At 42.7% G+C, this 279,591-nt stretch overlaps 54 protein-coding genes across 54 annotated transcripts; 26 read left to right on the top strand and 28 right to left on the bottom strand.

Moving 5' to 3' along the window:
• Window positions 1–46,440: 46,440 nt before the first annotated feature.
• On the top strand, window positions 46,441–47,964 carry L3040_009481 (uncharacterized protein; the record flags this gene model as incomplete). Its single annotated transcript, XM_007293408.1, has 2 exons — window positions 46,441–46,453; window positions 46,514–47,964. 2 exons carry the CDS (start codon window positions 46,441–46,443, stop codon window positions 47,962–47,964), a joined length of 1,464 nt encoding a protein of 487 aa, XP_007293470.1.
• Window positions 47,965–48,842: 878 nt separating this feature from the next.
• Window positions 48,843–53,299, bottom strand: L3040_009480 (uncharacterized protein; the record flags this gene model as incomplete). The annotated part of the gene is made up of 5 exons (XM_007293409.2): window positions 48,843–49,813; window positions 49,865–49,974; window positions 50,024–52,362; window positions 52,478–53,204; window positions 53,283–53,299. 5 exons carry the CDS (start codon window positions 53,297–53,299, stop codon window positions 48,843–48,845), a joined length of 4,164 nt encoding a protein of 1,387 aa, XP_007293471.2.
• Window positions 53,300–54,012: 713 nt separating this feature from the next.
• L3040_009479 (uncharacterized protein) lies at window positions 54,013–54,396 on the bottom strand (the record flags this gene model as incomplete). Its single annotated transcript, XM_066155978.1, has 4 exons — window positions 54,013–54,147; window positions 54,208–54,227; window positions 54,283–54,311; window positions 54,371–54,396. 4 exons carry the CDS (start codon window positions 54,394–54,396, stop codon window positions 54,013–54,015), a joined length of 210 nt encoding a protein of 69 aa, XP_066010249.1.
• A 237-nt stretch (window positions 54,397–54,633) lies between these two features.
• L3040_009478 (uncharacterized protein) lies at window positions 54,634–57,036 on the top strand (the record flags this gene model as incomplete). Its single annotated transcript, XM_066155977.1, has 8 exons — window positions 54,634–54,673; window positions 54,792–54,996; window positions 55,119–55,273; window positions 55,344–55,568; window positions 55,641–55,767; window positions 55,849–56,119; window positions 56,354–56,438; window positions 56,558–57,036. 8 exons carry the CDS (start codon window positions 54,634–54,636, stop codon window positions 57,034–57,036), a joined length of 1,587 nt encoding a protein of 528 aa, XP_066010248.1.
• Window positions 57,037–58,468: 1,432 nt separating this feature from the next.
• L3040_009477 (uncharacterized protein) lies at window positions 58,469–60,302 on the bottom strand (the record flags this gene model as incomplete). The annotated part of the gene is made up of 4 exons (XM_007293412.1): window positions 58,469–58,548; window positions 58,615–58,632; window positions 58,766–59,802; window positions 59,863–60,302. The coding sequence occupies 4 exons, from the start codon at window positions 60,300–60,302 to the stop codon at window positions 58,469–58,471; spliced, it is 1,575 nt and encodes a 524-aa protein (XP_007293474.1).
• Window positions 60,303–61,076: 774 nt separating this feature from the next.
• L3040_009476 (uncharacterized protein) lies at window positions 61,077–62,214 on the bottom strand (the record flags this gene model as incomplete). Its single annotated transcript, XM_007293413.1, has 5 exons — window positions 61,077–61,716; window positions 61,776–61,863; window positions 61,914–62,010; window positions 62,063–62,098; window positions 62,185–62,214. 5 exons carry the CDS (start codon window positions 62,212–62,214, stop codon window positions 61,077–61,079), a joined length of 891 nt encoding a protein of 296 aa, XP_007293475.1.
• Window positions 62,215–68,484: 6,270 nt separating this feature from the next.
• L3040_009475 (uncharacterized protein) lies at window positions 68,485–70,389 on the top strand (the record flags this gene model as incomplete). The annotated part of the gene is made up of 5 exons (XM_007293414.2): window positions 68,485–68,534; window positions 68,585–68,662; window positions 68,717–69,199; window positions 69,248–69,960; window positions 70,007–70,389. The coding sequence occupies 5 exons, from the start codon at window positions 68,485–68,487 to the stop codon at window positions 70,387–70,389; spliced, it is 1,707 nt and encodes a 568-aa protein (XP_007293476.2).
• Window positions 70,390–71,374: 985 nt separating this feature from the next.
• L3040_009474 (uncharacterized protein) lies at window positions 71,375–72,393 on the bottom strand (the record flags this gene model as incomplete). Its single annotated transcript, XM_007293415.1, has 3 exons — window positions 71,375–71,479; window positions 71,532–72,167; window positions 72,283–72,393. The coding sequence occupies 3 exons, from the start codon at window positions 72,391–72,393 to the stop codon at window positions 71,375–71,377; spliced, it is 852 nt and encodes a 283-aa protein (XP_007293477.1).
• A 759-nt stretch (window positions 72,394–73,152) lies between these two features.
• L3040_009473 (uncharacterized protein) lies at window positions 73,153–74,348 on the top strand (the record flags this gene model as incomplete). Its single annotated transcript, XM_066155975.1, has 6 exons — window positions 73,153–73,180; window positions 73,581–73,622; window positions 73,693–73,829; window positions 73,954–74,016; window positions 74,135–74,273; window positions 74,335–74,348. 6 exons carry the CDS (start codon window positions 73,153–73,155, stop codon window positions 74,346–74,348), a joined length of 423 nt encoding a protein of 140 aa, XP_066010247.1.
• Window positions 74,349–75,194: 846 nt separating this feature from the next.
• Window positions 75,195–77,963, bottom strand: L3040_009472 (uncharacterized protein; the record flags this gene model as incomplete). The annotated part of the gene is made up of 6 exons (XM_066155974.1): window positions 75,195–75,281; window positions 75,341–75,417; window positions 75,580–77,392; window positions 77,444–77,518; window positions 77,577–77,689; window positions 77,756–77,963. 6 exons carry the CDS (start codon window positions 77,961–77,963, stop codon window positions 75,195–75,197), a joined length of 2,373 nt encoding a protein of 790 aa, XP_066010246.1.
• An 864-nt stretch (window positions 77,964–78,827) lies between these two features.
• On the top strand, window positions 78,828–83,975 carry L3040_009471 (uncharacterized protein; the record flags this gene model as incomplete). Its single annotated transcript, XM_066155973.1, has 4 exons — window positions 78,828–79,261; window positions 79,454–79,682; window positions 79,732–80,203; window positions 80,287–83,975. 4 exons carry the CDS (start codon window positions 78,828–78,830, stop codon window positions 83,973–83,975), a joined length of 4,824 nt encoding a protein of 1,607 aa, XP_066010245.1.
• Window positions 83,976–85,118: 1,143 nt separating this feature from the next.
• Window positions 85,119–85,640, bottom strand: L3040_009470 (uncharacterized protein; the record flags this gene model as incomplete). Its single annotated transcript, XM_007293419.1, has 1 exon — window positions 85,119–85,640. One exon carries the CDS (start codon window positions 85,638–85,640, stop codon window positions 85,119–85,121), a length of 522 nt encoding a protein of 173 aa, XP_007293481.1.
• An 806-nt stretch (window positions 85,641–86,446) lies between these two features.
• On the top strand, window positions 86,447–87,252 carry L3040_009469 (uncharacterized protein; the record flags this gene model as incomplete). Its single annotated transcript, XM_066155972.1, has 3 exons — window positions 86,447–86,583; window positions 86,816–86,894; window positions 86,989–87,252. The coding sequence occupies 3 exons, from the start codon at window positions 86,447–86,449 to the stop codon at window positions 87,250–87,252; spliced, it is 480 nt and encodes a 159-aa protein (XP_066010244.1).
• A 1,069-nt stretch (window positions 87,253–88,321) lies between these two features.
• On the bottom strand, window positions 88,322–93,090 carry L3040_009468 (uncharacterized protein; the record flags this gene model as incomplete). Its single annotated transcript, XM_007293421.1, has 2 exons — window positions 88,322–88,528; window positions 88,579–93,090. 2 exons carry the CDS (start codon window positions 93,088–93,090, stop codon window positions 88,322–88,324), a joined length of 4,719 nt encoding a protein of 1,572 aa, XP_007293483.1.
• A 1,335-nt stretch (window positions 93,091–94,425) lies between these two features.
• Window positions 94,426–94,979, top strand: L3040_009467 (uncharacterized protein; the record flags this gene model as incomplete). Its single annotated transcript, XM_007293422.1, has 2 exons — window positions 94,426–94,442; window positions 94,532–94,979. 2 exons carry the CDS (start codon window positions 94,426–94,428, stop codon window positions 94,977–94,979), a joined length of 465 nt encoding a protein of 154 aa, XP_007293484.1.
• A 1,407-nt stretch (window positions 94,980–96,386) lies between these two features.
• Window positions 96,387–98,018, top strand: L3040_009466 (uncharacterized protein; the record flags this gene model as incomplete). Its single annotated transcript, XM_007293423.2, has 1 exon — window positions 96,387–98,018. The coding sequence occupies one exon, from the start codon at window positions 96,387–96,389 to the stop codon at window positions 98,016–98,018; it is 1,632 nt and encodes a 543-aa protein (XP_007293485.2).
• Window positions 98,019–99,272: 1,254 nt separating this feature from the next.
• On the top strand, window positions 99,273–99,887 carry L3040_009465 (uncharacterized protein; the record flags this gene model as incomplete). Its single annotated transcript, XM_007293424.2, has 1 exon — window positions 99,273–99,887. One exon carries the CDS (start codon window positions 99,273–99,275, stop codon window positions 99,885–99,887), a length of 615 nt encoding a protein of 204 aa, XP_007293486.2.
• Window positions 99,888–101,077: 1,190 nt separating this feature from the next.
• On the top strand, window positions 101,078–102,118 carry L3040_009464 (uncharacterized protein; the record flags this gene model as incomplete). The annotated part of the gene is made up of 1 exon (XM_007293425.2): window positions 101,078–102,118. One exon carries the CDS (start codon window positions 101,078–101,080, stop codon window positions 102,116–102,118), a length of 1,041 nt encoding a protein of 346 aa, XP_007293487.2.
• A 1,224-nt stretch (window positions 102,119–103,342) lies between these two features.
• Window positions 103,343–103,999, top strand: L3040_009463 (uncharacterized protein; the record flags this gene model as incomplete). The annotated part of the gene is made up of 1 exon (XM_007293426.2): window positions 103,343–103,999. The coding sequence occupies one exon, from the start codon at window positions 103,343–103,345 to the stop codon at window positions 103,997–103,999; it is 657 nt and encodes a 218-aa protein (XP_007293488.2).
• Window positions 104,000–108,904: 4,905 nt separating this feature from the next.
• On the bottom strand, window positions 108,905–109,924 carry L3040_009462 (uncharacterized protein; the record flags this gene model as incomplete). Its single annotated transcript, XM_007293427.2, has 2 exons — window positions 108,905–109,061; window positions 109,119–109,924. 2 exons carry the CDS (start codon window positions 109,922–109,924, stop codon window positions 108,905–108,907), a joined length of 963 nt encoding a protein of 320 aa, XP_007293489.2.
• Window positions 109,925–111,713: 1,789 nt separating this feature from the next.
• On the top strand, window positions 111,714–113,296 carry L3040_009461 (uncharacterized protein; the record flags this gene model as incomplete). The annotated part of the gene is made up of 5 exons (XM_007293428.2): window positions 111,714–111,787; window positions 112,110–112,258; window positions 112,627–112,705; window positions 112,839–113,014; window positions 113,190–113,296. The coding sequence occupies 5 exons, from the start codon at window positions 111,714–111,716 to the stop codon at window positions 113,294–113,296; spliced, it is 585 nt and encodes a 194-aa protein (XP_007293490.2).
• A 2,199-nt stretch (window positions 113,297–115,495) lies between these two features.
• L3040_009460 (uncharacterized protein) lies at window positions 115,496–116,724 on the bottom strand (the record flags this gene model as incomplete). The annotated part of the gene is made up of 2 exons (XM_007293429.1): window positions 115,496–116,409; window positions 116,460–116,724. The coding sequence occupies 2 exons, from the start codon at window positions 116,722–116,724 to the stop codon at window positions 115,496–115,498; spliced, it is 1,179 nt and encodes a 392-aa protein (XP_007293491.1).
• A 3,359-nt stretch (window positions 116,725–120,083) lies between these two features.
• L3040_009459 (uncharacterized protein) lies at window positions 120,084–120,462 on the top strand (the record flags this gene model as incomplete). The annotated part of the gene is made up of 3 exons (XM_066155970.1): window positions 120,084–120,111; window positions 120,174–120,198; window positions 120,294–120,462. The coding sequence occupies 3 exons, from the start codon at window positions 120,084–120,086 to the stop codon at window positions 120,460–120,462; spliced, it is 222 nt and encodes a 73-aa protein (XP_066010243.1).
• Window positions 120,463–121,294: 832 nt separating this feature from the next.
• On the bottom strand, window positions 121,295–122,170 carry L3040_009458 (uncharacterized protein; the record flags this gene model as incomplete). Its single annotated transcript, XM_007293430.1, has 1 exon — window positions 121,295–122,170. The coding sequence occupies one exon, from the start codon at window positions 122,168–122,170 to the stop codon at window positions 121,295–121,297; it is 876 nt and encodes a 291-aa protein (XP_007293492.1).
• Window positions 122,171–126,117: 3,947 nt separating this feature from the next.
• L3040_009457 (uncharacterized protein) lies at window positions 126,118–127,656 on the bottom strand (the record flags this gene model as incomplete). The annotated part of the gene is made up of 2 exons (XM_007293431.1): window positions 126,118–127,380; window positions 127,591–127,656. 2 exons carry the CDS (start codon window positions 127,654–127,656, stop codon window positions 126,118–126,120), a joined length of 1,329 nt encoding a protein of 442 aa, XP_007293493.1.
• Window positions 127,657–128,770: 1,114 nt separating this feature from the next.
• L3040_009456 (uncharacterized protein) lies at window positions 128,771–129,580 on the top strand (the record flags this gene model as incomplete). The annotated part of the gene is made up of 3 exons (XM_007293432.2): window positions 128,771–128,800; window positions 129,029–129,155; window positions 129,333–129,580. 3 exons carry the CDS (start codon window positions 128,771–128,773, stop codon window positions 129,578–129,580), a joined length of 405 nt encoding a protein of 134 aa, XP_007293494.2.
• Window positions 129,581–129,929: 349 nt separating this feature from the next.
• Window positions 129,930–131,049, bottom strand: L3040_009455 (uncharacterized protein; the record flags this gene model as incomplete). Its single annotated transcript, XM_007293433.2, has 3 exons — window positions 129,930–130,509; window positions 130,591–130,894; window positions 131,034–131,049. The coding sequence occupies 3 exons, from the start codon at window positions 131,047–131,049 to the stop codon at window positions 129,930–129,932; spliced, it is 900 nt and encodes a 299-aa protein (XP_007293495.2).
• Window positions 131,050–131,996: 947 nt separating this feature from the next.
• On the bottom strand, window positions 131,997–133,371 carry L3040_009454 (uncharacterized protein; the record flags this gene model as incomplete). The annotated part of the gene is made up of 2 exons (XM_066155968.1): window positions 131,997–133,235; window positions 133,285–133,371. 2 exons carry the CDS (start codon window positions 133,369–133,371, stop codon window positions 131,997–131,999), a joined length of 1,326 nt encoding a protein of 441 aa, XP_066010242.1.
• A 174-nt stretch (window positions 133,372–133,545) lies between these two features.
• L3040_009453 (mitochondrial 37S ribosomal protein mS33) lies at window positions 133,546–134,024 on the top strand (the record flags this gene model as incomplete). Its single annotated transcript, XM_007293435.1, has 4 exons — window positions 133,546–133,584; window positions 133,637–133,842; window positions 133,893–133,942; window positions 133,993–134,024. 4 exons carry the CDS (start codon window positions 133,546–133,548, stop codon window positions 134,022–134,024), a joined length of 327 nt encoding a protein of 108 aa, XP_007293497.1.
• Window positions 134,025–135,122: 1,098 nt separating this feature from the next.
• L3040_009452 (uncharacterized protein) lies at window positions 135,123–138,065 on the top strand (the record flags this gene model as incomplete). Its single annotated transcript, XM_066155967.1, has 6 exons — window positions 135,123–135,248; window positions 135,472–135,549; window positions 135,603–136,691; window positions 136,746–137,372; window positions 137,426–137,890; window positions 137,943–138,065. 6 exons carry the CDS (start codon window positions 135,123–135,125, stop codon window positions 138,063–138,065), a joined length of 2,508 nt encoding a protein of 835 aa, XP_066010241.1.
• A 1,374-nt stretch (window positions 138,066–139,439) lies between these two features.
• Window positions 139,440–140,338, bottom strand: L3040_009451 (uncharacterized protein; the record flags this gene model as incomplete). The annotated part of the gene is made up of 2 exons (XM_007293437.1): window positions 139,440–140,042; window positions 140,249–140,338. 2 exons carry the CDS (start codon window positions 140,336–140,338, stop codon window positions 139,440–139,442), a joined length of 693 nt encoding a protein of 230 aa, XP_007293499.1.
• A 428-nt stretch (window positions 140,339–140,766) lies between these two features.
• On the top strand, window positions 140,767–142,801 carry L3040_009450 (uncharacterized protein; the record flags this gene model as incomplete). Its single annotated transcript, XM_066155966.1, has 4 exons — window positions 140,767–140,783; window positions 140,863–140,898; window positions 140,957–141,197; window positions 141,419–142,801. The coding sequence occupies 4 exons, from the start codon at window positions 140,767–140,769 to the stop codon at window positions 142,799–142,801; spliced, it is 1,677 nt and encodes a 558-aa protein (XP_066010240.1).
• Window positions 142,802–144,673: 1,872 nt separating this feature from the next.
• Window positions 144,674–146,542, bottom strand: L3040_009449 (uncharacterized protein; the record flags this gene model as incomplete). Its single annotated transcript, XM_007293439.2, has 1 exon — window positions 144,674–146,542. The coding sequence occupies one exon, from the start codon at window positions 146,540–146,542 to the stop codon at window positions 144,674–144,676; it is 1,869 nt and encodes a 622-aa protein (XP_007293501.2).
• A 586-nt stretch (window positions 146,543–147,128) lies between these two features.
• L3040_009448 (uncharacterized protein) lies at window positions 147,129–148,308 on the top strand (the record flags this gene model as incomplete). Its single annotated transcript, XM_007293440.1, has 4 exons — window positions 147,129–147,194; window positions 147,273–147,396; window positions 147,504–148,023; window positions 148,125–148,308. 4 exons carry the CDS (start codon window positions 147,129–147,131, stop codon window positions 148,306–148,308), a joined length of 894 nt encoding a protein of 297 aa, XP_007293502.1.
• A 1,345-nt stretch (window positions 148,309–149,653) lies between these two features.
• L3040_009447 (uncharacterized protein) lies at window positions 149,654–150,900 on the top strand (the record flags this gene model as incomplete). The annotated part of the gene is made up of 2 exons (XM_007293441.1): window positions 149,654–150,827; window positions 150,887–150,900. The coding sequence occupies 2 exons, from the start codon at window positions 149,654–149,656 to the stop codon at window positions 150,898–150,900; spliced, it is 1,188 nt and encodes a 395-aa protein (XP_007293503.1).
• Window positions 150,901–151,983: 1,083 nt separating this feature from the next.
• L3040_009446 (uncharacterized protein) lies at window positions 151,984–154,525 on the top strand (the record flags this gene model as incomplete). The annotated part of the gene is made up of 6 exons (XM_007293442.1): window positions 151,984–152,101; window positions 152,161–152,184; window positions 152,258–152,309; window positions 152,380–152,394; window positions 152,444–154,348; window positions 154,408–154,525. The coding sequence occupies 6 exons, from the start codon at window positions 151,984–151,986 to the stop codon at window positions 154,523–154,525; spliced, it is 2,232 nt and encodes a 743-aa protein (XP_007293504.1).
• A 400-nt stretch (window positions 154,526–154,925) lies between these two features.
• L3040_009445 (uncharacterized protein) lies at window positions 154,926–155,730 on the bottom strand (the record flags this gene model as incomplete). The annotated part of the gene is made up of 3 exons (XM_007293443.1): window positions 154,926–155,486; window positions 155,590–155,648; window positions 155,709–155,730. 3 exons carry the CDS (start codon window positions 155,728–155,730, stop codon window positions 154,926–154,928), a joined length of 642 nt encoding a protein of 213 aa, XP_007293505.1.
• Window positions 155,731–156,134: 404 nt separating this feature from the next.
• On the top strand, window positions 156,135–157,172 carry L3040_009444 (uncharacterized protein; the record flags this gene model as incomplete). The annotated part of the gene is made up of 1 exon (XM_007293444.1): window positions 156,135–157,172. One exon carries the CDS (start codon window positions 156,135–156,137, stop codon window positions 157,170–157,172), a length of 1,038 nt encoding a protein of 345 aa, XP_007293506.1.
• A 322-nt stretch (window positions 157,173–157,494) lies between these two features.
• L3040_009443 (uncharacterized protein) lies at window positions 157,495–159,941 on the bottom strand (the record flags this gene model as incomplete). The annotated part of the gene is made up of 6 exons (XM_066155965.1): window positions 157,495–157,711; window positions 157,777–157,889; window positions 158,800–158,909; window positions 159,069–159,444; window positions 159,496–159,692; window positions 159,788–159,941. 6 exons carry the CDS (start codon window positions 159,939–159,941, stop codon window positions 157,495–157,497), a joined length of 1,167 nt encoding a protein of 388 aa, XP_066010239.1.
• A 780-nt stretch (window positions 159,942–160,721) lies between these two features.
• On the top strand, window positions 160,722–162,349 carry L3040_009442 (uncharacterized protein; the record flags this gene model as incomplete). The annotated part of the gene is made up of 2 exons (XM_066155964.1): window positions 160,722–162,018; window positions 162,129–162,349. The coding sequence occupies 2 exons, from the start codon at window positions 160,722–160,724 to the stop codon at window positions 162,347–162,349; spliced, it is 1,518 nt and encodes a 505-aa protein (XP_066010238.1).
• Window positions 162,350–162,389: 40 nt separating this feature from the next.
• Window positions 162,390–163,815, top strand: L3040_009441 (uncharacterized protein; the record flags this gene model as incomplete). Its single annotated transcript, XM_007293446.2, has 2 exons — window positions 162,390–163,161; window positions 163,214–163,815. The coding sequence occupies 2 exons, from the start codon at window positions 162,390–162,392 to the stop codon at window positions 163,813–163,815; spliced, it is 1,374 nt and encodes a 457-aa protein (XP_007293508.2).
• Window positions 163,816–164,583: 768 nt separating this feature from the next.
• Window positions 164,584–165,054, top strand: L3040_009440 (uncharacterized protein; the record flags this gene model as incomplete). Its single annotated transcript, XM_007293447.1, has 2 exons — window positions 164,584–164,670; window positions 164,758–165,054. 2 exons carry the CDS (start codon window positions 164,584–164,586, stop codon window positions 165,052–165,054), a joined length of 384 nt encoding a protein of 127 aa, XP_007293509.1.
• A 969-nt stretch (window positions 165,055–166,023) lies between these two features.
• Window positions 166,024–166,987, top strand: L3040_009439 (uncharacterized protein; the record flags this gene model as incomplete). Its single annotated transcript, XM_007293448.1, has 3 exons — window positions 166,024–166,260; window positions 166,470–166,679; window positions 166,868–166,987. The coding sequence occupies 3 exons, from the start codon at window positions 166,024–166,026 to the stop codon at window positions 166,985–166,987; spliced, it is 567 nt and encodes a 188-aa protein (XP_007293510.1).
• Window positions 166,988–167,180: 193 nt separating this feature from the next.
• Window positions 167,181–168,175, bottom strand: L3040_009438 (uncharacterized protein; the record flags this gene model as incomplete). The annotated part of the gene is made up of 4 exons (XM_066155963.1): window positions 167,181–167,199; window positions 167,250–167,300; window positions 167,353–167,544; window positions 167,673–168,175. The coding sequence occupies 4 exons, from the start codon at window positions 168,173–168,175 to the stop codon at window positions 167,181–167,183; spliced, it is 765 nt and encodes a 254-aa protein (XP_066010237.1).
• Window positions 168,176–170,925: 2,750 nt separating this feature from the next.
• On the bottom strand, window positions 170,926–171,602 carry L3040_009437 (uncharacterized protein; the record flags this gene model as incomplete). The annotated part of the gene is made up of 2 exons (XM_007293450.2): window positions 170,926–171,364; window positions 171,529–171,602. The coding sequence occupies 2 exons, from the start codon at window positions 171,600–171,602 to the stop codon at window positions 170,926–170,928; spliced, it is 513 nt and encodes a 170-aa protein (XP_007293512.2).
• A 1,815-nt stretch (window positions 171,603–173,417) lies between these two features.
• Window positions 173,418–175,712, bottom strand: L3040_009436 (uncharacterized protein; the record flags this gene model as incomplete). The annotated part of the gene is made up of 1 exon (XM_007293451.2): window positions 173,418–175,712. The coding sequence occupies one exon, from the start codon at window positions 175,710–175,712 to the stop codon at window positions 173,418–173,420; it is 2,295 nt and encodes a 764-aa protein (XP_007293513.2).
• A 308-nt stretch (window positions 175,713–176,020) lies between these two features.
• L3040_009435 (uncharacterized protein) lies at window positions 176,021–176,681 on the top strand (the record flags this gene model as incomplete). Its single annotated transcript, XM_007293452.1, has 2 exons — window positions 176,021–176,131; window positions 176,187–176,681. The coding sequence occupies 2 exons, from the start codon at window positions 176,021–176,023 to the stop codon at window positions 176,679–176,681; spliced, it is 606 nt and encodes a 201-aa protein (XP_007293514.1).
• Window positions 176,682–177,118: 437 nt separating this feature from the next.
• L3040_009434 (uncharacterized protein) lies at window positions 177,119–178,011 on the bottom strand (the record flags this gene model as incomplete). The annotated part of the gene is made up of 7 exons (XM_066155962.1): window positions 177,119–177,127; window positions 177,178–177,294; window positions 177,350–177,398; window positions 177,451–177,524; window positions 177,575–177,758; window positions 177,921–177,931; window positions 178,009–178,011. The coding sequence occupies 7 exons, from the start codon at window positions 178,009–178,011 to the stop codon at window positions 177,119–177,121; spliced, it is 447 nt and encodes a 148-aa protein (XP_066010236.1).
• A 1,749-nt stretch (window positions 178,012–179,760) lies between these two features.
• L3040_009433 (uncharacterized protein) lies at window positions 179,761–181,715 on the bottom strand (the record flags this gene model as incomplete). Its single annotated transcript, XM_007293454.1, has 4 exons — window positions 179,761–179,789; window positions 179,840–181,315; window positions 181,373–181,514; window positions 181,605–181,715. 4 exons carry the CDS (start codon window positions 181,713–181,715, stop codon window positions 179,761–179,763), a joined length of 1,758 nt encoding a protein of 585 aa, XP_007293516.1.
• A 7,603-nt stretch (window positions 181,716–189,318) lies between these two features.
• Window positions 189,319–191,753, bottom strand: L3040_009432 (uncharacterized protein; the record flags this gene model as incomplete). Its single annotated transcript, XM_007293456.2, has 3 exons — window positions 189,319–189,708; window positions 189,764–191,055; window positions 191,132–191,753. The coding sequence occupies 3 exons, from the start codon at window positions 191,751–191,753 to the stop codon at window positions 189,319–189,321; spliced, it is 2,304 nt and encodes a 767-aa protein (XP_007293518.2).
• Window positions 191,754–193,095: 1,342 nt separating this feature from the next.
• On the bottom strand, window positions 193,096–195,592 carry L3040_009431 (uncharacterized protein; the record flags this gene model as incomplete). The annotated part of the gene is made up of 8 exons (XM_066155961.1): window positions 193,096–193,524; window positions 193,687–193,735; window positions 193,801–193,884; window positions 193,983–194,029; window positions 194,078–194,135; window positions 194,696–195,310; window positions 195,375–195,427; window positions 195,521–195,592. 8 exons carry the CDS (start codon window positions 195,590–195,592, stop codon window positions 193,096–193,098), a joined length of 1,407 nt encoding a protein of 468 aa, XP_066010235.1.
• Window positions 195,593–196,927: 1,335 nt separating this feature from the next.
• L3040_009430 (uncharacterized protein) lies at window positions 196,928–197,869 on the bottom strand (the record flags this gene model as incomplete). Its single annotated transcript, XM_007293458.1, has 3 exons — window positions 196,928–197,495; window positions 197,585–197,646; window positions 197,759–197,869. 3 exons carry the CDS (start codon window positions 197,867–197,869, stop codon window positions 196,928–196,930), a joined length of 741 nt encoding a protein of 246 aa, XP_007293520.1.
• A 1,078-nt stretch (window positions 197,870–198,947) lies between these two features.
• Window positions 198,948–199,697, bottom strand: L3040_009429 (uncharacterized protein; the record flags this gene model as incomplete). Its single annotated transcript, XM_007293459.2, has 3 exons — window positions 198,948–199,141; window positions 199,307–199,499; window positions 199,602–199,697. 3 exons carry the CDS (start codon window positions 199,695–199,697, stop codon window positions 198,948–198,950), a joined length of 483 nt encoding a protein of 160 aa, XP_007293521.2.
• A 2,012-nt stretch (window positions 199,698–201,709) lies between these two features.
• L3040_009428 (uncharacterized protein) lies at window positions 201,710–202,403 on the bottom strand (the record flags this gene model as incomplete). The annotated part of the gene is made up of 2 exons (XM_007293460.1): window positions 201,710–202,150; window positions 202,326–202,403. 2 exons carry the CDS (start codon window positions 202,401–202,403, stop codon window positions 201,710–201,712), a joined length of 519 nt encoding a protein of 172 aa, XP_007293522.1.
• Window positions 202,404–279,591: the final 77,188 nt, after the last annotated feature.

Here is a 279,591-nt window from a genome sequence, read left to right as displayed (position 1 = left end):
AAAGTGCTTTTTATAAGTCATAAATCATTTCAATTTTCTTCGCGTTAGCTTTTTTATAACCAATTTCATTGAATACTTGCTTAATCTAAGCGGCCTCTTAAGCGAATTTGCACATAGCTACGTACTTAGCCTCGGTTAAAGAAAGAGCTATAATAGTCTAGCGTTTGGAAATGACGTTAAAAACGCCTCTTGCAAAAAAGAATACTTCTTCGCTATATAAGACTCGACTTATTCTAGAGCCGGCCTAATCGGAGTCGCAGTAGCTTACTAATTTGGTAAGCTTAGCGTCCTTTTTATTAAAAACAATTAATAGCATACGAGTACTTTATAAGTATTATAAAACGCGCTTTGCGGCAGCTATATATTGAAATGACGGATTGGTTAAGAATTTAATTAATAAAAAGCAGTAGTAAGCAATATCTTATCGAGTGTGAGTTGCGAGGTATTGCAAAGAGCTAACGATTAACTAGTATAATATAATCTCGTATTAAGTAGCTTAGCTTTCGAATTTGATCATATGAACCTCGGAACTTATTATAAAAAGTGTAAGTGTACTCTTGCAATTAGATATACCGAATCGGTCTAACACTTTATTAATATAAGCGTCTTAGCATAAAGTAATAGTACTTGCGGATCGATTTTTAACGATTCTGATTCTTAAAAAGTAAATAGCTTTATCGATACAAGTGATATCGAATAAGTCGTGCAAATCCTTTTTAAATTGCTCGTAAACTGATCTCGATTTACCGATCATTAAGAAGTCGTTAATATAAGTGATAATCATAATTTTAAAGTCTTTATTAATATAAACACAATTATCGGTTTCTATAAAAGCGAATCTTAGCTTAGCAAGTCGCTTTCGTAGCAACTTCTGCTAAAAGCGTAGTAATTGTTTAAAGCTATATAGAGCTTTAAGTAGCTTTAAGCAATCTTTATTAGTAAAAGTATAGCCGAATTCGACTTATCTTAGTAGAGCTTTAATATAGATGTTATTATTAGCTTTACTATTTAAGAAAGCAGTGTTAATATCGAACTATTAGACTTTTAGGTCGTATAAAGCGGCTAAAGCAATTGCAAGCTTTTAAACAACTGATTTGCATACTTTAGCGAAAGTTTAATCGTAATCACGGCTTTTTTACTGTGTGTAGCTTTAAACTACGAATCTCACTTTATATCGCTTGATCTTTTTATTCTTATCTCTTTTAGTTTTGAATAATAAACGTAAGCTTAAAATGCGTCTACTTTTAAAGATATCACGCTTCTTTATAATTGACTACGTCTTTTTGCGTCGAAGAACAAAGTACTTTTTGATAATAGCTTAGCGTTAGTTATTTGCATTTGAGCGTGCTAAAGCTTTTTTTATAGTTTAAGGATCATTTGCAAATAATGACTTCTTAGCAGCGTTAAAGTAAGTCTATTAGTAAGTGTTTGTGTTAGTTCTTTCTTTAATAGTTACGTTTGCTAATAGAGCTGCAGCAGCGTTGCGAGTGTTAGACCGAGTATTTACTCGTTCCGAAAAGGGAACTTAAAAGTAGATTTTGCGTGGTTTCCGAATAGTAAAAGCTTCGAGAGTCTTATCATTTACTTTAAAAGGAACAACTTCTTCTTCGACCTCTTTTTTATCGTTTAAGGAAAGAGCTTTATAAGGTTTAAGGAGCTTATCGGTAGCTTTTTCGTCTTTAATCTTTTTTAAATTATTATCGAAATCTAGTCTATCTTAAACGTAGTGATCAAAGCTTTTAAAAGACTCTTGATCTTGGTTATGCTAGCTAAAGGTAAGCTGATTACGGTCAACTTGGTCACCTTTAGCTTTAAGTAGCACTTTTTCTTCTTTTTTAAAAGTAAGTTCGATAACGAGTTTATCTTTATAAAAACGAACATAAAAGGTACGAACCACTTTCTTATTAAATCGAGAAGGAACGTATATTCGCTAGATATTATTGCTTTCGAAACTAACTAATGTTCCGACCTTAGCTTTAAGCGCTAGTTTGCGACTTTATACGCGGCGTTCAAGCTTAATTAAGACGTAGACTTTGCATTCGAGTATTCGCAAGTGCTTAACCGAAGGTTTATAAATCACTTTTAGCTTAATATTATCTTAGAAAGCTTCGTAAAAGGTCTTTCTATTTAAAAGAGCAGTGTTGGCTATGAGATTAGTGATATAGATTATTGCTATTAAGCACTTGGGCTATAAGAACTTAAGAATCTTTTAATTAATAGTTGCGGTGCGTAGCTTTTTTATTAAAGTACGAATAAATCGCTTTAATTTACCGTTTTGCTCGAAGATGTAAGGTGTCGATTCTTTAAGTAATATACTTAAGTGGTCTGCTAACTTTTTCATTTGCTTAAAAAAGTATTCTTTATCTTCGTCGCAGCGCTACACCTTAATAATGCGATTATATTAAGTCTTAGCAAAGCGAATTATCTTTTTGTTAACTAAGAAAGCGTTACTTTTGATTGCGTAAGTGTATTTTTACTTAGCTATTATAGCTAAGCAAATGAAGATTAAAGCGTATTTATTATAAAAGCACTTAAAAAGATGTGCTGTACAGAAGCCTGGTTCTGAAGCTAGACCTTATGGTCTTATAAAAGAAGTATCAGAAAAGATAAGTAAAAAGCTCGTTGATTGTTCTAGTTAAGAGATGTGTGCTATTTTATAAAAGATAGGTCCGTTTAGTATAGCTTTAATAGTTATAGCAAGTACTTTATTAAGCAAAGTGTTTATATCCGTCCTTTTATAAAATAAGTAAGCGTCTTCGCTTATTATTAAGCAAAAAAGAAAAAAAAAGAAAGTGTAAAAAAAAGAAAAATCTAGTGTATAAAAAAAAGAAAAAGTATCTTGTCTTTAAACTCTAAATATTTAAATATTTAAACTACGCTTTAATAGCTTTTTTATAGTTTCTTTTCGTGCTTACGTTTTTAACTTTTTCGTTCTTTTTAAGCTAAGAAGGTCTTTTTTTTTTAACAAGGCTAGCATTAAACGATGACGTGCTAGCAATAGCATTCTTAAAAGTAAAAAAGCGCGTATCGTTTTTGCGCTTATTAATAGCATCGTTAATAAGTATAAACTTAGCCGACGGAAAGTTAGCGAAGCTAGAATAAAGTCCGGAGCTATTAATTAAGTCGTCTTCGTTTTCGAGCAAGTCATTTAAAGCTTTTATAGCTTTATCGAATACGCAATTTAAAGATTCCGATTAAAAAGAAAATCTTTTAAAGTTGCCGATTTAACTCGTAAACCGTAGTTCACGAATAGATTTCGCACTTTTTAAAGTGATTTTTACATTTAAATCGAAGTCGTTAAAAGACAACTCAATCGGTCGTAAGCTTTTTTCAAAATCTTTTAATTTATTAGCGTTTATAAAGTCGTTAGCTCGGCGGCTTTTGCTTTTAAAAAAGGACTTAGCTTCGTAAGTCTTAGCTTTAGCATTTAAAACGATAGCAAATCTTTTTTTAAATGCCGAAAACAACTTCTTTTTATACTTAATAAAGTGTTTTTAAAATTAAGTCCGAAATATAATAAAAATAACGATCAATTCTTTTATTACTCGAGGTTCGTTTTAGTTTATTCTTCCGATCAAAGCTTTTAATACGAAACTAACGTAGTCTAGCTAAATTATAACGGCGAAAGGCTAGCTTAATTTATTAATAACTCTTTATCGAAAAGTTAACGGCATGCGTTTTAAAACGATAGTATAAGCGTGCTTTATAAAGCTGATTTTATTTTCTAAAGTGCTATCGTTTAGCAAAGCGGTATAATTGTTAAAAAAGATAACTTATTCGTAAAAGGAATTTTAAAAAGCGTTTATGTTTAAAAAAACACTTTGTTTTGTAATAACGGATATAAAAATAGCGAGATCATTAATTATAGCGAAAGGTTAGCGTAGCGTAATATTTTTAAAAGCATTTAAAATCTTCGACTTAAATTTAAAAGCTTTTTATTTAGCGGTTTTTTTAAAAGTGATATTATAAGTATAACTTTTAAGCTAAATAGCTAAGCTTTCGATTTGATTCTTTACGCCGTAAAGCATTAAGTAGTAATTTAAAACTCTGTCTTTTATTCGTAAACTACGGTTTACGAGTCGTTTAATATTAACGTCGTGTTTAATCGCAATCACTCGAGTATTATTATTATATTTAAAAAGCTAAAAGGGTTTCGAATAAGCGATAAGCTTGTAGTTTTCGTCTCGGCGATTAAGCAAAGCAGCAAAGTATAGTTTATAATAGCTTCGGAGGACTTGCTAAGTCAAAGAGTATATTATATTAAAGAGTATATTAATCGAAGCTCTTTTTAAATTATTAGTTCGAAAGTAGTGCAAATACATCTAAATCTTTTTATTTATAATAATAAAAAAAGTTTAATTGCTATGCTTATCGTTTAAAAAAGAAGCTCTTAATATAAGCCAAACTTTCGTATAGCTACTCGCATTTATAATATTAAAAGAGCTGTTCTTTTAAGCAGTGCTTATTAAGCTAATGCTTTAGTTCAGCTTATTAAAAGACATCGGCTTAACTTTAAACTTAAAAAAGCTTAAGCTAAACATTCTCTTAGCTAAAATACTATTCTTAATTTTAATAGCGAACATCGATTAATTGCTCGAGTAAAGCATAAAGTTATTAAAAGCGTTAGTTTAAAAAGCTTCGATAAATCGACACAAGTTAAAACGGATCATTATTATTATAAAGCCTTTCGTAGCTAGCTTAAAGTATTTAACGTATTCGAAAGTATAAACTTCGCAAAAGACTTTATTTAATAAGTCGGTAACGAACGATAAGACTTTACGATTAAAGCGAAGCTTCGTTTAAACGTTTAAGTTAAAAAGTTTTTTAAATTTATCTTTAAATTTTAATACGTTTTTTATTTCTTAAAAGACTTTTGTATAATCGTAATCGTCGTTATTAAAACTTAAATTAAAAATCTCGAATAGTAAAAAGTAGTTTATTACTTTGCTTTTTTTTTTATTTACTTTTATTTAGCTACGACGGTCGAAGAGTCGTAAGATCGCGTTATTAAAAAATTCGTCTTTTAAAAGCTTACGGATTTAGCTAATAGCTTTTTTAATTAATTCCGTAGCAACTTAAAAAGTATTATTAATATTTTCGTTTAAGTTTAAGCGGTCGAAAGCTAATTAGTAAAAGTCTTAATAAAAGTTAATAAAAGTTACGTTTATACTTATAAAGTCTTTAATCTCGACGAGTCTTAAATAGCGGTTCGATATAGCTTTAGCTAGTTCGTACTCGAAGCTGTTTCTTTTTTTAACGAATAATGTTAATAATAGCTAGTTCTCGAAAAGGTCGCGTTACATTTTAAGTTTAAAAGTTAAAAAAAAGCTCGCGTCGATAAACTTGCGTAAAATAAATATAATCGAAGCAATTAGTTTAGCGTTCGAAAGCTTATTAGCAAAAGATAACGTCGATCTTTAAAACAAAGCTAATAATAGCGAAAAGCGCGTAATAAGTGATTTAAATAAAAGGGTTTTAAGCGCAAAAAGTTAACTTGATCTCGTTTCGATTATTAAGTTATCTTTTATTCGTAAATTATAGTTTATAAATAAAATTTCGGATTCGAGTTTTTTTTGCAAAACGAAATTCTAAGTTTAATTTTCGTCGGCAAACTTTATACGTTTTTTAAGCTCGTCGTATTCGCTTTTAATATTATCGAAAGCTAAAATTAATAAGCTATATAATAAGACTTTTAATTTTAGCTTCTTTAAAAGTCTTTTATTAAGAATAGCGATCTTATTTTTTTACTTAATATTGTTCTTGTTTTTTACGGTTTAATAAGTAAAGTTAATTACCGTAGCATTAAGCTTAATAAACTTGCGTCTTCGAGTTATATTAGTTATAATCTTTTAAAAAGCGACGTAAGCAATAATATAATAGTTGATAACTTAGATAGCGTAAGCGTTAAAAGTGCAGTTCTTTAGAATAACGCTTAATTAACGAGCGCTACGGATTAAAATATATATAGCTTTAAAGTAATCGTTATATAGCAATTAGCTTCGAGCGCCGTCGAAAGCTCTTTTGATTCGTTTATATCTTTTAGCGTTTTTATTACGTAAAAAGTAGATAACGGTGACTTTAATAATAAATTAATCGTAAACCGAAAAAAAGTCTTTAGCGTTTATATTTTTTCTTGCGCATTCGGCTCGCAAAAACTAATCGTATTATAAAATCAAATCGTCTTCTTTATTTAATCTATTATTAAAATCGAAGGTTGCTACTTTAAGCATAGTTAATTAACTAGAATTGCTTATTTAACGGTAAGTCTAAAAGAATTTATCGAAAGTCTTAATGACTCGTCTTTCGAACTTTAACTCGAAACTCGATTGTCGAGCTAAAGCGGCTTGCTCTTCGCTTATTAATAAGCTAAAAAGTGCATTACGGACAAAGGCTTTTCCTTTAGCGGCGGCTGACTTAAAAAGCATATTTGACTCGTAAACTACGGTTTACGAGCTAAATATAAGATAACGGAATAAAAGTTGATAATAATAATGATTGATTGAATAATAATTAAAGTCGTTAGTATTAATATAATATTATATAATTATAAAAAAAAAATAGTAATAGTATTATTGTAATTATTATTATATAAAAAAAGAAAATGTTAAGAAGAAAGAAAAGGGAGCTTTCTTATATAAGTACATTTATAAAAAAGACTTACTCTTTTTAATAGCAGTTTACTTTCGAATACACGTGGTTAAGCACGCTTAAAATAAAAGAACAGTTTTAAATAAGAAATAAAAAAATAATCGTATAAACTTAAATAGATAAAAAACAATTAAATAATAAGAATAATTTATATAAGACAAGTGAATAGCTAATAAAGTGAAAAGAATAAGGAAAGAATAGAAAATATAATAAAAAGCAAGTTTAAAAGTGAGAAAACAAACGTAAGAAATACTTTTTTTTATTAAAATAAAAAAAGTGATTATTAAAAGCACGTCTTTTTATAAAATAAGTAAAGAATAAAAAAAAGATACGAAAATAAGAAAAACAAAGTAAAAGAAAACAAATTAAAAAACAATTTTATAAGCTAGTTTTTGTTCTTTCGAAAGTGTTAAAAGAATGATTTAAAAGTTAATAGACTTAAGTTTAAAAGTCACTTTTAAGTTGAGTAATTTACTTTTACCGTCGTCGAAAAGCTCGTATTCGTTAAAGTTTAAGTTATCTAAAGAATCCGAATCTTTTTTTTCTTTTTCTTCGTCGTTTTTATTAAAAAGAAAAAAAGTTTAATCGCGGCGGTAAAATCGTTTAAAGCGGTTAATTGCAAAAGTGCTTTTAAGCTTAGTTTTATCGGTTTTTTAAAGTTTATAATATCTTTTATCGTAAGCTTTAAAGACGATATAAAGTCTTAATTATTTATAATCTAATTTAATATCCGCGAATATATCGATGCTACGTTTAACGTCGTAAAATAATACTAAGTCTTTCTTTTTAATAAGTTCCGACTTTAAGACTTTAATTCGTTTTTAAGTAGCTTTAACGACAAGTCGATAGCGTTTTTTTTTTAAAATGATTTCGTCGATATTTTCGTCTTAAAGTTTTAATTGTTTAAACTTTATAACAAGCAAGTCAGCGCGAGATCGAACCTTTTATTATAATAATAATTTTTAAATTAGCTATCGTGATTTTAAAAATAGCTTAGCTTTTCGTCCGTAGTTTAAAAAGAAAAGAATAACTTTAATAAATGCGTATATCGATATCCGGACCGCAAAAAGCATTTTATTAAATTTGCGAACTTAATCTTTAAATCTTTTATTTATAACTTTCGATAAGCTATTTAAAATGTCTTTATATCTTTTTTCGATTATTTTATTTGCTTTTAAATTATAGCTCGAGATTTAAATCTTTTTAATCTCGTACTTAATAGCGAAAGCTTTAATAATTGCTTTGTTTTTAAGTCTTTTATCGATAGTTAATCTTTCGAATAGTTCGTAGCGGCAAACTATATCTTTTTAAAAAAACTTAATAATAGATTCGGCGTTAGCCGATCGAAGTAATCGCTTTTTTAGCTATTTAAATAGATTTTCTTTAGCTAGTACGAAGCAGATCATCTTTTTATTAGTAATAAGTACTCGTAATACGTTTAAGCTGACTTTTAATTATATTTAAGTAAGCTAAATCGAGTATAAAAGGTTTTTTATTCGTTTAGCTTTACGTTTTTAATAAAGCTTATAGCTTTAAACGAAAGCTTTATAGTCTTCGTAGCATTTATTTTAAAAAAAGAGTTTTAATATGCGGTAGTAAGTTGATTTAACTTTTTTATATCCGGATTCTTAGTAAAAGTCGGAAATAGCAATATAGCGTCTTTAAGTTCCGTCGATAATTAGCTTGATCGGATAAGAATTGTCTGCTCGCTTATAAAAATGACTATCTTTAATTAAATAGTTAAGTGCTTTGTTCTTGAACTTTTAAAAGTCGTAAGTCTTGATCGAAAGAAAGCGTTTAAAAGTAATAAAGAATTAAGCAATAAGCTTAAAGTCGAGCGAGTAATCGTACTTTTAAACTTTTTTTTTAGCTCGTAAACTATAATGTCGGTATATCCATATCGACCTTAGCTAGTAGTAGTAGTAGTAGTAGTAGTTAAGGAAGCTCACCCGTGAACCATAGTTCACGGGCCACTTGGCATGCCTCGCTTAGCATATCAGCAGTTAAGGGACCTTTAACTTAATAAGTAAATCTATTAGCTAGCTAGTGCACGTGATTCTTTTTAATCGTATAAAAGGAATCAGCTCCTTTAAACTTTAAAGAGCAAATAGAATTCAGATACTTTATCAACCGAGTGTTTTGCAATTGCAAGTACTTTAACGATCGTTACGACTTTACGAATATATATTCTTAATCGCTTAAAAGCAATCTAATACTAATCAGTAATTGAATTACTACTAAATGATTAATCACAGAGAAGCTAAGACTCTATAGCGAGGATACCTTTTACTACGATACCTTTTTTTTTTTATAACGGAAAAGCGATTCCGTATTAAGTCGCTTTTTATATTACCGATTTTCTTTATTCTTACGGAAGAATGATTCCGAACTAAATCACTTTTATATAACTTTTAAAGCTATAAAGCCGCGCTTGCTATACATAGCAAACTTAACTAATACGATCGATCTACGTACGAGCAAACAACTATTATAACCGATTAAGCAATTAGACTTTTAAGTAAAAAGTCTAGCCGACAAAGAGCAGTAAAGTATTATACTTTTCGAGTCTTATTACTACTTACGGAACTTTTAGCTATTCAACTAAAAAGACTATTATACTTAAGACTCTTAAGTCTTTCGAAAAGACTAGACGATAAGATATCGAGCATCTCATTTGACTTAAACGAGCTATTATACGCAAGGCCCGATAATAAGATTACGGCTCGAGCAATAATAAAAGACTTCTTAGATGCGAAGTGTAAAAGGCTAAAGGATTACGACTTATAAAGCTTATTTTAATACGCTTTTTTACGCTAAGATTAAACGAGTTTTACAATGACGAAAGATAATACGAGACGAAGCTTTAAGTTTGCTACTTTTATTAGCTTTAAAGAACACTTAATATTTAAAAGCGTATGATGCTTTTTAAAGCAAAAAGGCTACGCTAATAAGATAATCAAGCTTTTAAACGACGAGCAGCAATATTAATAGACTTTCTAAAAAATAAAAGAGCAATAAGCAATACCTTTAAGCTTCGATTTAAAGTGGACCGCCGAAAACCTTACGGACGACGAAGATAATACGCTTTAAGTACTTTTACTACTTTTACGAAATCTAAAAAGAAAGGAAAAGGAAAAAAGAAAAGAGATTCGAAAGTTACGCGAAGAGTTTGCGAAAGAAAAAAAAGATATAAAGCAAAATATAAAAGTAATAGCAAAGCAAATAGCAGAATTACGGACTTACGTTATACAATTTAACGAAAAGCTACGACGAAGCACTTTAGCGTACTCAACGCTCTTAATTTATTAATCGCTACGCAATACGCTAATCATTTAAGAAAAGCTAAAATCACTTTAGCAGCTTTCAAACCCTTTTCTTAAAAGCTATATTTAGTTTTCTGAAAAGCTTAAGCTTAATAGCAACAACAACAAAAGTCTTAAGATCATTATCGGACTAAACAACACTCGAAGCTACGAAAGCTATACGTTAAAAAAAGACCCGTTAAAACTTAAGAGCATGCCGGACAAAATCAACTCTTACTAAAGACAGCGTGCAGATTTCCGTGCTTAACTTTAACAACCCGAAAAGAAGATCTAGCACTTTCGGACGTACTAGCAAGCTATTTATATCTTTTAAAAAGCTACGTATTAATAAAAAAAAGATTAAGAGTATAAGAATCGCTAAAAGCAAGCTTAAAAATACGGATATCACTAAGCTAAAGCTTTAGCCGATAACTCGAATAGCCTTAAAGATCTTGACGATAGCTGACGAAGAAAGAACGAAAGAGATTAGCAAAAAGATCGAAGCTACGAGTACGGAAAGAGTAAAAACGGCTTTTCCGAGCTACTAAAAGGATTCGGCAACGGATTTCCAAAGGACCTCGGATCCGGAAATAAGCCTTTTAAAGACCTTAAAAGAGTAAGACCTATAATCGGTAATTATATTAATAACCTTTTACCGATCCGACCACTAGTCAAGCACGGCACGCTTGCGTACGGCACTTTAAGCGCCCTTAACGATAATAAAGACGATTTCTTTAAGCTAAAAGCAATAGACCTTTACTTAAGAGCGAAAGAATTAGCTTTATTCGCGCGAAGCTTTTTTAAAGAGCTAAAGTACTTAAGACCCGACGATGACTTTAAAACTCAATTAAAGATTTTTATTAATTAAGCAAGTCGATACGATTTAACTTTCGACGACTACTTAACGGCGTTCTTAATTATGCTTACGAAAAAAGCTATAACTTTTTATTATAATCATATGATCAAAGCTAAGCTTTTTACGTTTAAAGCAAACGCTATTGCGGTAAAAGACTACTTCGAGACTGATTACCGGCGGCAAGCAAAATACGACCGATAAAAAGAAATTTCGCTAAATTTAATCAAGAAAAAGAATCTAAAGACTTCGCTTAACGAGTGCTTTAAAAAGCTCGCTAAAAAGCTTAAAAGCATTCAAAGCTCTTTACGATTAAGTTTAAAAGATGATCGAAGTCTTGCTAACAAGCTATATTCAGCTTATAAAAACGTATTAAAGACTACGATTGCACGAATAAATCTTGCTTTTACTTTTACCGCGGCAATTGCTAATATTCGTCGAGCAATTGCTTTTACAATTAAGACCTCTCGACTTTTCGCTAAAGCTAGAGCTTACGCGAGCTTTAGCGAGCTACACGATCACACTTGCTTTTATAACACCTTAAAAGCTGACTCCGATTTAAACGAAGAATACGAATGCTTTATTCAAAACCGCTAATACTTCGAAAGTAAAAAAGCTATTAAAGTTATTATTAAAAGTAAGAAAAAGTGTTTTGTTTGCAAAAAGCTAAGTTGCTAAAGCATTAACTACACTTTCGACGAAAGAAAAGCATCCGTCGTTAAGTTTTAAGCTTTTAAAAACGCAAAAAAAGTAACGAAAAGCAAATTCTTTTAATACGTAGCATCGATTAAAAGCTTGCTACTTGTATTTACGGAAGAATTCGATCAGTTTATCGCAAGCCTATTAGACGAGCCGCTCGAATCGAGCAGCCGCGTTAACATATCGAAAGGTTTTATAATTATTTACGGTACTTTTAACGCTAACGAAGTATATAAACAGTTAGAAATTCAGACGGCATTTTACGCTTTTACTAATAAAATCGAAACCTAAAACGTACCCGCGAGCAAAGCAAAGACCTACATAGCTTCTAAGTACTTTGAAAACGTATTTATAAGCCTTATGATTAATAGCGGAGCAGCCAATTTCTTTACCGCTAGCTTGCCTTAGCTACGAGCACTCTAAAAAAGGTACTTCGAAGTTTAATTAAATACATCTCGAGCAAAAAAGAAGTTCGTTAAATACGGCATCGGCTCTACTACTTTTATTAAAGCAGTTACCTTAAATACCTTTTTAAGTCAAGTGGAATTCTACGTTATAAAAAGCGACGTATTTTTCTTACTCTTATTAGCTAATATAGATAAGCATAAAGTGATCTTAAATAACTTGCGAAACGTGCTAGTCTAAAAGAAAAAAGAAATACTAATAGTAAAGATATTTAAGTACGTGTAGATGCTATTAAGTAAAGAGCACGCTACTACTTATTATAATACCGAAGGCGAGACCGTTTATTGCTACTTTACGGAAAAACAATTAAAGACTATTTATAAGCGTTTTAGCCACTTTTTAGCAAGTCGATTTGCTGCTGTTCTTAAGAAGGCCGGGCACGAATTTAAGCGAGATTTGCTTTATAATATCTAAAAGTTTTGTTATTATTGCTAAGTATTCGAACGCTTTTTAAAAAGGTTTAGTATTAGACTTAAAGACGATACTGACTTTAATAATACGGTATACGTAAACGTAATGCACTTTAATAGCAAAAACGTATTATACGTCGTTTGCGATTTTATTAATTTTCAAGCCGCTACTTTTTTTAAAAGCATATTCGCATAGCACTTATTTAAAAGATTCAATCGATGTTAAGTCAATACTTACGTCGGACTTTTTATAAACGTAATGCACGATTTCGAAACCAACTTTAATTCGGCAACGTTCCGAAGCTACTTTAAAAGTATTAGCAGCACCTTAAAGCAGATGCTTATAAAAGCTTATTATAGCGTCGGGCTAGTAAAACGCTATTACGTTTTTATGCGACGCGCTTTTAAAATCGTTATAAAAGAGCTTTTAAAAGCTTTAAAAGAAGACCGGCTTTAAATAGTTATTAAAGCTATTAACGACATAGCTAAACTTAATAGCCTGGTTCTTATACTCTTCGTTTTTAAGACTTTACCGAAGCTGACGGAGCAAAATCGATTTGCCGCGTCTATTTAAAAGCGTGCTATTGCTATCAACAAAGCTATAAAAGAAGTACGAAAATGCTATGCTGCGAAGCAAGTTAAAGACGCGCTTAAAAGGAAGAATGGCTTAATTACGAAGCATACCCTAAACCTCTTTATTAGCTTACGAGTGCTCGTGTAGCGGAAAAACCAAAAGTAAAAAGGCTTTTTTCAGCTGCTTAACAAGTAAAAGCATACGTGCATAATAGCTTGTCCGAGGTTTACGGAATTCAAGTTAACCTTAATAAAACCTTACTACTTTAAAGTTGAAAAGCTATTAAAAGAGTTGCAAGTACTTAAGGTAGAAGTGGAAAAAGAAGTAGAAGAAAAGATAGAAGATAATTAAAGCGAAGGCGAAAAAAAGCTAGAAATACGAAATTCGCTTAAACTTTAACATTCGCTTAATCTATCGAAGTCGTTTAATTTAAAAAGCTCGCCAAGACTAACAAACAGCCCTTTTAACCTTTAACTTACTAATCCCTAGAAGTCAACAATACTAATAGTCTAGATACTTTACTAAAAGTACGATCTTAATATTTCGACCGTGCTCGACGAAAAGAAAAAAGATTCTTACGTTTTATTTATTAAAGACTTCGAAGTGTTAATTACCGATAAAAAACGCCGGGACCATAAGCTTTTAATTAAGCTACGAGCCGAAAAAATCATCAAAAGCTTTAAAGCACTATTTTAAGAGTCTAAAGCAAAGGAATTAGCTAGATTAATAGCTTAAAGCATTTTTTAAGTGATCTCGAGCACCGACTTACGCGTTAAAAGCGCTAAGATTTTTAGATTTAAGTTTATTAATAAGATTAAAAGCAAAAAAACACTTACGTTATACGAGAAGTCTCGTATAATAATCTAAGCTTTTTAAAATAAAAGCAAAACGAAGGTATTCACTGAGTCACTTACGGTATAGCGAGCGAGCTAAAGACTCTGTTATGCTTTAGCTTTCTCTTTAATAAAAGACTACGAGTGTCAAGTTTATAGCAAAGATATCACTTAAGCTTATACTTAATTAAGTACAAAGCTTATCCGAATAATCGTCGTACGACTACTTAAAGAGATCATTTATCGATTCCTTTTCGGCACTTTGTTCTTTATAACTAGCCTTTTATATAAGATCTTCGAAGCAAGAACGCATTAATATAAGCGTTTTTTAAAGCATTTTACGGACAACTTCGAAATAAAGCAATCGAGCTTTAATTCTTGCTTCTTTATATTAATTAACAAAGATTAATTAAGAATAACTGCTTTATAAACGGATAATGTTTTTATAGTTATCAATCTAATTATAAAAGTAAAAGAAGAAAAAGAGCTGGTCAAATCTAAGCTAAGAAGCAAAGAAATAAAGACCTTTATACACGCCGAGCTAATAATTTTTAATAGATGCAAGCTATTTTTAAATAAAGAAGAGTTCGGATTATCAATTAAGCAAAAAAGGCAAAGTAAAAGGCTTGCAATGATCAAGCTCGATTCAGCTATACGAGCTAAAGAGTATTTAAAGCAACGTGCTCGAAAAGCGTATTTAGCTATTATTTGCTACTTAAAAGCATCTTGCGCTCTATCGATAGCCGCTTAACATTAAAAACCGAAGGACGAAGACTATAAAGCCTTTAATAAAGTGATCTAGTAGCTAATCGATCACTTAATTCGAAGGATCTATTACGTGCCTTTAGATCTAAAGACTACGAAGCTCTTTGTGTTCGTAAACGGAGCGTTTGCTAACAACGCTAACCTTAGCTCTTAAATCGATTTCGTAGCTATCTTTAACAATAAAGCTTACGTAAATAAAAACGAGTTCACTTTAACGAATAATATCTTATATTAAGTGTCATAAAAGTGCAAAAAAGTAATAAAAGCAATATTAGCTTTTAAGCTATACGCGATGTCTTTAAGTATCGATATAACTATTGCTATATCGACTACCTTTGCTTAAATCACGGCTTAACTAAGAATCCTTAACTTCTTCGTAATCGTGTGTACTAACTCTTACTCGCTTTACGAGTGCATAGTAAAACTAAAGACTATTAAAAAAAAGCGTTTAATAATCGATATTATAGCTATTCGAGAGTCATACGAAAGGCGAGAGCTCTTTAAGGTACGCTAAATCGAAGGCAAATCTAACCTTGCTAACGCTATAATCAAAATCGAGGCTAATATCTTTTTGCAAGAGCTAGTTTTAACTAATACCTTAAAGATGCAAGTCGATAAATAAATAGAAAGGCCGCTATAAAAAAAAAAGGGAAATTGTTTTTCCTTTGTTTAATTACCTTCTTTCCTTTTTCGATCGATATAATAGTTAGCAAAGCACTATTTACTAAAAAAAAAGTTGCCGGTATCGGTATATCCATATCGACCTTAGCTAATAGTAATAATAATAATAGTAGTTAAGGAAGCTCACCCGTGAACCATGGTTCACGGGCCACTTAATATGCCTCGCTTAGCATATCAGCAGTCAAAGGACCCTTAACTTAACAAGTAAATCTATTAGCTAGCTAGTGCACGTGATTCCTTCTAATCGTATAAAAGGAATCAGCTCCCTTAAGCCTTAAGGAGCAGACAGAATTCAGATACTTTATCAACCGAGTGTTTTGCAATTGCAAGTACTTTGACGACCGTTACGACCTTACGAATATATATTCCCAATCGCTTAAAAGCAATCCAACATATAATTTATAAGTCGTTTAATCGAAAATACTAAAACAGTGCTTAGCTCGTTAATAATTTAATTGTTAATATCTTTTTCTTTTCTTTTTTTAATATTTAAAAAATGCTTTTTTTTTTTTAAAAAAGACCGTCCGCTGCCGTGTTTTTAGTCTTAAAGATATGCTTGATTTTAAAGTCTATTAATCTTATTTACGTAATTTAATTCGTAACGAAAGCTTTAAGCAAGTCGCTTATTAATCCGTTAAGTTAATTAATTAATACTTTAGCGTCGATTTTTAAAATGAAATGAATCTCGTATAATTCGCTTTTTATTTTTTTTATAGCTTTTAAAGTATCGCGGCATTTTCGTTTAATCGCGTCGTACTTGCTTTTCGTAAAGTTTTAAAGATTACTTTCGAACTTAATAAAATGTCGCTTTTTATCGGAATCTTTTTATTATAATACTACTTTTTATTTTTTAAGATTAGCGTTTACCGTTAAGTAAATTTTCTTTTCGTTTTTGCTATAATCGATTTTAATAAAAGCAAAAGCAAAAAGCAAAGCTTTTTTAAGCAGCTTTATCGCTTTTTATTAAAGCTTTAACTATTCGAATTCGACCTTTTTTTTTATAATCGCGTAGATTAAAGCAGCAATCGTAAAAAAGTTTTTAATTTAAATTTTATAATAAATCACGATCTTAATAAAAGCTCGCGCTTTTAATATATTTTTACACTTGATTTATTTTAATATCTTTTTAATTTTAACGGTTTAAAAGTAGCGTCTTTCGCTATCCGTAACGAATCTAATGATATTAAAGCTAAGCATATAATATTAAGACTTCGTTTCGACGGTCGTTTTAGCTTTTTTAAACCTTACGAATACTTTATCGATGTTTTAAATATATTTTAAAACGAATCGTTGTATTCCGAGCAAAACTTTTTCGTAATTATAAAAAGATCGAGATCTTTTAACTTTTACGTCATTTATATAAAGCAAGCAAACGTTAAGAATGCAATTTATAAAGATCTTGTAAATGACTTTAACGAATTAAGCAATCGAATTAATTACTTTTATAAGTATCCGAGTCATCCGAAGCAATTCGATAAGCGTTTAAATAACTATTATATTTTTAAACTTAACGTCGAAAAAGAATTAATTGTATTTAAAAAAGAAGTTTAAAAGTATAGCTATCGTAAGATCGGCAAATTCGTTCGAAAACTAATTTACGTTCGAAGCAATGTAGAAGCACCTAAAAAGATGTGCTGTACAAAAGCCTGGCTTTGAGGCTAGACCTCATGGTCTTACAAAAGAAGTGTCAGAAAAGGTAGGTAGAAAGCTCGTTGATTATTCTAGCTAAGAGATGTGTGCCCTCTTATAAAAGATAGGTCCGTTTAGTATAGCCTTAATAGCTATAGCAAGTACCCTATCAAGCAAGGTGTTTACATTCGTCCTTTTATAAAATAAGTAAGCGCTCTCGTTTACTATCAAATAAAAAAGAAAAAAAAAAAAGTATAAAAGAAAGAAAAATCTAATATATAAAAAAAAAGGAAGTATCTTATCTTTAAACTTTAAACGTTTAAACATTTAAATTACGCTTTAGCAGCTTTTTTATAATCTTTTTCCGTGCTTACGTTTTTAACTCTTTCGTTCTCTTTAAGTTAAAAAAGTCTTTTCCTTTTAATAAAGCTAGCATTAGACGATAACGTACTAATAGCAGCATTTTTAAAAGTAAAAGAACGCGTATTGTTTTTGCGTTTATTAATAGCATCGTTAATAAATATAAACTTAGCCGACGGAAGGTTAGCGAAGCTAAAATAAAATCTAAAGCTATTAATTAAGTCGTTTTCGTTTTTAAGCAAGTTAGCTAAAGCTTTTATAGCTTTATCGAATGCGCGGTTTAAGGATTCCGGTTAAGAAGATAATGCTTTAAAATCGTCGATTTAACTCGTAAACCGTAATTCACGAGTAGATTTCGCACTTTTTAAAGTGATCTTTATACTTGAATCGGAGTCGTTAAAAGACAACTTAATCGGTCGCAAGCTCTTTTTAAAATCCTTTAACTTATCGGCGTTTATAAAGTCGTCAGCTCGGCGGCTCTTGCTTTTAAAAAAAGACTTAGCTTCGTAAGTCTTAGCTTTAGTATTTAAGATAATAGCAAATCCTTTTTTAAATACCGAGAATAACTTTTTTTTATACTTAATAAAGTATTTTTAAAATTAAGTTCGAAACATAGCAAAGATAATAAATTAATAATCAATTTTTTTACTACTCGAAGTTCGTTTTAATCTATTCTTTCGATTAAAGCTTTTAATACGAAACTAACGTAGTTTAGCTAAATTATAGCGGCGAAAGGCTAGCTTAACTTATTAATGACTTTTTATCGAAGGGTTAGCGGCATGCGTTTTAAAACGATCGTATAAGCGTGTTTTATAAAGCTGACTTTATTTTTAAAGATACTATCGTTTAATAAAGCGGTATAATTATTAAAGAAGATTGCTTATTCGCAAAAAGAATTTTAAAAAGCGTTTATGTTTAAGAAAACACTTTGTTTCGTAATAATAGATATAAGAGTAGCGAGATCATTGATTATAGCGAAAGGTTAGCGTAACGCAATGTTTTTAAAAACATTTAAAGTCTTCGACTTAAGTTTAAAAGCTTTTTATTTAACGGTCTTTCTAAAGGTAGTGTCGTAAGTATAGCTTTTAAGCTAAATAGCTAAGCTTTCGATTTGATTCTTTACGCTATAAAGCATTAAATAATAGTTTAAAACTTTGTTTTTTACTCGTGAATTACGGTTTACGAGTCGTTTAATATTAGCGTCGTGTTTAATCGCAATCACTCGAGCATTATTATTACATCTAAAGAGCTAAAAAAGTTCCGGGTAAGCGATAAGCTTATAGTTTTCGTCTCGGCGATTAAGCAAAGCAGCAAAGTATAACTTATAATAACTTCGAAGGACTTGCTAAGTCAAAGAGTGTATTATATTAAAGAATGCACTAGTCGAAGCTTTTCTTAAATCATTAGTTCGAAAGTAGTGCAAGTATATTTAAATCTTTTTATTTATAATAGTGAAAAAGATCTAGTTGCCGTGCTTATCGTTTAAGAAAGAAGCTTTTAATATAAGCCAAACTTTCGTATAGTTATTCGCATTTATAATATTGAAAGAGTTGTTCTTCTAAGCAATGCTTATTAAGCTAATGCTTTAGTTTAGCTTGTTAAAGGATATCGGCTTGGCTTTAAACTTAGAAAAGCTTAAGCTAAACATTTTCTTAGCTAAAGTATTGCTTTTGGTCTTAATAACGAACATCGATTAATTGCTCGAATAAAGCATGAAGTTGTTAAAAGCGTTGATTTAAAAAGCTTCGATAAATCGATATAAGTTAGAACGAATTACTATTATTATAAAGCCTTTCGTAGCTAGCTTAAAGTATTTAGCGTATTCGAAAGTGTAAATTTCGCAAAAGACTTTATTTAATAAATCGATAGCGGACGGTAAGACTTTGCGGTTAAAGCGAAGCTTCGTTTAAACGTTTAAGTTAAAGAGTTCTTTAAATTTATCTTTAAATTTTAATACGTTTTTCACTTTTTAAAAGACCTTTATGCAATCGCAATCGTCGTTATTAAAACTTAAATTAAAGATCTCGGATAGCAAAAAGTAATTTATTATCTTGCTTTTTTTTTTACTTATTTTTATTTAGCTACGACGGTCGAAAAGTCGTAAGATCGCGTTATTAGAAAATTCGTTTTTTAAAAGCTTGCGGATCTAGCTGATAGCTTTTTTAATTGATTCCGCGGTAATTTAAAAAGCATTATCGATATTTTCGTTTAAGTTTAAGCGGTCGAAAGCTGATTAATAAAAGTCTTAATAAAAGTTGATAAAAGCTACGTTTATACTTATAAAGTTTTTAATCTCGACGAGTCTTAAGCAGCGGTTCGATACAGCTTTAGCTAGTTCGTATTCGAAGCTGTTTTTTTTTTTAACGAATAATGTTAATAGCAGTTAGTTCTCGAAAAGGTCGCGTTGCATTTTAAGTTTAAAAGCTAAAAAAGAGCTCGCGTCGATAGACTTGCGTAAAGTGGACATAATCGAAGCAATTAATTTAGCGTTTAAAAGCTTATTAGCAAAAGATAACGTCGATCTTTAAAACAAAGTTAATAATAGCGAAAAGCGCGTAATAAGTGATTTAAGCAAAAAGGTTTTAAGCGTAAAAGGTTGACTTAGTTTTGCTTCGATTATTAAATTATCTTTTACTCGTGAATTATAATTTACGAATAGAATTTCGAATTCGAGTTTTTTTTATAAAACGAAATTCTAAGTTTAATTCTCGTCGGTAAACTTTATACGTTCTTTAAGCTCGTCGTATTCGCTTTTAATATTATCGAGAGCTAAAATTAATAAGCTATATAATAAGACTTTTAGTTTTAGCTTTTTTAAAAGTCTTTCGTTAAAAATAGCGATTTTATCTTTTTACTTAATATTATTCTTGTTTTTTACGGCTTAATAAATAAGGTTGATTACCGTAGCATTAAGCTTAATAAACTTGCGTCTTCGAGCTATATTAACTATAGTCTTTTAAAAAGCGACGTAAGCAATAATATAATGGTTAATGACTTAGATAGCGTAAGCGTTAAAAGTACAGTTTTTTAAAATAACGTTTAGTTAGCGAGCGCTGCGGATTAAAGTGCATATAGCTTTAAAATAATCGTTATATAGCAATTACTTTCGAGCGCCGTCGAAAGCTTTTTTAATTCGTTTATATTTTTTAGCGTTTTTATTACGTAAAAAATAAATAACGGTGACTTTAATAATAAACTAATCGTAAGCCGAAAAAAGGTTTTCGGCGTTTATATTTTTTCTTGCGCATTCGGCTCGCAAGAATTAATCGTACTGCAAGATTAAGTCATTTTTTTTACTTAATTTATTATTAAAGTCGAAAGTTATTATTTTAAGCATAGCTAATTGATTAAAGTTGCTTATTTAACGGTAAGTTTAAAAGAACTTATCGAAAGTCTTAATAATTCGTTTTTCGAACTTTAGTTCGAAACTTAATTATCGAGTTAAAGCAGCTTGCTTTTCGCTTATTAATAAGCTAGAAAGTGCATTACAAACAAAAGCTTTTCTTTTAACGGCGGTTAACTTAAAAAGCATATTTGACTCGTAAATTATAGTTTACGAGCTAAACATAAGATAACGAAATAAAAAGCTAATAGTAGTAATGATTGATCAAGTGATAATTAAGAGTCGTTAATATTAATATAATATTATATAGTTAAAAAAAGGAAGTAATAGTGTTATTATAATTGTTATTATATAAAAAAAGAAAATGTTAAAAAGAAAAAAAAGAAGGCTTTCTTATATAAGTACATTTATAAGGAGGACCTACTCTTTCTAATAGCAGTTCACCTTCGAATACACGTAGTTAAGCACGCTTAAAACAAAAGAATAATTTTAAATAAAAAATAAGAAATAGCCGTGTAAGCTTAAAATAAATGAAAAAAAACAATTAAATAATAAGAACAATTTATATAAGACAAGTAAATAGCTAGTAAAGTGAAAAGAACAAGAAAAGAACAGAAAATATAATAAAAAGCAAGCTTAAAGATGAAAGAACAAACGTAAGAAATACTTTTTTTTATTAAAATAAAAAGAGTGATTATTAAAAGCACGTCTTTTTATAAAATAAGTATAAAACAAAAAGAAGATAAGAAAGTAAGAAAAACAAAGTAAAAGAACAAACTAAAAAACAGTTTTATAAGCTAATTTTTATTCTTTCGAAAGTGTTAAAAGAATGATTTAAAAGTTGATAAACTTAAGTCTCGGGATTACTTTTAAGTTAAGTAGTTTACTTTTGCCGTCGTCGAAAAGCTCGTATTCGTTAAGGTCCGAATTATTTAAAGAGTTCGAATCTTTTTTTTTTCTTTTTCGTCGTCTTTATTAAAAAGAAAAAAGGTTTGATCGCGGCGGTAAAATCGTTTAAAGCGGTTAGTTGCAAAAGTACTTTTAAGCTTAGTCTTATCGGTTTCTTAAAGTTTATAATATCTTTTATCGTAAGCCTTAAAGACGATATAAAGTCTTAGTTATTTGTAATTTAGTTTAATATCCGCGGATATATCGATGTTGCGTTTAACGTCGTAAAGCAATATTAAGTCTTTTTCTTTAATAAGTTCCGACTTTAAAACTTTGACTCGTTCTTAAGTAGCTTTAACGGCAAGCCGATAGCGCTTCTTTTTTAAAATAATTTCGTCGATATTTTCGTTTCGGAGTTTTAATTATTTAAACTTTATAGCAAGCAAGTTAGCGCGAGATCGAACCTTTTATTATAATAATAGCTTTTAAACTAGCTATCGTAACTTTAAAAGCAGCTTAGCTTCTCGTTCGTAGTTTAAAAAGAAAAGAGTAACTTTAGTAAGTGCGTGTATCGATGTCCGGATCGTAAAAAGCATTTTATTAAATTTACGAACTTAATCTTTAAATCTTTTATTTATAACTTTCGATAAGCTATTTAAGATATCTTTATATCTTTTCTCGATTATTCTATTTGCTTTTAAATTATAGCTCGAGATCTAAACCTTTTTAATCTTATACTTAATAGCGAAAGCTTTAGTAATAGCTTTGTTTTCGAGTCTTTTATCGATAATTAGTCTTTCGAATAGTTCGTAATAGCAAACGATATCTTTTTAAAGAAACTTAATAATAGATTCGGCGTTAACCGATCGAAGTAATCGCTTTTTTAATTATTTAAATAGATCTTTTTTAGCTAATACGAAGTAAGTCATCTTTTTATCGGTAATAAATACTCGTGACACGTTTAAGCTGACTTTTGATTATATTTAAATAAGTTAAGTCGAATATAAAAGGTTTTTTGTTCGTCTAGCTTTGCGTTTTTAACAAAGCTTATAACTTTAAACGAAAGCTTTGCAGTTTTCGTAATATCTATTTTAAAAGAAGAGTTTTAACGTACGATAGTAAATTAATTCAGCTCTTTTATATCCGGATTTTCGGTAAAAGTCGGAAATAATAATATAACGTCTTTAAGTTCCGTCGACAATTAGCTTGATCGAATAAGAATTATCTATTCGTTTATAAAAGTAATTATCTTTGACCAAGTAGTTAAATGCTTTATTTTTAAACTTTTAAAAGTCGTAAGTCTTGATCGAAAGAAAGCGTTTAAAAGTAATAAAGAATTAAGTAATAAGCTTAAAGTCGAGCGAGTAATCGTATTTTAAAACTTTTTTTTTAGCTCGTGAACTATAGTTTACGAGTCGTTTAATCGAAAATATTAAAACAATGCTTAACTCGTTAATAACTTAATCGTTAATATCTTTTTCTTTTTTTTCTTTAATATTTAAAAAATGTTTTTTTTTTTTTTTAAAAAGACCGTCCGCTACTATGTTTTTGATCTTAAAGATATGCTTAACTTTAAAATCTATTAATTTTATTTACGCAATTTAATTCGTAATAAAAGTTTTAAATAAATCGCTTGTTAATCCGTTAAATTAATTAATTAATACTTTAATATCGGTTTTTAAGATAAAGTAAACTTCGTATAATTCGCTTTTTATCTTTTTCATAGCTTTTAAAGCACTACGGCATTTTCGCTTAATCGCGTTATACTTGCTTTCCGTAAAGTTTTAAAAACTATTTTCGAACTTAATAAAGTATCGCTTTTTGTCGGAATCCTTTTATTATAATACTGCTTTTTATTTTTTAAGATTAGCGTTTACCGTCAAGTAAATTTTCTTTTTGTCTTTATTATAATCGATCTTAATAAAAGCGAAAGCAAAGAGCAAAGCTTTCTTAAGCAGCTTTATCGTTTTTTATTAAAGCTTTAACTATTCGAATTCGATTTTTTTTCTTATAATCGCGTAAATTAAAGCAGCAATCGTAAAGAAGTTTTTAATTTAGATTTTATAATAAACTACGATCTTAATAAAAACTTAAGCTTTTAATATATCTTCGCACTTAATCTATTTTAATATCTTTTTAATTTTAACGGTTTAAAAGTAGCGTCTTTCGCTATCCGTAACGAATCTAACGATATTAAAGCTAAGCATATAATATTAAGACTTCGTTCCGACGGTCGTCTTAGCTCTTTTAAACTTTACGAGCACTTTATCGATGTTTTAAATATGTTTTAAAACGAATCGTCGTATTCCGAGCAAAACTTTTTCGTAATTATAAAAAGATCGCGATCTTTTAATTCTTACGTTATTTATATAAAGTAAGCAGACGTTAAGAATGCAATCTATAAAGATCTTATAAATAACTTTAACGAATTAAGCGATCGAATTAATAGCTTTTATAAGTATCCGAGTTATTTAAAGCAATCTGATAAGCGTTTAAATAACTATTATATCTTTAGACTTAACGTCGAAAAAGAATTAATCGTATTTAAAAAAAAAGTCTAAAAGTATAATTATCGTAAGACCGGCAAATTCGTTTAAGAACTAATTTACGTTCGAAGCAATATTAGCGTCTTTAACTGTTATACGATTTATTTTAATTATAATAATAATCAGCTTGTATTTTCTTTTTTCTTTTTTTATTATAATAAACCACTTGTTCCGATAAAAGCTTTAATATAGTTCGAAGACCTTTTGCTTTAATCGTTTTTTTAATATAAAAATAACCATTTCTTGCAAAGCTTTCGGCACGGTAAACGTTTTTTTTTATTAAGCTTCGTAAAGCACCGTTTTGATCTTTTAAAGTAGCATAACTTCTTTTTAGACTTGGCTAAAATAAATAAAATCTTAAGCTATCGCTTTTTCTCGATTTAAAAAGCATTAGTAAAGCAGTTCTTTCTTTTTTAAAATGATTTAAAAGCTAATCGTAAATGCTTCGAATCGTTTTTTCGTTAATCTTAATCTAACTTTTAAGTTTGAAAACTTGTTAATAAAGTATTTCGAAAAAGGTCTTTTAAGCTTAAAAGGTCTCGCTTTTTTATCTTGCTTAAACTAATCGTCGATTCTTTTAAGTATCTTTTTATCCGATACTTTTAAATCTATCGGTTTAACCTTTTCCGCTTTCCTTTTATACATCGTATTAACTTTTATTATATTCTTTTTTAAAAGGTCTTTATCGTTATCGATAATAAATATAAAATTTTCCGATTTATCGAATTTAATTGCAAATATTTTTAATATTTTTAATTTTAATAAGCTTTGCTTAATATTAAGTTGAATTGTTTTTTTATAATTTTATTGTTTTTGTGCCGATCTACTCGTGAATTATAATTTACGGGCGGAACTTCTTTTTAAACTTCTTTTTAGCTTAACATCTATTTTAGCTTATATGCTGGCTATTAGTTTTTTAAGTCTTCGACTAAATCCGACTTGTCTTTTGCAATAATAATCTGTCTTTAAGTAAATCGATCGTAATTTTAAAAAGAAGCTTTTATCGTGCTATTATCGAAGTAAAAAAAAAAGAGTTAAGATTTTAAAAAGAAAAGCATACTTAAGATAACTTCGTAATTACTATTATTAATAATAAAGAAATCAGCGTAATTAGTAATTCCGCCGATAATAACTTCGACGTCGTTTATTTATTTATCGAAGTTATAAAGATCTTCGGATATAATAATATAAATTAAAGCTCGATCCGTTATGATAAATAGTTTAGCTATTTTAGCTACTTCTTTATTTATTACGTTAACTTTAGATTTATTATCGAAAAGAAATCTACTTTTAATTATACCGTCGATATTAATAAAAACTTTTAAAGTCTTTATCGCTACTTTAAAGCAATTGCGAGCGATAAGTTGTTTGCGAATTTGCGTCGTTAAAAAGTCTAGCTTGCTTTTTTTATTTCGATTTAAACGTTTAATAGTTAAAGCGTTTATAAAAATAAGCTTACTTTAAAAGACTTTTACGTTTTCTTTAGCATCGAGAACTATTAAAATATAATAGCTTAATAGCTTGTCGAAGCGAAAGCTGAGTCCGAATAAGTCTTTAATTTAAACCTCGATTCTCGATTTTATAATCGCCGCTATTGCTTTTTCTTAAGCTTTAATAGTAACGTAAAGGTTAATGAACTTCTTTCGTTTATAAGTCTTCTTTTTCTTTCTTTCTAGCATTCGCTAAATGATCTTAACCTCTCTTTTTATATCTTTTATAGCTTCGTCGGCTTTAATTAATTTAAAAAGTCTAAAAGACTCTTTTTTAATTATATTATCGAATAACTTATCTTTCGAGTCTATTTTTACAGCAGTACTCGATTCTTAAAAAGCACGGGCTTTAAAAGTGCCGTAATTCTTTTCTTTTTATTGTCGGATATTCTTTTTAATCTTAATAAGCTTAAATCCTTTCGAAAGCGAAAGAAGCTTTTTAACTTTGTCTTTTGCAATAGTATTGATTTCGATCGAAGCAACCTTTATACTAAATAAGTAGCTAAGCGTATTGATCTATCTTATAGCATTAATATTTTTAATATCGATTAGTTTTTTAAAGATAGTGGTAAGCTCTTTTAGCTAGTTGGTTAGTTGCTAAGCATTTTAATCGAGCTAATACTAAGCTGGCTATTAAATTGGTTATTAATAAAAGAGCAAGTGTTTATAAGTCTTAGGTCCGTTAATAAATCGATTTTTTAAAATATTGTCGTATTCTGTTTTACGAACGTCTAATATAATAGATTTAAACTAAGTCTTTTTTTGCTTTTTTTAAATAATAAAAGCGCCGATCTTTTTAAGCTTTAAGCAAAAGCGTCCGTAATCATTAATATAAATACATTTTTTATTAATTATGTTTTTAAAAGCTTTACATTTATTTCGGTATTAATAAAAAGCTTAAATTGTGTTTTCGAAGTTCTCGTAAAAACTATAATCTTGCATTTAGCTTTTATATCTTTTACCTTTTCTTCTTCTTCGTTTTTATAATCCGTAGCCGATAGCAGCAATCTAAACTCTACTTTCGAAGCTGACTTTACTTCGAGCATTTTAAGCGGTATACTTAATAAAAGCTTCGTCGTAATCTTCGAATCGAACTTAAAACTGAGATTAAATAAAGCGTTAAGAAGTTGAGTTAACGATTTAGTTTTTAAAGTAATTAATTCGATTATAAATCGCATCGATTTGCAAGTTAAAAAACTTTTTAATTATAAAACCTATTTTATTAATTTCTTTTTTTTTACTCGTAAACCGTGGTTCACAAATGAACGGCATTATTATTAAAGCTTTTTTAATAGACTTAAGAACGCTAGCTAGCTCGGTATGCTTTTTAATTAAAGTTTAAATATTTTTAATAAAATTAATTAAAAGAAACTTTTTTCGATTTATAGCTTCGATAGTCTTAGCATTTTAGTCGGTCTTAAAAGCGAATGCAGCGAAGTTGTCGAAAGCGGTATAAAAGTCTAAATCGAGTTCGTCGATTTTGCAATGCTTAATTGTTTTGTTTCGGATTCCGACGAGCAATCTGAAAAAGAATAAGCGGCTTTGTTCGGTCTTGCTTAAAAAGTGTATAAAAGTAAGCTTTTCGAAGACTCGAAAGAAAATGCGATAGTAGTTTTTTAAGTCGTTGATATTCCGTTCTTGCATAGCAAATTCTTGCAAGAAAGCGATCGAGTTTTTAATTTATTAAGTATCGTTTTTACGAAACTCGGCTTTTAAAGCTTTAACGAAAGCAGCTTAATCTTTTTTAGTTTTTTATTCGAGCAAGCTCTTAATAACCTTTTTACGAAAGTTATCGTAATAACGAAAGAGCTTAATAAACCGATCGTTTTTAAAGATATTAAAGTTATTACAAGTCTTTTTGTACTTTTCGATAAAGTCGGTAATATTAATATTATTAAAGCAAAGAGCTTTTAAAGCACTTGACAATAGCATGCGAATAGTTATAAAAGCGTAAAAGATAGCAAAGTCGACTATAATTAGCGCAAAGCTTAATAGAAAAGCAAGAAGAATAAAAGGAAAAAAAGTAGTATAGATCTTAAGACCGGTGTTCATTTTAAAAAGCATTTCCGAAGTAAGTATTTCCGATAAAAGTAAAAGTTCTAGTTAAAAGTCGAAGTAAGATAAAGATAGTCCGAAGCTTATAAGAATACGATTAAAAGATTTAATAAATTCAAAAGATTCTAACGAAAAAGAAAGTGATTTTACGCCGACTTCGATATTAAAAATCTTAAAAAAGTTTTCGATATTTTAAAAATCAAATATATATATGTATTAAGAATGATCGGGTTGATAAAAGGTTTTTAAATTATTTGATTTTGACTCGTGAATCGAGTTTACGAGTAAAATAAGCGATTTTCGTAAAGTATTTTCGATTCGAAATTAAAAAAAGTAGACCTTTTATAAAAGTAAATTAATAATCAAGATTAGAATTATAAAAAACTTAAGAATCAATTAATTAGCTTCGCTAACAACTCCGGATTATATCAATTGCTTTAATTTAAGATAAGAACTAAAGTACGAAAAAATATTTTTATTAATAAGTAAAAATTCTTTTTTATTAATAATAAAAGAAAGTTTTTGCTAAAGAGCCGAAATATTGCACTTCGGCTATTTCGGCGTTTCGGTGTCCGAACTTATCGAGAATAAGGTTTTAATTGTTTTAATATTATAATTATAAAGTGAAGTGCTAAATAATAAACGAAGATCAACTTAACTGCGAATCAAGCGATTATAATAAGCTGTATAAAGATAAAGACTAAAAGTTTAAATCTTTGCGTAGATCATTAATATAAAAGCACTTAAAAAGATGTGCTGTACAAAAGCTTAGCTTTAAAGCTAGACTTTATAGTCTTATAAAAAAAGTGTCAAAAAAGGTAAGTAGAAAGCTCGTTGATTATTCTAGCTAAAAGATGTGTGCCCTTTTATAAAAGATAGGTCCGTCTAATATGGCCCTAATAGCCATAGTAGGTACCCTATCAGGCAGAGTGTTTACAGCAATATTAGCGTCCTTGATCGTTATACGGTTTATTTTAATTATAGCAATAATCAGTTTATATTTTTTTTTTTTTTTTTTTATAATAAACTACTTGTTTCGGTAAAAGCTTTAATATAATTCGAAGACTTTTTGCTTTAATCGTTTTTTTAACATAAAAATGATTATTTCTTGTAAAGCTTTCGGTATAATAAACGTTTTCTTTTATTAAGCTTCGTAAAACACCGTTTTAATCTTTTAAAGTAGCATGACTTCTTTTCGGACTTAGCTAAAATAAGTAAAATCTTAAGCTATCGCTTCTTTTCGATTTAAAAAGCATTAATAAAGCAGCTCTTTCTTTTCCGGAATGATTTAAAAGCTAATCGTAAATGCTTCGAATCGTTCTTTCGTTAATTTTAATCTAACTTTTAAGTTTAAAAACTTATTAATAAAATATTTCGAAAAAAGTCTTTTAAGTTTAAAAGGTTTCGCTTTTTTATTTTGCTTAAACTAATCGTTAATTCTTTTAAGTATCTTTTTATTCGATACTTTTAAATTCATTAGTTTAACCTTCTCCGCTTTTTTTTTATATATTGTATTAACTTTTATTACATTCCTTTTTAAAAAGTCTTTATCGTTATTAATAATAAATATAAAATTTTCCGATTTATCGAGTTTAATTATAAATATTTTTAGTGTTTTTAATTTTAATAAGCTTTGCTTAATATTAAGTTAAATTATTTTTTTATAATTTTATTGTTTTTATACCGATCTACTCGTAAACTATAGTTTACGAGCGGAATTTCTTTTTAAGCTTTTTTTTAACTTAATATCTATCTTAGCTTGCATGCTAGCTATTAGTTTCTCGAGTCTTCGATTAAATCCGACTTGTCTTTTATAATAATAATTTATTTTTAAATAAATCGATCGTAGTTTTAAAAAAAAGCTTTTATCGTGCTATTATCGAAATAAAAAAAAGAGAATTAAGATTTTAAAAAGAAAAGTGTGCTTAAGATAACCTTGTAATTGCTATTATTAATAATAAAGAAATCGGCGTAATTAATAATTCCGCTAATAATAACTTCAACGTCGTTTATTTATTTATCGAAGTTGTAAAGATCTTTAAATACAATAGTATAAACTAAAGCTCGATCCGTTATAATAAGTAGTTTAGCTATTTTAACTACTTTTTTGTTTATTACGTTGACTTTAAATCCGCTATCGAAAAAGGATTTGCTTTTAATTATACCGTCGATATTAATAAAAACTTTTAAAGTCTTTATCGCTACTTCGAAGCAGTTACGAGCGATAAGTTGTTTACGAATTTGCGTCGCTAAAAGGTTTAGCTTGCTTTTTTTATTCCGACTTAAACGTTTAATAATTAAAGCGTTCATAAGAATAAGCTTACTTTAAAAGACCTTTACGTTTTCTTTAATATCGAGAACTATTAAAATATAATAGCTTAATAGCTTATCGAAGCGAAAGTTAAATTCGAATAAGTCTTTAATCTAAACTTCGATTCTTAATTTCATAATCGCCGCTACTGCTTTTTCTTAAGCTTTAATAATAACGTAAAAGTTAATGAACTTCTTTCGTTTATAAGTCTTTTTTTTCTTTTTTTTTAACATTCGCTAAGTGATCTTAACTTCTCTTTTTATATCTTTTATAGCTTCGTCGGCTCTAACTAATTTAAAAAGTTTAAAAGACTTTTCTTTAATTATACTATCGAACAACCCGTCTTTTAAGTTTATTTTTATAACAGTATCCGATTCTTAAAAAGCACGAGCTTTAAAGGTGCTGTAATTCTTTTCTTTTTATTATCGGATATTTTTTTTAATTTTAATAAGTTTAAATCCTTTCGAAAGTAAGAAAGACTTTTTAACTTTATCTCTTGCGATAGCGTTGATTTCGATCGAAGCAACTTTTATATTAAATAAGTAGCTAAACGTATTAATTTACTTTATAGTATTAATGTTCTTAGTATCGACTAGTTTTTTAAGGATAATAGTAAGCTCTTTTAACTAATTGGTTAGTTGCTAAGCATTTTAATCGAGCTGATATTAAGCTAGCTATTAGATTAATTATTAATAAGAGAGAAGGTGTTTATAAGTCTTAGGTCCGCTAATAAGTCGATTTTCTAAGATATTATCGTATTCCGTTTTACGAACGTTTAAAACGATAGATTTGAACCAAATCTTTTCTTGCTTTTTCTAGATAATAAAAGCGCCGATCCTTTTAAGCTTTAAGCAAAGGCGTTCGTAATTATTAATATAAATATATCTTTTATTAATTATGTTTTTAAAAGCTTTATATTCATTTCGATATTAATAAAGAGCTTAAGTTATATCTTTAGAGTTTTCGCAAAAGCTATAATCTTATATTTAATTCTCGTATCTTTTACTTTTTCTTCTTCTTCGTTTTTATAGTCCGTAGCCGATAGCAGCAATTTAAACTCTATTTTCGAAGCTAATTTTACTTCGAGCATCTTAAGCGGTATACTTAATAAAAGCTTCGTCGCGGTCTTCGAATCGAACTTAAAGTTGAGATTAAATAAAGCGTTAAAAAGTTAAGTTAACGACTTAATCTTCGAAGTAATTAATTCGATTATAAATTATATTAATTTGCAAGTTAAAAAACTTTTTAATTATAAAACTTACTTTATTAATTTCTTCTTTTTTATTCGTAAACCGTAGTTTACGAGTAAACGGCATTATTATTAAAGCTTTTTTAATAGATTTAAAAACGCTAACTAATTCGATATGTTTTTTAATTAAAGTCCGAATATCTTTAATAAAGTTAATTGAAAAAGACTTTTCTTAATTCATAGCTTCGATAGTCTTAACACTTTGGTCGGTCTTAAAAGCGAATGCAGCGAAGTCGTCGAAAGCGGCATAAGAGTTTAAATCGAGTTCGTCGACTTTATAATACTTAATCGTTTTGTTTCGAATTCCGACGAGCAATTCGAAAAAGAACAAGCGGTTTTATTCGGTCTTACTTAAAAAGTATATTAAAGTAAGCTTTTTAAAGACTCGAAAGAAAGTGCGATAATAGTTTTTTAAGTTATTAATATCTCGTTCTTATATAGTAAATTCTCGTAAAAAAGCGATTAAGTCTTTAATCTATTAAGTATCGTTTTTACGAAACTCGGCTCTTAAGGCCTTAACGAAAGCAGCCTAATTTTTCTTAGCTTTTTATTCGAATAAGCTTTTAATAACTTTTTTATAAGGGTTATCGCAATAACGAAAGAGCTTAATAAACCGATTATCTTTAAAGATATTAAAGTTATCACAAGTCTCTTCGTACTTCTCGATAAAATCGATGATATTAATATTATTAAAGCAAAAAGCTCTTAAAACACTTAGCAATAGCATACGAGTAGTTATAAAAGCGTAAAAGATAACAAGGTCGATCATAATTAACGCAAGGCTTAATAAAAAGATAAGAAAAGTAAAAAGAAAAAGAATAGTATAAATCTTAAGACCGGTGTTTATTTTAAAAAGCATTTTCGAAACAAGTGTTTCCGATAGAAGTAGCAGTAAAAGTTTAAATTGAAAGTCGAAGTAAGATAAAGATAATCTAAAGCTTATAAGAATACAATTAAAAGATTTAATAAATTCAAAAGATTCTAACGAAGAAAAAAGTGACTTTGCGCCGACTTCGATATTAGAAATCTTAAAAAGGTTTTCGGTATTTTAAAGATTAGATATATATATATATTAAAAAAGATCGAGTTGATAAAAGGTTTTTAAATTGTTTGATTTTAATTCGTGAATCGAGTTCACGAGTAAAATAAGCGATTTTCGTAAAGTATTCTCGATCCGAAATTAAAAAAAGTAGACTTTATATAAAAGTAAACTAATAATTAAAATCAAAATTATAAAAAACTTAAGAATCAATTAATTAGCTTCGTTAATAACTTCGGACTATATTAATTGCTTTAATTCAAAATGAAAGTTAAAGTATAAAAAAGTATTTTCATTAATAAGTGAAAATTCTTTCTTATTGATAATAAAAAAAAGTTTTTGCCGAAGAGCCGAAATATTATACTTCGGCTATTTCGGCGTTTCGGTATCCGAACTCATCGAGAATAAAGTTTTAATTGTTTTAAAGTTATAATTATAAAGTAAAGTGTTAAATGAACGAAGATCAACTTAATTGCGAATCAAGCGATTATAATAAGCTATATAAAGACAAAGATTAAAGGTTTGAATCTTTGCGTAAGTCACTAATCGTCGGCTCGCTTAGGTGGGCCTCCTTTCATCCTTTCAGTCTTAGTCGGCATAAGCGATTGCGGATCGGAAGCGAATGCGGATTTTTTCGAATATATTAGAAATTCTCTAATACTATAGCATTTACTATTACAACAAAGAAATATTTACATGAATAATTAATCGTCTGTTATACCGTCTTCCGAAACATTTAAAATCGTATCATCCGATGAGATATCTGATTATCGATTATTATTTTCATCAGAATTTGATTCGTCTCTTACCTTTCGCAACGAATCGTTTGAATCTCCACTACTATCAGAATTGAAGCTATCGCTATCGATATTAATACTAAGAAAAGAAATAATATCTTGCTTTAAAGAAAGGTCTCCGGTAGTATCGGTTATAATCATTAGATTATTATTATCGAGAAAAGGTTCAAGTTGAGAAAGAGTTGGTCGAAGAATACCTTTTTTACGAGGCCGCAGAATTTGACGTTCAAGAGGTTGTTGCATCTATTAAATCTCTTTCGAATCGAGAATTAGAATAAGTATTGAATCGTCGTCTTTAATAATTAAGCTTGTAGCAAAGCGTTCTCGTATAGTCCTTTTGCGCTCGCGTTCAGCTTTACGTGATTCGATTTCTTTACGATACTCAGCATCTCTTTCCTCTCTTTAAAGCTTGTCGACGATTCGTTATTGTTTTGCAGCAGATTCAAGATTTGCTTTAGCTTCTTGCTCAGCAGCAAGCTTATTACCAACTTGAGATGTTAAGCCTTCGATGTGATAAAACCATTTGCGACTTTTTGTTTTGCTTTTTAGTTAGTCTTTTCGTTGTTGAGCGAGAATAGCTAATTCTTGTTCTTATAAAGTAGCTTTTACTACAACTTCTCGAGTACCTTTTATATAAGATTCGAATTCTTGTCGAGAAAGACTACTTAATAACTCGTTGCATTTATTTTGCTACTTCCACGAGCTGATTTCGATATGCGCTGGTTTCCGAAGAGTACGAAGAAGCTTTAGCTCGTCTTTGTTTACGTATTCGAGAGGCGTAAAAGTCTTAAGATTTTTTAAACATTGCGTTGCGTTCGATAAGTATATTCTAGACTTCTTCCAAGCTTTTTTGATATTGTATCGACTAAGTGTTTGATTGCGAATATAATCGAGATCGTTTAAGAAAGAATTGATTATATACTCGACGTCGAGCTGTGCAAGCGCAGTTTTAATCGCTAAGTCGTGGTAATGCTTATAAGGTTAGAAAATCCTTATATCAAAAAGTTGCATGCAATAAGTAAGGTGAGGAATCAACGGGTACAGTAGAATATGATTTTTGTTAGCTAAATTGATGAATTCCGGAGTCCGGTAGCTAGCGTGATTATCTATCAACATAAGCTTTTAAAGTTTATTCGGTCCATAATCTGCGTTTTTAATATAATACTCGAAGTATAGCAATGCGATTTTATTGTCCGTGAATCTATTATCAGCTTCTTTAATAAGTGTGCTTATAAGAAAGTTCGAAACGAACTATTGCTGTATAAGTCGTTTGCTTTAAATAAGAATTATCGGAGGAACAGGTTTTTAACCAGTCGCATTGATCATCTCGATTATTATTACGGATCTTCGATTCTTAAGGCTAACACTGTAGAACTATATATAAAAATTAATATATAATATTAAATAAGTTATATAATACGATATAGCACGACATACCTTTTAAATAGATTTAAGAACTAATACTTCCGTTCCTCGCGGACAGCTAATACGGAACCTAGTCTCGTCGAAATTGATAATATCTTTAAGTCGAATATTCATCTTCTTTAAGGTGCGTCGATAGCTTTTGAACCACTTGTGTACCGCGTTCGTGTCTTGCGCTGATATTCGGATTCGAGCGAGAGGTTTGGTCTTGATTTTATAAAGGCTACTCGTTTTCCACCACTTTGTAAACCAGCTCTAGCTCTGCGGCTTCGCGTATTCATCGTATGTTTTGCGTAAGGCGAATATAACGTTATAGATCAATTGCGGTGTAAGAGTAAGCTAATTAGCAAAGAGCTGAACGATGAATTAGCGTAACGCGTTAATATGCTAGCTTTGCAAGATCTTATTTTGACCGCCGCGCTTGCGATTTTTCGGTCGCTTAAGATGACTGTTCAATGTGCGCTCATTAAGGTCGTATATACGCGCAGCAGTTTTTTGAGTCTCTTAAGGGTATTCGGACAAAAAGGTTGTAGCGCGTTAAAGACGCGTCGCAAGATCTTCAATTGCATTAGGACTACTTGGTTGAGCGTGGCTTTTGTATTAAAAAATCCTTGAAGGCTTCTTCGAGCGAGTGCGTTTTCGGCTTATAATTGATTATAGAATGCGATTGAATTGTGCGGTGGTGGATCAAAGAATGATGTTGTAAATTGTATTTTGTATACAAAAACTAATAGCAAAATAAAAAAATCCGCATTCGCTTCCGATCCGCAATCGCTTATGCCGACTAAGACTGAAAGGATGAAAGGAGGCCCACCTAAGCGAGCCGACGATTAATGTAAATGTGACGACACGCCAGGTCTCCTGGACGCACCTCACATGCGCCAAGCTACTTCCTTCCTTTTTCCCTTCGTATTCTTCGTATTCTCTTATTCCCCGCTTTTGACCCATGAACCATGGTTCACGAGTCCTTGGCGCTTCTACCTTCGTATATATAGACTTTAGCTACCTTCGACCTTTACACTCGATAGTTGTTGATTCTAAGTCATTACTTTAAGATTCTCTTAAGCTCTTATGTGAACCTTCGCGCTCTCGTGAGTTCTTTTAAGTAATCGCTTAAGGTCGTTATATTATCAACAACTACCTTACTCCGCCGAGAACGGCTTTAATAATATTCTTCTTTTTTAGAATTCCTTAATAGTTAGACGTCAAAAAACATTCAAACGACTTTAACGGTCACGAAAAGGCTTATTCTAAGTACAACTTGAAAGATAGCACTTATACAACACAGCAACCTTCGCTTCGCGGGCAAAATCTTTCGCACACCTCTTAAAGCTGCTCCAGCAGCTCCCTCCTCTTCTTCCACGGCCCAACCAGCAGTTCCTTTTACTTAAGAAGAAGCTACTAGTGAGCAAAACGATAAAGATAATCCTTCGGCCTTTACCAACCTCGAGAAAGCTTTGGCCCAACACTAAGCTCTCTTCTAGTCTTAACGAGAGGCCGCTAAGCTCAAGAAGCTTCTCGCAGACATGAAAACCCGTAACGAAGAGCTCGATAAAAGCGCTAGCGAATAAAAAACCTTCGCCGAAAGGGCTGAAAAAGAGGCTCGTCGAGCTCGAAAGGAACTGGACCAGCTCCAAGCGGTCTTGCTAACTACGGAACGCCCGTCAGAGCCTCTTTAAGTTTCTTTCGAAGATAATTCCAAAGGTAAGGAGCTATATAAGCCCTCGGTCCTCTAGGCTACTCCTTTTACTTATAGAACCGCCAACCTTCGCCGCTTCTTCGCCGACGACGATGAACTACCTTCTCTTCACAGGCCAACCAACCCTCGCACTCTAGCTAGGTTCAAGACCTTTAAAGCCTCCTCCTTAGCTTTTTAAAGTCGCGCTCGTATCGAGCGGATCTTTAACTTTAAACAGAAGCTCTTAGACGGTGTAAGCTACCGAGCACGCTACTAGCAAGCCCGCGTCTTCGACAACTTAAAAGCTTTCGATGAATACTTTTTTACAGAACGCTAGCGCAAGAACTACGTCTTTGACTAAACCGAAAGAACAGCTTACTTGTTCTTAGCCTTTTTGGTCATGGATCGTAGCAACCCCGTAACCGCTTCGGAACTCGTCCAGATCGCTTTCGAGTTCTTAAACGACCTCGCTAAGAAGGCTAAAGCGTCAATTAAGTTCGAAAAACTTTATATAAAGCTTAATTAGCAATTTTAAGACTTCTACTTTGTTTTCTTAAAGCTTGCCGCTATCGCCGAAATCAAAGACGAAGACCGATTACGTGAGGCTTTGCGTTTTAAGATTATTAAAACGCTGCGCGACCAGCTCTATTTAGAATTTGCTAAGATTACAACTTTCAAGGACTTCTAGACCGCCGTCTAGCAGTTAGCTGCTGGCCAATACGCGTCTGCAAGGCTTTACGACGCTCTACAGGCTAGGTATAATACCTAATTCGCAAAGAGCTTTTACAATAGAGCTCGTAACGAATCCCGCTCGGCTTAAAGAGCAGCGGTCAAGCAAATCACTTATTACGAGAACCGTTAAGGTAGCTCAACCCCCGTCTCCTTCCTTACCTTTTAGCGCTAAACCTTTAACAGCTTTAGCGCTAATGCAAATCGATCTAATCGATTTAATAAATTCTTTTCTTCCGGAAACGCCTTTAGGTTAGCAATCAAAACCCTTAGATCGTCCCGCAAGGACTCGAATACGCCGAAGCTCTCTTGTTACCACTTAATCAACGAGATAGAATACGGCGCTAGACTTGAATACGGCTTTTATTCGGATGACTCGGACGATAGGCCTTATTCCGACGCTCTTAAGGATCACCAAGAGCTCCTTCTTGCTGACTTCGACGCTCCCGACAATAGAGGAAACGTCGAGGCTTAAGCAAAGCCTCTTTCTTAAGCTAGCTTCGAGATATGCGATACCTCGACCTTACGAAGCTCTTTGGTGGTAAAGCCATGACTATACCCGTCACCTTTATTAAGAATGGCCTTTCGTATAAAGTATCTGCTTTGCTCGATTCAAGAGCTAATAAGTACGCGCTAATTGACTTAGCGCTACTCAAATCGCTTTCTTTCTTTCTTAAACCTTTGATTCAACCCTTCCCGGCCTTATTCTTTATCAAGTCATACAATAAAGCTCGTAGAGCCACTATTTCATATTTTATACTTCTTAACCTTACGGTTGACAAGCGCGTTTAATCTTTTACTCCTTTTCTTATTATTAACCTTGGGAATCACAGCGTGATCCTCGGACGAGTATAGCTAATTAAGCACTAGATTCTCTTTGATTGCGCTCGCCGCAAGCTTTATTAGCTTCGTTCTAACCTTCCGACCGCTACTTACGCTAAACTTATTAAGATTACATACCTTAACTAGCGTAAGGTAAACGCTCGTCATTAATACGACGCTAACAAGCGTGATCGAGCCTTAGACCGCTTTTAAAAAGCTTACGACGCTAATTCACTCGTAAATTATAGTTTACGAGCGGATCAAGCAGCAATAATAATCGCTAAATCACCTCTTTCTCTTCGGAATCGTCTTTCTTCTGCTTCTTTTTTTAAGATCGTTGAACCTTTTTTTTTTATTCACTTTTTCGTAAAGCCGTCATTCTTTCGCTTTACGAAAAACACCTTTTCTAAAGACTACGCCAAATCAATATCTTAGATAAACCGTGAGCTTATGTCAACCGACATCGCTTCCGTAGAACTTCTTTTACTCGTTAAACGCTTCCGCTAAACATTTAAGCATAAAATTAATAGAAACCTCAAAATCAACGGCGTCTTCGAACACGCTTTTTATATAATCGCTCGCTAAAAAGACGTAGAACTGTTCTTTACGTCCTTTTACGAGCTCGATTGCTTGATCTTCGAGCGTCAAACGATTGCTTTTATTTAAGCTGACTATCAAGCATCGCTAACACGCTTTACTAACGGTTCTATCTTTGCTATTGACTTTGCAGCGGAATTGTTAAAGCTTATTAACGACCTTCTTATTTCTCTCGAATACTCCGATTACGCATACGTATTCTTTAAGGCCGCTAGCAACGTGCTAGCACTATATAAGCTTTACGACTACAAAATCGAGCTTCTCGAGGGAAGGGAGAAGGCGCTTCGGTACTCACTATTGTACAAGATGTCGATTCTTAAGCTAGAGCTTATTAAAGCTTACCTTATCGACAATTTCAATAAAGGTTTTATCGAACCTTTAACAGCGCTATTTGCAGCTCCAATCTTGTTTGCTAAAAAGCAAGACGGTTTCTTCCGCTTTTGTATTGACTTCCGCGCGCTAAACAACCTTACTCGTAAAGATCGATACCCTTTCTTTTTAATTGATAAGACTTTCGCACGTCTTTTAAAAGCTAAAATCTTTACGAAACTCGATATTCGGCAAGCTTTTCACAAAATACGGATAAACTCAGCTTTAAAAGAGCTCATAACATTCAAGACACGCTACGGTGCTTATAAGTGCAAGGTTTTTTTATTCGGACTGACCAATAGACCCGCCACTTACTAACGCTATATGAATGACTTCTTTTTCGACTTCTTAGACATCTTTTGCACGGCATATTTAGACGACATCTTGATCTACTCCTCCGACCTTTTAGAGCACGCTTACTACGTTCGCTAAGTCCTTTAACGACTCGACGACGCTGGCCTTTAAGCTGATATTAAAAAATGCGAATTCAGTACAACTAAAGTAAAATACTTAAGCTTTATCATTTTTACCGAAGGCTTAAAGGTAGATCCGGACAAGACGTCGATAGTAAAGCATTGAGCGCTTTTTACGACCGTTAAAAGCGTCCAAAGCTTCTTTGGATTTTATAACTTTTACCGCCGATTCATTCGAGATTACGGCGTGATCGCGAAGCTTTTAATGCACTTGATTAAAGCTAACGTTCTTTTTTTATTTAATTCTTAGTGTCAAAGAAGCTTCGACCTCTTAAAGCTCGCCTTGATTACTGCGCTAATCTTACAACACTACAACTAAGACCTCTTTTGTATGCTAGAAACTGACGCTTCCGACGGCGTAATCGCCTTAGTCTTTTCTTAAAAGCATAGTCTCGACTAGCTACCAGTCGCTTACTACTTTAAAACTATGGCTCTCGTTAAGCTCAACTACGTCGTTTACGATAAAAAGATACTAGCTATTATACGCTCTTTTAGTAACTTCCGCGCCGAACTCGCCGGCTCTTTTTATTAGGTTTAAGTAATCACCGACCACAAGGCCTTAAAGTACTTCATGACTTCTAAGACTTTTAACGCTCGTCAAGCACGCTAAGCAAAGCTCTTTTCCGACTACAACTTCATCATCACGTACAAGCTAAGTAAAGACAACTTTTTAGCTGACGCGCTAACACGTCGCACCGAAGAGCTCTTTTCTTAGAACAACTTTAAGCGCACTCAACGCTTGCAAACGCTGCTTCGCGCCGACAACGTTGACCTACGACTCTTGACCGAAGAACTACGTTAACTTACGCTTTCGAAGACCGCCGTTATTATCGAAGAGATCGCGAAGCTCTCACTTATATTCCGAGTTATTAACTAAGTCTTAAAAGCCAATCGAACCGCTCTTAGTTTCATAGCACTTCGAATTCAAGCTTTTAGAGCTGAGTCTTTACTCGTGAACCACGGTTCACAGGCCAAACTTATTATAAAAGGCGACCTGCTGCTCTATGACGGCCGCTTATTAGTTCTCGACGTTTAAAACTTACGCTCGTTACTCGTCCGAAAAGTCTACGACCAAGTATTTACGGCACATCTTAACTTTCGCAAAACTTATAAGCTCTTTGCAGCATAGTACTATTAGCACGGTATAGCTAGATTCGTCAACTAGTACTGCCGCAACTGCTACGCTTGTAGACGAGCTTCAATGCTTCGCGATAAGAAACTTAGCTTGCTCCAACTTTTCTCGATCCTTTTGCGCTTTTAAGAGCACGTCACTATAGATTTTTGTAGCTTTAATAAAGACAAACACGGCTACGATAACGTCTTTATAGTAATCGACCGCTTTTTTAAGCAAGCAATCTCGATCTTTTGTTACAAGTCTATCGACGCCAGAAGCCTCGCCAAGCTTTATATCTACTATATCTATAAGTATTTTAGAGCTCCTTTGACGCTGACTTCTGACAAAGGACCTTAATACTGGTCTAAGTTCTAGAAAGAATTTAATAAAATCCTCGGCACTAAACTGACCTTTAGCACCGCCGCACACTTTAAGACTAACGGTTAAACCGAAATCTACAACTAGTACTTGCAGAAGCGCCTCCGTCCTTTCGTGAGCTACTACTAAAACGATTGAAGCGAGTTCTTCTTTATAATGGACTTCGCCTAATTGACGCTCTTTTACGACTCTTTCGGCGGCTTCTCCTTCTTTGAAGTAATTCACGGCTACGCCCCTCGGACCACTTGGAATTAAAGCTTAAAACGACTTGACGACCAAACCTTTTTTCGCAAGCTCAACTAAGACGAAGCTCGCGCTTACGCTAACCGCCACTTCGGAGCTTGGAACCTCGCTAAAAAGCACTTCTAGCGCGCTTAAGACCGCATAGCTAAACAAGCTAATAAATCAAAGCGCCCGATTGACTTCGACGTTAATAATAAGGTTTAGTTAGATATGCGCTCGTTCTTTACCTTTCGACTATTAAAGAAGCTCGATAACCTTACGAACGGACCGTTCGAAGTTACCGACAACGTCTATAGCAGCTTTAAACTCAAGCTCTTCGAGTTAATAAAAGTTCACTTAGTCTTCTACCTCGGACGGCTACGAAAAGCTCTTAATGACTTTACTTTCGAGCAAATCATTCTTGAACTTGACTCGATTAATATCACTAGCGAACTTAAGTACGAAATAAAGAACATCTTAGCCGTGCGCTAAACCAAGAAGCACTTCGAGTACCGCGCTTCTTAGCTCGGCCGCGACATTAACTTTACTTAATACTCCGCTTCCGACTTCATGTACGCTCCTTTCAAGGTACGTGACTTCCACTTAGAACACAAAGAGCTCTTCGGCCTTTTCGCGAAGCTCTTCGACTAGATCAAGGCTTATTCGAACGGTGTTGATGACTACGATCACTTGAATAGTGATAAAGCAATAGATAGACGCTCGAGGACGAGCTTTTTTCGGACGGGAAGGTAGTGTGACGACACGCTAAGTCTCTTGGACGCACCTTATATGCGCTAAGCTACTTCCTTCCTTTTTCCTTTTGTATTCTTCGTATTCTCTTATTCTCCGCTTTTGACCTATGAACTATAGTTCACGAGTCTTTAGCGCTTCTACCTTCGTGTATATAAACCTTAGCTACTTTCGACTTCTACACTTAGTAGTTGTTGATTCTAAGTCATTACTTTGAGATTCTCTTGAGCTCTTATGTGAACCCCCGCGCTCCCGTGAGTTCCTTCAGGTAATCGCTTAAGGTCGTCACAGTAAAAGCACTTAAAAAGATATGCTATATAAAAGCTTAGCTTTAAAGCTAGACTTTATAATCTTACAAAAGAAGTGTCAGAAAAGGTAAATGGAAAGCTCGTTGATTATTCTAGCTAAAAGATGTATGCCCTCTTATAGAAGATGGGTCCGTCTAGTATGGCCTTAATGGCCATAGCAAGTACCCTATCAGGCAAGGTGTTTATATTATAACCGTGGATCTTAGTAAGAGTCAAATAGACTATATTTACGTGTAGCTCTTATAAAGCAATCGTAAGTCTTTTGCGTGCTAACACTTTATTAGTCTTTCGAATAAGACGACCTTTCTTATAAAAAGCGCAAACACGTGTTTTATTAATTTTAGTCTTTTTGAACTTTATTCCGATAATATTATTTTAAGTATCGCGAACCGCTTATAAGCTAGTATAGCATATGCGTTTGTGCTAGAGTTCAATATCAATAAAAGCTTTTTTAATAGCTGCAAGTAGAGCATAGCCGGTAACAAAAGCAAAAGGTGCGCAAGAGTCATCTTTAATAATAAATAGCTTAGCATCTACTTTATAGATCTTTTTATCGATAGCCGTAAGCAACTTACTTTTTTTTAAGTAATTATCGATTTTGCTTAATTTCAAGCTTAAGTATAAATTGACGAGACTTTAAAGCATGTAAAGCGTGTTTTTATACTTAATAACGCTTGCTAAGCTTCGTGATTTAAGGCATTTAATAATATAAGTGCTAATATTAAAAGGGCGAACTAAGCTTTTTATAGTATTTATAAAAAGGAGATCTTCTTTAGTTATATAAATAATAAACTTAAAGAAATTATTGCAAACGTAATCAATTGCTTTTGTATCGTAGAGCTAACGATTCTTGTTTGACGACGTATAATATGCTATGCTATTTATAATAGCAATAGCTAAAGGTTTTTTAATAGAAAAGAGCGTATAAGAAAAGATCTCTCCGTTAACTTCCTTATCGTCTTTCTTTTTATTATTATTGTTTCCTTTACTTTTCTTGTTCTTAATACGCTTGAAATATAAGATGGCTTTCTTATTAATTCTTTTTTCAAACGCTTTTCGAAGCTTTTTATTGATAACGAAGCAATCCTTAAAAAGGTATAAAGGTTTGGGCTGCTTGCAGTGCTTGCAATCAAGTCTTTTATTTGCAACTTATTATAACTTCGATTTATTTGCTGTATTTCTACTTCTATTGCTATCTTTGTTTTTCGCATTCGAGTTATTCGAGTTCGAGTTTGAGTTTGATTTGTTACCGTATAAAGCTTAATTATTAATTGTTTTGATTGAGTCGCTGCTTCGAGCCTTATCGGTGATATCTTTAATAAAAGACTCGAAGGTGATTTCTGCTTTCTTTTATATAATAGTCGCTATCCGTAAAGTCGATCTCTAGCGCTTAGCTTAAATAAGCTATTTCTTTAAGCAAGCAGCGATAAATATTACGAGATTCTATTATAAAAGCGGCGCAATATCTAGCGAATCAAGCTTCGTAATTGCAATCTTGAATGCTATTACGAACTTCTTTAAAAAGAGGTAATCGTTGTATTTAATTATAATATAAGTCTAAATAGCGTTGTATTTTAAGACCGTATTAGAACTTTTATACTAATGTCGTAAAGACTTTTATATATCTAGAGCAATGGCTTTACTTTATATGTGTTTTAAAGGACTAGCTTTGCAATTCAAAGTAATTGCAAGCTTCATTTGTGACTTTCCGGTATCTTAATCTAACTATCTTTACAAGTCTTTTGCTTTAATTATATTATCGCATTCGTCGACTTTTATAAGTATTAAAGCTTTAAACTTTAGATTGATATATTTACTAATCTTATTAGACTTAGCAATATTGATTACTTTATCTTTTTATTATTAATAGTTCTCACTTCCTTTCAGCTTTAAAGCTTTAAGTAAGTTAAAGCTGTGACTCGAACTCATCTTCTTTCGACGTATAAGTATAGTCGTAGTACGTGGTTCGAGAGGACTCGGAGGACTCGAAAGAAAAGGAGGTTCGCTATCGATTAAGCGCGCTAGCGACTTAAAGATCTTCTTTAAAAGAATAGTAAACTCGTTTTCATTAGATAAGAGTTTACTTTTGTTAGCTTCGGAGAAGAATTAAAGGTATACTTTAAGCAGAGTTGCTATTACGTATAGTGAGCTTCTTACGTTTAATAGCGTTAAGTAGCGCGATTAAAAAAGTAATAAAAAGATTTTAAGTTTAAGTATTAAAGATGGTTTCTTTAAAGCAAGCAGTTCCTTTGCCGCCTTTTTTCTTTTCGTATATTAATATTGCTATATAGTTAGGTTTGCTTTAACTGCAGCTTCCTTTTGCTTCTTGCTTAAGGAACCGCTAGGTTCGGCTTTACCTTTCGCTACACTAGCAAGTGGTTGCAATTGAGGATCAATTGCGAAAGATGTTATGAAAGCGCGTTCTGACGAATCGCGCGCTACGGTGACGAATTGTTAAAAAGAAAAGTAAGTATTTTAACACGCCGAAAAGGGTGTTTGAAGTCTAGAAATACTTTGGAATGAATTGAATCAAGCTTCGAGGCTTATAATTTATTGCTAGTATTAATCTAATAATAATACTAAGTCACGAAGAAGCTTTGCTGATGTGTGTGGTTGAATGACTTGTATTATTTAAGACTAAGAATTGAGGGCGAGGTTGTAGTGAGAGCGTGCTAAGGCTGAGGTCCGTGCGTGCACGTGTATGTGCACGTGCACCATGCTCTCACCTTACACTTTATTTAGCAACATTAAGCCATTGAGCCATTATGTCCATTTCGCCGATTGATACCTATGACGTTGGATACCACTCATCTAAAGTAGCTAAAATTATTTTCCGGCTGTGAAGCGAGAAGCCCCCCTGCTCTCGCTTAAGTAAACATTTCATTTGTAAGGGACGGAAAGAGCGACTCAAATGCCATTTGAGCTATTCGCAGGGCGTTTCTCGAATGCTTCTCAACTACGCTTGGTTGCTTGCAAGCCCAACCTATTATCCCCCCACTGATACCCGATGCTCTAGATTTTTTTTCTTGGAGGCGACTTTTCCTTGCTGCTTGTCTATATCCTTATGAGCGACCACACAGACCCGATTGCATCACACCTAGAATCCTTTCCATCTTGAATCTTCGTGCTGGTCATTACGCGTTCTATTCCGCTCATAAAGACCCTCTAACCCCTCATTTTCGCGCATGAAGAACCTGACCGAGACTCGCGCTTGTGCTTTCACTGGTTCGGCTTCTGCTACGAGTCCATTTGATCCAACTTTATTGAACTGCTTAATTATGTGACAGCCGCTGCAAGCCCCCCAGCTTTGGCAACTATGTGCTCGAGTGCCTTCGATGAATTTGTCGTGTGTATACAGCCGTCTCCATGTCTCCATGCCGCAAATACTCTTCGGACAAGTGGTTAAAAGGGAAAGACAATCAGGAAAGAGACCAATCTATTTTTACGTCGTCGTCTTGAAGTCGCATTCTTTGAAGAGAGCTGTTAGGGGTTTAAAGTTTCTACCGGTACTTTCGAAAGCGTCGGAGCCGTCCAAAAGTAGCGGTGAGGATGGTAATGAAGCTCTCTTCTCCTCGTCCTCGTCAATACCTTGAGCAGTAAATTAGCGACCGGGCTAAATGGTCTCGAGTGTGCCTTGGACACTGCGGGATAAATTAGCATCTGTATCGAGTGATGATCTAGTTTGCATTTATAGAGCGAATGGCCATAGTAACGCCAGAGCTAAAACCGAAGGCAACAAGGACTGTGCTCAAACCGGCACTGAGAATAAAGTGAGCCCAGTGATATTAGTTAAGACCAGAGGGATAAGTGAGGTCACGAATAAGCGTGTTCGCTTCCTAGGCGACAGACTCAATGCCGGGCGGAAATCGACTTTACTATAATCCAACCTCTCTGGCTTCAAGACTACCACGGTACAGGCCTAAGTATTACCCCTCGAGGGTGCCTTAAAAGTTTAGTTTCCACTTTAAACCCCCTGTTTTCCCTACCCCCGAGGGGTAATACTTACGCCTGCGACGTAGTATGTTATCTTTTCTGTGAGCAGGTTGTAGTTTATGAATTTCACCTTCTAAGGCTAGGTACAGATATAATCTTCTATACTATTAGAGAGAATCTCAATAAGATTCTGTATAATCGCCTGGGCTGGCCCTCCTTTCCTCCCCTACAGTATTAGGGTTTGCAGGTAGGTTGGTTGGTGCTCTTCTAAAACATCGTTCTAACCCCAAACAAGAAACCTAAGCGAGGTCTTTCAACGCTAAGCGAAGCAGGTCGATGACGATTAAACTACGATCTTAATCGTTTAAACTGTCTGATTAAAAAATATATATTATTCCAAATACATGTCATTGACGAATTATAAACTATGCTCACTCTTTAAAATTGACTTTGAAAGATATCGTCTTCAAAGAGTCAGCTGATGGTCCAAATGCTTTCCCATCGGCTTTTGAAGTACCCCCACCTTTCATAAGATGGACAGATGAGAGACCGTTGAACTTTATTATTAAAATATCCTTTTGATTTGGACGTCGAAAGTAACCGTCTGCTCATATCTCAGTAGATACATATATATTTCAATCTATCCGATCTATACAATTGACTACACCCACCTGAACATAAAAATCGGGACAGCATCAAGACTTCAAAATGTCTTCCAGAGGTTCGTCCGAAACCTACACCCTAGATCCAGCCATCTGATTGTTGCTGAACACCGATACAGAAATCCTTGCATCAGCATCATCCCTCACAACCCTCGACCCGGGACTCCCCCGTGCTCACCCAACCCAGTCATTCTGGCAAGAACCGGCCCACCCGCTCTCATCCACGCAGTCCCCCTCTCTGCCCGCAAGAACCGAAATCCTGATCCTCGGCTCGGGAATAACAGGCTGCGCCATTGCCAAACACCTCCTCGAGAACAGCAGCGATGATCAGAGCATCACGATCCTCGAGGCACGCACGCTCTGCTCGGGAGCCACCGGCCGCAACGGCGGTCACTTGACCTCTTCCGCCCCGTGCGATTACCTGGACCTCGTGGCTGCGTTGGGGAAGGAGCAAGCGCTGAAGGTGGCGAGGTTCACGCTGCTGAATATCGAGAAGGTATATGCGTTGGCGAAGGAGGTTGAGGGTAGTGAGGTTAGGTTGGTGGAGGGTGTGATGAGTTGTTTTGACGAGGAGGCTTTGGAGCACGCGAGGGCTAGCGTGGATGAGTTTGAGAGAGACGCGGTTGAGTGTAGAGGAAAATACACATCTGTGGATGCTAACGAGCTTGAAGAGAAGTATGGCGTCCGTGGCACGTTAGGGGGTCTTGTTGTACCGGCTGGAGCCATATGGCCGTATAGACTGGTAACAAGCCTGTACGCGCAGCTGGTATCCAGATATCCGGACCGCTTCTGTATCGAGACATCCACGCCAGCCACCGAGATCTCATTCGATAGTGATTCTGGGTTCTACAACGTTACGACCCCGCGCGGTAACATCCAGGCCAGGCATGTCCTCCACGCCACCAACGGGCACGCAGGGCACCTCCTCCCCTTGCTCCGCGGTAAGATCTACCCTCTCCGCGGCACCATGACCGTCCAGCGTTCTCCCCCCACCTTCCCAAACATAGGCAGCACCCGCTCCTGGTCGACTCACGCCCGGCCAACCTACGATTCCACAACAGGACGCTGTTCCCTGGGCCTCTACTACATGACGCAGAACGCAAAGACGGGGGATATCTTCCTTGGCGGCGAGGAGAAACCACTCGGCGAGATCCTGACCAGCGACGACACCACCGCCGGCGACGGCTTCGCTGTGCAGAATCTGCAGGATCTACCCGGAGCCTGGTTTGGGGAGGCTGTGTTCCCGCCCGAGGGGAAAGAGGAGAGATTAAGGTCCAGCTGGAGTGGCATCATGGGCTTTACGGGCGATGGGCTGCCGCTAGTGGGGAATCTGGAGGAGGGGTTGACGGGGAGGAAGGGCGGCGGAGAATGGATTGCCGCGGGATTCAACGGGTATGGAATGGTGAACTGCTGGATGAGTGGTATCGCGGTGGCTAATATGGTGTTGGGGAGAGGAGGGGACAACAAGGGGTGGTTTCCTGAGGCGTATTTGGCATGTGAGGAGAGGTTGAGTGAGAGGATAAATGTAGAGACTGCTTTTCAAGATCTGTTCCCTTTGAAGGAAAAATAGCCTGGATGCGAAGGAGGTAGCTTTAAGAAGACGATGGATAGATGTTATGTTTGTTGGTCCTGGGAAAGGTGCTAACTCGACTTTCTTCTTCACCTCTAAGTAACGAACTTCAACTACGATGGAACACAGGAATATCAAGAGCAGCAGCAAATGACTATGCTAAAAATTGTAGTACCTGAAAGAAAACCGTAGTCTCATTTTGGAGTTGCACCGCTCAGTGCAGTACAGAGAAATTCCAAATATCTCTTGATCGTTCGAGTGAACCACAGTTAATGCTCCCTGATTTCAAACATGAGGGGGGAAAAGCGTGAGCACCAGGTCTGCAATCCAATACGTTTTTCTCTCTCTACATATCATCTTATCCTGGCTTGTGTTAGTAACGTACCTCAAGTTGCAATGTGTTGTGTGAAAGACAAATTATCTTGGCAATATCTCGTACAAAGGTTGTGCGGCTCATTCCATTACGTATAACTCTCAACACCCCAATTTCGTGCCATTTACTTCATCCACTCATTCATTATGAAATCCCAAGCCTCCACCCCGGTACCCCTTCTCACCCCACGATGATACTGCGGAGGTTTTTTGTGAGACTCGGAAATGTATGAAGATCCCGTATCATCAACCGCGGCGTTATGTTTTTGTTACGAGTTCAGAGAATTCTTGATCTGGAGTGACTAGGTGAAGTGAGAGAGTAATTTGTTTCGGTCAGTTACTCGAGTGTTGCCTTTCCTGAGAAAATATCGTTTGGGAGCGAGCTTAGTTGATGATCATAAGCAATAGGCGGCTCTGCGAGGAGTCCACCGTGCTGCACCGAACTCGTCGGCGGCTCGCTTCCAACAATCGATGGCATCCCACCATCAGAGAAGAGACTAGGTGACTCACGACGTCGGGGATTGTACATGTTGAGCATCCCAGTCATACGCGCGCGCCGCCTTGTTCTTGCTAGCCTTATTCTTGCCAGCCTTCTCCCTCCTCAGCCAATGAGTTTTGCTGGGAAGTCGCTCGAATTCGAAATCGTAGTCATCCCAGTAGAGCTCGACCTCGTCGCGGAGAAGGGATTTCTGGTCTTCCAGCGATAGAGCCGCAAAGTCAAAGTCCAGGGCCACGTTCGCTTGGTGCTGATAGTGGTCCGAAGGAGTTTGTGGAATTCGAAGGCAAGGCAAGGCTCTCGGCGGCTCCTGTTCATTAACAAAGAATTGCTGCTTTTCCATGACCATGGGTACGAGCTCTTGAGTAGCATCCCCACCGACGTGTGACTCAAAATTGAATAATCCACTGTCAAGGTATGCTGGTCCTTGGAAAACCGCGTGCTGGCTATTTGGAAAAGCTGCATTGGGGTATTTTTCCAAAATACCACGGTCGAGGTATTCTCGCGACAACTCAGCGCCAGTTGGCTCGTTGACTTCTTCCAACAGATCAGGATCCATGGGGTCGGAGCTCAACGGTGGCGGGGGCTCTGCGTGGGGAATGATAACCTTCGGCCGCTTGATACCGGCTGGCAGCTGGCTACCGAATGCGACGGGCTGCTTCGGACAGGCGAGTTGCGTAGGCTTGAAATCTTCCGCGATGTCGCCGTCATCGATGCCGAGGAAATAAACCTTTCCAGTTGCATCCCCTATGAGTAATCTAGAACAGTCGCGGTTGAAGACACCCGTTGATATTCCTCCCGAAACGGAAAGGACATTGCGAACGAAGGCGTGACCTGGAGGAGCTCTGATATTCCAGGCCTTCACCATGCCGTCAGAGCCACCAGTGTAGAAGCGATCAGGCGATCGGCCCCAAGCGGCAAATTTTACGCCAGAGTCACCGATTTCGCGAGGTTGATCAGGATCGGGGTTGTCAAGAGATTCTGGCAAAGTTAGTAACAAGCTGCTAGAATCACAATAGAGAGATAACCTACCACCATGCTGGAGGACGTGGATTGGCTGATCTCCCCGAATTGTATCCCATACATAGGTAAGTCCGTCCGTGCAGCTCGCACTCACAAAGCTATCGATATTGCTGTTGGGCCTGTGAAGATTTTAGTAGTGGTAGGAATGGCCTATGGAAGGTTGCGTACATGATAGTGAGTTCGTTAATATCCAGAGCAGGGCAATCCAACGTCTTCATGTTTGAGAATTGGCCGGTCACGCTCTGCCCAAAGAGTCTGATCTGCGTTCTGGTTTTTTCCGTGTCGTAAGTTCCACACGGGGAGGTAGCTGCAACAAAAATGGGCTGTGTTGGGTGCCAAATGACCTCGAACACATTTTGGGTTTTGGCAGAGGTGATTAAAACCTTTTCGGATGTAAGAGAGTTCCACATGCACAACTCTCCTGTGTTGCGCTTTTCTTCCGGAATATCATGTTCGTCTCCAAAGTCACTACGAGGCGAGTAACCGACAAGCAGCATATGAACGACTCCAGGCGACTTTCCCCACTGCATAGTGGCAGGATGGTAGGCCCACTTCTCTCGCCGGCCCAACTCGTCCGCTGGTACTGCTGTTTTATTACCACAGTAATCGTCGTATGAGGAGTTGGAGATATCTTGCGGGTCGAAATTGTATATTCTTACCGCATTGCAATTAGTCTCAAACGCTGTTGCAATACGGTCATGGTGAGGTGAAGTAACTACAAAGTTCACCTTGCCTTCGTGCTTCCATGTTCCTCGAAGGGTCATAGAGGAGCCATCTGGGGCAACCGACCAAACTTTGACCGTTCCGTCAAAACTAGCAGTGAAACTATAGCCGTTATACTCACAGTGTGCGGTCGACACAACGGAATCGTATAGCCAAGGTGATTGGGTGGTCCTCATTGATGCCAGCGCGTTTTCTGCATTCTCTTGCTGCGCTACCAAGGGCCGAGCGGTTTTGTGATTCGGGTACGAACGAATCGTATCCAGTAACAACGAGCCGACAAGTAGATTACCTGGCTTGTTGTACTGCATATTATGAGAGTCCGAATGCGCCAGAGCACCGCCAATAAAGGCGTTCTCGCTAGTCCAAGCGATCGAGGAAATATCCCCGGAGCAGTCAGTCCATTCGCTCAGGCGAATAAGGCTATCTTCGAAATGGTTTTGGAACATGACTTTGGAGGAGTTCTGTCCGCGACGAGATCTGACAGGTGTTATACCATGCGATTCACGTTCTCGGAGCAACGCCGTGATGCTAGTCGGACCATTACAGATATTTCCAGAAGCGATGTAAAAATCGACCTCCTTACCAACGTTCCGATTCCTCGTGTCTTCCAAAAAATCAAAAATGGCCTGTGGGTTGCGGGTGCGGAGGATCTCATAGCGACCATGACCAAAGGTTTTGCGTCCAGACTTCTCGAATTCTCTCAAGATCTTTGATGTATTGGAGTGATAGGCCTTCATCAATCCCGAGATGCCCTTGCTTACGTCATACCAAGGGATATGAAGTATCTTGATGATTGCATCGCACAACAAGCGTAGCTCCCCGTCGGAGAAGTCACAGTGAAAGTTAGGGCCCTGGATGAATTCCAGCTCAACATTTGAAAGCTGCTTCAACACACTGGGTCTCATCAGCTGCTTTCTGAGCCTTTGGCGGCGACGGTACGGAATATAGGGGCGAAGATCGTAATCGTCTGGCGAGTAGCTATTTGCGGGACAGCGATAAACCGGAGCAGCTAGTGTGGGCTGTGTACCAGCTGCGCGGGCGAAATTTCCTTTCGCCAAAACTTGGCTTGTTGTTCCAAAGTGTTCAACGTTTGGCGTTGCTTGCTGGAAACTGGACGTAGGAAAACCTCTAGCCGCCGCCTCGCTAGCGCGAGCTTCTTCCATCTGGAGCTTGGTGCGACGCCTCCTCTTTTCTTGCCTCTGGGGGGTCGACTGTCCTGAAGAATCTGCGGACAGGTTCTTGCCCTTATCGCTATCCCTGAGTGAATTGTCGAGAGCAATTTGTACCTGTGTTCTTCGGCGACGCCTTCTCTTCGAGTACTGGCCTGGAGGTAGAGAATTGGTATCAGATGGTCGAGCCGAAGAGTAGGTCAAATCCATGGAATCGCTCACAGCTCCACGGCCCTTGACAGCTTCTGACGTAGCCAAAGCATTGCCATTGCCAGTGCTTCGAGAAGTGGACCGACGGGGTCTAAGTTTTAGAGAAGGCTGCTGAATACTATTTTCCTCCGAGGGAGACCGATGATTTTCTGAACCGTGTTCCATGCCGTCTCTGGTTCCATTAGCGAAGGAGGGGGCCTTTGCGAAAGCTGTTGGTGCGGGCGAGTTCTCTTTCGATGTTCCTGAAGATTCCGCCTCAAAGCGATCTAGGATCTTTTTGACCTCTTCGCTGACAAAGTTCCGAGCGTCCTGCGCGATACGTCGCTCGTAATCCGGGGAGATTTTCTTGCCGTTTTCAACGTAATTTTGCATGAAGCTAGGCTGTGAGACCAGTTTCGATGCCACCTGAGGGCTATTGTCAGTCACGTTTTCCTCTCTGGAACCCTCAACGCTATCCAACCAGGATGATATTTCATATTCCTTAGATTTACCAAAAAAGACCGTGATAAAATTCTCTTACCGTCTGCCCAATCTCTGTACGCTGGGTATGAGAGAGAGTACGATCGAAAGGCTTGACCGCACTATGAACATGAGCAAGAACCTGTGTCTGCAATACATGCTCCATTCGAGGTGCGTATGCTTGAGAATCGACCTTTGCCAGCTGATTTGGCGAAGATGTCGTATAAGCACCACTTGCGACTGATCTGGTCTCTCCTGTGATCAGCGTAAGATTTGAGCTAGCGGGAATGGGATTGCGCGAGCTGTTCGCCAGTTTCTTGCTCGTAGGCGGGAGACTGGCTGCATGTAGGCTCGTAAGAGCGGGGAATGCCGCAGTTGGCGAGGTATCAGGTCTCTTCCTCTTCACCGACTGATTCATAACTGGAGCGCTACCCCCGGATATGGGCGGTCTGTCGTTCTCGATGTTGGGAGGGTATGCAGAGACTGCGTTGTGAGATTGCGAACCACGCTCTTTCTCATTTCCGCGCGACGGCACAATCTGGTAATTTCTGCGCGAGGAAGATCTGTTCTGTGGCGGCGGACGCTGCGTACCGGAATGCCCATTCATGTCCTGTGGTCTCGATTTCCTAACAAATACATCTGGGTTGGGGAGCCCATCGAAAGAGGTTGGAATCGGCGCGCTGGAGGGGGAGGACGGCAGAAAGTTGATAGGATTGCGAGCGAGTGGCAGGTAAGAAGTGTCTTCGCCGTCACTTGTCAGGTCGATGGGGTCGTTCTCATTCGTGGACCTGGGAATTTGTTTTCAGTCAGAATTTTTGCCAAAGTCGAGTCGCGTCGCGTTCCATCTGAGGAGGATAAGCACTTACCTAAGTGGTGGAGCCATAGCGGGACGATTGAAGGGGGCCATGGGAGTTGTGGCTCTTTAATACATGACCAAGAGGCCAGAGCCAGCGAAGACACTGATACCGCACCGCGGGGGACAGGTAAGATTGTTGTGGGTTGTGGCTGTGGGTATGGTTGTATTTCTGGTTGTGGTTGAATGATGGATCACCTTTGGTTGGGACGCGAGCGAGCGCGAGGCACAAGGCTGACGAAAAACGAAACAAAACGAGTGGGCGGGAGACAATCAAATTGTTGAAACGAACATGGTCTCAGTGCAAGAGAAAGAGGAGCGGCAGATACAGGTGGATATGCAAAAGAAAGAGCGCAAGGAGATCTTGAGTCTTTCAGTGAATGTAAGTGTTGATGTTGATACCCTCAACATGGCCATTGTGGCAAGGCTGAATGAAATGAGGTAATTCGCGAAGACGTGACTATGCACAGCTCTCCGCGAGCGTTATGAGTCCAAGAATGTTAATTGGGTTGCTTGCGTTCTGGAATTCTTGAAATATACCTAGGTTCAATACTTAAAAGACACTGATATTATTGGTGATGGTATATTTCCCTCCCTCCCTCTTCCAAGTAGGTACACTATAGTTGAAGCTTGTCTGATCCAGCAATCTAGTTACCTAGAGCCAATTTCAGTCCATGCCAATGCCAGTGACACTATCCTATCCCATCCTATCCCATCCTAGCGGTCCACCATATGGCACGAGTCTATAGAGGCACTTCCACATCCTTACTGGTATCCAACTCCTCATGTCTACGGAGGTCCATCTTCCTGTCCAATAGAGGTACGACATAAGGATCAAAGGTCAACCAGTACGGGTTCTCAAGGTGATATTTTTGGCTCTGCAGCGAACGATCACAGGTTAGCTCTACTGTGCAAAACACAGTACCAAACCAACGTACGCTCTCGTTCTCGAACCGCTCTACAATGGTGAAGGCTCGAGGATCGTGGACATCCTGCATCACAATCCAATCGACCGTCTCCTTGTCCTTTCTGTAGATTCGTGCTGCCTCAATGAGCTTGGCCTTGATTCTCTCAATTGATTCCGGCTTATCGTTTGCGTACAGGTGAACGGTGAGCGTGTAGACCATGGTTGCGGCTTCTTTGGAATTTGATTGACAACGAGGATACGACACGGAGCACAGGACTGTGTGCAAAGGAGAAAGAAGGATGCAGTGGGAGTAAATCCGGGTCGAGAGAGTTTGCAATGGGCCCACAAGGAGCACTATACGGACGAGAAGTAACGAGTGTGGTGTGCACTTAACAAAAAACCCCGTGAAGGAAACAACAACGTCAACCACGAATACTCATCAACGACAACATCCCTAATGGCACAACCACTTAAGGATATTCCAGGTTTCTATTGGGGTACGTACAAGTGCATTCATTCCCTCATCACGGACGTTGAATTATGTGTTCCCTCCCTGGTCATTGCATGTTGCATGAAGTTCGGATTCTGTTCTGAAAACCGCTAATATCTTCCCAGACAAAGAGAAGGGCAAATACTTCGCAATACAATCTCAGGGACCCGCCGGCTCTGCCTACTCTGCACAAGATGTCAAGAGGCGAAAGCTACGTGATAGTCGAGAGGTCGCCGTTGCGGACGAGCGAAAGCGCCAAGCAGGCCGTATCCGCCGCCGAATTCAAGAAGATCCACTCGCTGGAGGCATTCTGAATCGTGAGCATGGGTAGTAAGTAAATTCTCTTGATCGGATTGCCTCAAATCACCTGGGAACAAACATACCTGCTCTTTTCGATACTATTTAATGAATCCAATCCCATCTCGAATCACGCGGTTGCTGACTCTGTCAAGTGGTGCCTGTTTTGAACCTGCCCGGATCTATGCTAGCGGCCTCGTACGAAGTGGCTATTTGGTACAAAGTGGCTATATGGTCTCCAATCCCTCAAGTATCTTTAATGTCAGCTGCCAGCTGGAACCCGGCTCTTCGACGGTGAATATCCGAAGAGGTAGATGTGTCCATTACCTTCGGGTGACCATCCTTTAGCCTCATGTCAGTTTTACTGACGGTCCGGGTAGTGTTTGACACTGAATCTTTACGGTTCGACCTGGGTGCAGATAGCTCCGAAGGCAATTTCGAGCTATGGGCGACAAACCTTGACAAGGTTACCCAATTTCACACGTTTGGAGTTCCCACATCGGTTTGCGAAAGCGAAGACAAGCAGTCGTTTGCTTTCACCTGGCTGTCTGGTGCGGCCAATTCAGGCATATTTACTGGCATTACAGCATTGGGGCGTAGCAGTAGTGAGTGGCACAATATTACGGCTAATCTGGGTATAGCCGAGTATAGCTGACGATAGTCCGGACTAATTCCAGATCTCGATCGAGAACATCCAGCTATGGTGATGGGTCCCGGTTTCTCACGAGGAAGCGATGTCTCTATGTTCTGCTCGACCTCAGCCCCATTGTTGTCTTCCTCAAGATTCGTCTTCGGCTCCAGTCAGTATGTAGGGAGAAGACGCTTCTCTTTGGGCCCAGAAACTTTTCTTAATCAAGCAATCGCTAACTTCCCTGTGTCCTGCAGTGGCATTCTATCTTTAAATAACAATCTCGTCCTGACCTGGCTGACACCCTCTCCCAAAGACGATCTTCGCGTGGTAGACGATGTATTCGCCCTTTCCTTCCTTACGGATAACCCAACCATACTCCTTTCCGGTGGCCGCAAAGGTATCCTTGCTCTGAGCGACCTCCGCGCTCCCATCACCATATTCGGCGCCGAAAAAATCACCCATCCAAGCACAATAACGCACATTCAGCCTCTTAACGCCCATCAGATCATCGTTGCCGGCCTCAACGTAAGTATACATTCCTTTTGGCTTTTGGTGATTTCTATATGTAACGTGAGCGCGGAACACTGGGTACTTTGCAAAAGTTCATAACTTAATTTCCAAGAGACGGCTGGATCCATGCTATGGGCCTTTCTTGCTACCAAAAAAGAGCGAAACAGTGTTCGTCCAGAAACTCAAAGGCACATTGAATATTGAAGATATAGTGAGGTCTATAATAGTCCACTGCTAACAAACCCACAGTCCTCCCTGTGCCAGTACGACCTCCGCTATCGCAAAGATGAATTCCCCATCTCCCTGACTCACAAAAAATCAAAATCAAGACAAAGTCAGTAACGCTGAGCCCATTCAAATCTGTTCCTCACCGTCCCACGATTTCGGAGAATAGGGCTCGAGGTCCCCTCTCCAACATACACTGTACTGACCTGCCCGTACGTACTACTCAAGACCCCGAACCGACCAGATCGATTCTCCAGTACCCCGCCTACCAAAACTCGGCAAACTGGCAAATAGGATTCGACGTGGACCTGGAATCTGGTATAGTAGCAGCCGTGAGTAGGGCCATCTTTTTTCCATCCGATATCCTTGGATACCCAGGCACTTTTCTCACTACCCTTCAAATCGTTAAGATACCATGGCTAACTCCTTGCGTATTCGTCAAGGCCCAAGAGCCCGACGAGTTTCACCCGTACGTGCAACTATTCTCCTTGCGCGGAGGCCACACCCTCAATTCACCATTCGTATCCGAGAAGTTCGGAGGCTACGGGGAGCAGATTCCGGTGAAGTGCCTGCGGTGGGCCAAGGACTCGGACAGCGGAGTAAAGAGTCTGTATGTCGGCCAGGGCGCCTCTGTCCAGCGCTACGCATGGGGCGAGGGCACGCTCGAGCACATTCACAGAGAGACTGGGTTATCGATTCCGCGTTAAGCTTCAAAGGGAAAGGCACTGGGTCTCCACGGAGGTATTCGAGAGCCCTGAAGACTGAACCGAGTATAGAAAGAAGCAGAAGGTACGATACGATATAATATGACACGATATGTCTTCTTCCTCCCACACCCATCTTTCTCTGTCTCGGCAAGTAATCGGTGCCGAGGATCGATACATACAGACTCCAACCCACCCACCATCACATCAAATCACCCTCATCAACATAAGAGAAAAAAAAAACTTACCATAATCCGACAACCATAATACGATATTGCCATTACCAAATCCCCCCAACACGTCAACCTCCCCTCTTTTTTTTTTTTTTTTCCTTTTCCTATACAACACTTGTCTGTCTGTCTGTCTGCCTACCTACCTACCTCCTTCCAAAAAAATAAACAGACCAGAGCATATATATATATATATATTAAATCCAGCAAACTCAACTCAACTCAAACTCAACTCAACTCGCTTTCTTCTCCGTCTTGGGCTTGTTCAGTCACTCGTGCATTGTAGATTCTGTATCTGAGTATCTGGTTTTCTATCTATCTAATACATAGAAGAGGAGGGGTAGGGCAGGGTAGAGCAGGGGGCAGGGCAGGGCAGAGGTCAAGTACATAAGTAGCAGATGAAAATAGACAGATAGTAACATGCAGGTACCTAGAGAAGGAGAAGGAAATGCAGGTAGGTAGGTAGGTAGGTAGGTAGGTGCGTAGGTACTGTTCCAAACCTGTAGGGAGATCAAGATCTTGAGAGTTGAGGAAGGGAAGGGGATGGAAAGGGGATGGAAAGGGGAAGGGAGGAAGGAAGGAAGGAAGAGAGGAAGCGAGGAGGGAACTCTATAGTGAGCTTGGCTGGCTGGATTTATCATGTTTGGAGAGAGAGGGAGAAGAGAGAGAGGGAGAAGAGAGAAAGAGAAAGAGAAGAGAGAAAGGAGAGGGAGACAGAGAAGGGAGACAGACAGAGAGACAAAGACAGAGACAAGAGGAAAGAGGATCCCAATCTCCATCAATACCTACTGTGCCTGCCTAACTTTGAATCACTCAAGTCCGACTTTGATACCGTTCGTTTTAATTAACGGAGCCTATTAGCCTATTAACAGTAAACAAAACAAGTAGAAACCCCCACTGCGCCCCCTCCGCCCCCTCATCGCCCTACCCCCAAGACTCCCTGCAGATACCCTGTAATACCGATGCTGATGCAAGAATCCATCTGTACTCCATTTTCCGTATCCATCTATGCCCCGTTTTCCATTATCCATCTATCCATTATCCATCTATCCATCCTCTGTTTGTCCGAGAATCTAGTGACTTGCAACGCCGCTATTCATTCGTAATTATGCCTGCCCATTTCCATACCTCGTAACGTCATGAGCACAGACCGGAACCGAGAAAAACGCTATGATGGCCGACCAATGCTGCTATCGTCCGGTACACTATTCCTCCATGGGGTCGCCGTCGTTCTTAACCTCGTGGGCGATGCCAATCTGCTGTTGCTGTGAGTCGCTTTGGCATCCTGGTGGCGTGGGTTAGTACTTGAGTCTGGTTGCTGAGAAAACTCGGGGAAGGGGGGGGAGCGTACCAGGACAGTTATGGACGACTGGAGATGGTAGTTAGCGTTTTAACTCCAAATGAGATAACAGAGTAGGACTAGCAATAATACAAGGTTGGCACACATGTCCCAAGAGATTTAGAATTGAGACGAGTGAAAGAGAATCGAAACGCATCCTTACCTTCATGAGCATGCACATCGCAGTCAATACAAAAGTGATATCCGCAATCCTCACAGGTGTATCTCCCACTCTCGCTCGTCCCCTCACGCTCCGCACCATTCTTCTCCAAATGTGAGGGGACCTCGGGGAACGCAGTCAAACACGCAAAGCAAGCCTTGGACTTCCCAGCTTGCGACCAAGGTACCTCAACCCAATTTTTCAGAGGGAAGAGGTGGTGGTACGAGCGAGCCAGGTGCGTTGACAGAACGAGAGTCAACCCACAAACAGGACAGTCAGCCGGCAAGCTGCAGACTTTACTGTCGCATCTCGAGCAGAGGTATCCGCCTCGGACTAGCTTGCTGTGGCAGGCGCAATAACTCATAGCCTTTCCCACGCCTGAGATTCTAGATGGGAAACCCATCATCAGCAGAGTCGGCTGCGACTGCGTCTTAGTCCTCGTGACTGGGGGCGTCGTTAAAGCCATGACCAGCTCGCGGAAATGCTGCTCGTTGAGCGCAACATGGTAGTTGCCTTCGTTGCCCGCATTGGTCTTGGAGCATATTACCGACAAGATCTTGACTTGTGCCGCCAGCCCAACAACAGAAACCCGTATCCGGTCCGTAACAAGAGATCTGACAGTCTCATGGATATCTCCAGGGTCGCTAGTAAGCAAAGCTCCGGAAATGATCAGGACTTCGCGGGTACCGTGGGCAGGAGCGTAGTGCAGGATGGCTCTCGCCATTTCAAGCGCATTCTGCAGACTCGGATTGCCCTGACCTTGCAAGTCCCGCAGCTTCTTGATATTCTCAATATGCTCAGTCGGGTTCCCACCCATCTCACTGACGCGAATCGCAATTCCATCTCGCATGCCGAGTACTCCCAGCTGGGAAATGGGGTTCTGCTCGAAGAACTCGGTGACGAACTCGGAGGCAAAGCGCAGCGTAAGGAGATACCTCGTCGGTCGCAGGTCCTTCTCCACCATAGCAAACGAGAGATCCATGATAAGGATGAAGTGCCGAATGATACCTCGTTGCACCGGCGTCGTATCGCGCAACAATCTGAGACGTATTAGTACGGATCAAAAAGAAACCCCGACGCTAGCTGGGCGCAGAGCTTACCTCTTCCTCTTCCCAGCATCTCTCAGCCCCTCGACCGTAGAATTGAGACTCCCATCCGCGCCCTCGACGACCGTATCCCAACTTCTCTGGATATCCTCCCACTTGGCCCTCCCCTTCGCTCGAGTCCCCCCGGCACTCGCATCGCCGCCCTTCGCCGCCGCAGCAGCTCCCTTCACCAGACCCGTCGAGCGCGTGCCATAAGCAGACGTCTGTGGCGCACTATCGTCACCGTCCAAATTCCCTTGCACGTATTCATCGTCGGATGACATTCTTGGTCGGGGCAGTCCTTGGTGGGCGGGAGTGTGTGGAGCTGTGAGGAGTTTAATTTTCCGGACTGTTTGCCGAGACTCCGCTAGGAAGCGCTTGTTAGAGCCTCCTCTTAGTAGCCGATCCACAAATCCCTCCATAGGGATATCCCCAGCCCTCGCCGGACCAGACATTGTGTGCGTGATGGACGATCATGCTGGGCCAATTTTTGGAAGGCCGTATGTCCCCTTTATAAGGGTTTGAGTTGCTGCAGTGGTTACTTCCTCGACCTCGAGCAGAAAGTGTCCGGCCTCGCCAGCAGCTACGACCGAGTCCGAGTCGAGTCTTGCTATGGAATCAGATGGCCAAGTCCAGCTCTCTTTCTCACTTCCGTAGGCTGCGGTTACTGGGCTTCATGGGGTTAAACGAATGCTCGGAATTCTAGTCCAATATACAACGCAAATCACTTTTGCTGCTCTTTTACTGTTGCGACCCTCCACGCATTTGAGAAGATGCAGGATGCACAAGTGAAGAACGGAGGCTCTTCTCGGAGCAGCGCACATGGGAACTGCATATCCACGATAAATTTTGTTCTCTGTTCTCTGTTTGCCATTAAACGCTCATCCTGGGCTTGCCATTAAGCGCTCATCCTGGGTATACTTTAAAACATGCGAAATCATATACAAAGCAATCCTCTGGAAGCAAGCGACCCTCCTCAATGTCTAGCATCCAAGATGGAGAAGCCCAAGAAGCATACTTTCCGCGCACCCATTCGTTCCTCGCCCTGATTAGCTAGCCCTCATGTAGGGATTACCCCCGACGTCCGATATTCTCCCTTCGTGCTTCTTCGTAAAGTCTTGGCAAAAATGCATGATGTGGTGATTGAAAACAATATCTTTTCGATAGACGTGTCGTTTGTGAAAAAATGCCCTGAACTCCGATTCCATGCCCTATTTCTTTCTCCCTCGTCACGGATATGTGTTATCCGCAGGCATTGGCCAGTCGTCTTCTGTGATGCTCGACCAGAAGACCCACACTGCAACGACCGACAAGAGGGTGAACAGAGTCTGAAACATTGATCCGTCGATTTTGCCATCGGTCCCGTTGCAAATGTGAATGCTAACAAGGTAGTTGAAGATTTGTCCAAGGGCAAAGAGAGCAGCGGCTGCTCCCAAGTAGATCATGGGCTTGCGCTCGCCCAGGACTCGGATGACCAGAAGCGTCTCCAGAAGGAAGAAGAGGGACAGGAAGACCAGGGGTGCCAGTTGATAGAGGACATAGAGCGCAATATTCCTGTTGTTCCCACTTAAACTTGACTCCCAGTACCCGGTCCATTGATATCCCGTATCGAGAGTGATGTAGCCCGTCCCGATGAATAGCGCGAGAGCCGATGCCGTCATCAATCCGACAGAGAGGGGTGTACCATCGTCGAGTAGTTGGAAGCCAACGGCAGCGTTGAGCATGAGGATCCAGAGCGTGGCGACGATCAAGCCAAGATGTATACCAGTGAAGGCGATTCTAGCGTCCGTGTTCAAAGGGAACTTTCCGACGGTGAATATCTCGCAGATCTCGATGAATAGGTAGCCTAGGAGAAAAAGCTGCATCTCTCTTGAGGATCATGTTAGCGATTGCAGAAGAGCCACACACACACAAGACATCGATCGTACCTTCGTCCCACCGCAGCTTGTTTCCGTTCTGATCGCCATAGCAGATATGCAGATACGACGATTGCGATTCCGCAAAGCAGTATGGATCCTGGGCATGTTATTAGTCCAATACTCTCCGTCCTTCCTCAGTCGACGAACCTAGGTTTCCAAGATGCCTTCCATTGCTGAGCGAAATGCCTGTAAGGTAGCACGATCCAAAATTCGAGGTATCTGAATAGCTGAACCCTGGAAATATCTATGTAGCGCAATCAGTGCTGATTCTCAAGGTTCGAGAGGGAGCTTCGTACATTGCAAATCGGGAGGGTCGAATCGCGACAGAAGTCCTGCAAGCAATTGTTAGCACTTTACTCACAAGCTGCCTTTGTGAAGGAGGCCCGAGTCCAGTCGCGTCACAATCCAGTCAACGTACACGGAAGTTTCCGAACTGAGTTGAGCCCATGGCGTCAGGTTGTCCGGCGATGGCACGGATGGTTGGCTTTATTAGGTGCACTTATTAGGTGAGCGTCGCTCGAGCCGTCCGAGAGAGCTGTCGCAAAGTACAGAAAGGTAGGTAGGTAGGTAGGTAGGCAGCGGTAGTCGCTCGAGAGGTTGAGTTGAGTTTGGGTTGGTAGGTATAGCGGGGATGGTAGACCAAGGGTTACGGATTCAATCCGATCCAATCCGATCCGATCCAATCCCTTGGGAAGTTGGAGGTAGGGAGAGGCAGAGAGGTAGGTAGGGAGGTTGTGTTTGATGATCTCGAATTTGCTCCTTCCCTGCTTTCCAGCCTTCCGCCTTTTAGACTGCCCTGGCCTGCCCCGGTCTGCCCTGGTCTGCCCTGGTCTGCCCTGGTCTGCCCTCTATGTGGCCTTTGCTCTCTATCTGGCCTTTGCTCTCTTACAGCCTTCTTCCAGCCTTCAGCCTTGGGTCGTTTTTTCTTCTTCCCTTCTTTTGTACCGTACAGCTGATTCTCGTTGGACGCTCCATATGTTCCAAAATTTATGAGCGGCAGTGGGGTCGAGAAGAGGAGAATTGAGGACAGAGGATTCCGACTCCACTCATTGATTCGCTTCGGGGGGCTACGATACTTCACCTAAACGAGGTGCCTTTTACGAACGTTCAGCTCTCTCTTGCGGCAGAAAGTCTCGAGAGCCGAGATTGAATCATCGACCTGCGACGTCTCCTCGAAGAGACCTACTTTGACCAGCGGTTCTGAACCTCTCTCTTCTCTTTTCGAATTTCACGCCGACTACGATCTATACCTAACGAGCATACCGATGGAAAAGACTAAGAGGATTTGCGATAGAGAGAGAACGAGTACATGAGATTAAATAAGAAGGGCTTACTTCGATTAGTCGAAAACACGGCATTGCGCTTTCGAAAAGAACGTTTTGCAAATACACCGGCGTTATATAAAGGCTACGAACACGAGCCTGTCTAGTTTTATGATTTATGATAAAAAAGAACGATGTTTATTACTTACACGAATCGACGCCGCTTATAGGACCACACGTATTCGATAATTGATCAAAGAAAACCCGGCGCAGATTATTATGAATTGCTTTTAAAGGGGCTATAAAGTGTTTAGTATTCAAAACAGAGCTTTTCCTCAACGCGGTTCTTACTCTCGATTAGATGATACTTTGTATATCGTGACTGACCTGTTTGAACGATGGCTTGTTGATTTGACTTTTCCTGCCTTGGAGTAAAAGCTGAGGCCACGCTGCAGTACCTAGGTAGTACGTACTACGTAGTATTTGTCGACGTGTCATTGCAGCCAACTCAATTTCAGCCGTTGTCCAAAGCGTAGGCATTCTTTCGATCCGTGCAGTCAACTTATTCGTCAGATCTCCAGTGCTCGTGGCAGTGCGTGTCACACCCTCAGCATCAGCACAACAGCATCATACGTAGTACGTCCTCTGCGCATCTTATTTCTGCGCCGTTGGCGGCTGGCGGATTCGTGCCCGGTAGTTTCTGTTCTTCCCAGGTTGCGAGAACACTCTGTTCCAGATATTTCCTACCTTTCAATCGCCCGACGCGGAACCCTTAGAATTATGTTAAGTCTCAAGCAGATTTTCGCGGGGAGGAGCTCTCGAAGTCCCTGGATCCGCTTGTCGAGCGTAGAAGTAGCCGACTTCCTGGAGAACTTCGAGACGACTTCGCTGCTTCCAATGGATTCGTGTTTCGGTCTATTCCAAATTTCTCTACGCCTGGCGTTATTTCAAATATATGGAGGACAGTATTGCCGAGGCTTTCTTTTGTCGCAAGGCGCCAGTTCATCCACGATTTAGCAGTTGGAATGTTCTTGAGTACAGTCAACAGGTTAAGAGGAACTGATGGCCCTTTTCGCTGTCTCTTGGTTGGTCGCTGGGTGTCGATGTTCAAATTCTGATCTCTTCCTTTCGAGTCGGGTTCACAATCCTTTCCAATCGAGTCTTCATCCCGAAGGACCCTAGAGGGTAGATTATCACCTGCGACTGAAAAAGATCCAAGTGATGTTGTGAATGTCAAACCCGGGGAGCACTCATCTTCAAGAGATACCACACCCGGCGTACCGTAGAAACCGGTACAGCTTGCTAGAGAAGCGTCACAGCTCTTTTCGCATTCCTGCCTCTGACTAGTACTCCGACCTGGGGTACGATTAACGAGGTACATCGGGCGCCGAACATCGACGTGTAGGGTACCTAGGTAGCTGAACCAAATGCAAGATTACCTCAACGTCAGGCCCTCCTCCAAGAAGATTAATCAGCCAAATAAGGTTACGAGCTAATTTTCTATTGGCTGCAGCAGTCTTGGGTATGTCTCGATATGATTAGTCAGCCTTTCCCAGTAAGCGAAAATCCCGATCTCAAATTCGATTGTCTTACGTAGATTTCAACTTTAGTAATTATTAAGAATTATCAATCAAGAATCCGTTCCTGCCAAGATATAGCTAGATTAGGTCTTTATTATAATGACATACCAGACCCAAGTTTCAAATACCTTAAAGGTAGCACCTTTTCTCTAGCGCAAGTCACCTTGAATTACGAAAGTCCCGATGTCAAATCTCAAATAGCAGTTGTTTTGTCTTTACGTCCTATTCATTAGCCACCACCACCATTTTAAGAAAGAAAAAGCACCTTGATACTCGTTTACAGCCCTTATAAATCTACGCGAGACTTTATATGTTTTATTTTACTACTACTGTATAAGCTTAGGATGGCAATCTTCCTCCGCCAAGAAGAAAGAAACGCGAAACCAATCAATCGCGTCCGCTCTAATACGCGTTTAGATCTTTTTCATGCTTTTCATATCATCATCGACATTATTCACAATTATTTTCCTAATTATTTGTAAAAAAAAATTAATTCTTGATTAATATGTATTTTTCTCGTTTTTTTTTAAAAAAAAAAAATTAAGCTTAAGGTGGTTGGCTACACGCTCCTCTCCACGTGGTACGATCTTCAGAGCGAAGGTAGGCTCCCGCGTCAACCCGGAATCGTATGCATCGACATCAATAGCCTTAGATGGGTCCTCATGGAAATTGGATGCAAAACCGTCTTATAGATCGAAAGGAAATCATCGAATTTAATACTAGTACAAAAGAAAATAATTAATAAATAGAAGTGGATAGTAAAGCACATGTATCTTAAAGGCAGGTAGGAGGTCACTTCAAAGGTCCTCTGACCCTCTTCTACAAGAGACGGTTACTGGACCGCTTAAATTCAGTACTAAGCTCCATTCAAGAACAGCTGAGCTAATAGGTCGACCGTCCCCATCCCATTCATTGAAAGAGACCGTTTCCTGGCCGTCTTATAGCCGTCCCCGTCTAGATTTTCAAAACACGCTCACTAAAGGGCTCGTATTAAACATTTAAATCAGTCTACTAATCATCTCAAATAAAAAACAATCAGATCGTAGAAGCTCTCCTTTTCAAAGCGTCGATTTAATTACAATTTAGTAAAATCAGCGCCCGGATATTTCTCCATATCGCGCTGCTACAGCTTATACCGGTACATCAACGCTTTAACAGATTTAAAATCGGAATCAATCGATTCAGCAATCATTTACCCAGCTCTCGCCCGTGATCACGCGTGAAGATGGAGGTGGTAAGTGAGACGGTGTGGAAGGGGTGGGGGGAGTAAGGGAGGGCCATGGGATTGCTATAGGACGGTCCCCAAACGGTCCTCGGACGGTCTTTCAACGAAGAGACCAGCTTTTATAGAAGATAGTTTGATTCATTGAAACAATTCTATTGTAACTACGGTGAAATATCCAAAACAATTTAATTATAGAGCTGACTCTAATTGAGGTATCGGCCTGAGGTGATCCACTATCTATGCCAACCTTTTGGGACCGTCTCTTGAAAGAGATCGTCATTGGATGGTCAGCGGACTTTTGAAACGACCCTTTACCTGTCTTTAAGGTAGTTCCTTTAGCATGAGGGCGAGTTATTAAGAACGCATAATGATCGAGAGTAGTAGAGGTGATCGGGGGTGGTGATGGTTGTAACGATTACTCGTACCGCCCGACGCAAATCAATACTACTTACTACTACTACTACAATTACTATTGTGTTCGGCAATATAAGAACTCAAATAGAAGCTTTCTGCTTACAACTCTCAGATAGAAACGTGCAGAATAGCGTTAGGTTTAGATTAATATTAGTTCATGCAGCATCTATATAGCACTTGCCTTTGTACGACCATAGCTAAAAAGCCGGATCTACGGTCAATGGTTATGCAAGATGGGCTTCCAAGGCCGATAACATTGCATAGCATGCTCTATCATTTTTGCATAGCCCTTTTCGTTGCGTTTCATGTTGTTATGCATGCACTGACAACACAACTTGGGATCCTAGATTCGCTAGATAACCAGATGATCACATAGCCCGATAGCCAGATATGCAAGCCATTTTCAAGACGCGGGGGAGGTGGCAAGTGCTTAACGATGCTAATGAATTTCTGCAGGGCACAGGACAGGTATCAGGCCAAAAGTATCGATAACTCGCCGAGTTCTCGACTTCTCGGCTGCAGCCGAAGAAATCATGGACGTGAGGAAGAGGCTCTTCCTTGAGCTCCTTGGCCATTCAATGTTCGGAGAAGGAAGGCTCTGTGGGCATCTTGTTGTTGCTTGATAGTTGACAAAGCATCTGGCGAGCAGGAAAGCAACGATATTTCATACGACTGTTGAATCTAGAAGTACGTCTTTGAGGAGCATCCAGTTACCAGCCAATCCCTCAACTCGCTCGGCTAGGAATTTCATCACGATACGAGGCTGTGAAGCGGCTCGTCGCTGATAGGAGGTATGATCTTCTTCTTCTGCAAGTCTCGTCTCTCGTGACAATCCTGACAACGACATGAGTGCATCGCGAGCACAGTGTGACTTAGATCGTGATCTTGGAGGAGAAGGTGGTGAAGCTGGGCAGCAAGTTGTCCATTGATGCCAGCCAGGTCACCCGCACATTGCCTGACTCGTGTGCTTTTGAAGAGCTGGAGTGGTGGCTATGTAATGCCCTCTGAAAGATGAAAGATTCTTAACTGTAACTTGTACAGTAAAAGAGAGACCTGCTTGTATGGGAACATCTTGAATCATTGCAGCACTATCGACCAGTCTAGTTGCTGTTAGCTGCTCTCTTGAACCTGACATCGGATTGTGCTGGATACCAATAAGCCTGCTAGCAGGTGTTCGCTTCCGATGTCAGCTGCCTCCTCCGTTGTTGATTGATCCGTGGAATGCATACATAACATAGATTACTTGTCGCCAACACAGCTAAGCGACACACCCAAGCATCGATGCCATTATCGATTGATTGCCACGAGTTTCCCGTCTCCGTTTCATCCGTCGATATCCCGTGCAAAAGGGGTTCTGGTTGTAGATCACGTGCCCCATCTGCTGGGCCCATCGTCATGCCCACATCCCCATGCCCAGGCCCAGGGACCCGTCGTCGCCGGTTGTCTCGTGCCAACATCGTCAACTCTGTTTCTCTCCTATTCCACTCCGAGTCCATCAGCCGTCCCTTTCTGATCTCCATCGTCCATTCATCCGTTCCATACGCGCCGTAACTGACCGGACCCATCCTACCCTCATGCATCCGCGGTTCCTCTTTGGCCATTAAGAAGTTTTCCTCCTTTGCGCTATCCGGCCCCCGAGAGGGAGAGACAGACAGACAGTGAGGGAACTAACTAACTAATTCCCCGATCGACACGACTGGACCCTTGACGAGAGCTGCCTGCACCTCACCCCTCCTCCCAATCCCCCTCCAATTCCCCAACGCGGAGGACTGCTGCTAAACAGTCCCACGACCCTCATCATTACTTCTCCACAGGCTTCCCGTCGTCCTGCAAATATACCGTTGCGAACATTACCGACCCAAGCATCCCGATCTGACTCGCACTCAGCTGCTCTGCTGGCCCGACATTCTGACGAAAATCAAGGCCGCCGGTCTTCTCTCTCGAGGTCGTCGTCGCCCAGCTCAGAGTTCTCGTGGAGTGATACTGGTGATCTTGGAGAGCAATTGGCAGACGCTGAAGATCCATTGCGGATCAAGCTACGTGAACCTCTCGACGGGAAGGTATCCGGTGGTGGTTCTTCGAAGAGGGCTTCTCGGCATCAGAAAGTCCGATATCAAGACGAGCCCGACGACGTCGAATCCAAACCATACCATCCTGGACTCGTTAAGGAGGATATTGAGATACCCAGACCGGGTCCGCGCTACATCACTAGAGCAGAACACATACTCGCTGCCATCATGTCGGGAGGAGAGAGGCAGATGCATGGCCTGACGGGCAAGCCATTAGTGTAGGCGTAGGAAGTCCAGTCGCTACTTTCAGTGACTGACAATCGCGTAGATACTTCACTAGTATCTTTGTTTCATTAGGAGTATTTCTTTTTGGCTATGATCAGGGTGTCATGTCGGGCATTATCACGTAAGTAAACACAGATGGCCGGCTCCCCAAGGATCTCTACTAAGCTATCCCCAGCGGCCCATTCTTCAAAGATTACTTCAACCAACCCACGAAAGCCGAGGTAGGTACTATGGTGGCTATTCTTGAAGTTGGTGCATTCTTCTCGTCCCTCGTTGTTGGAAGAGTAGGAGATATCATTGGTCGGAGAAAGACGATCTTATATGGCTCCATGATATTCTTCGTTGGAGGCGCCTTGCAGACCTTTGCAACTGGAATGCCGATGATGCTCTTGGGACGTATCATTGCTGGTGTTGGTGTGGGCATGCTGTCCACCATCGTTCCCGTCTACCAATCCGAAATCTCGCCTCCTCACAATCGCGGGAAGCTCGCGTGTATCGAATTTTCTGGGAACATCACTGGATACGCGACATCGGTCTGGGTGGACTACTTTTGCAGCTTTATCAACAACAACTACTCTTGGAGAATCCCGTTGTTGATGCAATGTGTGATGGGTGCGCTGCTTGGGCTTGGTAGTCTCATCATTGTCGAGTCGCCAAGGTAGGACAACATAGCCCGTGTTACTCTGCTTGTACTAATTTGTCATAGATGGCTTTTGGATAACGACCATGACGAAGAGGGCATTGTTGTCATTGCCAACCTTTATGGGGGTGGAGATATACACAATGCAAAAGCAAGAGATGAGTTCAGAGAAATCAAGATGGATGTCTTACTTCAAAGACAGGAAGGAGAAAAGTCCTACTCTGACATGTTCCGCCGATACAAGACTCGCGTATTCATTGCCTGCTCTGCCCAAGCCCTTGCGCAACTCAATGGCATCAATGTCATATCCTACTACGCCCCATTGGTATTTGAATCGGCCGGATGGATCGGTCGCCAGGCCATTCTGATGACTGGAATCAACGCCATCACTTACCTCATGTCTACCGTACCAACGTGGTATCTTGTGGATCGCTGGGGCCGTCGCCTTATCCTTCTCAGCGGAGCACTAGCCATGGCAGTATCGCTATCACTGATCTCGTATTTCTTGTTCCTGGATATTCTTATGACCCCGACGCTTGTCGTTATTTTCGTCATGATATATAATGCTGCATTTGGATTTAGTTGGGGGCCAATTCCCTGGTTATACCCTCCCGAGATTCTACCCCTCAGTATTCGTTCTAAAGGCACAAGTTTGTCCACCGCAACCAATTGGGCGTTCAACTGGCTGGTGGGTGAAATGACTCCTGTGCTACAGGAATGGATTAAATGGCGCCTCTACCTCGTGCACGCATTCTTCTGTGTCACTAGTTTCGTTGTTGGTGAGTGCTCCTACCCATATCGCAGTCCTCTCTAACACGATACCAGTATATTTTATCTACCCAGAGACGGCAGGTGTCAGACTAGAAGACATGGACGTTCTCTTCGGCGACGCAACAACTGCAATGCCCACCCCGCAAACCCGAGCTGAAGCCGGGTCCCTGTTGGGTGTCAGCTCGCCCGTTCCATCGATGGATCTCAGAAGGGGTATCCAAGGAGCTTCTAACGCTATCCCAGGTCTCGATATTGATCCCCCACACGTCAACATCAAGGATGGGAAGCCGCAGTACGCCGATGACGAGTCCAACAACGAAGGCGTCGGAGGCTGGATCTCGCGTATGGTAAGCAGGAACGGCGAGAGCTCAAGCCTCTCGAGTAACAAGAGCGGGAGGTACAAGCCAGTGAACGACGAGGAGGAGGACAGAGATTGAAGGCGCGGCGAGAGGTAGATGCAGAGAGAGCAAAACATTGGACAATTCGCGTATGAGTAGAGAGGGGCGGCTTGGCCTGTACAGTTAGAGGCTCAGAAGGGGCTCGCTTATGGGACTAGGCTATGCGTGTAGCTGGATCGCCTAGGAGCAAAGTCACGCTGGTATAGAGCTAGCTAGCTAGCTAGTGTTGTAGCTGCAATTGCAACGAATATAGACCTTGCGATAGACAGGTATTGAATGCACACTTTCGCGGACCACCTGTCTTTCCTTCCTTCTCCTTCGCCTCAAAGTGAAAGCGAAAAGCAAAAAGATAAGGGACAATCGAAAGCCAGTTAGTGACAGACAGTCTTTGCTAATATATATTTCATTCTGATCTTGATATACACGCAGGTGCAGTGCAGTGCACTGCATTTAGTAAGTGTGCTGACGGTGCTGACGACAGGCTGGCGAGAGAGAGAGAGAGATAGATAGAGAGATAGATAGGGTTGTGTACCCATGTGTGTATATATGTATGTATGTGCAAGCAAGCAAGGCAGGAACTTTTACCTTTGTCTTTTACCTTTGCCCTTGTCTTTACTATATTATATTGATTATCTATATATTGCTGTATATATGTATGTGTGTATATGTGCTTGCTTGCTTGCTTTGCCCGCTGTTACTTTGCTTCGTGTTAAGGGGTGGTGAACAAGACAAGTGACAGACAACATAAGACAGGCAGGGGGGGGGGGGGGGGGGGTTGGGTTTCAGCGGAATTTTACAAGTTAGAGATCTTTTCACTTTGCGATGGATCGTTGCTCCTGCTCCTGATCGATTGGAAGGGAAACTTGAAGTGGAATCTCATCTGGTCACCACATATGCACATAAGTGCTTGATAGAAATTTTTTTTTTGGAAAAGCCGACGCGGCATTAACTTGCTAAAGATCACCAACTCTAAGACTCGTAAAAGCTTTCTCCTCCGCGAAAAGCTGGGTATAACATCGTCATTCTAGGCCGTAGCCGTAGCGGTCTCCTGAGAAGGAGCTGCAGGTGTGCTCTTTACTACGCTATACGGCTTCAGAAAATCGGGATCATTGCCCATCTCCTCCTTGACCTAGACCACAATTAGCACACAGTTATTTGTAGCAGATCTAGTAACCACTCACTATGTCCAGACCACCGACCAATTCACCGTCAACCCACAGCTGAGGGAAAGTTGGCCAATCGGCAAACTCTTTCAGTCCCTGCCGGACCTCATCGTCCGCTAGAATATTGAAGAACCCATACTTGACAGAATTCTCTCTCAACAGAGCTACCAACTGTCTCGAGAAACCACACTGCGGAGCGCTTGGCGTGCCCTTCATAAACAGCATTACCGGAGCAGCCTTGACCAGCGATGACAGCCTGTTGTGTAACGCCTCCTTGTCCTCCTTAATCTCAGCAGAAGGAATTTCAGGGGCGGTAGCGGAGTCCTGCGTGGTTGGCGCAGAGCTGCTGACGTTCTTTGCACTTGTGCCGTTGTTTGAGGGCGTATGTGCTGCACCATTGGCAGTTGTGGGGACAGTCGTGGAATTGGAGTGTTTCTCAATCGCAGCTCGCACCTTCATGGCGTCGCTTCCACTGACCGTCTCAAGGACCTGGCCGTTTCTTTGGAGCACGAGGAAGGGAACTGCTGTAACGTCGAAGGAGTCGCTAACGTCCGGAACATCCTCCGCATCCAGTGAGACCCATGATGTAGAAAGCGGTTCGGTGACGGGATAGGAAGAGGCGAGGGTTTGGAGGACGGTGGTCATTTGCTTGCACTGGGTCATCGTTAGCACTGCTCACTGGGTTCAAGTAGCAGCAAGCAGAGACGAAGGGCATGTGCTACGGGCTGTGAATAGTTCAACGCATATAGCATAAAAGAAGATTACTTACTGGCGCAGCCCATTCAGCTTTGAAGTAGAGGACCTGAAGTGTGTTAGATGGCACGGAAGCCGCATACTGGTTCCATTCCTCCTCGGTTTTCAATTCCAGAAGCGTAGACATCTCGGGCAGTTGGTAGAGCGCAGAGCTTTTGACGGCTTGTTCACAGGCTTTTGGTATTCGAAGGAAAGAAGATGGGCGTTGACGACAAGGTCTTGCTCTTGTATGTGGTGATTTTTTATGGGAGATGGGCGGGGAGGGGTTGTTGACCGCGTGGCGGGGTACTGATTTTGAGGGATGGTGTCGAAGAGAGGGTACAGCCTCAAAGGCTGGCTTGTAGATTGAATGTGAAGAAGAAGATGGAGATGAAGATAAGGAAGAACCGATGGGCGATAGTTCAACTTTGTCGAAAATCTGGGCAATCGCGCGTACGGTTGTCGGGTTGTGTGTTTGCTGGTGATGGGGGATTTTAAACTTTCGTATTCTCTTCCCATCGCAGAGCACTGCTTACAATGCGCCCGCACTAGCGAGTTCGCGTCATGGGATGGCACGTGATAGCAACTGCACCTGGCGATTGGATTCGGAGACGAGTCGAGCTGATCTGAGCCGGGCGGTCTTTAGGTTATAGAGCAACGAGATAGCGGGCCAACTTGTATGTAGTAAATCTGCATGAGGTTGATATCCGAACTTGCCTAAGGCTGATGATCTGGTACCTGTAACCTGTACCGACCTAATAAGCTTCCCTTGGCCAAGGCTTTTGACGAGTAGACAAGCTTTCCACCTCAATCGCCTCGCCTGAAGGTCTCATCACAACAACTCACCTGAAAAGCGTTGCGAATCGATCGTGGCTCAAGAGCATACTGTCCTGGTCTGTAGCGGCCTATGTATGAGCTCGAGGCCCACGATGGGAGTTGGAGCTGCCTCTTTGCGACTGTGCTAGAGGATAGCAGACATGCCCAGCTTGTCCTGCTGTAGATGACTTTGACATGATATAGTAGTATCGGTAGTGGGCGGAAGAATTGAACGTTGTTTGAGGAAGTGCCCCCTACAGGTCCTTACAGGTCCAGACAAGCGAGAGGTTGTTGATGTTGTTGATCCTACACCCGTTAACCCGGTCAGCCCGGGCATTCATGACTATTGATTGACGAGCCCCTCCTCCCAGCTTATAGGTATAGCTTGGCGCGCCCCCTCCATCGGAAACTCAAATCAACCCAGCTCTTCTCTGTTCACCTCGGCCTCACCAAAACCACTCACCCTCCACGACCTTTAAACAAACAAACCACCAACGATCACCATCACCCGAGCATAAGCACTAAACCAACTATTATTTCCTAAATTCCAATCAAACCAAAGTGCGCCTCCCAATCGAATTCTTCTAATACTTCGTGTGGACCGACGCTGACCTTTTCTTTGATCATCTAGAAGCGTCAGTCACCATGTCGAATCAAGGATACTATCAACAAGGACCTCCGCCGCAACAACAACAATACGGCCAGCAGCCTCAATACGGCGGAGGACCTCAACAAGGATACGCCGCTCCGCAATACCCCCAACAATCGGTGCGTCGTTCGTTTCGTCGCAGAGCAAATCCTTCTTCCAAATCCTCTCCCAAGCGATAAAAAATGATACGCGACGAAGCGAACTTGGCCAAGGACTGACTGATTTGATAACTTTCGCATCTAGTACGGCGGACCCCCCCAAGGTCAATACCAAGGCGGTTACCAACAAGGCCCTCCAATGCAACAAGTAAGTAGAATACCGTCCTTCCTCTCCTCTCCCACTATCACCCCCCAGTCTTCGTATATATATATACACTCCGCAGTATCAGAAAGCTAACACATCTCTCCTCTCTCCGCCTCGCCAGCAACCAATGCAGTTCCAGCAACAAGCACCCAAGCAGAAAGGTGGTGCGTGCGGAGGAGGCTGTCTCGGCGTCTGTCTCGCCACCTTGTGCTGTTGCTGCGTTGCCGAAGAAGGGTGCGAGATGTGCGCCGAGTGCGCTGGTACGTTCTCCTGCCAACTCCCCCAAAGAAAGAGTCAATTCGCTAATGTCTATCATAACAGAGTGCTGCTGCTAGAGAGCAAAACTACCAGACCAGACCAGACCAGACCGGACCGGACCAGACCAGGCCAACCGAATGGATGGAAAGCGGCGCGAAATAAGACTATAGCTTCCCCCCCCCTCCAACACAGACAGACAGACAGACCTGCAATAACAACAAGTAATAGCGGATACTATCTCAAGACTCGGGGCATTGAACCGCGAACCGCGAATCTTTTCGATTTGAACCAGGGAGGGTTTTGGAGGGGGGGACATAGTGCATGCATGCAGCGTGATAACGACGGCTAATTCCTGCCTGGTGCTTTCTTTTCAACGACTCCTTCTCTCCCACACACTTGGCAAAGCAAAGCATAGCGGTCGTAATGTTCACTCTTGGTTTCTTTCCACAACTGTCAAGTAAAAAAAAAAAAAAAAAAAAAAAAGGATAATCCTAATTCCCTTTCACAGAACTTGTCCCTATGATAGCGAAAATCGTGATGGAAGAGCTGAAAGCACTTGCTGAGGAGTGTAAAGATTTTTTCAACAGACTTTCATGCGCTTCATGCTTGCGAAAGCTTAAGTTACGGTAATGTCTGGAGGAGGTGCCAAGACACCTACCTACGTACCTCGGCAAATTGGCATTGGCGTTGGCAGCCACCTCAACATATCAATCAAGGACTTCTAGGTTTTTATATATGGTTCTTTCATGTCAGACAAAATGTTCGCTTTGATTGCTCAGTCAACCCCCATTAGCCCGCCGTCAGTCGCACACACCAAGCGTGCTTCGACGAGCTCCGTACTTTCAAATTCTACATGTCCCCAGAAAGTCCGCCACAGATACCTCGCTAAAGCGGGCTCGCGTATTCTACAATTAATTTCTTGCTTAGTCGTCGAGCTCTACATAGTTGGCGGGAAAGAGGCCGCATTTGCCTTGGTGGTGACCAAACCACCAGTCCTCGTCGGGGAATTCCTGGTGTTCCTGTTAGTGTCTGTACAGTCTAGCGAGAAGGGGGGGAAAGGGGGCCGTACGAGACCGGTGACAATGGCTCCCTCCCCAAAGCTCAGCTCGTTATCTTCGGCAGCCTCGTAGTCGTAGATAGCCGTGGCTGTAGGGGCTGAAGCCGTGGCTGTGGGGGCTGAAGCCGTGGCTGTAGGGGCTGAAGCCGTGGCTGTGGGGGCTGAAGCCGTGGCTGTGGGGCCTGAAGCCGTGGCTGTAGGGCCTGAAGCCGTGGCTGTAGGGCCTGAAGCCGTGGCTGTAGGGCCTGAACCTGTCGCGGGCGCAGGTGGTGCGAGAGGAGCTTGCGCTTCTTCCTCTCCTTCGTCCTCTACAAGCTCCACGTAATTGCTAGGGAATAAACCACTCTCGCCCTTGCAATTCGTGCCCATCCACCAGTCATCGTCCACCATCTCAATATTAGTAACATATTCGCCTTCGACTAGCTCCAGCTCGTTGTCTTCGGCCTTCTCGTAGTCGTATGCGATCAAAGCTCGCTTACAACTGGCTTTCGAGTCTTGGTTCACGCCTGCGACGGCCACGGCTCCAAAGGTAGCTGCTGCTACTGCTACGCCTGCAGTTCGGGCAGCATCGTGACCTTCCGGTTCGCGGCTGTCTTGAGCGTCGGTTTTAACGTTGCGCTCTAAGCTTGCGGGGAGAGTGCGAGGTGGACTTAGTTCAGCAGGCGCGTGCATCTCGGATTCTTTGGAGCGGGCGACGGGCATAGCAATGCGGACCGGAGAGCTTTCGCGCTCAGGGGTAGGTGGTGTGGGGCTGCGTTGGACGCGGGGAGGAGGTGGGATATTACGACCACCGTGCTCCTCTTCCTCGTCTGGACGTGACCGAGAGGGGAGGCCTGGCATAGCCACACCACCGGGTCTCGTAGAGTTGTTGATGGGAGGCGGTGGTGATAATTGATCTCCGGTGGTCGATCTTGGGATGACGGGTGCGCCCATCGGTGCTCCTCCACCTTGGAATCGATCACGAATAGCACTGATGCCCCCGGCTGGCGAAGATGGAGCTTCTTGCTCGTGCTCTTGCTCGCCTGTTCTTTGCTGGCCAATGCTGCCAGTCCCAGATCTACCAGTTGGGTTGGTGGCCACTGGAGCCCAACTCTTCCCCGCATATCCACTCTTCCATTCTCCGCCACCACTCATTTGGCTCGCAATGGGCGAGTTCATGCTTGTGGGGGGGGCGTCACCCGCACCACTCAAACCTCTCTGTCTTGCCTTCTTCTCGGCCCAGATCTGGGCCGGGGTCTTTCCGCCCTCGTCGGCGAAAGTTCTACTCGCCGCGCCAACCGGAGGTGGGGTAGCGTTCACTGGAGCTGACTGGAGACCAAACACACCAGGAGTCGGTGCTTTAGTGCCAGTGAAGTTGGACGAATTCGATCCAAATCTGTTGGCGACCTTGGGCTTGGGCATGGATGTCAACCTCTCGGATTGTGAAAAGGCGGCGGACCTGTCCGCGAGAGATTTAGGCTCGTCACTAGCATTGCTGGCAGATGATGCATTGTCTGAAGGCTTCTGGGCTCTGGCTTTTATAGCCGCAATATCCACCTTTCCAACCGGTTCATATGCACCTTTCACGATCGTTGGGCGGTCGTCGTCCTTTTTCTGCGCCTGGGCGCGAATTGCAGCAATGTCGACCTTTCCAACTGGTTGGTAGGCTCCTTTGACGACGTCTCCACTGTCATTGGCCCGGCCGTTACTGGAACGAGTAGCATCCGGATTTTGCTTAGTTAACTCCGCCATACTGACCTTGGTTGGCTTGTAAGCAGATTCCACCTTCTCAAGTTGCGATCTTGTAACGGGGGGGGCATCTGCACCCCATCCATCACTGTCTACGTTTGTGTCATTGTGACCAGGTCTTACCCGAGAGCCAAGAGGGTTGAAGCCCGAGTTTCCGCTGGATCGTGTAGGATTGAAGACTGGCTTATTTGCAGGCGGTGGTGGGCCAGCGGAGGATGGGGGAGGAGCAGCGCTGCTATGTGAGTACTTTGCGCCAGACGCGTCGGATACTTTTTGGACTATGCTTTCAGGGGTGAGGTCGCGATCGGATCTGGCGGTAATTTGTACATGGTAACCCTACACCTTCGATTAGTGTGACTTCCCCAGCAGGACCTCGTAGCCACGAACATGGAGAATCTTCGAGACTGCTGCAAGATGGCTCGTAAAGTAGCCCTTGGTTCTCTCCGGCACGCCCTCTCCGCACTGTAACCCGTCAGCCCCGAATGAGATAACCAGCCGTACAATCAGCAGCAGCACTGACCCATGCGATCAAGACGAATTTCGGGAGGGTTGTATTCGGGTCCTTGACTTTGACAAATGCGAACTGGACTCGTCCTTCAGAGAGGTCTTCGATCAAGTCAATAAGCTCCCCCTCTACGCCACCAGTCAGCATGAACGGAAGCACAGGGTCCGGGGAAGGATAGAGGTATGTAAACATGCCTCCGGTACTTTGCACCTTCAAGATGCTCTCCTTTCCTCCACTGTCTGGCTGAAAGGCGTTGACTAGAGGGGCAGAGACGGAGAAAATGGCCCACTGGCCGTAGGTGGGTGAGTTGGCCTGGGGTCCTGACGGCGCTGAGGAATTGACAACGCCCTGATAGGAGGATTTGATGGAAGGGCCGTTGGTAGAGGTATTGAGGGAGGCCATGATGGGGTAGGACAGGGCGGAGGAGGGCCGATGTCTGTATTGGAATGGGAGAGAAGTTAGGAGGAAGACAGTGTGCTGTGCTGGGGGAATACTTCGTAATGTTGTTGCAGAAGACTGGGCCCCAGAATGACGAAGCATAGCACCAAAAGCGGTCTAGAGTGCCAAGAATCAATGCTAGACAATCAAATCCTAGGGCGGGCCAACCACTGTACCTCAAGATTCGAATGGCCTCTCTTCATCCCCTTTTCTATTCCCATGCCTTCTTCCACCGCATGCGCCCACTCGCCCGCCCTGCGTCTATCTTCCCTACATAAGACCGTCGGTACGCTGCTGTCTCCCTTTAATAGCTTTCTCTTTTTCTGTTCCTTGTTATTATTTTATTTTGGCATTTCTCCGTCACCGTCACCGTCATCGTCATCGTCATCGTCAAGATCACTTTCTCCTTTCTGCTTCTCCTCTCTCCCATTTCATCTCCCTTCGCATAGCAACAGCTCCAGTCTATGCTTGGAACTCATTACCCAAATCATTTAACATCTCTCCCTTGCCACTCTGCCTGCGCAGTTCGGTGTCGCTCGCAGCACTACACTGCATTGCGTTGTGCAGAGCTGGTTTGAGCAAGGTCATGATATGACATGATCCAGTGTCCTTTCTTTCTGCAGACTCAACAGCCTCCGTTACCTGCCGGCCTGGCCCTGACACGTTGTCTTATTTGGTCCGTTGTATCCTGGTCCTTGATCTCCATACAACTGTCAGGTTCGCTAGTTCTTTTGCTCTACACTATCGGCACTGCTCAAGAGTTTGTTTCTCCGTGACACTCTAACTGCTTCCATCGCCCTTAGTTTGGACCCCTCCCCTCACCTCGCCATGGATTCCTCAGAAAGCGACATCTCTACCGACACTTCAGATTCATCCTCATCGGCAGACTCAATATCTGCGGATTCCAGTGCGCAGAACCTTTGGAAGATGAGTGAGACAGAAGGCATGACTACCGCTCTTGGCACGGACGATTCCGACTCAGATATTTCCATGTCTGCTGAGACCGACGACGAGCAAGAGGCCGACCCCACTCCATCCTCTCTACCTACGAACCCGACTCCACAGACCACGGAACAAGCAACAGAATGGGAGATATCCAAGCAGAATTCGGAAGCATCCAGGAAGAGGAAGTTTTCCGACTCTTGCAAGCCCCCAGACGGACAATCTAGGAATGGGATGGCCAACGATGTCCGGAAGCGCTACAGAGTTGACAATGAGCCCCAATGCTACCGGACTCCTGATGGCCGTCTGCTGGGTAACAAGTCACTTCTGCCTGCGGAAATATGGCACCATATATTTTCTTTTTGCCCTCCAAGAGGTCTAGGTCGGTTGTTGCAAGTCAACAAATCCTTCAATACCTACCTTGATCCATCTGCGACAGGTTTATCTATCAAGCCACTTTCGACATCCGCGCTTCATTTGTTGGCCCCTGACAGTATATGGCGTGCATCCAGGCAAGCTTTCGTACAACGTGGTTTACCTGCACCTCTCGCTGGAAAATCTGAACTGGCCATGTGGAAACTTTTATGTGGTTCTGCATGCCAATTCTGTAACAAGATTGGAGAAGGCCCCCCATCTCCTATGGATCAATGGCATCCTGGCCCAGGTGAGAGTGGGGTCGCTCCCGTCTGGTTATTTGGTATTCGTGCCTGTGGCTCGTGCCTCCAAGAACACTCTACAAAGGTTTGTATTTTTCTTCTCAGAGTCTTTTTAGCACAACTAATTTTTCTAGGAAATCGACTTGCTGCTCTCCTCCACCATACCATCGCCACTGATGGCTGCACTACCGTTTGTTTTTCTCACAAATGAACTTCATCTCCTGTCGGCAGCGACTCTCCAAAGTGGACAGCACCCTCCTTCTATTCAGATCACGAAATTCTTCTTCAAAGTCCACGTCGATGAAATCAAAAGGGAATTCGAAGATGTAAAAGCCATGGGATCTGCCACTGCTGAGGAATGGTTGAAGGGTTTAGATGGTCGTGGCAAGGAACGAAGAAACGATGCAGCTCGCTGGGAAAGATGGGAGCTGGGAGGGGGGATGGAACGACTTCGTGATATACACCCACAGCAGCCGACAAATCCTTGCCCTCCTCCGATCACACAGCCGAAAAACGTCAGCAATTTTCCAGCACACCCTGGTCCAATTCCGAGCTTCGCGACACGACATCCATCTCATTTACCGCACCCTGTGCAGAATGGCTTTGGTAAGTCCTACTGTTGCTTGCTGGATGTCCCGCTCGTTCGGTAGGTTGCTTTTGGTTGTTAATCATCGAATGATTGTGTGTAGTGAAAAAACCCCCTGCTCGATTCGATTCGCCCGCACAAAATGGATTTGCACATTTCACTCCACGTCCTCAGTCTCAAGCTAAACACGAGAGAACCAAAGAGGAGGTTGCTGAACTGAAAGCAGCGCGCAGAGCTGAAATCGAAAGACGTTGCTTACTTCTTGAGCCCCCTATAACACCTGCAGTCCTAGCTCACATGCCATCATTTCAGGCTGCCATTCAGATTATCCAACCCTTGGTGGATAGCTCCTGGGAAGTATTGAAGCCGAGACTCCTTTTCCAGCGTGAGGATGCCGAACAGCGAGAAAATGAGCGACTTGCTCAGACCCGAGTGGCTCAAAAGCGTTCCGACGAACGTCGCTTTCAAGACTTGCAATCCAGGTCGGGCTCCAAGGATTTGGCCGAAACGGAGTGGGATAACGTTCAAGCCCCTTTGCGAGCCCGCATAGCTGCTTATGCTGATGAGATGATTCGTGACGGCTGGAATGGAGGTGAAAAGGTAACCTACGAAACAAGTCCCTTGTTTGCCGCAGAAGTTTTGATCTATGTTCGCAAGAGATTCTTTGACGAAGTTTCCAAGGAAGAAGCAGATGTTCGAGCCACTGGAAGAGAGCCTGAAACGGAGCCACTCAACGGACCTTTCACTCGCAAGCTCATCTTGGAGAACATGAAGTGGGTTTTCGACACCAAGATCAAGCCACGCACCGAGCAATACCGTAAGGAGCTTTTTCTTTGCAACGCATGCGAGTATGCCAATAAGTATTACGGCTTTGAAGGTGTTATTCAACATTATGCAGCCAAGCACACCAGCGCACTAAGTGTTGGAAGTGTCGTTGTCCATTGGAAATCTGAATGGCCGGAGATACCTCCATTCAGTCCGAATCCAAACAGCGCTGCTGCGAAATACTATCCAGCTGCACCAAGTGCCAGCATTCCATACACAAGCACCGGCTCTTCTATGCCACAAAATTATGGATATGGTGGGTATCCTCCTCCAGTCTCTACTCCGATGCCGGGTGCCAATCCGCATGTCTATCAGGAGAGTCCGGGTCCTTACTACGGTCATCCGAATTTCGGCGACCAGTACTCTGGACAACAGAATGGACCTTATGCCCCGCCTCCTCAGCCATACCAAGACCCTCCTCAAGTGTATCAACCCCCACAGTATTCAGTTGCGCCTCAGCCGTCTGGTGTCCCGGGGTACAACGATGCTCCCCAAGACTATTCACAAAATGGGTATGGAACACAGTATCAACCACCTCAGCAGGATATTTACGCATCTTCCAATCCTGGAATAATGTACCCATCTGCAGCCCTTGAAGTTCCAGGACAGCAAGCGTCTTATGACTCCGCGTCCAGCCAATATAGATCATACAATCAGCAGCCGACATATCCCACGAATGAGTTTGCTCAACCACCCCAGAAGACCGAACAGTATATGGCCCAGCTTCAAGATCTGGCACGGAACGCTCGCGAGATTTGGAACTCCATTGGAAGCATCAAAGAAATCCCAGGAAATCTCAAAGTTTACACCATCATCTATCATGTGCTAAAGCGCTTCCGCGAGTCTTACCAGGAGGAGCCGCCACTCTCGATGATGGTTGATGGATTGACCAGCAACAAGGATATGCGCCCAGTCCGCAACATAAATGGATTGCTTTGTAAAGCATGCACTCTGGCTATGGCGGGATCCACGTCCGCTCCACAGAAGAAGCATTTCTCTTTCCCCCAGCTTGTCAATCATTTTCATTCCGTCCATGAATTAGGAGCTGCTAGGAGCAACTACGGGCAGGTTCCTGACTGGACCAAGGATATGGTTGTTCTTCCTGATCTTGCTAAGTTAAGAGCGGTGGTCAATGCTCCCGGGATGAATGACAAAAGACTCGCACTTTTTACGGAAGCGGTGCCAACGATCATTCGAGTTCCTGACTCCCCGGCAACCGATTTGCACCGAAAAAACGACCCTCCAAGCGAATATCCTTTAAAGGCTTCTTCCCAAGACAACCACGACAATTATTACACTGCCGCCAAAAATATCTCTTTGAGAAAGGCAAACGTCTTTGACAATGGCGAGTATGATCCCAGAAACCCAGGTGAGCTTCTGGTGGAGCCAAGACCACAGTACGCGCCCCCGAAGCAAAGCCGACAACCTCTAGGGCAGGAGCTGCCAAGAGCTGAGCGGCCTGTCTCTAGCTACCAGCTTTATGACAACGAATTACCCGGGGAGCCTTACGGAAATCAGCCTGATCGATCGATCAATGAGCCAAGACCCTCTTCGGCTTCTCAACCGATTCCAGCGCCAGGCTATGCTCGTGTCATTTCGCGTGATGATTCACCGGTACTAGTGGAGAGACGCGTTCGATATCACGATGCACCGGATCTTGAATATCATGCTCGACGAGAACCTCACGTTTCAACTTACGAAGAGCCAAGAATGGTTCATCCAGAGAGAGACTACCGATCTTTGAATACAAGATCTTTCTATTCCAATGGACGTGAGCAACCGCCACCCGCTATTCATGCACCCGAAGCAACCCAATCAAGGCCAAATAATGCTGCCACTCCCCAACAGAGCAGGATTCATGATGTCGTTGCACAAATTTCTCAACAAGCGCAGCGGGTTCGAGAGCAGCAACCTACCAAAGAGGAGGCCGATGGCGGATCCGAAGATGGTGAGTTGCGCGCCGATGATGATCCAAAGGCCGCGAGAGCTCCAAATCTGCAGTCCGAAGAGGCTAGCAACGCAGCCGATCGATTTTTGGAGCAACTTCGATCGGGCGAGTTCTCAGCTGAAACTATGAAACACGTCGATCCAGCTTGGCGTAAGGACGAACGACGGCCAGAGTGGGATGATGGACGAGGTGAGGGCGCAAGAGTGTATCGGGCACCTGCTGGGCCGCCAAGGCAATTACGTGAAGGTTTTGAGGAAGATTATCGTGGCCACTCGGATAGGAGGCGCTTCGTAAATCCTGATGAGAACTTTGGGGGGTACATCGTTCATGAGCGTGCTCCAGCTCCGAGAACCTTGCGGACACAGACTTTCGAAGAGCGTCACGTCAGCACAGCTCCTGAGCCTGAAGGAAGCCGAGGCCGATCTCCTGAGCTGGTTGATCGACGTTACAAACTGAACAACGTCATCTATCGTGACGAGAAACAAAACGGTCAAGGCACTCATCGAACACCAAGCAGGTATGCCCGGTACGCGAGTGTCCGGCTAGAGAACGATCGCGCCCGATCGAGGTCGCCAGTATACTATAAGGTCGGCACACATCCTGGACAGTACAGAGAGATGAGTCCGGGACCACACCCTGCTCATGCCCTGCGCCCGGAGCCAGTCTACCGCTCACGAACACCTCATCAAGGTACCGAAGATGCCGTGTTCGAGAGGCCACCTCGCCAGGAATACTATCGTGTTTACGCCGATGAACCTCGACCACGCGAACCTCAATATACAGAGGCCTTTGAATATGTCAGGGTCTCGGATCCACAAGGAGATTACATGATTCGCAGACCAGTTCGCCGCGAGCCCGAACCCGTCTACGCTGCTTTCCAAGACGACGTTTATGGTCGACCGCCGGTATACGAGAGTCGTGCTCACCCACCTGCTGCTTCGCGTGCAGAACCTCCGTTCTACGAGGAAGAATACGATCCCCGTCATCCAGCACCTCCGCCGCAGCATATTAGGTATTAGTAGGTGGAGGCCACATTGAGGGGTTCCGTTTGAAAAAACATTTTTTCCGTTCTTTCTATCTGTACAATACGTGACACTTGGGGTGGGGCGCTATTTTACATTTCACTATCTCTTTCTCTTGAGTCTTGGCATCGGCACGTGGGTATGCAGTCTCTTCTTGGATGGGATAAAAGCTTGGCTTCGCTTGTACAATGGTCTTGTACAATACTTCTTGGTGGCGTCTTGTTTGGGCGTCTTCCCTCAAAAACCTTGTACAGATACAACTCCCTTGTTTGTCTCATCATGCCTCTTTTCCATTTCTTCTGAGGTCTTTTCCACCTGCGATGGCTTGCTTGCGTGATGAGTCAGCCAGCTGCGTCAGGCAGGGCTTACGGACCGATGTTTCCCGTATTAAGGCCTATCTGCTATACTGTACTTTACCATGAAATAAAAAAGCAAGATTCTGTCCCTTTTTTATCACCTTCGATCGAAAAGGTAGACTGAACAGCTAACTAATACGGTGATTTTCAGGGGCATACATGATTAATATCGTTATGGCTGTTACATGTGTCTTCTTTTTACGTATGCTGCGCCATGGCTTCCTGCCTAGAGCCCGGGTAGAGCCTAATAAAGGATAGGGGTGGGGATGGGAGAAGGTAGGAAGGTAAGAAGGTAGGAAGGTGAGTAGATTGAATGAAGCGGCAGTACATAGCGAATGGGGAAGGGGGAAAAAAGAAGTGCGTTGGCGGTCTTTAGGATATCCAACGTCAAACCTCGGGAAAAGATGATTGTTATAAAGAACTTTTCACCTAGGTTGGGGAATAAATACAGTACCGGAAAGAGATGGTCCGGATTTGTAAGTGGGTGAGTGAGGGGCCTTTTGCAGTGATTGGTAGCAAAAGGCTTATGAGAGAAAAAAAAAAAGAAAAAAAAGGAAAAGAAGAAAGGAAAAGAGAAGCATGGTGCTATTTTAATGCGTTCTATTATCCGAAGCTGTGCTATTGATTGTAGAGGTAGAGGCCACCCTTTGAAAATAGGGGATTGGGGGGGGGTGTCTAGGGGAGTGGGAGTGGGAGGGTGAACAGGAGGAGAGTGAGCGCCGCCGTAGTCGCTTAGGCACCGTTCGCAGAAACACCGGCCTGGCGGCGTCGTTGGCAGCAAGACTTACCCTCCCGCAGCTGTCATATAGCTGGGCTCGGAAGGGTGGGTGACGGCGTACTTTTGGCTCAACGTGATCCCCTCTTTTGCGAAAAGTTGAAAGTTGGCTGCCACTTTATTATTTGGTGGTGGCATATACTTCCATATTGACGTGGTTTGATAATGTGACTTGCAATCTTCGGCAGGTATATCATGGCCGGTATTTTCGATCCAGATCGAGACACGGCGATCGAATGGCGTTCCCTTGATCTTGCTGGTTGGGATCGAGGCGAGAGCTGTGGCCTGGGCAGCTTTGACATTGGCGTCGTCCGTAGCTGTTGGGCTGGTCGGCGCTGGCACGGCCGAGGCTACGAAAGCCCAAGAGGCGGAGGCGGTAATGAAGGTGGAATAAAAGGCATTTTGGGTCACATGAATTCTTGAGAAAGCCTGATCTGACTTGACTTTTGACTTGACTTGACTTGACTTGGTGAGGTCGGGGAGGAGAGAGGAGGAGTCCAGCTGCTCTGCTCCTCTTGAGCTCTGTACCATCCCATCTGACCTGTCTGACCCATCAGCCCCTTCTCTAATATCTACAATGTTTGTAACTTAAACTACGGGGTCTATGCCTGCTGGGATAATGCCTCATGAATGTACTGTAATTCAGTAACTACAGATCGTAGTCCCGTGGGAAGAGGCCTCTTTCCGATTAGTGGCGGCGACAAAAAGTTCAGTCAGCGATGAGATGAAAAGATTCGAATCAGGATCGGGATGACAAGGAAAGCATATAACGAATATAATTGGAGCGACGTATCATCTATCTGTTGATCCAAATGTCCCTGAGTACTTGCTTATGACTACGTCGAAGTAAGCTTTTGGAAGCGATTTCTCGCTTATACAGCCGAAACTCAAATGCAGCATCCGACCTTGAGCTTGGAGTGGTATGTCACCAGCTTGGAGCACTTTGCTCAACTCAATGCCTGTCTATCCTCCCCCAAAAAAGCTATATTTTCAGTGCTCTGCAACTCGGTACTGGGCAGGCAGTCGCGAATCTTCAATTCGTCGTCCATGTTTTGCTTTTTAGTCAATTTATTTATTGCTATTCTTATGGATATCTTTGTGAACCTATGATCAAAGACACTTGAAAATAGAATATGGAGTAGGATGGGGAAAATCTAATGCCGTAGCGAGAGCTTGAGAAACTGGGGGCTCAAGCGGTTCGGTCTGAAGGAAAGGAAAGGTTCAAGGTGAACGGAGAGACTCCATATATATTATCGAGGGATTTGACGTCGGTGGAGGAGATGTTGAGAGAAGATTTCTGGAACAAGCACTTCTGGACGCCCGCACAGCGGGGGGATATGCTCCACGCCCTCGAGGCGTCCCAGGGCATCTGGAAGGAGTCCGCCGAGTCATCCATGGAGGCGTACAAAGCATGCAGCATCCTCGGCATCAGGAAGCTGACGAGCGAGGAGGAGGAGAGGCCAACAACAACAACGTCTGAAGTCTTCGCGCAGATGAACAAGGCTGCTATGCCCCCTGAGCATTCCTGACGCCGAACTCTTCTGCCGCCATCTTCAACGCTATGGCGCCATCTCCCAGCGGAACGCGCGCTACGCCAGTATGGATACCAACATGGGGGGATCGTTAAATAGAACGGGACTCACGCCGAACTACGGCATGGAGGCTTCTAGCCCGTGAGGCAACATCATCATTAACAACAACAACAGCATCGGCTCGCCGTTCTCGGTATTTGGCAACTCGGGATCGGGGATGGGCATGTTGGACGTGCCGGGAAATCTCAACTGGGTACGCCGCACAAACTCTTTTTGCTTCCCCCCCCCTTTTGTAGGAAGGGGGCCCTTGTAAAAAGGGGGTCCGCAAAAGCTAACACCGGAGATAGGACGCCTGGGACTCGTACATCCCGAACGGCAACCCGGTCGACCTGGCCTTCCAGTCCTACCCAGCCGCGAACATCGAGCCGTCGTCGCTCGATCCGGGCACGCAGGGCGGCGATCCTTCCTCTTCTGCGTTTGGCAACGGCGTTTTCATGGGCGCCAATACGCCGGGCGGGGGTGACGGGACTAAAGCAAGAAGTCTGGGGAATTGGAGAGAGAATCGGAGAATCGGAGAGTACAGATGCCACGACGCTATGCTCACAAACTAGCGATGATATAATGTGATATGACGCGATGACGATATATACCGGTCCAGGATACTTTGGCCATATATATATATATATATATATATATATATATATATATATTTCTCGGAGAAGCAGGGGAAAAAGAAACAAGGATAGATTTTAGGACGCTTGTCTGCTGGCTTGCTTAACGGGCTTGGTTTGGCGGTCACAGTCCATGTATGGTATACGTATACGGCTTTTACGAACGAAATGTTCTTGCAAGGAATGAGTGTGTTATTTGAGTGAGTCTCGGAGTTCTGAATTGAGTTGTATTGTAGGCGATTTCTCCTGAGAGGGCTTCTGGGCTTGTGAGCTACACAGCTTGCAATACAAAACCGAGTCCACCACTCCGCAATTGAGGTGTTCTTTCACAAAAATCGTCCAGGTACGAGTAGATACAAACTCATCTCATAGTCAGATAGGCCCAAATACTTGACTGCACTTGCAGGCATCAACCTTGCTATCCCTCCCCCTTAAGAAGTTGGTTGCTATTGCCCTCTGTCTCACGTTACTTGGTCAAAACTTCACTTTGTTTGCAACACTCATGTATTGCTACTATATCTTCTCTATGGATACAACAGGGTCATGCTAGAAAAGCCATGGCAGCTTCATTATGCAAGCCTGTTGATGAAAGGGCATGAATGATCCAGTCGTACCGTTCATACACACCCCCACCTGGATACCCCCATGCTCTCGTCATAAATTATCAGCAGAAAGCTGATGGGAACGCTCGTATTTTAGGCTCAAAACGCCGGCAATGAGAACAGATAGAAATTTTCTATTCCGTTGTGATGAAAGGGGAAAAAAATCAAATTGAAAAGTTTATTGCACATATTCATTCCCGGGGGATGAAGAGACGGATCCCGCGGCGACGAGGAGAGCATTCCAGCACCTCAGAAAGCCAGAGCGAGATCCGAAGGTTTGTTTGTCCAATTGAGTACGAGGATCTTTCTACCAGATTGTCGAGTAGATCGTCTAATCAAAAGGTAGCCCAGATGAGCTATCAATGACGGGAGGAATAGGTATGTCGATATGATTAGGAGGCGAGCCTTCATTGACTGCGAGCAATGTGAGACGCCGAAGCGACGCTACCAGGCACAGCTGTCTCAAGAACTCGGTTTGCAGCGACGACCAGAAGTGACAGTCTCTTGAGGAGAGGGTCATGAGCTGCGACCTGACTGATGCGCATGAACAAGTGCTCAAGGCGTTGAACGTAGATTCCCATGATCTTAGGAACGAGATCGCGAACTTGAAGATCCTATTTGCAAGTTAGCCCAGTAAATGAAGAAATCTAGGAGGCCGACTTACAATGGTGCCTGCGTTGATATGGGCTTGGAAAGAGCTGACTATAGTCTCCATCCACGAGATGCGTTCAGGGAGAAGGTCACCACTGAAGTCGAGACTGATTGTAGCACCGAGGGACAAGAGCAAGAGTGGGCTTAATCCTTGCAGAAATTCGGGATCAAAGCTGACAAAGTATTTTCTGTAGAACACTTGCTCCTGGCGAGTTTGGAGCCACTGAACCACGGCATGGTCAAAGTTACCGGCCTGCATGGCTGCGTTAATGTTGCTCAATACGGTCTCGTACTCCTTCTCGGCAGCCGTCTTTTCAACGACTGAATTGTGAACAGTGTGAACAGTTTGAGAAGTCGAAGGTCTCGAAATAGACGGAGCGCGGCCGCCAGTGCCGGTACTGGCGCTTCCTTCATGCGATGTGAGTTGGCGTCTGTCTGCCGCAGCTTGCTCCTGAACCTTGAGAAACTGAGCCTGGAAATCAGTCTGTGCTTCAGCCATTGAAGAAATGGTCGCAGTCAAACCAGCGACCAGTTGTGTCAATTGCTCAATCTTGACGCTATCTGCCTGGCTCTGTTGTTTCTTAGCATCATTCTGTTGCGCAGTGACCAGTTGTGTCAATTGCTCAATTTTGACGCTGTCTGCCTGGCTCTGTTGTTTTTTGGCATCGTTCTGTTGTTTGATAGCAGCGCTCAGTTGTTTGATAGCATTGGTCGTATCTAAGTTTCGGCGATGGAGATCTGCGATGTCTTCACGCAACGGTGTGACGGCAGACGCAACGCTCTTGACAACTGATTCAGCCACCATCTTCTGGAACTCTTTCAACTGGGCGCTCAGTGCTAGACCAAGTTGTTTCTCATTGAGGGCCTTCTGAGAAGCCTCGGCCACTGCAGGAATGACGAATTGCTGAAAACCTTCGTTGATCTTACGACTCAAGGTTGTTTCCATGTTCTCAGCCAGAGTGCTGGACACAAGGCGGAGCATGGCGTCCTGCTTAGCTTCAAACACAGCTCCTTGAGCGCGTCGATCGTCCTTGATATTTCTGTAAAGAGTATCGAGAGATTCACCGAACCCCTTCTTGACTTCGCCGAGAGATTCACCAAACCCCTTCGTGACTTCGCCAGATATACGAGCCTCGATGTTCTTGAGTGTTGCGTCGCTAAGTTCTTGTGAAACACCAGCTGCGGCACTGGATTCGGAATTGGCGTTCGCCTTCGACGAGAGAGCGCCATTCCTAGCATGAGATGAAGGGTCGAGGACAATAGGCTTAGAGGATGGGCCGGCGTCAGCTGGTGCCGAATCGGTTGCACCCTTTCTTCGCTTCCTCTTCTCGGATTTCTCTGAGTTAACAGAAGCCAAGCCACTATTGGCGTTCTGGTCCTTTTTCTCAGCCTTAGCGTCGGCTTTTGCCGCAGCTGTCGATGATTCTCCCGGGTGAACCTTCTTCGGACTCTCCTTGATCGAGGGCTCCTTTGGGGTGGGGCGTGGGACAATACGAGTAGGGCCTGTGGCATGAGGAGTAGAATCGATGACCTCGGGGGCAACTGGAGGAGTCAGGTCCTTGAGGGTCTCGATCGTGATGACGCCGGTGGCCTTGGCATCGATTGGGGAGATGACCTTGTTGTCGGAGGTCCAGCCAAGATCGGCCTGCTTGATGGTAAGGCAAGTAACGCCCTTCGAGTGCATGGCGTAAAGCTCGAACAGACTTGCCGGCTCGGCGTTTTTTGCAGCAGCAGAATTTGGTGTTTGCAGAATATCGAGGCTTCGTAGAATGCCCTTGTTGGCAAAGGAGTATTCACGCATTCCACTGATTACAGCGGTCGACTCTGGCTTAGGAAGTGAGGAATCAGCTGCGACGAGCTTTTCCATGTATTCAGCTTGGGTCATGCTCTTTGGTAGATTGTATTTCGGAGCAGACAAGTGCAGGAAGTAGATGGAGTTTCGAGTTGGGTGGCCAACAACAATCATTCCAGTAGCTGCATGATACAGAACACTGCAAACGGCGTCGGATTCCTTGCTGTGAGGGAGGTGAATTTCCTGGACGGGCTTGGCTAAAGCAAGATCCCACAACTGCAGAGTATGGTTCTGCTTCATGCCGACGATGAGATATCTCAATGCACCACCACGTTGATATGGTCGCAGCTTGTCGACAAATAGAACAGAAGTTGGCCATGACTTCTCACTGGCTGGGATAGTTGTGAAGGTCAGCAAAGGTTCCTTGATCTCAATCTGCTGAGGACGCGATGGATGAGCGCCGATATCAGCTGAAGTGAGACTGCGAACGTCCCAGAATTTGACTCTACCAGCCTTGTCGAGAGATACAATGATTGTATCGTCTTCGCTGAAAGTGAAGTCCTTGCCAGCCTTGCCAGTATTGACCTTCAATGACTGCTTGCTGAGATATTTCTCGACGTCCACAACACGATCCTTCCCATTCTTCAAGAGTGACTGCTTGAGGATGATGGATGGCCAAACAACGTGAATGAACTTGCCACGGCCAACAGCGAAGAACTCAGGGTGACTGGAGCTCTTTCTCGCTCTGGTCTTCAACACACCTCCAGGTGTTTCGCTATCAGAGGATTGGATCGGGGGAAGAGCAAAGCCGTATAGTTCAGGGTTGTCCTCAATATGGTCAATCTCCCCATCCTTGATGAGAGCCCAGTAGACGGTGCCGGAGATGCCAGTACCGATAACGCACTCCTTCTGCTCGGCCGAGGACGCGGAAGTCACAACGCTGAAGATGCGATCATGTGCGTCAATGAAGATTTTTGCATCTTTGCCGTCATCCTGTCTGATGATGCGCACGCCGCCTTTGCTCGACATGCCATAGACGATGTAATTGTTGGAAGCAGTGACAAGTGTTCTGTCGACCTGATCGAATTCCTTCTTGAGTCGTGCCACATCCATGACGGCCTCGTCGCGGAAGTTGGGACGAGCCTCCACAGACTCCTTAATTGTGATACCAGACCAGGGCTTCATGGGGAAGTTGAACACCTTGACCACAACGTCATCCTCCTCCTTGGCTAGATTGTCCTCAGCATCCGCACTCTCCCAGCTATCTGCAATGTGGCCATGGGCAGCCTCGTCAATGATGGACTTGACTTCTTCAGCGAGGGGAGCCGGAAGACTATCGAGCGCACCGCTGAACTCCTCCTTCTCTAGCTCCTGCTTAATGGCAGCAGCTGCATTTTGAGCGGTCATCTCGAACTCCTTCTCAGTTGTAGCTGCCAACATGTCTCTAAGATCTCTCTCGATCGATGCCTGGCCCTCTGCATTTTCAGCATGAGTGATAGCCTCCTGGACTTCTTTATCTGCCTGGTCACCGACTTTGCTAAGAGTCGCATGAACACCTGTCTTCTCTACCGCGCCAATGCCGATCAAAGCTTCAACCGGAGTACGTCCGTCCGGAAGGGGGGCAGGTGAGGGAGACGAGGCTTGTGGAGAAGGTTCCATCTTTTGTCTGAGGTGAGCTGGGCTCGATGTACCGGAAGTGCCTTCGTTCTTGCGTTTGTGGTCTGATGGCTCTTGGCGTCTCAAAATTTGGATCTTGGAGCTACCCAGAGATGGCGAGTCCGCTGATGCGATCTTCGGTGTGCGGTTTCGTGGGGACGATGCCGCAAGTTGTTCAAAAGGATTGACGTAGGTGAATAGACTTGGTGCATTCTTTGGTGTGGGCTCTCTGGTGTTTTCCTTTGCAAGCGATGAAATGCCCTCGGTGGCTGCTGATCCCATCGTGGTATATTTGATAGTCGACTCCTCCAAGGCTTGAGCAAGCTCATCGACATCGTCTTGGGAGCTGGCCTTGCTTGGCGGGGTCATAACCTTCGCTGGCTTAAATTGCGAAGTCGCGTCAGATTGCGACGGCTTCGGTTGATTCAACAGTGAGAGGAGGTAGTTTTGTGTATCCACAGCTGGAGGAGACGTGCTACCGAAAGTGGATTGGTGTCGTTGTAAGGAAGGTGTAAACTGAGGGCTCGCCTGCTGAGGAGTTCTGGCTTGGGCGCCCATGAGAGCTGCCAGCAATTCAGAATCCCCACGACCATGGTTCGATGCACTGCCTGGGCCGGCATATGTCGCAGAGATATCGCGGGTTGGAGAAAGAGGTGTGCCAATCGGAGCAGCTGGGGTCGGGGTATCAGTAGATGCCTGACTGAACTTCAACAAGTTGAGTAAGCTTGAAGTGCGGTCGGCATTGGAGGACGCGCCCACAGGAGCAGGAGTACGTTGGTAGTGGTGGGCTGGGCTCTCAATCGGACTCATGACGCCAGAGGAGTGATGGGGTTGCTGATTGCCGCCGACTGGGGGTGTAGGAATAGGTGAAGAGACTGAGGCTGGCTGGTAGCTCTGTTGTTGTTGTTGCTGCTGAGCAGCAGCAGATCCAGGGTGGCCAAAGTAATTGTTATTGATCCCGTTCGCATAGTAGCTGTAGCTAGGCTCCAATTGAATGGGCTTGTTCTGTTGACGGAGCTGGGCGAGAAGAGAATCCAAACCCGAGCCCTCACCAGCGCCCGCGGGATATCCAGACATGGCGAAAAGTGAGCGCGCACCAAGGCGGGGGTGCGCAAATGGAAAGGTATAGATCAATCAAAATGGGAAACTGAAAGGCAGAAAGGCGGAAGGTGAGATGATGTCGAGGAACCGAACAAAACGATGCGCGACAGTTGCTTCTTCTTTTCTTGCGTTTTTCGTGGCGTTGCGTTGCGTTGTGTTGCTTGTGTTTTTGCTTTGCTTTGCTCGGGAAGAAGCAAAGAAGAATACTGTCAAGAGATTTAGCAGTTGTATCGGTGACGGGGAAGAAGGAAAGGTGGTGGTGGGTGTAGTACGGGAGAAAGAGGGTTTGAGGTTGTTGTAGTGGTGGGTGTGGTAGTGAGGCGGAGTGGGATGAAATGGTGAGAGGTTGAGAAATCGAGAGGTTGAGAAGTTGAGAGATCTAAAGGTTTTGCAGTGGAGGTGGAAATAAATGGAGCTTGACGACAGGCTAGCGCTGCCTAATTGTACTTAGCTCGAGGCCAGAGCCCTGATTGGCTGGATTGGGATGGTTATCGGGGTAAGTAGTGGGGCGGGGCGGTGTGGGGCGGGGCAGGGCAGGGCAGGCACAGGAGGAAGCGACGGGAGTTGGGTGAGTGAGGAGGAAACAGGTGAAGAGGCGAATACCGGTAGGTAAAGGTAATATAGGTAGGTAGGCAATAGGTAATCAAGTGCCCTTGATGGAGTGGAGACGGGAAATCGGGGAATCTAGAAATCTAGAGATTCAGAAACCTAGAAATGGAGAAATCTGGAAATTTAGAGATCTAGAAAGCTAGAGATCTAGAGATCTAGAAAGCTAGAAAGCTAGAAAGCTAGAAAGCTAGAAAGCTAGAACGGTAGAAAGCTAGAACGCTAGAAAGCTAGAAAGCTAGAAATTTAGAGATCTAGAAAGCTAGAAAGCCAGAAATCTAGAATCTAGAAATCTAAAAAATCTACTTTCACTTATTAGCTATCTGATTCACAATTACATCCAAGTAACGACCTACTCCATCCTCAAGGTAATCCTTGGAATATCCTGCCCGGTCCTTTGCGCCCGCTCCGTACCACCCGTGTCTGCCACGAGACCTTACGCTGCCATCTCCGTAAAGCTACCTACCGGTACCTACTATCGATCCACTTGTCCATCCATCCGAATCGCGTTCCTTGACAGCTCGGTATTCCCGTACTACTCTACATACATATATACACACTTACATCCATACCCACATAGCGCATACGGCACCTCGTGTCGGGCCACTGCTTGCGGACTCTTACCTCAACTCAAACTCAGACTCACCAATGACTACATAACCTAGAGCAACAGCAGCAACAACCACAACAAAAACCACAAGAAGAATGTTCTGTCTACGGAGGTACGTGTCGTGTGCGACTTTCTCACGTCCCATCCCCCGATCCCAAAGTCCCAGCTAATGTAATGCGCCGTGCTTCCTCGCGCTCGCAGTTGGCTCCCCCTCCTCTTCATCCCGACGAACGCCTCGCCCATCTTCATCTTCCTCTTCTTCATCTGCACGTACTTCCTCAACCGGCCCTGCATCTACTGCTCCTTCCTGCTCCTGATCCTATTCGCCTCGTCGTGTCACTGGTCCGACCACTGCTTCTTCGACTTCAGCAGCAACTGGTTTGAGCCCAGGTCCTTGGCACCGACGCCGCTGTCCCCGGAGCCGCCGGCCAACTCATCGCTGCCGGACCCGACCCTCGAGGAACTCTCGACCTACGTAGGCGCGCTGAACAACACCGCGGCCGCGCTGGCGGGGATGGCGCTGGAAGAGATAAAGCGCCGGCTGGCGATGCGGACTGAGTGGACCGGCATCGGCGTCGAGTGGCTGCGGAGTCTTCTAGGAAAGAGGGAATGGCGACTGCCGTGCGTGGATGTCTACATACGGCTCTAAGGGGGTAGACGTGGACGAGGGACAAGAGTTCCATGGATTATAGCAAATTTCTTTTACTTATTTAGAGGGCGTTACACGGGATGGGCGGGCACAGCATGAATGCATCAAGGCTTGGTAGAAAGGGAATACTCTTGGATCTCTGCGAGCATGCATCGGCGTTTGTACAACTAGTCAGATTGGGGTCTCCTTGCATTTCACAAAATAAAGAGCGCAGCGACTGCTACCCGGGGCTCTGCAACCTATGCTTGGTTGGTTGGGACGGGAGCGACAATTCCAGCTCTAGCAAGTGCTTGTAAGCTGATATTCTCATGTTACAAAGAGTCTGAGATTTCTCTGGCTCATCACTAGTGTGTGGGCTCGATGAGTTCTGAGTGCCAAACGGGTGTTTTCTTTATCATGCATGTGTCTGACTTCTTGCTATCATTGTTGTTCTCTCAAGCGTTACATACACATCTTGTTTTTTGCCCTTGTTGTTGCACGGAGACTATGAGTTGTCGAAAGGCACCAACAGTTAGTCCCCTCTAGACCTCCCTCGTACGGAACAGTTCAGATGCTAGCGGAATACCTGATGCGCCAACAAGCCTCAACAATCTCTATCTCAAGTACTCCACATTCGGTCCTGTATTGAGCTTTCATTCTGCCCCCTTACACAGTTTTACGGCTAAATCCGTCTCAGGCTTGAAGCGTTTGCATCATGGGGAATCAGAATTGCTTATTGCTTTGCGTGGCTACGTGGGGCTTTTTTTTCGGTGTGCATCGGGAATCGGAATCCTTCATCGTGTTATTTGATGTGTTTTATTTAACCTTGAGAGTGGAGTTGGAAATGACTCAGAGGCCTATTTTTTGGAGACAAGGAATCGGAATCGGAATCGAGGATTAGGCATTACACCGGAACGCAGTCATCAGATTTCGGAACCCCCCACACCCCCTTTTCTACGTCGTTGGCAAACCAAACGATTTGTCCGCGTAAAGAAGTCGTCAAGTGGATTGTCATCAACTCTATCCTTTCTTTCCAAAATTCTTAGTTAGAGAGCAATAGGCTAATGTCATGTATTTCTCATCGTGTATTTCTCCCCACTGTTCTCGACATTCGCCGGCACAAAGGAAGTCTGTCCACAAAGGAAATCAGCGAAAGCTATGTATTGTTCCGAGGTCTAAACAGGCTATCCAAATACTTGACGGTCTCTATCTAGACAGCAGATTGTGTTTCTGAAACAGGGCGATGTGACACCCAATACATCGGTGTATATATGATGGGTTCCCTCGAAGGGACGTTGGGATAAAAAGGGTGCGATCCGAGCCGATCTTCTGATCGCTTACTTACTCGGGGACAGCCCCCAAATCCATCCTCGTTAGGAAACCGCGGAGACACCACCACCACTAACACCACCACCAACAAGCGAGAAAATGGACCTGGATCCTTCCATGTCAAAAATCGACGACGACGAGCAAGAATATCAGTGGTACGCCCCGTTCTCGGAGCCAGATCCAGAAATCGACCCCGCAACGCAGGCGCTGCTGGCTATGAATGATGGGCTCCCGAATTATCAAGACTTTGTAAGCTTCCCCCCACCTGGACAGACGAGCAACCCAGCGTTTCTGCAACAACTACTACCAGAGGGGCCTTACTCACAACACGCGGCAGGTCCACCTGGTGATACGATGATGACTGCGGGATGGGCGCCGATGCAGGCGCACACTCAGGACGATGGTCTTCTGGGGATGGTTGGACCTTGGATGGCAGGACCCGGACCTGAGATGCAAGGATTCCAGGGTTGGGAACTACCGCCGGCAGGTCTAGATGTGATGGCTGCGGCGTGGGCGTCGATGCAGCAGCAAACGCAGGAGGATGGTTTTCTGGGGATGAGTGAGCCCTGGATGGAAGAACCAGGACTTGAGATTCGGGGATTTCAGGGTATGCAGGATAACAGTCTTCTGGGGATGAATGAGCCCTGGATGGGAGAGCCCGGACTTGAGATTCAAGGATTTCAAGGTATGCAGCAAACCCAAGATAACAGTCTTCTAGGGATGAATGAGCCGATGGAAGAACCCGGACTTGAGATTCAGGGATTTCAAGGTATGCAGCAAATCCAGGATAACAGTCTTCTGGGGGTGAATAGGCCCTGGATGGAAGAACCTGGACTTGAGATTCAAGGATTTCAAGGTATGCAGCAAATCCAGGATAATGAGCTCTGGATGGAACCCGGACGTGAGATTCAAGGATTTCATAGTTGGGAACCATCGTCGGCAGGTCCACCGGATATGATGACTGCGGCATGGGCGCCAGTGCAGCAAACCAAGGATGGTAGTCTGAGGATGAATGAGCCCTGGATGGAACCCCGACCTGAGACTCTAGGATTTCTTGATTGGGACCCATCGCAACAGCAAGAAGATGCTCGTCTTCAGATGACAAACAGACCTCAGGTGTCTCCTCGACAGCGAAATATGTGGCCAGAGGATACCATGGAGGTGGGGAACGTATCGCCGTATCCAGAAGAGCTGGCTCTCGACGACGAAGAAGAAGAACCTCCGGAGGGCATTGGATTGGGCATAGAAATGGGCTTGGGCATGGACCTGCCCTACCCTCGAGGAAGCCAGGCCCAAGAAGCACCACGACCACAGCAAGAGCCCGGCGAGCCAAAGCAGTGGCTTCTGCAACAAAGTGTGTTCTGGGAGCCTCAGATGGGTCCTGGCTCACGCGGCTACGTCGGGATGTCCCAGCAGCGACCGCCACAAAGTTACGATCAACCAAACCACCCGTCGATATCCATACAAGCCGCTGCCCGGCCACCACAGGTCCAGACCAGCGGGGCTCACGAATGCCCCCACTGCAATCGCCAATTCCTCTATCACTCCCGAATGAGCCATCACGTCAGAGTATACCACGACCATTCCCGGCCCTTCCTCTGCTCCGTCGAGCGCTGCAACATGAGATTCAGCCGATCCAACGATCTCGTCCGCCACTACCGTAATCACCATCCCGATCTTTCTCCTGCGGAAGCTTACCGCCTCGTCCAACTCGCTTGTCAGGAAGTTTGAGACCTGCGAGAGGGAGGTCAACCGAGAGGGGAGGAGTAGCAAGCAGCATGACCCCCCCGACCATATAGCCTGACCTCTCGTGTCACAAGGCTGGGTCGCTAGCTTCGAGAGCGGCGTCTGCTTTTTTCTTTCGGGGATTGGAGTTTGGGAAAAGGAATCAGGTACCTACCTCCTAGCCTCCTAGCTTACTCAAGTACATATCGAGACGGAACGGAACGATCGATGTAAGCAGTTGAGACGTGAGTGCGTCCGTGTATGCATGTATACATGCATCCTGCAAGATTAGACTAGACTAGACTTTGCTAAATGAATCATTTTGAGGTAGGAAACGGGGCTAGAGTTTTTTATCAAATTTTTTTTTTTTATCTTTTTTTTTCTAGCACTTATCTTACTATGGAAGCATGCATGCGTGCATACTTGACCCGACTTGATCCTGTGTAAGGTTGCAGGAAAGGATACAATTATCGGGAGTGTGACTACCACCATTACAATCTATTGTTCACTTGTTCTTTTGTTCATTTCTCTTTTGATTTATTTATTTGTTCAGTGTTCTTTCTTTATGGCGTGATGAGAATTCAGTCGGACGGACGGACTTGCGGAAAGTAAGCTTGGCTGGCACCTTTTTTTCATCGGAGGGGGCAGAAAAGGAGAGGGAGAAACTTGATATATTGGACTTGATCAGGAGAAGGGGAGAGAGAGGGGGGGAACCCCCCCCCCGTGTTAGCTGGCTGCTGTTGCTGGTTTCTTTTTATAAGCTTTGGGGTTTTCTTTGACGGGGCGCGATTTATTTTATCTATTCTATGTATCAAAGTTCAAAGTGAGGTTTTTGGATTTTATGCATGTATTCATTGGATTTCTCGATTGCAAATGAAATTTTTATAATGCTAATGCTTCAAGGTTTTCATCCTTTCTAAATGAAATTATTTCACCAGTTTTTGGAAAACCCGGTCAAGATGCTCTTTATCTCAACAAAACAAAGGCCCTGTAATTTGTGTCTAATAATTGGATTCTGTCCGATCGTGAAAGAAATCTTTACAAGGCTATTGTTCCGAAGTTTCTTTGTCGGATGCGAGCGACTCGGTGCTGTTCGTTCTGATCAGTGTTCTATTCGTTCCGAACAGCTCTGCATGGCAGGTACATATACTGCCTGCCATCACTCACTTACTCGCATCGCACACAGTACAATCCAAAGAAGAAAGCAACGAACTACCTACAGACAAAACGCCTAACGGTATCTTCCAAATCTCAGCAGTCATGTCCACTAACACAAACATCTACATAGGCACCGACTTTGAATGGGCCATCCGGTCAACCGCCACCCCCCCTCCTCCGGAACAGCCGGAACAGCAGCAGCAACAGCAGCAGCAGCAGCAGCAGCAGCCACCGTACCCAGTACAGCCCAGAGAACAAGGTAACAAACCACTCACAAACATCTACGAAGGCACCGACCTCGAATGGGACATCCAGTCAACCACCGAGGCCCCTCCTCCGCAACAGCAGCAGCAACACGACCCAACCGATCCCTCAGCCACCCAAAAGCTCTCCTGGACCAAAAATCCTGCCAATTACGAGTGCAACTTCTGCCCCCAGGCATTCAAGTTCAAATACACCCTCAAGGACCACCTCCTGGAGTGCCACCCCAACGAGTATAAAGCCGTGGAAAAGGCCAATAACACCTGCGAGCAATGCCATCGGGTCTTCGCGAGCTTTTCGAATCTCAGACGCCACATCAAGGAGATGCACGCTGTCGCGGAAAAGCAAGTCGTCTGCAAGAAGTGCCACATGATCTTCGCTCGAGACGAGAGTCTCAAGGCCCACCTCCAGAATTTCCACGCGGACAAGGACTTCGAGAATGGTCGCGGTAAGTAAGGGGAGTGAGCCTATCTATGGTGGAGAAGGGAAGTCATCGGAGGGAGTTTGGGTTGAAGTGTTAGCAAGTAGCTAAGTAGGTTTTTCTCTTCACTTTTGCTTACCTTCCGCTGTCTTATCAGAGAGAGTTTGGAGGGTTTTTGGGTTGAAGTCAGTAGGTGGTAGGTCAGTCAGTAGGTCGTCGGATTTCCCTCACCTTTGCTTTCCTTCCGCCACCTGGTCTTTTCTTTCGATAGGCAGGCCGAATTCTATCGATTATTCAGATGTCTCTTCCATTTCATGTCAATCGTTACTAAAAGTGACTGAAGAATGCTTTCAGTGTATGCATGCATAGTGATCATCGCACCCCCCCCCCCCTTATTCATTGAGTTCTTCTTAGGTCTAGGACCCCTTTGGATTCAGCGCCAATATGTAAAAACCTCTTCAAATACCGGGTTTGTGAAAACTCTGAATAGGTGTATCTGCAAGCTTGGTTGTACAAACGATTTTAAATCTGACCCAAGTGCCGGGCACCTTTCCGGCTTTTTTCAAACCGGGCCAAGTCTGTACAAAACGGCGTTGAGTAAATCTGATGTGAATCCAACGCGATATAGAATCGTATACTTCAAGCTTTTGCAGCTGAAATAATGGCTATTGGGGGAAATTGAAATTTTTAAAAAAATAAACGGGGTCAAATTGGTCGAGATCAATCGATTGTTGAAGTGATGTGGTGGCCTGGTTGAGTTAAGCAAGCCGTAGAGAGTAGGTAGACAACACTTCTTGCTAGCCCTTCATGCTATAGTAATAGAGATTGTAAGCCATACTTTACGTCTATACAATCTTTCTGAATACTCTATCATCGCATAAAGTAGACCCTAGAGTCAGTGCGTAGAAGTCAACACGCTTTATCACGTTCCACGCTCAAATCGACGACACAGCAACAATCACACTTTATCTTAACCATTCACGAATTTGTTATCCAAGCCGAGCGAAAAGCCTCTTTGACTCTCTCATGTGTCTTTCAGAAGAACCGTATGCGGAACAGCTCTCTCAGAATATGCATAACATGGAAAGTTGTGATTCACAAAGAGCTTAGAGACGTTCTGGACTCATAGCTGAAGACCAAACAATTATAGTCGACAAAGTTGTGCTATAGAACTACTCTAGGAGCCCCAAAGAAACACTGACATATACAGCTCAGAAACACTAGAATGTCTTACACACCTAACAACATAGGCTTCTACGACGGTCAGCTGGGCTACGACGACGGTCAGCTAGGCTACTACGACGATCAGATAGGCTTATACGACGGTCAGCTAGGCTACGACAACGGTCAGCTAGGCTACAGCGACGATCAGATAGGCTACAACGACGGTCAGCCAGGCTACAACGATGGTCAGCCAGGCTACAACGACGGTCAGCCAGGCTACTACGACGATCAGATAGGCTACATCGACGATCAGCTAGGCTTCATCGACGGTCAGCCAGGCTACTACGGCGCTACCATTTCGGAAGGTGCTCTCCAGGACAATGCCATGGCCAACAACACCCAGCAACCACCTTTGATGCTACCCGGAGACCAAATCACCTATTACGAGCCAGACTGCGACGGCGCTACCATCTCGGAAGGTACCCTCCTGAATAATCCAACTAACAACACCCAGCAACCAAGTTGGATACTACCCAGAGACCAACCTCCCCTGGCACCTCAAGAACCCGAAAACCTCTTCCTAAATACATATCTCAGCGAATACGCAGAAGAGCGGCGGCGGCTACGCTACCCGTGCCGCTCTTGTCCTCAGAAGTTCGAGACCCCGGACCTCCGCGAGATCCACGTCAGAACCCATATCGAGAATCGCGTCGGCCAGCAGGATTTCCCGTGCCACCACTGCGGCGAGGTCTTCAAGCAAAGGCAGAGCCACCGCACGCATGTCCGGGATCGGGTATGCCAGGGGCCCGAAGAGCGGAAACCAGTACAGGCGACGTGCGAGCACTGCGGCGAGTCCTTCGCGTCAAAGGAGAACTACAATCAGCATATCCGGGACCGCGTCTGCCGGGAGGCCGACGAGTGGAAAGCTACCGAGTTGTCGTGCGAGTATTGCAAAACCGTCTTCGCGTCAAAGGGCACCCTCTCCAGCCATATCCGGAAGCGCATCTGCCGGCGGGCGTTCGTCTGCGAGCACTGCAACGAGCAGTTCACGGGAGAGCAGAGCCGCGATGAGCATGTCGCGGATGGCATCTGCCAGCCCTAGGTGGTACAGTACCGCCCTTGTACCGTTGTCCTGTAGAGACGTGCCCGATGGTGTTTGATACGAGCGAAGAGAATCAGGAGCATCATTGGAACACGCATGTGAGCTCTGGAGATGAGGCCTCAAGGCTCGACGCTGGTGACTGATGCGAGCCTTTGTGAGTAAGCCAAAGGGTTTGTTTGCCTTTTTGTGTTATCGAGAGCAATGCGTAGATCTCTACAAAACCAGTATAAGAAACTCTTCAGAGTACTACAAGAAATATATTTGGAAACCAACTCCCCCCTCACCCCTCCCGGACTTGATTAATGACTTTGAAGTAAGTATATGTGTATATGTTCAGCAAACACCTTTCTTTAAGTAACATAGGGAGTGAGTTCGAATATCGGAGTTTCATTTCTCATATATCCATCGTGACGATTAGATTTTCAGTGATCGTTACGCCTTCAGCCCAGCTCTCTGACGAAGGAGTGAGGACCTCCTTAACGAAGGCGTAAGGGGTCCTTTAGTGAAGGCCTGAAGTGAAAAAATTCTGTGGCCGAAACCCTCTCCTGTATCCGCGACCCGGCCCTTTCTCGGGCATAAAATTTTGTCTACTTGATATAACAAATCCCGAGGCCGTCTTCCATCAGCTGGCGGGAAGGTGCGGTGGCTTAGTGGCGCATAGTCACTTTAAGTTATACCTCCATCTCGCCAGTTTGATTCGTAGACTGTCCCAACGGTAAACCTATTCAATTAGGTTTGTAAACTGGAACCTCATTATATTATATGAGCTTCCAGTTGAGTTTTGCCATTTTTGCCATTTTTGCCAATTTTTTTCTTCTGGAAAGTTCAGAGGGTCGTTATTGTTATTGCTATTCACCCTTGCTCCTCCCATCTCGCAGATATCTTTTCCCCGTCCTGTTCCAAAAAATTTATCTAAGCGACGAAAATGGGTCATTAAATAAAGGCCTTGGGCGAAATACTCGAAGATGCTGCTTTGTAAGTTAGCGGTGGCTCAATGCGGTGGTCGTCTCGGGTACTCTCTTAGCCCTGCCCGGCTTTGAGGACTTCGCAGTATCCCAATACAATGACTTTTAAACCCGCCCGGCAAAGTGTCAGCGGAAGGTGACAGTCTCTTCTATTCTCTATTGCATTAAGGGTGCGAATTTTGCCACCTCCCCTGTTCCTTGTTCGAGAGAATGAGACACCACTCACTCACACTCCTCTTTGTCCTGCGCGAGACAGACAATGGGGTTGTCGCAAATAGCTACCTACTACCTCAAGTTGCGCATCGGAAGCCATATGAATACTGTTCTGAAAAAGAAGAACAAGCCTAAAGAGGAACCCGAATCTAGGGAATCTGCTTATAAGATCAGACCTCCAACCATCACCTGCTCAACACCTACGCGACAGACCATGAAATCCAACAGAAACCAAAACCTACGACGAGCATGTCTCTGGAAGGAGATTGACTGGACCGGTTCCAGCCCATCCAATCGCAGACCTTCCTCCTCCTCCTCCTCCTCCTCCTCAGAGGAGCCGCCAGTCAGTCCCCGAACAGCAGGAGATGGCCCCGGACCCGGCCCCTCGGCCGAGAGAAGATGCTCCACCGCACCTAGCACCGCCGGCCTCCGCAGCGGGACTTCTCCAGGCTCAGAGACACCAGCGAGAGAGACCCGGCTCCGGGTAGGCGTGGGGAGGCGGAAGTTGCAGTGTCCCGCCTGCCAACGGATCGCCTGCGAGTTTGCATTCGAGAGAGATCGCCACGTCAACACCAACGCCACATGCGTGACGGCGCACACCTGCCTGGCCCGAGAAATGCAGGCGGAAGTTCGTGAGCAAGGAAAGCCTGAGACAGCATCTCCAGAGACAGAAGCAGATTTCTCTCCGGAGGGCATAGCATAGCAACTCTTCCTATGCTAGCGAGCGAAGCCTTCCGACACGCTCGCCATTTGCGGGTCGGGATATGACTTTCCAGAAGGTGGGAGGAGCGGTGACGGAGCTTTACAGTTTTTCTTTTGCAGGTGCCTCTTTCGTCTACCTCCATCTGCGGCCACTTCCGCGGGTCGCAGTCTTCGAGATGGGAGTTTTTACGAGGTGTATGTATGTTATGGACATGGGACTCGGCGATCATACGTGGGATCAACAAGACAAGCTAGGTAGGCTAAGCGATTCCGCGGGGAGGAATCACGGGACTAATACCACTCATACCGATACGGTAAATACCCTACTCCCTCTGGGATCCGAATTTGTGAATAGACAGGCAGGCAGCATATGGGAATCTAGAACCTTCAAAACCAAGAAACATTTCCATTGAAATGCGTAGGTGAAACCCCCCCTTTCTTTTTAAGTGAGATAATTGATGCTTTTAAAAGGACTACAATTTAAAGCCTCGCTGCCTGACTGTGCGATACCAGGTAGATAGATACAAAGCGAGATAATAGTTCCTAACCCGTCTTCTTCGCGATCCCCGCTGGTCTTTAATATCGATTCTCGAACTCCCCTCCCACCCGCACCCCCTATAAGGAAAGAAGACCATGCATAGTAAGAGTACACAGGTATCTTTGATACGCAGCAGAACAACAATGCCATTGTTTGATTCACCGCTAGCGCGCTATACATGTACATGTACATGTGCAGCTAGCTAGCTAGCTGTATACCTGCCTACCTGTAAGAGATGCAGCGAACTGGCACGTCGGATAATATATACATACATACATACATCTATATATAAATAAATAGATCGATAGCTAGATAGCTACCTACGATATTCATTAATATACCATCATCACCATCATCCATCGACTTTCCTCTTCGACTCGACGAGAAGTTCCACTCCCGACCTCCGTCCAGTTCCAGAACGGTACCGAGAAGACCCTCCTAAAAAAAGAACTAGGACTTTTTCGGTTTTTTTTTTTTGTCTTTCAGGAGGTGAATCTGCTGGTTTTCTAGGGACAGCAAGGGAAGGAAGCCGTTTACCTTTTTCCTCTCACTCTCGCTCTCACTCTCACTCTTTCCCTCTCCCTCTGGCTTCCTATCCAGCTATATATCCAGCTATATATCCATCTATCTATCCATCTCCGTGTAATATTTTTTTTTTTTTTTTTTTTTTTAATTTTTTTTTTTTTTTTTTTGGAATCGCATCCATATCCATATCCATATCCATATCCATATCCACACCCTCTCTCTTCACAATCAAATAGCCAATCGAAAGAACCTCCCCCTCCCAAAAAAAAGTTTTTTTTTATTCCAAAAAAAAAAAAAAAAAAAAAAAAAAAAAAAATAAAGATACTTAACGCATTCCATCTTCACCAGCTCCTCCCCTCTCCTCTCCCACAAACCTCGACCGAACCAACAACAACAACAACAACAACAGAATAACCAAACGATAAAAATAACGTAACATAATAATAATGGGCCTTGACGTCGCAACTTTTAGGGCCCTTCCTTAAAGTAAGCGAAAAAATTATGTCTCGCGAAAAAATTATGTCTCGCTTCAACGCTAAAAATCGCGAGGAACGTAGACACTTCAACAACACTTTAACACAACATTTTCTATTAAACATTAACTTACGTACTCAAATAAAAATAAGCAAAAAACGCGCGCGCGCTCTTGTACTTCTTGATCTTAATTCTGAATACCAAAAGCTCTTAAAAGCTTCTTAACATAAGCGAATACAGCTAGCATTCGAATAGCTCTTCGAAAACTCTTTCGAAATACCTTTTATTGCGAGTCGCATTTATATAATAAAAAAGCTTAATACTTTAAAGCGAAGATAAAATAAGTATTAAGCTAAATAAACTCGATTGAAAGAAAGGAAAGCGCTATAAGTAAAGAAGCTTATAGTTCTATTAGCAGCACAGCATAAAGCTGTTTTAATCTACGCCGCAAATCAAGCAACTAAAAAAAAGAAAAGAGCTATTAAACGTATGCTTTATCGATGCATTTGCTACTTTAAAATACAAGAAAATAAGCTAGAACCTTCTTAGCGTTAGTTTCAATTTTAATTAAGAAATACGGCAGAACTCTATGCTATACGGACTAAACTAATCGCATTTTATCGCGTTGATATGCATACTAAGAAATCTTTTTTTAATTAGTTTTATACCGAGCTTGTTCTTACTATCTAGTTCTACGGAATTAAGCTTAAAGATAAGCATAAAATCGCAAATATAAATAAGAAAAGCGCGCGGATTTGTATGCTAGCCGAAAAAGAAGTTATCGTACTTATCGGAATCAAAGAGATATATATAAGAATCTATAAAAATCGACTATCTGTAATTGTGATCGAAACTATTCTTGCCGATAAAAAAGCTATTCTTTTAATGATTATTATACTCGGAAAGCAAATTATAACGTCTTAGTTTTCTGAAAAGATAATTAAACATAAAGTTATTATTGTTTCCGAATCCGATTATATAAACGATAAAATTACTATAAAATAGCTTAAGCACTTTATTAAGTATACCGATCAAAGACCCGATAAACCGTAGATGATATTATTACTTGATAATCAGCTTTATTACGAAGCTTTAAATTTTATTTTATTAACTAAACAAAATCGTATATAGCTTATTAAATTCTTTTCTTATCAAACTCATCTTTTACAACCTCTCGATATCAGCTGCTTTCGCACTTAGAAACATAATTAATAATATGCTATTATAAATGCTATTCGAAGCTTCGAAGCTGAATATATTATCTCATCGTTTATGCGAGACTTTCTTTAAATTCGCGAGCAAACTTTTACAACTTAGAATATCAAATACGCTTTTCGAAATGTAAGAATATAACCGATCAGCTTTTTTTAAATTCAACGCAAATTGAAAGAGTATAATAAAAAGAGTAAGAAAGAAGCGGGATTACATATACTTGAGTACGAAGAAACGTTTGATTTTAAAAAAAATAAATATTCTTTTTCAATCGATAAGCAACTTAACGAATTACTTTTTCTTACGCTACCTCGATTTCTTTAATCTTTTTAAGATTGCGTAAAGCAACTCGACGATCTAAACGATAAGATCAGAATAGCTCTTTCTTCTTTTAACCGCTAACGCTTCGATATCGCGAAACAAAGTACCGAGACTTAATTATTACGAAGAAGCTTTAATCAAGCAGAACTTGATAAAAATCAAAAGCTTTAGCGCGATATATATCAAAAAAAGCTAATTAAAAAGTCGAGTTTGCAAACAAAAGAGAATATACTAGCTTTTAAAGCACTCGAAAAAGTTAAAGTTATAAAGATAAAAAAGCAAGAAGCTAGTCTTAAGATAACGAACGCTAAACTCAAGTCAGTAACGATTAAAATTCGAAACGATCGTTATAATTAAAGAGTTTTTAATCGGAAAGCTGAAAAAGAGCGAAAGAAATAATTAAACGAAGCGTATAAGCAACAAGATCGAAGGATTCTTATATACATTCTACCCGAACGAAAAGTCTTTATTCGAGACTACGAAAAGCAACTTATAACAAAAGAACTAAAAGCTAATAATATTAATTTGATTTCTTTTCGAGACGCAATTGCAAACGAAGAAGCTACGTTAAAAAAAGTTTAAGAAAAAGATCTTGTTATATTCGCGGACCTTTCGTATTCAATCGATCTTTAAATCCTTACAAAAGAAAAACGCTTTCGAATTAAACAAAACTTATTATCTTGCATTCAAATTAGCGATAACGACGAAGATGAAAGATTAAATACTTTACTTTCGTCTCTTTTAGCAAAAATAATGCTTACTAAATAAGAAGAGCTTAAAAAAGAGCTTGAAAAGAAAGAAGATTCGATATCGATTCGATCTGTAGCATCTTTTAATTCAATTCAAAAGACACGCGGTGAAATAATTTTTTCGTAGCTTAATTGAGAATGAATGATATTATTAAATATATATATATATATATTATTGCAACGTTGTGAGCAATGTTATAAGCAATATAAGTGTCTACGTTCCCCGCGATTTTTAGCGTTGAAGCGGGACATAATTTTTTCGCGGGACATAATTTTTTCGCCCACTTTAAGGAAGGGCCCCAAAAGTTGCGACGTCAAGGCCCACTATTACCGGTACAAATACAAATTAGCCTTTCAACCGCCCCCCCCCCCCCCCTCCCTCCCTTTGACTTTCCCTCCCCCCATCTCCCCCCATCCACCCCCCACGTCCCGCAACTCCTTATTTATCACCACTGAGAACCATACAAATACCGGTAGGTACGGTATTCAGTAACCATATTTTTTTCTCTTTTTTTTGTGCATTTTTTTTCCCCCCTTTACTTTCATCCGTCGCGCTTATAGACCCCTCTTCCCCTCTATTGTTAAATCTTTCCCTGTTTCTTGACTCCTTGCTGGAGCTTCCTGGCTACTACTTAGCGAGAGATCAACAAACATCCTTTACGATGAGACGATGAGCGCTACCTGTCCACCCATCCATCCCTTGCCTTTTCTCACAATCCTTTGCTCGCACGCCTTCTCGCTTCGAAAAATGGCATCCCATGTATTTATTGTCCCGGTCCAGCTTTCATTACTACATACAAGAATCATTCAATTCACACAACCAAGAAGAAAAGAAGACAGGAATTTCGCCCGCCCCATAGCCTGCGTCCTCGTATCCAGATGAGTACTGCTTCTGATGCAGCAACGCCGAGGCATCCATCTGTGCAGTGGTATCCAATTCCCTCCCTCCTCCCTCCAAAACGCCAAGAAAGATGCAAATGGTGCTATCGATATACAGGGGTATCACATCTCGTTTCCTTTCCTTCCTTATACCTCTATACAATACCCCCCTCTTCTCACACCTGCCGTTATGCTGTTCATGTTCACTCTACAGTACCCGCAAAAGGTTTCCCAGGCCAGCCCTCGGCTTATCTTCAGCTTGAAGGCCGCGCGGGATGTGAGGGGTGGAGCGGCCGCGGCTGTTGGTGTGTTGGGCAAGATACTCCTGCTTGATCCATTCTCTTTGCTCAGGGACCCACATATGCCTGCTTGTCATCAGTCCAAATCCTCCACAGATAGCTGGAAAAGGAAGAGAAACATACCCCTCGTGCTTCGTCTTCGTCAAGGCCCTCGCCGAGTATTCCTCCGTCAAGATGCGATCAAAAGAGTACGGCACCAAGGCCGGCACGCCCTCAAACTCCGTCTCCCGTAACGGGTAGATGTCCCTCGTGCGATACCTATGGTAGTTCTTGCAGCTCCAGATGCCCGGCCGCGCACTCGGATCCGTCTCGCTGAGCCCCGTGATATCGACGAACAGCCCGCTCTGGACATCGATCCAGCGCGCATCGATGACATTCTGACCGTCCCCTCGGACTCGCACCGCTGAGAAGGGGTTCACATCGAGCAGGTACTCGCGGAAGACCTCGGACCCGTCCGCGGCGGACACGGTGTAGTTATGCAACGTCATGTTCATGTTCGCGCCCAGCCAGGCCAGCGTCGACCCCGAGACCTGCGTATCGAGGTCCCAGTCCCAGGGCATGATCTTGCCGTTCCACCACCAACCCAGCAGAGTGCCGTGGGCAATCCACGTCTCGATGTTGCGGTCCCGGAAGACGGTCAGATACGAGCGGACGAGGTGGTAGAGCGTCTGTCCGCGCTCCTCGTAGGTAACGGGGTTACCAGTGAAGTAGCGGATGTCGTAGTGGCCGAGCTCATTGCCCCCACCGGGTTCGTGGAAGTATTTCCCGTCCCATTTCAGGGGTTCGCTGCCGTCGCGAGGTTTGATGTCCGAGTCCGCAATACGCTTGAGGTTTCCAGCGTTTGGCTGAGCGGTGGGAATAGCGAATGTGGAGGAGGTGAAGAGGAGGAGGAGGTTCGAAGCAGCGAGGCAGTGGGAGGAAAACTTCATGGTTTATTTAGGGGAGGGTGGGGAGGGCGGGGAGAGAAGAGTGAGAGGAGGAGTGAAGTATGTGGGTGTATGTATCATATAGGTAGGTAGGTAGACATGTAATCTTTGCCAGAGAGATGCTAAGTAACGTGAACAATAGGTTAAAGGTCGAAAAGGGGGCACGATAGCTCTTTTTTGTGCTTTTTGTCTGGCCTGGCGGTGGATCCAGACATGATGAGATCCAGTCTGTTGATTGGCCGGGGCCAGGTTGTTTTTCTGGGTTTTTTCTGTGTGTTTGTTTCCATCTGACATAATCAGTCATGTATTGCGTAGGTGGAATCATTCTGTAGAATAATATCCGTAGAGTATCCGTAGAGTGAGTAGGAAAGGATCGGGCTCGGCATGCTTTGAAACTGTGATTGGGGATGGCGGGAAGGAGTGGAGATAAGTCAGGATAGGTGTGGGTCTAGTCATGTGACCGGGGTAAGCAAGCCACGGGGGTGAGCGATAAGCCCGGCTGCTCACATGATACGTCACAATCATCACAATTACTAATACACGCGGCCAGTCACTTGATTGCTACTTGATTAGGAATATTTTTTATTAAATCGATGCCATGAGATCGACACCCGCTACTTAGTTACATGGACCCCTACTCCGTACTCCACTTACTAATCTACGTAGTACTACTAGTACAGTAAATACTCGGATTAAGGCCCGGCCCGTAAACTACCCGTAGCCGATAACTAAACTAACCTCCCTCATCAGGTATCGGCCGCTCTAGCGCGGTCAGGTATTTAGCGATTGTCAACTTGATAGTTTCGACATGCGAAGTACACAACTTCCATTCTTCTGCCATACAATAGTCATCTGTCATCGTCCATTATTGACTTCGTGTGAGCAAACTGCAAACTGCAAACTGCATACTCCGCTTGTTGATTGCCTTTTTATCCTGCCAGCTGTATTACTTGACAACGTATAAGTGTGGCTGCGGCGGGATTACATACATTACTTTTCCTTGGGGTCAGTTTCCATTGGTTTTTCTTCTTTTTCTTTTTTTCATTTATCCGTGGAACATTGAACAGCAACTGGCCGAAATGCTCGTCGTAAGACGGAAACCTTTCCGAGAGCGAGAGGGTGAGCGGGCACTATCACGTCCATCCGGACCGTGATATGATCCTACACCGGCCGCGACGAAAGGCTGCCTTTCGACTACGTATTGCATATGAACGCGAGGCCAGCGCCAGCGCGAGGCAACGTCCTCTTTGACCAAAGATCTACCTATTTACCTAAGTTTACTTTCTGCTCTACACGTTATTGGAGGAGGAAAAGAAAGTATCATTCTTTGAAAAAAAATGTATTATTCTTTGACTATTTCCGATCTGATGGAATACACCTGCGGGACTTTGGGCTCTTTCAGGATACCTCTTTATCTGTAAGTTTCAATACGGGATTTCTCGAGAAGTGTGCCTCTTTTACTCTTACTCTGTATACAATAGTGTTTGAAAAAAAAAACGATTACCAAAAAATCAAAAATCACGTCTAGAGTTCCATATACAGAAGGTAGAGGTGGTTAGAGTAGGTAGCCTAAGAATTAAGGCACTAAGACCCAAGACCGGGTGGCGAGATTAAGACTAGCTAGCTGAGGCTGAGATGAGCTCGCTCCTAAACACACTTTTTATTCTCAGATCGCGTTTTAAAAAAACAAGAAAATAACAAAAGGGAAAAAGGGAAGGGAGGGGATTGATTATACGCTATACGCTGAGCTCATGATAACCAAGCAAGCAAAGCTGCTGTCAAGATAGAGATCATGGCGGATGCAGCAGCAGCAGCAGCAGCAGCACGTGCGACGGCTATGAAAGGCGTGCAGGCTATCTTCGATCGGTAGGTTTCTGTTCTGTTAAGTCGGCTGGGTTCTTGCCTGTTTGCCTTGAGAACGTAAACATAAGTATGTGTATAGGGATCTACATGCATGTTCTGCTCGTGAATGTCCCCTTCGTTCCGAGGCGAGAAAGGGCTCTCCTCCTCCTCCTTTTCTTATTGCTTGTCCCATCCTCTATTTACAAATCCCTTTACTTTACTCGCTTCCATGCTTTGTATCCGCTTCAATACAACCTCAGAGCCACGAAGCTCAGCTTAACTTATACTCATACTCATATTTATACTTATGCTCATGCAGTCATACTAATAGAGAGGGTAAGTATAGATACCATCTAATCGCCCAAGCCACGAACTTCAACGGCTTCGACCGCCACGTCATGGAGAACGTCCTGCTAGTCGACGCCTCGCCCGCGGGCACGGCCACCTTCGAGTTCGTAGTTGGGGAGCGGTATGCGAATGTCAACGGGGTGATGCGTATGTGTTGGTTTGTTTGTTTACACTCAGGCGCTTGATTTCTGTCTTTTCCTCCCCTTCTTTTTTCATCGCTTTTTTTCCCCCCTCTTTTCTTCTTCTTCTTCTAGTTCTATGCCACAAGTTTCGATAACTTGCTTTCTTGCTTGCTAGTCCCAAGAGAGGACAGCCGGGGAAAAGCCGCCAGATATCTTTTCTCCTTTTCTCCCCTTTTTCCTGTTTTTTCTTTCTTTCTTTCTTTCTTTCTTTCTTTCTTTCTTTCTTTCTTTCTTTCTTTCTTTCTTTCTTTCTTTTTTTTTTTTTAACATCGCAGGAAGAAGAACAAGAGACGCAAGGCTAACATCCAGCTTTCCCTCTTTTCAATCGTCAAGATGGCGGCGCAGCAGGTGTCATCTTCGACATGTGCACCACGACCGCCCTTGGACCCCTCGCTAGACCTGGCTTCTGGGAGTGTGTTTCCTCCCTTCCTCCTCTTCTCCCCATTCTCCTCCCCATTCTCCTCCTCCCCATCCTCTCTCAAACTTCATCTTCAGCTTCCATATATACATATACATATATATGCATACTCACCCCGCCCCTACAGCTTCCTCGGCGGCGTGACCCGCGCCCTCAACATCTCCTACCTGCGCGCCATCCCCGTCGACACCACGGTCCGCATCCACAGCCGGGTCCTGCAAGTTGGGAAGACGATGGCTTTGATCCGTGGCGAGATGACGAGTTTGGATGGGGAGAAGGTTTATTGCACGGCTGAGCATCATAGTACGTCCTTGTTCTCTTCCTTTTTTGGGGGGGCAGGGGGGCATTTTGTCATTTCTGGCCTTTCTTCTCGAGAAAAGGGACTTTCGGGGGGAAGGGGATGGATGGAGGAATCCGTGTGTTTGTGTTTGTGTTTATGTTTATACTCATGCATGCTGATACGCTAATTCCCAAATAGAAGTCAGCGTCCCAAGCAAGCCAGAACATCTCCTCTATAGAATCGAATGGGATTCAATCTGGGCTCAAGATAGAGTCGTCGCGGGAACAAGGAAGGCGAGGTTATAATAGGAATAAAGGCTCAAATAGTATTCCAGACTATCTGTTTCAAAATCCCTTTTTTTTTTTTTTTTTTTTTTTTTTTTTTATCATCCCAAACCGAACCGAACCGATGGCTACCATCAGATGTCAGTCAGCTATTACGGAACTGAAGCACGCTTTTTATATACCAACCTCTCCTTTATATTTCTTCTCCCCTTGTCAATATACATACATATATACTCGCATCATCAAATGTAAGAGTCCTTTTTTCTCTTCTTATTTTTTTCCAACCTCTTAAAAATCCAGCTCGGTTGAAAATACCCGTCTCCCCGCTCCCAAAGCGGCACGCCAGCAGCGAGCCACACACAACCTCCAACGCCCCCTCCCAATGCTGCCACCAGTTCAGTATAACACACAAACAGAGGCCTTCCCTCCCTCTGTCCAGCTACTCCCATATTACATATCACATATTACATATTACATACAGAGGTCATCTCCCCCCTTCCCCGAGCGAGCAGATCAACGCCCAGCATGAATCAATTCCAAGGCTGAGGAAGTCCCTCCGATCTATCTATCTGCTGTATCTACCGGTATCTTATCTCCTCATTTCCTCCACCCGCCGGCCCTCCCTGGCCACGCACTACGCACTTTCTCATCTCGCTCCCTGACTTCGGATATTTTGGAATTGGCGCTCGTTAAATAATGCCTTACGCAAGCTCCTTTTCAGCTTTACTCTCCTTTTCTTTTTTCCCCCTTCTTTGCTTTTGAATGCTGCTGGCTTCTTCTTCTTCTTCTTCTTCTTCTTCTTCTCACTTCTCTGCTGCTGCTTCAGATCCCCTCGACCCACCCCCCCAAAAAAAGGCTTGCGACATATAACTAGCCAGCCAGCCAGCTAGCTGTCATCATCATCATCATCATCACCATCATCATCATCATCACCACCACCACACCGCTGAAGGACTCAAAGGACGCCGTCTGTCGGCTAGACTCACGGCTTCACCTCCATCCCTCCCTCTCCTCCAACAAGCAGTCAGGCTGGAAGATCACGAACCGAACGATCCGCGGGCGGGACGAGAGCAGGGAGGAAGGGAGGGGGGATATGCTTTGCGCGGGGAAATCTCTTTCCTTTCCCTCCCTCATACAGAGAAATAAGTAAGTAAGTAAGTAAGTAAGTAAAAAAGAAGTAAGGCGAGCTCTTTGCATCCTGTCCAAGCGAACGACATCCGGGCAGGGGAACAAGAGAAAACGATGGATCCAGACGAGGCAAAGATTGTGTATGGATTTTTTTTGGTTAAAAAATATATAAATACATATATATATAAAAAATAAGGTAATCTAGGCGCAGCCCATTGTTTCTGTCTCTCTCTCTCTCTCCTTTGCTTGGTCATTATTCGTTAGGATTCCGTCCATCCATCCATCCATCCATCCGAGTGAATAAACGAGATGGAATCGTGCTGGGTATATCTATCGTATCGTATCTACTATGTACTATCTACTATCTATAATATGGTTGTTGTATTCATCAGAAGGGGATTTTGCTCATGTCGGCCCGCTCGCTCGTTCGTTCGTTCGATCGTTCGTTCGTTCGTCTTCCATCTCGTGAATTTCTTCTTCTCATCTCCTTCCTCTCGTGAGTCGGGTCTGCTTCTCCCGTCCAGGTCATCCCGTGCAAGAAGCCGAGCCAAGGCTGGAGCGAGTAACCATGGTGGAGGAAGGACCTTCGACTATGTTCATAGAGTCGCCCACAGATGTATCTGCTGGTGCGGATACTGGCAATGCTGGGGATTTGGTAGGCTGCGGATGCGGATGCCCACGGCCCGCAGCGTCTTCTTCGAATATAAAAGAGCCGCTCGTGGGTGAGGGCCGGGGTGGTGATTTTCCTTCCCTACGTGCTTGGCCTAGGCGGGTGGGCGTGCTGTTGTCGTTGCCACCAGAGACTGGCGAACGGGTGTGCCGGGGCCACGTACGTACGGAGAGCACTACTCGCTGCCGCCTTATCGTTGTAGTTCTTGGGGCGCGGGGTGGTGTCTTATGATAGGTCTAATTGTTGACCATCTGGTGTTTTCCACGGCTATGATCATCATCATCATCATCATCACCTCGTAGCTCTGTGGTGGTGAGATCAGATCGGTTCGGATCCAGGAATCCTTTTTGTTGTGTAGTCTATGCGAAGATCCCCCTTGTGATAGATATGCAAGGAAGCATCTCGCCAATGACATGACCGCATCAAGGATCTCCTAAGCCACCCCTCTCTTCGTTGAGCCGGGCCGGTACTGGCGGTGACATCCTGGGCTGGGCAATGAGAATTGAGCCCATCTCAACGTCTCTTCTCCCACTCGGTCTTTGAGACTCAGAGCTCTTGGCCCTTTCATCTTTCTCTCTCTCGATATCTAAGAATATCATGATATCTTCGCCGGATTTTCTGGAGGAGGCCGAGCTCAGAACACGCGGTGTCCGCGCCATCTTCCGGCGGCGCCAGAGCACGAAAGAAACGACGGCGAGGGCGACGATGGTGCAGACACCCACCACGATGGCGGCGATGGCGGGAGCTGGAAGGCGCCGTGCGTTGCTTTGGAGCTGGGCAATGAGTGTCGATTGATTTGCTTCGGTTTGATAGGAATTCATCGACTCTGATGACGCTGAAAGAGGGAAATTTGTCGCCGAAGCTATCGATGGGCTTGGTGCCGATGCGGTCACTCCTTCAGCCCGTAAAGTTGGCGAGGCAGAGTACTGGGCATTTGGTGTTTGCATTGGAGTTGTTGAGTTGGCGAGGATCGAAGACAATACTGAAGCAAACGCCAACGGAGTAACGACAGAAGACGTTGGAGGCGATGAAGGTGTCGGCATCAATGTCGTTACAGGACTTATGGTCGAGCTCAGGTAAGGAGTGGGTCCTTGCTCGATGGTGGATGTGGGGGGTGTCGGGCTGACTGTGATTTGAGGTGGAGACACATTCGCTGTGTTTAACAAGGGCGTTGGTTCTGGCGGCACAGCTGTAGCAGAAGAGCTTAGAATAAGGACAGTGAAAGTTTGTGCCGGACGTAGAGACCGAGGCTCGATTGTTGGGTTGGGTGCTGTAGAAGACGACGATGTTGAATCTTTGAGTAGACTGCATATCTGTCGGAAAACATCCTGGGCGTCTGAAGAACGAGTTAAGATAGAAATGGGTTGACGTTGGGCTCCTACTTACTATTGGTGTTTGCAGCTCCGCAATCTTCCATCAAGCATGCATTCTGCGAAGCCCCAGTGATTCCGGTGAGATCATCTTGCTTCTGACATTGGCACCCGAAGTCATCTGGTGCGCACCCAGAACTCGTGGCCGCTCTGATCATGCAATTGTTGGAGCATGCAGGAAGAGCAGCAATTTTCTCTTGTATCTGTGCCGAAGCTCCTGCTCGTGATAGCATCAACATAATAATAACAGCATTACTGTAACTGTAAGAAGGTAAGAACATATTGACAGTCTGTTGCTCGTGGGACTGTCATTGAAGATCGACGATAGCGACAAGATGTCCAAAAGAGAGAGAGATGGAAGAGAGACAGGAGAAGGGCTGCTCCAGCAATTAACACAGGATCGAGGTCCTGCATGGTATCGAGCCAAGCTGATTTCCATGCAAGCGAAGGAGACAGGCATGTGTATAGACAGGGTGGAGGCGAGTCAAGGCGGGAAAATGCAGCTTTACAGGGGACCACAAAGGCAAATTCAACGACATGAATCCAGATGGGACAGACATTAAACATTTCTGCACCAGTCGCGAAGCCGATAAACTCCTCAGAAAATTTCAAAGCAGCGAAAGTATCCATTCAGTAGATCAGCTGTGCTTCGGCCCAAAGGTCTGGAAACGCAGGTTGAAACATGAATGGTCGAGGTTCGCCCCAAGTTCAAGACTCCCGAGATTTCACTAGAGAACACTGCCGAGTCGGAAACCACCAGGGGCCAAGTCGTCTGGCCAGAAGATTAGTTTCGCCAATTCTCAACATATCGACGATTGCTACTCGCACGGCAAAAGCTACATTGTATGAAAACGAGAAGTCGAATGGGGGCTTGTTAAAGAGCTCGGTCCATGATAAACCGTGATATACAGAAACTTGAAAAAATATGTACGAAATCTATAATGCATAGAGTTTAAAGATCACTGCTGGACGGAGTATAGGACTCGCATCTGTCAATAAAGAAACAAATTACACTGGTTCCTGACCGGTTCCAATACTGCTTAGCCGAAACGGGGGCTCATTAAAGAGCTCGGTCCATGATAAACCGTGATGTACAGAAACTTGAAAAGATATGCACGAAATCTATATTGCATAGAGCTTGAAGATCAATGCTTGAAGGAATATATGACTCGCATCTGCCAATAAACAAACAGATCATACCGGTTCCTGACTGGTTTACATAATGGTTGTTCGAAAGGGGGGCCTATTGAAGAACTCGGTGCTTGATAGGCCGTGATTTGTAATGTCTTCACGAGAAACACACGAAACCCTTGATGCATAGAGTCATAGGCTACTGCTTGAAGCAGTATTGAACTCGCATCTGTCATTAAACAAACAAGTTATACCAGTTCCTGGCCGGTTGCAATACCACTTGGACGAGCTGCGACTGGATACAGAGAAAGCCGGGAGACACATCCAAAAGTCAACATCTCGTTCGAGAAAATTGAGAAAATCTCCATGGACCTTGTCCAGGGATCCCGTCATCAGAAGCTCGAAGGCAAAAACGCGGTCCTTGCCTGCATGCTTTGTGGTTTGCGAACCGAGGCGTCGATCTCAATTGCCATCCCTATCTTTTCTCTCATAGAGCCAGCTAGCCCGAACCATCGCCGCTGCCGCCGGGGTAGTTCTGAGGCCCTTGGTGCCCTTGTCTCCCCAAGAGCTGCCTGGATATTATGAAATGCGCTTTGTTTGATGAGAAGGGGCCATCCCCGTAGCATAGTCGGCGCAGTGGCACGTGTGATAAAGAAACACCCTCTCTTCCCAACACGATAATCCAGCTGGCCGTTACAGCCAATTGTTGCCTTCGCTAGAAGAGGTATACCTTACTTCCATACTACCAATCCCCGTGGTTGCTGGGTAGGTAGATTCGAGGCTACGCAAACCTCAAGCTCGGATTTAACTTTTTGAATTCTTTTCAAATGTAGTTTGCTGAGGATGGTTCAGATTTGCATCTGCGGCGAAACGAAACGAGTATGGCCGGAGCATAGCAAAAGTGTAACTCGGGGGGTAAAGAATATTAAGCGAGCAGAATCGGCACGTGATACTCTTGTAAAAGGAGACTGCAGAAAGGAGCGACTGCTTTTCTCGTCGCGTGCGCCACTTCTGTCTGTAAATTCTTGATAAATTAGTAAGTAAATATCAGAAAACAATGATAGTTGACGACCCATATGTAATTTGAGGCTCGATTTGAAATTCGACTTGAATATCAAAAGAGATCTCTTTGGAAGGGAATTTGCTGCAAAAAATGATCAGAATTAAGAGTTGGCAGGCCAGCAATGAAAGAGTCCCTGAGATCTGCTAGTTACGCTTAATGAGGATCCAGTGGTAATCCGATCGTGACCCATGTACCCTTGACGGAGATCGTGCTCTCTCATCTCTTGTAAGGTACAATAGAGCTTTTCTCCAGCTCAAAAGGAGGTTAAGAGAAACTCATTTCGACAAATGCCGTGGACTTTAAAGAAAGGGGCAGGCCAGTGGAGCCTAATAAATGATTCGGGAGATGGGTGGAAAAGACATAATGCAATAGAAATCTTTGAACTGCCCTTTGCCTTTGACAGGTGTCAAAGGTATTGAATATAAAAGTCGCCAGAGCTCTGCCAGTCCCGTTCACATAATCCGCTAGTTTAACGGCTGGGAAATCAGCTCAAGCGAGGCGATGGGGATTTTATGAAGCAAAATATTGCCTAGAGAACAGATTTATCGCTGAACTTGACAATTGCAAGAGGCCGCCCACTTGAGTGTTCGAGGGAAGCGGCCTGACATATTGGCCGGTGACGGAAAGAAGGAGCACTTCTGAGGAAAATACAGAGCATCCTGGTAGATAGGTGTCCATCTGGGGCAACACGAGAGAGTGAGGAGGAAGCTCTGTTATTCGTACGTCGCCTCAAAGCTTTTTACCGGTATTGATATATACGAAGTACGAATTAGAGACAGGTGGATGACGATGTTCATTCGTTAGGTCAGAGTCTGGTTATTAAGGGGTTGAAGGTAGAATGAAGGCTATGGCTCCAGAAGGGATGTGCAGACAAGGTTTACCGTAAACACTTAGCGCGGTCCGAGGCGCCGCGCAGCCGCGCATCTTAATCTATCAACACTCAATTCTGCGACCGTTTAATTTTGAATATCGGCCAGCAAATGCTGGCTCAATGTGTTGAAAGATCACCCGCCAATCCTCTGCCATAAGTTTGATCTGCAAACCACCGACGTAATGTCAACGAGCGGATCCTGCATCCAAAGATCCTCATGAGATCCGGCACAACTGATGGAGTATTGGAACCACGAACAAGAAACCACTAACAAGGGACTGGACGGATGCAGATCTGCCGGTTGGGAAACTTTGGTACTCGGAGTCTTTCTTTATCGTTACGGGCTTCTTGCATTCTGCCGGCCACGCGTTCAATGCCAGACTCCACGAGGGACCTTTCGCCGTCGCCCTGCTCAGCTTGGGCATTATTCTCGATTGAGATAGACGCACCCTACCGCAAGAATCCAAATGAATGGGATACGGATATAGCAGGATGGGTAGACATATGCTCGAGGGGAGAAAGTCGAGTTCCGTCTCGACACCGAAGGGTAATGCAATAGTACACGAGTCTCGACAATGCATCGGCCAGAGAGCGAGAACAAAGGTTGACAGATGCCATCATGCCATACGAAATTCATGGAGTCTACTGACGCCGATCTACCGCAGGTGCTGCAGCTCTATATCCGCAGCGGTACGGTACAGTACATACGGTACACACCAGGATTATCTAGATCCGCACGCAGACTGCTTGCCCACGCTGCGACTGTATCCCGATCGGGCCTATAGCCATATGCAGACCGTGGCAGGCCGCTACAGCAATGCACGAGAAGGGTTACATCTCGAGCTGCTCATTAAACCCAAGGAGGGAGAGCCTGAGATCCCGCCGCAATGCAAAGCGATGGGATGTCGTCTCGCTGAGTACGCTATGGAGTTCTGCATCCATAACGATCGCTAACGCGAGCTACATGTTCATCTCTTACATTTCTTTTGCGTGTGCGGAATTGCATGCGTCGAGCATCTTGTTTTTGTTGGTAAGGAGCGACGTGCAGCTAGATTACTCCGTACATCCACCCGTACGTACCCCATTCTCGCTCCCGCGATTTCCGAGACTCTCTTGTCATTGGGTGTATATCACTGAATGTGCTCTTTTCATACAGTATTGCTATCCGTTCCTTTCATCCGGATCGGGAGAGATTTGTGTGCCAGCCACACAATCAAGTCCTCGGAGATTTTCTTCGCGGCCGGATGTAGCCGGCTTGAGCTGGAACTTAGCTGTCCTACTCCGTACTCCGTACAACCGTACATATTGACAATACGAGCGAGCAAGCGAGCAACCATTGTTGGCACTTAACTCCCTCGCCCATTTTGGACGATGGAACGCTTTGTTTTCGTTGTTAGGTCAATTGTTTACACGGGTTGGTCGTCTTTTCCAGCTGTGCCCAGTACGCGGCTTATTTTTTGGTATAAATCTTCTGTTTTTCTTAATATCAACACTAATTGTGCGTTTCCTGCAGTCGGCGCGCAGCTAAATCCTAAAATTTGTTTGAACAAGGATTCTGGGAGACCTTGAGTGTTCTTCGCGGTATGAGGACCTGAGGACAGTCGATTTGATAATTAACGAAGTGATGATAGTTCGGAATATCAGAAGACGAGGTAATTGCGTCATATATCAAGGATATATCGCCATACTCGAGTTTAAAGAGAGAACACCCTTTTCCTCGAGCAGCTCTGCCGTTTCCAAGAGCTGTCTCTCACTTCGACATGCCGTTTTCTGTTATCGTTACCCGTCAGACCGTGTATCGCCCGCGCTGGTATGGTGGTGGAGATGCCCTCAGTTCCTCATCCGTGAATGTTGAGTCTATTGCAACCAAATAGCTCTCATCTCTCGTCGCCACAGGAGGAGGGACTGCCAGTGATGGAGCCTGGCTGGCCGCAGGATTTGGCGGCGGCGCAACGGCTCCAGCTCCAGTTCCTGCTCCAGCTCCAGTTCCTGCTCCAGCTCCAGTTCCTGCTCCAGTTCCTGCTCCAGTTCCTGCTCCAGCTCCAGCTCTTGCTCCAGCTCCAGCTCCAGCTCCTACTCCAGCTCCAGCTCCAGCTCCTGCTCCTGCTCCAGCTCCTGCTCCTGCTCCTGCTCCTGCTCGCCCTGTCCTATCCTGCAGCTCATACGCCCTCCCTCGCTCCTCGTCCTTGACGCCCTCCCTCTCGGCGTCGCCCGCCCGAGGCCTAGGCGCTAGCCGTAAGTCCTCGACAACGGTGACCGTCCGCCTCATAGCCACGGCATCATCCACGTACGTCACGCTGACGTACCTCCTGCCGGCCCGGCGCCACGCCTCCCGCAGCTTCCGGCTCGCGGTGCACACCCAGTATTCCTCGTACATGTTCTCCAGCTCGCGGTGGATCCGGTACGAGGGCGTCTCGCGCAGCTTGCGCACTAGCTTCGCCCGGCTGCTGCAGCCCGCTATCAGGCTGAAGGTCACGATCACCGTCAGCAGGATGGCGATGAAGATCTCGTAGGCCTGCTGCCACGGCGAGGAGTCGCTGGCGTGGTGGGCGCAGGTGGTCTTCAGGGCGTCGTCGATGTCGATGTCGATGCCGGTGAGGTGGCTGTAGCCTGCGGTCAGCGTCCAGACGCAGGTTGCGTCGAGAAGGTTTGTGCCGGTCATGTCCTCGTTTGTTGTCTGTTTTTTTTATCTTCTTCTTCGGTAATGGGGAGTGGGAGGGAAAGACGACGTTCTAGCAAGTGTCAAAGGAAGAAGGGGCTTTTTCTTCTTTTTCTTCTGGAAAGTAAAAGAGAAGAAAATCTCTTTCTCTCAATGCGGGCCACTACTCTCATGGTCTAACTAAATATTGGTTCATAGGGTAGGCAGGTCATATGGAAGATGATCTCATTCATTTTTTATAGGCATCTTGTGAGTAGATAGTACATGCGTACGTACGGTTAGTTTTGGCTCGACTTGGTTGTAGTTGGTGCCCCATCAAGAGGTAGTTTGGATGAAAGTGATAGTCGGAGTTGACCTCGCTAATTTAGGGAAATGGAAAGGCCCCAAAATGGCGAGTGGGGTTTGGACTATGATGGTAAGGGGATTTTTGGAGCTAGATTCCTTGTTTATAGTGTAGTTGTATGTAGTTTAGTCTCGTCTAGTCTAGCTCCGCACTTGGATTTTTGAAGGATCCATGATCATTACCAATATCGCTCTTTTGAAAAATGAAATTGCTGTTGTATGATGTTCGAGCGTGAGGGATAGAGAGGGTATACATATCTGTCTCTCTCTCTCTCCCTGTATGATGACCTGATGATCATAAAGTACCTAAGGGTGTGTATGGCTTACAGTTGTAGATCCGTGCAACTAAGCAGCTGAGTTGAGCTGAGTTGATCTTAAATAAGATCAACTCAACTAACTTGATACGTAGTGGAAGTTGCACGTTCTAAGCCTTGTACTCGGTACAAACCCGACATAATGTACAAACGCTGTCTGAGCGCAATTCTAGAGGTTTCCGTTGACAGGGCTCTTGTGCAAAGGGTATGATTACTGTACCAATGATATAACGATAACAATTCAAGCAGCATTGCCAAGTATCTATTCTAGTGCGCACAGACTAGAACTGTACATTACTTCTAGGTACCTATTTACCCCCAGTACGAAAGTGACATTAATTCGTGAGTACCACTATCGATTTATTTTTCCGTGGTCAACTCAAGATCAACAACGCCACCTTGCCATCTCGGTCCTTATCGAAGCAAACTCGAGGTTTCTCATCACGAAAGGCTCTTTTTGTCTTGCGAGTCTCCTCCCGAAGTCCACGCCTGCCCAAAAGACCATCGCGGACCCTTATCTCACGACAGAAGCAGGCACGCGCTGCTGCTGATACCTCTTCGGCCTCGGCGACCCCTCCAGCTTCGCATGTCGAACGAAAAGCAGAAGGAGAAGTGTGCGTAGCGCAATAGAGATATCGATGCGATGACCGCGGCTCTTCAGCAAGCCAAGCAAAAAAAAGATCGATAACGAGAGAAACGTGCCTTTCAAAAGGCACGCTTTGGAACCCTTGCAAGTCTGTCCGAGCAATCAAGTAGTGATGATCCTTTCCACGACGCCCGAGTTTGTTCTTCGGAAGAAGTTCAGCCGAAGCCAAAAAAAAAAAAAAAAAAAAAAAAAAAAAAAAAAAGAAAGGACTACTGCGAAGTCACAGAGCTTCTTTCTTTCTCCGGCTTGCAATACTTACTTACAAATCGAGCAATCGACATGCGTAATGCAAAGCTCATCGGAGAGCTGGAGGCCCGATCGAAGAGGTGAGAGAGGCCCTGCTCAAGCTTTGATGAGGGAGGGCTGGCTACTGCACCTGTCAATCCGGGAGGGTTAGGTACTTTGTCGGTTCGCGCCTGAACTAGTCAGATGGCGCACAAGTCCTCCTTTCCCCTTTTCTTTCCCTTTGCTTTCTACGCTACTCTGGCTGTTCTCGGAGACATTGCGGACGGTGACAGGTTCAGCTGGTTTGGTCTCGATAAAGCCGCCGCGGACGCTGTAATCCCCCGATCGACCTCGTAATGGCGTAGCTAGCGTAACGTAGCGATCTCAATCAATACCTTCGCGGGATTCGGTAGTAAGTTAGTTAGTTGATGAGTTGGATCGTTGGATAGTTGGATAATTGATTGTTTGGTTCCCTCTGTCTTTCGCTTGCTTGCTTGCTTACTGGAGATCGCTTGAGACCCAGTTCCCTCCCTACCTACCTACCTACCTACCTACCTATCCACGAACCTCCCTCCGCATATGCTCCACTTACAGAATCTCGCGTCCCCCTACCTATGGAACAGGCTTGAGTAGGTACTTCTCAAGAATGGAAAACACCTTTCTCATACGCATGGATGGATGGATGGATGTAGATATAAACATACCGGTAGATGTCCCTCCTCCAGCGCACCTCCCCCGTCTCCGCCTCTCACCCAGCTCGGCGAAGAAGAGACGACGGGAATCACAAGAAGTAGGTCCTAGGTAGGTACCTATAAACCCAGGACACCCTCCTCCATACATGCAGCTGCAGTAATCGCTTCGTCTACTGACTCCCTGCTCTTAAAACTCTCTGAAAAAGCTCATCGGTTTCGTTTCTCTATACGCATAGCTTAAGATCGGGATCGAGTTCGGCTTCGAGTTCGGCTTCAAGTTCAGGCTGAAAGATGAGATTAGAACGAGAATCAGAACCACAACCACAACCACAACCAGACGTGATACAACATCATCGTATCATCCAAGACAAGAGAGGCCCACCCATCTACCGTACCTACCCATCTAACCACCTACCCCAACCTACTCATCCATCCGCCTCTCCTAGAAAACATAAAAATCAAACCCCCCTCCCCTACCCCCCCCCCAAAAAAGAAATGAATCAATCAACTCTATACTTTATACTTCCGAAAATAACCCATCGATCCATTCCTCCTCGACCACTCTATATCACTTCTTTTTACTTTGATTTTTCATTTCATTTTTGATCTGGTTTTGTATTTAATTCTATTTAATTATATTCTATTCTATTCTATTCTATTCTATTCTATTCTATTCTATTCTATTCTATTCTATTCTATTCTATTCTATTCTATTCTATTCTATTCTATTCTACTCTTCTCTACTCTACTCTTCTCTACTCTTCTCTACTCTACTCTACTAAGCTAAGCTCGTTCAAGTTACCTAGCCAATTCTCAATTCCCAATTCCCAATTCCCAATCGCTCCATTTCATCATTTCATCATTTCATCACTACTGTCCTGTCCTGTCCTTTCCATCCCATTCCATCCCATTCCATCCATCCCATCCCATCCCATCCATCTATCCCATCTATCCTATTTCCCCCCCACAAAAAAGAAATCCACACCCCAAACAAACCCCTCCATCCCCACCTCCACCTCCATCCCCATCAAAAATAGAATAAAGAAAAGAGAAATAAATAAAAGAAAACACACAAAAAAGGGAAAAGCAGCCGAGAAGCCTTCATCCCATCCCATCCACTTAGCCATTCAGTGATTCAGCGATTTAGCGGCGGGGAACGAAAAGAAAAAAGGAAAGGAAAAAAGAGGAAAAGGGGGAAAGAAAGAGAAAAGGAAAAGAAAAGAAAGGAAAAAAAAAGGGGAAAGAAAAAAAAAGGGGAAAGAAAAGGGGGGAAAGGAAAAATTCATAAAGCCCACGCACCATGCATTTACGTATCTACCGCGCGAGCCCATTTCGATTCGATTTCATCAATACGGCTTTCATTGACCCTTAAAGCTAAAGAGAAAAGCTAAAAAGAAAAAAGAAGAAAGAAAAGAAAAAGCAGGGCAAGACCGAGACCGAGACCGAGACCGAGACCGAGACCGACACCGAGACCGAGACCGTAAGTGAGTAGGTAAGTAAGGTAGGAAGGAAGGAAGGAAGGAAGGAAGGAAGGAAGGAAGGGGGTATCAATATCGCTCGCTCGCTCGCTCGCTTGACTCTGCGCCATCATACCGGTATCCATAAAGCAAAGGAGACCAAAGGAAAGGAAAGGAAAGGAAAGGAAAGGAAAACCCAAACCCAAACCGCCCACACGCCCCACGAAACATCCTCGAACGCAGAACTGCGTGCAGCAACCACAGCAGCCTCTCTTCACCGCCTCAGACTCTCGATACTCTCCCGTTTTCTCTCGGGCGCCTTGTCCTTCAAACCCGCGAGCGGCATCCCGGTGCTCGTCCGCCGGCTCAGATCCACCGGGGTCACCGGGGTCACGGGGGTCCTCGGACTCCTCGGGCTGTCACTGTATTTCCTCTTTGGGAGACTGCCGGCATCGGCCGGGCTCTGCGCGCTATCGCTTGATCGTCTCTTGAGGCTGCCCGACATGCTGCTGCTGCTGCTGCTGGTTTGGAGGGGCGTCACTCGGGGGAGGGGGCGCGCGGGGTCAGCCGTATCGCCTGATCTCCTCTTGAGGATCCCCGGCGGGATGTTGGTCCTGATCGGCATTAGTCTGGGTGGCGCCGAGTAGACGGGTGGCGTGAAGGTCGGTGCCGTGTTCACGACGCCGCCGAACTTGACCGTGTTTAATCTCTGCGCGATCTCGGTTGTGGGAGAAGCAGGGCTATTCTTGCTGCTCGTACTGCGCGAGTTTGATTTCTGCGCTGTGTCGGTCGTGGGAGAGATAGGGCTGCTCTTGCTGCTCGTACTGCGCGAGTTTGATTTCTGCGCTGTGTCGGTCGTGGGAGAGATAGGGCTATTCTTGCTGCTCGTACTACTACGCGAGGCGGATCTCTTGTAATGCGCAAGCGACTCGGCGGACCGCTTATCGTAGGCATCGAGCTGGTGGCTCGTTTCGCTGATGATGCGCTGGATAGCCAGAGCCCCATCCTTGCGAATCGCATGAGGAGTCCTCGCACTCGAAACTGCACCTGAACCTGAACCTGAACCTGAACCTGAACCCGAACCTGAGCTTGACGGCCGACTCCCGCCCACGCCACCCATCTCAATGTCGCCGTCCGCGGTCAAGGCCACCGAGCCAGTTTCTGATCTGCGTCGGCCGGCCTGGATCTGGTAGTCGAGTTTGTCTGCCCCCTCGGGGGCTTTGGTGCTCAGGCTCTTCCACACGACGGCTTCCTCCGCCCTCCTCTGGGCTCTCTGGTCCTCGTCTTCGGACTCATTGCCGAAGTCGCCGTCGTCGCCGCCGTGCGACTGAGAGAGTTCTGATTTTGCGTTGACGACGACTCGGTCGATCAGGTGCTGCGCCACGGACACCATGTTCCCTCGGACGATGGCCTGCTGGGCCGTGACATGCTCCACCGTCCTCTGCAGCCTCTGGGCATGGTCGAGGACGGGCTGCGGGCCGCGCTCGAAGCCTCTGAGGGGGATGAAGATGGCGCGGCTGAGGTTCAGAGCGGATGGCTGTTTAAATTGTTAGTTAATGTAGACATCCGCGTTGCAGCATATGTATGCATCCGCAATTTTGGGTGAGGGGAAGAAATATAATTCATCACGTTTTCGCGCCAGATTTGATGTCGAAGTGAGGACGAGGTGGGGGGGGGGGTAAGACAAGATGAATATTCAGAATGGATGGGTGGATGGGTGGATGAGCTACCGGTACCAGTAGCTTACCTGGACTTGGACGGGCACTTCCTCCGGCTGCTCCGCCGGCCCCGAGGGATCCCCTCCCGTGGCCATCGATGTGACGCGTCTCTACGCGTTCCGGGGCTTTTCGGTGGCGAGCAGGAATGCGGCCAGGGGTGGTCGGGTCGGCTGTCCGGGTGAAGGCCGTACGTAATACGAGAGTCAAAAATATCGCGTTGAGCCGTGACCGTCTCAGGAACGTGTGGAGGTTGGGGGCTTGAACGCTCAGGCGCCGCGGGATGATGGGATTTGCCTTTGCGAGCCGAGCATCTGCCTCTGCGCGGCAAGCGCGGGCACGACCGACGTGGTGGATGTACGGTACGACGTATGTACTGTGTATATATATATATATATATATATATATATAAATTTATGTAGATATGTATACAAGTATGTCAATATATATATAATCCATCTCTTTGTTGCCACTATCCTTCCAAGTTCCTTACAGCAAGCACATCTTCAACTCCCCTTCGCGTTCCCCTTTCACTGTAAACAAATAAACAAACATATCAACCACCCATACCGCTACTGTAGCAGCTCACCAAACTACTACCGGTACGTACCTACCTATTACAACCTACCTACCTAATCTCCCCTCTCCACCTCGGACGCATCTACAAACTCAACTTACTTACGGGACTAGTAGATTCTTACTCGGCTCAAAGATAAACTCCGTCCCCGTCCCCGTAAGTCAGTCAGTCAGTCTGTGCTCCCCCCCCTCCCCCGCCTCGTATCGAGAAACAACGATAAGTAAAACCCACCCAACCCCCCATCCCGTCCTCCGTAGTCGAATCAAATCAGATCAAACCAAAGCGAAGCAAACCAAATTTAATCCTCCAAGTACGTATCCGTGCGAGAGAAAAAGGAGGGGCGGCGGGGTTGAAGGTGGAAGGAAGGTGGGATGTAGGTAATGGAGCATAAGTACCGTAAAGTACCGTACCGTACCGTACCGTACTTATACTTCCCATGCTCACACACACGCACACACGCACACACACACATATATAAAAATTACATATAAATAGGCAAAGGAGCGAGCAGCGTTGAAGAAAACCGGTACCTATACCACCGCTCTTTGCAACCCTCCCCCAAAACCAAACGTCCGTACACGCATCGACAGATCTCCAGCCCCTCCAGAAACATTCAACTATCCCAGCTGTTCAAGATGCCTTCAGGTGGATGCTTCTGTAACAAGGTATGCCGAGCGAGTTTTTTCTTTTCTCCTCTCTTTTCTTCTCTTCTCTTCTCCGAGAAGACTGCAGAGAGCCCGGTGCGGTGGTTCAAGGTCGGCGGTGGGGTGTGGTATGGTGTGGTATGGTGTGGATTGGGAAGTATACATGTAGACACATATATACCTACATACATACATACATACATACATACATCTACGTACATACATACTAACGACGACGTCGCCATCCAGGTCCGAGTCGAGTTCGACGGCGAGCCCGACGCTCAAGTCCTCTGCCACTGCCAGGACTGCCGGAAGATGGGAGGCGCAAGCTACAGCAACAACGTCATGATCGGAATGGACAAGTTCAAGGTCCAAGGTAGGTATTTACACACAAGACAGAGAAGAACGAGAGCAAGACAAGACGGGATTCACTGCCCTGCCCACCCGCCTCCTTCCCTTCCCTTCCCTTCCCTTCCCTTCCCTCCGCCCGTCGTCGCCCAAAACCTGTAATGAGGAGTAGCCAAACCAACTCTGACAAGAACCACCTACCCAGGCACCACAAAGGAATACTCCAAGATAGCCGACAGTGGCAACAAGATCACCTCGCACTTCTGCCCCGAGTGCGGAACGACCGTGTACCGTGAGGGCGCCTCCTTTCCCAACGCGGTCATCATCAAGGTTGGCGTTCTCGACGGGGACTGGGTGGAGAAGAATCCGCCCAAGGGAGAACTCTATGCCCCGAAGCGGCTGGCCTGGGTTGCTCCCGTTGAGGGCGCCGCCCAGATTAATGCCATGTCGTAGATGTCTGGGACGGGGTCTGGATGGGATTATTGTAAATAGTTTCCGACGAATCCAAGCCGGTGGTGAATGCCATGGCCATCCCGCTCCGGTCGATGAAGTATGGTGAGCATGTTCGTCGAGGTCCATCCCATAGGCCTATATATAGGCTTCTCTGCCTCTTCTCCATTACCGGACTACCAATTCCCTGCCGTTGATTGGGCTCGCACAGCAGCTGATACCGCCGATGCCGTGTTCCTAAAGTCGTCCCCTATCCGTGTGATATATGGCGGTGCTCGAAAAGTAAATCGCCCCTAAAAGGTGTTTCGTGACAAGTCGACAAGTATTCTTCCATGTCGTCCAACATCGAGCCTCATCTGGCCGGTAGTATTTTCCCGATGTATTCCCTCCCGATCCTCAACCCCTCCCTCACTAAATCTTCTATCCTTCTGTCCCGCCTCTTCCTCATATACAGCAGCACGATACCCAACAGCACCAGATCCACAAGGCAGTGTCTGACAGCCATCCACAATATCCAACCGACCCAGCTCTTAAACGACCGACTCTTCTTCCCCTGATATTCCCGGCCCGTAGAAATTTGCTCTCGCAATGCGGCAATCTCAGCCGTCATCTTGACAAGTGCGTGCTCAACCGTCTTTCGCCACCTCTTCGTGCCCTTCTCATTCCCCCCCTCCCTCTCTTTATCATCCTCATCCTCATCGTCGTCATAAACATCGTTGAACCCCGACTTCCTCTCCGCCTCGTCGTCCTGGCTCATCGGGCTAATCACCCTCATGGGTCCATCGCCGCCCGATACCAATTGCTGCGGCGGTCTCGGCCGTGTCGTGTACGAAGGCACGCCTCTGCCAGGAGAAGAGCCCGAGGAAGAAGCCGTGTTATTCTTAATCTGATCCCACACAAACTCCAGCTCATCAACCAACGCTCTCGCATCACTATCCGCGCATTAGCCCTCCCCCCATCCCACTACTCCCAAACCCACCACTCCCAAACCCAACTCCGAGGAGGTAACTCACGCAGTCGTACTAGCATAGCGATGCATCGTCTCAATCAACGCCTCGATATACCTCCTCTTAGCCTCCGTCCGGCTAATCCCCCGCTGCGCATCCCACGCGTCGTACTTATCCCTATCCTTCTTGACATCGTCCGGCTCCTCCTCGCCATCCACGCTCGCCGGCCGCGCCATCACCCCGTCGACGTCCCCCTCCATCGCCTGCTTGTAGAGGCCATAGAGCCGGAGTCGGTCGGCGGGCGGCGGCCGCGACGCGCCCGTCTTGGGGATCTTCTTGACCGTGTTGAGCGCATGTACAAAGACTCTGTCTTTTCGAGCACGAGGATTAGCTTCTTTCTTTTGCTCCTTCTCACTTGGGGGGCTGGCCATGGTGTATGTATAGGTATACGTTCGATGGAGAGAGGGAGAGAGGGAGGAGAGAGGGGGGAGGGGGGGGGCCAAGCATACCCACTGAGTCCGCCATCGTATCGCCCTGCCCTGGGAGACACTCACGACGGGAAATCTGATCGAGGAATGGATGCCGAGGCGGAAAGCGCTACTGTATCGACTCTCTCTGCTCGCGTGTTGTTGTCGGTCCTCGCGACCAGCATGTGTGCCAGACAAGTAAATGTTGTAGCAGGGTAGCCGGAAGGGAAAGCGACGAGACGGTGTGCAGTGTGGGATTTATGGGCGAATGGTACATGATAGAATTTGTGGTCGATCTGATGCGCTGTATCTTTTGACGGATGGAAATTAAGCCCCTACCTTCTCATGGGCATCATTGGCCTGCACGCGCGTGCTGGGCCTCGGTCTGCAGGGATCGTATTAGGGCTGCCGGGAAGCCCGAGCGAGGGGCCGCTACATAGGAGTGGAGGGGTTTGTTTACTTGCAATTCGGGTCGCTGGTTTTGAAAGTCTTGCTACAGTCAGGCAGGCAGGCAGGCAGGCAGGCAGGCAGATAGGTAGTTGTACGAATGCCAGGGCCTTGTGCCACTTGAGTGTAGTCAGGGTCCAGATGGCCATCAGTAAGTAGTTCAAGGGAGGGAGCGAGAAGAGAAATCGTCTGGATCTGTCCTGGGTAGGCTTCTTGTTCAGCAACAGAATATCCAACCTTGAGAAGATTGGTATGGAAAATGATATGCTGTAAGCTTCCTGCAAACATTACTCGCGCGACACCTGCCAGAAACCGAGTCGTGCGAGGCGTTCTGGAAGGTCACATCTCGCAATTCTTAATTGCTGGCTCACTCTCACACTATGATTACATGATAAAGAGTCAGAGCAAAGGATCGACCCCTATCCCTTGTCTCTTCGACGGCAGATTTGTACGAATTAGACTGCAGAGCTCTCCAAGCTCCCCTGCCTTCGTAAATGGGTATCATGGCAAGAACAAAACACAGGTCGACAATAAAAAGCCAACGCCAGCTGCTCATATTCAAGAACCACCCCGGTCCAGAAGGGCAGCAGCCTCCACCTGCAACTGTGCCTCGACCAACTTCTTCTTTTCGATGTATACCTGCATCAGTTTCTTGTTCAGTAGAGCGTTGGAAGCAGCTTTCGCACCCGCGTCCTTCTTGCCTCCAGCCTTTCCAATACCCAGCATCTTTCCCCTCTCTCCAAGTCCGGTGAGATACACGCCAACTGTGAATATGGGCAATTTTGTATTGGGGTCCTTCTTCTCCGGTCCTGCATCCTTGTACTCAAGCTTGACTCCCTTCACACCCAGCAATTTTTGCAACTTGTCTTTCGGGGTAGAGAGGTCCAGAGCATCCGCTTTGACCACTGCGTCGTCCGTAGCTGCCAACTTGCTGCGCAGTTTCCACAGCGGGCTGTCCAGCTTCAGACCATTCCTCTCCTCCTCGATAATGTCCTTCACGAGCACCATTCCCCAGAGATCCTTGAGCCATTCCGCGGCCGTCTTCAAACCATGCGCTGGATCGGACAGGATGACTGCCGCAACGTAGGCTTCGAAAACATCACCCAGTACCTTGCGTCGGTCTTCGGGCTGACCTGGCTTGACTGGTGGCATTCGGAGGCGTTTATCGAATCCGTAGTATACTGAGAGCTCGGCCAGTGTGGAGTTCTTGACCAGTCTCTCGCGAAGTTGTGAGCATTTGCCTGGTCCGAGGTTAGGGAAAGTTTGGGATATGAGAAGCGTTGCGAAGAGCTCGATGTATGCGTCGCCGACCCATTCGAGACGTTCGTAATTCAGTTCTGTGGGCTTGCCATTGGTACTACCTTGATGGATGAATGAGGACTCTTCAAGGGTTGGGTCGAGCACTTTCGGGAGAGGAGGCCGCTCTCTGGCTATCGTGGAAGACTTCCAGGGTTCGACGAATAGGGCAGAATAGTTATTGCTTGGGGGGGTTGGAACACTGAAGAAATCATGTGATCTTTGCTCTCGAAGTAATGGCCCGGCAGATGAGGCTTCGATTATAGATCTAGCTGCGCCGAGGGATGTTCGTAGATCTAGGCAGCGACTGAGGGTTTCATTTCCAAGCAGATCCAACGTGTGATCCATTCCATCTTCCTCCAGTGCTTCATCGAGTGCTCTGATGAGATTGGCAATCTTTCGAGACTGAGCTGGGGTTGATGAGACATCTGAAGGACGTGAAGAATCGAGTCTCGTTCTTTCCATGGATTTGGATATCCGCGATGCTTCTCCGTAGTGGCTCTGATATTGTGAGAATGTGCACTGGGGACACCAAAGGAGAAGAACTTACGTTGTGATTCTTCTGTTTCTTGTGTCGGTCCTCAGACCCGGCACCCTCATCGTGCTTCCTCTTATGTCGGTTAAACAAGTTCTGCATCTCAATCAGTTTTGCAAAATATGATGAGACAATCTCCAAATATTTCGGAGATGGTTGAATTTCTATAGCGGCCCAGGAGGCGGAACAACTATTTCCCGAAGCGGCTCCAGAGATTGACGTCGGAGAAAGCCAGAGGATGTCAGTAGCAACGATTGCAACGCAGTTTCAGTCAAAATGTCTATTCCTCGTGCCCGGATACTGGACCTAATGAAGGTGAGTGCTAGCAATGATTGAAAATTGACCGCGCGAATGCTTATAGGTCCAGGTCCAAAGCAGAATCTTTTCTACAACCTTCAACCCAGAAGGACTCCGACTAGGGAACAGCGTTCTCCGGGAACGATTGAAAGGCCCTGCGCTGGCAGCATATTATCCGCGGAGAGTGGCTACGATTAAGGATCTGCAGAAGCTATACGCCCCTGATTTTGAGACGTGGGATGATGCAGAGGAGGACCGATTTGAGAAGATCAAGATGTTCGTGGTGTTCTACAGTAGCTGGCAGATAGATTCTAACAACTTTCAAGCACTAAAGCGAGAGGAAAGGGTGCACCAAAGAAGAAGAGGACGGCAGAAGGTGCGGCTGGAGATCTTTGGGTCTTGTTCATTACTAACATCGGGTTGCAGAATCGAAGAAGTTCAAGGGCAAGAAGCGGTAGAGGGATGGAATTGTATAGATGGGCGGAAGTGTACGACGTACTACATATGTGTAGCATTACTGGCGTCCCGGAGGAAGCATTCAGACTTCAGACGGCTGTCAGAATTCATGAAAATGGACCACAAATCAAGACAGATGGTTGCCATGCCCTCGAGATGTCTATGCTGTGGATTGAAAGAAAAGCAAGCTTCCAGGTAGGTGTAAAGGGATGCTGCTCGAATCTGTAAGCCGGCCTTCAATGGAGCCTATGCTTATGGAAGGAAGCACTCTGCCAGGTCTAGAACTTGCAGTGTAGAGAGCTCTCATCCCCCTTTCTTCCCTGCGTAAAGCTCCTTCATACCTGCATATTACTTCCTGCGCTCCATTTTGTCCTTTCTCTCTGATGCCGGCGCTGTAATCTGCTTGATTGGCTTGTAATTCAGCATTGTCTACATAGGAATATGCATCCAAAGCATTATCAGGTACTTCAATGTCCTGGTGAATCTATGCCATGAACATATGTCTTATATTGTCCTGGAACATGAAGAGATGCTGCTGCTTTGTTGAGTGCCCGGGCTTATTCAATCTCAGATGTGCAGAAGCATCCTTACCGATTCTCTTCCTTCATTCACTACCAAGCTCAAATTTCCATCGGCAATATTCTCTCCTTATCTGCTCTATGCATTCAATCATCATGCTTTCATACCCCGGTCTCGTGATTTATAGACTAGTTGATTTTGAAAAAGTCGGCTAATCCTCTCGACCAGTTCATAAAGAGCCTCGTCAACCTCGAACGTGCTTTCTTCCTCCTACACCATCACCAACCTTCGATCTCTTCGACTTTCAGGTCTTCACCGTCAACACATCAAATACCAGCAATCTGCAGAGGAAAGCGCGCTTCAGTGTTCCTTCTCCATATAATTGCCCTGTGCTACGACTCCTATTTGATTTGTTGATTCCGACCACCTCCAGTTCCCATCCTTTCTACCCTCAAATCTACTTCACCCACCTACGCAAGAGTTGAGGACTTCCGCTGGCCATCTTCCTTGGACTACATACGCAGTATCATCTGCTTCCTCGACAGCTCCATTTGGACAAGACTCGAGACTCGTCAATCAGGATGTCTGCCACCGCTTCGACTGGCTCTCCGATCCTTCGTAGGGGAGGTAGCAGCAGCAGAGCCGACTCTTCTCAGGAGAATCATAGCTCCGCTGAAGAGTCCTTGGCCCACTTGACCGCCCGCTTGGTACGTTTCTTCCTCCCTATTTTTTGGCATTCACCTCTCAGCCGTGTTGCGAGGCTGCTCTCTTCTCATCTTCGCGCGTGCCAACACCCCAACGCGTCTCTCCCTCTCCACCAAACGAAAAGCAAAACCACAACACAACACAACTACTCCACCCCGCGACAAATTACTTCACGAAACGCCCAGAAGCCTTCGTTCGCCCATGCATACTGATCAGTACGCACAGGACCCCACCACCGTCTCCCTCAAGAAGACCGCCACTGCGCTTACCTCGACCAAGCTCGGCAACCAAGCTGGCCCCAAGGTACATAGGCCTCCTCTTGACTTACTTGAACCGTCCACGGCTAATTTGTGCAGAAGGTGAAGGTCAACCACGATTCTTCTCCCTCCAACGAAGTCAACCCAATGGACAAGCTACTTGCCAAGCTCTCCGAGCAACAAGCCACCCTCTCCAAGCAGCATGAGGCTCTCAAGTCTACTGACGAGACCGTGCTTTTCCGAACTGTCGAATACGCCTCTGCCCAGGGTTCCGTTCCCATCACTCCTGCCACCGAGTCCTACAACAACAGCACGGCCCCCACCACAAGCCCACCAAGTGTTGCTGGCGATAATCAGCCTCAGAGCGCTGCAGAACTCGCTCGGCTGAAGGCTGAGCTTGAGGCCGCACGCGGAAAGATTGCTCGCATGGACCAGGAGCTTGCACAAACTCGTATCACCAAGCACACCCTCGACCAAGCTATCGGTAACACCTCGGAGGCTGACTACACGTCGATCCTTTCCACCGAAGATCACTTCCAACTTCCGCCTGTCAACCGCCCACAATACACCAGAGATAGCTCTTGGGCTGCTCAAGACGACAACCGATCTGACACCAGTGACGCTCTCTCTGCCAGCGGCTTCAACAGAGCACGTGCAATCTGGAATAACGGCGGCAAGCCAAACTTCGTTGGTCCCAACACAGCCTTCACTTCGGTCCCAGGCCCCTTGCCAGGCTCCTTCCAACCATCCGAAAGCATGGCTGCCAGTCAATGGAACCGACGCGGCTACGGCCAACCTTTCGTTGAGTCGATGCCCTACGGCCCTGGCCCAGCCAACGCTTACAGCGGTGATCGTATGATGCAGGACCCCGATTTGCTTATGGCTCCTCCAATGGGTCGACGCAACCAACCCAGTGGTGGTCGATTCAACAACAGAAGCAGTAACTCCTTCCCTTACGCCAGTAGCAACAGCTCCTTCGATGGCTACACTCCTGCCTCAACCGCATACGGCTCCATTGCTAACCTGCCTGGTGGCCTTCCCAACTTGGGCGGCGGCATGGGTGGTATGGGTGGCATGAATGGCATGGGCATGAACATGTACAGCGCATACCAGCCACAGCCAATTGGCACTCCTCTATCCCCTCACGCACCCGAGTTCACCGCCTCTAGTGCTGGATGGAAGAGTGAGGTAGGTCACTTCTCCAACCCATCTGCTCCCTCTTACCCTTACTAACATTTGCAGTCTCCCGCTCCTGAGGGTCAAACCTACCTTCCAACCACTGAGCCTCTCAACTATCGTCGTCTTCTTGACCGCACCGTCAACTGCAACTGGAAGTATATTGTGGACAAGATTGTTTGCAATAACGACCAGCAAGCCTCCATTTTCCTTCAGCAGAAGCTCAAGGTCGGTACGACTGAGCAGAAGTATGATATTGTTGAGGCAATCGTTGCTCAGGCCTATCCATTGATGGTCAACCGCTTCGGAAACTTCTTGGTTCAACGCTGTTTCGAGCACGGAACTCCGGAGCAAGTCATCAAGATCGCCGAGGCCATTCGAGGCAATACCCTAAACCTCTCCATGGATGCTTTCGGCTGCCATGTCGTTCAGAAGGCATTCGACTCTGTCCCTGAGGACTACAAGGCCATTATGGTTCATGAGCTCCTTCGTCGTATCCCGGAGACCGTCATCCACCGCTATGCTTGCCACGTTTGGCAAAAGCTCTTCGAGCTTCGCTGGACCGAGTCTCCTCCCCAAATCATGAAGTACGTCAACGACGCTCTTCATGGCATGTGGCACGAGGTTGCTCTTGGTGAGACTGGTAGCTTGGTCGTTCAGAATATCTTTGAGAACTGCCTCGAGGAGGACAAGGTAAGAGCATCTACGTTCCTCAGTGCACTTAAGTTCTACTAACTTCGCTCTAGCGACCATGCATTGAGGAGGTCCTTGGTAGCATTGACATCGTTGCTCATGGTCAATTCGGCAACTGGTGCATCCAGCACATCTGCGAGCATGGTGCCCCAGCTGACCGCAGCCGCGCCATTGACCATGTCATCCGTTATGCCTCCGAGTACAGTATGGATCAATTCGCCTCCAAGGTCGTTGAGAAGTGCCTTAAGATTGGTGGTCCCGACTTTCTCAGCCGCTACCTCGATCGGGTCTGCGAGGGTCGTCATGATCGTCCTCGTATCCCATTGATCGACATCGCCAGCGACCAATATGGTAACTACCTCATCCAGTACATCTTGACCCACTCCAACCCTCAACACCGCGAGCTTGTTGCTAGCCACATCCGCAAGCACATGGTCTCTCTCCGTGGATCCAAGTTTGGCTCTCGTGTCGGTATGCTCTGCACCAACCCTGCCATCCAGACTCGCCCTGGCCCTGGCGTTGGTCCTGCCATTGGTCCTCCACCTCGCATGGGTCCTGGCCCTCAATCAGGCCCTCGCTATGGTGGTGGATATCGTTAAGCAGCATCCTCACGGCTTCTGGTATGCTTACATGCTCGGCTGGATTGACCTTTACGATCTTTACTTGGCACACGATATCGCGGAAACACCATAAGGATACGACATATTCAATTGGAGTCTTCCTTGTTGCTTTTGGTCTTTCACATCTATGGATGTCGTCAATTGGCTCTACTCATCCAGAGAAAGTCACCTCAGGCATTGTTTGTCTACACCGTGTTGCCACACAAAGATTTTTCTTACGAGTCCACGATATTTCCTTCTTGTACTTCATCAGATTTTCGCCGGCAACCTACTCACCAATACTGGTCATCCTACGCCGGAGATTACGTCCTCGGTGCTTTGGAAACATCATGGTTACGGCTTTTGCATCAAGCTGGTCTGGAGAGAGTCATTGCTGTCCTTGTGACGGCTTTGCTGTTTCGTTTCCACTGGAGTCATTGCCTTGTGTATGTATACCGGAGTCTTCTACTATTTTCTTGCCTTCCATAGGGGTTCAGCGCTTACACGGAGTGTGTATCATTTCTGCTTTTGAGCGGACATTGATTTGGTGGAGAGAAGACTGCTATTATGCTGAGATGTCTCATCGTGCCTCTGCGCTTGTACCCAAACAAAAATTCCAGAAACGAAACCCAGAAGCAAAAGCTTTGTGATTTAATCTCGTTACCGAATACAAATTGCTTTTCATAATTGTTGTGCCTTGCAAAATGAGATGGCGGCTTGGAAGTGAAACAGTAGCATTTTGGGACAAGTACCTGCCAAACGCACCTTGAGACTAATATGTATTTTCAATTTTTTCAATGAGGCCACCCTCCTTGCTTTCCCGTTGAACTGAAGTAAGAAAAATGAACTGTCTTCTGGGATACCTCGGATCTGAGGTGTCCGTCCGGCTGCACTCCGATTTCCAAGTCAAGATGGAATTCAAGATTCAGCATCAAGTCACGGCTATGGGAGGATGGGTGGAGAGTACACCGATGAACAGAGAAAGGACGTGTGGATGAGTAGATAATGTACGCTTTCTCATTTCTTCTCAAGGGTATTTATGTTATCTTGTGTCATGAGGCGTGTTCAAATAGCAAACGATAGCTCCAAATGCAACGCAATGTGACGCCGTGTAATAGTGATGTTTGTTGTTGGTGGTGCCCGTTCCCCATTCCCATGCCCAGCTCCGAGTAGACCCGCCATACCGTGAGAGCCCAGCCCAGCAATACCAAGCGACGGCCCTGCTCCCCGTGTTTGGAAAATGAAGAAAGAAGTGAACTTCGGCTCTGTCCTGAGCCAAGACTATCTGTCTGGATGGTGATGTTTTGGATGTGAGCGAGTGCATCATCAAACCATCTGCTCGTGCATGTTCATGTCGAAGTCGGTAAAAAAGTTCTGCAAGTCAACGCCAGTCCGCCGTGCCGTAGTACCCGTCACCCCACACGGGGCGACACCGAGATCCATCCCACCCAGCGCCTTCCGTCCCACCCTAGACACCTTCCGGATACACCTGCTTGATCTCGGGTAAGTCTCTCTCGTCTCCAAAGCAACCGGGCCCCTTGCCCTGTATGATCTCCTCCGGCACGTCCTTCTCCCACGGCTTGCGGCGCTTCGGCAGCACGGGCGGCGTCGCATTCTCCCATCCGATCACGCGCTCCGAGACCTCGATGTAGCCGGGGATCTCCTTGCCGGCCTGGATCATGGCCACGATCTCGGCGAAGGAGGCCGGGTAGGGCGCGCCGGGGTTGGGGGGGCCGGTGCCGGCGGGTACGAAGCCCGTCGCTGAGTTGTTCATGGATGAGGGATCGGTGGGCGTAGAGGAGACGGCCATCTTGGGGTCGTTGGAGGCGCCTGTGGGGGTGGTGGTGTCGTTGGCTGGAGGGGGGGCTGAGGGTGCAGTGGAAGTTGAGGAGGTGAGTGTTGTGGTTTGGTTTGATGTTGAGGGCTCCTTTCGGGCGAGGTAGGCTTTGTAGGCGTCGAAATCAATAGAGATTCCCTTTTGGCGGGAGAGGTAGAAGCATTGGGCCCGGAGGGTCAGGTCTTCTAGCTGTGAAGGTGAGGGATTGGGACCGAGGATTGCTGAGAGGCCGCCCTTTGGGAGAGAGAGTAAGTATTGGTGTTGAACAAGAGAAGGGGATATTCTCAAAGCAAGAGAGGAGGTGTTCAAGTTTATATGGTATTGGGTATCAAGTATTCAGGAGCATTCACTGCCTTTGGCAAGCCAATATCAAATACACGACGAGCCGAGGCTGGTGGTGACTTGAAGAGACCAAAGTAAACAAGCTGCTATTCACATACCTGGAATTTCCTATCCGAATCCCAAGGGTAGTTCTCCAGCTCCTCGAAGATGCTTTGTGAATCTCCAGTGATTGCTGGTTCGGTTGCCATGTTTCCCATGCAATGTAGACTTTGGGCTGGGGAATTATATCATGTAGTGGCTTATAGCTTGTTGGGTCACATAGGTAGAAGAGAGCTGCTGTATTCCGACCTTATCGCACCTCCCCCCGCCTCCACCATACTGGCCTGATATTTCAGGCCGCATTCCCAGCCATCTTTCGCCTTTAGCTCAGATGCGACGATCCACTCATTCACTCCACATTTTGACCGCAAAGCCTCTTCTTCCTTCTTCATAACAACCGACCACCCTCTCTACCTTCGACCTTCCACCTTCCACCCTCCACCCTCCACCCTTCACCCTCCACCCTGCGCATCTCCCTCAATCTACAATCTCTCTCTTCTACCGCTTCATACCCTCCATACCTCCATACCCAGCATACTTCGAGCTCCCTGTGAGCTGATCGCAGAACCAGAGCAAGATGGCGGAATTCTTAGGGTCAGTCAGTTCATTGAGGCGCAGGTCGCGATCTCGCGACCGCCATGACCACTCCATGCTAACGCGGGCTGGCGAACAGGGCGAGGATATCTCTGGTCTCACGGAGTGACATTCGGTACGATTCAAGCGCGTAATACCCTCTGCGACGCGACGGCAGCTAACCAGGAATCAAGATATGTCGGAACTCTCCACGAAATCAACTCCGAGAACTCCACCGTCGCACTTGAAAACGTCTCCTCATTTGGCACCGAGAATCGCAAGGAGAACCCTGACGACTACATCCCACCGTCCGACAGCGTCTACGAATACATTGTGTTCCGCGGCAGTGATGTGAAGGATTTGAGGATCGAGCAGACCCCCGCCGTGAAGGAGAACAAGCCCCCGCAGGTCCCCAATGACCCTGCCATTCTTGGTGTAAGTGCGCATATTCTTTGGGTTGCTCCTCAAGCTACGCGCCTGTCGCCGGGTGCTCTGAATGATGAAAGAATTTCGGATGTTAAATCATATGATCTCCGAGAGCGCAAAACCATGTGGATATTTTCCGTTGCCTTCCTTCTGACTTGATAAGCTTGCTGCTCTCTCAATGTGCAAATCCTGTTGAAGCAATTCATTAACAACCCTTTTTTTCTTCACAGAGCGGATCTCGCCCAACTCGTCAATCGCAGTCCAAGCCTCTCCAGACTCAACGCCAGGCATCTCAAGGTCCCCCGCAACAAAGCCAAGGTCAAGCTCCACAGCCAAATCAAGGCCCTCCTCCTCCTCCCTTCGGTCAGCAACCACATTACCCGCCATTCTACCCTCCACCACCTGCTGGATGGGGTCGCGGTGGTCCACCTCCGCCTGTCCCTGGTGGCTTCCCCCCAATGCCATACGGTGCACCTCCTGGATGGTACCCCGGACCTCAAGGCTTCCCTCCTGGGCCTTTCCCCCTTTACGGTTACCCACCAGTATCTCCCGGTCAGTTCCAACAGCCTCCTCAAAATCAACCCCCAAAGCCGGCTCCAATCGGTCCCAGCGCAAACAAGCAACCTTCGCCTCCTGCCCAGACCCCAACCGAGAACCCTGTTGATCCCAAAGACTTGGCAAAACCCGTTCCCGAAGTCGCTGCTCCGGCAGTCAAGGCTCCATCCCCGCCAACGGCCACGAAACCATCTCCCCGCGAAGTCCAGGCTGCTATCGAACAGCCGTCTACCGCTGAAGCTGCTGAGGTGACCGAGGCTAAAGGTGCTCTTGGCTCAAAAACCAACAACCGTGTCACCCCCGCCATTCCATTGCAGAGCCCGGCGTTCCAAAAGGCGCCCTTGCAACGACCAGCTAGCAATGTTCCGCGTAAGTTTAGTGATGCGGAAGCTAACTTGCGTGATGCTACTCAAGCTGCGACCGCTGCTGTAGCTGCCGCCATGGCAAAACTCCCTACTGGTGGCCAAATGAACGGCAACGGTGTTGACAACTTGACAAAGAAAGTCAACGAGATGAGAGTGAACGATGCCATTCGCGCACCAAGACTTCCGGGAGCTGGTGGTACTGGCTTCGCTGCGAACAGAGGGGTCCGAGGTGGACGAGGTGGGGCTAGAAACACAGAAAAGAAGGTCGAGGTTCCCGAGTCGGATTTCGACTTCGAATCAGCAAATGCCAAATTCAACAAGCAAGACTTGATCAAGGAGGCAATCGCAGGCTCCCCTGTCTCCTCGCCAACCGAGCCAGATACCCCCGCTGCACCCGCGGGTGGCTACAACAAGGCTTCGTCCTTCTTTGATGACATTTCTTCCGAGAGTAAGGATCGTATGGAAGCTAACGGCACAAGACCTGGTGGGCGAGAGTGGCGAGGTGAAGAGCAGAAGAAGAACGTCGAGACTTTTGGTCAGGGTAGCGTTGATAACGGCTACCGTGGCGGCTTCCGGGGACGGGGACGTGGTCGTGGAGGCTCAAGAGGAGGTCGTGGCTACAGCGGCAACGGTCAGCCAGGACGTGGACGTGGGGGATATCGTGGCCGTGGGGATTCACAGGCAGCCGCGTAAACCACTTTCGGCGAATCCATTGGACTCCAGGACGAAATCGAATTTCTGCGGGTGTAACAAAACCATTCAACGATCTCGTAATTTCGGCTCTCTGCGGGTCATAAAAAAGCTATATCCGGACATTCATAATCTTTGCTATCACCGCATTGGGAGATTGGATGGTGCGGCTTTATGTGTGTATCTTTTTTTTTTCTTTCCTTTTACAATTGTATCACCAGGATCACGACTCCATCAGCAGCGAAACGGACGTTTACGAAGCATGCATGACCAGGTACTCTCTTGGCTTGGAGTAGGCGAACGAAGCGACTTGATCTTGATGCCCAGGGGCCAAAAGCATAGCGGATCCTAAAATTTCCGGTTTTGAAGGTGGTTGAGGCTGATACCTGGCTATGGAGTTGGGCAGTGGGGAACTGGCTAGCTACTTACGAGATACTTGCATTTTGCTTTTCAGAGCGCTTACTGGATCCCTCTGTGGACGAGATAGATAGGCTGGCAGATGGAATAGACGCGGAAGATAATTAGTATTGGGGATGTGTTTTGGAGTTGACCAGCGACTAGATACGGCAGTGCTCGTCTCAAATTAAGAAACTCCAGACCACTTTCTACCGTTTGTTATTTTCGAAAAGCAACAGACAGTGGTGTATAAGATGTCTTTAAAAGGTAGTAGTCGTAAACAATCGGTAGGACCTACCTATGGGCTAGGCTGGGTTGTATTCCACCGTTTGTCTATTGTTTACTTACCCCTGATATTTCTCGCTTGTTGCATGCGTGTTTACGAATTTACTAACCCCCCCCCTCCCCTTCCAACCCCCCTCAACTTGATTCGAGTGCCTGGCCTTTTCTTTTCTTTTCTTAACGTACCGCCATCCATCCATCCATCCATCCACCCATCCGCATCATCTACCATAATATACCATCATCTACCAACCAATACCAATTTATCACGCCCTGCTATCTTATCCCATGCCATACTATGCCATGCCGTGCATCCCGTGCGCGAAGTTGATGTCGATGTCGAAGTCGAAGCGTAGAGCGTAGAGCGTAGAGCGTAGAGCGTAGGTCCTTCTTTCCTTCTTATATATGTATATCTATTATTATTGATGAGTAACGATTAACGAATAACGAACGAACGAACGTCTCCTTCGCTTTTTCTCTCCCTCCTGGGTACTTGTTATCTTTATCTTTGCTGTAAAAAAAAAAAAAAAAAAAAAAAAAAAAAAAAAAAAAAGGTGCCATTGCGGATTTAGGTGAGTGATGATAATAGTGATAGTGATAATGATAGTGATAGTAATAGCTGTGGCTATGGTGATGGTGATAGTTCTAGTGATAAAGTATAAAGTAAGAAAGACGCGAGCTAGTTGATGATTAATGATTGATTAGCGCTTAGTATTGTGTTCAATGCTTAATGCTCCATGTGCCCTCTTACACACAAGGTGCTTCTTCCTCTCGAGCTGGTCTCGTCCTGATGAGCTAGCTGGTTAGCTAGCTAGTCTCTCGTTACTAAGACTCGTTACTGAGGCTCGTTAATTTTCATCATTTGATTCGGGGATTTTTTTTCTTTTTTTCTTTTTTCAAAGCTTAGGAATATAATCTATAATCGCCGATTACGGAGTAAGATACAAGCAAGCAAGCAAGCCATCCATCCATCCATCCATCCATCCATCCATTCATTCATTCAATTTCTAAGGATTGAGCGGCGGATCGGTTGCGGAAAAGGGGGTATTCCATCCATCTCCTCCTCGCGAAACGGGTATATATATATTTACTACTACTAATAATCATGATCATCGTCATGGAATAACATGACGGGACAGGACATGGAAATTCCAGTACCGTCCGTCCGTCCTTCCTTCCTTCCTTCTTACTACGAGCCTACGAAGAGCAGCTACACTGCATAGCTCTATCGCTCCTCGGCACGTCGCCACAGAACCTCTCCTCTTCCTTCTCGTCCCACCCCCAGCTCTCCTCGAATGGGTTCAGCGCCATGTGCATCACCCGGTCGAGGATCTCTCTCTCGCCGCCCTTCTCCACGCGCCTGATGAGCTCATCCAGGATCCAGCTCTTGGGGATGAATTTCGGGTTCACCTTCTTCATCGCCGCCTGTCGGGCGGCGTCATCATCGTCTTTTTCGCCGTTCGCGCCCCAGTCTTCCGCGACTCTCGCGCGCCATTTCTGCAGCCACGCGGAGATTCTGGCGCGGGCCGATTCGTCCGTGTTGCCGAGTCCCGTCACGCCCTCGTGGTGGAAGAAGACGCCCGCCTTCTCCTTTCGCTGCTCTTCGGTTTCGAGATCGGCGACGTGGAGATGGCCGAGCTTGCGGAAGAATTGGTTAAAGTCCAGTTCTAGGGCTTCCATGGTATCCAGTAGCTCACTGAACAATTCGTCAAAGTCGGACTGCTTATGTACTTTCAGACCGAGGCGAGCAGTCATGAGACGCTTGTATTCTTGTAGGAAGACAGCTTTGAATTCCTCGCCCGTGCGGGTGATGAGGGCCTCGGCTCTTGAGATCAGCGCGTCTGCGTCCTCTTGCTGGACTCCTTTTGCGACAAATTCTTCTGCGTCGACGCCCTCTCCAATACCCATCAACTCGCCCAGGGACTCGCCGAGCCTAACCAGGTTCCACCAGATGATCGTAGGCTGCGCCCTGTAAGAGTAGCGAAGCATGTAATCATCGTGATTGGGTGTGTAATTGGGGTCAAAGTTGTCCAGAAATGCAAAAGGACCAAAGTCGACGGACAGGCCAAATATAGATGTGTTGTCCGTGTTCAAGACACCGTTGGTGAAAGCGTATGCTTGCCATGCTGCTACCGTTTTGGCGTTGCGTCGTACAATTTCGCGATAGAGGCGTGTAAAGCGGTTCTCCTCGAGGCCAGCAGGACCTTCAATGGTGTCTCTCGCAACACCTGTTGGCAATTGACTGCCATCGTTACCAGTTTCTGACGGATTCCTCGCTGGCAGTGATTCCCATCCATCGAACACGTTTTCCGCAATATAAGTAGACAGTTGCCGAATCAGATCTCTTTCTCCGCGAGCTCGTAAAATATCGAAAGTACCAATCCGTAACCAAGACTGGGCAAATCGAGCAACAATGGCCCCAGGCTCCAAAGTCTCTCGGCGGACTTTCGAATGCGGAAGTAGCGTCAACGAAAGAGCGCGAGTCGTAGGTATGTTCAGGGCATTAAGAGCTTCCGAGACGATATATTCTCTGATACTGGATCTCAGAACAGCCTTCCCATCTGCAAATCTGGAATACGGGGTAATCCCAGCCCCCTTCAACTGCAACTCGTATCTAGTGTTCGTGATCGGACTCGTCGTCTCGAACAGAGAGATGGCTCTCCCATCGCCCAGCTGTCCCGCCCAGGACCCAAATTGCCACCCTCCGTAGCACTGTGCCCAAGGGTACCCGCCCTGTCCCTTCTCAGCATCCCATCCCAGCAGCCTATTGCCCGCAACAGTCTCCTTGAACTCGTCTGTCTTCTGGTCCCCCTCCCTGATTCCCAGATCCCGCATAGCGGCCGGACTCACGCTCAAGAGCTCTGGCTCTCTCGCCTCCTCTGGTCGGACCCACGTAAACAATGCGCCTCTGACCTGCCTCGGCTCTATCTCGCCTCGGGCTGTCTTGTGCGATACATCGGGCGTGGGGAATTTCGGATCGGGAGGGAGAGAAGATGTGAAGGTCCATGATTTTGGCAGTTCTGCAAGAGATGCGCCTACGGAGTCGTTGGAGAGATGGGACGCCATTTGGGCGAGGCGCATGCGGGGTACCACAGGTCGCGAGAAGACTTTCGAAAGCATAAACGGAGGATGGAAGTGAGGTTGATGGTTTTGACGATTCACAGATGGGGAGGATTGGGTCAGCGTGGTTGAAGGAGGCGTAGTAAAGTGCCGGAAAGAAGAATGTTGAGATCTGCTTGCTTGCTTGCTTTGCTTTGATGCCGAGGTTTGTGGTCGAGTCGAGTGGCGGTCGCTGAAAGAAGTCACCGCTCTCGGCTCTTCTCTGGCAATTTTCACCCCTGCGACTTTGCCTGATGGAGGTCGTGGGCCTTCCGTATCAGGAATTTCGTATGTGGAGTATTATAAGGCCGAGGCCGAAGGCGGAACCGAAGCCGAAAACCTATTTTCCTCCGTCATTAGTAATTGCCTCATATTTCGAAGACGTCAGATCCACTGCATACATTCATGATTATTTCACCGTCTTGATTCTTACCTATAAAAGCCATCCCCGCCCCCCACCCCTCTGCTCGCTTTCGACAGTCAGTAAGCAATTAGCAATTCAACTCAGCTCTATCTTAATTTAACTACACTTCCAAAAACCTCACTCTGCAGAATGGCTTCTATTACATCACTTAGCGGTGCAACCCGCAAATTGAATGATGGAAGCGTGGTTCCTTTTGTATGTTATAAGCTATAGTATCAACACTTGGTACATCCCTTCCTTCTTTTGATAACCAGCCAGCTCACACATTCTCAGCTCGGCTATGGAACTGGAACGGCCCACTACAAAGCTGATCCCAACTCCCCTGTCGACCAAGAGCTAGTCAAGACTGTAGTCAAGGCTATCAAGGCTGGTTACTACCACCTGGACGGAGCCGAAGGTCAGTTCCCTTCTCAAACCCAACGATCAAGATCCGACGATTTCGGCTTCCCTCAAACCTGTGAACACTGGACGACTCTACCTGACAATCTACTGACACATCCCCAGTCTACGGCAACGAAACCGAGCTTGGCCTCGCCATCAAAGAAGCCGGCGTCCCCCGGGACCAGCTCTACGTAACCACCAAGATCCACGGCGAGAAAGCCCAAGACACCCAGGCCGCCTTCGAGCTCTCCCTCAAGAAGCTCGGCCTGGACTACGTCGACCAGTACCTCATCCACGCGCCCTTCTTCGCCAAATCCGAAGCCGAGCTGCAGGCCAAGTGGGCCGACATGGAAGCCATCCACGCCTCGGGGCGAGCCAAGTCCATCGGCGTCTCCAACTTCCGCAAGTACGAAGTCGAGGCCATCTTAAAGACGGCCAAGGTCGTGCCGGCCATCAACCAGATCGAGTTCCACCCGTATCTGCAGCACGGGGACTTACTCCCTTTTCTGAAGAGCAAGGGCATTGCTGCGAGTGCGTACTCGCCGTTGACCGCTGTGACGAAGGGGCCGGGGCCGGTTGATGCGGTCTACAAGAAATTGGCGGAGAAGTATGGTGTCACACCGGGGGAGATTGCGCTGAGATGGTAAGCCGATTCCCAGCTCGTCGTTCTCGAGAGCTCTGTGGCAGTCTCCAGACCCGAGGCTCGGTGTTGCGAGATCATGTGCTAACATTGGTGATGCACAGGGTCATCGACCAAGACGTTATAGCCATCACCACAAGCTCCAACGTCGACCGTCTCACGCAATACAAGAAGGTCGCCAACTTCAAGCTGACCCCCGAGGAGGTTGCCGAGATCAGCAAGGAGGGCTTGAAGAAGAACCTCCGCGTTTGGTGGACTCATGTCATCCCTGAGACCGATCTGGATTAAGCGAGGGGTGTGCACGACGTAAAAATAGACACGATCTGGCCCTGCTCCAGCTACGCGCTTCTGATGCCTTAGACGAACTGATGAGATAGATCTTAGACTTGGAATACATACATACATTCCATAACCAACTGACGAGTATCCTGATTTCCAAAAGGTAGTCACCCTCCTTCATTGTCTCGCCTCGCTCATTTCTCGTGACGTGGGTGGTTCAGGGGCGGAGAAGTTGATGATCATAACAGCAATAATAATAATAATAATAATAATAATAATAATAATAATAATAATAATAATAATAATTAATGATGATGATGATAATGATGATGCTAGCAATACACAGCTAACTCACGTGGTTTCTCTCCTCCATTTGTAAATTAGCAGTGACAGATAGAGAGATAGATGGATAGATGGGTGTTGACGAGATGGTTTGGGTCCTTCAATCTTACTACTAAGAGTTGGGGGAGTAAATAAGTAAATAAGTAAATAAGTAAATAAGTAAATAAGTAAATAAGTAAATAAGTAAATAAGTAAATAAGTAAATAAGTAATCAAGGAAGATATAATAGATAGAATAGACAGATCCACGTAAAATTCCCCACGCGCATTTCATTTGCTTATGGTGAGGGGAAAGCTACGTGCAGGAAAAGTAAAACGCAGATATAGCAATCGTGTCGCTCTCTTACTTTTGAAAACGTGTATGTATGGTATGTATGTATGTATGTATGTATGTATGTATATATGTATATACATAGCGATACATACCTCGCTAACCCTCTGTCTTACCGTATCCACTGCTTTGATTGACGTTCCCTCGTTTCTCACTGTTGTTTACTACATGAGTAGGTAAGTAAGTACTAGCTCCTACCACGGATTTGGCGAGGTCTTAAGTAGAGATGGGATGCGACGGAAGGCAAAGTCGACTTTCTTTTTGAATGGCTTTGATTTGGGGATGTTTCGAATCCGGAGTCTATGGACTCTGCTGAGGAGGGTCGGGAAGGTGGGTTGTAGGCAAGTAAGGCATCTATCTAGTTGGTAGTTGGTACTTTTCGTTGCAGAGGAGGAAGATCTCGCTTATCCTCTTCGGGCCGTGTTCGTTAGGGCTAGTAAAGGTAAAGGTGGTGAAAGTGAAGGTGAAGGTGAAGGTCGAGGTGAATATGATATTAAGACATTCAATTATAAATCAGGCAGGAGCAGCCGAAAACCGACATCGTGCTTATCGATCTGAACACCTCGAGACCTTCTTTCCCCCACGACCGTGTCACAAGCTTGATTGAGCCTCCATCAAATCTCGGGAAAAACGAAAGAAAACAAAACAGAGAGCACAACACACCAAGACACCCTCAACTACCATGTCAACCTCACAGCCCAGAAGAAATAGCCGCGTCTTCGACAAGCCTGTCCGCGTCGTCGCCGCCAACCAAGCAGGACCCGCCAGAAGCTCCCTCGCGAATCCCAGAAACATGATCGTCGAGAAAGGAGGCCTGTGCTACCTCGCGAGAGATATCACGTACCGCGGAAACGGGGTGTTCCAACAGGGAAACCTCATGCCGCATACCATTGTCGTCTCGATCCACGGCGTGTGCATGACGGGTCGCGGCACCACCGAGGCGCGAGCCACATATGGTGTCTACGTGGGCGACGGATCGGAACACAACGAGGGCGGCGAGCTTCCCGAGACGGAGAAGCAGACGGCGCAGGTTGCGCCTCTGTACGCGGTCAAGCGGGCCATCGAGATCGTCGAGGATCAGATCATGATGGCGCCGGATCCCGTCGAGTTGAAGACGGTGATCATCAAGACGCACACGACGTTCCTGATCAACTGTCTGAGCTGCGACGTCTGGGAGTGGGAGAGGAATGACTACCAGAACTCGGAGGGCTTCGAGGTCACCAACCGCCTGCTGATCGAGAAGGTGCACGACATGCTGCTGGAGGCCAAGCGGGAGCGGGGGCTGCGCATCAAGTTCTGGTCGGTCGACGCGGAAGAGAACTTTGAGGCCTTCTACCTGGCATACATCCCGTTCGAGAAGCGAGTCACCATTGCCGAGCCCGAGCCGCGGCCGAGCGAGTTGGAGCAAGCCGTGATGTACTACATGTTCGAGGCGCCCATGGACCCTACCGCTCAGGCGTTGAGCGTCCGTCTTGATATCAACCTCCCGAGCACGGCACCCGACGGCCGCCGGAACTTTCCCGGCGTCACGGCCCCGATCCGACGTCTGGTCATCATGGGCGAAGACCGCCCGCGCAACTTCGAGCGCTTGTTCGGAGCGACATGGAAGGCTCTCGCTCTGCAGGAGTGGCGCGCGCTGCGGCACGAGGTTTTGACGGTGCCCGAGTCGGAACGCAGCCCGGCGGCCCAGATGTTGGATCGGGGGACCCCGTACTACCGACCCCGAGCCCCGACGACGGAGGAGAAGAGATGGCAGGATCAGAGAGAAGCTGAGCAGCGACAAGAGGTCGAGCGACAGCAGGATGTCAATGTCACCATTACACTTGCCGACCTCATGAACCTCGCACTGAGTGGTCGTACGTAGCAGCTACTGATCCGCTCTTGTAGTGTGGATCGACTGACAATTTTCGAGTAGAAGACGCTTGCTGAACGGAGGGAGAAAGACTGGTGACGGCGCGTGTATTGAATGTACTCAAGCTAGATGGGGCAGAGAGCATTGCTGATGGTCGTGGGTCTATCTCGTTTCCCACGTGTGGAGAATGGACCTGCAGTTCGAGGGCATTAGGAAGTACAGTACCCTAGATTAGAAGCTTTTGACCGTGAGGCCTGTCTGCGAACTGACAAGGAGAATCAGATAATGTAGAGACAACAACTTGTGCAAGATGTTCTCTCCCCGATGAACGTGATGTCAAGAGTCGATCCGCTACCAGAGACACGTCAAGCACAGTGTCATTATGCAGGTAAAGGAGAGCACGATCAGTTCATGAGTTGATATACTTGTATAGCTATGAAAGTCAAAATCCCTACATGGCGACCGCAGAGATATACTCAGCGTGTAAACACCTTCAACTCCATGACATGCCACCGTCCGCATACCATGCATGGGCTTGGAGCCTCCATCCATCCCCCCAGCCACCCGTCCATTCCCTCCCCGTATGCCTCCCATCCCTCCCATCATCATCCATAAGGCCAATTCGAAAGAGTAAACATGTGGCGCCGGCGGTAAGTTGCGCATTCGTTGAGCTTTTTGTGTACTCTCATTTGCATCCATTCCAGCGCCCCAACAAAAAGGATGCTCTAGAGCACAAGATAGAGGAGAACTCGAAAGAGTAGCAAGCCATCTCTCACCCGCAAAGGCTTTTCGACAGCTTGCCCGAGTCCACCCACAATAAAACGTGCGCAATACAATTTAAATGGAGAAGAAGAAGAAAAAGAAAAAGAGAAGAAAGTCCGGGAAGGATTTTGTTTATGTAGTGGAATGCTGACATAAGTTGGCGCTAGTGGGTCCAGCGGGAAATGGCCAATCAGGCGGGAGGTAAGGCAAATGACCGGCAGGGCAAGGAAGTATGGGAGAGAGAGAGAGAAAGAGGGAGCTTCCTGACCATCTTCAAGATTTCCGATTGTTTTGCCCCCACCCACCCGTGCCACCCAGCCTCCCACGGACCGGTGTTGACTTTTCTTCTTCCTTCTTCTCCCTTCGCCTTTTTTCACTTCTGTTGACGAGAGGACACCATGCTGCGCAATTCCCTGGCGCGGTCGGCGGCGCTGCGGACGAGCAGGCCGAGCTCGAGTGCCGCGAGGACATTTGCGACGTCGGGCAGGAGACAGGCGGAGGTCCAACTGACGATTGGTAAGGCGCATGGGGCCCGCGGGCGGGGTGCAGTGGGAAGTGGCTAATTGCTGTGGCAGATGGCAAGCAGGTCTCGATCGAAGGTATGTGGTGGTGTTTTTGTTGATGGATCGCCGTGATCCTGGTGGGATGGATGGTAGTTGACGGTGGCCACAGCGGGCTCTGCTCTCATCCAAGCGTGCGAGAAGGCGGGAGTGACAATTCCGAGGTGAGCATGGAGAGAGAGAGATATATATATATATATCGCAGCTCGAAGCACATTGACTGACGGATTCCAGATACTGCTACCATGAGTGAGTCTTGTGCCACCACCGACCGAATCTCGGCTGATCCATAGCCCAGAAAACTCATGATTGCGGGAAACTGTCGAATGTGCCTGGTAGAAGTCGAGAGGGCCCCGAAACCCGTGGCATCGTGCGCGTGGCCCGTCCAACCGGGAATGGTCGTCAAGACCAACTCGGCCCTGGCACACAAGGCTCGGGAAGGAGTGATGGAATTTCTGCTGGCCAACCACCCCCTCGACTGCCCGATTTGCGACCAAGGAGGCGAATGTGATTTGCAAGACCAGTCGATGAGATACGGAGCCGACAGAGGTCGATTCCACGAGATTGGCGGCAAGCGTGCCACTGAGGACAAGAACATCGGTCCCCTGATCAAGACTTCGATGAACAGATGTATCCACTGCACGAGATGTATCCGATTTGCCAACGACATTGCTGGTGCTCCGGAATTGGGATCGACGGGGCGAGGAAACGATATGCAGATTGGGACATACCTCGAGAAGAACCTGGACTCCGAGATGTCTGGTAATGTGATCGATTTGTGCCCTGTTGGAGCTCTCACTTCCAAGCCATACGCTTTCAGAGCCCGCCCTTGGGAATTGAAGCATACCGAATCTGTTGACGTTCTAGACGGTCTTGGATCGAATATCCGGGTGGACTCGAGAGGATTGGAAGTGATGCGAATCTTGCCCAGACTTAACGACGATGTCAACGAGGAGTGGATTAATGACAAGACCCGATTTGCTTGTGATGGATTGAAGACCCAGAGGCTTACGATCCCTCTCATCCGCAAGGATAACAAGTTCCTCCCGGCGAGCTGGGAACAGGCTTTGGTTGAGATTGGAGCTGCGTTCAAGGATTTTGCACCACAGGGCAACGAGTTCAAGGCAATTGCCGGAGAGCTTGTTGAGGTCGAATCTATGGTCGCTCTCAAGGATTTGGCGAACAAGGTCGGATCAGAGAACCTGGCTCTGGATCAGCCATCTGGTAGCCAACCGATTGCCCACGGAATCGATGTCCGCTCCAACTACCTTTTCAACTCCAAGATCTGGGGTGTCGAGGAGGCTGATGCTATTCTAATTGTTGGCAGCAATACACGACATGAGGCCGCTGGTTTGAACGCCCGGATCAGAAAGCAATGGCTGCGATCCGATCTTGAGATTGGTGTTGTTGGCGAATCCTGGGACTCTACTTTTGAATTTGAGCACCTGGGTACCGATGCGGCTGCGCTCAAGAAAGCTCTGGCTGGACCTTTCGGCAAGAAGCTTCAAACCGCCAAGAGACCAATGATCATTGTTGGATCTGGTGTCACTGATCACGCTGATGCTAAAGCCATCTATGAGATGGTCGGTGCTTTTGTCGAGAAGAACGCTGCCAACTTCCTGACTGAGGAGTGGAACGGATACAACGTCCTACAACGTGCTGCGTCAAGAGCTGGTGCTTACGAAGTCGGATTCACTACTCCATCAGCTGCTGTTGCCCAGACCAAGCCCAAATTTGTCTGGCTCCTTGGTGCCGATGAGTTCAACGCTGCGGATATTCCCAAGGATGCCTTTGTCGTCTACCAAGGTCATCACGGTGATCGTGGCGCCCAAGTTGCCGATGTCGTTCTTCCAGGTGCCGCTTACACCGAGAAGTCCGGTACCTACGTCAACACCGAAGGCCGTGTACAGATGACTCGTGCTGCCACTTCATTACCCGGTGCCGCCCGAACCGACTGGAAGATTATTCGAGCTGCCAGTGAGTTCATGGGCGCAGCACTTCCATACGACGATGTAGCACAGCTCCGTGACCGGATGGTCGAGATCAGTCCCGCGTTGGCAAGCTATGATATTGTCGAGCCAGTCGCCTTGAAGCAGTTGAGCAAGGTGCAATTGGTGGACCAGAACAAGGGCAGCAAGCCTACTGGTGAGCCATTAAAGAAGGTCATTGAGAACTTCTATTTCACAGACGTCATTTCCAGAAGGTACGTTATCTTATCGAGTTCGAGGTTTTGTTGCGAGCGACTACTAACTTGGGGTACAGTTCGCCTACCATGGCGAGATGTTCAGCAGCAAAGGAGCAGGGCAACCCCGAGACGAACTTTATGGCTTCGGGCTACTCGAGTGCTCATCCACATGGCCAGGTCGCTTACGGGTCGTGATCTTGTATTTGAATTAGAATTTGAATTTCCTTGCGTCTCTGCATCGGTGTTGGTTGTGTATATATGGGAGGCAGTGCAATACAAATAAATGCTAAAGACAACCCGGAGAGTGTAAACCCGTGATTCAAACATGGGCTTTTAGATCAAGAGAAGAATCCGTTTTATTCCTGTTAACTACTATACATCATCAAAACAAGGGAAGGCCTCTCCGTCAACCTTCCTTGGGATCGAGGTCCGATCCGTCCCAACGCCCGATCATGCATGCGCAGCACTCGTTCGATGCCATTCTGGGAGAATTGCTCTCCTGGAGCACGACCCATAGAATTCATGCCTTGCCGGATGTCTCCCTTCTCGTACTTTTCATCCTTCACCAGGCCCTTCAAATTAAGCAGCCTCTTGTTCATACCGGAAGAGCAAACTTCTTTCCCTTCAACACCTTCGTGTAGTAGATCCAGAAGAAATCCGAATACAGCACCGTCTGCACGATGCCAGCCAGCACGGAGATGACGTCAAAGTGGCCCTCGGCAAAATACCGATAGATCCAGTTCGGGATGTACAGCGCCCTGTAGCTGCCCAGCGCGAAGAGGTAGTGCGTGGTGATCGTTTCCGCTTCCCCGGTTCTCTGCAGCAGGAACAGCTGCGGCAGGATGGCAACGGATTCCAGCCAGATGGAGAACGTCCACATGATTTCCGAGGGCGTGTACTTGTAGGGGAAGAGCACGGCCAGGAGGAGGGAGCCGCCGAGCAGGTACTGGACGCGGAAGGTGTCTATGTTGGGGTCGTGGGTAGGCTTGTAGGCCGTCGTCATCAGGTAAATGGTGTAGCCGGACGAGGCCAGGAAGAGCAGCTTAAAGACGGTGTTGTAGGCGCTGTCAGTGAAGGTCCAGAAGAGGTCGACGTAGCGGGTTGCGTAGACTATCAGGTAGAGAGCTTGGGATTTGAAGGAGATGCCGGAGCAGGACTGGAATGCGGTTCCGTTTTTAGTTTTTTGCTTTGCGCGAGAAGGAGATACGCCAACGCGCATTGGATCAATGGGTTTGGGTTGAAGGGAAGGGGGTACGTACGCTCGTCTGGGTCATTTTGTGCAGTAAGATTAGGATCGAAATCAGATGGGAGAGATCTCCTGCGATTGTTGTTAGCCACTTTTGTGCCCTTCTGACGGCCGAATCAACCGGCCACTTACCCAGTACCCGGAAAAGATTCATGCTGGATGGTTGAGCGCCTCTGGGGGTCTATCTGCGTATAGCTTTAATGCAGGTTAGGAAACGAGGGTCTGCTCCGTCTCAGCAGCAGGTTGATGTCCGCGTCAATGGATGGCGGCGCAATGAGGCTTCCGCTGGATGAGGACAGCTAAGGTGGATTTCATGGGTGGGCGCTTGGCGCGGCTGACAGTCTTGGCAGTCTAAAATTGGGGCTGCCTTAGACGCGATAGTGTAAGGGTGGCAAGACTTGAGACTCGACGCTGGTGGCGATTACGAACCCGTCGAGGAGCCTGGTCTGGAAACTTCTATATAGATAGGTAATCACAGATTGGAACAGGAATTTTGTATATGAATAAATACATATTCTCCTTGCAACATCCTTCTTCAAATCGCTTCGTCGTGCCAAAATGGCGACAGATACCCACGACATGTCTTCTACTGACAACCAGGAGCTAGTATCCATCACTTTCATATACCATGGAGTGTCGCATACATACTCCTTCCCCTCGGACGCCACAATCCTCGACCTCTCCGACGAAATCGCGGACGAGCTCTCAATACCCGCCTCCAACCAAAAACTCATGGTCGCCAAACTCGGCCTGTTGAAACCGCCGTTCAAAGACCCGGCGCTCTTGCTCTCCACCGTCGCAGACAAGAAGATCAATCTGCTAGGTAGCACCATCGCAGAAGCATCCTCCATATCGCAAGCCCAAGAGGAGGCCTCACGAAGAGTCAACAGACGAGGCGCGAGACCAGCGCAGAAGGTCAAGGCATACAAGACTCATGACTGGAAGAGAGAGAAAGAAGAGAGCCAGTACACATTCTTGACGCTGCGGCCATTACCGTACCTGCCGAACCCGGATAAGTCGCACACGTTTCTGCAGCGCCTGAAGGATGATGTGGGAATCAAGGCATCGATGCGCAAGCACAAGTTTACCGTGCCGCTTCTCACGGAGATGAATCCCATCGAGCACACGGAATCAAACCACGAAGGCACTACACGCACCCTCGGTCTGAATCGAAATGCTGGAGAAGTTATCGAGCTGCGTCTGCGAACGGATGCGTATGACGGATACAGAGACTACAACACGATCCGCAAGACGCTTTGCCACGAGTTGGCGCATAACGTGCACGGTAACCATGACCGCGCTTTCTGGGACCTGTGCAGGCAGATTGAGAAAGAGGTCTATGCGGCGGATTATCACAAGAGTGGACACACGATTGGAGACTCTTACGGGGGCGCTTATGACGACGAGGAAGAGGTTGATGATCACGGAGCGTGGACGGGAGGAGAGTTTGTGCTTGGAGCGAGCCCGGGTGTGAATGCGGAGAGCAGTGGGCAGAATCCTTTGCATGCGATGAGTAGAAGAGAGGTTTTAGCGAAGGCGGCAGAGGAGAGGATGAGGAGGCTGAGGGAGCAGCAGGGAGGTGAGAATTCTGGGTGATGATGGGAATTTGCATACTGAGCGTTGGCGTTCCGGGCTCGACAGACGAGCGTTGCACAATTTTTCCACTGAATCCTACATTTCTCCATGAACATATGCATCCACTACGCAAGTGCTGTCAACGATTTGTTCCATTACTTGAGCTGGTAGTGTATAATCATTAGTCTTCGCTTAATTGACCTCAAACGTCGGCAGGAGTCGACGATGAGTTGATTTCGGAGAATCAAGATGGTTGGGGATTTCCTCGCAATTTTGCTTTTTGAATTCCATTCATCCTCTTTTGCCTACATTTGAGGGGGTTTCCAAGTCCAAGTTTGAGTTGTCATGCTGCCCAAAGCGTGGCTCTTGTTATGCATCTTCTTTCGGGTCTGTTAAACGGCATCTGGTCTCTGCTGGAGTCCTTATCCTTGGGGCGTGAGGTACGAGTGCCCGGTGGTCCAGAAGAAGATGTGCCCGGATGCGGCGATGGATGTGGAGTCGTATTGGTGAGAAAAGAGCGACGGGTCTTCGGCATCGTCAACTTGCAAATGGCAGTCTGTCTGGTGGTGTGCTGTGGTCAGGCAGGCCATCGCGTTGTTTAGGAAAGGGTGGGCCAGGAACATACACTGTTTCGTAGTAGAGGAAGCGAGGGGGGAACTTTACAAGCTTAGTCGAATAGGGCTCAGGTCCGTTCAGATCATCCTGGCGGAGGGAAACGGGTGAGCTTTTCGCGATGAACTGGAGCGAGATTCTCTCCGAGAAGAGCGAGATGTTCCAAACTCGATGAGTTTAAGGAAGCTTGTTATATCAGCAGTGATCCGATCCATGTCTTGATCCCGGTGTTGGCTCTCCCCCAACTCCCCTTCGACGTGTTAAATTTTTTGATTTTTCAAATTTTCAATGTTTCAATTCTTCAATTTTTCAGTGTTTCAATTTGCCAATTTTTCAATTTTTCAATTTTGAGGAATGGGCGCTAGCTGATATGCAAGGGCGGTCGTGTTTGTTTACGGACGAAAACCTCCGTATCGCGGTTGAGGGGGAGATCCATACCTAGATACCTACTACCGGTACCAGTACCTGACTTAGCGACGGAACCCCTTGGTTTAAGCGAAGTGCATTAATCAAGGTCTCGCCTTTTTTTTCCGCCCTGAAAATCTCAACATACTCCGTACTTGACGAAACATGTGGAATCGATATGATGTGATATATACATCTTATTTTAATTCACTGCAAGATCCTGAGAGTGGCAATGGTCTTGGTCCCACCGGAGAGTGCATAGGTACTAGATGCACACTTGTGATATAGGTGCCCCTCTACACTATATATAATCTTTGATGGCTAGCATAGGAATTCTGAGACCTACTAGTCCGAAGGGAATTGTAGGCCTGAGAGAAAAAAGAACTGTGCTAATTGATACCTCTACTACTTGCTGGTCTTCGTCCAAAGGAACCCTCTTTTCCTGAATACTTAAAAGGACGATGATCATAAAGTCGTAAATTCATTACAGTGCATGGCTCGTAAATCCCGTGTCCAATTGTCCTACTCATCACAGCTCGTCGTCTTCATCTTCTGTTTCTGAGCCTTCCAGAACTGGAGTTTTTGCGGTTGCAGCGGCCGGCTTACTGACAGGCTCGGGTGTGTTACTTACCTTTATCTTTTGGCTGCTCACAGCGGCCTTTACCCTGGCAGACTTTCTCGTTGTAGGTGGGAAAGGTTCGTCGTCTTCATCCTCCGATGCAGTAGCTTCGTCTGCTGTTTCTGCGTCGGAATTCAGCTCTTGATCTGAATCAGGCCCTGTCTTATCATCGTCATTAACTTCGTCATCATTATTGTCATCATCATCGTCATTATCGATTTTCATTTTCACAAGGTCCTCGTCTTCTTCATCTTCCTCCTCTGCGGGCTTGGCAGCCTTACGCTTGCCTTTCCGGGATGCTCCAGCAGGTCGTGACCGTACAGCTAATCGTGTCTCTTCCATTTCTTTAACGGCCGCGGCATCGACCTTGGAACTCTGTAAGAGTCGCTGTTGGTCTCGGATCTTCAGCTTCTTTTCATTCAATAGCAGGGAGAATTTCTGCAGGAGCTGTGTCTCGTTTTCGTGCTTCATTTGGGCCATCTCTGCCAGACTCTCTTCCAATTTTTTGATTTGTGCGTCTTTCTCCTCAAATTTCGCCTTCAAGCTTTGAAGATAGTTCATTAAACTGTCTTTGGCCAGAACAGCAGAGCCACACCACTCGTAGAGATCCCCGGCCGCATTTTCGTTTTCTGCGAGAGTAATGATTCCAAGTTTTTGCTGTTATTATCAGCAACGAACGACACCCAGAACAAAGACCTGGAGACATACCGTGATACCCTCAATATTCTTTTGTATGCTGATGGTCATGGATGTCGAATCAATTTTCGCTACTGCCTCAATGTCCTCTGGTGTGGGGGTAGGGTTGCCTTCGGCATCTATGCCAAGGAGAATATATAACAATACATTCTCCCATTCGTCCTGGCTGACTTTACTGGTCTTGAGCGTAGCAATCTGGTTGTGCCTTACTAAGCAGACCAGAAATGATATCAGTCTCCATTAATGCATCAGAGGCCGCGTCTAGGGCTGGCCCGCGCTGGTCGCATGTAGAAGGCCAACTTACGCTTGGCCGAGAATAAAGTACTATTCTCCGTTCCAACCAAGTTCACGTCCAACGGGTTGCTGCCGGCCGACGACACCTGGAGCAGTACGAAGGATGGGTCTTCTCCGTGGCCGGCGCGAGGGAGTCTGACCACGACCGAGCCCTGGGCTGTCATATTGGCCTCGAGAGCGGTTTCAGGGAGCATAAGGCCTCTGTTGGGTTGCGATGGTTGCAGGATTAGAAAAAAGTTCTCAGGGGTATGGCATGGACTGACTATGCGAGGACCTTTGAGGATCATAGAGTATCGACAACGAGGCTGCTACTGTTCTATGTTTGGCACAGGCAGTGGCAGCCTCGTCGGTCGAGCGCGTCAAATTGACGTGACCATGACTAAGCAGAAAAAAAAACCTCGTTGAGGCTTAGTGCCAAAAACCCGTATCCAGCCACTGCCCGCCCAGCCATCTATCTAACCGTCTGCTAATCGATACGACGACCTTCTCGATCAACCATCAACCACCAACTAGCAACCACGACGACAACGACGACATCCGCCCCATCTAGAGACCCCGCAATACTTCGCAGAATTGCACCATAAACAGGCCGACAGGTGCCCTCAGGTTACAGGACGAACATTGCGAACGCTGGAGGGATTGGAAGGGGGCATAGCCAGCAAAATTTGGCCCGGCAACAACAAACGGACACCTCACCTCACCGCGACAACGACAACGACAACCGCGAGCGCATCCCCCGCCGACCAGGAGGAACCTTGCTTAAAACGGCAACCAACGATATTTATTGCTGGAGGATCATGAATTCAGGGCCTCGATAGCTGCGCGATTGCCCCTCATCGCATCCGGAGAGCTCATAGGCAGGCAGCTCAACTGGGTCTTGCCAGCACGCCTGCCCACCTACTCAACTGCTACCTAGTTTTCGCATTGGTAGTACATATCTCGAAATGGAGTCCTTGACGTTAAGACCGCGCAAGGCGGTGGTGGAGGAACCGATGGAGAGCTGGGACGACGACGATCTGGATATTGGCGGGGACGATTTCACGTTTCGAAGCGCGTCGCTAGCGACCACTGCGACGCATCACAGGGATTCCGTGTCGTCCCGCTTGTCAACACGATCCGACTTCGATTCGAGCCTTGGAGATGAGGAGAAGCAAGTGCATGTGCCCGGAGACGACCAGACGTCAACGGACGACGCGATAGCAACAGCAAAAAGGGCAGGAATACCCATACCACAGAACGTACCGGCGTCTGCATTAATGGGTGGAACGATCAAAAGGCTCGGAGGAAAAAAAGTGAAGAAAATCACTCAGGATGATTGGGATGACGGAGATCTGGAGCTGCCGGGTGAAGGCGGGTTGACAATCAAGCGACAAGACGCATCGAATTTCCCTGACGCCCTGCGTCAAGTCAGTGCGGAATCTACGCATTCCAGCCCTGGCAAGCCGCAACAGCCTGCACCAAAGTTCAACTCGAATCCACGGCCCGATCTAAGGTCTAAGATGGCATCGTCTAACCTCATGCTCGATCGCTTCCGTGATGAGGAAGATGGCGATTTCTTTGGAGATGGAGGGGACACGATCAAGGTTTCCAAGAGTCGTTCAGCTCCCAAGCTTTTACCCCTGGTCACACCGCCTACTCCCAGAAGAAACGATGCAGCCGCAGGTGGTGACGATGATTTCGAAGGAGACTTCCAACTGCCGGCGGATAATGAACCATTGAGGCTCTCCACCCGCCGAGATATTCCAAAAACGCCGGCCAGTCTCCATGACGACACGGACGAATGGGGCGAGGGCGGAAGTCTGGGTACGAGGCATGGTGGGACGAAGAGAGACCGAACTTCGAACCGAAGCTCATCCACAACTGCTCTCAGCCCAAGCGTTGCTAGTTCGCTCACGATCGAGAGCGAGGATGAAGGATTGGATGGACTTGTGCTTCCAAGTGGCCCCCTTCATTTTGACGATATATTGAAACGACGACAGCAAGCTTATTCGCCTGATCACCCGACCAGCGAGAAGCTCTCTGCGAAGCGTGTGGAAATCAAGGAAGACTTTCTCACTGGTCTCGAGATCGGAGACGGCGATGTATTTGACTCCAAAAAACTCACGCTCAATCGGAACATCAAGATGAAAACGACTCGTCAGACAAGTCCTGCTCGTCCCAAGACTGCCGTCTCTCTAACTTTCACCAACAAACCTACACCGGCACCGACTACAAATACCTCCCGCCTGCCTCGTCCTTTAGGTGGGCATGAACGACAACCTTCAGCTCTTGAACCTGTATCGGAAAGTGGCGGGCCAATATTGCGAAGCAGCCGTAGATCTCATTCCAGATTGCGTGGACATTCGTCTCAGTCATCTATCACAAGCGTTGCTACACCAACAACGCCATCATCGGGTCAGGCGTTTCCCCCATCAACACCGAGGCGACGAGAACCGGGAGGCAAGCCATCTATCACCGCTCTTCGCAAGGAAGCAACGACGACCAATGCACAGTTGCTGAAGCTCAAGCGATCGATGCCCACGATGAGGTCCTTCCCGAATTCGCCAGCGAGGCCAATGGGACCACGCTATGAGAGACCCCCCTCCCGTACAGACTTGAGCAGAAACAATACGATGTCTCGGCCCAGAACCCCTGTCGAACGGGATCGCAGTGGTGCTGAATCAAGCATGTCTCATGCAAGAAAGCACCCAGCACCTTTCCTCCCCGCCGGCTCCTCGAGCTCCCAGTCACAGCATGTCACCATTAAAACTTCCCGTCATTTACGCAGGCATGATTCCGAGTCTTCCAACACTAGTATCGAATTTCGACCTTCATCTCGAGCGGTCTCTCGATCGACTATGCGGTCTCCCAGCCCACGCAGACCGAGAGGGGCCGAGGTGCTAGCTCGGGAGGCTGCACCCAAGCGAACCTTGACAAAACCTGTGCGACGCAGGCATTTTGGCGACGGCTGTGAGTTAGATGGTTTCGATGACCTACCGACCTCGAAAGACACGGAGCAAAAATTTGTCAAGGAACCTATCGGAAGAGGGCCTCCCAAGCTTTCAAGTCTTCGCAACAAAATACTTCAGGAGACACCACCTCTTCGAACCACGACACCAGCTCCTCTGACACCCTATTCGCCTGCAAGGACCAGGGATGAATTGCCTAGATTCGCTCGTGATACGAATGCAAGCCGGATGGCAAGGGAGCACTCGCTTGCACACCGCGTCCCGTCTGCCCAGGGAGCTCCACTTGCAACTCTTACGAATCAGTGGAAGGCAAAGGTCTCTGCGACCACTGGTCTCAGTAACGTCAATGCTCAATCGGTCAAGCCCAAGAAGATGAGGGGCCCGCCTCAAAAGCCCCAGCTTATCAAGCCGCTGGGAAATTCCAACAACCCCAAATGTAAGTTACTCCTCTTACAGGTTCTTAGAAATCAGTCACTAACAGTTGATAGCTGTCAAAGGGATGTACTACAACCCTTATACATACCGATGGGAAGGAAACGAGAATGAGCTTACGCCATTCGATATCCCAGCTCCTTCGCCCTCTGCCGCTTCTATTCCGTCGCACATCGCCCGAGAGAAGGAGCAGCAAATGTATCGTGAAAAGGAAAACGCCACTCCCCGCCCTGCTCTTATCCAGAATGTCAACTCGTGCCAAAATGTTCAAGTTGTTGGCGGTATGGTCTTTGATCCACAGCGCATGTGCTGGCTCAAGATGCCTAGCCAAAAACAAAATTCCAAGAGCGAGGGAGGCGATACGATGGATGGTTTTGACGCCTTGGACGACGAAGAAGATGTATTCAAGGATGTTCCAGACCTCGAAGATAATCCCACGAACGAGGCCAGCGTAGCTGGCGGTAGGAAGAGCGACGGTGCAAGTACACTTAAAGACGAATGGCTCGTCGGCGAAGAATTCGATGTCGGGCCCGAGTTTGTGAGACGACAACGAGAAGAGGAGGAGAGATGGCGGCGAAAGTGTGAGAAATGGGTCGGTGCCTCTCTCGACAGGGGCACTGACAACTGGCGGTGGAGCATCAGAGATGTCGTCAACTAGACCTCGCCCGAACGCCCAAAAGCATTTCTGGGTGGATTGTACATTTTTGGTATTTTTGGAATAAGCGCTGCAAGAAAAAACGGAGCTATTAGGTGCCTTGCATTCTTGCTATTACTCTTAATGGCTTGCGCTGCATCGAAGGATGGCATGGGGTAGCTCAGCGGGTCCTTTGGGATAGATGATATGACTTGGTATGAACTTAATGACGGTCGCTATTGGGAATTCGCTTCTTGTACGTCTTTTGAAGTGTGGCCCGGGTTCCTGATTTTGGATGTGTCTGCTGTAAGACGGCACGGAATGGCTGGCGGAAGATGCAAAACTGTTCTTACTGAGCTTGAAGTCAACGAAATGCACACATAGCATCATACTCTCGAGTTTCCTTGCTCAAGGAGAGGATATGCAAACTGGGTGGCAGTACCACGTCGATGGAGATGATTCTTCCTCTGTATCAAGGTCAACCCATCCATGGGGAGAAGGAAAGGAGTATTCTATGTGGCTCTAGTCACGTGTAGGGGTGGGTGGGTGGTGTACGCATGGCTTTAGAAGCCGAGAGCTATTGGCTTTCTACATCTTGCGAGATATCGAGTCTCGGCCGCCCTCTCCGCTCCCTCTTCCTCCGACTTGCTCTTTCAACCCAGCCAGCCCAGCCCAGCCAGCACTTCTCGCTCCCAGTCTAGTCCAGCTTCGATCGACCTCACCAACGGGTCTCAAGTCAATCAATCAATCCGACGCGACGGCCTCAACCTCGGCCTCGTCCTCCGCCTCATCATGGCGACGCAACCACAAAGTCTGCCTGTGGCGGTTGCGCGTAATATCGCGGCGCTCATTCCCGAAGGAGAGGTGAAAAAGCGTGTAGTAAGTCTTCCCCTCTGCTATGGCCTTAAGGAGTCGAGTATGTATGTATCCATGTATCTCTATATCTATGCTAACGGTGAACCTCAGCCCGCGGATTTGTCCGCGGCAACGCTGGCTCTCGAGAAGCTCCAAGGTACCGACCTCGCCCCAGGCCTCAAGCCCCCCACTGTACAGACCAAGCTCTGGCGCTCCGTCCAAGATCATGGACAGGGAAGCGTGGACTTGCGGACACAGCAAATGCGAAGACGCGGAGCAGCAGACAGAGGACCCGCGCTGTACACTTCCAAGGCTTTCGAGAGGAGAGGTCTGCTTACGGACATCACCCAGTCCGGCTCATGCCTACAATACGCATGCGACTTAATCATTCCAAACCCCGGTCGCTGACTTCAACCGATCTGTGCTCCAGACCACCCAAGAGCAAGCGCCGAGCCGAGCTCTGGCAGCGCGCTTCCCAAACGGACAACTTTTCAAAAGTCTATCATATCATTACGGGAGAGTGACCGCTCTGGTTTTAGTGGGCTTTCGGACCGTCAAGCGATTCGAGGTCGACGGTTGTCGAATGGTGTCGAAGTGGTTTTTTTTTTTTTTTCTTTTTTTTTTTTTTTTTTTTTTTTATGTGTGTGTGTGTGTGTGTGTTGTGGTAAAGCATGCAGATGACTAGGGAGGCTCGTATACGGGCGACCACCGCCCGGAATTTCGAGCGGAAGAGGAGGAGGCAGAGGAGGGGATAGGTAGCCGCGGAGAAAGTGGCAGGTAGCAAGACCGATTCTGAGAATCTGATTAGAGTGGTGGTTGGTGTTGTTGTTGTTGTTGTTGTTGTTCGAACTACCGGATCTTTGCTCCCGATTGCCATGCTTTCCGAGCTGCGACTTTTTAGTCATCTTTCTTTTGTTTTGGGGGGGGGGGGGGGGGGGGGGGGGGGGATGAGGAGGGGGAGGAGGGGGGGGAGAGATAGGATAGACAGATGGATAATTTACAGCCGAGAAGTAAATTCTCATCAAGAAAGACGAGAAAGCTCTAAGTCGTAAGTGAGTGAGTGAGTGAGTGAGTGAGTGAGTGTGATATGCTCCGGCTTGATATATATCATTCATGGTTTACTTCCCTCTGGCGTGCCTCGGGAAAAAACCGAACCGAGCACACTCCTTCCTTCCTCCCTTCCCCAGCTTCCGTACCTACTTTGGCCGGCCACCACTCCAAGTTCCAAGCCTCTCTAAGCAATCAGCAACAACCCCCAACCCCCTACCCCCTTTCTCAAACGAGCAACGACAACAACAAGAAATATCAACAAGAGCAAAAACAAAAACAACCCCAACAAAAAAGTTGAAGATAAAAAAAACCCCTCCCCCTCAAGAAATGGAAAGCCGCCCCAACCGAATCTTCAACCCCACAAACGCCCGCATCATCCACGATCTCAAAGACGACGTCTGCAGACTAGCCTCCTCCTCCTCCTCCTCGGCGGTAGTCATCGCCGTGCGCGCCCGCGTCCGGCACAGCACGGCCGTCACGGGCGCGTACGGCGTCTCCTTCAAGTTCGACGATCGGGACCTCGCGGGGCCTGTTCCGGGGGAGGTGCTGACGGGGGGAAATAAGGTATTGTTTGCCCTTGACGATTTTTTTTTTGTTTTTTTTTTTGTTTTTTTGGTGTTGTTTTTGGAAGGGGGGGGGGATCTCGCTTGGTTGTGTACGGCGTGTGGGTTTATGTTTATGTATATATGTGTGTGTGTGTTTTTGTGTGTGTGAGAGAGAGAGAGAGAGAGAGAGAGATGGCGTGCTGACAGGTTCTAACGGGTATGGCACAGGGCGCCGAGATCTTCGCGGCTAGGAGGGGTCTGCAAGCTGTGTGGGACATTCGGGGTACGATCGTGCTTGGCCTGGTGGTGGTGAAGGTCGCGCTGGCGTACATCCCGCGGATTGCGAACGACTTGGTCTGGGGCTGGGAGAGGGATGGCTATGTGGATGCGGGTGGCGAGGCGGTGACGTGTGCCCGAGAGATTCAGATGCTGCATCGTGTAAGTAAGGCTCCGTCGTCCACATTCTCCTCCCAGGGTTCCAGGTTAGGTAGGTAGGGATCTTTTACTTTGAGCTGGCTCCCGAGATCAGCTCGACCTGCAGCCCGCGACCCGCATCGCAATGCCTCTGAAGTCTTCATCTATCTCACCAAAGCCGCTCTTGCTGATGTGGTTTCCGAGGTTCCTAGGTCTGTCTCGATCTGGAGAGGTCCGGTATTGCGGTCAAGTTCTGGCTGGACTCGCGGGATGCGCCTATGAATAGGGAAGCCAACAGGCTGGCGTGGTCAGCCATCGATACGAAGCTCTAGATTGGTTACCTAGGTACCAGTGGCAGAGATGATGGGCAGAGAACCGCCTAGGTAATTCATTACAGACAAAAAGAATTGGCGTGTTGATACCGATTCTGATATTTCCAATACTCCATCATCCATTGATCTTTGCTCTGCGTGCTCTGTCTGCTATGTGCCTAACATTTTATACGATGTTCTCTACATCTGTTGCTTATCTGATCTGATCTGACCTGACCCGTGTCAGCAAAGCAGTAGTGGATCGTGATCGAGTAGTATTTACAAAAAGTCCATCATAATACTACCGCACGGCATCATGTGCGAGCGCCGTAGCCTGTTCGTTGAATTCGCGGTCCACGCGGCAGAAGGAGACTCGGGTCCCATACTCCTGCTCCAGCAAGACGATCTTCTCGTGCAGGTATTTGAAGGCCCTCCCGTTGACCATCGGTACCCCTTGACAGTTCATGAAGCCATTGCCGACCCACTTCCAGATCGACACACTGAGCCCGTGGACGAGGTATTCCAAGTTCGACTTGATGACCACGTGGGTCAGGTCTTCCCCGGCGATGATCAGGTCGCTACACAGCAGCCAGTTAGTACGTACGTACGTACGTGAGCAGACATCTGGCGACGGGGGAGAAGGTGTGCTTTCTTTTCTCGCCCGCTTTCTCGTGATCTAGATGAAGGAAAGCCGGACCCGACTTACTGAACCACATCCAACGCCCTCATGGCGGCAAACAGCTCGGCGTACTGATTCGTCTGAGGGCTGAGATACGGCACCAAGCCACTGCGATTCAGGTCCTCGGCCAGCCCGGATACGAAAACCCCATAGCCGGCCTTCGCACCCGCCCTCCCGTTGCTCCTGCACGCGCCGTGGACCGCCACCACCATGCTCGACCGATCGGTCTCGAGGCGCCGGAGCCCACTCTCGAAGTCATCAAAGGCACGCATGCCGAAGCGCTCCGTGTCGAACCTCCGCTCGGCCCGCGGCGCCGCGCTCATGACGGGCAGGCGTCCCGGCCCCAGGGGTGCTCGGGGAGCCCCCTTTCGGACCTTGGTGATCCGCCCGGTACGGGTCAGGTGGCCGACACGTGAGGCAAGACTTTGGTGGGATGAACGCGCGCGAGAGTCTTGACGACGTCCCGTGCGCAGAATCTCGCCGATGTCTCCTTCGGGCAGCTCAGATTTGATGTCGGCGTAGTAGTCCATCGTCGTGCTGGGGGTTGCAGGCTGGGAGCTGCTGTAGCTGTAGCGGTAGCAATAGCGGTAGGAATTGAGGCACGTTGGGGTAGACTTTCGCGAAACGTGGATTGGAGATGGTGAAGGTGTTGGTGTTGGTGTTGATGCTGATCGAGGTCCGTGGTGGAGGTAGTAAGTAGAAGTCCCCTGGTAGATCTGGTCCCGGGAGCAGCGAGCGAGCGAGCTTTTCCTTTTCTGGTGCGTCGTGAACTTGTGGACAAAAAGAAGAGCGCAAACGAACGGACAACAAGTAACATCTTCTTTACAGAGTACAGCTTTCATCTCTTTGCTGCACGGACCCGAGTGCCAAGAGCAAACTGATATAGTCTTTCTTATTTGCAAACAAAAGTAACATGATAATCTTTTTGCATTAAGGGCTGATCCCTGCAATGCGAGTTTTTTTATCACGTGACTATACCGCCCTCTGTTGATTCGCTTCCATTGGGCAAGCAAAAGACTCACGGGCATACTCGTGTTCTGTGCTGTTAGATTCTTCGCAATGAGTCTCATCTGTGTTCAATTCGGGGCTATCTTTTGGGGGGGTAGGGGGGATTTAAGGGGATGTTGGACAAGCTGCTTCTGATTGGCTATGCAACCGACCAAATGTCAACATCAACAAGGCGCATAACATCTTTCTAGTTGCCAGAATTCAGAACACCATGTATGTACCAGCGACTGTAGCACACCCAGGAAGCCATTATCAGCAACTCTGCGAGATCAGCCAAAAGTTGCGTCCAAACTTTGCTACATGCGCCGGCTGGCGGTGGCTGGATCTGCAATATGCCAATCATGCCAAGCATTTTTCCAAACCACAAAACAGCAGGCTTATATAGAAAAAGAATGAAATGAGGATTTCAGAGATGTAGATTCTTACGTATTGGTGCCACCGGAAGAGTACGCACATTCCTGGCTTCTCTCGGTCCTCTTTCAAGTGTCAACTAACTGATCAGAAAGGTACCTCTCCAATGGCGATTGGATGCAACTGTAACATCCTCTCGTGCAGTTCCCGGTGGAACTGAACAGTCAGGCCGGTCCTGTCCGCTGGCTTCCTATAGCTAGCTCTGAAGACCACTCTGCTCTCTCCGATCCCAGACAGATAGAATGGGTCATGATCTGTGCAAGACTAGTAGGAGTGCGTATATGTATAGCCCGACATGCAGCCTGTAGCTTGTAGCCTGTAGCTTGTATCTCGTAGCCCGCAGCCCGTATCTCTGCTTCATGAGGTCTCGTATTGGTGATAAGCCCTGTGGACATAAGACCCCGTAGCTGCGAAAGAGATATCAGCGGCGCGCACTTCTCAGGCCTTCGCAGATCGTAAAGCAGCTCACCGGTAATCTGCATCCCCAGAAAGCACCCATCAGACAGTAAACATCTCAACTCAAATCCTCGGTCGTACAAGTCGTCTGCGCCGCCGACTCCGACACCGTACATCTATAGGTACAAGTCGAAGAGGCAGGCCCGGGCCGACTCTCCCCCCGCGTAGAATTCCATCGAAGCCTCTGTCTCCTTCCCCTCGGCTCGCGGCCCCCGGCTAAACCCTCCCTGTGCGCGCACCGTAATCTAAATGTCTTCTTCATATACCCCAGTACTCAAAACCTCCCACAGATCTGTTTGTGTTGCTATGGCCGAGTTCGTGCAAAACAACGGAGCCATTAGCTAGAACAGTGATTGATCTATAATGCCAGCGTCTCTAGCCTAACGGTTACTGGGGTCCACCCCGGTGTTTGAGAATTGTGGGCTAGATCGTAAGATGTAGCAACCCGCCTTGTGCCGTGCCCTACTTAACGGCTCATGGGAAACCTAGCAGTACGCGGTAGGGGGATCATTGCGAACTTACTCTTTTTTTTCGCAATTTTTTGGGGGATTTTTCGCGCTCTTTTCATCTTTTTCATCTTTTTGGGTTTTGGGGGGTGTTTTTGTTTTATTGCCGGAGTTGGGCTGTCAAGCGAGGGAACGCTCGTATTGATTGGTTGGAGGGAGGAGCTGTGGTGCACCAGCAGGATATTGATTGACGTGGATTTTGTAGGCACCATCTGCACCCTTAACTAATAACGTCGCCATCTTAAAAATAATCACTGTACACCAGAGCGGCTGTTGGCTTATAGCTTTGAGGGAATTGTACTGTTTATTACACTGCTAAATAATACAAATGTATTTGCGCAGGTGCGATTTAAACCGCTGTGACAGAAAAGAGTCTGGAGAGATTCCACTTTCTCGTGCAGACTGACGCTGTGATAAATCTTTCTTTACAAATATTGAAGTCCGGTCAGCGCCGCTTCTGGGAAGGTACGGCTCAGCAGTCCTACCAAATGCAGAGACAGGAATGGGAAAGCAGATGATCTACAATGAATGGGTGAGACATCGGCGATGAGGGAAGCATATCTGGCAATTTCAATCATTAACAATTGACTTACAGTCCGCAAATTCCCGGATGATCGTGGGCGCGATGAAGTTCCCGAGTTTTGTTTACTGTAGTACATACAAACCTCGCCTACCGCCCCCCCTGCTCACAGGCTTTTTTTACACCGAGTGATCTCAGAACACCAACATGCCCACTCAAAACAACTTTTTGGATTGGTAGAGCCACTTGCGAAACTTCCCCTTAAATCTTCCCGAAATGACCCGCAGACACATCATCGCCACCTCTCCAGCCTGGTCCATATCCTCCATCGGCGCCACACAGAACATGATTACCAGCCCTCTCTCCCTCAGCGTCTCAGTCAAGTAAGGTAGTCAATCCCCCTCACAACATCCCCATTCTTAACCGCCTTACCCTCACCATCATCCCACCCATTCAGCTTCCAGTCGACCATCTCAAACACCAGGATCCCCACCGCCGCCGCACTTTCGGTGCGGGTGATCGCGCGCGAGACGCGCCACCGGCAGCCGAGCGTCGCGTGCATGCACCGCAGCTGCTCGAGCGCGAACCGGACCGCGCAGAGGGACACGGCCAGCTGGGAATCGGGCCGCCCGGAGTGGGAGTGGTGGTGCGCGGTGGGGGGGGATCGGCCCTGCGTGTTGCCCATGGAGAGCTCGGCGAATGAGACGGCGTAGACGGCGGCGTCGATGACGATCGAGCGCGGGTCCGAGACGATGCGGCGCGATCCTTGGATCTCGTCCCGGGAGATGACGGTAAAAGAAGCGGTTGGGTTCGGGGGGCTTCATGGTTGTGTGGGATCAGAGTTCGGCAACCGTTTTATCACTGGCACTGTGTTATCACTATCGATTGTCGAGGAGCGGCGAGTGATGTCAAAATTGTATATAGATGTATATATATATACACATAACAGTTTCTTCAACTCTGCGCTCTAAGTAGGACGGACTCCTTAGTTCTATTCTTCAAGCATCTTGTTTCAGAACGAGGAACTGATAACAGGAAGGAGGATCTCGGTTCCATCCAGGTGCTGTTTGTTCCGTAATCGTTTGTTTTCACGGCACGAAAACGGGTACGCGTGTCGAAGCTTCGGGGGAGATACAAAGACCGTAGTTCACAGTGGCATTCCACACCGGACTTGCTTGCGTCAGGCTTCCTGGATACTGGCGCAATAGACCCGAAATATACATATAGATGGGGATAAAATGACCCCATATACCACGGACCTGTTTTTGATACGATATTGACGAAGGAAGAATATAGTTCTTATTCAAAGCCCTCGTGCTGTCTATTGAGAGTGAACATCCGGAAGACAAAAAAAGGGGAAAAAAAGAACCCCCCATACTCATATTGTGAAGACTTCTTCAGGATCACAATCTAAAATCGAACTGCAGCAAGAAGCCAACTGAACTCTGCTGCCATACAAAGCAGAACGCACGCGACCTCCAGCAAGCAGGGTCCCCAAATCAAACCACCTATCCATAACATCAGCTTCCGCTCAAAAGAGGCACCGAATCTGCAAGTCCTCTCACCCCTCCCCCACATCCCCGATTCTCCATTTCCGGAGCTCGAAAACAAACAGTCCCTGAATGTCGGATTCTTCCCCAGCAGCAGCCTGGTAGATAACACCCATGTAATCGAGCCTATCTTCATTCAACGATTCTATTTACCGCTTGCTTTCCCGTCTCCAATCTCTCCAGTTGCTTCGTTCTCACCTACATATATGTATTTCTGCCCTCAAGATACCAAGCGCGCCTTCCCAGTTTCCCACGCCCGATGATTCCCACGCCAGTGGAGGCGTTGCGCAACATGTGCGCCATACGGAAAGCCCAAAGGCCGACGACAACAGCGGACTCGCCCCTGTGGCAATAAAAGTCACGCGTCGTAGAAAAGACCTCATCACTCATTACTTAACCAGCGACGAGCAAGTTTCTTTAGGAACGAAGCCATATGCAGTCCTGCTTGCTGCGACGACACCAACTACCCCCCACGACTACGCTCAATCAACGTGCTAGTCTGCCCGTTAGAGATCGAGGATGCACGGCTTACCGCCGCAAACCCTCAAATCCATGCTGATCGTTCGTTCGGCTCCCGAAAAAAATGGTCGTGTGGGAGGGCTTTCTTCCAGGAGTATCGTATCGTATGGTATGGTATCGATCGAGGCTTCTACTCCGCACTCCACGGTGAGCATGTCTCCTCTCCCAAGGACTAGATCCCTCGACTCGGGCGGGTCATGCAAGACAAGACTGTACAGAGGGAGATCCACCGAGACCTTCCCCCGCCGCTTCTGTAGTGGAACTCGGACATCAAGAAAAGCAAGTGCCCGAAGAAGGCCGGAGTATCTACAAGAAGAAGAAGAAGTACATGGGAAGACGGGAAATTCTAGATCAGAATACGTTCCGGTTCGGGCTATCGCGAATGTTCGGTCAACTGCAAGACTTCTTTGGTAGCGGACTGATTAAAAGAGCTTGCTCCACGCCACCTTTGAACAAATAGACATGATCCTGTGCGATGCGAGACTTACAAAATGCCCAACTTCGAACTACCCATTAAAACGGCAGATTCTTGAACTTTCGCTGCATAGTGAAGTATCCGGTTACCGATCGAAGAGGACAAGTAGCACTGATAAAAAAGATTGATAGAAATCTGAGCAAAACAAGAACCCAGTCATGCAAAAACATGATTAGCTATGAATATCTGAACATTTTAGACTCCTATTTCTAGATCCCCCAAATCCACCACGAGGCGGATACAATGACATCCGCGAACTCCAAGACTCCACCAGATAGATGCATACAAGCAAGCACGCCAATAGATTGTACGAATTGCCCGTGCTGCTTAGAGGCTCTTCCTAGATTTCTTGTCTTTCTTCTCCCTTTTCCTTGGCTTCTCTGCGTGACTTTTCGCCTGTTCTGGTACGGGGGGCACCACTGCAGCAATCTCAGCAGCTGGCTTGGATTTTTTCTTCTCCTTCGGCTTTGCGACATCGCCGTTAGTCTTCAGTACTTCCGGAGCTACCTCGGCGAGGGTGTCGACCACGGTTTCGGGGCCGGGCTTGGACTTCTTGCCCTTCTGCCTTTTCTCAGGAGCATCATTGTTGATCTTGGGTAGTGCGGCCCCATTCGTAGCGCTTTCAGCAGCAGAAGACTCCTCGACAACAGGTTTCGTCTTCAATCCCTTCTTACTCTGATCCCCTCTCTTCGCCTTAGGATCAATTCCCTTTCTTCTCAGCGCACCCTTCTTAGCCCTCTCCATGAGCTCCTCATCCTCATCCTCCTCCCACCCACCAAACTCATCCTCTTTCTCCTCCGTTTCGGGAATCGGCCGTCTATCGACGAAATCCTGATCGTTGACGCCCATCTTTTCACCCGTCGCGTTCTTCGGCGACGGTCTCATCTTCTTGAACTTCGATACGAAGAAGCCATCGACGTTGTATGCGTGTGGGTAGTAGCGGCGGGTCATCTTCAGGGACTTGTCGAACGTCTTGCCCATGTATGCTGTGAATCCTTCTTTGCCGAATACGAGGCCGGTTTCAACGAGCTTGACGTTGGGACGCCTGGAGAGCGCGTACTGGACAACACCTTCGTTTTCTTCAACGGTGACAGAACACGTGGAGTAGACGATGTAGCCTCCGGTCTTGCTTGCGTGGTCTACGGAGTCAATTGCTGCAAGGAGCAATTGCTTTTGGAGATGAGGCAGCATGAGAAAATCCTTCTCGGTCTTGTTGGTCTTGACGCTGGGATCCTTGGCAATAACTCCGGTCCCTGAACATGGGGCATCGAGCAGCACACGGTCGAAACCACCGATGACCTTGGGGAACTCGCGAGCATCGTAATTGCAGACGATGGTGTTCTTTGCGCCGAGACGATGGATGTTACCGATCAGACCTTTGGCACGAGATTTATTGCTATCGTTCGCAAAGATGCAGCCGGTATTTTTCATGAGAGCTGCAATGTGCGTGGTCTTTCCACCGGGAGCAGCGGCCATATCCAGGACCCGCTCATTCTCTTGAGGTGCGAGAGCCATGACTGGGAGGAAAGAAGAAGCGGCTTGCAGAATGTAGTGACCTGCGAGATATTCAGGAGTGGCTCCTAGAGGGACAGCACTCTCGAAAATTTGGAGACCGATCTTCGACCATTTTCCAACGGGCTCTAGAACTACACCACGGTTGATGAGCGCCTGTGCGAGGTCTCGTCTGTGTGTTCGGAGGGTATTGGTACGGATAACGACTGGACGGTGGGTTTCGTTGGCCTCGAAGAAAGCAAAAGCCTCCTTCGGCGGGAAGAGATTGAAGAGCTTCTCGGCCAAATATTCCGAGTACCCATAGTACGCACAAATATCCTTGATCAATTGCGCCGTATACTCCGCTCTCGATCGCCCCTCTTCAGACAAATTGGAAAAGTCGTCCAGAACTCTCACTGTATCGTTGATTCTTGTCCTCAGAAGCTGCAAATCCGGAGCCATTAATTCGTTCTTCTTTGGCCCGGCTTCCTCATCCGACTCCGAATCGTCTAAGATGTGCGGTCGGTCTCCAGCAATATTGGTTCTTAGCGCCGCCTCTTCCAATTCAGCTTGTGCGTCCGCCGCCTCTTCCGCCATCTGCTCGTCGAGTTTCCTAGTCAAGCCAGCAATATTCGCCGCCGTCAGTTTCTCTTCCGCATCCGACTCGTCCTCATCCTCAGAGAACATAGCCCGCGTCTTGTGATCATCCTCCGAATCATAAACTTCACTCCCGGATTCCAGAAAGTCATCTCCAAGTCCTCCTTCAGCATCCAGATCGTCGAACTCGTCGCCCATCGGCTCGGGATCATCAGACGCATCCCCCATATCCTCATCAGAGTCCGGGAGCGGCACCTCAACAGCTTTCTTCGATTTCTTCAGCGCGGATTTCTGCACCGGGGAACCCATGCCTTTGGCGCCATTGCCTTTCGCTTTCTGCTTTCCAGCTGTGGCGGCTTTCTTCTCTTTCTTCTCGGCGGCGCTCGTCCTGCGCTTCTTCGTATTCTGGTACTGAAGACTTTCGGCGCGGGATTCGGACACTGACATGCCAGCTTTGCGCTTCAGGTTGGTGAAATGAGCCTCGTCGAGGGGCTCGGGCAAGCCCTGCTTTTTCATACGCCGTCCGACTCCCATTTTGAGTTGATTTGAATGCAACCGGATTAAATTGTGGTTTGGAGGGGTGGAAATTCAACTGTATCTCAATGTTTTTCAATCCGAGAAATATTGAAGGAGAAAAAAAAAAAGGCGGCAGATAAGCTTGTGGTTGTGGCTCTAGCGGCGGCAGTACTACTTATCGGACTAAGACCAGTTGCCAAGATTTATGGAGAGCTGTTGAATGTTCCAACCCGCTTCAGTACAACTCTTTTATGCCAAATACCCATCAAATTCAGCTACGCGCGACTCAGACTCGGATCAGTACATAATAAGCCACAGCAATTCAGATGACGGAACTCTCCTTTGCAAAGGCCTTCCTCACAACTCTCGACACCCGGCCCTCAAAGATCACCGCAGACCATGTCGAAGACCCCAAATCCTATCCCGCGCGCAGCGCTGTACGGCCCCCTCCAGCCCCTCCTACATGTCTTCCCAAAACTAACCAGATACCAGTACATTCTTCCCAAGATGCCCAAGCCCCTAGCAAAGAAAGTAAAGCTCACCCCCGGCGCCGAACGCTCCCTTTCAGTAACCCTCAAGTCCCTGCGCAATCCCCCGCTCGACGTAACCCTCTCCTCGCAACCGCTCAGCACCTCGATCCTCTCCCTCAAGGAGTCGCTGTCCGTTGAAACGTCCATCCCGGTAGCGAAGATCAGGTTGCTGTTTAACAAGAAGCCTGCGCCCGATAGTAAGGTGCTGAAGGACCTTGTAGGGGAGGACGAGAGTAAGGTGGAGTTTGGGGTGATGGTTATCGGGGGCGCGGCGGCGCTGAAGAGGGATGGCAGCGAGGAGGTGGAGCCAAAGGTGCAGGAAATGGGGCATGGAGACGAGGTGGTGAAGACGGAGGCATTTTGGGGAGATCTGAAGGCATTTTTGGTGCAGAGATTGAAGGATGAAGGGGAGGGGGAGAGGCTTTGCGGAGTTTTTAAGAAAGCTGTCGAGGGATAATGGAATCAGGTGCTTGCTGTTTTATTCGTACAGGCGCAGGAATGGAACAGCCAGTATGGCATACGCAACGCGGCGTTGAGGATATCAAAATCGGAGGATGGAGAAGATAAGTTGTTGCCAGAGGGGGGAGCTGAAATGCCAAGTAGCTTTTGATATTTTCATGTCTGTTGTCGAAGCCTATCCCATCCATGCAATGATCTCGGCCTTTAACCCATCTTCTGCAAAATGGAGGGGAGAAAGCCGTCATTACTAGCCAGAGAGAGAGAACAGAATTCGAATCCATCGCCCTACTATGCCCATCGATCGCATCAACCATAGCAGGCAACCTAATGAAGCGCACCCGCACCAAACGAAACACACTTGTCCTCCCTCCCTCCATATTCCCCCCCTGCGTCAGCGCTCAATCATCGTTCAATCATGAGAAGACTGCCTTTGTTTTACGTGTACTGGAGAATAGTGACAGCCTATGCCAAGCCTATGCCAAGCCTTTGCTGACCTTGTTGAGGACGGACTGATACTCGATGTCGTCTTCGTCGTTTGCTTGGAACTCGGTCGCAATGCCATTCAGCGAGCGCTTAAGAGCGTCCTTGGAAGAGGCGTAAATCATCTTTGGCTATGCGATCGTTAGACAGGACAAGCCAGCTCTAGTAATCCTGTTGGAAACATACCTGAATTCCGGCATCATCGGGAGACCATGCGATGAAGGTGATCTTGCTTCTACATCCTTGTCAACTCAGGAAACCTGGATCCCGGGCTTATAATCCCGTACCTTGTTCCCTCGCCAGACGACAGGTCGTAGTTGAAGTCATAAACAGCGTATCTTGGGCCCTTGCCGACCTTTCCCTGCACCAATATCAGTGACTGCATCCCAGTGCACTTTTTATCCAGCTTACGGTCTTGCTCTTGCTCTGGGCATTGACGAGCTTCTCGCGGAAGGTATCCCAGTCGCCGTCCTCGCTCGACTCCTCCACCTCGATTTGTTTGTAGTCGTCGGAAAGCTTGAAGATGATGAACTTGATTTTTTTAGCGAGCTTCAGGTCATTAAAGACACTGATGCACTCGGGCGAGACCTGGACTCTGCTCCACCACGTAATCAGTATGTGTGCCTCTTACTGAAAGAAACTGCATCTTATGATCATTTATACTGGCGCTGCCGAAATCGAGGATGGGGGAGCGCGGCTGCGGCTTTATGGTGCTCCGAGGATCGTGGGATGGGATGGCGGGGTTACGCGGACTGACCCTGATTGAGACTACAGTGGCATCAAGGATCAGCAAGTTGTCGAGCATGAACGTTACGATTCAGGTATATTGAGGCCGCAGTTCTTACCATGATGCGATAGATTTGGGTGCGACGAGCAGTTGAAAATCAAAAAGTCTGCGAACGATGTTGTCAGCCCAGAGCGGGGAACTGGAGAGCGAAAGATCTGCTGGAGCGGGACGGGACGGGCAACAAAGTGCGCAAGTGATTGCAAACGTACGTGACGGGGACGGTGAGGTGAGATGAGGCTATTCGTAGGACTTGGAATCGATGCGATTCGGAAACTTGTATTTTAGGAGCAGGTTGGAGGGAAATGGGCGGGGGGCAAAGTTATCGGTGGATGCTTCCTTTGGTGGGGTGATTTGTAAGCTAGTCTCTCTTGGGCGGGAGGGGACCTCGAGACGTTGTGAGTATACGGAGTACACACATATATCTACGTACCTTAAAGGCAGGTAGGGGGTCATTTGAGCGGTCCTCTGACCTTCTTTTATAAAAGACGATTATTGGACCGTTTAAAATCAGTACTAGTTACAAATCAAGAATAGTTCACCTTTTTGATCGTCCCCGAGCTTGGGACCGTCCTACGGCCGTCCCATGGCCGTCCCCGTCTATATTTTTAAAATAGGCTTATTAATAAGCTCGTTTTAAAAAATTGAAATAGTTCGATAACTGTTTCAAATAAGATACAATTGTAAATAAAAACTATTTCTTAAATGGAATCGTTTTAATAATGATTTAAAAAATTCGATGCCAAGATATTTCTCGGTATCGCTGCTACGGCTTATATATCAACGCTTTAAATTTTTAATAATCGAAATCGATCGATTCAGTAAAAGTTCACCCGCGTAGATGCGCCCTCAGAGCACTTGAGGGGGGGGGGGGGGGGGTGGTGATAAAGGGGTAGTATACCTAACAGAGGGTAGACTGCTAAGTAATTGAATAAAAAAAAATATTATTTGCTTATTAATCAACGTTTTCCGAGACGGTTTCAAGTTCGGGGACGGCCTTGGGACGGCCTTAGGACGGCCACAAGACGGTCTTAAAACGGTCTTTTTATAAAAAGACCGACTTTTATAAACGATTATTTAATCGATTAAAACCGTCTTATTTTAGTAATAATCTTTTCACGAAAAGACGAGCTCTTATAAAAAACGATTCAATCGATTGAAATAGTTTTATTTTAGCTACGATTTAAATAATTTAAATCGTTTGTTTTCAGATTCTACTTAATTTTAAATATCGGCCTAGGGTGATCCACTAACTATGCTAACCTCTTGGAATCGTCTCTTAAAGAGACTGTCATCGGATTGTCAGCTGACGGTTTAAATGACCCCCTACCTGCCTTTAAGGTATATACATATATATACGTATATGTACGTATATATGTGTGTATATGTATATGTGCATGCAGAAGCCCTCATGTGCTGCGACAAAAATCGGTACTGGCTGCCTGATCAATTGAGCTTCATTCAGTACCCAAGATTATTGCTTGCTACCTGGAATATCTTCATCCCTGGATAACAAGACAAGCACTGGGACGAAACACCGATACCATCAGCCAGCCGCAAAGTGCCATGCACTATGTCTGATTTGTTTGACTTATTTTTTGGCTTACTATTTTACAATGCCACATTCCTTTCATAACACCTTATCGCTCTGCAATGCCAAATCTAAACCAAGCTCGAAAGAGGACTGAGTGGGGTGTGAGGTGAAATATTAGTTGTACAACCATCCAGAAGAACAGTCATGTAGTATCGCAGCAAAAAGCTCATCCCAGAGCTGCACCATGGTGGGTATTTAACATCCTTCGCCATTTTCATCTTACATCATTCCGCCCATGCCGCCCATTCCTAATTATGTGTTAGCACTTTATGGGGTATAAGAAGGAATTGTTACTGACCCATTCCGCCTGGCATTCCGCCTGGTGGTCCCTTCTCCTCGGGAGCCTCGACAATCGCAACCTCAGTCGTACCAAGGAGGGAGGCAACACCACTGGCATCAATCAATGCAGTGCGGACAACCTTGAATGGATCGACGATACCGGCAGAAATCATGTCGACGAACTCGCCCTTGGAGCTGTCGTATCCCTTGTTGAAGTCGGATCCAAAATCATCCATAAGCTTGCCAACAACAACAGAGCCCTCGTTCCCAGCATTCTCAACAATCATACGTGCGGGCTTGGTGATTGCACTCTTTATGATGCTGACACCGAGTTGTTGATCAAAGTTGGCTGGCTTGAGTCCGCCAAGAGATTGACTGGCTGCCTTGAGAAGAGCAGTTCCACCACCAGGGAGGATACCCTCCTCGACGGCAGCTCTTGTTGCGTTGAGAGCATCTACGTATCTGTCCTTCTTCTCACCAACTTCGACCTCTGAAGACCCACCGACCTTGATGACGGCCACGCCACCAGAGAGCTTAGCAAGACGCTCTTGGAGCTTTTCTTTCTCGTAGTCAGAGGTGGTTGGGTCATTCATGACACCTCGGATCTGCTCACAGCGTTGGCTGATGGCGTCCTTGCTCCCCTCGCCGTTGAGGATAATGGTGTCCTCCTTGGTGATAGTGATAGAGCCGGTGGTTCCGAACATATCTGGGGTAGCCTTCTCTAACTTGATGTCAAGCTCATCGGTGAAGACGGTAGCGTTGGTGAGAATACCGAGGTCACCCAGGATGGACTTGCGGTTATCACCGAAGCCAGGAGCCTTGACGGCAACGACCTGGAGTTGACCACGGAGCTTGTTCAAGATGCAGACTGCGAGTGCCTCGCCATCGATGTCCTCGGCAATGATGACCAATGGTCTACGGAGTTGGGTGGAGGCCTCGAGAGCAGGGATGATGTCTTGGACGGCAGAAATCTTCTTCTCAGAAAGGAGGATCAATGGCTTCTCGAACTCAACCTTTTGTGACTTTGTGTCGGTGATGAAGTATGGCGAGACAAAGCCGCGGTCAAATCGCATACCCTCGGTAACCTCTAGCTCGTCCTCCATAGTCTTTCCCTCCTTGACGGTTATGACGCCCTCCTTTCCGACCTTCTCCATCGCGTTGGCGATCAGCTTTCCAACATGGATATCTCCGTTGGCACTGATGGTGGCAACTTGTTGAATCTCTTCGCTGGTAGTGATATCACGCTTGTTCTTCTGGAGAAATTCAACGACTGCCTCGACAGCTGCTTGGGTACCGCGTCGGAGATCCATTGGGTTGCATCCTGCGGCGACATTCTTAACTGTCTCGGAGAAGATGGCGCGTGCCAGCACTGTGGCGGTTGTAGTTCCATCGCCTGCAGTCTCGTTCGTCTTGGATGCAACATCTTGGATAAGGCGGGCTCCGAGGTTCTCAAACTTGTCTTTCAGGGTAATGGCGCGGGCAACAGTAACACCATCTGCAGGATTCTCGTCAGCCAGCCATGTCGATATCAGCTAGGGAATTGTTTACTGACCTTTTGTGATCTTGGGAGATCCATAACTCGACTCGATCAATACATTTCGTCCCTTAGGTCCCAGTGTGGTCGCCACAGCTTTTGCCAAAGTTTCAACACCGGCCAAGAGAGATGCCCGAGCCTCGACACCGAACTTGAGTTCCTGATCATGCCACTCTAATTAGCTTCAATTTCGGAAACCACGAGTCTGCTAAGCCTCGCCAGTCCCTCCGCAGATCCCATCATAACGTACCTTGTGCGCGAATCGCAATTGCTGGGCATTGAAGCCAGCAGAAGCAGCAGGACGGAGCTTCGAGGACGAGCGTCCGAGGACCGAGGCCCTAGAAGTCACTGCTCGTTGCATGCTGGAATTGTGATATTAAAGAGTGATGGGTAGGCAAGAGAATGGAGTAAAAGAAGAGCAAGGGAATCGAGTTAGGACGGAGATTTGTGGTGTTGGGTGATGGAGATGGAAGTAGAAATTACTTAGAGCCTTCTGGAAGAGAAAATAAATATGGAGACTTTTTAAGCTCGAGGTGGCTTATCCTGTGATCTCGGATTAAATATTGGCCGCAGCTCCGATCAGCGGCTCGCACGGAGTAGTTTTTATCCAAACTTCAAAGCAGACACTACCACTGCAGTCCAGAGACTCTTTCCTATATTCCTATCACAACTAAGAAAAATTCATGGATTCTTTATTACCTTGCATCTGTTTCAAATCATGTTCCTCTTATACTTTAGGATGTTCCTTGTGTACAGGACCTATGTCTTCACGTCAGGACGTTATCTATATCGATCAAGGACTGGTTGGGACAAAAAGATATAAGCATAATACCAGCTCTAAGCAGTCCGAATGATATCCTATTCATCCTTCGGCTTCATCTTCTATCAATTGCCTAGCATAAATTTTGGGATGCTATACCTGGGCTAACCTGTGCCAGACACCTATCTAGCTGTCAAAGGAAAAAGAAAAAAAAAGGGGTCGAAGCGAGAATAGACGACTGTGTAATATCAAGATATACAGAGACATGTAAGTCAGTCAACAGTTTTACGTCTGCTTAGCTGTTCTTGTTAATGCTGCAGAACTCCATTTATTTGCATAATGATTTCTTATTCGACTTCCTTTAAGATTATAAATGCATTTTTCATCCCAATATACCCATTGCATTTACTTTTATTAACTAGCTTTTTGACGACACTGTTCTGTACTACTTTGAGATTAAATACACATGGTGTCTTGAAATTTTCGTACGTTCTTGGTGTTAGATTTTTCTTTTTAGCTAGCGGTATTTTCAAGTATCAGTGCAGATATGACAGCCCAGTCTCTTTAAGGAAGAAAAACAAGCAAAATCATTTCTTACAAAAAGCTACGCACTGCGTTTACCCAAACACCAGGTTTCAAATGTTCTTCTGAATATTTATATCATTCTAGCTATGCTGTTTGCCGACTTCATTTGTGAAGCTGTATGATAGGATTGTAATCCAGGTCGTCAGATTGCTTTAAAGTCTTCCTGAACTTCTGAAGACTGTGATCTGCGATATTCTTTCCTATCTACAGACATGAACTGTCTTCTAGAGCGTACAAGTATATATATGCTCGGTAATCTATTGTAGGATATCCTATAAGAACTTTCGGCAAACTTATCAAACCTTTTACTTGCAAGAGTAGCCCAAGTATCATAGGCAACCAGACACTTGAAGTCCACCAATGCCTATACTAGGCTCCTGAGCCCATTTAATGTCCAGAGGCAAGGAATTTGACCTACAGTCGAATTCAGATGTGGGGCTTGCCCAGGATGGTCTTGGCTCGCTCCACAATGTCGCTTTCTCATCCTGCTAAGTCTCCAACACAAGAATCTCTCCCTCTCCCACCCTTTCACCCACCTCAGAGCCGCCGCCCCCAACGCAAGCGTATACTCAGTCTTCTAATTTATCTTGTGCTCCTGGTTGATTTTCAGGGCGTCAGATCCCTTGGTAAGCCAACCCTCAGCTCGAGATAGCCTAAGGCGCTTCGAGAACTCAACTCCTACCCGGAGGCGCAATCCATCGACACCTGCGATTGGCGACCGCAGTTGCATCTCTACTGACTTCTAGACTATCAGACCAGCTTGCGCCGACTCTTGGCTCCCATCCTTGATCATGTTGCGTGTCTGGTATGTCAATTCCTCCCAAGATGTTCGGCTTCAGGGGCACGACGCGATCGATGCCCCCGACCTCTCAACCGAGTGATACTGACAGATTCTGCGCGCATCAGAAGAGGTTCAATACGACGTAACAATATCTACCAACGCTGGAGAGAAGATACATTAAACAGTTTTCACTGCTGCCTGGTTGAGAGCCGACAATTCGCAGAACGCCGACTGAGCCTCTGCAACGAACCCAAATTCTCGACAGGACGGCGCCAATCTCTCTTTTATACACAAGGTCATCTCAAAATGATCTAAAGGTATGTACTAATACTAGAGCGGGGGCAGATCTGACAAACTGGGCAGGGTGCTATGTGAAAGCTCGCAATTTCTGGAGATGCTTTCAACGAGCCAGGTTCAGAGGTGTATGGATGCGCCGCAATAGCCACGATGGACCAGAAGAGCAACGGATTTTGGGAATTTCAAAGATTGCTGGTGGTCCAAGGACGGAAGGGATGGATAATAGTCCTGCCAGAAACTAAATTCAACTCGAATTTTGTTTGACTTCTTCGTTGGAGCCGTCTCGGCTACCGCAGATCTATTCGCAGTCGATTAAGGTATGTAACAATGTCTTCACAAATTCTTCCCGTTACTTCTGGCTGACATGTTTTCTCTTTAAGGTGCCTCCTGCCTCCACCAACGTCAATTACTTCTCACCAATCACCGTCGTGGCGAATTGAACCCTCATGAATTGAAGGCTACGGCTTAGCATTTGCTTGATGATGATTCGGAAAGCCGTTAATCACAGATAAGCTAGTTCGTCCGAAGATTTGGGCGACAGCTACATACCTACTCAGTTAGTGTACGCAGACGAAAACATTCGCTATAATCACGTATGAACAGTACGACTGGTCCGCCAAAACCATACTCGACCCAGGCTCGAGCGGCCCCAGCGCCGTGCAGCATTTAGATAAGCTGCAGGACACGTTGGTGGCCGAGGGTCACCTTATCCCACCTGCTTTGGGAAAGGTGACCGAAGCTGATCCGGCCTGGCTTCGCGGATACGCCAGAGATCATACAAAGCAGACTCCCACGGCCACTCGTTCAGTGCCTTGGAACGAATTCATCTTAAAACGAAACCCTAGAGCACCCGAAGGTGAACCTGGTTATTCTAGGAATCATCAAGGGCTCAGATAACTACTGGGATAAGGCTATTATGCTTTGCGTTCAATATGAATGCCACAAAGCTGGTATTCGGATCCCATGGGATCAGGCCGTGCATAGATTGAACCCGGGCTCAACCGGCCCTAGCGCCGTGCAGCATTTGAATGAATTGCGAGACACGTTAGTCGCCGAGGGTCACCTTATTCCACTTGCTCTAGGAAAGGTGACCTAGCCTGGCTTCGCGGGTACGCCAGAGACCATACAAAGCAGAATCCCACGGCCACTCGTTTAGTGCCTTGGAACGAATTCATCTTAAAACGAAACCCTAGAGCACCCGAAGGTGAACCTGGTTATTCTAGGAATCATCAAGGGCTCAGATAACTACTGGGATAAGGCTATTATGCTTTGCGTTCAATATGAATGCCACAAGGCTGGTATTCGGATCCCATGGGATAAGGCCGTACACAGATTGAACCCGGGTTCAAGCGGCCCTAGCGCCGTTCAGCAGTTGGACAAACTGCGAGATACCTCGGTTGCCCGAAGCCTCAAACAAGATAATAGAGGTTCATGGAAAAAGCGTGGAACTCGAACTCCCCTCTTCAAACATAATGTTGATGGTCACGCAGACCCAGCCGAGCTCAGCTCGCTTCTGAAGATGAGTACAACCCAAGCAAGAAGAAGAGTGGCCAGGCGAGAAGCGCTTGCTCTGCTGTTAACCCGCTAAACGCAAATCAATACTACTACTACTACTAAGAAGAGTGGCCGCGGACAATCTTGTTCGATGAAGACAAATCAGTTCGGCACCCCAACTCCTAGGCAAACAGCTCTCGATATCAGTGCCATCAGGCTGGCATTCGCATCCCATGGGACAAGGTGGTACATCGACTAAACCCAGGTTCAAGCGGCCCCAGCCTCGTTCAGCAATCAAACAAACTGAGAGATACTTTGTCGTGCGGTGTAGGGTTATAATACTGGTTACTGCAATGTGCATAGCAGGTCTGCTTTTGCACAACATACCTTGATTGCCGAAGGCCACCTGATCCCACCTGCTCTTGGAAAGGTTATCGAATCTGACAACTGAACAAGCTACATCCGGATCCAAAGCTGAGGGAGCGGAGCCGCAGAAAGGTGACAAGAGCAACAATAGATCAGGTCCGAAGGACGATAACACTATCTACGCCAAGCTCAAGAGCGAAAAGAAGGCGAAGCACCTAATCCAAGAGTTCATTGACGAGCACGACGATCACAGGATTACAGCGTTGTGGATAGCCTTCCGGTACAAGTTTCCGAGCTGCAGAACTGGAACAACGCAGTAACTTCAATACCAGAATTTGCTACTGGCAAACCAACACTGCTTTCCCCTCTAACTCACTACATTCTCCGCTTTCTCTATACCGCGGGTGTGTACTAACGATGTGGCTGTCTACACGTTGGCTGCGCAAGCGAGGCGTGAAAGCGCTGAGAAATTACCCTATCAAAACTGTGAGTAGTATTGTATCGCTCTGTCTAGTCACATTCATACTGATATTCATGCTTACTGAATTTTAAATTTAGTTGCCAGACACGAGACCGAAAGTCAAATCCCTTCTTGATCCCGCCAAAACAATCGAAGGAAGATTGACAGTCACAGTCTATATATCTCCATATACAATAAGATAGAGCTTCATCATTCTGCAAAGCCTTCTCAAGGCGCCGGTCATAAATACGGGCATCAGAGGTGGAGAGTCGAGAGGCTTGAATCCAATGCGGATGGCGGTAGGAAAATCTCAGCTTCGCTTGACTTACAGATCATTCGCTAATGAGAGTTATTTCCCAATGCAGCGAGCAACTTCCTTCTATCATGGTGCCTATCAACTGCAGCCGAGACTAGTTGCGTGCACAATCTCTATTGGGCGCATCTTGCCAGGGGTTTTTACCGGCTTTATTTGATGCCCTTGATCATTGATTCCACTCTGGCTAAGCGAGTACGTGGCTTGATTACGGTCATCGCAACAGTGGGATGAATACTTCAGGCAGTTTCCAATGCTGTATAGACCTATTATCTGACTTCTCTCAAACGCCAAAACATCATGAGGTGCAAACCCAACCAAGCTGCCTTCCTTACCTGATCGTCAAGCCTTCCCGTGGGCTTGGTTTGGCCATCAGTAAAGCCCAATTTCGCAAGGTATGTTAAGAACCACACTAAGTTAACGCTTCGATCGCTGATCCCGTGTGAAGAAAAGAATGCACACAAAGTCCAGTGGCCCATACAATACCTCTTCGTATCCTACCGAGCCCTTAGGCTTATGCTTCACGACCGCCGATGCCTCGTACCAGATGAATTCGTTCAAGCAGAATGAATCACACACTTACTTACTTGTGCCATCATCTTTGATTCTGTCCTCCGCCATCAGTCAGTTGGTGGAAGAGCATGTCTGCTATTATAACTTGCCAGCCCGACGGGAAGCAACAGTCCTGGCTCTCCACGAGCACTCGATTCATCTGTCCCGCGCAAAAGCAGCACCAGCAGGACATAACTGCGAGCACTCTCCTACACGCGAAACACGTCGAAGATTACACGAGCCCTTCACTGGCGTCTTCACCGACGCTTCTGGGTAAAGTGACAGGGAGTAACCGTCACTTATCAGAGTCCGTACCACTCACCCACTTCATCTTGAAGGAAATCGCATCGCAACATGGATCCTTCTTCACCTTGTCAACTATGTCTTGAGAGGAATCTTGCAAGCCAGAAGAAATGAGCGACCACAGAAGCTTCACCCTCTCTTTCGAGTACCGTGGACACACCCACTCTCTCCTCTTCTTCTTGGAGGATTCTTCTGTCTCTGAGTTAAGCGATGCAAAGCATATCTTACCCCATCGAAAGTCAATTTTGCCAACCAGAACATACATCCCAAGTCATCTTCTCATTTCAAACTACGAAAAAAAAAAAAAACACCCCGAATACCTTGAAATGGAACAGGTGTCGAACTGCTTTAACCCATTGGCTGCCAACTCCTCCCTTCATCAATTCCCACCGAATAGAAAGACAACGCATGTCTCTCACTTTCGCATTAATGCTGGTCAGCACAAACCTCTGCCACATTCTCTCGGGTCGAGAGAGTCTTGCAGACGAGTCATTTCTCGAGGGAACGAGACCGAGACGATCGATCGAGCCATGTAGCATCCTCGAGCTAATCCGTCGTCGAGAAAACAAATAAGAATGAGCCAGCGGTGAACAGTCAATCAATCGCCTCTCCGACGACCGATGACCGACCACCTGTCCGTCTTCTCTTCTCGGATCCGCACTTCGGTATTCGGGGTGCCACCTTATTCAGAGACCAGTTGAAATGTTCTCCGCCTCTCTGAATCCGAATCCGAATCCGAATCCGAGTCCGAGTGCGAGTCCGAGTCCGAATCATCGGCTGCGGCAAAAGTGATGATGGTATCAGACAGACAAATCCCGCTCGCAGGTGATGGCAATTTGCCTTTGCCTTTGCCTCTGCCTCGTATTTGCAGCTATATATTGGCGGGATTCCACAATGCCGCCCTTTTTTTGGGTGGGTGTTCATTTCTGGAAAACCGAAGGGAGGACAAGGACAAGGACGAGGACGAGGACAAGGACAGCCAACATCTTGTCTTGACATAACCTGCCTGCTTGTCTGCCACTCCCTCACTCCCTCACCCAAGGATCGCTACTGGCTACAAAACACAACACAGCACAGGGAGACGGACATTTACGACTTACTACGTCCCAGGCGTAAGTATTACCCCTCGAGGGTAGGGTAACCAGGGGGTTTAAAGTGGAAACTAAACTTTTGAGGCGCCCTCGAGGGGTAATACTTAGGCCTGTACCGTGGTAGAACCCAAAAGGTCACCAGTCACCAGTCAAGTCACTCACGCAGCGAGCGAGGATCGCGGAATTCTAGTAGGGAAAATTCAACTTTAAAATTACAATGCCTATCTAACCTATCTATCTGATCTGTTCGGTGACTGAGGTCAGCCCAGCAGCCACCTACAAAAAAAGAAGGGAGGAAAGGGGGGAAAAAAAGGAACTCTCGCCCAAAGCCAGATTTGTATCCTCCCATAGACCGTTTTCTCTCTTCTCTCCTTAGCGACGGGGATCTTTCTTGACGATGCACCACGCCGTCCATCCATGCATGCATCTACCGTATGCATCGAGAGGAAAATGACAAACCGCCCGGGAAATCGAGAGCCCACCATACCCCGATAGGACATCCATCCATCAACTGAGGAGAAGCCGGGAATATCAAAAGGTCGCAAAATCCGCAGAGTTGATGGCTACCGCCGGCCATCATACGTACTCTCCCTGGTTGGTAGGAGAGAGATCTCAGTTATGACCTCGGTATTTGAAGAAGAAGAACAAGAAAGTAAAAAAAATTGGGGCAGAAGAAGTGAAGATGGTCGAATGCAAGTCTCCAACCCTCATTATCATCCAACATGCGCGCAAGACCTGGTATCGAAAAAAGAAGAAGAAGAGAAAAGGTTCGTCTCCATCTCGGTCGGAAAGTAGCGATGAGGTTGAAGTGAGCGAGGAGGAGCCAGGGACCCCGGAGAGTCAGAAAGATGGTGGTAATACAAGCAAGAAGTGGACGAGGAAGACATTCCTATGGCAAAGCGCCAAGAGGAGGCGTTTTGGTTACTGGCAGATCGCAACTGCCGGGACGTCGAGGTGTGAACTCAGAATTGGTGGCGGTAAGAGTTGTCTACCGGCGACACGGAGGCTGGCTCTTCATATGGCTCAAACTCAGGTCGCAGATTCTCGTCCTCGTTGGGATCCAAAGAGAACATGTGGTCGCCGTACTGGTCAAACTCTGGGGCCCATCCAGCGGCATGCTGTTGGTCGACCGGCGGGTCCTCGAAGATGGAGCCTCCATTCAAGAATTGGTGGCGGGGCTCGGGCACTTGTGGTTCTTGATTATGGTAATCCTGCGCCGAAGGACCGCCATTGAACATCGAGTAATCATGAACCACTCCGGAAGTGAAGTCCTGGCTCGGGTTGTACGTATGTGCAAAGCTGCTGATGGGGGGCAGTGGGCCGTCTGAATGGCTACCATGATTGGCAAAAAGCTAAGAAACCGATGTCAGCTCAAGCCCCGGGTGGGTGTTAGCAGAAAGGACTCACTCCGAATGTGAGCAGGGGATTTCTATCTTGCTGCTGCTCCTCGCCATATCCTGTGCCCGAAATCTGCTGCTCGCCATATCCAGTGCTCGACATCTGCTCCTCGCCATATCCAGTGCCCGACATCTGCTCCTCGCCATATCCAGTGCCCGACATCTGCTCCTCGCCATATCCAGTGCCCGACATCTGCTCCTCGCCATATCCAGTGCTCGACATCTGCTCCTCGCCATATCCGGTGCTCGAAATCTGCTCCTCGCCATATCCGGTGCCCGACATCTGCTCTTCTTGACCAACGTTCATGCCACCAGCGGTCAAGAAGGAACCTTCGTCACTACTCATGACATCCTCTTGAACGCCCTGGAGGCGACGATCAATGAACTCCTGGAGAGTATCATCTCCGTAGCCCATGGTGGCGCCATATATGAGCACAGCCCTAAAGTCTTTCTCACTCAGCGTTGTGACGATGTTGACATCGGCAGATATCTCCTCCATCAAGTCTTTAAGATACTGGGTGCCATTCCGCACCAGGTATTGGTCGGGATGAGCACCTCCGAGATCCGCCAGACCGTGACTGCCCTCGTTTCCAGAACCATCTGCAGCGACTCTCTCCGTATACTCTGGTGGCACAGGGATCTTGAGGATGGGAGGAGGGGGACCGGCTTTGCCGCGAGATGTTTGCCGAGCTTTTCCGCGGCCACCCTTCTTCTTGTTTGGTTTATACTCATCATCAGGACCGAGCTCAGCTGGTTCTGCCTCACCATCCAACACATCATCTTGTTTGGGGCGAGGAGCCCGAGTTCCACGCTTTCTACGTGAACCTCTCGCAACCCGCGCGGCCTTGGCCTCCTCTACCAGATCAGCTGGTATTCTTACTCTATGGCCGATGGCTGGGTCAATCTCCTCCTTTGGTGGAAGTTGAACTCTCTGCTCCTTTGGGACGGCACGGTAGTTACCTGAGCCCTTGATGATACCTGGGATAACCAGGTTCACCTTCGGGTGCTCCAAGGCTTCGTTCCAAGGCACTGAGCGAGTGGCCGTGGGAGTCTGCTTTGTATGATCTCTGGCGTATCCGCGAAGCCAGGCCGGATCGGCTTCGGTCACCTTTCCCAAAGCAGGTGGGATGAGGTGACCCTCGGCCACCAACGTGTCTCGCAGCTTGTTCAAATGCTGCACGGCGCTGGGGCCGCTTGAGCCCGGGTTCAATCTATGCACGGCCTCATCCCATGGGATCCGAATACCAGCCTTGTGGCATTCATACTGGACGCAGAGCATCAGCTTTTCCATCATTCTCGGGCCTTGATTTCGAAAGACGTTAGCTTCGGCATTGTTTGGCATTCAAGAAGAGAGAAAGATAGATGATGGGGGACTTACGGTGCCACAAAACCAAGCCGCGACCAACCACACGACCATTTGGATCCTTTACGCCGGGGACTGCCTTCTGCTTCTTCCTAGTCTTCTCCACGGTGTTCTGGGCCCGAGGAACCTCCCAATCACTAATCAGGCCGTTTTGATCCATCCAAACCGGAGGTTGGCCTGGCTCAGTGCCCATCTCCTCTCCCTCGGAGTCGCTGTGCTCTGTTGCTTGGACAGGGGTTATCGGGGCCATGGTATATTGTTCAGTGAAAGGGTCTCCGTTACCAGCTTCGCCATAGCCACTCGTCTTCAAACCGACCGGAGAGGACTTGGAGTGTGGAGGTCCCTTCTTGGCCCTGACGCGCTTAACTTGGGACGAGTCAGCCAGGTCCGCACCCTCGTGTTTTGTAGCGACGCCATCGAACGGAAGGCCTTTCGAGTTCTTCTTTTTCATCCATGGAAATCTGAAAGTGGTGTTCTTACTGGCAGATTTCGTAACCTTATCTGGCGAGACCTTTGCATTGCCCTTCTTGGGTGTGGTCATCGAAGTATAATCAGGGGGCGCCAAGCTCGGCGCACATGGACGCGAGATGGTATTGTCAGACGGAAGACCATCCTTGGTTGGAGTGTGGGGAGGCATCTTAGCCTGTACGATCTGTTCTTTGAAGTGTTAGCTGTGGTGCGAATTTGTCCCTCGCGCCTCACGTGGCCCCTCTTTGTCCAGGATAAGAAAGGGCGGCGAAGAGATGTCTTCTCAGAGCTGCTACTCGCGCATTTCTCTGCAGAGACACAATCTTGAAAAAGAATTGATGAAAGCGCAATAGGGAGTGGACAGTGAATGATGGGTGAGATTGAAGGGGGTAGGAAGGGGGGAAGAGGGGAAGGGGGGAAGGAGGGAAGGGGGAAGGGGGATGGGGGGGGGGAGGATGGGGGGGGCTCAATGGGCTAGGAAGGCCGCGCGACGTACCTTATGGTTGTGATTGTGATCACTGCTCCTAAGAGGCAGGAGAGTCTGGGAAGTTTAGCTTGAAGACTCGCGGCAACGTCAAAGCGACGGAGTTGATGTTGTCTGGAAGCTATCAGCAGATCGATCGGGGCAAGCACGCCAGACTCGGAGGAGGACGACAGGTCTCGGACGGCGATAGCCGCAGCAGTCGATCTCTTCAGACAGATCGACGCGCTGAGGACTAAGATGACTTCGGACGGGAAAAGAATCATTGAAGAGATGCTCCCCGTGCTGCGTCGCTGATTGAACAACCAAGCGAAGCGCGATAGGAAGGACCGCACTAGCAGTCGGCGCGCAGACCGAAGCCTCAAATTCATGCAGCGCTAATGGGGGAGTGATAAGGGAGGAGGGAGTGCTTACCTGTTGATGGAAGTGCAGCGCCAGAGGGACTCTAGATGCTTGGGGTGATGGGAATTGAGAAGTTGTGATGGTGGTTGGGTGTGAGAGAGGAAGTGGAGGTTGTTGTGCGTTGTAGGAAGTTCTCGCGGAGAGGAAGTTTATAAGTCACCCTGAATTACTTTTCGGGACTAGCGCCTAATTGGGCACTTCAATGACAACCACCATTTCGCTGCTTTAGGAAATCAGTGAATTCACCGGGGGGATCTCTCGCTTTCTGCTGAACTAAGTGGATCAAGCTTATTGGTGCGGCTGCCTAGACATACTCAGAAGGGAAGAGGAGATTTCCTATTCGGGACAGTCTTGCGGCCTAGAGCAAGAGCAAGAGCAAGAGTATTCCACGTATATCACTCGGGGAGATGAATTATGGAAGGGATTGCACGCTCGAATGGTATTCAGCTACAGCAGAGACATCCACGCAAGTAAGTAATAATCAGTCTATTGGGCCAACGAGGAAGCGAGCGGTGCATTGTATATATTTACGTCTTCGCATAGGGTATGTTTATATCCTCGCATGGGCTATGTTCATGTCCCCTCCCATAGGGTATGCAGACCAAATAGAAAACGACCAACGCCAATGCTATCGAAGCTTCTTCAGCCACCGTTCCAAAGTGAACCTTTTCTTCTTCTCTACTCTGGAGCCATCTCCCGCAGCTGCAGATGGCCCTTGTAGCCCAGTTTGGTCCTGTGTCAGAAACTCCTGTAAGGTAACTCCAGTGTTGACCTTGGATTCCCGGGCCACAACGACAGCGTCCTCCGGTCTTTTAACGATCCCCTTCTTCTTGTCGCGCTCCTCTGCTTCGGCTGACCAAGCCTCAAAATCCTTGCGCTGCTCTTCGTTCGTTGGACGGTACTGCTGATACTTATCGACCGAGTGATCTTCCTGGTGGGCGTCTCCGCGCTGCGCCAAGGCGCGCTGCTTGTCTTTCTCGTCCTGCCAAACCTTCTTCCACCATTCGCCTTGAGTGCCATCGGGATCTAAATCACGGTGGTCGAAGTCATTGTTCGTCTGTCAGAGCAGGAGGTGTCAGTGGATGTGTAGGCTCTTGCAGATACGTTCAGAGTATTCCTTGCAAGGGCGAAAGGCACAGTGTGGCAGATTCCACAATCGGTACTCACGAACTGGTCCGCCGTCACAGGAATTCCGTACTTCGTTTTTGGGAGGACGTACGTTTCGGAGTATGGTGGGTGTGGGGGGAGGTTCGGCATTTGGAATTCCGCTGCCAGGCGCCCTGTTAGTAGCCTCCGGCTTCCATTCTTCTTCAGACAAGGCCTGCTTGCGTACAGGTATAATGTACCACGATGTCCTTCTTCTATACCAACTTTGGAAAACACGGAGCATGTGTCTTGTCGATTAGAATTTGAAAGGCTAGGCATGATATATCAGTCAGTCAATCAGTCAATCAGTCAATCAGTCAGGAAGGAAACCGTCTCCAGATCGGGCTGAATGCAAGCTGGAAGCCATACCCAAGAGCCGCACGCAATAGGGAGCCCGGAGGCGCAAGGCTATATGCCTGTAGCCTCTGTCAGCATCCCTTTCCCGGATATCCTGAATTGCTCACCAAAGGATCGCAAGCGATACCAGCACTGGCGTAGGCGTGGGAATGGGCGTGGGCAATGCTTTGGGGATGTTTACTCTATCTTCGTGCTTTTCTGCCAAGTAGAACGAGCCGATGAAGTCGGCGATCACGTGCTGCTGTCCTGAAAGTTTGGATCCTGAGATTGAGGAATTCTCATGAACTCCAAATCCCAATTTCCAATTCAGATAACTACCATGTATAGGGGCTCCTTCCGCAATGGGCAGTCAGAGGGCGCCGATGGCCTCCACGAGATCACCACCACCCGTGACCCGTGAGGGCTGTCGGTGGCCAAATGCAGAAGGGGCGCGCAACAGCCCAGAGAAGGAACGAACTGCCACGAGCAAAGTATAAGGGTCCGGTCATTTCCTTCATCATTCTCATCCATCATTCCCATCTCATCCATCTCGTCCATATCATCCATCTCATCCATCTCGTCCATCTCATCCATTCAAATCCCAACCTCAATCCCAGTCGCCAACAGACGCACTTCACTCGACAATCACCGGGCTGTCCGATTGACCCTGTCGCCGTCCTCCTCCTCCTCCTCCTGCCCCTCCTCCTCCCTGATCTTCCGAGGAATACTGCATCAGCGACTGATACGGAGCCTTCTGCGGCTCCCCCAAATGCATTCCACCCATGCCGGCGCCCATCTCCGGACTGCCGTAGGGCGAGCGAGAGGCGAAGTCGTATGCCTGCGGTGGCGGCTGAGAATGCGAGTGGGTGTGGGAGGCCAGCCCATACGGGGACGAACTCATACCGTAGCTCGGGGAAGCTGTATACTCCCCGGTGTAGCCATCATCCATCCCCAGCCCATGGCCATTACCATGACCACTAACACTACCACTACCATCGCCGCCACCACTGTCACCACCACTGTATCGGGTAGGCGTATCGTAATACTGCATCAGGTTCGCGGCGTCGCCGAGACTGAGCTGGCCTGGCTGCTGCCGATGTGTCTCTTCCTCCTTGACGACGAATTGCTCTTTGATCATGACCGCGGGCTCGGGCTTGACCATGCCAAAGCCCTCATCATCGTCGGCGGTGGTATTCTCGTCCAGATATCCTTCCGTCTTGCGCTTCTTGGCCGCGGATGGGGACGAAGAGGAAGGGAGGGATTGCTGCCGCTCAGATTTGAGGTTGCGGGGGGCAGGCTTGATAGTGGCCGCGTTGGGAGCAATGCCGTGGGATCGCATCATGCGCTCGTATCGCTTTGCTCTGCAGGTGATGTGCCCTTTAGACTCTGCATTCCTGGACCTTCTTAGGGAAAGGAAGGACTCACGCGGCTCCTTTGCTGACAATCTTGCATTCTTTCGCAACCTGGCCGAAGTCTACCTGGCGAGATCGGTCAGTTATATCCTGAGGGGAGGGGGCAAGGAGGAGGGGGGGGGGGTCTAGGAAGGAAGGTCATCATCATCATCATCCTACTTTGCCATTGTTGCTGTAGCGGATACAGCTAATGAGGAATTTAAACTGCTCTTCGTTGGAAGCCGGAGCCATCGATGCTTGAGGAAAGAGCCGGGAAGAAATCTGGAGCCTCTCGTTGGAGATGGTAGTGGAAATTACGGCAGAGATGATTTAAGTCGGAGGCAGAGGTGACAGTGACAGGATGAGATGGAGACAGAAGAGAGATGATGTCTCTATTTTAAAGATTAAAGACTGTACGACTGGATAGAGGAGAGTACTACCGTCTTGTCATCCAAGGTCTTGATGCAGATGTTGGGCAGCTGGCCGTCTACTGGCTTTATGCTCAAGCAAATTTGCAAGACGCAAGCATTCATTCAGCTTGCTGCCTCTAGATGCTTGAAAGAATGCTTTGGAAGAAAAAGCTATATTTGATTTCAAGGGTTTGGTCACGATTTATGGAGAGAAGCGCGGAACGGGGAGAATTTCACGGATACCTGCGTTACCAACGGGGCAGCAGCAAGGCGCCTTGAGGACAAAGAGACGAAGTAAATCCGCGGAACCTCAACGTAAAGCTGCCTCCGTAGCCACGGCATAGGTACCCGCCGTTCTTTATCCTCGGGGAAGAAGAAAAAAAAAAAAAAAAAAAAAAAAACCCTGCAAAAGAAAGCCTGGCTGAAATACATGAAAGAGAGGCCTTGATCAGTACTGAGTAGCAAAGATGCCGAACGATTCCATCCACCCACCTACCTAGCCTAGCGACCGCCACAAATAGGGACTGAGTGACTGTCTAGAGAAAATGTGCTCCATCATTTATGTGAAATGAAAGACCCAACCGACCAACCAACCAACCGCCAGGAGGACGGACCCCTTATGCATTATGCAAATAATATCCCCCCTCCCCCCACCCCCCCTACCGGGTAAAGTAAAGGAAAGTCCACCCAACCAACCACACCTCACCTCAATAACGTGTCCCGAAAAAGAAGAAGAAGAAGAAGAAGAAGAAGAAGAAGAAGAAGAAGAAGAAGAAGAAGAAGAAAAGGCCTCGAGCCGATTATCTTCAGCAGGGGCTGCCATCGTAAGAGAGCGGACCGGAGCGGACCAGACTTGGAAATGGGCGGTGCTGGGCTGGAGATGGGAGGACCGGGGGGCGATCTAGCTGGGTCATCAATCTGCACGTTTGGTGTTGTGGCCTGTGAGCGAGGTCAGTAAGGTCAGGTCCGGTCCGGTCGGGTAGTTTGTGGTGTTGATGAAGGTAGAGAGAGAGAGAGATTTTTAGAGAGAGAGGAATTTTGAAGGAAGGGGAAGAGAATAGGTGGTTGGATGAGAGAATCGGAGAATGTATGAGACGGGAAAATAAGAAAATAAGATGGGTAGGTAGGGAGGGAGGGACTTTACCATCTATCTTTTCTTGGTGGGGGCATTGCCTGGCTATATTCCTGCTCGGGAGGCGTCGCTGAGGCTGATGGGTTGTTGATCTTTCACGTTTTTGTCGGCGGCGGCGGCGTCGTTGGCATGATCGTCGTCGTCGTCGTCGTCTCCAGGAAGTGATCTCTTCATAGGCTTCTTCTTCTTCGAGGGAGGAGTACCTTTAGCAGTACCTCTAGCAGCAGCAGTAGCGGGACCTCCTCCTCCTCCTCCTGCTTTCTTGCCTACTTTCTTCGGGGTGGTGGAGGGGGGAGGCGAGGAGGCCTTTTCCTCCTCCTCCTCCTCCTCCTTCTTCTTCTTCAGAGGTGCGATCTTGCGAGGGGCTTGCTGGTTGGCGGCTGCTGCTGCTGCTGCTGGCTTGGCGGCGGCTGGTTTGGCGGCTGCGCCCTTCTTCTTCTTCTTGATGGCAGGCTCGTCGTCTTTTTCGATGGATTCCATGACGAGGTCTTCTTCTTCGCCGTCGGAAACCTCGCCTTCGGTTTGGGGGTTGGGGCTGGGGTTGGGGTGCTTGCCGTCGGTGGCAGCAGAGGGGGGATCGAGGGACTTGATTTTGGCGAGGAGGGCTTTGCATCTGTGGTGTGTTAGTGATGGGCTATCTTGAAGCTGTTCGGATGAGAGAGGGAGAGAGAGAGAGAAAGAGAGAGGTGTATGAATGCTAACTTAGTTCGAGCGTTCTTGCTGTGCTGGTAGCCGCACATAATAGCCAGAGCGCCGAAATCGATCTATAGGAATTCACAGTCTGGTTAGCATTGCTGCAGAGACGTACGTAACGCAACATCGGTGACAAGGCGACGATGCAAAAAGAGACTCCGGATCGCATGATTAGGTGCTTACATCTGGTACGTCGCCGAGGAGATGGATGACGGAGGCTAACATCTTGGTCTCTTTCATGCTCAGGACGGTAGAGCCGACGGTAGCTCCGGCGGTGGTGGCCTTTGGAGGCATCTTGTGTGTGTGTGTGTGTGTGTGTGTGTGTGTTATGTGTGTGTGGTAGTGGTCGTCGTGGTGTTCTGCGCGCGGGCGAGGGTTAATTCGATCTTGAAGAGCGTGAGAGGAGAGAGCGGTTTTCGGCTTACCTTTAGAAAGTGGTTACTGTTAACGGACGGGGAAACAAGTAATTCTGTGAAAGACTCGAAGACCAGATGGGAAGAGACGAGAGAGGGAAGACGTGACGGGTTCCTGTTCGTGTTCGCGCAATTTGTATGTGTTGTGTTGTATTGTGTTGTGTTTTGTTGCGTTGTAGTCGAGATGGAAACAGGTCGAAGAAGCGCGAATATGCTTCTTTTGACTGGACAGAAGGGAAGAAGGGGAAAGGGGGGCTATTGCACTACTGGATTGCAGCCTGGAGATTTTTCATCAAACTTTTACGATGAAGCATAAAGAAAAGACGGAAGGGGATTGTTGATTTAGGCGTTAGTTACTCATAGGACTAGATTGGAATGGACGGGCGATAATTCTAGAACATCCATTTCTTCCGATTTCCAGGTTGACGGAGAGGAGTCACCCACGTTAACAAAGGGCTATTATGTGCAAAACGCACGGCAGACTAGGTCGACGAACTCTACGTTTTTCTTTTTCCTTTTTCGTGATGCTTTCCTTTCCATTGCAAAAGATCTCTCTATCTATCTACCAATCCAAGAAAGGAAAGGAAAAGAAACAAGATCAAATAGGCAGGTAAACCCTTCAGGAGAACCTAAGGAAACACATAATCCGAAAGACCCCCGAGACCTGAGAACCCAATCTCTCTCTCCAAACGAGCACTGGAAACCGAAGATGACTACTTCATGGAAATCCAGAACAGAACAGCCTTAGGCGTGGAGTGTGCGGGGGGAGGGGTGGGGGAATCTCTACTCTTCTTCCTCTGTACTGCTCTCGCCACCTTCCTCCTCCTCTTGCCTAAGAAAGTAGATATATATCAGCTTTGGTTCTTTCTCCATGCGGATGAATTATGTTGACGAGATGGGTGCAAGCAAGCAAGGAAGGAATGCTAGTAGATAGGAGAAAGACCGTGTGATGTGATGACTTACTGGCTCTCCTGAGCATCTTCCATCTCCTCTTCGTCTTCCTTCTCGACCTTGGTAGCCTTCACGGGAGAGACCACAGCAGCCTTCTTGCCCCTGGCGGTAGTCTTGCCCTTCGCCGCGGGAGTTTTCTTGGCGGGCGCCTTCTTCGCGGCGGCTTTGGTCTTGGTGACTCTGCCCTTGGGCGTCTTGGGTGCTGGAAGATTTCGAAAGTGTCAGCAAGATGTCTTCCGTTTGGAGGTTGAATCAGGAGAAGAATCAGGAGTAGGTAGTCTGATCATGAGGAGGAGCAAATCCAGAGTAAGTGAGGAAGGCAACTCTAGAGAGCAGAGAATAGGCTATGGCCGGATGATCAACTTACGAGCTGGGGTTCTTGAGATCGAGGGACCGGCAGCGGCGGCGGCGTCGTGGTTGCTATCGGCGGCATCCTTGATATCTTTGCTCTTGTGAGTGATCATGTTTATACCCCACTTCTTTCTGAGCGCGCCGATTTTGTTCTGGGCGGAGCGAGGGTTTTTCATGCCACTGGCCTCGGCGACCTTCTCGATGTCGACCTATAGTTGCAGAGAATGTACAGTTAGACAACATAAGATCACTCATGGAAATGGGATTGGGATTAGGATTAAGGGTTAAGATACGCGCGGAATCTGACTTACGACGAGCGAGCCACCGGTAGTGTTCTTGAGGCAAGTGACCAGGAACTTGAAGTCATTAATGCTCATAATATCGCCGGAGGTCTCGTTATCAGACATTTTTGCGATTTTCGAAAGAGGGTTTTGATCTTAATAAGGGTTGGTTCGAGATACAGTAATGAGATGTGCAGTTGCAGCTGATGTTGATGTTGAAGGGAGGTAGAAGGTGTTGTGCGGTGCTGTCGGAGATCGATATAGATGTTCACAAGAAGAATGTTCCCGATAGGGAATTTATGTAAGCGACGATGCATAGCCAACCACCGTTACAGCCTAGCCGCATTCGGAACATGGCCGACACTTCTATTTTATTCACCAGACGGGTGCAGTAGATTCTTTGACGTTCGTCTTTAAACATATTTCTACTTGGTTTTCACGAGAGCACGCTCAGCTTGTATTTTATGTTGCTAAAAAGATCATGCTGCGCATTGATGCTGATACTTTTGACTACCTCTTTTGCTGAATACAACGTCAGAACTTTTAACCCCTATCTCCTTTGGATTGTTTGAGCTTCGCAATCTGATCTGGTATAGATTAGAAATCCGAGAGGAAAATTCCGCGACTTCAAATAACCTTTACAAAGTAGACCGACCCTGTTGCTACATGCTCACGTTTTATCCAAGACTACAACTTCCAATTTGAATCTGTGACTTGATATCTGATACGCTTTTTGCCCTGGTCCTTTCTATAATTAGATGATAGGAGGCCAGCAAAAGACATCCAGCAAAGCTCCTCCCAAATTGATCAATGGCCGTTGCTAACGGCGCAGGCCAAAGCTAGACTAAGAAGGAGGAACGAAGCAACCATACTTATACCTCCTCCCTCCCATGGGTGCTCGATATCCAAGGGCCAGGGCAGCAAGCAGACTCACCGTCACCGGACCTAAATGTGGATTTGATGCAGGCAGACAGGGAGGTAAGCAGGCAGGCAAACATAAAACAGGTGTTCTTCTCTTCCAGCTAGATATATCTTCATTCCGGACTTGGGATGAGCCGAACGAACTCGAAGTAGGCAGATGCGAGGTCCTCCTCTCCCCCCAAAAGAAGAAAAAACAAAAACAAAAAAGCGACTAAAGTAATATGACCCATTGAGTATGAGGTAGTGGGCAGCGCCAGATTATCTATGTACATATTTATTCACCTATGCGATTGCGGGCTGTGACCTGAGGGTCGTCCTTCCGTATTAGCTTAAGAGTTGGCAGTTACGTTATGTTATATTAATACCCACGCCAAAGATCTCCGACAGCTTCCAATCCCCGACCTGATGTAGTGATATTATACATAATTTACGTCTGTATAGTTTTTTCTTGGAATAATGGTTTATCGAAGGTAGGTAAAATGGGGGATGCTGGTTGGTGGGTGGCTCCTCGCTTAAATTTAGTTCCATCTTTGTTTTGGAAGGCAAGTAAATAAATAACACGTGATTCCATACGAGTCGAAATCCCGAGGCTAAACCTCTTTTTTCTTTTCTTTTCTTTTCTTTTCTTTTTGTGCATGTTCGTGCAGCTTGCAATCAAAAGAAAGGGTGCGGACGGTAATCTTTTTGCCATACTCACGGTTCACAACCAGCGAGGAGATTCGTATCTATGTATAGGTAGGGAAAGACCGTGTGGGTGGAGGTCGATACGGGCTTTTCCCAAACTCTACCGCCTGTACATCTTCGAATCACATATGATTGAATCGGAAATTACGATAATTGGTACCAGTTGAGAAGACCGACTCCATGAAGAGCCGCCGAGCCACGGTCAGATATCAGAAAAGTGTCTCCAAATGTGTTTTTATTCAGAGTGCCGCTTCGTATTTATTGGCAGAATATTACCTGCTGCTGCTATCGGCGGTAATACCTCTCACCTCCATATGCGACCTTCGAGTCGGAACCAGACCCAGGTAGTACGGAAAAAGAAACTCGATTATGCAACCCCCGCAACACCATTGATTCGTGCCCATGAAGGTGTGTCGTGCTGCCAAGTTTCCAATCGAGCGGACGTACCTGTAACCAAGTCAGGGGGCTGCAGAGAAAGTACCAGTAGGAAGGATTAAAGACCTTGAATGCAGAAGACTGTATGCGGTAGCAGATCAGGACTCGGCATCGAGGAACTCGTCTTGGTGCTGGCTGGTGGCCTGGAAGTCATGGTAGAGACGCTCATGAATCGGATCCTCGAATTTCTCATCGGCATACTCGACAGCGGTCTCCTGGCTGTATTCGGTGGCTCCTCCAGCTTCCTCCTTCATGGTGTTTCCGTTGTCTCCCTCCTCAGCCTCGAGGTCCCGCTCCAGTTTGACCGCCTTGGGCTTCTTGGGGCTTCGCTTCTTGGTGACCTTGCCAGGCGTTACGTTGGTACCGCTGCCGATTTCGTTCTTGACCTTCTTGCCGGCGGCACGGTCCTTGACGGGGGTTGTGATGGGGTGGGTTCCGTCATTCTTGTAGCCGATTGCCTTCTTGATTTGACCGAAGCGGACTTTGGCACAGCTCGCGTTGGAGTAACCGGCACGTTCAGCAACCAGGTCCCAGTTGACCTGAATGAAGGTCAGCAGACTAAATGTATAGCACGAAACGGAATGCGAGTTGTGACAGGGGCCGGAATAGAAGTGAAAGTGCCTGTAACGTTGTCGCGCACACGTATCCAACCGGAAGGTGACAACCAGAGGCGCATCTTCAGATCCAGAGCTGGAGGGGCAAATATTTACGTACTTCGGGCTTGTTGGTCATGCAGTTCAAGATTGTCAGAAAGAAGAAGGCTTCCTTCTCGGTAGGTTGACGGGTAGCCATTCTGTTTTGGAGATCAGTAAATGCGAACCACTTCGAATGTGGGACGACAGACTTGGACGGTGTGATTCTAGATTGGAGGTCAGAAAATGTGGCCCAGACTGACTCGGAGAGAGGCTCCGAGAGATGAACTCACCTTTGGAATTTTGGGGTGTGGCTGTCTCGGATCGTTACCAATGTGTAAGCCGAAGTCCATCGCCAGTGCAGTAGAGTACGATGGAAGACGGTAAAGGAAGAGATGTTCGACTGTACCTACATTCTTTGGAGGTGGATTCTGTTTGAAAATATCGAAATTATGCTGCGCTGAGGAAATCCAGTAGATGTTTGTTGTATGGACGTGTAGAGGAAGGAAGTTGCAAGTCAAGAGAGGGTGTTTTATGTTGTGGCCAGGTTCGCTTAGCGCAGCACTAGTTCCGTACTCGCCGCCATTGTTTTCCGAGAAACAGGACCATTTTTCGAGAGAGTATTTAGGCAACAGCGATTCATAGTCAATCACAGAGCCTGGATATACCAACCAAAGGCTCGTCACAGCTTGGAGAAACCATAATAGTATTTTAATGCAACTGGAACTCTTGGCACAGGAACACTCAAATCTCATCTGGATGACTATCCAAAGTTCTTTGCGGATTTACCAAAAGAGTTACATTGAATCGGGCTCTCAGAAAGTACCGATGTACGAGATAATAATACAGAGTCCCTAATAGGGTGCAAATATCTAAGTATTTCCTTAACCCATTATCGCTCGGAAATCGGGTTGCACGTTGGCTGTTTCCAGCCCTGCTTTTCTCTAGATAAAGAGAGGCTTCTCAACTTTAAAGACCTGCGGATATCTTTTTTTATGTTCTGCTTCAATTATTATCTTTTTTATCTTCTTCTTTCCCAAAGTAAAATGATTATAAATTTTCGATCTAAATTCGATACCACCGCTTTACCTCACTTACTACGGAAAGGCGATTCCGAACCAAGTCGCTTTCTTATACTTCGATACCTGTCCTTTTACTACGGAAGAGTGATTCCGAACTAAGTCACTTGTATACAACCTTTTAGCGCTATAAAGCCACGCTAGCTATACACAGCAATACAATAATATCATCAACGCTATAAAGCTACGCTAGCTATACACAGCAATACAACCAACCAGATCTACTTACAAGCAGATAATAACGATAGCCGATCGAGCAACTAGACCTTAAAGTAAAGAATCTAATCGAAAAAAAGGAACGGGGTATTACATTCCTTAAATCTTATTACTGTAAACACCCCGCTTGACATGCTTCCTGCCAAGGCCACTAAGGCCACACTAAGCGGACCTATCTTTTATAAGAGGGCACACATTTCTTAGCTAGAACAATTAACGGGCTTTTTATCCATCTTTTTGCACTTCTTTATTGTCACCAACGGTGACCCAAGATAAATTCCAGTAGTTGTGGTGGTGATGAGTAATCCAATAGTTGTGGTAGTGATAAGTAATCTAATAGTTGTAGTGGTGATAAGTAATTTAAGGGTTATAGTAGTAGTAGTTAATCATTTAATCACGTGAGACTATTCTATACGGATCTAGCAGGATTTTTAAGCGTATTAAGACTTTTATTTTATATCAATCTATTGAACTTTTTCGGAACGGGTCGGCCCGCATTAAAAAAAGAAAAGGGATCAAAATAACTCCGGCGCCGAAATATTAATGCAGACGCGTCTTTTACTTCGTATATTGTAAACACCCTGCCTGATAGGGTACCTGCCATGGCCACTAGGGCCACACTAGACGGACCTATCTTTTATAAAAGGGCACACATCTCTTAGCTAGAATAATTAACGAGCTTTCTACTTATCTTTTTTAGCACTTTTTTTATAAGACTATGAGGTTTAGCCTTAGTGTCAGGCTTTTGTATGACACGTCTTTTTTAGTGCTTCTATATTAGTGACTTACTGTAAACACCCTGCCTGATGGGGTACCTGCTATGGCCACTAAGGCCATACTAGACGGACCCATCTTCTATAAGAGGGCACACATCTCTTAGCTAGAATAATCAACGAGCTTTCTACCTACCTTTTCTAACATCTCTTTTGTGAGACCATAAGGTCCAGCCTCAAAGCCAAGCTTTTATACAGCACATCTTTTTAAGTGCTTCTACATTAGTGACTTACGCAAGGATTTAAACCTTTAGTCTTTGTCTTTATACAGCTTATTACAATCGCTTGATTCGCAGTTAAGTTGATCTTCGTTCATTTAGCACTTCACTTTATAACTACGACTTCAAAACAATCAAAACCTTATTCCCGATAGGTTCGGACACCGAAACGCCGAAATGGCCGAAGTGCAATATTTCGGCTCTTCGGTAAAAACTCTCTTCTATTATCAATAAGAAAGAATTTTCATTCATTAATGAAAATATCTTTTTATACTTTAGCTCTTATCTTGAATTAAAGCAATTGATATAGTCCGGAGTTATTAGCGAAGCTAATCAATTGATTCTTAAATTTTTTATAATTCTGATCTTGTTTATTAATTTACCTTTGCAAAAGGTCTATTCTTTTTAATCTCGGATCGAGAATACCTTGCGAAAATCGCTTATTTTACTCGTAAACCCGGTTTACGAATCAAAATCAAACAATTTAAAAACCTTTTATCAACCCGATCATTCTCAATATATACACATATCTGATCTTTAAGATACCGAAAACCTTTTTGAGATTTCTGACATCGAAGTCAGCGCAGAATCACCTCTCCTTTCGTTAGAATCCTTTGAATTTATTAAATCTTTTAGTCGTATTCTTATAAGCTTCGGACTATCTTTATTTTACTTCGACTTTCAATCTGAACCCTTACCGCCACTTCTATCGGAAACACTTGCTTCGGAAATGCTTTTTAAAATGAACACCGGTCTTAAGATTTATACTACTCCTTCTCTTTTTGCTCTTCTTGCTCTTTTACTAGGCCTTGCGCTAGTTATAATCGACCTTGCTATCTTTTACGCTTTTATAACTATTCGCATGCTATTGCTAAGCGCTTTAAGAGCTCTTTGCTTTAATAATACTAACATCATCGACTTTATCGAGAAGTACGAAGAAACCTATAATGACTTTAATATCCTTAAAGATAATCGGTTTATTAAACTCCTTCGTTATTGCGATAACTTTCGCAAAAAGGTTATTAAGAGCTTGCTCGAATAGAAAGCTAAGAAAGATTAAGCTGCTTTCGTCAAGGCTTTAAGAGCCGAGTTTCGTAAAAACGATACTTAGCAAATCAAGAACTTAATCGCTTTCTTGCGGGAATTTGCTATGCAAAAACAAGATGTTAATAACTTAAAAAACTATTATCGCACTTTTTCTTAAGTCTTTGAAAAGCTTACTTTAATGCACTTTTTAAGCAAGACCGAATAAGGCCGCTTGTTCTTCTTCGGATTGCCCGTCGGAATCCGAAATAAGACGATCAAGCATTATAAAGTCGACGAACTCGACTTAGACTCTTATGCCGCTTTCAATGACTTCGCCGCATTCGCCTTTAAGACCGACTAAAGCGCTAAGACTATCGAAGCTATAAATCGAGAAAAGTCTTTTTTAATTAACTTTATTAAAGATATTCGGACCTTGGTCAAAGAACACACGAAGCTAGCTAGCGTTCTTGAGTCTGCTAAGAAAGCCTTAATAGTAGTGCCGTTTACCCGTGAACCACGGTTCACGAGTAAAAAAAAAGAAATTAACAAAGTAAGTTTTATAATTAAAAAGTTTTTTAACTTGCAAATTAATACGATTTATAATCGAATTGATTACCTCGAAGACCAAGTCGTTAACTTAACTTCTCGACGCTTTGTTTAATCTTAACCTTAAGTTCGATTCGAAGACCGCGACGAAGCTTTTATTAAATATACTGCTTAAGATGCTCGAAGTAAAATCAGCCTCGGAAGAAGAGTTCAGATTGCTATTATCAGCTACGGATTATAAAGACGAAGAAGAAAAGGAAGTAAAAGATACGAAAGCTAAATGCAAGATTATAACTTTTGCGAGAACTCCGAAGACACAACTTAAGCTTTTTATCAATACCGAAATAAGTGTAAAGCTTTTAAAGACATAGTTAATAAAAGATGTATTTATATTAGTGATTACGAACGCCTTTGCTTAAGACTTAAAAGGATCGGTGCTCTTATCATCTAAAAGAAGCAGAAAAAGACTTAGTTTAGATCTATCGTGCTAAACGTTCGTAAGACGGAATACGACAACATCTTAAAAAATCGGCTTATTAGCGAACCTAAGACTTATAAACACTTACTCTCTTATTAATAACCAATCTAACAGCTAGCTTAATATCAGCCCGATTAAAATGTTCAGCAACCAACCAACCAGCTAAAAGAGCCTACTACTATTCTTAAAAGACCAATCGACATTAAAAATATCAATGCTATAAGATGAATTAACACGCTTAACCACTTATCTAGCATAAAGGTTACCTCGGTCGAGATCAACGCCGCCGCAAAAGACAAAGCTAAGAAGCCTCTTTAGCCCTCGGAAAGATCTAAGCTTATTAAGATCAAGAAGAATATCCGATAATAAAAGGAGAAGAACTACGGCACTTTTAAAGCTCGTGCCTTTTAAGAATCGAGTACTGCTATAAAAATAGACTCGGAGGATAAGCTGTTCGATAGTTTAATTAAGGAAAAGTCTTTTAGACCTTCTAGACCAATTAAAGCCGACGAGGCTATAAAGGATGTAGAAGGAGAAGTTGAGATCACTTAGCGAATACTAAGAAAAAAGAAAAAGAAGACTTATAGACGAAAGAAGTTCATTAACCTTTACGTTACTATTAAAGCTTAAGAAAAAGCAGTAGCGGCGATTATGAAATCGAGAATCGAAGTCTAAATTGAAGATCTGTTCGGACTCAGCTCTCGCTTCGACAAGCTATTAAGCTATTATATTCCAGTAGTCCCCGATGCTAAAGAAAACGTAAAAGTCTTTTAAAGTAAGCTTATTCTTATGAACGCTTTAACTATTAAACGTTTAAATCGGAATGAAAAAAGCAAGCTAGACCTCTTAGCGACGCAAATCCGCAAACAACCTATCGTTCGCAACTGCTTCGAAGTAGCGATAAAAACCTTAAAGGTTTTTATTAATATCGACGGTATAATCAAAAGCAAATCCTTCTTCGATAATAGATTTAAGGTCAACGTGATAAATAAAAAAGTAGCTAAGATAGCTAAACTATTTATTATAACGGATCGAGCTTTAATCTATACTACTGTATCCGAAGATCTTTACAACTTCGATAAATAGATAAACGACGTCGAAGTCATTATCGGCGGAATCACTAACTACGCCGATTTCTTTATTATTAACAATAGCAGTTACGAGGTTATCTTAAGCATGCCTTTCTTTTTGGAATCCTAACTCTCTTTTTCTTACCTCGATAATAGCACGATAAAAGCCTCTTTTTAAAATTACGATCGATCTATTTAAAGCTAGATTACTATTGCAAAGGACAAGTCGGATTTAGTCGAAGACTCGAGAAACTAGTCGCTAGCATGCAAGCTAAGATGGATGCTAAGCTAGAAAGAAGCTTAAAAAGAAATTCCGCCCGTGAACTATAGTTTACGAGTAGATCGGTACAAAAACAATAAAATCATAAAAAAATAATTCAACTTAATATTAAGCAAAGCTTATTAAAATTAAAAATATTAAAAATATTTGCAATCAAACTCGACAAATCAGAAAATTTCATATTTATTATCGACAACGACAAAGACCTTTTAAGAAAGAATATAGTAGAAGTTAATACGATGTACAAAAGGAAGGCGGAGAAGGTCAGACCGGTGGATTTAAAAGTGTCGGATAAAGAGATACTTAGAAGGATCGACGATTAGTTCGAGCAAGATAAGAAAGCGAGACCTTTTAAGCTTAAAAGACCTTTTTCGAAATACTTTACTAATAAGTTTTTAGATTTAGAAGTTGGATCAAGATTAACGAAAGAACGATTTAAAGCACTTACGATTAGTTCTTAAGTTACTTCGGAAAAGAAAGAGCTGCTTTACTAATGCCTTTTGAATCGAGAAGAAGCGATAGCTTAAGATTTTACTTATCTTGGCCAGGTTCGGAAAGAAATCATGCCGCTTTAAAAGATTAAAACGGTGCTTTACGAAGCTTAGCAAAAGAAAACGTTTACGATACCGAAGGCTTTGCAAAAGATGGTCATCTTTATACTAAAGGAACGATTAAAGCAAAGAGTCTTCGAACTATACTAAAGCCTTTACCGAAACAAATGGTTTATTATAACGAAAAAAGAGAAAAGAAAATACAAGCTAATTATTACCGTAATTAAGATGAACCGTGTGACGGTCAAGGACGCTAATATTGCTCCGAACGTAGACTAGTTCTCGAACGAATTTGCCGGTCTTACGATAGTTATACTCTTAGATTTCTTTTTTAAATACGATCAATTCCTTTTCGACGTTAAGTCTAAAGACATGACAGCTATTCAAACGCTTATCAGATTGCTTCGGATGACCCGGATACTTATAAAAGCTATTAATTCGATCGCTTAATTCGTTAAAGTCATTTATAAGATCTTTATAAATTGCATTCTTAACGTCTGCTTGCTTTATATAAATAACGTAAGAGTTAAAAGATCGCGATCTTTTTATAATTACGAAGAAGTTTTGCTCGGAATTCGACGATTCGTCTTAAAGCACATTTAAAATATCGATAAAGTGCTCGTAAAGTTTGAAAAAGCTAAGACGACCGTCGGAACGAAATCCTAATACTATATGCTTAGCCTTAACATCGTTAGATTCGTTATAAATAGCGAAAGACGCTACTTTTAGATCGTTAAAATTAAGAAGATACTAAAATAAACTAGGTGCGAAGACGTATCGGAAGCCCGAGCTTTTATTAGTATCGTAGTTTACTATAGAATCTAGATTAAAAACTTTTTTACGATTGCTGCTTTAATCTACGCGACGATAAGAAAAGGGGTCGAATTCGAATGGTTAAAGCTTTAGCAAAAAGCGATAAAGCTGCTTAAAGAAGCCTTGCTCTTTGCCCTCGCTCTTATTAAGATCGACTATAGCAAGGACGGAAGAAAAATTTACTTAACGGTAAACGCTAGTCTTAAAGGATAAAGAGCAGTATTGCAGCAAAAAGATTCCGATAAAAAGCGATATCTTATTAAGTTCGAAAATAGTCTTTAGAACTTTACAGAGAGCAAGTACGACGCGACCAAGCGAAAATGCCGCGGTGCTTTAAAAGCTATGAAAAAGATAAAAAGCGAATTATACGAAGTTCACTTTATCTTGGAAACCGACGCTAAAGTACTAGTTAATCAACTTAACGGATTAGCAAGCGACTTGCTTAAAGCCTTCGTTACGAACTGGATTGCGTAAATAAGATTAATAGACTTTAAAGTCAAGCATATCTTTAAGATCAAAAACACAACGGCGGACGGTCTTTTTAAAAAGGAAAAAAAGCATCTTTCAAATATTAAAAAGAGAAAGGAAAAAGATATTAACGATTAGGTCATTAACGAGCTAAGCATTGTTTCAGTATTCTCGGTTAAACGACTCGTAAACTATAGTTTACGGGCTAAAAAGAAAGTTTTAAAGCACGACTACTCGCTCGACTCCGAGCTTATTACTTAATTCTTTACCACTTTTAAACGCCTTCTTTCGATCAAGACTTACGACTTCCAGAAATTCAAAAACAAAGCATTCAACTACTTGGTTAAAGATAATTACTTTTACAAGCGAGCAGACAATTCTTACTCGATCAAGCTAGTTATCGACGGAACTTAAAAACGCTATACTACCATTTCCGACGCTTATCGAGAATCCGGATATAAAAGAGCTGAGTCAACTTACCACCGCACGTCAAAACTCTTCTTCTGGAATAGATGCTACGAAGATTGCAAGGCTTTCGTCTAAAGCTATAAGCCTTATCAAAAGCGCAAAGCTGGACGAACAGAAAACCTTTTGTACCCGACTTAGTTTACTTAAATATAGTCAAAAGTCAGCTTAAACGTATCACGAGTTCTTATTACCGACAAAAGAATAACCTGCTTCGTACTAGTTAAGGAAGATCTATTTGGATGGCCGGAAGAGCGGCTACTTCGATCGGCCAACGCCGAATCCATTGCTAAGTTCTTTTAAAAAGATATCGTTTGCTGCTATAAACTATTCGAAAGACTAACTATCGATAAAGGACTTAAGAACAAAGCAGTTGCTAAGGCCTTCGCTATTAAGTACGAGATTAAAAGGGTCTAAATCTTAAGCTATAATTTAAAAGCTAATAGAATGATTGAAAGAAGCTATAAAGATATCTTAAATAGCTTATCGAAAGTCATAAACGAAAGATTCAAAGATTAAGTTCGCAAATTCAATAAGATGCTCTTTGCAATCCGGACATCGATACACGCACTTATTAAAATCACCCTCTTCTTTTTGAACTACAGACGAGAAGCTAAGCTACTTTTAAAGTCACGATAGCTAGTTTAAAGATTATTACTTTAGCAAAAAGTTCGATCTCGCGCTAACCTGCTTGCTATAAAGTTTAAACAATTAAAACTTCGAGATAAAGATATCGACGAGATTATCTTAAAAAAGAAACGCTATCGACTTGCCGTTAAAGCCACTTAAAAACGAGTCAAAGTTTTAAAGTCGGAACTTATTAAAGAAAAAGACTTAGTACTGCTTTACGATGTCAAACGCAGCATCGACATATCCGCGGACACTAAGCTGGATTACAAATGGCTAAGACCTTATATCGTCTTTAAAGCCTACGATAAAAGATATTACAAGCTCTAAGAAACCGATAAGATTAAGCTTAAAAGCACTTTTGCAGCTAACCGCCTTAAGCGATTCTACCGCCGCAACTAAACCTTTTTTCCTTTTGATAAGGACGACGAAGAAAAAGAAGAAGAAAATTCGGGCTTTTTAAACGACTCGGACCTTAGCGAATACGAGCTTTCCGACGACGGCAAAAGTGAACCACTCAACCCAAAGGTGACCCTTGGACTTAAGTCTACTAACTTCTAAATCATTCTTTTAACACTTTCGAAAGAACAAAAACTAATTTATAAAATTGTTTCTTAATCTGTTTCTTTTATTTTGTTTTTTTTTACTTTCTTATCTTCTCTTTGTTCTATATTTATTTTATGAGGGGACGTGCTTTTAATAATCACTCTCTTTATTATTAGTAAAGAAGGGTATTTCTTACGTTTGTTCTCTCACTTTTGGACTTGCCTTTCATTGTATTCTCTATTCTTTTTTTGTTCTTTTCACTTTATTGGCTATTCACTTGTCTTATACAGATTGTTCTTATTGTTTGATTGTTTTTCACTTGTTTAAGCTTACACGGTTATTTTTTATTTTTTATTTAAGACTATTCTTTTATTTTAAGCGTGCTTAACTACGTGTATTCGAAGGTGAATTGCTATTAGAAAGAATAAGTCTTCTTTACAAATGTACTTATATAAGAAAGCTCTTCCTTCTTTTTTCTTAACATTTTCTCTTTTTATATAATAATAATTATAATAACATTACTATTACTTCTTCTTCACAATTACACAATACTATATTAATACTAACGACCTTAATCATTACTTAATCGATTACTATTACTACTAGCCTTATTCCGTTATCTTATATTTAGCTTATGAACCGTAGTTTACGAGTTAAATATGCTTTTTAAGTCAGCCGCCGTTAAAGGAAAGGCCTTTGTCCGGGATGCACTTTTTAGCCCATCAATAAGCGAAGAGCAAGCTGCTTTAGCCCGACAATCGAGTTTCGAACTAAAGTTCGAAAAACGAGTTATTAAGACCTTCGATAAGTTCCTTTAAACCTACCGCTAAATAAGCAATTTTAATTAACTAGTTATGCTCAAGGTAGCAACCTCCGACCTTAATAATAGATTAAGTAAAGAAGACGACCTGATCTTATAATACGATTAGTTTTTGCGAGCCGAATGCGCAAGAAAGAATATAAACGCCGAAGACCTTTTTTCGGCTTACGACCAGTTTACTACCAGAGTCACCGCTATCTACTCTTTACGCAACAAGAACGCCGAAAGACATAGACGAATCAAGAGAGCTCTCGACGGCGCTCGAAGCCAATTGCTATATAACGACCACCTTAAGGCTATATGCACTTTAATCCGTAGCGCTCGCTAATTAAGCGTCATTTTAAAAAACTGCACCTTTAACGCTTACGCTATTTAAGTTATCAACTACTATATTATTGCTTACGTCGCTTTTTAAAAGACTACAGCTAATATAGCTCGAGGACGCAAGTTCACCAAGCTTAATGCTACGGTAATCAACCTCACTTGCTAGACCGTAGAAGACAAGAATAACACTAAGTGGAAAGATAAGATCGCTATTCTTAACGAAAGACTCTTAAAAAAGCTAAGACTAAAAGTCTTATCGTATAGCCTGTTGATTTTAGCTTTCGACAACATAGAAAGCGAATACGACGAGCTTAAAGAACGTATAAAGTTTGCCGACGAGAATTAGACTTAAAGTTTCGTTTTGCAAAAAGAACTCGAATCCGGAACTCTACTCGTAAACTATAGTTCACGAATAAAAGATAACTTAGCAACCGAGGCAAGACTAAGTCAACCTTTTGCTCTTAGTACCCTTTTGCTTAGATCACTTATTGCGCGCTCTTCGCTGTTATTAGCTTTATCTTAAAGATCGACGTCATCCTTTGCTAATAAAGCTCCGAACGCTAAATTAATTGCTTCGATCATGTCTACTTTACGCAAGTCTACCGACGCGAGCTCTTTTGCAGCCCTTAGACTTGAAGTGCAACGCGACCCTTTCGAGAACCAGCTGCCACCAGCACTACCCGTTAAAGAAGAAGACAGCCTCGAGTACGAACTGGCCAAGGCTATATCGAACCGTTGCTTAAGACTCGTCGAGATTAAAGACCTTATAAGTATAGACGTAGCTTTTATTAACTTTTGTTAAAACCTCTACTAATCAGCTCTCGACCGCTTGAACTTAGACGAGAATATCGATAATGCTCTTTAAGTTGCCGCGGAATCAATTAAAAAGGCTGTCAGCTAGATCCGCAAGCTTTTAAAAGACGAATTTTCTGATAACGCGATCTTACGACTCTTCGACCGTCGTAGCTAAGTGGAAGTAAGTAAAAAAAGAAGCAAGGTAGTAAACTACTTTTTGCTGTCCGAGATCTTTAATTTAAGCTTTAATAACGACGATTGCGATTGTATAAGAGTCTCTTAAAAGGTAAAGAACGTATTAGAATTTAAAGATAGATTTAAAGAACTCTTTGACTTAGACGTCTAGACGAAGCTCCGCTTTAGCCGCAAAGTTTCACCGTCCGCTACCGACTTGTTAAAAAGAGTCTTTTGCGAAGTCTATACCTTCGAATACGTTAAATACCTTAAGCTAGCTACGAAAGGCTTTACAACAACGGTGATCCGTTCCAACTTGTATCGATTTATCGAAGCCTTTTAAACCAACGCTTTTAACAACTTTATGCTTTACTCGAGCAACTAATCGATATTCGCTATTAAGACTAAGAGCAGTACTTTAGCTAAAAGAATGTCTAGCTTAAGCTCTTCCAAGTTCAAAGCTAAGCCGATGTCCTTTAATAAGCTAAACTAAAGCACTAGCTTAATAAGCACCGCCTAAAAGAACAGCCTCTTTAACACTTTAAATACGGGTAGCTATACGAAAGTTTGGCTTATATTAAAAGCTTCTTTCTTAAACAATAAGCACGGCAATTAAACCTTCTTTACTATTATAAACAAAGAGATCTAGATGTACTTTTACCACTTTCGGACTAATGACTTAAAAAGAGCTCCGACTAATGCACTTTTTAATATAGTGCACTCTTTGACTTAGCAAGTCCTCCGAAGCTATCATAAGCTGTACTTTGCCGCTTTACTCAATCGCCGAGACGGAAACTATAAGCTTATTGCTTACTTTAAACCTTTTCAGCTCTTTAAATGTAATAATAATGTTCGAGTGATTGCGACCAAACACGACGCTAACACTAAACGACTCGTGAACCGTAGTTTACGAATAAAAAACAGAGTTTTAAACTACCACTTAATGCTTTACGGCGTAAAGAATCAAATCGAAAGCTTAAGTATTTGGCCTAAGAGCTATACTTACGACACCACTTTTAAAAAGACCGCTAAATAAAAAGCTTTTAGACTTAAGTCGAAGACTTTGGATGCCTTTAAGAATATTGCGTTACGCTAACCTTTTACTATAATCATAGATCTCGCTACTTTTATATCCGTTATTACGAAACAAAGTGTTTTCTTAAACATAAACGCTTTTTAAAATTCTTTTTACGGATAAGTTATCTTTTTTAACAATTATACCGCTTTGATAAACGATAGCATTTTAAAGAATGGAGTCAGCTTTGCAAAGCACGCTTGCACTATCGTCTTAAAACGCATGCCGCTAACCTTTCGATAAAGAATTATTAATAAATCAAGCCAGCCTTTCGCCGCTATAATCCAGCTAGACTACGTCAGTTTCGTATTAAAAGCCTTGATCAAAAGAATAAATTGGAACGAGCCTCGAGTAATAAAAGAATTAACCGCTATCTTTGCTATATCTCGGACTTAGTTTTAAAAACACTTTATCAAGCATAAAAAGAAGTTGTTTTCGGTATTTAAAAAAGGATTTGCTATTGTCTTAGACGCTAAAGCCAAGACTTACGGAGCTAAGTCCTTTTCCAAGGGCAAGAGCCGCCGAGCTGACGACCTTATAAACGCCGACAAGTTAAAGGATTTTAAAGAAAGCTTACGACCGATTGAGTTGTCTTTTAACGACTTTGATTCAAGTGTAAAGATCACTTTAGAAAGTGCGAATTCTACCCGTGAACTACGGTTCACGGGCCAAATCGACGAATCTAAAGCATTATCTTCTTAGCCGAAATCCTTAAACCGCGCTTTCGATAAGGCTATAGAAGCCTTAAGTGACTTGCTCGAAAACGAGAACGACTTAATTAATAGCTCCGGACTTTATTTTAGCTTCGCTGACTTTCCGTCGGCCAAGTTCACACTTATCAACGATACAATTAACAAGCGCAAGAACGATACGCGCTCTTTTACCCTTAAAGATGCTGCTGCTAGCACGTCATCGTCCAATGCTAGCCTTGCTAAAAGAAGAAGACCTTCCTAGCTTAAAGAGAACGAAAAAGTTAAGGACGTAAGCACGGAAAGAGATTATAAAGAAGCTGCCGAAGCGTAGTTTAGTAGTTTAAATGTTTGGAGTTTAAAGACAAGATACTCTCCCTCTTTTTTTGTATACTAAATTTTTTCTTTCTTTTATACCCCCTTTTTTTTCTTCTTTGCTTGATGGTAGGCGGGGGCGCTTACTTATTTTATAAGAGGACGGATATAAACACCCTGCTTGATAAGGTACCTGCTATGGCTATTAAGGCCACACTAGACGGACCCATCTTCTATAAGAGGGCATACATCTCTTAACTAAAACAATCAACGAGCTTTCCACTTACCTTTTCTGATATCTCTTTTATAAGACCATAAGGTCCAGCTTCAGAGCCAGGCTTCTATACAGCACATCTTTTTGGGTGCTTCTACATTACGCAAAGATTTAAACCTTTAGTCTTTGTCCTTATACAGCTTATTATAATCGTGTTAAAGTAAGAAATTCTTATACTACGAGGTCTGTGCTATTGCTGCCAAGCAACTTTCGAAGAGACGGGTAATGATTGTTAGTTAGAAGAAAAAATAGCTAGCTAGCGTAAAAAGAGAATTGTATACAGTTCTTTTTCTCTTTACAAGGACTCTCTCTTCTTTAGATAACCGAAATCAATACCTTTTAAAACCACCTTTTGCTTTTTTATTATAAAGAAGAATTATCTTTTAATAAGTTATAAGCCTTTGATATTTAAAAGGTGACGGAATACGCAACTCGCAATACGCAACCCGCAGACTCGTTTATCGACTTGAGTTCTCGCTTTGTGCGAAGTATTATTTAGAGGTAATAAGAACCCTTTACCCTTTCCCTTCCTTTTACCTTTTTAATTATCTAGCTATTAACTACGCTTTATATCAATCATCTATCGACTTATTAGCATAATTATCGTTCGAGAAAAATTCGCCGGAATAAAATAATAAAAAAGCGTTAAGACTTTTATTAAATCGAATTTAAACGAATAGTTCGAAACAATCGAGACGGTCGCTTAAAGCGAAGACGTCGCTTATCTATTAAACTATTCGGAATCCGAATATTGCTATACAACTATTATTAAAACACTTTTGCAAAGATACGATATTGCTGACGGCATTTAAAAGATCTTGAAAAAGCTTAATAAAGATAAACATGATAAATTGATATATGAAAATAAAAGTCTTTTAAAAACGTTTCGAGTCGAGATAGCGAAGTTTAAACTTAACTTTTTTCGAAAGCTTAGCGAGTTCGATCGTTAAAAGATTAAAGACCTCTTCGATATCAAATTTATAATTTAAAAGCTAAAGACTATTTACACCGCTATTACATTCCGATTTATACAAATCAAGCTTTAAGCTTTTATTAATTTCCGTATAGACTTTAAAATTTCTTTTAGCAATAATTAAAAACGCGTTTTAATATGCCGCCGTAAAGTATATAAAGGCTTAAAGAAAGATCAATTCGACGATGATTACTATTAGTTGATCTTTTATATTAAACTTATACTTTTAGAAACATATATATTATTATGCGATAGCTTTACTTTTTTTATAATAATAAATCAAAAGTTAAAACGTTTAAATAAGAAATAAAAGTTTATTATCAAATTAAAACCTTAAGAGAAAGCATTCGCAGCTTACTATTCGAATAACGAAAGAGCTTATATAGCTAATCGATAGACGTTTTATAAAAGAGCTTTTTCGGGTCGATAATCGCGCAATCGTCGACGATCTTAATCTTTTACTTTTAAAGCTGAATGTTTAAATACGGTTCTAGCAAGCATATTAGTCTTATATATTAGTTCGCTAAGATTAGTTTTAAAGCTATTAAAGCTATTCGCATCTTTAAAGAAAGAGAAGAATCTAATAAAGCGTTACGGATATATTAGCTACCGTTACTTAAAAGAAGACCGATATCTTTTAGCTTTTTAAGTTTTTATACAAAAACAACTTTTTATTACTTTATAAAACAAAGTCTAATTAGCGTGTTAAAAGCAAATTTAATAGCACTCGCAAAGATAAAAAAGGATTTGCCGCCGATACGAAATCTAATTTTTTAAGCGAGACCTTCGATATCGAAAAGTTCGTTAGCTTATTTTAAAAGAAGCGTAATAAGCTTTTATTTATACTAATAGCCGCCGATATTAAATATATTAGCTATATAACTGATTCTTTATTTTTATTTAATAAGCTATTAACTTTATACCGAAAAAAGATCTAAGTCGAAAGAAAAAAGCTTTATTCGGATAGCGTTAAGACTGCTTAAATATCGTTGCAAAGCGAAAGGACTATTTATTTAAAAGATATACTATATATTTTTAATTTAAGATGCACGTTAATATCGGCAAAAAAGCTTATTTGTGACGACCTTAAGCGATTACCTGAAGGAACTTACGGGAGCGCGGGGTTCACATAAGAGCTTAAGAAAATCTTAAAGTAATGACTTAAAATCAACAATTACCGAATGTAAAGGTCGAAGGTAGCTGAAGTTTATATATACGAAAGTAAAAGCGCTAAAGACTCGTGAACTATAGTTCATAAGTTAAAAGCGAAGAATAAGAGAATACGAAAAATACAAAAAAAAAAAAGAAAGAAGTAACTTAGCGTATATAAAGTGCGTTTAAAAGACTTAGCGTGTCGTCATATTATTCTTTCGTTCGAAAAAAGCTCGTTTTCGAGCGTTTATCTATCACTTTATTACTGCTTAAGTGATCGTAATTATTAATACCGTTCGAATAAGCTTTAATCTATTCGAAGAGCTTCGCGAGAAGGCCGAAGAGCTCTTTGTGTTTTAAATAAAAGTCACGTATTTTAAAAAGAGCGTATATAAAGTCGAAAGCGAAGTATTAAGTAAAGTTAATATCGCGGCCGAATTAAAAAGCGCAATACTTAAAGTGCTTTTTAATTTAGCGTATAGCTAAAATGTTTTTTACTTTATATTTAAGTTCGCTAGTAATATTAATCGAGTCAAGTTCAAGAATAATTTGCTTAAAAGTAAAGTCATTAAGAGCTTTTCGTAGCCGTTCGAAGTAAAAAATTAAATGAACTTTTATTAACTCGAAGAGCTTAAGTTTAAAGCTGCTATAAACGTTGTCGATAACTTCGAACGGTCCGTTCGTTAAGTTATCGAGCTTTTTTAACGGTCGAAAAATAAAAAACGAGCGTATGTTTAACTAAACTTTATTATTAACGTCGAAGTCAATCGAACGCTTTGATTTATTAGCTTGTTTAGCTATGCGGTCTTAAGCGCGCTAAAAGTGCTTTTTAGCGAAGTTTTAAGCTCCGAAGTAGCGGTTAGCGTAAGCGCGAGCTTCGTCTTAATTAAGCTTGCGAAAAAGAGTTTAATCGTTAAGTCGTTTTAAGCTTTAATTCTAAGTGGTCCGAAAAGCGTAGCCGTAAATTACTTTAAAAAAAGAAAGATCGCCGAAAGAGTCGTAAAAGAGCGTCAATTAAGCGAAGTCTATTATAAAAAAGAACTCATTTTAATCGTTTTAATAATAGCTTACGAAAAGACGGAAGCGCTTTTGTAAGTATTAGTTATAGATTTCGGTTTGATCGTTAATCTTAAAGTATACGGCGGTACTAAAAGTTAATTTAATGCTAAAGATTTTATTAAATTCTTTTTAAAACTCGAACTAATATTAAAGTCTTTTATTAAAAGTCAATATTAAAAGAGCTTCGAAATACTTATAGATATAATAGATATAAAGCTTAGCGAAGCTTTTAGCGTCGATAGACTTATGATAAAAGATCGAGGTTGCTTGCTTAAAGAAGCGGTCGATTATTATAAAGACGTTATCGTAGCCGTGTTTGTCTTTATTAAAGCTATAAAAATCTATAATAACGTGCTTTTAAAAGCGCGAAAAGATCGAGAAAAGTTAAAGCAAATTAAGTTTTTTATCGCGAAGCATTAAAGCTCGTTTATAAGCGTAGCAATTGCGGCAATATTAATTAACGAATCTAGCTATACCGTGCTAATAGTATTATATTATAAAAAGCTTATAAGTTTTGCGAAAGCTAAAGTATGCCGTAAATACTTAATCGTAGACTTTTCGGACGAGTAACGAGCGCAAGTTTTAAACGTCGAAAATTAATAAGCGGCCGTTATAAAGCAGCAAGTCGCTTTTTATAATAAGTTTAGCTTGTAAACCGTAGTTCACGAGTAAAGACTTAGCTTTAAAAGCTTAAATTCGAAGTGTTATAAAACTAAAAGCGGTCCGATTAGCTTTTAAGACTTAATTAATAATTCGGAATATCGATAAAAGCTCCGCGATCTTTTCGATAGTAACGGCGGTTTTCGAAAGCGTAAGTTAGCGTAGCTTTTCGATTAAGAATCGAAGGTTAACGTTATGGGCGCGGAGCAGCGTTTATAAGCGCTAAGTGCGCTTAAAGCTATTTTAAGAAAAGAGCTCTTCGATACGACGTATTAGCGCGTTAGCTAGCGGGTTGTTTTTACTTGGTCTATACGTAATAATAAAATTATAATCGGAGAAAAGCTTTGCTTAACGTGCTTAACGAGCGTTGAAAGTCTTAAAAATTATAAAGTACTTTAAAGCTTTATAATCGGTGATTACTTAAACTTAATAAAAAGAGCTAGCGAGTTCGGCGCGAAAGTTATTAAAAAAGCGTATAATAGCTAGCATCTCTTTATCGTAAACGACGTAATTAAGCTTAGCAAAAGCTATAGTTTTAAAATAATAAGCGATTAATAGCTAATCGGAATTATGCTTTTAAAAGAAGATTAAAGCGATTACGCCGTTTAAAGCGTTAGTCTTTAACATATAAAAAAGGTTTTAGTTATAAAGTTATAAAATTAGCGCAATAATTAAAGCGAGCTTTAAGAAGTCGAAGCTTTTTTAATATTAAGAATTAAATAAAAAAGAAACGTTAGCTTTAATCAAATGCATTAAAAGCTTTGCGATTACGCCGTAGTTTCGAATAAATCGACGGTAAAAGTTATAAAATCTAAAAAAGCTTTAAACGCTTTTAACGGTTATAAAAAGCGCTTAATACTTTACTATCGACGTCTTATCCGGATTTACTTTTAAGCTTTTGATAAAAATGATAAAGCTTAAGTATTTTACTTTAATAATATTGAATTCGCACTTTTTAATATCAGTTTAAAAGCTAGCGTCGTCGAGTCGTTAAAGAACTTAACGGACGTAATAAGCGTGCTTTAAAAGGTCGAAAAAGTAGATTAAGATATCGTTTAAATATGTTATATAAAAGATATTTAAAAAATCGAAAAAAAGGTTATTTATATAGCGTTAATAAATAGCGGGTCTATTAGTTAGTCCGAATAAAAAAACTTTGCACTTATAAGCACCGTAGCGTATTTTAAATGTTATAAGCTTTTTTAAAGCTAAGTCTATCCGTATTTTATAAAAGGCTTGCTGAATATCGAGTTTCGTAAAGATTTTAGCTCTTAAAAGACGTGCGAAAGTCTTATTAATCAAAAGGAAAAGGTATCGATCTTTACGAGTAAAGTTGTTTAACGCGCGGAAGTCAATATAAAAGCGGAAAGAACCGTTTTGCTTTTTAATAAACAAGATTAAAGCTGTAAATAGCGCTGTTAAAAGTTCGATAAAACCTTTATTAAGATTGTCGATAAAGTAAGCTTTAATAAGCTTTAGCTTAAAGATCGATATCTTATATAATAATAAGTATCGAAGCGCTTTTTCTTTTTTTTCGAAAAGCTCGATTTTATAATCGTAAAGCTTATATAATGCTAGCACGTTGCTAGCGGCTTTAAAAAACACGTATGCGTAATCGAAGTATTCAAAAGAGATAAGAAGGTCGTTAATAAGCTTTAATAGTTCCGCTGTAAAGTTAATAATAAAGATAAAGTCGTTAGTAAAGCGTATTAGCGCTGCTTAATAATCAGCTTAAGTAAAAGCAATCGTTTAACGCTCGGAGATTAAGCAATCGAGCTCGTAAAAAGACGTAAGAAACAATTTTACGTCTTTTTAGCGAGCGATTATATAAAAAGCGTATTCGAAGACGCCGTTGATTTTAAAGTTTCTATTAATTTTATACTTAAATGTTTAGCGAGAGCGTTTAACGAGTAAAAGAAGTTTTACGAAAGCGATATCGGTTAATATAAGCTTACGGTTTATCTAAGATATTAATTTAGCGTAATCTTTAAAAAAAGTGTTTTTCGTAAAGCGAAAAAGTAACGGCTTTACGATAAAGTAAATAAAAGAAAAAGGTTTAACGATCTTAAAAGAAAAAGCGGAAGGAAGACGATTCTAAAAAAAAAGAAGTGATTTTGCGATTATCGTTGCTGCTTGATCCGTTTATAAATTATAGTTTACAAGTGAATTAGCGTCGTAAGCTTTTTAAAAGCGGTCTAAAGCTCGATTACGCTTATTAGCGTCGTATTTGTTACGGCTGTCGAAGGCAGTATGATTGTAGTGTTACTTAAGAGTACGCTAGGTAATGAGAAAGAAAGATAAAGAAAGAAAGAAAGAGAACGAGTGCAGAAGCAGAAGTCTTGTAAGCTGTCTTGCTAAGACGGGAGCTCAAGGTCACGAGGTAACGTATGACTTTAAGCGCGTAGCAACGTGACTTCCGCGTGACCGCTATCACTACCGTAATATCACCTTTTTCTTCCGAAAAACTGCGTCTTCGCAGTTTATATTATTAGTTTGTCGTCTTTAAGGTTATTATAATCTTCTCGTCTTTGATTATAAGCTTTTAGCTATAGTAGTAGTGCTTTCGGCGGCCCTTTTGCTATTAAGTGCGCTAAGTGGAATCTTTTAAGCATTTAAGGTGCTGTTATCGCGTCCGAGCACGGGTATTATTCGAAGTCTTCGTTTGCTTTAACTTATTATATTCGGTATTAGAATGCTCTTTTGTATATACGAGAAGCTAAGACTTGTTCGATTTCTTATTCGTTTTAGTTAAGTAGTATTTGAATTAGCGCGGGCTAAGGTCTTATTTGGCTTAGCAATAAGTTTGTAATATGCTTTCGTAATGAATAAGAATAGAATATAAGATAAATCTTTTAAGTTGATAGTAGTTTGACTTCTTAACTTTCTTTTACCTTTTTAATAACTTTGATTAGCTCGTATTATTTATCTTCGAGCTTTCTAGAAAGTCGGTTTATTTTTTAGTTCTTTATATCGATCATTATATCGTCTCCGACGTCTTAGTTTATTAAACGGCGTTTAGCGTTAGCTAGCCTTTTCATCTTAGCTTATTAGTTTGCAATCGAAGATTAAGCGAACTCGATAGCACTCCGAGCTTTAATAGCTATATTATATGCTTTTTGTTGATTCAATCGCTTTATAGCTGAAAAAGAGAAGCTCGGATTAATTATATCTTAAGAGCAGCGCGCTTAATATTCATTCTCAACTTCGAAAAGAGACAGCCTACTTAATGACTTATAAGGCAAAGTCAATTGAGCGATGTTTATAAAAAGAAGGAGCTCGCTTTAATTGTCTTAGTAATATATGCAAAATAAGCGGAAGCGTTGCTTAATATATTAGTTTATTACTTCTGTTTGTCCGTCCGCTTGCGGGTTGTATACTATTATAAGCTTGACCTTCGTTTTTAATATACGGCAAATTTCGGCTTAAAAGGTTGAGACGAATTAAAAGCCTCGATTAAAGATTATAAAGTCTAGTATGCTAAAGTGACGGACTTAATTTATTAAGAATAGCTGTGCGAGATTTTTAGCTGTAGTTGTTTTATAGCAAAAGATTAATATAAGCTTTTTTAAAAGCTTGTTTATTATTACTAAGATCGAGTTATAGCTTTGTTCGTTTAAAAAGCACTTAGTGAAGTCTATTATTAAGTGTTGGTAAAAGCGGGCTAGGATCGGTAATAGATATAAGAATCTTAGCTTTTTATCGCGCTTGACTTTTATTCGAGCGCACTTACAATTGGTTATATATCGTTTAATATTTGTATTAAAGCTTTTCTAATAGAATTTGCGTTGCGTTAGCTAAGCTGTTTTTATTACGTTTGCGTGAGCTACACATAGTTGCTCGTGTATATGCCGAATGAAGCAAGTGCGAAGCTTTAAAAGATTGATTAGTATTATTAATTTACTTTAAAAATAGGTTTTTCCGTTTGTTAAAGTATAATCTAAATCCGTTTCGATATGTTCTTTTATCTTTTAAAGTTCTAGAGCCGTTGCGTTTGCTTGTAAGACTTTATCGATGATATCGTATCCGGCGATATTATACGCTATTTGTGATATAAGATCAAGTAGCTTTCCGTTTAGTTTTTCGTCTTTCGACGTTTTTGCTTATACTAAAGCTAACGTTGTGTTTTCGCCGTAATATATGCTTTCTACTAATACGGTGTCGTAAAAGAACGACGTGTTTTGCTTGAATGCTAGCGAAGCTATTTCTTTTAAGATATCAAAATCGATTTTATCGTTAAAGATCAGTTGTTGTTTCTTTAATGCTCTTTAACGTGCTTTTAATAAAAAGAGGTTTTGTTTACAGCGAGACAAAGTATTAGCGAGAGTATTCGTCGAGCCGTTATAGAATATTACGAAGAAGTAGAATTTAAAAAAGAACTCCGCTTATCGAGTTTAGCGTGCTGTCAAATCCTTCGTCGTTATAAAATATTCTAGAGCTTTGTGATCTGTATAGACGTAGACTTGCTTTTGCGCTTTAATAAGCTCCGGCTTGTAGTTTTAAAAAGATCTGAATATTACGAAGAGTTTTTTATCGTATATAAAGTAGTTGAGCTTAGCGTCGATTATTGCTTTAAAAAAGAACTTTATAAAGTAGTAGAAGCTATCTTTTTAAAGTTATAAAAATACTCTCGCGATTACGCCGTTTAATGAATTAGTCTTTAGCCGTGTTTGCTTTGCGAGGTCGTAATAGCAAAAGATAAGGGCGTTTTGCAAAGCGTTTCGCAACTTTTGCTATACATCTTCGCACTTTAATATAAACTTAAATAAGACGTCTTTTTTTATTAAATTAATTAAAAGCTTGCAGATCCGGTTATAACTTTTAATAAATCGACGGTAGAAGTTGTAAAACCTTAAATAAGCTTGCACTCTTCGGACGTTTATAGCGTATCGCTAATTAGTAATTATTATAATCTTATTCGAGTCTACTTTGATTCTTTTCGTTGTGATAATAAAACCGAAGAACTTGGTTTCCGTGACGCCGAATTTATACTTTTTAATATCTACTTGCAACTTATAATCGGATAGGATTTTTATAACCTTTTTAACGTAATTCACGTATTCTTTTTCGTCCGTTAAGTATATTAAGATATCATTTAAGTACGCAAAGCAAAATTCGTTTAAGTGCTTTATTAAGATGTCGTTAATAAAACGCTAGAAGGTGGCTAGTCTATTTATAAAGCCGAAAAGCAGAACTTTGTATTTGTATATTTTGAATTTGCATCGCTAAGTAATTTTGTCTTCGTTTTTTTAATTGATTTGTATGCGATAGAAAGCTTGCTAGATATCGATCTTCGTAAAGATTTTAACTTAAAAGATTCGAGCTATCATTTTATCGATCAAAAAGAGTAAGTATTCGTCCTTTTTAGTTAAAGCGTTAAGCTTTCGATAATCGATGCAAAGTTTTATAAAACTATCTGCTTTTTTAATAAATAAAATTAGCGCTACGTAAAAAGCGTTTGACGGTTTTATAAACCTTTTGTATAAGTTCTTTTAAATATATTATTTTACTTCGGAGAGCTGGCCGTTTGTAAGCTTACGCAAAGGTTTTATAAACAAAGTGTTTTCTCTTGTCAAGTCGATTTTATAGTCTACTTTCGGACGGCAACGTGCGAAAAGGTCCGAAGCTTCTTTAAAAAACAAGTCTTTGAATTCGTAGTATTGCTTTAAGAGTTTAGCTCGCACGAGCGCTTTATTCGTTTCGTATTTGTCGGCGAAAGCTTTTGCTACGGTTTTATTATTTAGTGATGCTAATTAAATAGTTTAGAAGTGTTAAGACTTAATATCGCGGCGAGCTTGTTTTGCGTTTATAAAGTGGACTAAAGTAAAGAACGTGAATTCATCTAGTATAAGTGTGTTATCTTTTTTAGTTATTATAGCTTTTTTCTTTTGCTTATTATGCAATGCGGAGAAAGCATTTGCGGAGATAAGGCTGATGCTAGTTATATATAAAATTGAGTTTGCCGAGACTAAAAGAATAAACGGAAGTAGCTTTTCTATGATTACCTTTTTTTTTAAGAGCTTTTCTATTATAGCTAGACGTCTTTTTATATCTTTGCAAAACTTAGATTCGCGCTTTTTAAGAAGTCTTTCGCTATATGAATGTGCTTTTGCACGTTTAGTTGAACTTTTATTATTACTTGATATAAAATTAAAAGAAGTAATCGAAGCTAGCTTTGCTTGGTCTTCTTTTTTTATTAACGCGTTTTTCTTAAAGGCGTTAGACTAATAAGCGTGTTTATACGAGAATGATAAATCAATGAAAATACGTGAATCGAAGTAAAGTATAATCGGCATATTAAAAAGCTAAAATAGCTGCTTGCGTTTTCCGAAACCTTAGTATAGATCGTAGTGTTTAAGGAACTTACGGCTTAGCATTACGTCCGTAGAACTTAATTTAATAACTAAGAAAAAGAAATTAATTCGACGCTTATCGATTGTTAATGTTAATAAGATCACTTAGCGTATAGGTTCTCTTTTAGCACTATCGTAGCTAGTAAAGACGATTAGCTAAAGTAGTTTAAAGAAAAGGACGCTTAAAGCTTTGCTCAGCTTGTAAGCTAAAGCTGTTTAAAAAGCGCCGAAGATATTTGCTCCGCTATTAAGATATGCGATTGTTTTAATAAATAATCTATTTCGAGCTAGTTCTATCGGTACTAAAGACTGCTTCTTTTTTACGAAAAGGCTGAAGTTGGATTTTAAATCTTTTTATAAGTTATAGCTTATATTATAATAAGAGTTTTTCTTACGGCTTAGCAGTTTTCCGATATATCGTCTTTTTCTATTTTTTCGATATTTATTTTAATTATCTTTTGCTTTAGCTTTATATTCAAGCAATCTGCTTTAAAGTGGCTTTTCTTATTATAATTGAAACACACGGAGTCTAGGCCAGCGGTGCGAAGGCTTTTAAAGCGTTCTCGACGCTCTTTTATTATCGGTGAAGATTAGCGGAAAGGTGTAGAGCCTAGTGAATAAGTGCGTAGCGGTGGTCTTTGCGAAGTCGATTGCTAATTCGCGTTCCGAAGGACTCTTTTCGGTGCGGAGCTAGCTGCTTAGTTGAACGTTACTGCCGACGTGCGTCGTAAGAGTGCTAGTTCTTCGGCGCGGATGTTACGCGATTTTCGATCTACGATAGCGAGGTACTTATCGAAAGCTTTATAGCTTTCGTTTATTTTGTATTTTTCAATTCGAAAGTTAGTTTTCAATGCTAAAGACACTTTTTTATATACGTCTTCGAATTAGCGGTCTTTTAAGATCTTGTTCGTTATTGCGTAGCGTGTGAAAAAGATACGGAACTCGTTGTAAGATATATTGCTCGATATTGTCAGCTTATAATAATTTTAACGTGCTTTTTAAACGCGGTTGTGGTCGAAGAATCGTTCGTTTAATGCTTTTAGTACTCTTGCCGCGTCTTATACGTTCTTAGCGTTAAGGTTTATATAAGCTAAGACGATAGACTTAGCTTTTCTTGATGTGCAAGTGAAGTAAGCTTTTATTTGCGCGGATCTTTTGCGGAAGTTGCTCGAGTTGGCTTCGATAAACAGCTTTATATTTATTTTTTAAGCGTCGTAGTTTACATCTTTTTAATTGTTTAAGAATAAAGTCCGAGGCCACTTTAATTTGTTGTGCTTTATCGCTAATATAAAGGTGTCGATGATTAGCAAGTAATAAGTAAAGGTTGGCCGAAGGCTCGCCGCTAAAAGTAGTAAAAGGCCTTGAGCAGCTTTCCGAAGCGCTGATGTTACCGCTAACGCGATAGCTGCTTTTATAGCTTACTGCTGTTCGCGAGTGAATATAATAGATATGTTTATCGATAGTGTATGTATTGCTAAAGTCGGTATGTGGTTTCGACGCTAGTCGTATGCTTTTAGCAACGGTGGCTGAGAGCTCGTAAGTAATAAGAATCTTTCGAAGAAGGTCGAGGCTTTTACGATCGCCGGTAATAGAAGCTTCGTAAAGAAGAGGGTTAAGATAAAGCCGGCGAACGTATGTGATTTAATTCGCGTTGCTAGATTAATTAAAAAGCGATTAGCTGTTTTCGTGAGCTACTTTTGCAAAAAAGTGTGAAATGTTTTAAGCTTATCTGTTTACTTAACTGGAAAATCGTAATAAAGATTAAGTAATGCAAAGGCTAGTTATAAAGTTTAAAGGTCTTTTAAAGTCTTGTAGATTTCTTGGCTTTCTTTTAACTTTAGCAAACGGAGCTTTGGCTTTAACTGTTAAAAGAATGTATAAAGCTTTTTAGCGGTGACTAGCTGTTGTTTTGTGTATGTTGTTATGTAAAGAAGGTAAGTGCAAAAGGGTAAGAGTACTAATGCAACGAGAGAGCTAGCTATTAATCGGCTTACGAGATAAAGAACTTAATGCTAAATAGTAACTTAGCAAAAAAAAAGAAGATTAGTATAAGCGAAGCGTGTACGTTCTTAAAGCCTTTAAGTAAAGTATGTATTGAAGTATTAAATCGTAGCGTAACTAAAAGAGCGTTGGAATCTTTTTTACAATTAGCTGTCGGAAACTCTTAAGAAAAATTTTAATGCGTTTATAAGACCGTTTATATACGGTCCGTGCGCGTACTTATCGTTTTAAGAAAGAAAGGAATGGTTTTGAAGAGTATTCGAATAGCAAAAGCAGGTCGAATAGCAAAGAGTTCAGCTTTCTTTAAGACTGTAATTAGCGAAGAGGTCTGATTAAAGCATTAATACTCGAGGATAGAAAGTGCTAGCCGTTTGTTGCGCGTAGCAACGATTAATATAATGCTTTTTAACGAATTGGAGTTGATCTTTCTTTATGTTACGGCTATCGAAGGTAATATGATTGTAATGCTACTTAAGAGTACGCTAAGTAATAAGAAAGAAAAATAAAGAAAGAAAGAAAGAGAACGAGTGCAAAAGCAGAAGTCTTATAAGCTGTTTTACTAAGACGAGAGCTTAAGATCACGAGGTAACGTGTGACCTTGGGCGCGTGGCAACGTGACCTCCGCGTGACCGCCATCACCACCGTAACAGTATTAATAACGAGCGTTTACTTTACGCTAATTAAAGTATATAATCTTAATAGGTTTAGCGTAAATAGCGGTCGAAAGGTTAAAACGAAGCTAATAAAGCTTGCAGCGAGCGTAGTTAAAAAGAATCTAATGCTTAGCTAGCTATGCTCGTCCGAAGATCACGCTGTAATTTTTAAAGTTAATAATAAGAAAAGAAGTAAAAGATTAAACGCGCTTATTAATCGTAAAGTTAAAAAGTGCAAAATGAAAGATAATAGCTTTACGAGCTCTATTATATAATTTAATAAAGAATAAGGCCGAAAAAAGTTGAATTAAAGGTTTAAGAAAAAAAGAAAGTGATTTAAATAGCGCTAAGTTAATTAGCGCGTACTTATTAGCTTTTAAGTCGAGCAAAGCAGATACTTTATACGAAAGGCCATTTTTAATAAAAGTAACGAGTATAATTATAGCTTTACTACTAAAAAGCTTCGTAAGGTCGAAGTATCGCATATCTCGAAGCTAGCTTAAAAAGGAGGCTTTGCTTAAGCCTCGACGTTTCTTTTATTATCGAGAACGTCGGAATCAGCAAAAAAGAGCTCTTAATGATCTTTAAGAGCGTCGAAGTAAAGCTTATCGTCCGAGTTATCCGAATAAAAGCCGTATTCGGATCTAGCGCCGTATTCTATTTCGTTAATTAAGTAGTAGCGAAAAAGCTTCGGCGTATTCGGATCTTTGTAAAACGATTTAAAGGTTTTGATCGCTAATTTAAAAGCGTTGTCGAAAGAAAAGAATTTGTTAAATCGATTAAATCGATCTGCATTAGCGTTAAAGCTATTAAAGGTTTAACGTTAAAAAGTAAAGAAAAAAACGAAGGCTAAGCTATTTTAGCGGTTCTCGTAATAAGTGATTTGCTTAACCGCTGCTCTTTAAGCCGAGCGAGATTCGTTACGAGCTTTATTATAAAAGCTCTTCGCGAATTAAGTGTTATACTTAGCTTGTAAAGCGTCGTAAAGCTTTGCAAACGCGTATTAGCTAACAGCTAATTGTTAAACGGCGGTCTAAAAGTCTTTAAAAGTTATAATCTTAGCAAATTCTAAATAAAACTGATCGCGTAGCGTTTTAATAATCTTAAAACGCAAAGCTTTACGTAATCGGTCTTCGTCTTTAATTTCGGCGGTAGCGGCAAGCTCCGAAAAAACAAAGTAAAAGTCTTAAAATTGCTAGTTAAGCTTTATATAAAGTTTTTCGAACTTAATTAACGCTTTAGCTTTTTTAATAAGGTCTTTCAAAAACTCGAAAGCGATCTAAACGAGTTTCGAAGCGGTTACGAAGTTGCTACGATCTATAATTAAAAAAGCCAAGAACAAGTAAGCTATCCTTTCGGTTTAGTTAAAGACGTAGTTCTTACGCTAGCGTTTTATAAAGAAGTATTTATCAAAAGCTTTTAAGTTGTCGAAAACGCGGGCTTACTAATAGCGTGCTCGATAGCTTACACCGTTTAAGAGCTTTTATTTAAAGTTAAAGATCCGCTCGATACGAGCGCGACCTTAAAAAGCTAAAAAAAAAAGCTTTAAAAGTATTGAATTTAGCTGAAGTGCAAAAGTTAGTTAGCTTATAAAGAAAAAGTGGTTTATCGTCGTCGGCGAAAAAGCGGCGAAGATTAGCGGTTCTATAAATAAAAAGAGTGGTCTAAAAGACCGAGGGCTTATATAGCTCTTTGCTTTTAAAATTATCTTCGAAGAACACTTAAGAAAGCTTTAACAAGCGTTTCGTAGTTAACAAGACCGCTTAAAGCTGGTCCAATTCTTTTCGAGCTCGACGAGCCTTTTTTTTTAGCTCTTTTAGCAAAGGTTTTTTGTTCGCTAGCGCTTTTATCGAGCTCTTCGTTGCGAGTTTTTATATCTGCGAAAAGCTTCTTAAGCTTAGCGGCCTTTCGTTAAGACTAGAAGAGAGCTTGGTATTAAGCTAATGCTTCTTCGAAGTTAGTAAAGGCCGAAGGATCATCTTTATCGTCTTGCTTATTAGTAGCTTCTTCTTAAGTAAAAGGAATTGCTAGTTGGGCCGTAAAGAAAAAGGAAAGAGCTGTTAAAGCAGCTTTAAAAAGTATACGAAAGATTTTGCTCGCGGAACGAAGGTTGCTGTATTATATAAGTGCTATCTTTCAAGTTATACTTAGAATAAGCTTTTTCGTAACCGTTAGAATCGTCTGAATGTTTTTTAACGTCCAACTACTAAAGAATTCTAAAAAGAAAGAATATTATTAAAGCCGTTCCCGGCGGAATAAAGTAGTTGTTGATAATGTAACGACTTTAAGCGATTACTTAAAAGAACTCACGAGAGCGCGAAGTTCATATAAGAGCTTAAGAGAATCTTAAAGTAATAACTTAAAATCAACAACTACCGAGTGTAAAAGTCGAAAGTAGTTAAAGTCTATATATACGAAGGTAAAAGCGCTAAGGACTCGTAAACTATAGTTCATAAGTCAAAAGCGGGGAATAAAAGAATACGAAAAATACGAAAGAAAAAAGGAAGGAAGTAGCTTGGCGCATGTAAGGTGCGTCCAGGAGACCTGGCGTGTCGTCACATTATTAGCTTTAGTATTATAAAACAATTCGATAATTAAAAGATGATTTTTATACGTAAGTTTAATAATATGCTTTTAATTAAAGTTAAAGTGCGGAATAAATTGTATATCTTTTCGAAGTTTTTTAAAAAGGCTAATAAAATATCTTTCGCTATTAAAAGCACGCATTACGCTAACTACGACGATGCTAATGCTAGCGTTATGCTTATATACGTAAATCATATTAATCTTTTTTTTTAAATAGACTTAGTTAGCAGCTAAACGTTATTAAAGCTATTAAGACTATGCTTTTCGAAGCGCATTCGATACTTAGCTAAGTATATTGCTTTTAAAGCAGCAAAAGACTTTTAGTTTGCTATTATTAACTTTTATAAAGCTTTAAATAATAATAACAAAGTCTTTTCGGTAGACAATTAAAAACTTAACGAAGTATTGCTGGTATCAATCTAATGATAGTACTGTCACGGTACGAGAGCAAGGTCTTCGAATAAGGTCTAAATTGTGTACGAAAGATGGAAGAGATATTAAGGTACTGTGGAAGGGAAGAGCTCCGACATATACCCAACGTTAAATCAAGAGATATATATAAATATAGCTATAGTAGAATCGTAGGTGAATAAAGGAAGAAAAGGAGGACGATCGAAAGACACTCGAATGTGTGCTATGAGTACGTGTATTGTATTATGTAGTGATATAGTGCTAGTTTAAAGAAGAACTAATTACTCGTTTATATAAAAGCTTGCACGTGATCTAATCATGTGACTTAATTACGTAACTTAATTACGTGCTTAGCAAGGCTAAAGCATATAGCGCACTTACGTGATAAAGGTGCTTAGCATTAGTATTATATATATAGACAAAATAAATATAAAGCTTTAACTTTATTATATACGTCTTTCTTTCGAATCAGACTCGCTTTCGAGTCACTTTTTATTAAGGTAGTAAAGTTGGGTTTGCAAGACGAGCATGCGGCCGAATTGCACGGTCGTAATATAATCTTAAAGTACTATTTAATAATGCATCGCCGGATCGGTGTTAGTACGAGGCGTATATAATATAATAAAGAAGATAAGAATAGCAACGAAAATGCAAGATAATCTTTCGGGTCTAACTTTTTTTTATATCTTTTGTAGCTCACTTATTCAATTATAAGAATAATATCAACTCGAGCGTTAATATTATCGTTAAAATAAGCGTGCGCCGGTTTAAGCGATCAAGTGGTAACGCATTGCCGAATCGGTAATAGCGCGGGCTTAAAGCGGTAACGTAATAAAGAAAATAAAAGCGGTAGTATATACTCGAAGTTTTATTATAAACAGTCAACCTTCTTTTTATATCAACTTTATACTTTTCTATTTTCTTTTTAGCATTACTACTTATTAACTTTATTTTCTATTATTATATTATCGATCTGCTTTCGATGCGTAAGCTACGCAAGTAAAACTATCGATAATGCTGCGAATCGGTGTATCTTTTTTGCTGATAAATCTATTAAATGCAAGCGTTGCCGTGCTATTAAGTCAACTTGCATCTTCGTAAGTTATTTTACTTTTTGTGCTATATTCGTTTTGACTCCGATTCGATAGCTTTTCGCAAAAGTCGTTAATGCTAGTATAATCTTAATAAATGCGATGACGGTTATAAATAATAAAACTAAGACGGCTGACGACGTTTTTTATAAAAGCATAATTGCAAATAACCTTTTTATAAAGATCCGCCGTGCTTTTGCCTTTCGAGTTAGTAATGCTTTTTCTTTTTTTCGAGCTCGTATCGCCGCTGCTTTTCTTGCCGCCGCTAATGCTAAAGGTCTTTTAGCTGGCTTAAGTCTTGTCCCGGCGTTACGCTTACTTGCCGCCGCTGCTATCGCCGATCTTGCTTCGCTAGACTTGTTGCGTTAAATCTTAGCTGTAATAAATCGAAATAATACTTTGCTAAGTAACTTCTTTAGCTGCGTAAGTGTATATTGCGAACCTTTTGTAATTCTTTTTTGATTTAACTATAATAGATTGCCGAAAAGTCTTCGTTCTTTTCATCTTTATTTTTAGAATCGCTAGCACTTTTTGCTCTTTTTGCGCCTCTTGCGAAAAGGCTCCGCCGAAGTGCTCGCTAAGCTTTTATTCGCGGCAATACCGGTAGTTTTTTTTCGCGAGGTTCTAGCCGTAATAATACTCGTAGTTCTTCGAAAGGTTCGAGTCGTAATAATATCGGTAAGACTTCGAAAGGTAAGAGTAGTGCTTAAAGTGCTGCGGAAGGCTCTCGCACTATTCCACTTAGCTTTAAGTTATAAAGTCGAAAGGGTTTTTATCGCGTGTCGGCAGCTTGCTAAGTAGTTAATATAATAGATTTTTCGTATGCTCTTTTTAATTAGCTTCCGAATAAGGTCCGCTTTATATGTATAATATACTCGTATATAATAGATCGAAAGCATATAAGTATAATAACGTAAAGCTCTTTAATATAAAAAAGGAAATAAAAAAAGTATAAAAAAAAAGAAAATAAAAAAAACTAAACACAAATAAAGAAAAAATTAAAAATCAAATTTAAACTCGTCTTTCTTTTACGTATAGTTATGCCTTTATAACTTAATCACTTTCTTTATTACTGTTTATAAAGACTCTTGCGTATTAGCTCCGTTGCTCCTTCGTAAAGCTAAGTAATCGAATGACAAATCTATTTAAGCGCTTGATTTAAAGGCCGGACTCGGCCACTTTATTTAATAAAAGCTGTTTTAAAGATCTTTTTATTTAAAGCTTAAAGCGAAGTAGTAACGCTTCGAAGGTGTATCGCACGTAAAACTTCTTTAATCGATTGCTAGCAAATGTTTTATTTAGCAAGGCTTCGTCTTTTTTTAGCTTTTTTAATTTATAATATCTTTTTATATTTACCGACGAAATTTAATAAAGGTTAAGCTACCGAAAATCTAGCTTCTTAACGTTAAACATATTTACTTTACGTATCGAATCGTGCTTAAAGATTAAGTTATTTACTTTTAAAAGTTTGATTCGGAAGTTCTTTTTATTATTAAAAGCATCTTTTCCTTTTTAACGGCAGCGGGTTTTCTTAAGTATAGCTTCCGTAGCATCTTCGTTTTGCATCCGGAATTAGCGTGCTTTTAATTCGATAAGCTTAGCACGATTAGTTATTAGCTTTTGAAATAACGTAGCTTAAGATTAGATTCGAGTCTTAATCGAAAGCATTGCTTCTTTGCCGTATATTATATAAAAAAAAGTGAATCCGGTAAGAGTATACATTGAAGTGCGGTCGGCGAATAAAACGGCTAGCAATTGCGCAATCTAATCGGTGCTTTTAAGCTTATTTAATGCGTCTTTAATTAGTCTGTAGCCGCGTTTTACTATTCTATTCGCTTAAAAGTAGTATATTAAGATTACGACTCGATTGATTTTTTAATTGTTAAGTAAATCGATTACTTTTTTTTTAAACTTCGAATTTCCGTCGATTATTAATTAAAAGAAAATCTTATAGCGGCAGATAATGTTTTTTTAAATAAACTTAGCTATCGAGAGCGAGTCTCGAATCCGAATCGCTTTCGCTTCGACTTATTTATTTATATTATTTTTAATAATAATTAAGTAGCTTTTGCTATTGCGTGCAAGTAGATAAATGATATCGATAGCTTAACGTTTTATTAAGCTATTAAATCGGGTAAGATGCAATAGCTCTTCGAGCTTATTAGCTATTCGGTGCTAGCATTTTTTATAAGTCTTAACGAATCGTTTAACGTCCGTATAATATCTATTTTAAAAGTAGCGCTAAGAAATACGATAGTAAGTTGATTTACGGCTTTTATAATTATTCTTATCGTAATAAGCCGTGATAATGTTCGTTTTAATCGAAAGTTTATCGATTATTAATCGAAAAGGAAGACTTTTCGTTAAGAGTCTTTAAAGCTTTTTATCGTTCACTTCGTATTTAGTAGCTTCTTTTTTAAATTTATAACATTCCGCTTTGTTTAAGTCTTTAAGTTTTCGTAAAGTCGTTAAAAAAGTAGCTATCCGAATTGATTTCGAAAAGTATTCGATTAAGTTTAAAAGACTTTCGTAATCGTGTTAGTTATTAAACTCGTTTAAGTTTGCAGTTTCCGCTTTTTTCGAGCGTTAAAATATATTTTTAAAAATAGATTAACGAATATCTATTAAAAGGTCCGTCGAAGGTTCTTTAAAGCCGTTTCGAGCTTTAATAAGTTTTAAGTCGGCTAGCAAATTATTATCGAACTCATTTTTATCTTTTTCGCTTGAATCATCGGAGTGCCGTAGCCGTCTCGATAATGCATCGGCGGCGGTGTGATCTTTATCGAAGATATATCGAACTTTAAAGTCGAAAAGATTAATTTAAATTAGCTAGCGTGTAATTAAAGCCGAAGGTATATCGATAGCTTTTCGTCGAAGCTAAGCAACGAGCACTTTAGCATTAGTTTCGAAAATAAAGTGCATTTTAATAATTTATAGCTTGAGTTTTTTAAAGACTTTAAATACTTCGCGATACTCTTATTTAATAGCGTCGTAGTTCCGTTTTGCTTCCGTTTAAGCTTCGGATTCGTACCGAGCCGATTGTACTCTATTAAAAGTAGTCTCGCGCTAGCCGATATATCTTTTTTATCTTTTTAAGCTAGCGTTCGTTTTTATTATTATTTCTTTATTTTAATCTTCGTAATCGATCTTAATCAGAACTAGAACCGTCGTTAAAGTATCTTATAGCATTCGTATAATTTTCGAATACGCTTCGGTCTATTGCTAATCTATATCCTTTTTTATAAAGTTGTAAAGAAGGTTAGTAATATATGCGAATCTTTTAACTTAAATGCGAAAGTAAAAGCAAAAGCTTAAAAATCTTTTAATTTTAATAACGTTTTCGAAGGTTTTTTAATTATTAATCTTAATAACTTTATCCGTAACGGGTTCTCGACCTTTCGAATTGTATACGAATCTTATTATATTTATTTTATCTTAATAGAACTATGATTTTTTTTCGATTATAATACTAGCGCGCTTAATCCGTTTTAAAGTCTTATCGATATTTTAAATATATTCGAGCACGAATCGGCGTATACTCGAAAGTGCTTCTTCGTCGGAATAGTCCGTTTATAATCCTTTTACTTTAATATCATCGACAAATAGCATAAAGACTTTAAGTAGCAAAAGCTTTAAAATAAGATTAATTATTCGAACGAATTAAGCTATCGAGTTTATAATACTTTACGAGAAGGTAATGCATCGGAAAAGACTTAGCGGTATAAAAAAAGCGGTAAAGTTTTTATTCGATTAATAGAATGTTTGCTAATTATAGCTCGAATAAAGGTCGATTAAGCTAGTTATCTAGCAACTAAAAAACTCTTTAGCAAACTCATTTATAATTAAAAACAAATTAGCGTCCCTCTTTGTAACTGCATTAAATAAAGTTATTAAGTTGATAAGTCGGTATTAGCCCGGCTGCTTTTTGATTATTAAGAACTATTGATTCCGGTACGGTCTTTCGTAATACTTTAAAACTCTTTTATTAAACTTGTCTTAAAGCATTTTAATAACAATAAGCTATAAAGCTTTCGGACACGAATAATTAAAAGCTTGCTAAGCCGTATATAAAATAGTTTTAAGCTTAATCGATAGTAAAACGTCGTCGTAGAACTTATCGTACTTTTATTAAACGAATGCAATTGATTTTTCTTTGCTTAATATTATTTCTTTAAACAAATCCTTTTCTTTAAGCCGTAAAGTATTATCGATATTTAAGTTCGCTATGCGTTCGAGTGTGATTCGAAAGCTTTTTAATATATCGGCAATGCGCGGAAAAAAGTATTGCTTGTATTCTTTTACTTGCTTTTATAGCGTATCTTTAGCTTTCGATAGCTTATACTAATCAACTTTGCTACTTAATATTGCTTTTACGCCGTTTGCTTCGTCAATTAGCTTGATCTTTTTATTTTTAGTTTTATATATGCCGAATACTTTAGCCGAGTCCGAAGAGATTTCTTTTCGAGTTCGATAAAATATCGAATTTTAATAATCGATATAATCGTAGCAGCGAGTTATAAAATTATCGGTGCTAACGGCATTTATTTAACAAGTTGTTAAAGGATCGTATAAATCGCATTTCGTAAAAGCAAAAACATCGATAAACTGCTTTTAAGTAATAGAATCGTCTTTTTTTCGATGCTGCAACGTTTCGCTTTCGAAACTAAGCGAAAAGCAAAAAGCTTTTAATATATCGATTTTAGCGCTTTTAACGAGGCCGGTTATTAGTTTTCCGAGTCGCTGCCGCTATTACTCGAAGACTTATCGTAATAGATAAGGCTTATACTTTGCTTTTTTAAGCGATCGACGGCTTCGTCGTATTAATTCGTTTTATCGCTTACTTTAGCTTAAGTAACTTAGCTCGTAAACGGATCCGTAACTATTGCAATAATAAAGCTACTTTTATAATTCGAAAGGTATCGAAGATCGATTTTTGCTTTACGTATGAAAAAGTAATCGAATATAAATCGAAACCTTAGCGAATTTATAACGTAAAATTAAGTACGGATCGTAGCACTTTCGATATTAATAGATACGTTATCGGCGTATCCGATAAAGCGCGATAATAAACCGGTGATTATTCGAAAGCTTATCTTTTAATCGTAAGTTATAAAGACTTCGAATTTAATCGCGGCGTCGTAAGTAATAACGTTAACTTTCGCACTTATATCGAGTATAGCTCGCGTATTAATGATTAAAGATTGTTCGAATATATTAATAATGATCTTAAGAGTTAACGAATGATAATAAAAGTATTTAAAGAATAATTAGCTAAACGTCGAAGCTAAACCAATTTCCGTTAAAAGAAGCTTTGTATTATTCTCGATTGCGGTTCGCAAAGTACGCCGATTCTTACGAGTAAACTAATCGAAAAAGAGATATTAAAACTAAAAAATATCGTAAAACACGGCTATAAAAAAAGTCGGAATAAAGCCGATAATAAAAATAAAGCAAAACCGTTTTTAAATCGAAAGCGCTTTAAGTGCAAAAAGCGTATTGCGTTAGCGGTGCTTAATTTAACTATTACGGATATTCTTTTGCAATTAAGGCTTAGTCATTTAAGAGAATTCGAATAAGCGTTTAAGTTAAGACCGTTAAGCAATAGCATTTTTATATAAGATCCGTTTTAATCGAGCAGAAACTTATATAAAGTTTGCTTTACCGATGATTCGGTTATAAATCGAAGTAGCAAAAGAAAGAAAAAGAAGTAAATTCTTGCGATAAAGCGCTTTATCGATAAAGCGATCCGTAACTTTGCAAAATGGATTACTACCCGATAAAAAGACATTACTTTCTTTTTAAATAGGTCGTTAAAGCTTCGAAGCAAGTCCGTTTTTTATTAGATTATCCGTCGCTTTCGATATAAACTTGCTATTTATAATCAAGCAATCTTCTGAAGCTTTTGTAACGCTAATCGTAGCTTAAAAGCAATTAATAGCGCTTTCGTTAATAAGGGTTTGCTAAATCATCTTATCGATTATACTTTCGAAAGAAAATCGTTTAAAAGTAAAAAAAGCAGCGAAGAACGTAATAGTCTTATTAAAAGTTAAGTTCTTTAGTAAATCGCGTTTTTTTAAGAGCTTAATACGAGTCGCTTCGTAATCTATTCTTAAAGAAAAGATCACTTTGCTAAGCTTTTCGTATAATTTAATAGTTTTAAAAAGCTTAGCTTTAAGCTTAAGTATAATTTTAAAAGCTTTTAGCAATGTGACGAGCAGATTCCGTAAGTCTTTCGGTCGTAAAGCGTTTCGGTTTAAAATCGCGGTATAAGCGGGCTCGAGTTTATTTATTTCTATTGGTTTAGCGAAAGTAATTTTAAGCTAATTATAAATAGATTAGACCTTTGCTTTTGCCGAAAGAGCGTCTTTTAACGAGTATAGCGTAACTCGAGAGGCTGCGTTGCGCGCTTGAGTCTTTACTAGTGCAATAATAGCTTTTATATTAAATACGCGAGCATATAAATCCGTCGATATAATGCATCGTTAACGAATTATGTCCGAAGTATTAAAGTCGTTAATACGAAAAGCCTTCGTATTGCCGCCGTTAGCTGCTCGAATAAGCGCTTTAGCGCGTTCTCGTATAGCTTTTTTAATAGATTTTCGTTATGCTTTTAAAGCTTTATAACGTCGTTTTAAATTAAGATCATTTATCGTTTTACGAACCTTTTTTAAAACTTGCTTGTATTTAAAAGTATTATTTCGGAACTAAAACGAGATCGATAGTATCTCTTTTCGGTACGGTTTTATATATATTAAGTCCGCTTCGTTAAAGTAAAAAGCTAGCTCGTATTAAAGCATAAATAAATAGCATTAATTCTGGTATTTATAAAGCTTTTATTAATAGCTAAGTAAGTTAAAAGTTTGTTAGCATTAATAAAAGATGCAATTAAAATCGTTTAAAAACCGTTTCTCTTTCGATATAGCGTAGCTTCGGTTCGAATAAGTGTCGGCCGCATTAATTTCGTAGACTCGGTGCAATGCGATCTTTTAAGTCTTTTTATATTAAGCAGCTTTTAATAAGTTTATATAAGCTTCTTTCGGTACGGAAGCGAAGCTATCGGTAAGTCTTAAGTGAATATTAACTTTCGCTAGCTGTTTTATAAAAGCTTCGATCTTTAAATTAAGATCGATAAACGAAGTAATCGAACTCGTAGCGATAATGCTTGCGCGATAAAAAAAAGGAAGATAAGTATTATCGAAGTAAGTGTTATAAGAAAGCGAAATATATAAGTTTCGTTTGCTTTCGAGAATGATAAACGGTATTTAAAAACGAGAGTTCTCGTTTTAATAAAGGTTATAGCGAGAAAAAGCTTTAAAGATCTCGGCGTAATTGTATTTTTTAATTCGTTTTGCAATGATCTGTTTTTGCTTGATTAAGTCGCTAATTATAATATATATTATATTATACGTTTGCAAATGATCTTCTTTAAGTTTAACGTTTTTTTAAATCCGATTTTATATCGATAATAATAAGCAATCGAAGAACTTTTACTTTAATTGCTTATTAGTAATATCTTTATTAGCTAAGCAAGCAAAGCTCGTAAGGTTGAACTATCGAGTGAATTATAAAAGCTCCGCTTTAAAAGCTTTTTCTTTTGCTATCTACTTATTGCTTAAGTCGTTCAAGAAGCTAATATTATCTTTTTATTTAATTAAGTCGAAAGCTTTATACTCTTTTTTAATTATCGATTTAAAGTCGTTTTAAGTCACTTTCGGATCCGAAAAGCCGTTAAAGCTTTCGATATTGCAACGTATATTATAACCGAAAAGGCTAGAAATATTATATTTAATAAAGCATTGCTTCTTCTTCGAATCGATAACGATACCGTAATCTTTAAACGCTCGTTCGAGCTAGCGAATATAGTTTATAATATTAGCTTTATCGAAAGCAAGCATTCTAAAGGCTTTAAGTCTAAAGAAAGGTTTACGAATACTTACGTAATTCGAAGCATTTACGAAAAGTGAAAAGGCTTAAATCTTTTTTACTTCGTCTTCGATTAACTTGCGAATAGTATCTTCGCTAAGTTCGAAATCTTTTTAAATCAAAGAAATCATAGCTCTTTTTAATTTCCGAGAGCTTTAACGTAAGCCCGCTAAATTAAGTTGATAAATGTCGATTAAAGTATGAAGGTGTTTCGAAACGAATGCGAAAAAGAAACGAAAATAATATAAATATAAATATAAATAAATAATAAAAATGAAATAAATACAATTTATAATAAATATTAAATATATAAAAAAATGTTATAAAGATATAAGATCTCGATGCGTCGAAAGTGATTTATTAAAAAGTCGGGTGTCGATCGCGTCGAGCTAAATAATCGAAACTAAATCGATATAATAAATAATATTAATAATACGTTTAACTCTTAAACGTAAGATCCGAATAAGCGGAAAAGTAAGTGCCGAAATTAAGTGTATCGAAATAGAAACGAAGTCGAGTAATAGCCGAGCTTTTAAGCAAGCATATAGCTTGCTTTTAATATGATACGATATCGAAACGATTTCGAATTGCATAACACTTATTTCCGCTTATCGTATCTTTTATTTGCTAAAACGAAAGATGTTCGAAAGCAATTTAAAATCTTTATACGTAATCTTTATTACAAAGTAAGTGTTAAATTTTTAATTTCTTAAGCTTAGCGTAGTATTTTCGGTACTTAGCTATTACTTACTTTTCTAAAGAAGAAAGAGCAGTAGATTCGTATTAAAAACGATATTGAATCGAAAAAGTAAAATATACCAAACGAATAATACTTTAAGCGTATCGCCGTGCAAAATAATTTAAGTGAATAGTATTTTATAAATACTAAATTGAACTTTAGCTAGCTCGATCTTCGAACTAAAGTAACGATTTCTTAAGTAGTACTTATCGAGTATATCGAATAGCATGTTCGACGGATATAAATCGAAAAAAGATCGCTTTTAAAGCAATAGCCTCGAAGCTTATATGCAAAAGCACTTGACTATTAGCTTAGCGTATATCGAATACTTTTCGAAAGAGCATCGCAAAAGCATATAACTAATAGCTTAGCGTATAACGTAAACTTCGAATATATAGCTTTTCGTAAAAGAAGCAAGTCTAAAAAAGGTATGAAGACTAATCTTTAGTTCGATTCTTTACGTAAGTTATTAAATATATATAAAAGAAAAGAGCTCCGATATATACTTAACGTTAAATCAAAAGATATATATAAATATAGCTATAATAGAATCGTAAGTGAATAAAAAAGGAAAAGGAGGACGATCGAAAGACACTCGAATGTGTGCTGTGAATACGTATATTGTATTGTATAATGATATAATGCTAGTTCAAGAAAGAACTAACTACTCGTTTATATAAGAGCTTGCACGTGACTTAACCATGTGACCTAATTACGTGACCTAACCACGTGCTTAACAAGGCCAGGGCATGCAGCGCACCTACGTGACAAAAGTGCTTAGCATCAGTATTATATACATGGACAAAACAAATACAAAGCCCTAACTCCACCACAGTACAAAAGGAGATAAGTCTATTATAAGGGTCCGTGCGTTCCTCAGCCTTAGCATTTCTTAGCTGAATTGTTTGTTTCCTTCCTTTATATATAGTCCTTTTTATTCCCTTTTTCGTACGTCCTTTCGTAAAAAATATTTAAACAATTAAAAGAGTTTGTGAGCAGCAGTAAGCTTTGCTTTAATAGGTTTTAGCTTTTTTAAGAAACGTTTTTCGAACTTTAAGATAAAAGAACGCGCATTAATTATATAAGAAAAAGGTTTTTAAGTTTTATCTTCCGGGTTGTACCTTTTTTACAAGATTAAGTATTAGAAACTTTTAGCCTTAGTTCTTTTTAAGTCGATAATAGCTTTTACCGCTTATAGCTTTTTATTATTTGCATCGATAGCAATAAAAAGTGGAAAAGGGTTCCGTTGGCTTGGTAAAAGGTCGGTAAGAGCGGGGCGAAGAAAGTTAGTATAAAAGCTATCATTTAGCTTATCGTATTTAAAAGGTAAGTCCAAGCGGTAAGTATAAAAGCTTAACACTTTCTTGATCTTGTAGCGACCGAAGAACTTGTGATCAAACTTCTTGATAAGTTTATCGATCTTAATATTACGAGAGTTAAAGAAAACCTCGTCTTTAATTCGGTAAGCGAAGGCTGAAGATCTAGTCTTATTAGCTGCGAATTCTTAATTTGCTTAAGCCGAAATGAGGTTCGTTTTAAAAAAGGCAAGGATTTGTTTTATCTTATTTACGAAAGCTGTGCTTGCTTTATTTTTTGCTTTGATTGCAAGGGTGGTGGTAGGTTCGAAAGGGCGAGGAGTGTGACGACCTTAAGCGATTACCTGAAGGAACTCACGGGAGCGCGGGGTTCACATAAGAGCTTAAAAGAATCTCAAAGTAATAACTTAGAATCAATAACTATCGAGTGTAAAAGTCGAAAGTAGCTAAGGTCTATATATACGAAAGTAAAAGCGCTAAAGACTCGTGAATTATAGTTTATAAGTTAAAAGCGAAGAATGAGAGAATACGAAGAATACGAAAAAAAAAAAGAAAGAAGTAGCTTAGCGCATATAAAGTGCGTCTAAAAAACTTAGCGTATTGTTACACTACTCTTTCGTCCGAAAAAAGCTCGTCTTCGAGCGTTTATCTATTGCTTTATTATTACTTAAGTGATCGTAGTTATTAATACCGTTCGAATAAGCTTTAATCTATTCGAAAAGCTTCGCGAAAAAGCCGAAAAGCTCTTTGTGTTTTAAATAAAAGTCACGTACTTTGAAAAGAGCGTACATGAAGTCAAAAGCGGAGTATTAAATAAAGTTAATATCGCGGCCGAGCTAAAAAGCGCGGTATTTAAAATGCTTTTTAGTTTAGCGTACGGTTAAGATATTCTTTATTTTATACTTAAGTTCGCTAATGATATTAATCGGGTTAAGTTTAAAAATGATTTGGTCGAAAGTAAAGTTATTAAAAGCTTTTCGTAATCGTTCGAAGTAGAAGATTAAGTGAACCTTTATTAACTCGAAAAGCTTAAGTTTAAAGCTGTTATAAACGTTATTAATAACTTCGAACGGTCCGTTCGTCGAATTATCAAGCTTTTTTAACGGTCGAAAAGTAAAAAACGAGCGCATATTTAACTAAACTTTATTATTAACGTCGAAGTCAACCGAGCGCTTTAATTTATTAGCTTATTTAGCTATGCGATCTTAAGCGCGTTAAAGATGCTTTTTAACGAAGTTCTAAGCTCCGAAGTAGCGATTAGCGTAAGCGCGAGCTTCGTTTTAATTAAGCTTGCGAAAAGAAGTTTAGTCGTCAAATCGTTTTAAGCTTTAATTCTAAGTGGTCCGAAAAGCGTAGCCGTAAATTACTTTAAAAAAGGAAAGACCGCCGAAAGAGTCGTAAAGGAGCGTTAATTAAGCGAAGTCTATTATAAAAAAGAACTTGCTTTAATCGTCTTAATAATAGCTTACGAAAGGACGAAAGCGCTTTTGTAAGTATTAGTTATAGATTTCGATTTAACCGTCAGTCTTAAAGTATGCGGCGATGCTAAAGGTTAGTTTAGTGCCGAAGATCTTATTAAATTCTTTTTAAAACTCGAACTAATATTAAGGTCTTTTATTAAAAGTCAATATTAAAAGAGCTTTAAAATACTTATAAATATAATAGATATAAAGCTTAGCGAAGCCTTTAACGTCGATGGACTTGTGATAAAAGATCGAGATTGCTTGCTTAAAAAAGCGGTCGATTATTATAAAGACGTTATCGTAGCCGTGTTTATCTTTATTAAAGCTATAAAAGTCTATAATAACGTGCTTTTAAAAGCGCGAAGAAATCGGGAAAAGTTGGAGCAAATTAAGTTTCTTATCGCGAAGCATTAAAGCTCGTTTGCAAGCGTAGCAATATTGCCGCCGTTAGCTGCTCGAATAAGCGCTTTAGCGCGTTCTCGTATAGCTTTTTTAATAGATTTTCGTTATGCTTTTAAAGCTTTATAACGTCGTTTTAAATTAAGATCATTTATCGTTTTACGAACCTTTTTTAAAACTTGCTTGTATTTAAAAGTATTATTTCGGAACTAAAACGAGATCGATAGTATCTCTTTTCGGTACGGTTTTATATATATTAAGTCCGCTTCGTTAAAGTAAAAAGCTAGCTCGTATTAAAGCATAAATAAATAGCATTAATTCTGGTATTTATAAAGCTTTTATTAATAGCTAAGTAAGTTAAAAGTTTGTTAGCATTAATAAAAGATGCAATTAAAATCGTTTAAAAACCGTTTCTCTTTCGATATAGCGTAGCTTCGGTTCGAATAAGTGTCGGCCGCATTAATTTCGTAGACTCGGTGCAATGCGATCTTTTAAGTCTTTTTATATTAAGCAGCTTTTAATAAGTTTATATAAGCTTCTTTCGGTACGGAAGCGAAGCTATCGGTAAGTCTTAAGTGAATATTAACTTTCGCTAGCTGTTTTATAAAAGCTTCGATCTTTAAATTAAGATCGATAAACGAAGTAATCGAACTCGTAGCGATAATGCTTGCGCGATAAAAAAAAGGAAGATAAGTATTATCGAAGTAAGTGTTATAAGAAAGCGAAATATATAAGTTTCGTTTGCTTTCGAGAATGATAAACGGTATTTAAAAACGAGAGTTCTCGTTTTAATAAAGGTTATAGCGAGAAAAAGCTTTAAAGATCTCGGCGTAATTGTATTTTTTAATTCGTTTTGCAATGATCTGTTTTTGCTTGATTAAGTCGCTAATTATAATATATATTATATTATACGTTTGCAAATGATCTTCTTTAAGTTTAACGTTTTTTTAAATCCGATTTTATATCGATAATAATAAGCAATCGAAGAACTTTTACTTTAATTGCTTATTAGTAATATCTTTATTAGCTAAGCAAGCAAAGCTCGTAAGGTTGAACTATCGAGTGAATTATAAAAGCTCCGCTTTAAAAGCTTTTTCTTTTGCTATCTACTTATTGCTTAAGTCGTTCAAGAAGCTAATATTATCTTTTTATTTAATTAAGTCGAAAGCTTTATACTCTTTTTTAATTATCGATTTAAAGTCGTTTTAAGTCACTTTCGGATCCGAAAAGCCGTTAAAGCTTTCGATATTGCAACGTATATTATAACCGAAAAGGCTAGAAATATTATATTTAATAAAGCATTGCTTCTTCTTCGAATCGATAACGATACCGTAATCTTTAAACGCTCGTTCGAGCTAGCGAATATAGTTTATAATATTAGCTTTATCGAAAGCAAGCATTCTAAAGGCTTTAAGTCTAAAGAAAGGTTTACGAATACTTACGTAATTCGAAGCATTTACGAAAAGTGAAAAGGCTTAAATCTTTTTTACTTCGTCTTCGATTAACTTGCGAATAGTATCTTCGCTAAGTTCGAAATCTTTTTAAATCAAAGAAATCATAGCTCTTTTTAATTTCCGAGAGCTTTAACGTAAGCCCGCTAAATTAAGTTGATAAATGTCGATTAAAGTATGAAGGTGTTTCGAAACGAATGCGAAAAAGAAACGAAAATAATATAAATATAAATATAAATAAATAATAAAAATGAAATAAATACAATTTATAATAAATATTAAATATATAAAAAAATGTTATAAAGATATAAGATCTCGATGCGTCGAAAGTGATTTATTAAAAAGTCGGGTGTCGATCGCGTCGAGCTAAATAATCGAAACTAAATCGATATAATAAATAATATTAATAATACGTTTAACTCTTAAACGTAAGATCCGAATAAGCGGAAAAGTAAGTGCCGAAATTAAGTGTATCGAAATAGAAACGAAGTCGAGTAATAGCCGAGCTTTTAAGCAAGCATATAGCTTGCTTTTAATATGATACGATATCGAAACGATTTCGAATTGCATAACACTTATTTCCGCTTATCGTATCTTTTATTTGCTAAAACGAAAGATGTTCGAAAGCAATTTAAAATCTTTATACGTAATCTTTATTACAAAGTAAGTGTTAAATTTTTAATTTCTTAAGCTTAGCGTAGTATTTTCGGTACTTAGCTATTACTTACTTTTCTAAAGAAGAAAGAGCAGTAGATTCGTATTAAAAACGATATTGAATCGAAAAAGTAAAATATACCAAACGAATAATACTTTAAGCGTATCGCCGTGCAAAATAATTTAAGTGAATAGTATTTTATAAATACTAAATTGAACTTTAGCTAGCTCGATCTTCGAACTAAAGTAACGATTTCTTAAGTAGTACTTATCGAGTATATCGAATAGCATGTTCGACGGATATAAATCGAAAAAAGATCGCTTTTAAAGCAATAGCCTCAAAGCTTATATGCAAAAGCACTTGACTATTAGCTTAGCGTATATCGAATACTTTTCGAAAGAGCATCGCAAAAGCATATAACTAATAGCTTAGCGTATAACGTAAACTTCGAATATATAGCTTTTCGTAAAAGAAGCAAGTCTAAAAAAGGTATGAAGACTAATCTTTAGTTCGATTCTTTACGTAAGTTATTAAATATATATAAAAGAAAAGAGCTCCGATATATACTTAACGTTAAATCAAAAGATATATATAAATATAGCTATAATAGAATCGTAAGTGAATAAAAAAGGAAAAGGAGGACGATCGAAAGACACTCGAATGTGTGCTGTGAATACGTATATTGTATTGTATAATGATATAATGCTAGTTCAAGAAAGAACTAACTACTCGTTTATATAAGAGCTTGCACGTGACTTAACCATGTGACCTAATTACGTGACCTAACCACGTGCTTAACAAGGCCAGGGCATGCAGCGCACCTACGTGACAAAAGTGCTTAGCATCAGTATTATATACATGGACAAAACAAATACAAAGCCCTAACTCCACCACAGTACAAAAGGAGATAAGTCTATTATAAGGGTCCGTGCGTTCCTCAGCCTTAGCATTTCTTAGCTGAATTGTTTGTTTCCTTCCTTTATATATAGTCCTTTTTATTCCCTTTTTCGTACGTCCTTTCGTAAAAAATATTTAAACAATTAAAAGAGTTTGTGAGCAGCAGTAAGCTTTGCTTTAATAGGTTTTAGCTTTTTTAAGAAACGTTTTTCGAACTTTAAGATAAAAGAACGCGCATTAATTATATAAGAAAAAGGTTTTTAAGTTTTATCTTCCGGGTTGTACCTTTTTTACAAGATTAAGTATTAGAAACTTTTAGCCTTAGTTCTTTTTAAGTCGATAATAGCTTTTACCGCTTATAGCTTTTTATTATTTGCATCGATAGCAATAAAAAGTGGAAAAGGGTTCCGTTGGCTTGGTAAAAGGTCGGTAAGAGCGGGGCGAAGAAAGTTAGTATAAAAGCTATCATTTAGCTTATCGTATTTAAAAGGTAAGTCCAAGCGGTAAGTATAAAAGCTTAACACTTTCTTGATCTTGTAGCGACCGAAGAACTTGTGATCAAACTTCTTGATAAGTTTATCGATCTTAATATTACGAGAGTTAAAGAAAACCTCGTCTTTAATTCGGTAAGCGAAGGCTGAAGATCTAGTCTTATTAGCTGCGAATTCTTAATTTGCTTAAGCCGAAATGAGGTTCGTTTTAAAAAAGGCAAGGATTTGTTTTATCTTATTTACGAAAGCTGTGCTTGCTTTATTTTTTGCTTTGATTGCAAGGGTGGTGGTAGGTTCGAAAGGGCGAGGAGTGTGACGACCTTAAGCGATTACCTGAAGGAACTCACGGGAGCGCGGGGTTCACATAAGAGCTTAAAAGAATCTCAAAGTAATAACTTAGAATCAATAACTATCGAGTGTAAAAGTCGAAAGTAGCTAAGGTCTATATATACGAAAGTAAAAGCGCTAAAGACTCGTGAATTATAGTTTATAAGTTAAAAGCGAAGAATGAGAGAATACGAAGAATACGAAAAAAAAAAAAAAAGTAGCTTAGCGCATATAAAGTGCGTCTAAAAAACTTAGCGTATTGTTACACTACTCTTTCGTCCGAAAAAAGCTCGTCTTCGAGCGTTTATCTATTGCTTTATTATTACTTAAGTGATCGTAGTTATTAATACCGTTCGAATAAGCTTTAATCTATTCGAAAAGCTTCGCGAAAAAGCCGAAAAGCTCTTTGTGTTTTAAATAAAAGTCACGTACTTTGAAAAGAGCGTACATGAAGTCAAAAGCGGAGTATTAAATAAAGTTAATATCGCGGCCGAGCTAAAAAGCGCGGTATTTAAAATGCTTTTTAGTTTAGCGTACGGTTAAGATATTCTTTATTTTATACTTAAGTTCGCTAATGATATTAATCGGGTTAAGTTTAAAAATGATTTGGTCGAAAGTAAAGTTATTAAAAGCTTTTCGTAATCGTTCGAAGTAGAAGATTAAGTGAACCTTTATTAACTCGAAAAGCTTAAGTTTAAAGCTGTTATAAACGTTATTAATAACTTCGAACGGTCCGTTCGTCGAATTATCAAGCTTTTTTAACGGTCGAAAAGTAAAAAACGAGCGCATATTTAACTAAACTTTATTATTAACGTCGAAGTCAACCGAGCGCTTTAATTTATTAGCTTATTTAGCTATGCGATCTTAAGCGCGTTAAAGATGCTTTTTAACGAAGTTCTAAGCTCCGAAGTAGCGATTAGCGTAAGCGCGAGCTTCGTTTTAATTAAGCTTGCGAAAAGAAGTTTAGTCGTCAAATCGTTTTAAGCTTTAATTCTAAGTGGTCCGAAAAGCGTAGCCGTAAATTACTTTAAAAAAGGAAAGACCGCCGAAAGAGTCGTAAAGGAGCGTTAATTAAGCGAAGTCTATTATAAAAAAGAACTTGCTTTAATCGTCTTAATAATAGCTTACGAAAGGACGAAAGCGCTTTTGTAAGTATTAGTTATAGATTTCGATTTAACCGTCAGTCTTAAAGTATGCGGCGATGCTAAAGGTTAGTTTAGTGCCGAAGATCTTATTAAATTCTTTTTAAAACTCGAACTAATATTAAGGTCTTTTATTAAAAGTCAATATTAAAAGAGCTTTAAAATACTTATAAATATAATAGATATAAAGCTTAGCGAAGCCTTTAACGTCGATGGACTTGTGATAAAAGATCGAGATTGCTTGCTTAAAAAAGCGGTCGATTATTATAAAGACGTTATCGTAGCCGTGTTTATCTTTATTAAAGCTATAAAAGTCTATAATAACGTGCTTTTAAAAGCGCGAAGAAATCGGGAAAAGTTGGAGCAAATTAAGTTTCTTATCGCGAAGCATTAAAGCTCGTTTGCAAGCGTAGCAATTGCGGCAGTACTAGTTAACGAATTTAATTATACCGTACTAGTAATATTATGTTATAAAAAGCTTATAAGTTTTGCGAAAGCTAAGGTGTGCTATAAATACTTAGTCGTAGACTTTTCGGACGAGTAACGAGCGCAAGTTTTAAACGTCGAGAACTAATAAGCGGCCGTTATAAAGCAGCAAGTCGCTTTTTATAATAAATTTAGCTCGTGAACCGTAATTCACGAGTAAAGACTTAGCTTTAAAAGCTTGAATTCGAAGTGCTATAAAACTAAAAGCGGTCCGATTAGCTTTTAAGACTTAGTTAATAACTCGGAATATCGATAAAAGCTTCGCGATCTTTTCGATAATAACGGCGGTCTCCGAAAGCGTAAGTTAACGTAGCTTTTCGATCAAGAGTCGTAAGTTAACGTTGTCGGCGCGGAGCAGCGTTTGCAAGCGCTAAATGCGTTTAAAGCTATTTTAAAAAAAGAGCTTTTCGATGCGACGTATTAGCGCGTTAGCTAGCGGATTGTCTTTACTTAGTTTATACGTAATAATAAAGTTGTAATCGGAGAAAAGCTTTGCTTAACGTGCTTAACGAGCGTTAAAAGTCTTAAAAGTCATAAAGTACTTTAAAGCTTTATAATCGATGATTATTTAAACTTAATAAAAAAAGCCGGCGAATTCAGCGCGGAAGTTATTAAAAGAGCGTATGATAGCTAGCATCTCTTTATCGTAAACGACGTAATTAAGCTTAACGAAAGCTATAATTTTAAAATAATAAGCGATTAATAGCTAGTCGGAACTATACTTTTAAAAGAAAACTAAAGCGATTACGCCGTTTAAAGCGTTAGTCTTTAGCATATAAAAAAGGTTTTAATTATAATACTATAAGATTAGCGTAATAATTAAAGCGAGCTTTAAAAGGTCGAAGCTTTTTTAATATTAAGAATTAAATAAAAAAAAAACGTTAACTTTAATCAAATGCATTAAAAGCTTTGCGATTACGCCGTAATCTCGAATGAATCGGCGGTAAAAGTTATAAAATCTAAAGAAGCTTTAAACGCTTTTAACGGTTATAAAAAGCGCTTAATGCTTTATTATCGACGTTTTATCCGGATTTACTTTTAAGCTTTCGGTAAAGATGATAAAGCTTAAGTATTTTATTTTAATAATATTGAATTCGCATTTTTTAATATCAGCTTAAAAGCTAACGTCGTCGAATCGTTAAAGAACTTAACGGACGTAATAAGCGTGCTTTAAAAGGTCGGAAAAGTAAATTAAAATATCGTTTAAATATGCCGTGTAAAAGATGTTTAAGAAGTCGAAAAAAAGGTCATTTATATAGCGTTAATAAGTAGCAAGTCTATTAGTTAATCCGAATAAAAAGACCTTGCACTTATAAGCACCGTAGCGTGTTTTAAATGTTATAAGCTTTTTTAAAGCTAAGTCTATTCGTATTTTATAAAAGGCTTGCCGAATATCGAGTTTCGTAAAGATTTTAACTTTTAAAAGACGTACGAAGGTCTTATCGATTAAAAAAAAAGAGTATCGATTTTTACGAGTAAAGTTGTTTAGCGCGCGGAAGTTAATATAAAAGCGAAAGAAACCGTTTTGCTTTTTAGCAAACAAAACTAAAGCTATAAATAACGTTATTAAGAGTTCAATAAAACTTTTATTAAAATTATCGATAAAATAAGCTTTAATAAGCTTTAGCTTAAAGATCGATATCTTATATAATAGTAAATACCGAAGCGCTTTTTCTTTTCTTTCGAAAAGCTCGATTTTATAATCGTAAAGCTTATATAATGCTAGCACGTTGCTAGCGGCTTTAAAAAACACGTATATGTAATCGGAGTATTCGAAAAAGATAAAAAGGTCGTTAATAAGCTTTAATAATTCCGCTGCAAGGTTAATAGCAAAGATAAAGCCGTTAATAAAGCGTGTTAGCGCTGCTTAATAATCAGCTTAAGTAAAAGCAATCGTTTATCGCTCGAAGATTAAGCAATCGAGCTCGTAAAAAGACGTAAAGAACAGTTCTACGTCCTTTTAGCAAGCGATTATATAAAAAGCGTGTTTAAAGACGCCGTTGATTTTAAGGTTTTTATTGATTTTGTATTTAGATATTTAGCGAAAGCGTTTAACGGGTAAGAAAGGTTTTACGAAAGCGATGTCGATTGACATAAGCTTACGGTTTATTTAAGATATTGATTTAACGTAGTCTTTAAAAAAAGTGTTTTTCGTAAAGCGAAAGAATAACGGCTTTACGAGAAAGTAAATAAAAGAAAAAGGTTTAACGATTTTAAAAAAAGAAGCGGAGAAAAGACGATTTTAAAAAGAAAGAAGTGATTTTGCGATTATCGTTGCTGCTTGATCCGCTCGTAAACTATAGTTCACGAGTAAATTAGCGTCGTAAGCTTTTTAAAAGCGGTCTAAAGCTCGATCACGCTTATTAGCGTCGTATTAATAGCGAGCGTTTACCTTACGTTAATTAAAGTATATAATCTCGATAAGTTTAGCGTAAGTAGCGGTCGAAAGGTTAAAACGAAGCTAATAGAGCTTGCGGCGAGCGCAATCAAAGAGAATCTAATGCTTAGCTAGCTATATTCGTTCGAAGATCACGCTATAATTTTTAAAATTAATAATAAGAAAAAAAGTAAAAGATTAAACGCGCTTATTAACCGTAAGATTAAGAAATGCAAAATGAAAAATAATAGCTTTACGAGTTTTATTATATAATTTGACAAAGAATAAGGCCGAAAAAGATTAAATTAAAAGTTTTAAAAAAAAAAAAGTGATTTAAGTAGCGCTAAGTTAATTAGCGCGTATTTATTAGCTTTTAAGTCGAGCAAAGCAAATACCTTGTACGAAAAGCTATTCTTAATAAGGGTGACGGGTATAATCATAGCTTTACTATTAAAGAGCTTCGTAAGGTCGAGGTATCGCATGTCTCGAAGCTGGCTTAAAAAGGAGGCTTTGCTTAAGCCTCGACGTTTCCTTTATTAAAAGCGTCGGAGTCAGCAGGAAAAAGCTCTTAGTGATCTTTAAGAGCATTAGAATAAGGCTTATCGTCCGAGTCATTCGAATAAAGGCTGTATTCGGGTTTAGCGTTGTATTTTATCTCGTTGATTAAATAGTAGCGAAAGAGCTTCGGCGTATTCGAGTCTTTGCAAAACGATCTAAAAATCTTGATCGCTAATTTAAAAGCGTTTCCGAAAAAAAAGAATTTATTAAATCGATTGGATCGATTTATACTAGCGCTAAAGCTATTAAAAGTTTAGCGCTAAAAGGTAAAGAAAGAGACGAAGGCTAAGCTACTTTAGCGGTTTTCGTAATAAGTGATTTGCTTGACCGCTGCTCTTTAAGCCGAGCGGGATTCGTTACGAGCTTTATTATAAAAGCTTTTCGCGAATTAAGTATTATACTTAGCTTATAAAGCGTCGTAAAGCTTTGCAAACGCGTATTAGCTAGCAGCTAATTGTTAAACGGCGGTTTAAAAGTCTTTAAAGGTTATAATCTTAGCAAATTCTAAATAAAGCTGATCGCGCAGCGTTTTAATAATCTTAAAACGCAAAGCTTTACGTAATCGGTCTTCGTCTTTGATTTCGGCGATAACGGCAAGCTCCGAGAAAACAAAGTAGAAGTCTTAAAATTGCTAGTTAAGCCTTATATAAAGTTTTTCGAACTCAATTAACGCTTTGGCCTTCTTAACGAAGTCGTTTAAAAACTCGAAAGCGATTTAAACGAGTTCCGAGGCGGTTACGAAATTGCTACGATTTATAACTAAAAAAGCTAAAAATAAGTAAGCTGTTCTTTCGGTTTAGTTAAAGACGTAGTTCTTGCGTTAGCGTTTTATAAAAAAGTATTTTTCGAAAGCTTTTAAGTTGTCGAAGACGCGAGCTTATTAGTAGCGTGCTCGATAGCTTATATCGTTTAAAAGCTTTTGTTTAAGATTAAGGATCCGCTCGATACGAGCGCGACCTTAAAAAGCTAAAGAAGAAGCTTTAAAGGTGTTAAACCTAATTAAAGTGCAAGAGTTAGTTAGCTTATAAAAAAAAAGTAATTCGTCATCGTCGTCGGCGAAAAAACGGCGAAGGTTAGCGTTTCTATAAGTAGAGAGAGTGGTCTAAAAGACCGAAAGCTTATATAGCTCTTTGCTTTTAAAATTATCTTCGAAAGACACTTAAAAAAGCTTTGACGAGCGTTCCGTAATTAGCAGAACCGCTTAAAGCTGGTCTAGTTTCTTTCGAGCTCGACGGGCCTCTTTTTCAGCCTTTTTAGCGAAGGTTTTTTGCTCGCTAGCGCTCTTATCGAGCTCTTCGTTACGGGTTTTTATATCTGCGAAGAGCTTCTTAAGCTTAGCGGCCTTTCGTTAAGACTAGAAGAGAGCTTGATGTTAAGCTAAAGCTTTTTCGAGGTTAGTAAAAGCCGAAAGGTTATCTTTATCGTCTTGCTTATTAATAGCTTCTTCTTAAGTAAAAAGAACTGCTGGTTAGGCCGTGAAGGAAGAAGGAGCTGCTAAAGCAGCTTTAAGAGGTGTGCGAAAGATTTTGCCCGCGGAACGAAGGTTGTTATATTATATAAATGCTATCCTTCAAGTTATACTTAGAATAAGCCTTTTCGTAACCGTTAAAGTCGTCTAAGTGTTTTAACGTCTAACTATTAAGGAATTCTAAAGAAGAGAAATATTATTAAAGCCGTTCTCGGCGGAGTGAAATAGTTGTTGATAATGTAACGACTTTAAGCGATTATTTAAAAGAACTTACGAGAGCGCGGGGTTCATATAAGAGCTTAAGAGAATCTTAAAGTAATAACTTAAAATCAATAACTATCGAGTGTAAAAGTCGAAGGTAGCTAAGGTTTATTGTCACCAACGGTGACCCAAGATAAATTCCAGGGGTTGTGGTGATGATTAGTCATTCAATCACGTGAGACTATTCTATACGGATCTGGCAGGATTTCTGAGCAATGCTAAGAGAAATGTCGGCATATAATTCTAGATTTCGGAAAGGGTCGGCCCGAATTAAATATGTCCTACAGCTAAGCCTAATTCAGCCACCGCCATCAATTCTGCCGCAGATAACTTACGAACTTACGTAAAGCTGCCACACGTAAACTACGTAAGGCTGCTACACGTAAACTACGTAAGGCTGCTACACGTAACCTACGTAAGGCTGCTACACGTCACTTACGTAAGGCTGCCACACGTCACTTACGTAAGGCTGCCACACGTAACTTACGTAAGGCTGCCACACGTAACTTACGTAAGGCTGCTACACGTAACGCACGTCGCTGCCTTACGTAACGCACGTCGCTGCCTTACGTAACGCACGTCGCTGCCTTACGTAACGCACGTCGCTGCTACACGTAACGCACGTCGCTGCTTTACGTAGCGCACGTCGCTGCCATACGTAACTTACGTAAGGCTGCCACACGTAACCTACGTAAGGCTGCCACACGTAACCTACGTAAGGCTGCTACACGTAACCTACGTAAGGCTGCCACACGTCACTTACGTAAGGCTGCCACACGTCACTTACGTAAGGCTGCCACACGTCACTTACGTAAGGCTGCCACACGTAACTTACGTAAGGCTGCTACACGTAACCTACGTAAGGCTGCCACACGTAACTTACGTAAGGCTGCCACACGTCACTTACGTAAGGCTGCCACACGTCACTTACGTAAGGCTGCCACACGTAACTTACGTAAGGCTGCTACACGTAACGCACGTCGCTGCTTTACGTAATACGTAAAGCAGCTAAGCTGCTACTAATCAAAAGACCTTTAACTTGATTGTAAAACCTATTAGTTAGCTAGTACAAGTGATTCCTTCTAACCGTAAAAAAGAAATCAGCTCCTTTGAGCTTTAAAAAGCAATTAGAATTCAAATACTTTTACAACCAAGTGTTTTGCAATTGCAAGTACTTTAACGACCTTTACGAAATTACGAATATATTTCCTAATCGCTTAAAAGCAATCTAATAATAATAATAATTATAATAATAATAATAATAATAATAATAATAATAATAATAATAATAATAATAATAATAATAATAATAATAATAATAATAATAATAATAATAATAATAATAATAATGGTAATAATATTTAAGTAATTCGCGAAAGGGTCTGGGACTTCCTTAATAAAAAGGGGGGTTTAAGGGGGTCCCCCCCTTATATTAAATTATTAAATATAAGTAATTTGCAAATAGGTCTAAGGTTTCCTCAATAAAAAGGGGGGTTTAAGGGGGTCTCCTCCTTATATTAAATTATTAAATATAAGTAATTCGCAAAAGGGTATGGAATTTCTTAGTAAAAAGGGGGGTTTAAGGGGGTCCCCCTTTATATTAAATTATTAAATATAAGTAATTTGCAAATTGGTCTAAGGTTTCCTCAATAAAAGGGGGGGTTTAAGGGGGTCCCCCCCTTATATTAAATTATTAAATATAAGTAATTTGCAAAAGGGTCTGGGACTTCCTTAATAAAAAGGGGGGTTTAAGGGGGTTCCCCCCCTTATATTAAATTATTAAATATAAGTAATTTGCAAATAGGTCTAAGGTTTCCTCAATAAAAAGGGGGGTTTAAGGGGGTCCCCCCCTTATAATAAATTATTAAATATAAGTAATTCGCAAAAGGGTCCGAGGTTTTCTTAGTAAAAAGGGGGGTTTAAGGGGGTCCTCGTCTTATATTAAATTATTAAAATATAAGTAATTCGTCAAAGGGTCTAAGGTATCCCTTATAAAAAGAAGTATTTAAAGAGGTTCCTTTTTTATAATAAATAATTAGATAAATTATTTCTTGCGCCAATTACTTTTAGATTTATTCAGTTTCTATTATTATTTATTTTATAATTTACTTAAATATATAAAGATTTTTATAAATCGAATAATTAGCTCGTTGGTGACACTACAAAGAACTTGGTCCTTTGCCCTGGTATACACGAAAGTAAAAGCGCTAAAGACTCGTGAACTATGGTTTATAAGTCAAAAGCGGAGAATAAGAGAATACGAAGAATACGAAGGAAAAAAGGAGGGAAGTAGCTTGGCGCATGTGAGGTGCGTCCAGGAGACCTGGCGTGTCGTCACAAGGAGGTCTAAAACTGACTCGAAGATGGAAACCGATATTAACGAAGAAAGGGGACATTTAAGTAAAAGCATTTATTACGTTATTTGCTAAGAACTCAGCTATTAATAGCTATATAGCTTAGTCGTTTTAAGTATAGTCGGTGTATTGTTTAATGAAATGCTCGAATTGAGCGTTGAAAATTTCCGTTTAGCCGTTTGTTTTAAAGTAGAAAGATATAAAAAGGTTGAGTTTGATCTTTAGTTTAAAGCATACGGCTTTTTAAAGTTCGAAAACGAATAAAGAACTTTTATTAAATACAATAGTGTCGAAGAAGCTATGCAAGCGCTATACGTTATCGAAAAACAATTGAGCTAGTTTTATAGCTTTTAATTTAGTATAGCAAGCAATAAAGTAGCGTCTTTTAAAAAGGCGATCGACTACCATTATAACGCAATCGTAACTATTGCTGAAAAGTAAAAAGCCGACAAAATCGATTGAAAAGTAGCGCTAACGTTGGTTAAAAAAAGGAAAGGGTTTAAAAGTGCTTTAATAGCGAAATCGAGAAGTAGTATTGCGAGAGCAGCTATTATAATTACGAACGAATCGAGCGCAAGATATGCTAACGTTAAGCTATTAATAGTTTCGAAATATTATTTCGTATAAAGCGTTCTTGCTTAAGTAGCTTGACTCGCAAAAGTCGTAAGCGGATTATAAAAGAAAAGTGCGCAATTCGGTATTTAAGACGTATAATCGTCTTCGAAAGAATAACCGATCGTTGCGTAAAGTACATTCGGAAAAAGCGATATCTTTAGAATAAAAGATTCCTTTTTCTTTAGTCATCTTTTTGCTAATAGTTTTATATTATTTATTTGATTTATAGCTTTCTTTTAAGAGTCGTATGATCTTTAAGTTTTAAAATTCGTTTTTTATTTCGTTTAAATAAAAAGCTATTTCGGTTTAAACTTTAACGAGAATGAGTTCGAAAGAAAAATCGAGTAAAGCGAAGTCAACTCGTAAAAAGTTCGAAGCAATATCGAAGATTAATTGTAACTTCGGTATAACTTATAAGTTTAAGTTGTTTTCTAAAAAGAAAGCTCGATTTTAATAAGTATAACGAAGGTCGGAATCATCTTAAAAAAGGTTTTATAAGCGGCGTGTAAAAGAATCGGGTTTTCGATCGTTTTTATTAAGTTTAAATTTAATAATAAAGTCGAACTCGGAAAGGAATTCGCTTTATCGAACTTAGCGACGTGTAAGTTGTTTCGTAATCATAAAGTATTCGAGGTTGCGATAGTCAATCAAGACGTGTATAAGAAAAAAAGAACTCGTAAAGTCGAAGCGCTAATTTTCGAAAGCACGAATTATAACAAAGAGTTCTTTATTATAGATTTTATAATTATATTTCGCAAAGTTATATTTTCGAAATATAAAAGCTACGAGATAGAGCTCTTTTTTGTTATCTTTTTAAAAAAGAATTGCAAAAAAGACGTAATTAAAAGCGTTTGTTTTTAATTAAATTTCTCGTTCGAGATTAAAGTAAAAAAGAATTAGCGCGAAAGTAAACGCTGATTTAAGATTGTTAAAAGCTCGTTAGCAAGCTAGAGTCTAAGTCTATTTTAATTCTTTTTTAATAAGGTAAACGAATAGAATAACAATTCGAGAAAAGCTTTTAATAAATCGTTTATAGAAATTTAAAAACCCGAAGAAAGCTTGAACGTCTTTAACGTTAGTAAAAGCTTCTTAAGTAGTAATACATTTTACTTTAGCGAGGTCTATTTTAACGTTCGTAATAAAAATAATAAAGCTTAAGTAAGTGACTTTTTAAATCTCGAATTCGCATTTTTTAACGTTTAATTAAAAGCTAGCTTTTTGAACTGCTTTAAGTATAGCTTTAACGTATAATCGATATTCTTTTAAAGTATCAGAGTAAATTAAGATATTATTAATATAAGCGGAGTAAAATATATCGAAGAAAAGCTATAAAATATTATTAATACGAGCTTGAAAAGTAGCGAAGGCGTTTAATAAGCCGAAAAGCATAACGAAAGACTCGAAAAAGCCGTATCGAGTATTAAAAGCTATTAGCTATTCGTCGCTTTTTTTTATACGAATCCGATTGAAAGCGTAAATAACATTTAGTTTAATAAAGTATTTAGCTTTATTAAAGCGAGAAAAGGTTTCTTAAATGAAAAGGAAAAGGTATCTATTTTTAATTGTAATAGCGTTTAAAGCTTTGTAATTTATATAAAAACGTAGACTTCCGCCCGATTTTTTAGCGAAAAAGACGAGGAAAACGGCTTGGAAAGTGCTTGCTCGAATAAAGCTTTTGTCGAGGTTTTCTTTAAGAAATTTGCGGAAAACTAAAAGCTCGTCTTATGATATGTTATAAAAAGGGCTATAAAAAGAAATAGCGCTTGGTTTCAGCTTAATAGCGTAATCGCAGTTTTTATAAAGAGTTAACTTATTTGCTTCGGTTTAATCGAAAGCGTTAAAGTAATCGTAGTATTAAAAAAAAAACGATTATAGCAAAGTCGATCTAAACCTTAAGAGCTAAAGCTTTTCGGATGTCTTCGAAAGAAGCACCGCAAAAGTATATATCAGCGGCTGCTTAACGTTATTAAAGTTCGATATTAAGTAAAGATTTATTTTCGATTTATAAATCGAATAAAAAAAAAGAAAGCTTTCGATCTATCTTTTAAAAGTTCGAAAAGTCTAAATAACGTTTAAATAGAAGTAAAGCTAAGCGAAAGGTAGTATCGAAAGCGACGAAGTCTATTTTAAATTCCTTTTTTAACTATAAGTCGATTTTGTAAAAAAAAGCAAAGAAAATCTTTACTCTTAATATAAAAGCTGTAGTATAGAAAGCGGCGGCGCTTAATCTTCGAAAGAGAAGTCTTTTAATCGGAGTTTTTAAAGTAATAATAAAAAGTGCTAAGCCGCGTACGAATAACTGATGATAAGTAAAAGATAAGCAATGATTTTTGCAAGTCCCGCTATTAAATATAAAAGAGTTAAAGCTTTAATTGATTTAAGAGTTATGAAAAGTAAGTTAAGGTTTGCTTAAAATGATATCGTATTTTCCGAAATTAAAAAAGTAACTAATAACGAGTTCGGAATAGCTATTAATATCGAAGCGAAATTAAGTTTTATAAATGACGCTTGCTAACGAAAGAGTTCTATTAGCTAAGCGTAAAGAGCGAAGTTTAAATAAAAGTTCGAGAGTTAAGTTATATTATTACGTAAAAAAGTTATTTATTATTATTTTCCTAGTATACTTATAGTCAACTATTGCTTTGGTTTTAATAGGAATTCCATTTATAGCTGCTAAAGTATATAGCAGAATTAAATGATTTTTAATAAAGGTGTTTAAAAAAGAAATAATTAAAATATTCTTTTTACGAAGTCTTTAACGGCGTCTTTTATTAAAGACTAGGCTTTTCCTTAGCCCTTTTTTCTTTTAGTGTTTTATAAAGCGGTAAGGCAAGCGGAGCTCGTATAGTTTTTGTCGTAATATTAATTGCAAAAGCTATTATTACGATAATAAACTTTTTTAGCTTTTCTTTCGTTTAAAGTCTTAAGGATACGCTTAATAAAAGCATCAGCGGCGATTTAAGTAGCTGCAAAGCTTATTTTTATTACGCTGACGTTTATAGCAGTGCTTTTTTATGTAATAGTAAAAGTAAGAATAAAAGCGGTGTGTCCGAGTGCGATTTAAAAGATAGCGGAGACCGTAATTATCTTTTTTTTAAAATAATTAAAGTCTTAATTGCGAAAGATATTATTAATACCGCGGACTTATAAAATAAACTCGAAGAGTTTGGTTTTATAGTTATTAGCTAAGATATATAAAAGACGATTAGTAATATCGGAGTAGAAGGCGCGCTTAAAAAAAGCGATAAAAGCTTCGTCGCTAAATTAAGCTTCGAAGCAAGTCTCTTGCTACTTAAAAAGAAAAGTAACGAAAGATCGGTTTCTTTAGACGAAGACGAAAAAGGCTTGTTAAGCGGTAGATTTAGCATTAATATCACTAAAAGCAGCGTCTAAGATATCGATGATCTTTAATACGCTTTTATAGAGTATTTCGCTACGAATAAAAGTGCTTCTTTTGACTTGTCTTTTAGCTTCGCCGGAAAAGCGGAAAAAGAAATAAGCTATTTTATTGTACTCGATAAAGTACTAGTCTCTATTAATAGCGAGTTTAATGCTTATGTCGGTTAAAAACGAGCGGAGTTTTATAATAGTTTTATCGAATTTGTCGAAGTCGAAGTGTTTAATAAATCGATAAAATCGATTGGATAAAAGAAAAAGGTTGCGTTGCAAAGCTTCGAAAGTAGTGATTTGATTAGCTAAAAGTACCTTTTTAATATCGAAAGTAATAATTTGTCTTTAAAAGTCGAGTAATTGTCCGCGCAAAGCTTAATTATCTTCGTAATTATTAGTAAAGAGGTTCGAAAGCTTAGCTTTTACGTCTTTAAAGTAGATAATAGCATGTTCGGCATATTCTTATAATACTATAATCTCGGCCGCAATAGCGTTAAGATTTGATTAAAAGGTTGCAAAGACGCTAGCGATATTAAAACACGAGAAAAGAAAAAAGAAATTATTTATAACGAAGATCGGCAAAGGGTTCTTTTAGTAGCTAAGGTTTAAAGTAGCTATAAGATCGTCGGCGGACATCGTTCCGAAAGTAACACGGGCTAAAATTAAAATAAAAGCTTTGTTTTAGCTTTAGACTTGGTATGCGAAGACGAGTATACGCGTCGAAAGCATGCGAAAGGGTTTTCGAAGTGTAAAAAGGTTTTTTAAAATCATCAAGTTCGCGCGTTCGTAGACTACGCTATATAATGATTAAAGAAAGTACATAATATATCACGGTACGAAAGCAAGATCTTCGAATAAGGTCTAAATTATATACGAAGGATAGAAGAGATATTAAAGTATAAGAAGAGATAAGTCTATTATAAAGGTCCGTGCGTTCCTTAGCCTTGGCATTTCTTAGCTGAATTGTTTGTTTCCTTCCTTCATAAGTACCAGGTCACGAGGAAGCTTTGCTGATGTTGTGGTTTGTAACGACACGCCAGGTCTCCTGGACGCACCTCATATGCGCCAAGCTACTTCCCTCCTTTTTTCCTTCGTATTCTTCGTATTCTCTTATTCCCCGCTTTTGACCCATAAACCATGGTTCACGAGTCTTTAGCGCTTCTACCTTCGTGTATATAGACCTCAGCTACCCTCGACCTCTACACTCGGTAATTGTTGATTCTAAGTCATTACTTTGAGATTCTCTTGAGCTCCTATATGAACCCCCGCGCTCCCGTGAGTTCCTTCAGGTAATCGCTTAAGGTCGTCACATGGTTGATTGACCTGTATTATCTAGGACTAGGAATTAGGGGCGAGGTTGTAGTAAGAGCGTGCCAAAGATAAGGTGTCCGTGCACTGTGCACGGACCACGCTCTCACTTTACACTTTACCTAGCAACACACCCTTTTATCGAGGCCTTAAAAGCTCTCGGCAGTACTTTAATTGTATTTAAACTAATATACCTTTTTTGTAGAGTAGAAGTAAAAACACTTTTAAGAGCACAGTCTACTTAATTTCTACCGAATGTAGCAGGTACGACTTCCAGAAAGAGAAAAAAAAAAAATCTTTTATGACACACCCTTACCACCCCTTGCTAAGCTTTATAGCTCCAGCACCTTTATTCGAAGCAGTTGTATAAAAGCAGCGTGATCTGTATTATTTAATAGCTTTGTCATACCGTCGGCGATATTCTCTTTACTAAGAATATACTATAGATCGAGTCGTCTTTTTGCCACTTTATAGCGTACGTAATAGAACTTAATATCGATATGCTTGGTTTTTTAATAGTATTTAAGGTTTTTAAAAAATAAAAGTGTTCTTTGTGAGTTATAAATCATCTTAATTTTTTTCGCGTTAGCTTTCTTATAGCCGATCTTATTAAGTACTTGCTTAATCTAAGCGGCTTCTTAAGCGAATTTGCATATGGCTACGTACTTAGCCTCGGTTAAGGAAAGAGCTATAATAGTTTAACGTTTGGAAATGACGTTAAAAACGCTTCTTGCAAAGAAGAATACTCTTTCGTTATACCAGGGCAGAGGACCAAGTTCTTTGTAGTGTCACCAACGGGCTAATTACTCATTAGTATATTATTAAATTAGATTTTTATAAAATTAATAATTAGCCCGTTAATAATATTATATCGGACTTTATCTTTTGCTAAATATCAAACTTATTAAATAGATCGTAAAATAAAAGTAAATATATATAAAAGTATTATTATATTAAAAACTATCGAGTTTATAATTTATTATAAAGGGGAGACCCCCTTAAACCCCCCTTTATTACTCATCTTTTCATTTTTATACCGGGGAGACCCCGGACCCCCTTTATTACTCATAATTATATATTTACTTATATTACGAAAATATTAAAGGTTACAGAAGTTACAGAAGTTACAGAAGTTACAAAAGTTACAGAAGTTATAAAAGTTACAGAAGTTACAGAAGTTACAAAAGTTACAGAAGTTACAAAAGCTACAAAAATTATAAAAGTTATCATCGAGTTTATATTTTATTATAAGAAGGAGACCCCCTTAAACCCCCCTTTATTACTTATCTTTTCATTTTTATACCGGAGAGACCCCGGACCCCTTTTATTACTCATAATTATATATTTACTTATATTACGAAAATATTAAATGTTACAGAAGTTACAGAAGTTACAAAGGTTATAAAGGTCACAGAGGTCACAAAGGTTACAAAAGTTACAAAAGTTATAAAAGTTATAAAAGTTATAAAAGTTACAAAGGTCATAAAAGTTACAAAATTTATAAGAGTTATCAAGTTCAAGAATATTTATTAAAAGGAGTTTAAACTCGAATCTTTAACTCAGCTGTTAAAGGTGCACTTAAAAAAGGAAGAGGAAGAAGAAGAAGAAGGTCTCGAGCAAGAAAAGAAGGTCCACGTTTCTTACGTAAGCTTTTCTTAAACGTAATATACTTTTGAAGACCTTACCGACAGCGAGCATACGCATCCTTAGAATTAGATATTTATGCTTTACCGGCCGAAGAGTATGCTTAGCACTCTTAACGAGCAACGGTACACGCATCGCAAAGCGAGTCTATTAGCTCACTTTTATATATTTATATTAGCTCGAGGTTGCTAAAAAACAAAAGAAAGTAAAAGGTTAATGCTTATAATTCGGTCTTTATAATACGGCCGACGTAGCCGATAATAGCACGGCGAAAAGAAAAGAGCTTTAATAAGTCCGATTGCTTATACGACTATTATATGCTTGTAGCGGAAAGCGTATATAAGTCTTTGTTTTTCTTTTAAGTAGTTTAAGCTTAAAAGAGACGCGCAAACTCGGCAATCGATTAAGCTTGTTCAAGTTGAGCTTTAGTAAAAAGGGTCTTTCTATTAACGGCCGACGAAAACGCAAACATTTATTAATCTAATTAATAAGCATTAATAAAAAATATGAAATATACTTACGCTTATGCTTTATTATAAAAATAAGATCGGTTTAAAGCTTATAAAGCGAAGGGTAGCAAGTGGCGTAGCAAAAGAAAGCACGGCGGCGGCGAAGAATATAAAAGCCGGAGCGAAGCTAAGAGCCGGGACGTTAATAAAAATCGATAACGCGAAAAAGACGAAGAAAAAAGAAAAAGGAGAGCGAAAGATCATTAGCTCAATTATATCGTCGTCGTCTTCGTCTTCGAATTTATATATATATATATTATTAACGTAAGTAGCTCGAATGTATCACTTAATCTTAAGATGACTTACGTTGCGAGCTTAAAATCTTTTATCACTTTATCTTTTATTACTTTATTTTCTTTTACTTCTCTCTCAACCTCTCTTACTGCTAAGTCTATAACAAAGAGAAAGAGAAAGAGAAGAAAAGGCAAAGCAGCAGCGAGAACGGCGAAGACGGCGGAGACGGTATGAAAAAGGGAAAGGGAAAGAGAGCGAAAGATCATTAGCTTATTCTTATTATCGTCGTCTTAATTAAATCTATATATAATATTAGCGTAAGTAGCTAAAGTGTATCACTTATCACTTATATCGCGGGCTTAACTAAAGCAATAAGCAAGGCAACAAGCAAGGCAATAAGCAAAGCAACAGGCAAGGCTTGTTAAGAAGGAAGGAAAGGGTGTAAAAGCAGCCACTGCTGCCTGCGAAGTAATTGTACTTGCCGCTTATAAGCCGGATTCGGCCGACCTACCCGCCTTGTATAAGGTCCGTCTCGAAAGTTGCGCTAGCGGAATAAGATCATATTGCTAATATAGTTGTAGTTATAGCTAAAGTTAAGGTTGAAGTTAAGGTTGATATTGATATTGATATTAATATTAAAGTTAAAGTTAAGGTTAAGGTTAAAAAGAATATTTAAGTTATAGTAAATATTGAAAAGTGATAGACGAATTCACTTTTTAAAAAGGTCCGTGCTTAGCCAAATTCTTATACTTGCCGTATTCGTCGGTATAGCAATATATTTATATAATATTTTATATAATAGCTTGTAACTCTTGTAGCTCTTATAACTCTTATAACTTTTATAACTTTTATAACTTTTATAACTTTTATAACTTTTATAACTTTTATAACACAAGTAAATTTTCGCTTTTATTAAATCTATCGGCTTAGTATGTATAATCATATAAAATTATTAAGTTATAAAAGTTATAGAAGTTACAAAAGTTATAGTTGATTCGGCGCAATTAACCGTACAATATAAATACATTATTTACCCTTAATTAATTGCTAATAGCTATACAACCTTTTTTAATAATAAACCATTCTTGTACATTTTATAATTCGTTAAGCTTATACTCTTCTATAGCTATCACTCGATAAGACTTAAGCTCGATTTGTTTATAAGCTTTTAAACTTTGCATAACCTTTTTTATACGCTTATTTAATATCTATAAGCGCTAAAAGGTGCGCTTATTACGACAATTATAACAAGTATATAAGTTATCGAGCTCTTTTTACAAGAATACACTTAAATAGCTTTAGTAAAGTTCGTCCGCTAATTTAATTATATATTCCGATATCATTACATCTATTAAGTTGCTAACTAAACCTTTTCGAGCTGTATCTCGAATAAAGTATTCTTTAGCTAGCTTATAGCGTCGTTAATAACAGCAATCTAAGCAAGTAGTAAATCGCAGACTAGTGTTTAAGATAAAGAAGTATAGCAATAAGCGGAAGCTGCTGCACTTAATGCATTCGATTTTAATAAGTCTTTTAAATAGTTAAGCAAATGCGAAAAGCGCAAGACGCGGTAGAGATTGATAAATCGTATCTATGCTTAGCTTAAAAGTCGGAAAGAATAAAAGAAGAAGCAAATCTAGCGCTAATTCTAATGCTTTTGCTTTAGCTTTGATTTTATTAAATTGCTCGATCTGCTTAAATGCGCGGTATACTTTAAGATCGTCGTATATTTTCTTATCTTTATACGTCGTGTATATAAACTTAAAAAGATCCGTAAGTATAATATCTTAGCCTCTTTCTTTGCTTACTTCGCTTTGTTGTTTGCTTTAAGTATTATCTTATGTTTTATTATTGCTTACTTCGCTTTATTCTTTGCTTTAAGCATTATCTTATATCTAATCATTGCTTTAAGTATTATTATTAATTTGTTAGCTGCTTTAAGCATCGATGAATCCTTCGAAGTTGATTTTATTTATAATACGGGTTATCTCGTCGTTATTACCGAAAAGATCGAGTGACTTATATCGTTAGCGTAGCAAGCTGGATAATAATGCTATAAAGGCGCGTGATGAGGTTGCGTAGTAAAGGTCGTCTAGTAAAAGAATTTTTAATAATAGTATAATAGCCTCCTTTTCCTTCTCCTTAATCTCCCCTTCCTCAATCTCCCCCTCTTTAATCTCCCCTTCCTCAATCTCTCCCTCCTCAAGCTCCCCCTCCTCAAGCTCCTCCTTATCAAGCTCCCCTTCTTCAAGCTCCTTCTTATTAAGCTCCCCTTCGTCAATCTTTTCTTTTTCGATATAATTAATAATACTCTGTGTCTTTTGCTTCGTATTCATAATAACAATAAGAAAAGCGATAAATGATTTATTGTTATATATTATTTGATTTCGATATATCGTAAAAGCAAAGTGTTTAGATATAAAAAAATTATTATATTAAGGCTAAGTGCACGTGCAAATAAGCCTTTGTTTGAATTAAGCGAGGTACAAAAGCTTTTTATTAGTTCTTGTAACTTTTATAATTCTAATAACTTTTATAACTTTTATAACTTTTATAACTTTTATAACTTTTATAACTTTTATAACTTTTATAACTTTTATAACTCTTGTAGCTTATATAATATATATATATTTATACGTTTTACAACCGCTATGCAAGCTAACCCCGATACATATGATCTATGTCTCGATCAATATTAGTACTAATAGACTTCTTTTTAAACCGATAAAAATTAAACACATTCTTAAACATAATCTCCGTTAAAGTCTTTATTTTAAAAGCTGAAACATAATATAGCTTACCAGGGCAAAGGACCAAGTTCTTTGTAATTGTCACCAACGGGCTAATTACTCGATTATAAAAATCTTTATATATTTAAGTAAATTATAAAATAAATAATAATAGAATCTAAATAAATATAAAGGTAGTTAATATAAGAGATAATTTATTTAATAATTTATTATAAGGAAGAAACCTTAAAAAAAAATTACCGGGAAGACCTTATACCCTTTTTTAAATTACTTATATTTAATAATTTATTATAAGGGGGAGACCCCCTTAAACCCCCCTTCTTACTAAGGAAATATTATACCCTTTTGCGAATTACTTATATTTAATAATTTATTATAAGGGGGAGACCCCCTTAAGCCCCCATTTTACTAAGTAAATCTTATACCTTTTTACAAATTACTTGTATTTAATAATTCAATATAAGGGGGAGACCCCCTTAAACCCCCCTTTTTATTAAGGTAATCCTATACTCTTTTGCGAATTACTTATATTTAAAGCAACGACGTGCTTTACGTATAGCAGCCTTACGTAGGTTACGTATAACAGCCTTACGTAGGTTACATGTGGCAGCCTTACGTAGGTTACGTGTGGCAGCCTTACGTAGGTTACGGGTGGCAGCCTAGCTGCCTTACGTGTGACAGCCTTACGTGCGTTACGTATGGCAGAATTAATGGCGGTGGCTGAATTAGGCTTAGCTGTTGTACATGAATTAAACGGGCCGACTCGTTCCGAAAAAAGTTCAATGGATTGACATGGAATAAAAGTCTTGGCACGCTCAGAAATCTTGCCAGATCCGTATAGAATAGTCTCACGTGACTGGATGACTAACCACTACCACAACTACTGGAATTTATCTTGGGTCACCGTAGGTGACAATAAGCAAATTCAGTTTTAGCTTAGCTAATTACTGCTTTGATCAAGGAAATTCTTTGACTTTTGTATACCGTGATTGCGTAAGCTACGCGAAAAGGCAGCTGCCGACGATTGCAAAGCTTGTTATCGTAATAAAAGTCTTAATCTACGGTAAATATTAAGAACTATTTAATATTTTCGAAAGTAAAACTAATATAATCCTCGATCTTTATTATAATGCTTTATAGCAGTTCTTTACGTGGTTTAGCTTTTGCTTTTTAAAAGATATCTTTAACTATTCTTATAGACCTATTGACTATTCTTATTTCTATTTAGAGATTTTGATTCAATATCACTTTAGCTTTAATACATATATTAATGCTTTGCTTTAAGCTTTCAGCTTCTTTCTAATTAGCGTTATAAGCTTTCGCGCTGCTCGTTTTCTTTGACTTAAGTCTTAAGATAAGCGCGTCCAGCTTTTTTAGCTGCTCGTAATTGTATTTTTTAACTTCTGCGTTCGTAAAGTAAATACGAAAGGCATTTTTAAAAGAATCTTTATCAGCCGGCCGGATATTTATTTTAATTCGAAATATAAAGAGTTCTTAGCTATTTACCGAAAGGTTATCTTTTCGAAGTTTTAAAAAAGCTTTGCGGAAATTAATAGCTTTTAAAGACTCGCTTTTTTAACGCATAATAACCTTAAATCGAATAGTTTTATTAAATAATCGATAAAAAGACTAATCGATCTTTTATTCCGGCGAAAGGTTATAAGTTATAAATAAAGATTTCCTTTCAATTAGCGGTAACTAATAAAAATCACTACAAAAGTAAATACTCAGACTTCTAAATAGCTTTTAAGATTTAAAGAAAATCTAAGCATAGCGCTTTTAAATTCGAGCGAAGTCTTTTAAATTAATTATTGACTTTTCATTAATGATTAAATACTTGCAATCTTTGAATTTCGCTTAAAAGGTTTAAAAGGTAATAAGAGAATTGTCTATAGAATAGTGTTTAATTAATAGCGTTAATAATAAATGTAATATAGCTCTTGCGATGCTAAAAGCAGCAACACTTGTAAGCGCTGCTCGGATGATTAGATTAAGCTTGCTAGCTTTATCCGTCATATCTTAAAGCCGGACGCAAGTAGCTAAAATAAAATAGGTTTTGCTCGTATCAGCCTTGCCGTCGAGATGAATTAATAATTGTGAAAGAGTCTAGTTTAGTAATATTATAATATAGTAGTCTATTATAAAATAGTAAAACCTCTTTTGTTCATCGGAAAGCTTTTCAAGGTCATAACTTCGAGTAGCGCTAACCCGCATGTTAGATATTCTTGTAGCAGCTTTTTAATTTCGAATATAAGTAAATAAAATATTATGTTTGCTAATATATGAATCTTAATTATAAGCAAGATCTTTAAGCCGGTTCGATATATCGTTTTCGTTTATAAGCATAATACGAAGGTTCCGAAAGTTGCGCAAATTTTATTTTTCTTTTGCGTTAATATTATTACGGTCTCGAAGCTCAAAGCTTTTTATATCGTATTCATCGTTTGAACTAGCTTTATCTTCTTCGTTAGCTATAGAAAGAGGATCGTAGTAATCGAGCATATACAAAGAATCGCTATAAAGATCTCGATAAAAGCGCTTGCAAGCGTTATAAGCTAAAGCGAATGTCGGATGCTCTTCTTCGATAATATTAATAAGTAAGTCGTCTTCTTTTCGATAAAGATAATGCAGCATTAAGTAAGTGCGTGCGTTATGCTTATAATTGTTATAAACCTTAATATTTAAGTATTAAAAGAAGTAATTAATGATTTAAAGCTTACTTTTTCGTAAAAAATTCTTTTTTTTGCAAGTGTATATATCGTAAACTTTAAAAAAGTTTAAAAAAATAACCTTTTCGATTCGCTCGAAGCGTTATCGGTACCGCTAAAGGTTAAAGAGTTTAAGTTCTAATCTATACTTATTTAATTCTACTTAGTACTTTTTGTTTTCATCTAATCGGCAATTTAAATTAATAAAGTTTCAAGTGGATTTAATCAAATTGATCTTAAAAAGCAAGTGACAAACCTCCTAAGCGCTATAATCCCTTTCTCTTAGCAGCTTATTAAGCATCTTAAAGACTAGCGAAAAGGCTAAAGCCTTAGCATTAATGTGTTCTAGCATTATATTAACAATATCTTTATAAAAGTCGGATTCTTTTTTATACTTAAAGCAATACTTAAAAGCGTACTTTAAAAGACCTTTGAAGCTAGATACAAGCTATATATCCGTGTTAGCTAACTAGCTTAATATAAAAACAAGTGAAAAAAGGTTTTGTAAAAGATGATTGCGCTAAACGGCAAACTAATACCTTTAAAGATTTATTTTCCGATTGTAATCAACTGTCGGCTGCCTAAAGCGCTTATAATAGAATTTGCAAAAGAGAACTTTTATATCTTTGTTTTTACGTAAATAATATTTAATTAAATAAACGTAATAGATTTGCATTCGATTAATTAACGTAATAAATTGATCGATTGTATTCTTAATTATATTAAAAAGTAAAGAGATCGGGTTTTGCAGATCTAATAATCGAATCGCATTAAAGTTATAAGCGGTAATATAATCCTCTTAAAAGCTAACGAAGTCTAGAATACGAAAGTAATTATCTTTCTTAAAATTTATACTAAGTCTAAGCTCGTTCGTATCGTTCGGTTTGCTTTTTAACTAAAATATACCGTGAATATAGCTCGAGCTACGATCTTGCCACTCTTATCGCGCTTAAAAATCAATATATAGCAAATAATAACTTAAGATATCTTGTAAAAAAGCTTGCTAACAGATATATATATAATAAGCAATAATAGCCGGGTTCTCTTAAACATTTTTGTTGGATTGCTTCCAAGCGATTGGGAATATATTCGTAAAGTCGTAACGGTCGTCGAAGTACTTGCAATTGCAAAACACTCGGTTGATAAAGTATCTGAATTCTGTCTACCCCCTAAGGCTCAAGGGAGATGACTCCTTCTATATCATTAGAAGGAATCACGTGCACTAGCTAGCTAATAGGTTTACTTGTCAAGTTGAGGGTCCTTTGACTGCTAACATGCTAAGCGAGGCATGCTAAGTGGCTCGTGAACCATAGTTCACGAGTAAGCTTCCCCAACTATTACTATTACTATTACTAGCTAGCTAAAGTCGATATAAAGATACCGACACCGGCAACTCTTTCTTTAGCAAGCAGTGCCTTGCCAATTATTATATCGACCGAAAAAGAAGGAAAGTAATCAAACAAAAGAAAATCAATCTCACTCTACCAAACCTCACTCTTTCTTCTTTTACAGCGGCCTTTCCATCCATCCGTCTACTTGCACCTTCAAGGTATTGGTCAAAACTAGCTCTTGCAAAAAAGTATTAGCTCCGACTTTAGTCATAGCGTCAGCAAGGTTAGATTTTCCTTCGATCTAGCGTACCTTAAAGAGCTCTCGCCTTTCGTATGACTCTCGAATAGCTATAATATCGATCATGAAGCGCTTCTCTTTAATAGTTTCTAGCTTTATTATACACTCGTAAAGCGAGTAAAAGTCAGTGCACATAACTACGAGGAAATTCGAGATCCTTAGCTAAGCTATAATTTAAGTAAAAGTAATCGACATAGCAATAGCTATATCGATACTTAAAGACATAGCGTATAGCTCAAAGGCTAGTATTACCTTTATCACCTTTTTGCACTTTTGTAACACTTAATAAAGGATGTTATCCGTTAAAGTAAACTCGTTCTTATCTACGTAAGCCTTATTGCTAAAGATAGCTACGAAACCGATTTAAGAGCTAAGGTTAGCGTTGTTAGCAAACGCTCCGTCTACGAACACAAAGAGCTTCGCTGTCTTTAAGTTTAAAAGCACGTAATAAATCCTTCGTATTAAGTGATCGATCAACTATTAAATCACCTTATTAAAGGCCTTGTAATCCTCGTCCTTCGATTCTTAATGCTAAGCAGCTATCGATAAGGCGCAAAATGCTTTTAAGTAGCAAATGGTAGCTAAATACGCCTTTCGAGCACGTTGCTTTAAGTACTCTTTAGCTCGTATAGCTAAATCGAGCTTGATTACGGCAAGCCTCTTACCTTGCCCCTTTTGCTTAACTAACAATCCGAACCCGTTTTTATCTAAAGATAGCTTGCATCTATTGAAAATCATCGGTTCGGCGTATATAAAGGTCTTTATTTTCTTGCTCTTTAACTTAGATTTAACCAACTCTTTCTTTTCTCTTGCTCTTATAATTTGATTAACAATTATAAGAATATCGTCCGTTTGTAAAGCAGCTATTCTTAACTAGTCTTTATTAATTAACACAAAGAAGCAAAAGTCAAAGCTCGATTGCTTTATGTTAAAGTTATCTATGAAGTGCTCGGAAAAACGCTTATATTAATGCGTCTTTGCTTCGAAGATGCCGTATAAAAAGCTAATTATAAAAAACAAAGTGCCGAAAGAGAATCGATAAGTGATCTCTTTAAGTGATCGCACGACGATTATCCGTATAAGCTTCGTGCTTGATTAAGTATAAGCTTGTATAATATCTTTATCATAGACCTAGCACTCGTAGTCTTTTATTAAAAAAGGAGCTAGAGCGCAACAAAGTCTTTGGCCCGCTCGCTATACCGTAAGAGACTTAATAAGTACTTTCGTCTTGCTTTTGTTTTAGAAAGCTTGGACTATTATACGAGACTTCTCGTATAGCGTAAGTGTTCTTTTGCTTTTGATCTCGTTAACAAACCTAGATCCGAAGATTTTAGCGCTTTTAGCACGTAAGTCGGTGCTCGAGATCACTTAAAAGATGCTTTAAGCTATCAATCCAGCTAATTCCTTTGCTTTAGACTTTTAAAATAGTGCCTCGAGGCTTTTAATAATTCCTTCGGCTCGTAGCTTAGCTAAAAGCTTATAGTCCCGGCGTTTCTTATCGGTAATTAACACTTCGGAGTCTTTAATAAATAGAACGTAAAAATCGTCCTCCTTTTCGTCGAGCACGGTCGAGATATCAAGATCGTACTTTTAATAAAGTATCTGGACTATTAATATTATTGATCTTTAAGAATTGATAAGTTGAGGGTTGAAAAGGCTGTTTGCTGATTTAAGCGACCTCGGTGGATTAAGCGAATATTAAGGTTTAAGCGAATTTCGCGGTTCCAGCTCTTTTTCGCTTTCGCTTTAATCTTCTTTTATTTCTATCTTAGGTACTTACAACTCTTCTGGCAGCTTTTCAACTTTAAAGTAGTAAGGTTTTATTAAGGTTGACTTGAATTCCGTAGGTCTCGGACATGCTATTATGCACGTGTGCCTTTGCTTGCTAAGCAGCTGAAAAGGGCTTTTCTACCTTTGATTCTCTCGCTATACGAGTACTTGTAAACTAATAAAGAGGTCTAAAGTATGCTTCGTAACTGGCTTATTCTTCTTCTTAAGCGCGTCTTTAACTTGCTTCGTAGCGTAGCATTTTCGTACTTCTTTTATAGCTTTATTGATAGCAGCAGCACGCTCTTGGATAGACGCGGCAGGTCGATCTTGGTCCGTCAGCCTTAGTAAGGTCTTAAAAACGAGAAGCGTAAGGACCAAGCTATTAAGTCCCGCCGTATCGTTAATAGCTTTGATAGCTATTTAAAGCCGATCTTCTTTTAAGGCTTTTAGAAGCTCTTTTATAACGATCTTAAAGGCGCGTCGCACAAAAACGTAATAGCGTTCTACTAGCCCGACGCTATGATAGGCTTCTATAAGCATTTGCTTTAAAGTGCTGCTAATACTTTTAAAGTAGCTTCGGAACGTTGCCGAATTGAAGTTTGTTTCGAGATCGTACACGACGTTTATAAGAGGTTTAACGTAAGTATTAACTTAACATCGATTGAATCTTTTAAGTAAGTGCTATGCGGACATACTTTTAAAGAAGGTAGCGGCTTGAAAATTAATAGAATCGCAAACGACGTGCAATACGTTCTTGCCGTTCAAATGCATTACGTCTACGTATACCGTATTATTAAAGTTAGTATTATCTTTAAATCTGATATTAAACTTCTTCGAAGAGCGTTCGAATACTTAGCAGTAGTAGCAAAACTTTTAAATATTATAAAGCAAATCCCGCTTAAATTCGTGCTCGGCCTTTTTAAAAACAGCAGCAAATCGACTTGCTAAAAGGTGGTTAAAACGCTTGTGGATGGTCCTTAATTGCTCTTCCGTGAAGTAGCAATAGACGGTCTCGCTTTCGATACTGTAATAAGTAGCAGCGTGCTTTTTACTTAATAGCATCTATACGTGCTTAAACATCTTTATTACTAGTATCTTCTTTTTCTTTTAGACTAGCACGTTCCGCAAGTTATTTAAGATCACTTTGTGCTTATTTATATTAGTTAATAAGAATAAAAAAAGTACGTCGCTTTTTACAACGTAGAATTCCACATGACTTAAAAGGGTATTTAAGGTAACTGCTTTAATAGAAGTAGCAGAGCCGATCTCGTACTTGACGGACTTCTTTCTTGCTCGAGATGTATTTAATTAAACTTCGAAGTACTTCTTTTAAAGTGCTCTTAGCTAAAGCAAGCTAGCGGTAAAGAAATTAGCTGCTCCGCTGTTAATTATAAAGCTTATGAATACGTTTTCAGAGTACTTAAAGGCCGTATAAGTCTTTGTTTTGCTTGCAAGCATACGCGGATCTTACCCGGGCATCTTTTAAGTCTTTACTTGGCTAGTAAAGGCGTAGAATGCCGTTTGAATCTCTAGCTGTTTGTATACTTCGTTAGCATTAAAGGTGCCGTAAATAGTTACAAAACCTTCTGATATATTAGCGTAGCTGCCCGATTCGAGCGGCTCGTTTAATAAGCTTGCGATAAACTGATCGAATTCTTCCGTAAATATAAGTAGCAAACTTTCGATCGACGCTACGTATTAAGAGAATTTGCTTTTCGTCACCTTTTTTACGTCTTTAAAGCTTTAGAACTTGGCTACGAAAGCCTTGCGCTCGTCGAAGGTGTAGTTAGTGCTCTAGCAACTTAGCTTTTTGCAAACAAAACACCTTTTCTCACTTTTAATAACCTTAGCAGCTTTCTTACTTCCGAAGTATTAGCGGTCTTAAATAAAGCATTCGTATTTTTCGTTTAAATCGAAGTCAGCTTTTAAGGTGTTGTGCTAAGAGCAGGTGTGATCGTGTAGCTCGCTAGAGCTCGCGTAAGCTCTAGCTTTGGCGAGAGGTCGGGAGGTCTTAGTTGCAAAGGCAATTGCTCGACGAATATTAGCAATTGCCGCGGTAAAAGTAAAAGCAAGATTTATTCGTGTAATCGTAGTCTTTAGCACGTTTTTACAAGCTGAATACAGCTTGTTAGCAAGACTTCGATCGTCTTTTAAACTTGGTCGTAAAAAGCCTTGAATGCCTTTGAGCTCTTTAGCGAGCTTCTTAAAGCACTCGCTAAGCGTAGTCTTTAAATTCTCCTTCTTAATTAAATCTAGCGAAATTTCTTTTTAGCGGTCGTATTTTGCTTGCCGCTGATAATCAGTTTCGAAGTGGTCCTTTATAGCAATAGCGTTCGCTTTAAACGTAAGAAGCCTAGCTTTAATTATATAATTATAATAAAAGATTATAGCCTTTTTCGTAAGCATAATTAAAAACGCTATCAAATAATCGTCGGATATCAAGCCGTACCGACTTGCTTAGTTAGCGAAAATACTTAATTAAATCTTAAAGTTATCGTCGGGTCTCGAATACTTTAGTTCTTTAAGAAAGCTTCTTACAAACAAGGCTAATTCTTTTGCTTTTAAGTAAAGGTCAGTTGCTCTTAGCTTAAAGAAATCATCGCTATCGTCGTTAAAAGCGCTTAAAGTGCCGTACGCAAGTGTGCTTTGCTAGGCTAATAGTTTGATCGGTAAAGAGTTATCGATATAATTGCTAATGGTCCGTCCTCTTTTAAGGTCCTTAAAAGGCTCATTTCCGGATCCGAAGTCCTTTAAAGGTCCGTTTCCGAATCCTTTTAATAGTTTAAAGGGCTTATTTCTACTTCTTTCGTACTTGTAGCCTCGATCTTTTTGCTAATCTCTTCCGTTTTTTTTTCGTCGGTTATCGTTAAGATCGCTAAAGCTATTCAGGTCACCGGCTAAGGCTCTAGCTTAATAATATCCGTACCCTTAGGTACGCTCTTAGCGATTCTTATACTTTTGGTATCCTTTTTGCTAATACGTGGCTTTTTAAAAGATGTGAATAGCTTGTCGGTACGTCCGAAAGTGTTAAATCCCCTTTTCGGGTTGCTAAAGTTAAGCACGGAAATCTGCACGCTATCCTTAATAAAAGCTGATTTTGTTCGGAATGCTCTTAAGTTTTAGCAAGTCCTTCTTTAGCGTATAGCTGCTATTGCTTCGCGTATTATTAAGCCCGATTATATTTTCGAAGCCGTTATTATTGCTACTCGGTCTTGGCTTTTAAGAAACCCGGTTGTAGCTTTTGAAAAAAAGGTTTAAGGGCCGCTAAAGCGATTTTGGCTCTTGTTATATAATTAGCGTATTGCGTAGCGATTGTTAAACTAAAGATAAGTACGCTGAAGTGCTTCGTCGTAGCTCTTCGTTAGATTATATAGCGTAAGTCCGTAATTCCGCTATTTGCTTTGCTATAACTTTTATATTGCGTTTTATATCTCTCTTCTTTTTTAAAAACTCTTTTCGTAACCTTCGGATCTCTTCTTCTTCTTCTTTCTTATTTAAAGTCTTTTTTTCCTTCCTTTTTAAATTGCGCGAGAGTAGAAGTAGTTGAGGTGTAATATCGTCGTCGTCGTCGTCCGTAAGGTTTTCGGCGGTCCACTTTAAATCGAAGCTTAAAAGTATTGCTTATTGCTTTTTTATTTCTTAAATAGTCTATTAGTATTGCTGCTCGTCGTTCAAAAGCTTGACCATCTTATTAGCGTAGCCCTTTTGCTTTAGGAAGCACTATACGCTTTTAAACAGCAAGTGTTTTTTAAAGCTAATAAAAGTAGCAAACTTAAGGCTTCGTCTTGTATTATCCTTCGTTATCGTAAAACTCGTTTAATCTTAGCGTAAAAAAGCGTGCCGGAATAAGCTCTACAAGTCGTAATTCTTTAGCCTTTTACACTTCGCATCTAAGAAGTCTTTCATTATCGCTCGAGCCGTAATTTCATTATCTAGCCTTGCGTATAATAGCTCGTTTAAGTCAAATAAGATGCTCGACATCTCGTTATTTAGCCTTTCCGATAGCTTTAAGAGCTTTAGGTATAATGGTTCTTTTGGCTAAATAGCTGGAGGTTCCGTAAGTGGTGATAAGACTCGAAAGGTATAATACCTTACTGCTTTTTGTCGGTTAGACTCTTTACTTAAAGGTCTAGTTGCTCGATCGGCTATAATTGTTGTTTAGTTGTGTGTAAGTCGATCTAAATTGGTTGGGTTGCTATATATAGCAGGCGCGGCTTTTATAGCGTTAAAGGTTGTATAAAAGTGATTTGGTTCGGAATCACTCTTCCGTAGGAATAGGGAAAATCGGTAGTATAGAAAGCGACTTGGTACGGAATCGCTTTTCCGTTGTAAGGGAAAGGTATCGTAGTGAAAGTATCCTCGCTATAAAGTCTTAGCTTCTTTGTAATTGATCACTTAGTAATAAATCAATTACTGATCAGTGTTAGATTGCTTTTAAGCGATTGGGAATATATTCGTAAAGTCGTAACGGTCGTCGAAGTACTTGCAATTGCAAAACACTCGGTTGATAAAGTATTTGAATTCTGTCTACTTCTTAAGGCTCAGGGGAGATGACTCCTTTTATATTATTAGAAGGAATCACGTGCACTAGCTAGCTAATAGGTTTACTTGTCAAGTTAGGGGTCCCTTGACTGCTGACATGCTAAGCGAGGCATGCCAAGTGGCCCGTGAACCATGGTTCACGGGTGAGCTTCCCCAACTACTACTACTACTACTACTAGCTAGCTAAGGTCGATATGGAGATACCGACAATTTTCTTAAACTATCTTAGCTCGCTCAGCTTAATTAGCGGCCTTATATTTATTATACCGAAGAAGATAGCGCTAAAAGTCCTTTTATTATATGTCCGCAACACTCTAAATAAAAAAGGCTGTTATAGCGTTTAGCTAAGACTTAGCTAATGCTTTTAGCTAATAGCTTTGCTTCTTTTAAAAAGGTCGAGTGCTATCGATAGCTTGCTTATAGCGCACGATTTAATTAAAGAAGGCTAGCTGCTCTTCTAATTGATCTTGCAAACTATCAATACTTAAATCTTTAATATCTTTCCGAGACTTGATAAAGTAAAAGGATACTTTAACGACTTTAAAGCGCATTAAAATATTAAAAAAGTAGAATCGAAAACGAAAGTAAATAGTAAAACGCTTATCGCGGTACTTTATTAAATGTTTAGCATAATCTTTTATATTAACATTTCGGAGTTTTTAAGTATGAAAATCGCTTGCGCCGATAAAGAATAATATAAGAAAGGCTAAATTAAAAAGCTTTTGATTAAGTCTTAACTCAAAGATTAACGTAGACCGTTAGCTTAAAGTAAAAGTAAAAACATGCTGCTTCGATGCGAGTTTATTAACTTAAGCAAAAAGCTGATTAGATTCCGTAGTATTTAAATTTAAATCGAAAACCGTAGTTTTTAAAAAAAGACGCTCTTGATTATCAAGTAAATCATCGTTAGCATTTAAGTGATCTTTTATATTAAGTAAAGCATCTTTATCGTTTGCAAGAGCTTTATCTTCGCTCGAATTTTTTTTAAGATTACCGCGAGCTTTTCGGCGCAAGCGGCGGCGTTTTTATGCCGATGACTTTGTAGCTATTAAAGCCGCTGTCTTTAATAAAAGCTGTTTAAGTGTTTCGTCTTTAATAGTTGTAACTCGCTCTTTTATATCTTTATTTACGAATAAAGAATCTATTAAGTCTTAATTTATATTAATATCAATATACTTAAGATTATTTGCTTTTAAAAAAGTAAGCTAAATATAGATTGCAAAGCGCCGAACTCGGCATTTTTTTTTAAACTGCTTGCTAATCCGAAAGTCTTTATTAATACTTTTCGGCTTAAGAATAATTACGTTGACTTCTTTAAGCAGCAAAAAAAAGTTTTTAAAAAACTTAACGTTATTAAAAGCAAAAGTTATTACGTAGCTTGAAT

Source organism: Drepanopeziza brunnea (assembly GCF_022702325.1).
Source record: "Drepanopeziza brunnea f. sp. 'multigermtubi' strain 214-2 chromosome Unknown ctg19, whole genome shotgun sequence".
Classification (NCBI taxonomy): domain Eukaryota; kingdom Fungi; phylum Ascomycota; class Leotiomycetes; order Helotiales; family Drepanopezizaceae; genus Drepanopeziza; species Drepanopeziza brunnea.
The sequence above is the reverse complement of the archived record's forward strand: the minus strand, read 5'-3'. Positions and strand labels throughout refer to the sequence as shown.